This window comes from Ixodes scapularis, unplaced genomic scaffold (genome assembly GCF_016920785.2).
Source record: "Ixodes scapularis isolate PalLabHiFi unplaced genomic scaffold, ASM1692078v2 PGA_scaffold6__148_contigs__length_123643588, whole genome shotgun sequence".
Lineage (NCBI taxonomy): Eukaryota > Metazoa > Arthropoda > Arachnida > Ixodida > Ixodidae > Ixodes > Ixodes scapularis.
The window spans coordinates 7,638,818-7,927,175 of record NW_024609881.1 but is presented as its reverse complement, the minus strand read 5'-3'; the positions used below and the strand labels follow the sequence as shown (position 1 = coordinate 7,927,175).

The 288,358-nt window shown below is 45.2% G+C and overlaps 8 protein-coding genes across 11 annotated transcripts; 2 read left to right on the top strand and 6 right to left on the bottom strand.

Annotated features, from left to right (window-relative positions):
- Positions 1 to 18,583: 18,583 nt before the first annotated feature.
- Positions 18,584 to 29,229, bottom strand: LOC120845295. Its single transcript, XM_040217130.1, has 2 exons — positions 29,215 to 29,229; positions 18,584 to 19,753 (listed from the first exon to the last, which is right to left on the bottom strand). The coding sequence occupies exons 1-2, from the start codon at positions 29,227 to 29,229 to the stop codon at positions 18,584 to 18,586; spliced, it is 1,185 nt and encodes a 394-aa protein (XP_040073064.1).
- An 817-nt stretch (positions 29,230 to 30,046) lies between these two features.
- LOC115308654 lies at positions 30,047 to 45,860 on the bottom strand. The gene is made up of 7 exons (XM_040217128.1): positions 45,508 to 45,860; positions 34,405 to 34,491; positions 34,213 to 34,323; positions 34,040 to 34,123; positions 31,615 to 31,858; positions 31,303 to 31,416; positions 30,047 to 30,934 (listed from the first exon to the last, which is right to left on the bottom strand). Exons 1-7 carry the CDS (start codon positions 45,639 to 45,641, stop codon positions 30,047 to 30,049), a joined length of 1,662 nt encoding a protein of 553 aa, XP_040073062.1. The 5' UTR covers positions 45,642 to 45,860.
- Positions 45,861 to 95,593: 49,733 nt separating this feature from the next.
- Positions 95,594 to 97,038, bottom strand: LOC121838340. Its single transcript, XM_042294535.1, has 3 exons — positions 96,842 to 97,038; positions 96,532 to 96,691; positions 95,594 to 96,387 (listed from the first exon to the last, which is right to left on the bottom strand). Exons 1-3 carry the CDS (start codon positions 97,007 to 97,009, stop codon positions 96,215 to 96,217), a joined length of 501 nt encoding a protein of 166 aa, XP_042150469.1. The 5' UTR covers positions 97,010 to 97,038; the 3' UTR covers positions 95,594 to 96,214.
- Positions 97,039 to 101,692: 4,654 nt separating this feature from the next.
- Positions 101,693 to 104,478, bottom strand: LOC121838339. Its single transcript, XM_042294534.1, has one exon. It carries the CDS (start codon positions 104,368 to 104,370, stop codon positions 102,358 to 102,360), a length of 2,013 nt encoding a protein of 670 aa, XP_042150468.1. The 5' UTR covers positions 104,371 to 104,478; the 3' UTR covers positions 101,693 to 102,357.
- Positions 104,479 to 124,333: 19,855 nt separating this feature from the next.
- LOC115308671 (zinc finger protein OZF-like) lies at positions 124,334 to 155,442 on the bottom strand. The gene is made up of 3 exons (XM_029966692.4): positions 155,294 to 155,442; positions 146,433 to 146,536; positions 124,334 to 127,035 (listed from the first exon to the last, which is right to left on the bottom strand). The coding sequence occupies exons 2-3, from the start codon at positions 146,458 to 146,460 to the stop codon at positions 125,813 to 125,815; spliced, it is 1,251 nt and encodes a 416-aa protein (XP_029822552.3). The 5' UTR covers positions 146,461 to 146,536; positions 155,294 to 155,442; the 3' UTR covers positions 124,334 to 125,812.
- Positions 155,443 to 158,737: 3,295 nt separating this feature from the next.
- On the top strand, positions 158,738 to 235,526 carry LOC120836400 (zinc finger protein 431-like). 3 transcript variants are annotated; one of them, XM_042294533.1, is made up of 6 exons: positions 158,738 to 158,791; positions 173,516 to 173,630; positions 176,923 to 177,025; positions 234,656 to 235,071; positions 235,147 to 235,399; positions 235,483 to 235,526. In XM_042294533.1, exons 3-6 carry the CDS (start codon positions 176,998 to 177,000, stop codon positions 235,524 to 235,526), a joined length of 741 nt encoding a protein of 246 aa, XP_042150467.1. In that variant the 5' UTR covers positions 158,738 to 158,791; positions 173,516 to 173,630; positions 176,923 to 176,997. The 3 variants fall into 3 exon arrangements, with proteins under 3 accessions (XP_042150467.1, XP_042150466.1, XP_040061197.2); XM_042294532.1 differs by lacking the exons at positions 234,656 to 235,071; positions 235,147 to 235,399; positions 235,483 to 235,526 and adding an exon at positions 182,595 to 185,439; XM_040205263.3 differs by lacking the exons at positions 173,516 to 173,630; positions 234,656 to 235,071; positions 235,147 to 235,399; positions 235,483 to 235,526 and adding an exon at positions 182,595 to 185,439 and having other exon boundaries at positions 158,740 to 158,791.
- Positions 167,912 to 169,264, bottom strand: LOC121838359. The gene has a single exon (XM_042294553.1). It carries the CDS (start codon positions 169,262 to 169,264, stop codon positions 167,912 to 167,914), a length of 1,353 nt encoding a protein of 450 aa, XP_042150487.1.
- A 16,905-nt stretch (positions 235,527 to 252,431) lies between the features above and the next one.
- On the top strand, positions 252,432 to 283,708 carry LOC8026741 (UDP-GlcNAc:betaGal beta-1,3-N-acetylglucosaminyltransferase-like protein 1). Of its 2 annotated transcripts, none has more exons than XM_042294531.1 (13): positions 252,432 to 252,482; positions 255,010 to 255,081; positions 255,148 to 255,264; positions 256,946 to 257,048; positions 257,129 to 257,193; positions 263,317 to 263,385; positions 263,450 to 263,545; positions 263,930 to 264,025; positions 264,604 to 264,728; positions 268,720 to 268,855; positions 277,767 to 277,835; positions 277,889 to 277,963; positions 283,235 to 283,708. In XM_042294531.1, the coding sequence occupies exons 2-13, from the start codon at positions 255,049 to 255,051 to the stop codon at positions 283,313 to 283,315; spliced, it is 1,065 nt and encodes a 354-aa protein (XP_042150465.1). In that variant the 5' UTR covers positions 252,432 to 252,482; positions 255,010 to 255,048; the 3' UTR covers positions 283,316 to 283,708. The 2 variants fall into 2 exon arrangements, with proteins under 2 accessions (XP_042150465.1, XP_042150464.1); XM_042294530.1 differs by having other exon boundaries at positions 252,447 to 252,475; positions 255,008 to 255,081.
- Positions 283,709 to 288,358: the final 4,650 nt, after the last annotated feature.

Here is a 288,358-nt window from a genome sequence, read left to right as displayed (position 1 = left end):
CCGACGATAGGTTTTTCTTCTTCTTGCTTTGCGGCAATGCGATAGAGGTGTTCAAATGCTTGCCGACTTTATGCATACTTTAATTCAATGCCGGCTGTTGGTGTTGTTTGCACAAAAAGTAAACTTAAAAGAAGAAAAGAATTATATGGCAAGATAAAGTTTACTACTTTGTATTTCTGAAAGGACAATAGAGAATTCTCACTTTGATCAAACCACTCTCATGTAGCTCTAAGTGGTGGATACATGCTCTACGATCGCATCAGGCAGCAAACTATACTGTGCCTCAGTGAAACTTGGCAAAAGGCAAAAACGTTATCTCGGTTAAGTTCTGCCAAGCGAAGTACCGGCATCCAGCAATGGCCACCACACCACCACCAGCTGGTAGGGCACACTAGTTTTTAGCTCCACACCAGGGTGTAAGATAGGCAGGTGGGGAAACGGCCCATAGAAGCCTACCACAGCGCCGTGACCGGATTGTGTACTCGTCTGCTTGCGGGTACCCCCGATTTGCGACGATGGCGCTGCGGCGAGAGGAAAAAAAATCTGAATCAGATTTGCATAGAACTTTATGGGAGAGCGCGCAAAATAAACTCAGAGCACAACAGTCCTCTATTGAAAATCTGAGAAACCAACTCCGTCAGTTTAGCCGGTCGCCCACCTGGAGTGAGTTCACGGTGCTCCACATAGATGGCGCTACAAAAAAAAAAGAGAAAACTGAAGGGTACACAATCCGGTCGCTCATCTGGCTCTCGTTTCCCCACCTGTCTATCTTACACCCTACTCCACACTGTGATAAAGGAGAGTGAAATTTGATGTGTTCCACCTAGAGCACTGCGCAGGCCTACTGTAAACCTTAGTCAAGGTTGAGCTGCTCTACTAAGAGCAGCTCAAGGTTCTACTTTCACACATTCTGGCAGACAGATTGGACAAATGTGATTCAATATGCCTCCCAGCATTCATATTGAGTGCAGCCTACGTAAGAAACTCGTTTTCAAGAAATGCTGCCACACCATGGCAGTCGAGCAGCCCGCTAAAGCTGCAATCTTGTTCAAACAAGTGTAACAGTGGTCTTTGTATGCTGACTAAGCATACTTTGTTGTCAGGACGAACAGAACGGGTTGCTAGGAGGCCCGGGACTGGCCTTGAAAGGTAAACCCACACAGTGCTCTAATGTGCACCACCACGGGACCAAACACAAGCAAGGCTCGGCAGCTCTGCTAGCATTCAGTCTGTGGCAATGGACTTACGCTTGTCCAGGGCCGGTGCTCAGTCTATACAGTACATATCCAGAAAGAGGAGATCGTAATTAAACTTGGCAGCTTACAGAATCGGTTTGTTTCTATTCCTTTATTTTACCCTCGGAGCCAGGGGCATTACACAGTGCAATTGTAAATGCAACCATAGGAAATAAACATGTTAAACAATGGTGTGAACAAGGTATACAATAGTGGTTAAAATGCAAAACCAAAATATAAGAAACTTAAAGGACACATCGTATGAAATCTCGTACTGCCGCCGATACGCCAGGTCCCACGTGGTCCATCAAACAACCAGAGTCTAGCCTAGTTCTTTCACGGGAGCGGGAATTCCACTCCCTTTTATTTGTTCCTAAAATAGTACGCTCAGAAACACTCAATCTAAACTTCAAAGAGATGCAACATTACACCGATATTCGCTCTCGCACGTAAAGCCAAAGCTAAACACAAAGAGGGCCCCCAGGCCTCGTCTCCCACGATCACCCGAAGTCCGGTGGCACACACTTCCCTGTTCTCGGCACCGCCCAGTCCCCAGAAGCCCTTCTCCCCCCGGTCCCCCGTCAATATATCGATGGGCGAGAAAGTTTCTCCTCGCCCGCCCTGGGGCGCCTGTGATGCGACAAGCCATCACATTCTACCCCGTTTCACCTTGTGTTGTACCGCAGCCGACGATACGAGCCACCGGAGCCAATCCAACTCTTCGTCACTGCCAGATGACACTGTGCTCCACGTGCCGTTGCGTCCAACGGACAGGCCACGTGACACACCTTCGGCACTGGATTGGCTCCGATGGCTCGCAGCATTCAGAGTAAAGTGCGGTATTGCATTTTGTGCTCTAGAAACTCACCACTGCCGAGCTGCTACGCCGGAAGCACTCGGCAGACCCCACCAACTCTGCCGCCCCTACGCTCCATTCACCCCTACGCTGACAGCCGGCAGGAGCCATGTGGTTGGTGGGCCAAACTTTTATTGCCTCATGTCCGACCTGCACATCTGTATGAGAAAGGGGCATGATAAGTGATGCAAGACTGACAATCGGCTGGTTCACCGAGCATGTAGCCTCCAGTGCCCTGTCAGTTAAGGGGTGAATGCAGTATAACAGCCGTCTACTGTCCCACTCTCAGGCACGCCACCCTTGACCAGTCCAGCCGTTGATCTTTCAGCAAGGTTAAGCAATGACTGCCTCGTGCCACCACACATGAAGGTGTCCACGGAACAAAGCCGCATTTGTGTCTACTCGCACCTTTGAGAAAATTGGTCCTGCCATAGCCCACACCTCGTTGAGCTAGAAAACTTTCGGGCCCTTTATTTTCTGTGTTCTACAATACCCCAAGAGGTACCTCTGTTGAAACGGGACTATCTTGACCCCCTCGGTCAGAAGCGAGGCCCCTTGCGGCCGTTCAGCGCCGTCTACTCATCCATAGATGTTGCTCCTTTCGACAAAATGTCTGTGGCTACAGCTGGAGCTAGTAAAAATGCACCCTGTTCTTCCTCAAGAGCGGCTAGCTAATCCAGGAACAGTGCAATAGGCCTCCTGCGCTGAAACTTTGAACAAACTGTAGCGCCCTCATTTTGGGTAGTACAAGCTCACCTGTTTGAGCCTCGCACTACTTACGGCACGTTGGTCGAGCTTTTTTAATTCTGCCTGGTGCTGAAGAACGATAAAACACCTTTGGACGCCAGAAATTGGCCAGACTCAACGCCGCAAAACAATCAAAAGTGCCAAATTCATGACACCACCGCTAGGGTACGCGTCTCTTATCTCTGGGTGGTGACGTCAAAACATTTGTGACGCGAAGCTTTAATTTTTTTTTTTTTTTTTGTCATGTCTACTTTGGAACGCGTAAAACGGCAGTTCTTGGCTCACGCTCTTAGTGTCTTAGCTTTGACGGCGTTCAAATTCTTGTTGTTTTTTTGTATTTTCATCATGATCTTGCGCTCCGCACCAGAGCAGGCACGCTTCTGCATGCGCGACAGTTTGAGACGTTAAAGTTTGTACTACCCAAAACAAGGCCTCACAAGTCCCTTTTCGCAGTGTCCCCTGGGCAATGCAGGAGGCCTATGGTGCTTGGTGGTCTGTGATCGCAGACCACCGGTCATAACCCCACCAACGCCCCCCCCCCCCCCCCCATTTGACGTCACTCAGGTGACAAGCATTTCACTCTCATGACGTAAATCCAAGCCATACTCACTATGGCTGGCGACAACTCATAAAAGGCATGCGCTGGCCCTTTGACCCACGCGGAGTGCAGTGCAGGAAGTGGAATAGTATCGGTGACCCAGACGCTGCAGTTACCCAGAACTGTTTTACTGCCGTCTCGGCGAAGGTGCAGGCCCGCTGTTTGATGCGCGCAGGTAGAAGCCATCAGCCGCAAGCATCGGACACCTGGGGTGGAAAATTTACACTCAACAAAACAATAACCATGAGAAGAGTGGTCTAGCCGGTGAATTGCAAAAACATAAAAAGCAGGCACATATAGAAGTATTTTTGTTACTTCGTCTCATGCTCAAACATTATTTTGGATAGTATACATCAATAATGCCTGTCTCGCAGTGGCTTTCTGAACAAAATGTAGTAGAAAATACAACCAGTTGAATACCAAAGGAGAAGTAGAACAGAGAGGCACTTATTTGCTGTCACTTTAACGCACATTATGGAGGAGCACAACTCCATAATGTGGCGGGTAATAATGAGTAACATTATTACCCGCCCCAAATTCGACGCACCGGGAATGCCATTCGCGAAGCCCGATCCGTTTGTAAATCCCGTCTTTCGACAGAACGCTCTTGTGACTGCACGAGCTCGTCAAAAGGTGACATTCCCAACGCGCTTGGTCCTTCTTTAAGTGCGATTACTGAATGCAAATGCGGCGCCGGCGGCACTCGGGAGCCACATGGCACTCCCGTTGATTATCTCTATTATCTTCTTCTTTGTCCCCAACGCTACGCGAGGTAGCCAAGTGCTATCGAATTCCACCACAGCGGTGTAGAATCGACGATCGAACACCACCACCGGTAGGTAAATTCCACTCACCTTTTACGTTCCGAACAAGCGTCCCACGGGCATCGATGTGGCGAGACGGGGCCCGCTAGCTTGCATGAATGCGCTGTGGACACTGTGGACTTCACTGCCGACGCTCGTTCCCAAGCATTGAATATCACGACCAAAGAGGTTGATCACGACCAACTCCACTCGGCAATACCGCGGCACATATGACACGTTCAACGTATAAAACAAGAAAGACCGTTGGAACCGACGCAACCGCTCCGAAAAGCGCCAAACAAACACTTGGAAGAACCATCTGAACCAAAAGTAAAAACAACACGCACCAAAAAATGAAATTGAAAAAAGCAGAAACTAACAAAACAAAAACTGACGTCACTGCCGGTTTGTGTTGTTTTGCTTGTTTTTGCTTTGTTCTCTCAGCCAATAGGCGTTGCAACCTTACTGCTGGGAAACGCTCGTGTGAACACAGGCATTCAAACGCACATGGCCGGCGAAGCGTGCGAAACATAGGCCGTTGCTTCGATGAGATTGTATTCGTATCTTCAACACGTTTGAAATAAAACGATCAGCAAACCGCATTATAAAACTCATAAAAGACACAGCAATAATAAATTATTGCACACGTTAATTTCGCCATAATATTATCAATAAGTCCTGAAGATGTTGCAAAATGATAAATACGAAACTAAGCCTGCAATGATGAAAGAGAAATTCAGCAGACATGCAACCTTCTCGAAAGGTAGTGGAGGCCATGCGAGCGGCGGATGCGCAGTGTGTTGACGTTCTGGTTTTCTGAGCTTGTGGTCGTTGGTTCGAATCGCGGTAAGCGCTATTTGTTTTCTTTCACTTTTTTTCATTTTAAATGTGTTTTTTTTTTTTTTCAACTTTTTGTATTCGTTCTTATTATTTGAAATATTGTATCTCAGCTGTTTGTATCTGTTTTTATTTTTTTTTATTTGTTTCCACCTTTTTGTATTATTTTGTATTATTTTGTATTATATTGTATTTTGTATTATTTTAAATATTTTTTCTCACCTCTTTGTATTAGTTTTATTTTAAATATTTTTTTCTCATCTTTTAGTATACGTCTTATTATTTTAAATATTTTTTTCTCATCTTTTAGTATACTTTTTATTATTTTAAATATTTTTCTCTCACCTTTTTTAATTCGTTTTTATTGTTTTAAAAATTTTCTCACCTTTGTGTATTAGTTTTTATTCTTTTAAATATTTTTTTTGTTTATGATGTCACCGGCACCGTTCTTCAGGCACCGTTCTTCCTCACGGCATTGTTTTTTTTTTTTTTTTTTTTTTCGCGTTTTCGCGATAGAACACGTCAGCCTTGCCATGGTGGGATCAAATACGCCAGCGTCGGCAGTCATTCACGAAGGATTGATCAACGCAAACATTTCCACTCGCTACATATGAATCGCCGCAGTTCGTCGGAATCTCAATGACGTGACTGCATAGTGAAAAAGGCTAAAAAAATAGAACGATGCCGGTCCGTAAACGGAAGTTCCCGGGGATCACCAGCCTGCGAACAGTAAAGCGCCGATGCCGACAAGTCACTGAACTTCCATGTAAATACTGCCCATCAAAGACAGCAAAATAACAATGCCGGCCATTTACTGAACTTCCATGTAAATGCTGGCCATCAAAGACAGCAAAATACCGGTGCCGGCCAGTTACTGAACTTCCGTAAATACCGGCCATCAAAGAGAGCAAAATACCGATGCCGGCCAGTTACTGGAACCTCCATGGAAAGACTAGCCAGCAAAGACAGCGAAAACCCGATGCCGGCCATTCACTGTAACTTCTACGGCTCGACTGGCCAATGTGCCAGACGAAAACCCAAAGTCGGCTGGGGCCGGTAGCTCCCCGGTGCCCATGGATAGGCGCTGCCATCCTGTTACCATGGGCGGGACAGCGTAGTCCTAATACCGGCCCACGCGGAGTGCTACCTGCATCTACATGTTGACTGGCGCCATATAGTGCCATATACAGGTGTATCAGGCATCCTATACTGTCATATATGGCAGCCACTGGCACCATATATGACTTTATCTGGCAATATATGTCGTCATATATGGTGTCACCTTACCATATCTGCCCTGATTTCAGCCCTTGTATGGCAATATATGATCGTATGTCTACTTATATGCCCATATACGGCCCTATATCAAATATATCTGGGTCATATATGACATTTCTGTAAGGGCTCTCATGCTAATCCAGGTGCTCACCCATGTCAGCTGCAGCATTTACCAGTAGCGTGCAAAGTGGTAAGTTGGACGAGTTGGTAAATGTTGAACATGATGAAAGATCGCACACAAAAAGACAAGGACAAAAGATATAGGGACACAGAACACAGACAGGCGCATACTCACAACTCATGTGTAATAGGTGAAGAAAGGAAAGAAGCAAGATTCACTGCTGACAGGGGACACCGGCACCAGGGGGAATACAGTTCAGTCACATACAAATGATCGCAAAAATTCAACTTTTTTTTCACCTGAAGCAACCGACGGCTGACCAATGCAGCCATCGACCAACTCCAGATGGTAAACACCTGGAGCACCTCGTGCGTTTGTTTTTATTTGAAGCGCGCAATGATTGAGTTTTTTTTAAAGATTGTGAGCACGTGGAGGTCTTAGAGTGCAGCCAAAGGTGAAACGCAAGACATCAACATAAGGAGGTCACCTTTCAGCACATTGTAAGGCCTGCACGTGCTCACCACCTTTAGATAAAAACCTCAACTGCCTCAGTTGTGGCATGAATGGATGGATGGATGTTAATGGCTATACCCTTTGTAACGGGCGGTAGCATGCGCCACCTAGCCTAAGTCTAAAAAGAAAAACATGATTCCTCCCGCCCTTCTAAGATCAATTTTCTCCCCCTAACTATCACCAGGCAGTGTGGGATATCGCCAGAATGACCTTCGAGGGATCGGGCAAAAAAAAAAAGATAAAAACATCGCCCCTCGCCTCTTTTCCCCGGGCGACGGCAACAAGTACCAAATTTTCCTCTGGTCAAAGCTTGTCGGCATTACTCCCAGCACCAGACACACTGGGAGAAAGGGTTGAGACTTTGGGCCGGTGCCACACGGGAAAGAGTCCCAATTTTCCTCTGTCCCGTCTGTCCCCAGCTATGCTAGTTAATTGTTCATCATTCGATTTTTCCAAGATAATCTCTCTGTGACTGTAATCCTTTTCTCTTCCATTCTTCCAGTGGTGTCACAAAGGTCAGTTACAGGCCGTCCCTATTTGCACTCCCGAGTGCGAATAGGGGCGGATTCTAATCCGCGCTCCACGGGCGAATAATTTTAGATTCTTATCCGAACTCCGAGTGCGGATTGTGTTGGATTCATATCCACAGGATTGTGTTGGATTCCTATCTGCACTCCGAGTGCGGATTGCGTACGGATGTGCGGACACTGTACCCGAGGTGCGAAGACGTTGGCTCGAAGCGTATGAAGTGTGTTCAGTGATGGAAGCGGCATTTGAGCTCTTGTAGCAGGGTCTGTAGCAGGCAAAATCTTGGTTTGGAGCAGCAACTGATGCTTTTGGAGCAGATGCCAACATGTGTTAGCACATCACTTGAGAATGAAAAGGAATTGCATCTTTTAACGAGTTCATTTAAGATAGTCATGAAGAGTTCCTCTTTGATACTCGAGCATATTACTTTGTACCGTTTGTGATAAGAATAGAAAGGGTGTAAAAGGAACACACTCTTCTTAAATAAGGCTCTAGTCAGAAAAGGTTTCATTTACAATGAAACCTCTGCTGCACCGAGCGATGACAGCGCAGCAGAGGCTGGTTGCACTATCACTCCGTGGGGCGCGGTGCCGCCGGGGTTGAGACGCGCTCCGATAGCAAACCGAAACTTAAAGCCCTGTCGATTTTGTGCGGTTTTTCAGAAAGCCGTAAAATGTGTCGCGTGGCTTCTATTGCTCTGCAATTTGTTGATTTAGTGTTTCTTGATGATGCTCAGCAATTTTCTAATTTAAACCATGCCCTTAAACACAATATTGAAAAAGTTAATTACGCAAAAATAATTAACAACTTAGTTATGTCAGACTTTAATAATTTTCCTAAATGGGCCCGTAGCCCAGGACCAAAACGCCACAAGCCTTTTTTCGTTGCGATGAGTAGTTTTCAAGGGAGCGATTTGGCCTGCGTTCTCTGAAATACCCTGCATATATATATATATATATATATATATATATATATATATATATATATATATATATATATATATATAACGGGCATGGTGGCGGGAGGCCGAAGGCGTGGGTATAAAACTCAGAAGAAAAAAAACCCTTAGTGAAAAACAGCAACAACGGACGATTTAATCTTCGACGTTTCGGCCGGAGTCCGGCCTTCGTCAGGAAGAACTTTTGCAGATGAACGCGGGTGGTATTTATACAATGCTACGGTCGAGTCCAAATTTCGGAGGGGTGACGGTTGAAGCTTTCGAGAGAGGGAAGCGTAGGGCAGTTCTTATCCGGGTGAAGAAGCTTGACGGTCGGTGCCAAGTTTCAAGGACGGTGGGATGACGGTTGTAGCTTCTTGAGAGTGACTTTGTGTCCGGGCCGGCAGCGGTGACCTATATAGACGAAAGCGTACAATAGACGAAAGTTACACGCGCAAACTAAAGTGCTGTCTCAAAAAAAAAAAAAAAAGAAAGAATGGGCGGCACGGTCACTTGTGTGCATGCAGGCATGCATGAGTCAAACCTGGAAGGGAACAATGTTAAACCTAGAAGTAAAAAGAAATACAATGGATATCAGAACCTGGAAATAAAAGAAAAGTTGATGGTCCAGTTCCGGCCCCAAACACAGTACCAGTGTTAACAACAAAATCTAAAAAAAAAAAAGTGTTTTTTGATCGCTGTTGCTATTCGTCTGTTAGCATTTTAATCGATGCCAGATTACCGGGGCTTTCATTTATTCCTTGTTTAATAGTGTTAAATCGGTAAATTAGGTAGGATTCACGCTGTTCACGTTCGCGATTTGATTTAAGTCCAGATTCTAGGAGCGTCACTGACAATTTATCAAACGAATGTTTTGGGAGAGCGAGATGTTTGGATAAAGGCAGTGCCGGAAGATTTATGGCGTGAGATTTGTTAGTATTAAAGCGCAGTCTAAATGCCGTTCTAGTCTGCCCTATGTATTGCATTTTGCATACCGTACACTCGAATAAGTACATGACATTCGACAAGGCACATGTAAAGTTCCTCTTAATTTTGATCGAAAACTGCGAGTGCGTGGTGCTGGCCGTGCTTGTGTGCTGCATCTGTCTACAGATCAGACATCCTGGGTGCATGCAAGGCCTACATTCGTTAGGTGGTGGCGATGAATTTATCCGAGAGTTTACTAGCGCGTCTTTGAGGTTACGCGATCGTCTGTGGACTACCCCCGGGGCGGATGGAAACGCGCGTTTAAGGCGCTCGCTTTGTTCGAGAATGTTATAATGTCGTCTCAAGACATTATTTACATTAGGATGGTTTATGCTATAAGTTAGACATAGATTTGTGCGTTGTGTGGCGACATGCCCGAAGGGCATGTCGCTTTCTTTTCCTTCCGCCTGCACAAACCTCGACCAACATGACCGATCGTAATGGCAACAAGTTCTCCTTGAAGGTTCCCTTAAACTGGTCCAAATAGCGATTGAGCATAGTGACAAACAAGTGAAACAGTTAAAGGGAAGCTACGGAGCTTCTTGAAAAAAATGAGTTAGAAGTGAATTCTAGTGTATTCTTACCTCGTGAACCCGAATACCAAAACCATTTGCCGCGCAAGTATTGTTAAACGCGAGAAAAACGCGAAAGACAGTCGCTGTCCGTGACGTCATCGACGGATCTTTTGGCTTGCCAAGGCTAGGGAGGCGGGGCTTCAGCCCTATTTTCAAATTGCTCTTACGGCTCTCCGGCGCGTCGCATTGAAATATAATTGTGATATCTGTTATTCTGAAGGTCAAATGAACGCAATTCAAGCGTTTTTTCTCAAATGTAGAAGTGCCCCATCTTCCCTTTAACGACCCCGACCGCTACACTTCTCCGTTTAATTGGCCCCTTATCGACATCCGAAATTAGCGCCCTATCTGAATTTGATAAAAAGAAACACCATGACCTCGCAACAATCAAGCTACGTAAGCTACAGCGCGATAAGGTTCCTAACCCTGTTTTACCTCAGCTCACGACATCATTTAACTATAACGAACATACTCAACCGGCCATTAGCATAACAGACGATAGGTCAAGCACCAGTGCCCCTTGTGGCACTACAATTGTTAATCTATCTGGCGTGACTATATCAACAGAAGAGGAAAGACTCCTTTCGAGGGGATTAAATTTCTGTCCCGCCACAGGTTTTGTTGACGAATTTCAATTGCTACGCGACCTCGACAACTTTGCTCGAAATTTAAGATTGCGGGAATACTTCTTGGACAAAACGTCTAGCTCCAACACCTCTCAGCAGCGTGCAACGAGCGACTGGACGCCAAAAGCTAACCGTGATGATGGTCTTGACTTATACATAGCCGCTGTGCAAAAAGACATAATGCGGTAATATCGCAGACAGCCGGGAAGACGGGATAACCTCACTAAATCCGAACGGGCTAGCTTAAAAACCCTGAGCAATAGGACAGACATAACAATAAAACCAGCCGATAAGGGAGGAGCAATTGTGATTCTTAGCACTTCTGAATACATCCGAGAAGAAAACCGCCAACTAAATGACTCAAAGTTTTATGAACCTCTCGCGGATGACCTTACGGTGCACCACACTCAGATTGTGACCTCGGTTCTTAAGGATCTCCTAGACGAGGGCAGAATAAGTGCTAACGAACATAAATTAATGAAACCGGTACAGCCTTCTCCGGGCCGCTTCTACATGCTCCCTAAGATTCACAAAACTGGTAACCCAGGGTGTCCAATCATATCCGGAATAGGTACAGTAACCGAACCCATATCAGGATATGTAGACAGTTTAATTAAACATATACCTACAATTCTTGATTCGTACATTAAAGACACAACTCACTTCTTAAGAGAAATATCAAATTTATGCATACCAAAAGAATCATATCTCGTTACACTCGATGTGTCATCGCTGTATACGAATATTCCACATGATGATGGAATACTCTCTTTAATTGACATGTACGAACTCCACAAACAACCGGATACCCCAGATGGACACGTCGTCGCTACTCTAGCGAGGCTTGTCTTAGAACTAAACACGTTCGAATTTAACAATAAATACTTTAGGCAGGTTAGCGGAACCGCGATGGGCACCAAAATGGCCCCGAACTATGCCAACATATTCATGGGAAAATTAGAATCTCAGTTCCTTTCTGAATGTCCCGTAAAGCCGCTAATATACAAAAGGTTTATAGATGATATATTTATTGTATGGTCGCACACTGAGGAGGAGCTGGTGGACTTCATAGGTCGATACAATGCTGCTCATCCGAGCATCCGCTTTACACATTCGTACCCTCAAACCGAAATAAACTTCCTAGACGTCAACGTTAAGATAGACGAAAGTAAACTCGCCTCGAGCCTGTACCGTAAGCCAACAGATCGGCAGCAATACCTTCATTATCAAAGCGACCACCCACACCATTGCAAGAACAGCATTCCCTATAACCAAGCTCATCGTTTCAAACGAATTTGTTCAAAAGAGACAGCTTTTGATGCGAGCAGTCAAAATTTAACGTCAGTGCTAGAGAAACAAAAGTATCCACCCCGTATAATCGACGATGCAATCAGAAAAGCCAAACAACTGAACCGCGCAGACCTCATCAGCCCGCGCCCCACGCAAAGCGCCACACAACGCACAAATCTATGTCTAACTTATAGCATAAACCATCCTAATGTAAATAATGTCTTGAGACGACATTATAACATTCTCGAACAAAGCGAGCGCCTTAAACGCGCGTTTCCATCCGCCCCGGGGGTAGTCCACAGACGATCGCGTAACCTCAAAGACGCGCTAGTAAACTCTCGGATAAATTCATCGCCACCACCTAACGAATGTAGGCCTTGCAGGCACCCAGGATGTCTAATCTGTAAACGGGCGGCGGAGAAAAGCTCACCGGAGAAAAGCTCACCGGAGAAAAGCTCACCGGAGATAAGCTCACCGGAGAAAAGCTCACCACAAAACCGGCAGATGCGGAGAAAAGCTCACCGATTTTTTTTTTTTTTAACTTAGCGGATTCGGCGTTAAACATGACGATTTAACACAATTCGCATTCGCCACTTCATTTAAAAAAATATGTCCTCTTTCTTGTAATATTCTTGAAGGTCATTGGGCATATTTACTGATTCCTCAGAAATTAGTAATCACCCTTTCTGTATATTAATGAAGCCGTAAAAATGATATCAGAACATCGTACACCGGTAAAAAAGACATCAATTTATTGACAACTGAGGGTGCGCCGTCGGTAGCTCTGTCAAATAAAGAGGTTGGTTCTTTGGGAGCTAATATGAATAGCGGTGTGTGAACCGTTTCAGCTCCAAATATTCTGTAGTGCCTCATAGTTAAATAGGTATTTGTTGATGCAATCAGTGTCGGCTGCGCTGTTTTCTTTCTGTTAATTTCACTAAGAAAACTTTAGTTGCGAGAACAGCTTCGTCCTGTCGTGTTTGTTGTCTTCACTCCGTCGTCTTCGTTTGAGCGGTTTTCATCATGTATAACGTTTACCAACTCGCCCTATTCGCTACCTTACAGAAGACTATTTCTGATATAGGCCACGAGTAACAACGGTGCCAGCGTGCAGCTCTGAAAGTCATGAGTGGCTCACCTTAGAAGGGCACTATCACACAAAGGCAACATGCGGAAACACCAGCACGAACGGCTAGAAAACGTGCATGTCCGTGAAAGAAAGAAGCTTCAATATCCTACTGACTGTTTTATAATGTTTTCAAAGGTTAATAAATGCTTCAAAGAGAAATTCAGGCACCGCGTTGTTGCGCATGCACTTTCGGATTTTCGGTGTTTACAGTTTTGATTTTTAGGTTTTAGGGAGACATACGTTTTCGAACTTTTTCATGTTATTCAAGTTCATAAAATGTTCAGTTAGGCTTTAGTTGCCTAGAGAGTAAGCCGCAGGAAACACTGGCCCGCCATTATTAATTTGGGAACCATATACTTAATAAGCTTGGCAAATAATACAAAAAAGTCATTGTCTTTTTGACAAAGCTGACGAACTTTAATGATAATAAATTGATATATGTTACGCATGATCCAACCGCCTCCATATAAAAAGAAAAAAAATCGGTGAGCTTTTCTCCACATCCGCCGGTTTTGCGGTGAGCTTTTCTCCGGTGAGCTTATCTCCGGTGAGCTTTTCTCCGGTGAGCTTTTCTCCGGTGAGCTTTTCTCCGGGATTCCTGTAAACAGATGCAGCACACAAGCACGGCCAGCAGCACGCACTCGCAGTTCTCGATCAAAATTAAAGGGAACTTAACATGTGCCTCGTCGAATGTCATTTACTTATTCGAGTGTACGGTATGCAAAATGCAATACATAGGGCAGACTAGAACGGCATTTAGACTGCGCTTTAATAATCACAAATCTCACGCCATAAATCTTCCGGCACTGCCTTTATCCAAACATCTCGCTCTCCCAAAACATTCGTTTGATAAATTGTCAGTGACGCTCCTAGAATCTGGATTTAAATCAAATCGCGAACGTGAACATCGTGAATCCTACCTAATTTACCGATTTAACACTATTAAACAAGGAATAAATGAAAGCCCCGGTAATCTGGCATCGATTAAAATGCTAACAGACGAATAGCAACAGCAATCAAAAAACACTTTTTTTTTTTTAGATTTTGTTGTTAACACTGGTACTGTGTTTGGGGCCGGAACTGGACCATCAACTTTTCTTTTATTTCCAGGTTCTGATATCCATTGTATTTCTTTTTACTTCTAGGTTTAACATTGTTCCCTTCCAGGTTTGACTCATGCATGCCTGCATGCACACAAGTGACCGTGCCGCCCATTCTTTCTTTCGTTTTTTTTTTTTTTTTTTTTGGGGGGGGGGGGGGGGACAGCACTTTAGTTTGCGCGTGTAACTTTCGTCTATTGTACGCTATCGTCTATATAGGTCACCGCTGCCGGCCCGGACACAAAGTCACTCTCAAGAAGCTACAACCATCATCCCACCGTCCTTGAAACTTGGCACCGACCGTCAAGCTTCTTCACCCGGATAAGAACTGCCCTACGCTTCCCTCTCTCGAAAGCTTCAACCGTCACCCCTCCGAAATTTGGACTCGACCGTAGCATTCTATAAATACCACCCGCGTTCATCTGCAAAAGTTCTTCCTGACGAAGGCCGGACTCCGGCCGAAACGTCGAAGATTAAATCGTCCGTTGTTGCTGTTTTTCACTAAGGGTTTTTTTCTTCTCAGTTTTATATATATATATATATATATATATATATATATATATATATATATATATATATATATATATATATATTGTTGACACGTTGATAAAAGAGATTTAATAGAAGATAGGAGGAAAATGCGACCAGTATGAATGGCGGTACATCATTCAAGAAGCGCCCGTGCCGAGCGCGCGCTTGGTCAAACCCCTGCCTGTCTGTCCGTGCCACTTCTTCTTCCTTGCAATATCCCCCCGGTGTTGTAAGCGCCGGTCATCCGGCGCGTTTAGATTATGAGTCTTGGCGGTAATAGGGCTTCATGCGGCTGATGTGTACCACGTCGGAGGACTTGGAGCGAAGGTCGCGGTGCGGCGTAACGGGCTCGACTTCATAATTGGTTGGGGTAAAGCTGTCGGATGACACGAAAAGAGCCAACAAACTGTTTGAGAAACTTCTCGCACTTGCCCGGTGCTCGCCGGGGAGACCACAAGAGGACTTCGTCACCTATGTTATAGGCAGTGGGGAGGTGGCGGTCGTCATAGCGCAGTTTTTGTTGATGCTGGGATTTAAGGGTGCGGATGCGGGCAAGCTGACGGGCGTCTTCTGCTCTGGAGACAATCTCCTCTGCGTAGGGTTGCATGAAGTTGTCAGGTTGGTAGGGTAATATCGTGTCAAGGGGTGTTAGGGGTTCGGATGCATAGAGCAAGTAGTAGGGAGAGTGTCCGGTGGTAGATTGTCGTGCAGTATTGTATGCATAGGTTACGTAGGGGAGGATGATGTCCCAATTGTTGTGATGATCGGCTACGTACATTGAAACCATGTCAGCGATAGTATGGTTGAAGCGCTCTGTTAATCCATTTGTTTGTGGGTGGTAGGCTGTTGTAACGCTGTGAACAGTCGAAGAAAGGCGGAGGACATCTTCGAGCACGTTGGATAGAAAGGGAGTGCCTCGCTCGGTGATTATGTATTGTGGAGCTCCATGGCGCAGCAGTATCGAGTGGATAAAAAGGTTTGCGACTTCGTGGGCGGTAGCGGCGGGAACGGAGGCCGTCTCGACGTAGCGTGTTAAATGGTCAATCGCAACAAGTATCCACTTGTTGTTGCGAGTGGATTGGGGAAAGGGGCCAAGGAAGTCAATTCCGATGCGTTCAAATGGGCGGTGCGGTTGGGGAAGGGGTTGTAGGCAACCTGGAGGCTTTGTGGTAGGACGTTTCTTGGTCTGGCAGTGGTGGCACGTTCGAACGTACTTGCTGATGCTGCGGGTCATGCCTGTCCAAAAGTAACTGCCTCGGATGCGAAAGTAAGTTTTAGAAAATCCAAGGTGGCCAGCTGTAGGGTCGTCATGGTTTGCTTGGATAAGATCCTTTTGTAGTCGGCGGGGAATCACTAAAAGCCATGGTCGTCCTTGTAGTGTGTCGTAGTTTGCCTATAAAGAATGCCATCTCTGAGTTGAAAAAGACGGGCACGGCGCTGAATTTGCACAGAAGGATGCGGCAAAGCACCTTCAAGGCATTGAATAATGGGGTGCAGTAAAGAATCGAACCGTTGCTCTTCTGCAATGTTGACGGAGCTCAGGACAGCAGTTGTGTCTTCGGGGGCGGAGGAGTTCGAACATTGCGACCCATGGAGAAGGGGGCATCTGGAAAGGCTGTCAGCATCAAGGTGTCGTTTTCCAGATTTGTAATGAATCGTGTAGTTATAGTCTTGGAGTTTCAGGGACCAACGTCCGAGTCTTCCTGAAGGGTCTTTTAGGGTGGATAACTAGCATAGGGCGTGATGATCGGTTACAATAGTGAAGTGTGTGCCGTATAGGTAGGGACGGCACTTCGAGATCGCCCACACAACGGCCAAGCACTCGCGTTCAGTTATGGTATAGTTACGTTCACTTTTCGTTAATGTGCGGCTGGCGTAGGCGATTACTCTCTGGACACCGGAAATGTTCTGAGCCAGTACGGCGCCGAGGCCATGGCCACTGGCGTCTGTACGTATCTCAGTGTCAGAGCCAGGAACGAAGTGACTGAGCACTGGGACAGTCGTTAGGGCGGTTTTCAGGGCTTGAAAAGCATTGCTTTGAGGGCGGTTCCATTGGAAAGCGGTGTTGTTACGGAGTAGCGTGTTGAGAGGTTCAACGATGTGGGAGAATCCGGGTATAAATTTTCTGAAGTATGTGCAAAGGCCGAGAAAGGACCGAAGGTCCTTTCTCGGCCTTTGCACATACTTGTGCAGATGGAAATTCAGAAACAGCTTGTAATTTAGATGGGTCAGGGCGAATGCCATCTGCACTAATGATATGACCGAGGACCTGAATTTGGCGAGCTGCAAAGATACATTTTTTTGTGTTCAGTTGCAAATTGGCGGTGAGAAAGCAATTCAGCACTTCTTCTAGCCTGTGCAAGTGCTCGTTGAATGAGGCGGAGAAAACAATTACGTCGTCGAGGTAACAAAGGCAGGTTCGCCACGTGAGACCCCGTAGCACAGTGTCCATCATGCGTTCGAATGTGGCAGGCGCATTGGACAGGCCAAACGGCATGACATTAAACTGGTATAGGCCGGAGGGTGTAACGAAAGCAGTTTTTGGCTTGTCGGCGTCGGCCATGGGTATCTGCCAATAACCGCTTCTAAGGTCCATGGAAGAAAAAAATGATGATCCCTGAAGAGTGTCGAGGGTGTCGTCGATTCTAGGTAAGGGATAGACGTCTTTAGTGGTGATCTTGTTAAGTCGACGGTAATCTACACAAAATCGCCATGATCCGTCTTTTTTCTTGGTGAGAACAACAGGGGCCGACCATGGGCTGGATGAAGGCTCGATTATGTTTCTTTGGAGCATACCTCTGACGTGATCGTCGACGACCTTACGTTCGGTGGGTGAAATTCTATAAGGGCGGCTTCGAATGGGAGATGCTGTGCCGGTGTCAATGTAATGAGAGACTACCGAAGTTTGAGCTAGAGAGCGGCTATTAAAATCGAAGAGTTGTTCATACGAAACAAGAAGCTTTGTTAGGGCTTCCTTCTGGTGAGGAGGCAAGCTAGAGTCTACTATTTTAGCAACTTGCGCGGCGGTGCTTTGGGCAGCTGACGGTAGCCTCATAAATGTAAGTTCGGAGAGCGTTGCAAGCGTGGTATAAGAATGAGATGTTAGAGTGGCCAAACGTGCACCACGGGGAACAATTTGCGACTCAGTAGATGTGTTGGTGACGAAAAGAGAAACTTGTCCTTGAGTTGTCGTGGCGATGCAGTAGGAAAGAATAACTGGCTTTTTTGCGACAAAGTTGGCAATGGGTTCAATGAAACCAGTGGTGCTTTCGAATGGACGGTCCGGCAGGAGTGTGATAGCAATAGCGGAAAGAGGGGGCAAGAGGTAATCGTCGTCGGTGTGAAGCGAAATGGGTGAATTTTCGTACACGTCGTAACTAGTCTGCCGAGTGCTCAAATGAAGTTCGCGGCTGGCGCAGTCAATGAATGCCTCGGTGGCCGACAAAAAATCCCATCCCAAAATAACGTCGACGACACAATTAGCAAGTACAGTAAACAAAATGGTATAGGAAGTGCCTCCGATAGAAATAGGGATGGTGCAGTAGCCAAGAGGTTGCACAAGTTCACTGTTTCCCATCCGTAGAAAATGTCCAGCGGGTGGAGGGGTGAGCACTTTGTGTAAACGGCGGCGAAGCTGATTAGAAATGCAGGATTTTGCAGCACCTGTGTCAACTAATGCTAAAAGTTTTTCTTCTCCAATGCAGACGGTAATAGTTGTAGGGCCAAGGTAAGGAGGATTTAGGACCGGAGACGGTAGCGCAGCCTGACCTCCATTGTTAAGACAGGCTGCGCTGCTTAGTTTGACGACGGAAGTCCGGTAGTAGCGTCAGTGAACGGCGAGACGCAGCGGTTTCGTCGAGGATAGGGGGAGGGTGATCGACCACGTCGGAACTCAGCAGCTGGAAAGGGACGTGTTGCGATGGTCGTCCAAATTGCGGCGGTCACTGGAACTGCCGTGGTTGTCGAAATTTCGGCGCGTGTCGTGGTCGTCAGAATGTGGAGTTTGATTCTGTGGGGTGCGACTGTAGGCTTCAGCATTCATGCGGCATCGGCAGTAGCGGATGATATGACCTGGGGCGTGACAGTAGAAGCATATCGGACGTTGATCTTGAGTGCGCCATTCCTCTGTCCGCTGGGGTGATAGGTAGCGTGTGGATGGAATTGAGACGTTGTGAGAAGTCTGCAGAGCGCAAATGTGTGGTGCTGAGTGCTGTAAAGAGCAGATGGGTGGTGAGGAAGTCGATGGTGCCATGCATGTGGGAGACGACGAAGAAATAGGACGAAGGGCAGCACGAAGTTCGTCTTTGATTACCTGTTCAATCTTAGGCGCCTCGGGTTGCGAGATTGAAGAACTGGCTGAGAGGCGCAGGGATCCCAAGAAATCGCGTAGTTCGTCTTGAATTATTCGCCTGATCAGATTGGGGAGGTCAGTGTCGGCAGTTGTAGTTGAAACTTCAGGGAGCCGTTCAAATCCGGTGTTGGAGATCCGACCACTTTGAAGGTCTTCATAATGCTTGCATTCTGCAATGAGCTGCTGCACGGTCTGAGGTGACCTGGGTGCGACGATTGAAAACAGCTCTTGGGATAATCCTTTGAAGAGGTGCTTGATTTTTTCGTCCTCCGGCATAGCTGCGTTGACACGTCCGCAGAGGCGAAGGACGTCCTCGATGTAGGACGTCGATGTTTCGGAGGGGGCTTGGTACCTCCTGGAGAGTTTGTCCCGCGCTTGTTGTCGTCTGCGTTCAGGTGTACCGAAGACGTCTGCGAAGGCGGTTTTAAACGCATTCCATGAATTAATTTCTTCCTCGTGATTGTCGTACCATTGGAGTGCAGTCCCTTTGAGGAAAAATACGACGTTGGCGATGGTATCGTCCCAACGGTTGTGTTGGCTCACCCGGTCGTAATTTTTGAGCCAGTCCAGAACGTCAGCGTTAGCTGAACCGGTGAAATCCTGGGGGTCACGTTGGCGAGTTTTGACCGTTGAAGTGTTGGTGGGGCGCTGATCTCTTACATTCCCGTTATCGTCGTTCATGGTTGTGACAGTCGACCGTCCGCTGCGCAGCTCCAGGTCGGAATTACCAGATGATCAGGTTGGGGATCGCTGGCGCACCTCCACCAAGTGTTGAGACGTTGATGAAAGAGATTTAATAGAAGATAGGAGGAAAATGCGACCAGTATGAATGGCGGCACAGCATTCAAGAAGCGCCCGTGCCGAGCGCGCGCTTGGTCAAACCCCTGCCTGTCTGTCCGTGCCACTTCTTCTTCCTTACAATATATATATATATATATATATATATATATATATATATATATATATATATATATATATATATATATATATATATATATATATATATATATATATATATATATATATATATATATATATATACATCTTTAAATTTTCGGCACAGGTGTGGTTCACTTCTTAGCAGAAATAGCATTTTGGCGCAAGATATGACAGACTTCTTTCATGGGGCAATTTGGCACAAATGGGACAGCACTTCATTCACCGTGCGTTGGAGTTTCCTTATCACTCCGCGTGTGGCGCAATTTTGTGGCGGAAAACTTTGAACACAGCAATTTAGAAGTTCTTAAAGGACCTGTGCCACAATTTCCGTGCTCTGCCTAAATAATTTAAAAGTTGGTGTGTCGACATTTCTGAAGTAAAAGAGCAAAAAACCGCTTTTCCCTGCATCTCCTAGTTTTTATTTTAAAAATTGGCAAATATTTTGGTTTTCTGCACCTCTCAACTCCTTCACCATCTTCCGAGTCATGTGCGCTGCGACGTGAATGGGGGACGCGTGGGGTTCCGGTGAAATTATCTCTCTAGAGCCATCAGGAGCAGCAAGAACTCATCCGCTCGCGACCACGTGACTACAAGCTGGTGCAGCGCGAACAATATGGTGAAAGGAGGAAAGTCTCATCCGGGTTCAGTCCGCGGCTCTGCCCCCGTCCCCCTCCGGCTTCTGGTGGCTGTTCGCGGTAGCAGATAGAGCTGACGGTTCGGTGGACCTCGGATAGGTGGCGCCACTAAAACTCCGTATAATAAAAGTTTTGTCCATGATACCAGGTTTTTGACGCATTTATATTTATGTTCAAATTAGAACATGTATAGAAAAGTTACGTTTTATCGAGCAGGAATTCGCACAACTTCCTATCTTTTTACAAGTTCCCCATTGACGTCATGCCGCGTGGTTTTCACGGCCGCCGCTCGCGGCTACAGGTCAGGCAATATTCTAACATTCGCCTCGCGATTAGGCGGCGGAATCTCAACATTTCGAAGGAAGGAGGTGTGTTTTCTGTCCTTTGTGACAAGGTAAACAATGTAAAAGGTAGAAGATGCAAGTTCTTTTAACGTTAAAATCGGTGCACAGCTCCTTTAACTTTGTGTTGTGACACTGGCGTGTTGGCAGCCTTGACGCGTCTTTGGAAAGAATAGTGGTTCTGGTTTGGGACGTAGAATAATTTCAAGCAAATGCTTTTGTTTTTATTTTTTTAAAGAAATTAATCAGGATTCGGTGGCAAACTTAATATTATGTGGCACTTGCACCTCGGGAATCGGATACAGGCTATCATTCTGTGTGTGTGTGTGGGGGGGGGGGGGGGGGGAGGATTCTTCTACAAATCCTTTACCCTCCCCCAAAATGACAAACATCCCAGAAAAAAAATGTATCATGCAATCGTTTTTTTGAGGGGGTTAAATATAACTTATTGAGGAAAGAAAAAAATTAGAGCAGGTGTAGGATTTTCAACATGTCTTGTGCGTAGATGAGGGGGGGGGGGGGGGGGCAGTGGCGGTGGAATGGGGAGGGGTGCGGGAAAATTAGTCATTTCTCATAAGCAATAATTATTGAAAAAAGGCCTCCCTTTTTCTATGAATATTTTAGCATCATGCTGCTTTGCTGCCAATATTAAGAATCTGTGGACTCGTGAAGCTCAAATTTTGCGGGGTTTTTTTCACAGCTCCTTAGGCGATAAAGAATGACAGCCGCAGAGTGTGTCTCCTGCTGGACAACTGTTCCGCGCACCACATACCAGACCTGGAGCTAGCAAACGTGGAGCTGCAGTTCTTCCCACCGAACTGTACGTCCCTGATTCAGCCGCTTGACCAGGGCATTATCAACAGTGTGAAGTGTGCGTATCGTAGGCGGCTGATTGATAAGCTCCTTTTCAACCTTCGTTTGAACCGTTCTACAAATGTGGACATCTTCCAAGCACTGGAGAGGCTCTCCGCGTCTTGGAAAGCCATGACAGACGACACCATCCAGAACTGTTTCCGGAAAGCTGGGTTTGAAACACCTGCAGCATCAACAGCCAGTGCTCTTGGGGAAGCAAGCGGAAGTGCTCCCACACAGTATCATCCTTTCCAAGTAAAGATGAGACGCAGTCAAACCGAGAGGCACTTCTGGGAGCATGGCAGTGCCTCTGTGGTGACGGTGTTGTCCCCGACGATGTCACTGTGGACGACTACCTCTACGGGGACTCGTGCGTCGCTTCAATGGAAGAGGTCACTGACGCTTCCATCGTGCAGGATGTGGTCGGGAACTCGACGGAGGCCGATGCTGAAGACACTCCCGAGATCCCGAGCACTCGGGAAGTGCTCGACGCAATGGACGTATTGAGGATGTATACGGCGTCGCACGGGCAACAAGATGCCGTGCAAGCGCTCTGGGCGCTCTGACGCCGTATGACGCCGCTGCTACTGTCGAACAAGGCGCAAGCAAAACTCACGGACTACTTTGCCCCTAAATAAATGTCATTTTCCGTGAGTTTTCATACCCGTAAAATGCATCGGAATTCTTTTGCATGCTAAAGCCAAATTTCGATTTCGCGAAATTTCAATGTAACGAAGTAAATTGCGAATTCTACCGACTTTGTTACATCGAGGTTTAACTGTATACATAGAACTGAGTGCAACATAGGTCCCAAAGGCTTTGCTCGGATTAATAGTTTAGCTCGCCACACTGAAGCCCTTATGCACAATAAGCTTCACAAATACCAGCAGCTTCCCAGGCCATTCTCAAAAGGGTCTTGCCTCAGGCACATCCTAACACGAGGTTAACAAACCCTTAAGGCAATGGCGTAAAGCCTGAAGCAAGGAGGCCATTCAAGTTTAAGCGATATCCGAGAAGCTTGAATCGGGATTCCAGCTTGCTTGGCCACTTAGACTGTGCATACAGAGCCAGACTATTTGGCCTTGCTCTGGAGCCTCTCGTCCAAAGGCCACCGTTCGTCATCACACAAGTGTATTGGTGCGTAGTAAATGATTTTTCTCCAGCTGTGATCTCGAGGCTGGGACAATTATTAGGAAACATTGCTTAATATTTTTCAGAGCAGCTACTCTGTGTTCTGCACCTGAAGGTATATTGGGTTCTAGCTCTTGCTCCAAGCTCCCTTGAACTCGCTCGAGGCGTGCTCTTTGAAGCGTGGTCTAATATGTTTGTAAAAATGTCTTTTTGATACTACTCTTATCTATGAGGGAAGTACAAATGTAACAAACGTTAATCTGTTACCAGAATTTAATCTTGCTTATTAACGAGAAAAACGTTAGCAGTTTTTACTTTTCCATAGTTGTTTCTGTTAGCTGCCGCGGATTTTTGTACTGATGTAACGGCTCGGTCACACCCTTGCAACCGCTTACGACTGAAGAGGCTTAAAAACCGGTCTCAGTTGGTAGTAGTGAAACGCAAGTGTGTGAACGGGCCTGAAGTAGTGTGAAGTACCTTTTTTAAGGATTTTTGTTTTGACATCCTGTACCGTGCTAAGACCTCATTCGAGCAGTTTGCTCAGTGGGGGAGTGGTCGCTGAGTGTGTGTTCACCACAACCCTTCCTGCTACCGGTTGAAACGTCGCTAGTTGAATCCCTTGCGCTGCTCAGCATGTTGTGCTATAAATTGGCATTGTACCCATTTTGAATACAGTATAATGCCTCTTCGGTGCTGCATTGACAAAAGTTTTTTGAAAATTTGGAACTGACTTACATGCTTATACTCGAAATATAAGCATGTAAGTTTTGCCTTCATTCTTTGCACTGGTATCTTCGCAATTGTGTATTTATATGACACATGCCTTGAGATGTCACCTTCCATTGTGTTAGGTCTTTCCGGCACCCTCTTGCTCTGTGTTCATGTTCCTGGCAGTTGTTTTTATGTTATCTGGCCGTCTGCTTCAGAATTTTCTTACCTTAGGTGTTCTTGTATGCTGGAAAATTCCTTTTGCTTGTTTTTGTGTAACACAGGTGGTAGTTTGTTTCTCTACTTCACTATAGACTACTTCCATAAACCCTTACATGCAACGCAGCGCGCGTTGCATTCTGAGAACCAATTGGCCAGGGAGGAGAGTGGCATGGTTTCGGTTACGATCGACACATCGACAAGAGATTATCCACAAAGCGTGGACTATAAACGGCCTTTATGTCATGTTTTCTGGTACAGAGAGCGTCATTTGTGGTCTCTAAACTAACCTAAATGGCCAGATTTCGAAGCTTTAGCACAAGCCCGAGACGTAAAGCTTGTCTTAACACATGCTTGTTGTATTTTTGTACTTGAGCCTTTCTGTTAGCGTTTCGCGGTATGTGGACGAGCCAGTGCTGGGAATCTCGACGCTGCGAAGCTTGGGGATCTTGCTTGTCTATGAATCAACAAGCTGTGTAGCAAGCAATATTATGCATACATCGAGCTCACGCCTTTACATAAGTGTTGTTGATCAGGAAGTATGTTTGTTTCGTGCGTCCATAAATGAAATAAACTTTCTGTACTGCTTTTTTTTTTTAACACGCCTGAGTACGCGACGTAAAACTCGGAGTTGCCATTGAAAAGCTGCATTTGAACAGACTTCTCATCTCTTATCTGTACTGGCCCGTAGCACTGCACGAAGTGAAGTCCCGCCCGCTTGGATTTCACTTATATTCAACATCGCATATGCGCATAAAGTTATCCTGCACTGATATAGGCACATTCGCACATACAAACCGTTTCAAGAAAGCAAAAATCAATCACTTGTCTGAAGAATGTCGCACCGTTCGCCGGAAGTGCGCCGGACGGGCATGAACCCCTATGCGGTGCGCCAAACGAACGGAATTATTCAAAGCGAATTTGACGGTTGCTAATGGCCATAATATTTGTTATGTGTTTGCTTTCTTCCTCATTGAATATGCCGTGGTAATTTCAGGCACACCGTTCAGGCACAGATCTTGGGCGTGAGTAAAAGCTCGTCCAAAAAGGCTTGGCGAGGAGTAGCGGTCGCTTGTCAGGGGCTCCGTCGTAGCTAGCAGGTCTCAATGCTTGCGAAAACTGAATCTTCTATCAGCATAAAATTTGAGTGTGAGATATGTAATGACCCGAGGAAGGCACCATAGTAACTTTTGTGCAGCAGTGAGGTCGAATTCATTGCGTTTCCTTAAAAGTTCATGCGCCAACGCTGGGCTCAACTTTGATACTCCTGTGAGGATGCGGCTTGCATTTTGCCCAATGAAGTAACAAGAAGCGGACGTTTGGCAAACAAAATATGTGTAGGGCTCAAGGTGACCGAATTTCGGTTGTAGCTCTCTCGTACTAGACGGAATTACTGACATTGAGCTCAAAAATGCACTCGTGGGGTGAGGTGACTAAGCCACGTCCAGGGATGGGCAAAATGCATGCAAATATGTATCGAAATACAAATACAAAATACTTCGTCAAAAATGTATTTAATTGCAAATCTAATTACATTTCCAAAAAAAACGTTTAAGTACAAGACACAAATACAACCAAATGTATTTGGTCTCCTCCAAATACTTTTCCAAATACATTCCTCAAAATTTGCGTCAGCGACTTCAGGGCACCTGCAACGGGTTTCTGGGTATCTCATTTTAATTTTGCATCGCACACTCGGGAGTTAGTGTGCGAGGCTCTAGTAACGTAATAGAAATATAATCACAAGAAAATGCAATCAGCTTGGACGTAATAGGTGAGAAAAGTACAGAGCTTCAAGTAGCTTTTTTTTGTCGATTACATCTTGGTATAGGCCAACAAAAAACCGAGACGACCCAAGACGCGCAGCACTAGCTAGAGAATTTTTTATTGTTGCAACTCGCACCAGTTACGAAAATCTCAACGACCCGCGCATTTAGAATGTTTCAGGAAAAAATATGGCTGGAAATCAGGCTGGAAAGCATCATAAGTTGTCACAAGCACATATTTAGCCAGTCTGCCTGTAAACGTCGACTTCGTCACAATTCTTGCCCTGGACTAGCACCGTAATCACAAAGCCATTGAGAGACACTGCATTCGCTGCAGAACGTAGTTTTCTGCCTGCTCTGGACAGTACCTTTAAAATAAAGCCGGAGGAGAAAAAGAAAAAAGCCCCATGGCCGAATAAAGGATGGAGATTATATCTTACAACCACATGCATAAAAACAAAAGTTGTCGTGACAATAATTTTGAGGGATGTATTTTCGCCTGCAAAAATGTATTTAATTACAATTGTATTTGAAATACCCACGTTTTAGTATTTAAATACACACGTCAAATACATTACCCAATTTGTAATTAAATACGAATGCAAAATACACAAAGTATTTGAAATACGTATTTCAAATACTGAACTGAATACTGAAAATACTACTGAAAAAAAATGACATGAATCTATATAAGAACTTATATGAAATATCCAATAACTGATATGCGACATATGAAACTGATAAGAAATATCCAAAAACTGATATGCGATATATGAAACTGATATAAAATACCCAAAAACTGATATGCGACATATAAGAACTGATATGCAACATATGCCAACTGATATGAATGTGTCCAATAAACATATCAGAAATAAATTCATATGAGTTTTTTCAGTATACGACGTGCCGCGCGGGAAAACAAACACATGACTAGGAAGCGCAGTGGAGTGGCTTGATATACTGGCTTTCAGATAATTACAGAATGAGCGTTTCTTTTTTATTAAAAGATTCATCCTCCGAGCCGTTCAAAATACTCTCAGAGGTATGGCATTACTGAAAAATTTTCAGCTAAACATATATGTTCTATATGTTCAGCTGAACATATACATTGAGCGTAATGTATCTACATTGTGGCGTTAGTAAATAAAGATATTTTTTGTAGCACACGAATTGGGCAGTACCTAGCGCTACCTAGCCTGGTGTAACTGATATGCGGCATATGAAACTGATATGAAATAAGTTCTGATATGAAAAAGGTGTTCAATAAACATATCAGAAATAAATTCATATAATCTTTTTCAGTGGGGCGTGTATTTGAAATACTGCCCATCCCTGGCCACATCTTACTACGTTTGCATACGCACACACAATATCCGGTGTTTTGGGAACGAAGGAAAGTGCCCCGGTTTTCGTTTTGTATCGCTCGAGAACGAGTGTATTGTACATTCGTGAAAAGTCAGATAATCAAAAACGCAAGCAGTGCGTTCGGTCGCGACGTGATGGCATGAGATGAAGCTGCTCAGTCGAAACCGAAACTGAGTGGCCAACTAGTTCCTAGAGTGCACTGCGTGGTATTTCGCGGAGCTGGGGCGCGTCAGTTTTGGAAGAAGTGTATTGCATACCTGCCAACCCTTCCGAATTTTTCGTAAAATGTATGAATTTGGACTATTTTGACAATAATACGAATCTTCAAATTTTACAAAAAAAAATTATATAATTTTTTTTGTAAAATATTTGTCGGCGGTACCGTGGGCGGTACCTATCCCCCCCGCAAGAGGGGGATGGTACCGCCCACGGCAGCGTCGTGGTTTTTACTATCTGTCTATCCGGTGGCCACGGATCCGAAACCAATCCAAAGCCCAAAGCCTTTGTTCGTGTGTTTGGCGGCGCACATTGGTTCGGCGTGTGCAGAGTGCAGACCACAGTTTCTCCTACACGGTTTGCCCACTGTAGAATAAGCCTGTAATAATCTTAAACAACATGATCAAGCACCTTGTATCAATAAAAGTCCATTGTAGAACGAATCCTTGATACATTATTCAAACAATCTAAATTATATTAACAACGAAACAACTTAAAAAGATCACAAGTTTCTCATATAACTTTTGAAACTCGGAAAAGCGCCCTCTCACGACGGATGGGGCAACTAACCACTTTTTATCTTTCGGTTTTGTTGTTGCATTCTTAAAGATTGCGGCCCCCATGGTATTTTTGTTCTGGGGCTCCGTGTTCGTTTGCGTTCGCTGGCGTTGCACGTTTTTGTGATCCGCCCAGCAGTGGACAACAATCACAGCTGATCAGTTTAAAGAAGGGAATTTGTTTTTCACAAAAAGGTTTATTTGTACTCTGTATGAAATCGATTCAATGGAGGACACAAATGTAGGCAATGTTACAAAATGCACACGAGGATCGATACAAAATTTTTTCATGTAGCGAGATTATACGTATACATAAAACGCTTTACCGTATCACAAGACATAAAACAGCGAAAACCAAATCGTATGTATACAAATAAACACTGAAGAAGTAACTATGGGGACAGCACTATAGGAACTACGAAATTCTGCAATTTTCGACTTAAATGCACAAAATGCTGACAGACCATAGACAAAGCAGAGCTCAGCTGATGTAGGGATTGTAACCGCCTCAACGCAAATATGATACGTTGCAGCAGTCGCGGAGCATAGAACAAAGCACTGAAGACTAAATTACAAAGCTATACGTAAATGGCAGGAGTTCGGCAATCTTTTTTTTTATGTTGCAGGCATTCGCTGGTTTTGTGCAATACTGCTCCGAGTGCTTATCTGCAATGAAGCGTCCTTAACTCAATTTATTTCTTTGTGCTTGCTTGAGGAGCATATCAGCACTACATGTGCTCCTTAAAGCACGCCCCACCGAGACTGTCCAGATCCAAGAAGCTGAAAAACTTATAGCCTCATTTGTGAAAGTGGTCATCAATTCCCTTTCCTAAAATTTCTGCCCTTGTGCCACAAAAGGAACCACGGTTTCACATGGCCATTTAAGACCTCAAGCCACCAACATCGAATATCATACTCTTTCTCTTTAGCTTGGGCACCTGTGCGATGACTCCAAGCTTCTACGGTGCTTTCTAAGCACACCATAGAACTTGCAATTCACAAGTGATGATAAGTTCCATCAGGGCACTCATTGGCCATGACGGATTGATTGCTGACAAGCGGATACGTCAGGTTGACGCAATTTTCGTGTCCCATGCGTGAGCTGGGGTCGACTGACGTGCTTTGGGTACCATTGACGTGCCTTGGCTACCGTGGATGTATCAAAGTGAAAAGGCGGAGAGCTTTCCAAGGAAAGGAGGTATGAGAGAGCCCGCTATATATTCAAATGTTTGTTCCAAAAAGCTGGTTTTGGCTAGCTATTCGGAATTCATTTCACGGCCCCTTTAAAATAAAGCAGCATAAGGTGCGGACTTATTCTGCGCAGTATCCGCATGCCCCTAGACAAGACCATGACCTGCACCCTGCTCAGCGATTTCATCTGGTGGCAAGTTGCCCAATGAAAAACTACTTCATCCAAGTCCTCCTCACAGTTAGCCTCACCCTACTTTCCCACATTACTGATGCTATTCTGCGTCGGGGCTGTCCCGAAAACTCCCTTTCTGACAAATGACAGAAAAGAAGCCTTCGAGACAGTCTTGGTTCAGACGGTTTGTCATCAAGAAGGAAAGTCAATCAGCCTGCAGCTGTTCCCAGAGCTGCTAAACAGTAGCAATGGCCACTAGCCTAGCCCCATCTGCATGGAGATGGTGGCACATGCCTCCCTTCTACTGTGAGGATCTCCCATGACCGGATGAAGTCCAGCTGTGTTCTCAACCACATATATATATGTGGCACAGGCATGAAAACTGAAGACAAAATGGCATAACTATACATGGCACACAGACGGAAACAGCCTTATAGGAAGTATGATATTGTGCAACTTTCCATTTACGGTCATTTGGTAGAGCACAAATGTGCAATACCGTACAGAATGCTGGTAAAAGTGTTGGAAAGTCGAGCTCAGCTACTGATGTAGGGCATGACGCATGTGGCGCGTTGAAGCGGACTTTTTAAAGGAATAATTTATTTCTTTTAGTTTTACGCGGATTAGGATGATGAAGAGAACATGTGAGAAATTTTTAGGAACAACATCTTTGTGCTCTGGACAACACACACCACAGTGACTGTCCAGATCCCATAAACTGGAAAACGTTCTGTAAAGACCCCGTTTCATGCAAAAGGTTATGAATTTCCTTCCCGAAAATGTCTGCACCTTGTGCCAGAACAGCAACCACGGTTTCACAGGGCCATTTAAGACCTTGAGCCATCAACGTCGAATCATATTCTTTAAAATAAAGCAACATAAGCTGCGGGCTTAACGGCTATGGCACAGTCATATACACTGAGAGCATTGCCCAACTTTAGCTAGTGTGCGACTCACACAGTAGCCTGCCAAGTAGGCTGCTGCTTTCTCCTCAAAAATATCCATTTCTGGTGCGGTATCTGAAGGCCCAGAGACATGATCATGGTCTGCATCCTCCTCACCAATTACATCTGGTGGCAAGTTGCCCGATGGGAAACTGCTGTCACAAAGCAGGACTTCATCCAGGTCCTCCTTACAGTTAGTCAACCGACTCGACCGCATCAGATTCTCAGTCATGAGTGCCTTTACTGCTGCTTTGAACTGTTCTGTGTCAGGGCTTTCTCGGAAACCCCCTTTCTGACGAATGACAGAAAAGAAGTTTTCGAGACAGTCCTGGTTCAGACGATTTGTCATCAAGAAGGAGAGTCCCTCAGCCCGCAGTTGCTCCCAGACCTGCAAAACAGCAGCAATGGTCACTAGCCAGCCCCGTCTGCACGGAGGCGATGGCACATGCCTCCCTTCTACTGTGAGGAGCTCCCATGATCGGATGAAGTGCAGCTTTGTTCTCAAGCTGTCAACGTGTGTGGAGGATGTAGTCATCGCAAGTGCGAGCACTTTCCAGTGAGCTAGGAATCGTGAATTCAGCGCGTCAAGCAGTTTGTCCATGTGTTCCACAAACTCTGCTGTGCCGGAACAGTCATCAATGCCACTGATGCGTGCTTGCATCATGCAGAGGCTGGCAGCTACACTGTGCCTAAGTACCTGTGCAGCATACTTCACTCTCATTTTGTTCCTAACCTGTATATGCTGGTCAGTCAGTCTTGGTGCCACCTTGTACTGGTTTTTTGAATCCGTGGCATAAAAGCAAGCGATTACAGCCCACTTTGCCACTTTTGATCTACCAAACCTGATGTCATACTTGGAAAGATATATTCCTTGTGGACTTCAGAAGGTGTGGTGGATCAAAAAGGGCAACGACAGCTGATTCACCAAAAGCAAAGAATTGCCTGTCAGGTGAAACACCCAGCTGCGAGAACAGCCTTTGGTTTGTCGGGCCCTGGTCACAGACGACCGCCATAACCTTCAGACCGCACTCTGCAAGGTGCTTCAAGGCACTGAACAAGTGTTTGCAATACGTCACTTGGCGTTGAGGACGAGGAAAAGAAGTACCCGTGCAATTGCTTCCACTTTCCTGCTATGCTACAAACCATGAAGCAGAGTGCTTCAGTTGCCGGTTTCTGCCCAGGTCAAGGAGAATGCTCCGTCCCAAAATTATCAAGGCCTACCACAGAATCTGACGTTGTTGAGTACTGCAGCTGAGCTTTGATGTGCATCTCATCAAATGACAAAACGCACATCTTCTGCATGTCAGGCATTGAGGTAGCAGCATTCTTGATAGCCTGAAGGATCACAGGACAGAAGCCAGGAGCCTTCGTGACTCCAAGAATGCTATGCTTCAATGTCGACTTAGATGGTAGCTGCAAACACCTCATCAACACTCTATATGCTGCAGGGTTTTTCAAATACAGGTTAAGGGCCAGCTTTTTATCTGCTGCAGTCCACCTCATGCCACGAGGGCGAACAGCGATAGCCTGTACCTGGCCTAGGACGAAGTTGCACACATTGACGGACATACAGGACTTAAGCTGTTCTAGCATTTGACTTCTACTTGCCGTCCTCTTGGCACTGAAAGTCAGCTTTTCCTTCAGCTTGCTGACTCTCACCCTGAAGTTCCGGATGAGCCTGGTCTTTGGGGTCAGCAGCCGCCGCTTGCCTCTGCTACTGTCTCCAGGGGCTTTCCTTTTCAGACTCCCCGCTACGGGAGTTGTCAAGAGGGCAGAGCTGGACAAGAATAACAATGCAGCATACATAAGTACACCTTGCAATAGAAAATAATGAAATTGTGTTAGAATGCAATTAGAGGCCCTTCTATCGAAACCGTCGACATAAGGTGCTGTTGGCAATATATGTCGCCGCAAACTTTGAGTCAAATAAGAGGACAAACTTCCACCGTAGCAGTGCTTGCAACATTCATCAAATATTTTATGACCAGTTCTCATCTAGTTGAATAGCTAAAGGGCCGGTTAGTGACAAATTTATTGGAGATTCTTTAATATCCCTGTTATCTGTTTTACGGCACAAAAGAAAGACCTCGCTAGATCCCCTTCGTGACTTTTGTAGAACTTTATGGTTCCAAACATTTTGATGTCACTAGGCTCGAAAGCCTTCCAAAGCGGAGCAACCAGAAGTCTTTTAGGGGGACAGGAGTGTGTTTGTTAGCAGTAAAAAAGTGAAAGCCGCTTACAACTCCCTGTAACGCCGAATTAGAGCGCAGCTGTTGAGGAGGAGGAGGGAAGGGCACTGGGGGGGGTTAAACTAACCAGGGGGGGTCACGTGACCTTGGGGGGTCACGTGGCCCCCAATGCCGATGATGTCATCACTGACGTCACTGATGACGTCATCAGTGACGATGACGATGCGGGTACCGATGACGTCATTAGTGACGTCACTGATGACTTCACCAGTGATGATGACGATGACGATGCGAATGTCGGTGACGTCATCAGTGACGTTGCTGATGACGTCATCAGTGATGATGACGATGACGATGCGGATGCCGGTGACGACATCCGTGACGTCACTGATGACGTCATCAGTGATGATGACGATGACGATGGGGATGTCGGTAACGTCATCAGTGATGATGACGATGACGATGCGGATGCCGGTGACGTCATCAGTGATGATGACGATGACGATGTGGGTGCCGGTGACGTCATCAGTGATGATGACGATGACGATGTGGATGCCGGTGACGTCATCAGTGATGATGACAATGACAATGTGGATGCCGGTAACGTCATCAGTGATGATGACGATGACGATGCCGGTGACGTCATCAGTGATGATGACGTCATCAGTGATGATGACGATGACGATGTGGATGCCGGTGACGTCATCAGTGACGATGACGTCATCGGGGGTCACGCGACATCGGCGGGGGTCACGTGACCTCGAGGAGGGGTCACGTGACCTCACGGGAGTCACGTGACTTCGGGGGGTCACGTGCCCCCCCACGAGGTCACGTGACCCCGGTGGGGAGCTCGCGCGGTGCATTATGGGACATTTCCCATGATGCACCGCGCGGTTACGCCGACGGCGACGCCGACGCCGCTCAAGCCGGAAACGGGCCCCTAAGAGCTGCGCTCTAAAAGTCTACACCCTGTTGCAGGTTAAGAAAAGCAGCACAAACTACTACTCACGAAGCCCTCCGCCCTTTTTACTTTAGTTAGCAAATACTGTAGAAAAGGTGAGAGGGCTCGCCTCTTCTCTAACATTTGCTCTGCTAATATGAAAAGAGTGGAGGGCTTAACAGGTATGAGTTTGTCATGCTTTTCTTAACCTGCAACAAGGTAATAGCAACTGACGAACCCCAAATATAAAACTATGGAAACGACTATACCATCCCTTGATTTCTTTTTCTATCCCAGACAATCAAAGATTAGCTTTCCAAGCTGCTCCACTCAAGGGAGCAGGAGAGAATGTAAACAAAAGATAATTAAGGTGTTTCGCAGGAACTTTCAGCATGTTTGGCTTTAACAGAAGAAAGCTGCTTACTATGAAGAAGGCACATGCAATAATGCACAAAGGGTGTCTTATTTAGGCACGAAACTTCGTGGTGTGTCAATACTGTGGTTTTCAGTTGCCAATGTGACCAGGACTCTGGCAAATTCTGCAGTCTCCATCTCCTCCATTATTGACAAAGTAAAGAAGATAGAGACTAACCAAGCTCCTTGTTTAGTCAAAGGCAATCATTTACCTCTAAATAAAGCTCACATTCCCAGCAGGACACATAAACATCATGTGTAAATAGGAAAACATAGCATTTATAGTCTCCAGTGCCTTGCGCACTCCTAAGATGGCACCAAATTTGAGAAAAACATTTCATAATGCAGTTTACCTGTTCCTTCAATTGTTATGTTTATCAATTACATTAGATCATGCACAGAATTTATGTCTTACTCTGATCCATGACTAGGCGCTGGGCTCAGGACACGTGTGAGGACAGGCGGCGACTGACTCAGCTCTTTAGCCACGCAGGGAGGCCTGGAAGTAGTAAAAAATCAAAATTGAGTATCCCGTGGACGTCTCGCATGTTCAATACACCTATAGCAAGTCAAAAGGGCATCGCCTACTGAGGGCACGCCTGGTTTGGTTCCGAGGGGATCGTTTGCGAGGACCCGAGCACTGGGCTTGGCAAGGGCAGAAAAACAGGCAACGTCTGGCTCGGCTCTGGGCCGGGAAGTCTGGAGAGGGCAAAAGCAAGATGAGTATACAGAGCCTTCTTGCATGCAATGCAACAAGCAAAACGAAAGAGCATCGCTTACTGAGGGCACGCCTGGTTTTGTTCCGAGGGGATCAGCTGCGAGGGCCTGGGCGGTAAAGCGGCGTGCGTCCCTTCCAGAGCAGTCAGCCTGTCAATAAGAGAAAAAAAAATCAAATTAGAAAAACCATGACTCGGTCCCTGCTAAAAACTCTGGAACATAATGTCGTAACTTTGAGAGGATACCAGCGAGCGCTGCCGCCAAGAGTCCAGGCGCGAAGGGGAAGATTGCGATAAGGCCTGTTTGTTCGGTGAGTTTGTTGAAGGCTGCCTGCCAGGTCTGGGTGCTTCAGAGTGCAGCGAGGCTGAAGAAGGTACAGGCACGCCGGCCGGGTTCCAAGACTCGTTGCGAGAGTGGGCCATAGATCATGGAATTAAGAGAAGGCCACTGAGAGCTCTCCTCAAGCTTTTAAGAAGTCGAGTTGGCCTGCCCGACCTACCGAATAATGGACGCACGTTGTTACAGACACCGTGCAGACCACATGAGCAATTCCCCATCAGAACTATGTAACCAGGGAAATACTGCCATTTTGGACTTGCTGCTGGGTTGCAACATGCGTTGTGTCATGTGGAGAAGTTGCCAGCTGTACTTTCTCTCACTTTCAACATAGATGGCTTGCCCTTGTCCAAGAGCTCCAAAATGCAACTCTGAAGGGGCACGGACAAACACGTGCAGAAAGTCCTCTGATGGTGGGAAACTTGTGGACCTCACTTGTTCTCACTGTGGAGGGCTGCTGTTGTCAGAATGTTGCCCTCCTGAGTACCGGATGCTAATGTGTGGGAACTTTAGAAGTCCTCTAAGTGAACGGGACAATTGTTTCTTGCAAGATGGCCATGTAGTCATTTCCAGGATTATAGCCCACATGCATGGGCGTACCAACCGGGGGGGGGGGGCAAGGCATGTGTTTTGATCCCACTGAAACGGCCGCCACTGGGCAGGGCACTGGCCGGAGGCGCCCAAGGAATACCAAGGGCACCGCCCCACCACCCGCGCGGGCATATTTTCAACGCGCAGGCGATACATACCCTAGCAACGGCGCTCACGCCCGATAGGCGGGTTCGTGGAGATAGGCACTGCCGCCGTCAAAATAGGCAGCGGATACAATGCGAGTTTCCGAAGCGGCAGCGTAACTTTGTTGCAAGATGGCTGCCTCATACGTATCATACCCGGGTTCTATCCATGGTGTGGGCGTACTTCTTTTATTTTTGTTCCTCAAACATTTTGTTTTGTCGAAGCATTTGGTGATTAGTATGACATTTCTTCGTTTACGATTAACACTGAATAAAACGAATGTTGTTGACGAAACATCGCTGAACACGTCGGCGTACGCGCCCCTACAAAAAGACCCCACCGGCAAGATCCAGAATACCATAAACAGGGCCCTGTCTATCATTTTCAAAGAGCACCCGGATTCACGCAGCCTTTATCTTAGGTTAATTTGTCGCAACGGGTCCGCTCCCGCTTTGTACGGTCTACCAAAAATCCACAAGCCCGAGGTCCCCCTCCGCCCCATTGTGGACTTCACTACTTCCCCACTACGTGCAGTTTCGGCGTACCTGCACCAGCTCATCTCCCCCCTTACTGGCACCACGGACACATACTTGCGAGATTCGAGTCACTTCATCGATCTCGTCAAAGGACTAAAGGTGAACGCCGACGAATCTCTGGTTTCCTTTGACGTCGTGTCACTCTTCACGAGTGTGCCGGTGCCCCTGGCACTTTCTGTGGCCAGGACGGCCCTTTCCGCCGATTCCGGGTTAGCAGAACGAACCTGTCTGTCCGTGGACGAAATCTGCCGCCTTCTGGAGCTGTGTCTCTCGAGCACATACTTCTCGTTCAATGGACGCTTCTACAAGCAAACGAGTGGAACTGCCATGGGAGCTGCGATCTCCGTTACCATGGCCAACCTCACGATGGAGTACATCGAACAAAAAGCTCTTTCTTGCTTTAATCCAAAGCCCAAGACCTTCCTCCGGTATGTGGATGATTGTTTCTGCATCGTCGAAGCCAGTGAGGTTGAGCGCCTGTGCCAGTGTTTGAACTCCGTTGAACCGTCGATTCAGTTCACGGTGGAGCGAGAGACGGACGGCGTGCTCCCGTTTCTGGATGTGAGCGTCAGGAGAGCTTCTGACGCGCTCAACTTCGCGGTATACCGAAAACCTACGCACACCGGTAGATACCTGGACTTCGAGTCGTATCACCCCACATCGCACAAGGCCTCAGTGGTCAGCGCCCTTTTCCGACGGGCGCTGTCCGTGTGTTCTACGGAGGAGGCCCTACGAGAAGAAGTTAAAGGGACCATGAAATGATTTTAAAATCGAATTTCATCCACCGCACGTCGTAAAAGGTGTGAAAAGAAACACAAAAACACAAAACTAGGGAGACAAAAAAAATTATTTGCTATAGAACTTTTAAAAGAAAACTGGACTCTTTTGCGCCTTCCTTCCTTCGCCTGTTCACTACGATGCATCCGCGGAAATGGAGCACGTCAGCCAAATCCAGGTCGCCTATTGGGTAAGAGCCTACCTCACCAGCTCCGCGATCGTAAACAATAAATAGCCGGCGAATGTTTCCTAAAAGTTTTGTTAAATAATATTCAGATCCACATTTTGTAGCATAATTAGAGATGTATGGCGAAAACTGCCAAATTTGATAATGCTGAGAGCCAAGCGCCATCTATCGTGTGGTAAACGAAGCAACCACTGCGCGTGCGCAGTAGGGCAGGGCCGAGTTCAGAACGGTGATTTCCTTTGGTTTCCTTCCTCTCAGAACTCTGACTGACTGAACGTTTATTTTTCTACGTCTTCATCTCGCGCGTGCCGACTTCAAGCAGCAAGAAAAAAATGTACTTAAAACAGACCACGACGAACAAGAACGCTGGATCCACAAACACCCGAGAAGAGCGACAACAGCCGCGAATCCCGCTCCTACGAAGCTCTCAGGATATAGGCTTAGCAGGCACTCCGACTCGGCGCAGCGTTGCTTCGTCGCAAGACCGTCTGTCTGCCTACGACCGGCTGGCGTGCTGAATGGAATATGCCCGCGCTACCCTTGTGGACCCTTCCTGTATTATAGTTTGATCGCTGACCTCAATTTTAGGTTAAGAGGTGAGGTCAATCTCTTCCCCTTGTTTTCCGAGGCAGGGTTGACGAACACTCGTCGAAAAGGGACCCTCGTCAATTCTCTCTTCTTGTTTTGTGTGATATAGAGCTGAAATAAACGCTGTATGGATTACCTTCGTAACACGGTATGTACACTTTGTTATTGGTATGCCATTTTTATTCTGACAGACTGCACGTCACTGTCGAGCTGTAACAGTTCGTGGGAGGTATACGCGCAATACCGGTCCAACCTTTCTTTGACGAGTGTCGCGTCAGTATCGAGTTGCAATCGTAAAAGATCGGTCCTGAAGCGCTTACCAACAGCGCGAATACAGCACTTCCATCAAACGCGCGCGTCCACTCCGAGTGTGAACAGGTATTTACGTGGCTCTTGCTGACACTCGTAGTTCAAACGTATCTTTTTTAACGTCGGCTCGCTCCTGCATCTCCGAGACCGCGAAAAACGCCGCGGCAATTTGTTTCCATCTACGTCGCTTTGCAAACGACTGACACTGGCCGCCTTTTACCAACAATGACAGTTGGGTTAACTTCTGGAGTCTTCACCGGAAGACTCGCTGCACTTCCCAACAGGCATAACGGCGTATGGGACTAGTCCCATGCTGTCGCTGTAGCGCAACGTATCTCATTGAATTTCGCTCAGCTGCGATGCGGCGATGAGAGGCGCCGATTCAGAAAATATGTCGGTGACATCGGCGCAGTAAAACCTACCGGCACACCCCAACTCGTCGCCGCTAACGCTCCCATCTCCAACTGCCGAGAGAACTTCCGGTTCCGGAAGCAGCGTACGTCACGGCTTGTTTTGCGGTCAAGAAAAAGTCGATATTTTATTAATTTTTTGTGTAGAAGTTAATGAAGCGAGACGAAAACGGATGCCTGTTCGGTATTCAGTGAACATTGACGGTTTAATGTAAAAGTTATCTGGAAAAAGTAAAAAAGTCATTTCATGGTCCCTTTAAGAAGATCAAAGCTGATCTAGTTAACAATGGTTACCCAAAGCGGTTCATTAACGACATCTACAAACGCCTACGCCACCCCCCTGTGACTCCGACCTCGAGACCGTCTAATCGGATCTGTCTCCCTTATGTGAAAAATGTGAGTGAGACCGTCGGACGCGTCCTTCGGAAACACGGCATCGCCGTCTCCCACAAGCCCGTGTCTACCATCCGTCGGCAGCTTCCTCTCCCCAAAGACAGACCAGGAAGGGAAAGGGCTCAAGGCCTCGTGTACCTCGTGCCGTGCGCGGATTGCCCGGTCGCTTATGTGGGGGAAACGAAAAACTTCCCGGATCGTATTCGACGACACAAATACGACGTGAGAAAGAAAGATATTGAGGCCAGCGCCCTGGCAGAGCACGAGCAAAAAACGGGGCACTCTTTCTCCCTCGACGAGACTCAGATCGTGGCCACCGAGGGACATTGGAGGAAACGCCTTCATCTAGAGTCCTGGTTTATCCAAACAACGAGTAAGAACGTGAACCGGTCCAAGGGCACTCTCCCGAGCGCGTACGTGTCTGGACTTCGCGCCCTCTGGGGTAAACCTTAGCAAGGTCAAACGCCCGGGCAAACCTTTCACACCGCGCCCCCTCCCCCGCGCCCTCTGGGTTAAGCCTCAGCAAGGCCAACCACCTGGGCAACCTTCCCCACCGCGCCCCCACCTACAATCACCCGTGACCAAGGGACCGAGCGGGTCCCGAAACGTCGGGTTTATGTGTTTTTTAAATAAAACTTTGGTTAGAGTCCGCAAAAACTCTGTCAATTTCTTCCTAACCAGACAGACCTCTGTCAAAAATGTTTACGTTTAAAACTAAATCGTATCGGACCCTATTTCCGGAAGTGCATGGGGGACAGCGGGGCTTAGGTTGCCGACTGGACTCCGCAAAGCGGCACGTAGGGGGGGAAAGGGGGGGGGGGGGGGGGGGCTAAGTGGCTTAATAGTTTTGTAATTAGCAGCCGCACACTGTCGCCGCGAAGCGGCGTGAACGCACGCACGGGCGTAGGTTAGCGCGCTTCAAGTGATACGCGCGCCGTCCGAATCCAAAATTTAAGTTCCCGCGCGTTGTCGAGCAGCCAATCCGGCGTGATCGTCGTTGCTAGGGGGTCTATCGCCTGCGCCGTAAAAGGAGCCAGTGACCAAAGCACCCGGTGCGCATACACAACTCGTCCTTTCCTCTCCTCTCCCCCCTCCCCCCTACCCTCTTTTACAACGCCTACACACACACACGCCGTAAAAGTTAACGATGGACCGAATCTGCCGAACTTCAGATTCAGCAAAGTTCCGCACATGCCGAAATTTTGAAAGAAAGTTCGGCAAAAATTTGGTAAATGCAAATGCATCGCTTTCGTGCACGCGCACGAAAGCGATGGGGCCATGGATCGCAAATGGACGCCGCGCAGTCCAGCGGTTACCATCGTACAGTTAAGTACAACCAGCTTTTACGGCGAGGTGTGGAGTAGGCGACACGGTAACTGTGCGTTTGTGAGCTTTTGCGAGTGTGGTTCTCTTCAATATTTTCTGCCTCAAGAACAGAAGATCGAACAGTATTTTACGCAGTCTACTGCGCAAGTGACAAATGTTGCGGTGCATTCTGGATAACGTGATTTTCATTTGACCTTTCTATTGATGCAACGAGGTAGTTGAAACATTGACTGACAACTGCACAATTACGCTAAGTGTGCGCACCTACTGCCGCCGAACGGGGCAGAGTCATGAGACTCTGCCCCTCCCAGAGATAATCCGCGTAGAATCCTCAGTCATCTCCAAAAATAGTTGTCCGGGTTGGGGTGAGAAACGGGTCAATCGCGTTTGTTTCTTTGCCTTGGTGCGGTTGTGAAAAAAGAAAGCTCTCCGCAAGGCGTGCTCCAAAACGAAGTCATCTCGGATTCCGTCCGATCGTCAAGATATGACTGTCGTCGACTGTGATTGTGTTATTTGAGATCTTTCTCAAGTAAATTATTTTCGGATAACGCTGCATCGTGTGGTACGTACGATATATTGTTCGAATGTTAACACTTCCTCAATTGTATGTCCGTGTCCTGTCCATCGGTAAACACGTTGTTTGTGAGCGTGAAAAGTGCATGCCTTTCGGCCCCCTTCTGTAGTAATTTATTTTTGACAGTAAAGCGCTTTGTCGTTTCACATGCGGCGAATCCCGCGGCGCCGTCAAAACTCATCGTAAGAAAAAAAACAAAAAAACTAGAACTATAGACCTTTTCCACAAGGGCGCCGCCATCTTGAATTGACGTCACTCCCAGTATGGGCGAAAACGTAACTTTGCCGTTGCCACGCCAATAGAAGACATTTAGGATATAAGCCTAACCGTCACACATTCTCGTTTTGGCTCGCCTCTATTTTTTTACTAGTTACAGGTTGAAACGTTTTACTTTTTTTTCGTCGCCCATACTGGAAGTGACGACAATTCAAGATGGCGGCGCCCTTGTGGAAAAGATCTATACATTCCAGTCGCATTCGTTCTGTCGCGCGCGTACCCCCCAAAAAAAGTTTACAGTTTTGTTTTTTGCTTTTTTTGTTTTTTTAAAATGTGGTACAATGCTTTCTCAATGTCCTCGGGAAAATACATGTATTATGAAACACAAAATATAGCTGGAAAAGACGAGAATTTAGCCGCCAGCAGTGTTTCAAACTGCGCCTATTGAAATCACAGTCCCCTCGGTTAGGGTTAGGAGGGACGCCGGTGAGAGTCTAGCCTCAAACTCAGTGACTGGGCTCGAAAACGGTTTGTTGCCCCTGGAATCGAGTGTTTTTTGGAAAGGTGTTATAAGCTGTTTAAAAATATATATATATTTTTTCCTTTGCACGCGTCCTTTAAGAGAAATATGTACCTTTTGCATCCCTCCCAAGTCTAGCTAAAAGTAATTTTCTAAATTTAACAATACTGAAAAAAAAACTTCGCTCTATTTAAGTTAGTTTTATTTTTTATTGCGTCACTCTATTGCACTGAACGCCAGAATTTTTTTAGCGTCCAAAAATCGCTTTGATTGTACCAAGTATTGCAATGACTTCACTAAACGCCGTCCAAACACTTTTGCCTAGAAACAAAACTACTTTCTTTTTATGCGAAACCAGATCACCAGTGCTTTGTGATCTGGCAGCACTGTGCACGCGGCCTGCTTGGGAGTGTCAAGTATTTTGAGTTTCGGTTGCTCAGCATTTCCGGAACATGGACGCTCTGCCGCTAAGTGAGATACGGAAACTTTATTGTTTTCTTACTTCCGACGACCCAACGTGGACAAAGGACTAGGCCGTCATGCTATTTATCTCTGAGGACGCTTTGAATTCTATTTTCGATGTGAATACTCGTGAAGTCATGCTGTTTAGCGGTAGACTGCTCCGTGTGTGCGTGTGTATGTGTGTGTGTGTGTGCGCGCGCGTGCGTGTGTTTTTAGTTGTTACTGGCGAAAGATTTTTTTTTTAATGCTTTGTCTATATATTTCGATTGCCTATATATTTTGATTGAAGTTTTCCGGTTTGCTTTCTTCATTTTGTGTCGACACTTGTCATCAACTTGCTCTCAAGATTACGGAGGCTTCGGTTCTGGTTCTGAGGGCCCCTGCGTTTAGCGGGCTTTCGTAGAACGTTTCCGCATCCCGCTAAGAACCCGCAAAGTTCTCCGTAATCCACCACGTGGCCTTTAACTAGGCAGACAAGGCTGGCGGTGCGCATGCGGATATCGCAGCGGAGGAGGAAAACGATCTATTGGGTGTCGTATCCTAATGGGAAAAAAAAGTACCGACGTAGTAAGATATATTATTAACAACCAGTATTATCAGTGTCTTTCTAAAATCATCTCCAGTCCTCGAGCATACGACGCTTACCTGTCACCAGCCACGCCGCGCTCCGTCATTTCGAAACAAAAACAGCGATCACTACGAAGCTGGCTGTGAAGGTGATTGCAGCGGAACAGTAACTCATTAATATATATTTATTTACATATGTACATCGTGTTCCTTGTATTTTACTGTTTCGGCCAGCAATTATCAGCCGTTGAGGCCGAGCCGCCTTGCCGCCCTCTTCAAAAATTCGTCGATTTTGAAGGCGAACTGGTCGTATCGGTTGAGGAAAGGCGGCACCACAGGTACTAGCAGAAATTCGCGCCAATGGACGACGATGTCCTGCTTCAGGCGCTCGATGGCGTCGTTGTTGGCCGCCTACTCCCGACGGCGTTCGTTCGGGAGCTCGCCCCTTTCCAGCTGCCTGATCCTTACCTATTACAGGAATATAGAATAAAAAGAAAGGATGAATGGAGGAAAAAAAGGAACATCATTGTCAACATGTGCGACAATGTATGCACGTGACACCCGAACGCTTCCTGCTGCTTTCGGTGTAATTAAAACGATTCACGTATTCGTGTTAGAATTAGGGATGTCGCGAACTTTCCTCGAACCAAAGGTTCAATGTCGAAAATCGAGGTTCGAATGGTCCGTTCAACTCTCCAACTTTCGCCAGGGTGTCACCGCCAAAGTAGTCTCAAAGCTCTACTTCGTGAATTGTGTTGCCCGACTTGGTTCTCAAATTAAAATTTAATAAAATGTGTAAGTTTTTCTTGCTAGGTTAAGTTTCTAGAAATTAAACAATTATGAAAAATTACATTCTGTCCACGATTTAGTTTGATTTTTTTTTTATATTTTGCTGCAGGTCTCCTCATAGAAGTATGCACAAGCGTCGCGCGGTAAAAAAGAAAAAAAAAAGAAAAGAAAAAGTTTTAAAAAACAAAAACCGAGAGCTACTTGAATTGTAAACTTGGGGGGGGGGGGGGGGGGGGTTTGGGCCCTATTTTTATATACACCTTTACTCGATCATCATCACACCTCTTCCAGCCTGTACAACTTCACATATCGTCATCCTAGTATCATGCGTTACTGCAGACCTAAATGGTATGGGCCCCAGGCCTTCCTGTAGCTTAATCCCGAATAATAATAATAATAATTATTATTATTATTACTATTATTATTATTATTAATCGGGATTAAGCGCAGTCTATTAACATATCATTGATAAGGTTACGTCGAGGTAGTGGGTAACTCGCTTACCTGGTTTTGGTGATGAATGTACCGCTGGTACTCGGCCAGGAACTTGCCGAGGGGCATCCGTGGGACAGACTGAAATTTTTGTTTCAAGGAGCTGTGCCACCCTTCGGCATGGTTTGTTGTCCTCAAGTTGTCGCTATCATAATGATAGTTCCACAGCTCCACCTGAGCTGGTGAATAGAGCCATTGCACCTCAACATAGAGAACAAAATCCTCTATGGCTCCGTCAATTCGTGCATCTCCCGTGACTGGTCGAGAGCACTTGAGGCGCAGGGTCCAGTGAGTGAACACGAGCTGTGGTGGCAGGAGGGACAGTCCCACTACCTTGCGAACCCATTCCTTGAAGTCGGTTTGGACTGCATCCCGGTAAAAGGTCTGATGAAATGGAAAAAAAAAACACAACGCGAATCATCAGGGTGGCGTGAACGTGAGTAGGAACACGAGGAAGTTGGCTGTGATTGGATCTGGCGCGAGGACAATTTCAAATGCAATGATAACTAAACTATAAAAAATTAAACAATTTAAATGGGTACTAAAGGCAGTTTCTTGGGGGGATCGGTGGCCGAGTGGGCTAGCGCACACCAGCTCGAAGCACGTGGAGCGAAAGCTCGCGCTGCAGAGCCCAGGATGCTGGGCTCAATCCCCGCCCCTGCCTGTTCCGAACTGGATGAGCATCGTATGTGTGGTCGCGTATCACTACTGCGTGATGCACGTTAAAGACCCCAGGCTAGCGGCTGTACTGCACTGCCTAAATTGCTCATCTACAGCTGAGAGTCGACGCCCCTTGAGGCAGACCAAGTTCTAGGCTGTTCTACACACACACAACCCAATTTAGGGCAGTTTCGGAGATCATATTTTTATGGCGATAACTCCTACGCACTCAAAGAAGGAAAAGGATTGCAATCATTCGCCACCTATTTCCCTGTTAAAAACGTGGTCAAAGATCAAAACACGCCCGTTTTTCCCTTTTTTTTTTTTTTTTGTTTTTTTTTGCTGCTTATGTTGCGGAAACCGGAGACGGGCTTTTTTCTGAATTCCTTTTTTTAGGCAAATCATTTTCTTCTTTTACCACAGACTTCGTGTTTTCTCCAACAAGACCAACGTTTACCAGCTCGCCCGCACACTCTCCTTTTTCTGCGCAGTTTGGCAGAGTAAGGGGCGTCTCGCGATCGTAAGGAGGCATGCGGAAAGGGCTCGTAAGCCAGTCGTAAGCGATAACTTCCTGCGCGGCCGATCAAGTAGTGTGATGTCCGAATTTCGCGTAGATCAGACTTCGTTCCAGAACGAGTTATAATAATAATGTTCGCAATTTTCGCGTATTATACGATACTTGCATGGGATCAATATCCAATGCAAGTAGTCCGAGAAAGAAAAGAAGTCCGCATGTTTTTCGCTTACAGTGAGATTATTAGGGGTTTTTGTAACATGAAATTTTAAATATAATATTAACTGACACCTAACAAACTATATGACATCAAAAACAATTTTTTTTTTTTTTCACAAACCACCTTAGCGCTTCTTTCAAGGAACAATGAAGGCGCTTTGGAAACTTCATTTGACGGTTGAAAGAGGCGTCGGGAATGATCACGCAACGTTGACCAAGTTTCAGTGCGAACCGACGCCTGCTTGCCGCTCAAATTAATAAACAACTACGCGAAAGATCGCACCGGGGGCGACGCTGGCGCCGCCACGAAAGGCAGGAAGAAACGAGTTTCCCGCGACCTCTTACGCACATTCGCCTAACATGACGTGGGAGCGTGACGACAGGTAAGAAGCAACCATTCTCACATAACGTCACTCGGGAGGTTAGTTTCGGTATCACCAATTTATTCGAAGGCACATAAGTAGGCGTCACAAAACTCTATAAAAAGAAATTGAGCGGCATGCCAGAACCACGAAACATCCAAAAACACATTAACAAATCGTCCTCGTGGTCTCACCTGCAGTCCCAGTTCTTCGATCTTTCTGATGAGGCACTGGACGAAGTGGAAAAGACACCCCTTCGTCGTAACGCCAGGAAATGCTCTCTGGCAGGCTGTGATGGCGGCCGTTTCAAAGTCAAAATGGACCGCATGCAGCGCTCCAGTAGGCCCGAAGCGACGGTTCAGGGCGTCCCGCACGACTTCAAGAAGTTTGTCGTACACAGCGGAGGTCTTGCCGGGCAGGAGCGCCGCAACCAACGGTCCCCATGTACAAATCCGTGAATGGTGTACAACTGGGTGAATGGGGCAGGGCAGTACCCGAAGGTGCGGTCGCAAACCCAGTTGCGGGACGAGTGGACAATCCGCAGATCCAGAGGAGAGGCCAACACGACCATTGGCGGGTCTCTCTGCTCATGGAGGAGCAAAGTCTCGTCGACGTCCGTCGAATTCCGTGACTCCCATGTTTGCAGAAGCTGCTCCCAAAAGGCCACTGGATCGCACACGCCCCGCAGAGTTGGGTACCGACTGTTTATCTTCCTACGACAGGAAGGTCGGACAGACCTGCAAATATAAAATAAACATGGTGATATGACATAGCTGCTGAAAGACTCTACAAAAAGGTAACATGAGGCGAGGAAATTATTCCTTCCAGATAGCGTAAATATTGTTCGCGGTGAACATTGGAAGATGGATCAAGCAAAATAATTGACTAGTCGATTCATGTTTAATGAAGTATTGGTATAAAATGGCACATGTCTCCCAGGTATTTGTAGTGTTGAAGCGTCAAAATAGGACACTCTCGGTATAAACCGACCAAAAACTATAATTTTTTTTTTTTTTATTTTAGTGTTACAAAGTTATACGTGAGGAGGACAACCGTGCCGCTCCGAGCGCGTATGGGCACCCCCAGTCATTTTAACATAACGCCATAAACGGCGGCCCGTGTTTTTTTTTTTTTTTTTTTTTTTTTAGCAAGTTTGGCAGACGCACGTGTATTTTTATATGTCGTTTTACTTTAAACTAAAAATAATAAGACTTGAGATGTAAACTATATTCAGTTCACGTGTTCACTGGAAAGCCGTACTGCACCATGGCTATTGTTTGTTTGCACTTTTTCTCGAAATGTCATTTTCTAAACTTTGAGGTCTCTTTACTAAAGCCTACACAACCGTTAACAAGCACATTAGCTTTTACAACTTATGAAAAAAATGTATTCTCAAATGTCCAAAACAAAAATAACAAAAAAATTAAAATCGTAGTAAAGTTCCCGGTTCCCTCCTAGGCTGTGTGTGTGTGTGTTTGCATCCTGCGTACACTAAACCATTTGTCGCACGAATTATTCATGAGTATTATTCGTGTCAATTTAAACGGTGGTCAAGGGGGTATTCCCTGGAGTTATATTTCGGTGCGCTGCTCACAACGCATGTTCACAACGCTGCTCACAACGCAATCTTGGTGCTGTGGAATGCGCGCTTAAAAGCTCTATGGTCATACCCAAAGTTTGACCCTTTATTACTAATGATGTTAAAAATGCTGAAGCGAAAATCTGCAGGAAATTAAGTCAAAGGGTATCCCCATTCACTGATACAAAAAAAATCCTATTAAAATACGCAGTAGCTTTCGCAGACATAACTGAGACCAAGATGACTTGTTAACGTACCATAGCAAACAAAATTTCGTTCACCGTTTTCAAATGCAGAATTAGGCTACCCCCGAACACATTGAAAAGGAGAACAATAGGCGTATTTTATGAGACGTCCGAGTGACACACCTTTGGCGCGATCGTGCCGCTACCATTAACTGTCATTAGGATGCAATTATTCGACAGCCGCTCCCGCAGCGGACGCGCATAGACATTTTCTTGGCGTGGAACCACTGGCCCACTTATGGCGCGTTCACACTGGAAGCGAATCTGCAAACGCGAAGCGGATCAGCGCTTTCTCAACCGTAAAGCCGCTGGGATCGAGCGGTTGGAGCGCGTGTTCGCCAACCGCTTCGGAACCGATTTCTCCCGACCGCTTTCACGAACCGCAAAGCGGCCACCAATCACAACGCGACGCTGACGTGACGTCACTGACTTTCGAAACAAGATGGCACGTGTCGCTGGCGAGAAGTCCAAGGCACTGTAGTCTTAGCGTTACAACAGAGAAATCAACGGAGAAATGTGATGTTCACGTCCGTCACTTGAATCCGCCGCGAAAAGAATTGACTCGTAATCTTAACGGGCTTCGCACCGGAGATTTGGTTCGGGCAAGAGTTTGTTTATTATTCCGGGTTCCGCAGCCCGAAGCTCGCTGTTTTGTTAGTCTTTGCCCGTAGAACGTCGGAACCCGCCTCTGATCTACCGAAATGTTAGCTTTCGTACCCACTAAGACAGTCGCGTGAACTATTGAAAGCTTTCGATCCCGTGCATGACCACCACGGAGGCCGATAGAGACGTCGTGAGCCTGACTGTGCAGCCAAGGCACTACCGCGGAGCTGGCAGGGTACGTGCGCTAGCTCGACCTGTAACGTTCACTACTAACAAAAGAAAATAAAGGGAACATACTCAAGAAACAAAAAAGGGTACGCACCAGACGATGCAGAGGTAATCCGTACGGCGTTTCGGATCCGTCGTCGCGATTGGCCAACGCCGGCCCTCGCGCCGTCCTCGAGGAAGTGGAGGGGCCCCTCAATTAAAGTGAGCTTTGTGAATTCGGCGGGACTCAACCGACGTGCAAGTGACGAGCGGACAGTCCGCCACCAACGAAGCCACGACCGGCTAGCACCGAACACATTCCCCCGCACCACGGTACACCCCACGCTCGCAACTTCGAAAATGATAAGAGCGAACAACGAGGAGGGCGGGAAAGGGGGGGGGGGGGGGGGGGGGGGAACTGGCTTCTATCTCGAAAACAAGGTCAGCTATTCGTGCGGGAAGGGTCCACTTCGAACAAAAGGTCGGGGGCATCCGGTTCTGAGTCAGCAAGGCGCGCCTAGCTAGGCTTTGCTTGTCGACGAAGTCGAGGGACTCACAGGCGAGTTTGTCGGGTCCAGGCCTCTTTTTTCGCTGCCTCAACTAGTAATGCTTGCGAACATCCCGAAGAAAAACCTTCAGAGCGCCGAAATTCGCGACTCCAGCGACCTATAGGGGGCGCCACCACCAAACAAACATGGCGGCTGAGTCCAGGTCGCGGCGGCTCGGCCGGGCCGCCTGAACAGGTGGCGCGTTCAATTTAACAGATTTTCTTTTGTTTAATGCCCAATTTTATAGATATTTGAACTGAGACGGTTAAGTGTAGCCGGTGCAGATAAACCTGAAAGCATAGTAGAGTAGACAGTTGGGCGAGTTGGTAGTTATTGAACATAGTGACAGTTGCGCACACAGGGACAAGGACAGAGAAGAGGAACACGTAGAACACGTGCGCTTGTCTGTCGTCTACGTGTTCCTCTTCTCTGTCCTTGTCCCTGTGTGCGCAACTGTCACTATGTTCTGAAAGCATAGTATTGTTTTGCCGGTGTTTTTCTTTTCGTGTCAAACTTTCGTTTCGGAGATTTCGTTCAAAACCGAAACTATGGGCTCCGGAGAGACGGTAATATACTAATCAGTTTTGATCACCTAAGGGAAGCGGCGATGACTACAGAATTGTTTCACAGAGTAACTTTTCAGCTAACTCGCATGCCTCGCCCATGCGACTTATCTGTCCGCGAAATCGAGCTTTTGTGCGTATCCGCTTTTACGAAACAGCTCCAGTCGTCTGCTCGGCCAACAACCCAGGCTGCAGGGAAATTACGAAAATTAAGCAACCGCTTCTTGAGCCAAGGACCATGTTAACCCGCCGGCGCCCCACTAAGCAGCTGATACTCGTATTTTAATTCAGGTTTTAGTAGCAATCGAGAAGTCTTTTTGACGAGCGGGTTATGTATTATATTACGTACTATGGGGGGGGGGGGGGGGGGAGGTCCCACTATAGCGATATTAGTATATCCTTCAGGTTGAAATATGAGCTTAGTTGACTAGCTATTAGGTGAGCTGCTGAATAAAAGTACATTTGACAGACGGAGACATACTACTTAAACTTAGCCAAAATGTTCTATAGCCGGCAGCACGGAGACAAACTGAAGAGAGTCTTCATTGAAGATCCGCGCAGAACCTCTCTGCATTGAACTTTGCTTCAAATCCTGAACGGAGAAAATTAGTATTTTTTGTGGCCGGTCAACCTGACCAATGTAGACGTATATTGCTGCTGGCTTCGACGTCCTCGTAATATAAATATTGGAGGCGCGATAGGTCAAAATGCGTGACGGCATATAACGTTGCGAGACTTGTCTCCCACCTTTCGAAAACAAATAATTTCCCTCATTCATCATTTTCAGCGAGCAAGTTTTCCTGAATCAAGTAATTACGAAATCAGCCAAACTCCTTCAGTGTGGTCCAGAGGCTTTTTCGGCGAAAAGCAGCCAATATGAATAGCCAACGCACCGACCGGCGTGGGTGGCTCAAACTTGAAGCTAACCAAACACAACCAAACTCAAGAAAAGCAGCTATCGAACCTTACCATTCACTTGACTGCAACATTGATGTTCCCTCCAGTATCAGTTACCTAGCAGTCGTCACTTTGAATGTGATTCGAGACAGACAAGAAATCAAGAAGGTTTTCCGTGATTCCTCCCCATCCAAGAAATCGAAAGCACGCGACCGTGTACTGTGGAGTAAACGGGCTTTCAAACACGTAATAGAAGAAAACAATCTACTGAGGCTTCACCGCACTAATGATCACACAGGCAAACTTAAAAAATATTCGGACCTTCGTCAAATTACATTGTTCGCCACCGCGCCGACAACAGGTCTCCGCGAAAGCCACCAGAGACGCGGAGGGGCGCGGAGCGACCTGGACCGGCTGGTTCCCGGTTTTCCCGCTTGGCGGCGTCCGTTTTGCTGGAGTCGCGAATAGCAAACTTTTGGCTTTGTATCGTGGATTAAAGTGGATTGTGGATTGCAAAACAGGGTTGCCAAACGAAAGTCTAAAAAGATCACGCGTGATCGCCGAGAAAACGCCAACCGCCTCTGGGTGTGTCTCAACGGGGTCGCTCGCGATCCGCATCCGCAACCGCTCCGCGAACGTGGATCCGCTTCCAAACCCCCTTGCCATCAGTGGATAAGAAAATACCTAGTTTTCTCTCGATTTCTGCCACCATTCACTTAATCTTTGCTTGGTAATTTCTACAGTCTTGAAATCCACTCTCCCTTCGCTGTCTCTAAAACCCAATGACTTTATTAAATCTATGTTGTCTTCGGTAGGCATAGGGTGAAGCCCTTTACAGTAGAGTATCAAGTGTTCAGCCGTCTCGTCCTCCTCTCCACAAGCAGTGCACACTGTATCAATTTCCTGGTACTTCACTCTGTATGTTCTGGTTCGCAGAACACCCGTTCTTGCCTCAAACAGCAATGAGCTTCCCCTAGAATTGTCATAAATGCTTTCTTTGGCAATAACTCTTTTGTTTAATCTATAGCTTTCCAGAGCCGTCTTTGTCTGCATTCCCTCTAGCCACCGATCTCTTTCTGTGGCCTTAACTTTCTTCTTAACTGAGACTTGCTCTTCCGTATCTTCGCTATAGCCCAAAAACTTTCCTCTTAATTTCCTAGTGCGCTGTCTCCACTTTGTGTCTACACTCCTCATGTATAAATAGCTGAAAACCTTCCGTGCCCATTGCTCCCCGTCCATTTGCCTCAACCTATCCTCAAATTCTACCTTGCTCACCGCTTCCCTGCTCTCAAATGATGCCCATCCCATGTCTCCTTGTACTCCCTGGTTTGGCGTTTTGCAATGTGCCCCCAAAGCCAGTCTACCTACTCCGCGCTGTTTTATTTCTAGTCTCGCATGCACTTCGGATTTCATGCATAGCACTGCGTTTCCAAAAGTCAAGCCAGGCACCATGACCCCTTTCCAAATCTCTCTCACCACCTCATACCTGTTGTAATTCCAAAGTGCTCTATTTTTCATTACAGCTGCATTTCTGTTGCCCTTACCTATTATATACTTTTCATGGTCTCTGAGATATTCTGCACCATCACATATCCATACTCCTAGATACTTGTATTTACTAGCTCTCTCAACTGTAATATTCTGTATCTTCAGCCTCTCAACTTCATCCTCGTTAAAAATCATGACTGCCGATTTTTCGCTACTGAATTCTAAACCTAATTCCTCTCCTTCCCTAGCACAGATGCTCATTAATTCCTGCAACTCTGTCCTGTTGTTAGCCATTAGTACAATATCATCCGCATACATCAATCCCGGTAAGGATTGCTGAATTTTTTGGCCTAGCTTACTGTAAGAAAGGTTGAACCCAAGCCCACTCTTCTCTAGTCTATCCTCCAATCCTCTCAGATACAACATAAACAGCAAAGGCGATAACGGGCACCCCTGCCTAAGGCCTCGTCTTATCTCTATTTTCCCTGTCGCCTTTCCTTCCCATGTTATAATCACCTTGTTATCTTTGTAAATGTTCCTTAATAGTGCTGTTAGTCCTTCATCTAGGTTTAAGTTCTCCATTATGTCCCACAGGTTTCTTTGGTTCACATTGTCATAGGCACCCTTGATATCCAGAAATGCCAGCCAGAGCTGTCTGTTTTCTTTTTGCGCTATTTCTATACACTGTGTTAGAGAAAATAAATTGTCCTCCAACCTTCTTTGTTTTCGAAACCCGTTCTGTAATTCGCCCAGTATGCCCTCGCAATCTACCCATTCCTCCAGTCTGTTCTTTATAATCTGCATTACCAACCTGTAAATAACCGGTGTCACGGTTATAGGACGATAATTCCTAATATCAGACTTATCTCCCTTTCCCTTATATATCATACTCATCCTACTAAGCCTCCATTCATCTGGAATATTTCCTTTTGTTATCATGGTACTCACTACCTCCCTTAGTTTTGCCTTAGATTTAGGACCCAAATTCTTCACCAGCTTGATAGGGATACCGTCTGTGCCTGTCGACGTGCCACTAGGGACTCTTCGTTCCGCCTTTTCCCATTCTCTTTGTCCAAAATCCGCGATGTCAAAAACTGGACTGCTACTTCCTTCGGTTCTCCTATCTTCCACATGTAACCGTTCCCGAAATTTCTCCTCCATCACTGCTCCTATATATTGTATCGCATCATCTCCCTCTAATTGATCTCCCTGATGCGAGAGTATGAACCTCTGTCTAGCTTGCGTTGTTTCACCGAGTGAGTTCAAGTGCTCCCAAAACTTCTTGGCAGCGTTTCTATCTTTCTTACTTACATTACTCATCCATTCCTCACCCTTTTTCTGAATTTTCGCATTGATCAAACTGGATGCCTCTCGGCGACATTTTATAAAATTGTCCCATTTTCTTTTTACTTCCGTTTAAGACTCCCCACTACGCTTGGAATACCTGTGTTCTCTAGAGGCTTCCTGACGTTTTTGTATCGCTTGCTTCACTTCTTTGTCCCACCAGCTTTTTGGTCTATGTCCTTGCTTCCCCTTTCGTTTACTCTTAACTTTGTCTAGTTCTAGAGCAAAAAGCCTAGTTAGGCTCTCATAGGTCCAATCTGTATGCCGTTGCCCTGAAACTGCTGCCTCTATTCTTTCAACAACTATTTCCAACTCTTTGTCGCTGCAGAAAGTTTGCTTTGAATTATGTTGTCTAGTTTCAGCATTTACTTCTCTGGCAAAATTCAGCTTAATACGTTTGTGATCACTACCAAGACTTTTGGAACCTACTTCATCTATTTTCATTACTTGTAACTTGCCATATATTTTGTGTGACATGAGTACGTAATCTATAGTTGAATGCAGATTGCCAGTTTCCCAAGTTATGTGCCCGTCACACTTCTGACTGGTATTACATAAAACTAAGTCATGTTTTTCCACCAGTTCTAGTAATATGCTTCCAGTTGAGTCCGTATACCCATCCAGACCCTCAATATGGGCATTCATGCCTCCCATAATAATTATTTCGGAGCCTTCCCCTAGTTCACTAATGTCTCTTGATATGCAATCAATCATTTTTCTGTTTTCCTCTTTAGCACCTGTCCCTGTCCATAAGTAAACCACTCCAAGGACTGTTGATTCCCCAGCGACTTTTCCTTTCAGCCACAAATGTTCGGCGCACTCCTTTCTGATCCTTTGAAAGTTCATATTCTTCTTAATAAATGCTCCAATTCCACCTCCCTTCCTCGTTCCCTCCATTCTGTTGCATTCTTCCCACACATAGTCAGGGTTGCAAGGTGGCTGCTCCATGTCTCTGAGATGTGTTTCCACAAACCCATACACCATTAAATCCTCCTTTCTTAGTTGCTCCTCTATTTCTTCCCATTTTAACCTATTTCTACCACCCTGCATGTTAATATATCCAATGTCTGATTGTGCTGTTTTTTTATACCTGTTCTTACGTTTTCTCCTCTTTTTAACCCTGGGTGCCTCTCCTGACTTCGTTGGGTTTTCAATTACTTCAGTGCCCCCGGGGCCCTCGGTCCCCCAAAAAAAGCAGTCACCGTGCGGCCCATCCTATCCGCTAGGGGCTCTCCGGTTTGTTTACAAATTACAACAGGTATGAGGTGGTGAGAGAGATTTGGAAAGGGGTCATGGTGCCTGGCTTGACTTTTGGAAACGCAGTGCTATGCATGAAATCCGAAGTGCATGCGAAACTAGAAATAAAACAGCGCGGAGTAGGTAGACTGGCTTTGGGGGCGCATTGCAAAACGCCAAACCAGGGAGTACAAGGAGACATGGGATGGGCATCATTTGAGAGCAGGGAAGCGGTGAGCAAGGTAGAATTTGAGGATAGGTTGAGGCTAATGGATGGGGAGCAATGGGCACGAAAGGTTTTCAGCTATTTATACATGAGGAGTGTAGACACAAAGTGGAGACAGCGCACTAGGAAATTAAGAGGAAGGTTTTTGGGCTATAGCGAAGATACGGAAGAGCAAGTCTCAGTTAAGAAGAAAGTTAAGGCCACAGAAAGAGATCGGTGGCTAGAGGGAATGCAGACAAAGACTGCTCTGGAAAGCTATAGATTAAACAAAAGAGTTATTGCCAAAGAAAGCATTTATGACATTTCTAGGGGAAGCTCATTGCTGTTTGAGGCAAGAACGGGTGTTCTGCGAACCAGAACATACAGAGTGAAGTACCAGGAAATTGATACAGTGTGCACTGCTTGTGGAGAGGAGGACGAGACGGCTGAGCACTTGATACTCTACTGTAAAGGGCTTCACCCTATGCCTACCGAAGACAACATAGATTTAATAAAGTCATTGGGTTTTAGAGACAGCGAAGGGAGAGTGGATTTCAAGACTGTAGAGATTACCAAGCAAAGATTAAGTGAATGGTGGCAGAAATCGAGAGAAAACTAGGTATTTTCTTAATCACTGATGGCAAGGGGGTTTCATAGCCTCACTTTCTTTGCACTGCGGAGTGAATATAGATTTCACATTTAAATATTCTAAGCTTAAATGGTAAAACAAAATGGCTAGGTGGCGTAAGCTACCGCCCGATCCAAAGGGCTCAGCCGTATTCATCCATCCATCCAAACAAACCGGAGCGCCCCAAGTGGACGCCACCGGCGCCGCGCAAGCGCGATGGAGCTGTGGGCAAAAAGCTCGCCGTCGCCCATAAACAAACCATTTAAATGTGATGTTGTCGGCGCCGGTGTGAGTCCCCGCGCTCTTTTTCGCGTTCGAATTGTTGATTCTACGTCCTCCTAACGATGTCTGACTACTTGAGCAGCGTCAGCGAAATTAACGAGGCTCGTTACACCGCAAAACTTCGCGTGAATAATCTGATATGCGGTGATTCATTCCGCGTGGACGCCGCTGAACGTACGCTAAAGCCTGATTTACATGATGAGATTTCGCTCGCAATTTTCAGTATCGACGTCGCTCGGACTGCAAAAGCGTGAACCGTAGCTGAGAAGGTCGACGTCGATACTGAAAATCGCAAGCAGAATCTAACCAAGTGAATAAGACATAACAAGTCGGTGATGGCCAGTGGTAACAATGATCAACATCCTCTTGTATCTACTGTTTACGTCGAGCCTGCTTACCAACCTTCAAACTTAAGTCTTTTGAGGCCTGCACTTAATTCTTATCGCAAGTACCGGGCCCACATTTGGTCTACGGGCCGGTGTCCTCTAAAAAAGCAGACGACAAGCAGAAACGCTTGAAAGAGCAGACGACAGTTCGAACGATCAGGCGACCGTTTGAACTTGAAGACGCACTCAACGTAGTTCGCAGGTGGTCCGTACAACTGGACGGTTTTCCGGCGTTCATTTTGGAAAAAAACAAATAAATTTGATGGCCAGTAGTATCCGTGAATTTAACCCAAAATGCTTCCCGCCCAAGCAATCGTGGTCCGACGGCGTTTGCTTTTCCCTTTTCACTTGACATATCCGCGTTCTCGGACAAACCGAGCGCATGAAAACTGACCTTCAAACCTTTCTCGACACTCCTAGTGCAGCCCCAGTCGCAGCATTTTGACGAGAAGGCAAATTTTTGTCTAGTTCCTATCAAAACAACGCAGAAATACACGTCTCAAATGGGCACTTCCGCCCACAGCCCCGGACCGGAAGTGCGTCCGACGCGCCACCACCGCGCCGTGACGTAACAGAGATGAGTTTTTTTTTTCAGCTCCGATAGGAACTTTTCCGGAATCCAGATGGCGCTGGGGAAAAGCCTTCCCACTCACCTGCTTACGCGATATAGTGCTATTTCTAAACAAAAATAAAGAAAAAGCTTGTCTTTTTGTTCCGGTTATCAGCGGACGGCTTGACTCTGAAAGCGCCCCACTTAACCCACCCATCCTTTCACCCCGCCCTGCAAGCTGCGAAAAGGCTTTTTTCTTTTTTTTTTTCTGGAGTTTAGAAAGAGGATAGCAGTGAGGGGTTGTGGACCTCCAAGCCCATCGCGAAGGAGGCCCTTTCTCCCATTCTTACCGGATTAGGAAGAAAAAAACGCGGTTAGAGAACGCCTCATTTCGCTGCCCGGTTTTACTTCGGAAAAATATCTTCCTCTGTTTTTTTCGGGTATTTCGTGTTCCGAGATTTTTCGCAAGATACGGTTTTCAAATAGCGTGTAGATTGTTGATATCGTCAGTACAAAAGCGAAATATGCCATACATTTCTTTCGTGGTGTTGTGTCATAAACTAAAATGTTGCAAAACAATCTGCCACAAGTCGGAATGGCGTTGCGTCCTAAATAGCGGCCCCTCAGAACCTACTTTTCATTCCAGGGAAGCACTGTTTTGAAAAATAAAGCAACTTACTCTAAAGGGTGTCTGATCTTGTGAAAAAAAAAAAACGAAATTAACCATTTCGTGATGCAATCAACAGTCATTAGAGTCCCAGCTTTTTTTTTTTTTTTTCCAGAGCACCGGATGTCGTTATATTTCAACGGTCGCCCTTTTTTCTAAATAGGTGTGCGATTTCTAAATTGCACGGAAACGGAAGTATCTGTGACGATTCGTCACTTGCGTCAATCGTCCTGTGACGATTCGTCACTTGCGCACTCGTCACAGGACGATTGGTCACAGGACGATTCGTCACATAAGAACATTCGTCACAGGATGACTCGTCATCCTGTGACGAGTCATCCTGGGTTTAGCATCCTGTTTAGCATCTGGGTCCGTCCCGTTCGGGACGGACCCAGATGCTAAAACGTCTGTTTCAAATTCTTCGACCTTGAGAGGCGAAAGACGCGCTAAGAGAAGAGGTGACCCACTTTGTCAGGCCGAACCAACATTCAATGTTCGGGACCGAACCAGAAGCAAAAACGTTTGTTACAAATTCTTCGCCTTTCATAAGCCAAAAACATACTAAGATATGAGGTGAGCCACTTTGTCCGCCCGAACCAAATTGAACAATACATTTTTGGGGGGGACGAATTATTGTAGGACCGGTTGGCCGCGTGACGAGTCATCCTATGACGAATGTTCCTGTGTGACGAATCGCCCTGTGACCAATCGTCCTGTGACGAGTGCGCATCTGACGAATGGACCGTATCCAGTATTACTGCCGAAATGCCAAAAAATCAATTACCACAGGTTTAGATAGTGTTGCGCCTTATATACGTACTGATCAAAGCGTAGGTCTACTTTCAGAAAGATGTTTTTTTAAAAAAAAAAAAGGTTCTAATTAACTTTTATAATTACGTGTTCCAATTTATCACTTCATAAAACTGAATTGCCACTAGGGCCCTAGCATCTTTTACGGAGCATCGCATTTGTTGTTGTTTCGTTTGGTTCGCCCCGACGATACACGGCCTCCGCAAATCACTCAAATAAGTAAACGCTCTGGCACCAAGTAACAGCGTCAAGGGGCGCTGGGCGCTTTTTGGGTCATGTGATTGTCTTTTTTACGAGATCATAAGAAAATAACTTTTTTTTTTTCGAAGTGAGCCAATTCTATGTCGAGCGAAATTGAGATAAATGTGAAATGTTTGAGTATCAGTAAAGCTATGAGGCCATGTACCGCGGTCACCTCCGCAGTGTTTTTCTCGCATAATATGACCAATTTCAGTTTAAAAACATGAGATCAATGCACCGACACATACAGTCCGAATTTCAGAAAACAATTGGATGAGTTTCGGTTTCTGGCTTGTTTCGGGCCGGCTCCCTCTTTGCGCTGGGGATAACGCTAATTAAACTTGAGGAAGAAAACGAGGAAGGACGGTTGTCCGTCCTTTCACGTTTTCTTGCATCCTTTACCAACCCGCTCGTTCTGTCTTTCCGGATAACGCTACTCTCAAAGTTAATTAGAGGGGGTCCACTGGCTTGCGGCTGGGGTAGGCGTCGTTGCATTGCATTCCGAGGAGTCTGGAACTCCTTTGTGTTTTGCCGGTTTGTCCTTAGGGAGAAAAAAAAAGGGGGGGGGGGGGGGGGGGCTTCAAATTTGCGCCTGAGTTGTCGTCGAGCAAAGCAATAACCAAAAAAATAACCCCGAAGTAAAAAAGAAAAAAAAAAACGGGAAACGCGTGGGTACATTCAGTACATTTAATTGAACGCCGTTTCATCGAAAAAGTGGTCATCCCGTACCGAAACTTGCAATTGTAATAATTGTCCGGTATTTTTAAACAAAAAATCATTATAGCCAGAAAAAAAACAAAAAAAACGTTGCTAATCAAAAAGAAAACAAAAATATTTGGGGCTGGTGGCGGGGAGAGGTGTTGGAGACCCCGAATTCATCCGCTTGGTTACAACTCCAGGCGTGTCCTCCGTCGTGACATCTAAGCGTCTGTCGTACGAGAGGATGATGAGAAATTACTTCATAGTTTTCAAGATTCAATGATTTCAAAGGAAGTATAAATTTTCAAATATTATTGGCTGAAACTTCGGATACATTCAATGAAACGGCGTTCCGTGAAATGTCCGGTCCCAGGTGCGGTTGATCTTCTAGTGCGCAACAGAACCTCAGATGCCTCGCTTTGTGAAAATATGAGGACTGAAAACTGGCACCGTGCGATCTTTTTGCGGTTCCGATATAAAATAAGAGGTGCAGGTCGATGCCAAAGTCAGGAATCTTGGAAAAAACCTAATAGAAAAGAATCTCACCGCAAAACCAACCGACGCGGAGAAAAGCTCATCGGCCTCTTGATAAATGCGGTGGAAACTCACCTACGATCATCGTTTTCGGAAATGGAATTTTTTGGGTATATAGATAATAGCAAAAATCGTTTCCGTATTTTTTTTTTTTTTTTTTTTTTTGTAGTAACTTATGATTTCTTGCGCGGATGGGTGCTGACACAATTTGGGGGCTCTCTGTGGTCGTCAGGTGCAATGACGAGGTCACTTCGCTATGGAACTCAACGTTGAGGCAATGTCTTCATAAAAAAATACGTGTCTATCACTTTGTTAATTTTTCCCATGCTGCATAACTGTGGACTTCTGCTTTTTCGTTTCTATTGGTGTCTGTGATATACGAATTTTGTATATATCTCAGTTTGTGTTCCCCGCAGGGCCCACGGAGTAGAGCCGCAAATACTAAATTTAAAAGCTTGACCGTATAATTCTTGCGTGGATATATCTCAGCACCTGTCAGTTTTGCGGTGAGCTTTTCTCCCGTGAGCTTCTCGGTGTTGCGCTGTTCTCCGGCGGAGAAAAGCTCACAGAAATCCGGCGAATGCGGTAAAGAGCTCACCAAACTTTTGATACATGCGAAGAAAAGCTCACCTTTACAAACCGATCTAACATTATTTCTTCGCAGCTCTCGATATTTTATCGAACTCCGTTCTTTCGAAGATATTTATTTCAACGCCATTTATTTGAACCCAATTCCATCGAAGCCGTTTAGTAGAACGCCGTTTTATCGAACATCATGGTTTCTGGACAGATCGTTTTTGTAAATAGTGTTTTTCTTTGCCTCCAAAGGATAAATATATTGTCACGAATGACAACTGATGAGGCGGTGAATAACTTTACAAACTAAAAGTATAATCGGGTGAACAAAATAAAAGGTTAGCGTCGCAGGCGTCGATGTCGGCGACACAGCAGGATCGGGACTGACTGCGGCTCGACACGCGGAGCCCCTTATGTACACGCATGGGCTTCTGGAACATTCGGCGTAGAAGGTTCGGCAGTAGCACCAGCTGACCTCGAATAAGCAACAAGGTTCTAGAACCTACCAAAACGCGACCTTACAGACACAATAAAAAAGTGTATCCGTGGCCAGGCATTGAACATTGCCCATTTGCGTGGAAGGCGAGCACGGTAACCGTTAGGCCACGGGCGCGCTGCCTACCTGCCCGACTGCGCACGCGGTAATATTATGTTCCGTTTTTCTTTTGCTTCGTTGTGAATAATGACCACTTTCGGTGATGTGGCCTAAGACGGACTTGATACTTTCTGGGAGTTCAGGAGTCGTCGGGTGCCGAGACGGAGGTCACATTGTTGCTGTTCGTAATACTCAACTTTGAGACAACGTCCTGTAAATGATAACAAAAAAAAAAACTAGTTCCCCACTTTTTTATTGTTCGCATTCTTCAAAACTGTTGATTCGTCTGCCACTTCCCTATTTTTCTTCGAAAGTAAGCTATTCTTCTGGGACTGAACAAGAACACTTGGCTTTACAACTATACGAACACGCAAAAAGCGCAGCATGAGCGGTGAGCAAAGTGCGGACGTGAGTTTTTAATATAAACACAGTAGTGCAAACAATGCCGATAATATTCAAATTTAAATGTTGAATAAATTATTTCGTAACTTAGCTTTTCTCCGCATTTGTCGGTTTTGCGGTGAGCATTTCACCGGCAAGCTTTTCTCCAGTGAGATTTTCTTCGCCGCCCAACAGTAACAGCCGACCAAGGGCTCATCGCAGCCAAGACGTGCAATCGACGAACACCATAGTAAAAGGTGTGCGGGTTCTTGACTAATACATTCGCCTCTATTTCATAAAATACTGAATCAAGAATGGATTGGTTTGTGTCAAACAAAGAATCTTCATCGCGAGACTTTCACAACGTCTGACGCGCTACTACCAAAAAGCTTGTTCTGTTTTTAGCTTCACTGAAGAAATTTTCGCAATGTTTTGTTTTATTACGGTATAAATCAGCCTCCACAACTTGATATGCAAAGCGAAAGTAGGAATTAAAACAAAATCGACGAACTCACGTATGTTTCTTCCGCATTTAAAATATGTAAACATTTTAAATGCATCTCTGCAGAATATTTGAAATCACCAAATCAAATCACCTCTCCTACTTCGAAGAGAAAGAAGTGGTAAGACAGTATCGACCCTTTGACGCTTCGGTAGCCTTTGTCTGCCTGCATTTGGTAACTTCAGGACTCAACCAAGGACCCCTTGAAGCGTGAAATATTGCACCCCGTGTTTCGTGACTCAAAACGCCAACGAAGAACGTAACATCCTCCCAATGACGCGCTCTGGCGATTGAAAACTAATGACTCAGAACCACCCCCAAAATATTTGCCGCCGAACAAAAAAGGAAAAAAAACAAGAAATCTTTCACTCGCATTTGTGCGACCCCAAAACACCAACAAACACCGGAACATCCTCCCAAGGATGTTCCTTGAAGATGCAAGTAGTCCGGGGCGTTTTGAACTTCGACTACATTGCCAAAAAAAAAAAAAGTTGCCCAAGTCACCTCCAAGTATAGTGCATTGTCACAGATGATAATGCAAGCTTGTCAGGGTTATATTTTCAATATACGAGCTAGTAATATAAAACAGATCCTTGCTTTATTTTCTAAAAACAATTTAAAGGAAATATAAGCCACTAAAGTCATTGACAGGCTAAGAAAAATCTAAAAGAAGAAAACCGGCAAACGCTTGGAATGGAGAGAAGATTTCTCCTCTCCCCTACAAGATTCTGTCCGCTTCCTCCTCTCCAGCTCGTAGATTTTGTTTTAACCTGTTACTGACTATAGGGCAAGAAGGATTAATAATGGGTGAAACCAATGTTTATTGAAACATGCTTAAAATTCCTGTGCATCTACTTTCCCGCAGAACACTCGAGAAGCCAATCACACCAATCCACGAAGAGAGCTCGGCGAATAAAAAGGCCAAAGCATGTTTAGACATATGAATGAAGCGAGAGATGTCACTGAGCATGACGTTCCACGTGCTGGCTTCATGCTCAGTGTCACGTTAAATACTTCATTTTTAACTCGAAATAAATTTTCAGCTTCTCCATTGGCCGAGTTTTCTTCGTAGATTGCATTGATCGGCCCCTCGAGTATTCTCAGGGGAAGTGGACGCACGGGCATTTTTAAGAGCAGAGAAAATGCGGTGGCACGTTGGGCATTGTTTCACGTGTGTACCGTACATATAGACCGTTTTACTGAAAGAGGGCGAGAGAGAAAAGGGGAAAGGGCTACCGGCGCTTTCTTCCTTTCTGATTGTGGAGAAAGAGTGAAAGTCCCGGATGAGAGGCTGGGCCGGTGTTGCATGGGTGTCTGCTGTGCCCCAACAACAAGCGAAAGAACCCTAAAAGGTGCTAGTTGGCACGTTTTTTTTTAGAGTGTATGGTTCACACGATTTCTTTATCCGTACATGTTGTATCAATTTTTTTTTTAATAAGTACATATATATTTCAAAAGCCTGGGGAAGTTATGTTTAAAAAAGTTTACTCCTGATTAACATAACAAAACAAACCATTATGCACTGGCCCCGATGGAGATGGGCCAACCAGTCTACCCGTCCGTCGAACAAAGCCGGTGGTACAACGTTTTACCGAGACGCCCTTTAGTCTTTAACGGCCCGCAAAGGATGAACAAGCTGCCTTTCAGGCCTCGCCTTGAGATCGCAGCTCAAAGAGAAAAGGTGCAAAAGTTCATTCGAAATACTGTACATTTTCGCGTCATGATCTTTTCCAGTATAACAAAACTCTGCCTTTATCTTTGTCAGCGGATAGGATCACGATGGATCCGTCCTATTTGAGAACACTCAACGCCACGCGCTCACCACCACTCAAGTTCGCCCGAACGTTTCTGGCGTTCGAAAGGACGCTGAATATCGGCTTTGTGCCGATTGACACCAGGCAGATCTCAAATTTGATGCAATCTCTCCTGAACCTCCACAACAGTATCCTGTTTCTGAACTATTTTTTGAGCTACAGTAAAATTGCGGACCTTTGATAATAAACTCACGTGACCTTCAGACAATAAAGTGGAGATTTGGGCCAGTTGGTTCATTGCAAACAAAAAGCACCGGAAAATACAGGGACACAGACGAAGGGAAACAGGACAAGGCGCACTCTCAACTGAAGTTTATTGAAAATTCACACCTTATATAGCAACAAAAACCCTGTTTACCTGACCTGCTCAGCCCGCGTTTCCAAAATTCAAACTCATTCGTAGATAAAGATAGGGACGTATCACTTATACATTTCTTCTCCCTGGTCCTAATTTCAAATGCAAGTTTCTTGGGGTTTCTTGGAGGACAAATTGTGCACTTCGCTGAGTCGCAGCGAACGATTAGAAACAAAACGGGAGAGTTTCTGGTGGTAGATGTCGGTTAGCTTTCACCTTGCTAGGTCTCCATCTTGTTTCTGTGCTCTGATGATTTCATAAAAATCGTTGGGACGAAGCTTGTTTCTGAGACAGGCTTCAACCGGACGGGGATATTTTGGACAGGTAGACTGGTTCCCCCTCCATCGTTGCCAGTGTGTACTGAAGGGCGAAACGTCTATGAGTTATTGTTCTCTGTTTTGCTACATTAGGCCGGAGTAAACTTTTTTGAAACTTTGAGAACCGATAGTTTCTTACTTGCATGTCCCGATCCCCAAAGCGCTATTTGCCATAAAAAAAAATTGCGAAGTTACAATCTCGGGGAATTAGACGCATTCTTTCTTTCTCATTTGATGGTGTTGGTACCACCACGAGTTACAGAACGGGTGTTCGTCCTAAGCTTATCCACTTGTGTACTTGTTTTGTTAGGCTTGAATTTGAACTGCAAATCGCAGTTGTGGCAGTGCCTAGCTTTAGTTTTAAAACAACTTTAAATTTATTTTACCGCTGGGCCACCACGCTCGATCCCCACGCTCGGGTGCCACGTTCGAGCGTCACAGACTTGATTCTTTTTCTTCGGGTGACTTTAAACAACTGGGCTAATAATTACTGGTGAGAACCTGCCTTCTTCTTCTGCAGTTATCACAAGGGACTCATAGCCATCCAATGGCCTGTCAAACTCAACGTTTTGCCCACACCTCATTTAGAACCAGAATAAATGTAAACATCTTTAAAAAGCTGACTCCTCATTTGAAAAAAAGGAAAAAGTTTAAACTTGTTTTAATAATTCTGCTGAACTCGAGGAGGCATAGAATGTGTTGAAAATTAGCTAGACACGTGTCGTGTGCTGCAAGAACCGCACGACACAATCATAATGGGCTTGACAAATCTAAGCAAATCATAGCAAGTCTCAACCAATTCTAGCAAATTTTGGCTCGCGCAACAAAATACAGCCCGTGCCTTGCTCATTCACAACACATTTCGTGCCTCTCTGATATTGGTAGCATAACAAGACAATTAATATAGTGTTTTGCAAACCAACGCACCAATTAGTGTATTTACTTGTTTATTAAAAAGGCGCGATCAATCAGGGTAATCTTTACAATTGTGTAGTTTTTCCAGCATCATGACAGCCACGCCAATATCACAGAGGCGACATTGAGGCGCTTCCTGGCTCCTTCAAAGAAATAGAAAAAAAAAACCTCATTAATTGGCAGCCCGATCACTTCTGTCACACTTTTTGTCACTTGTCGCCGCCTCCTAGTAACCTTCCGACCATTCTGTGGAAAGGTGAGTCCCCAATATCGTCCTTCGATTTATTTAAAATTGAAATTCCATCTTTTCTTTTTTGTATAAGTTCTTAATTCATATCCACAACAGATATATAATTGGATCAATATTATACTTACATAAGGCGTAACTTTATACCTCTTACAAGAATTATTTTTATTATCCACAATATAATTCCTGTTCGCCTTTGAGGCATGGTCAATCGGAAGAGTTCAGAGTCCAAACATATGGGAAATTAGCTTTTAGCATCAGCTGAAATTGAAATTTTACTGCACCTCGCGAACTTCACACACATGGGCAAACTATTTAGGCAGCTCCTGTTTCAATCTTTCCAATTTCGCGTCTCCAGCTCGACGCTCGCCCTCCCGCGGCGGTAATGGGAAGCGCTCTAGTGAGGGTCCCCCGATTCTCGTGCTCAGCGGGCACGGCGGAACTGCGCGCGATCATGGCTCGCGAAATCTCATTTCCGAATGCAAACAACACTCTTCACTGTCCCAACGTAGTGCTGCAGCTCGTATGGGATTGTACCTTACTGGAGAGTTTTAGTATTGCGCATAGAAGCAAACGCAAGCGGTGTGCGTTTGCGTTAGAGTTGCGTGCCCTACGTTGTGTGTGCGCCTTATCGCCGTGTGCCATCCAAGACCGCAATTTCAGGCTCCGCGCACACGCAGTGTGGAACACGCAAAGCTAACGCAAACGCACAGCGCTTGCGTTCGCTCGTATACGCAATACTATAAAAGTCACTACTGTTTCACCGCGAGCAGACGTGCAAGCAGGTCGACGTTCATCGAACTGGAAAGGCTGAGGTTGGCAAAACGACAGAGCGTAAAAATGAAAGTAACTAAATGTTATAAATAAACTAGTAATTAAAAGAAATGTTTCCTTGTTTTTTTTTTTTTTTTCACTTTTGGGCATTTGGTTTGGAAGGATATTGACGGCGATTTTGGACGTTTCGCCGATTGTCCAAAGTCGCGACTTTGATAGCAAAATATACTTTACTCCCAATTAATGTAATTTTACATGAATTTCACACATTAGCTTGTTTTCATTGATTTTAGACTATTTTAATTTTATTACTTGGTAATACAAAAATGCTGCAATTGGCACGAGTGATGATAATTAGCACACATTTGATTGTCATATCTGTTCGCGCGTTTGAAATTAGATCATAAGCAACAAATTATATTAGAGCTTAAAAATTACGTATTAAAATATCTGAATTTTAATGCTATTATTAATATTATTATTATTATTATTAATACAAATCACGGCAATGTATGCCCCCAATTAATGCCGAGACCACAGAAATACTCCATTTAACCATAATAGTCTTTCCAGAAAAGTATAATTTTTTTTTCTTTTCAGCTCATGAAAAACTCTGACATCGCTATTAAGATAGGCAAACAGTCAAACACTGGATGTAACATAAAGTCATATGCGTCACGTGTTGCTATAAAACACACAAACACTTCAGTTGTCTGACTCAGATTCCGTCTTTGGGTTTTTGCAGTGAGAACCGCGTTTATTAATTTTTACGTTTATTGGACATATTGTAAAAATTTGAATTATTCTCTTATTGTGCTGGCAATAATGGCAAACTAATTAATCATCTAAATGCCCCAAAACCTTTTTAAAGGCCCGCAGTTCATTATCTTTTATGACAATTATCTGAGCGAAAAAAGGCATCGAGGACGCGGAAATATCAGCACTGATTGTTTCGATAATTACAACAACTACAAATACCAGCCATGATCTTAAGCTATGAAATAATCCGAAATTAAGACCTATATCGAGAAATTAAATCAAAAATAAAGGTTAGTTTCGGTTTCGTTCCAGAATTAAAACGCGCATCCTAGCGTAAATATTGCGCTAAACTCCGTTCTTGTTTTCAAGGTAAAGAGGTGACTTGCGCTTACAACACCCTAGCATCCTCGTATTACCAGAAATAATTTATGTCGCTCAGTGAAGCCAGCACACTAGGCAGGCTCAACAGCGGCACGCATCTCCGACCCTCACTATAACCGCCATTTTGGAAAATTAGTGGCGCCACCTATAGTTAGTTGGAGTCGCGAATACAGGGGGGAAAGTGCCAAGGCCCCTGAAGCCACCACACGCAAAAATGCCCAGACATCGTGAAGGCACCCCTCCAGATTCCCAAAGTCAGGTCGTGCACAATGTAAGCTGTGGGGGACTCACCTCATGAGATTCCTATGGGATTCCTAAAAGCAACACGCGTTTTACAGGGTCATGTAAGTGTTCTTAACGGCATGGATTACTTAGTTTTTAAATATACCAATTATGCACTGAAATAAAAAATAAACTGTCAAACACTTTTTCCTCATAGAAATGCATTAGAAAATCTAAAACTATCTTTTTCTTTTTTAATAAATGCGGCGCAATAATCGATTTCAGACAAATCCACACTGTGGAAACTGTATTCTAGATAACAGACGTGAAATAATATTTTCCAAAAATTAAATTTCAGAGCATTTGTTCACGAAACTGTCACGACAAACATGCTAGTTCAACTAGTTTGCCCTGGATGGCGCTCGCTGTCTAGAAAGGGAATCTTTTTGTAGTTTGCTCTTGTCGTTGTAGTATATTCTTGTTAACTTGAATTGAGGCTCCGCCCTTGTTGCTCCTCCTTTTTACTAGGGTGCCTACATGTTTCCGCCGCTAGCGGAGATATGTAGGCACCCTACTTTTTACAGCTCGCGTAGATCGTCGAGCTGACTGTGTGCGGCGTTTCGTTGTTCCCGTTTCCTCACAGCCGTGTTTTTTTTTTTTTTTCTTTTTTTGGTGAGGAGGGTTGGGGGGGGGGGGGGGGGGGGGGGATGTCGCTTTATCAGTCCTACCCGCGCGTCTCGGAGCAACGGGCTGGTTTTGCGCTGGTATGGAGGCGGGCACAGTGATGGGCCTCGTGCCCTTGTCAGCTTGACCCAACAACGGACACTTGGTTGCTTGTTTGCTGCTAGTCAGATAAGTTTGTGCATCAGTCGCTGCGTGGAAAAATGTATGCCTTGTGATCAGGGCGTTGAAACAAAAAGTATATTTTTAAATAGAAATACAGCGTATGCGACTGCGCGGAAGTGTTCGCCGAGCCCAGTTTAGTCCCTACCTTTTTGTACACAGCATAGATACTAAATGCGGTTAAATCTTCGGCGGCGATCATGTTGTTCATTAAGCGACGTTTCATCGGCTAATCGGTATGTTCCATCGATAAATCTGTTCGTCCGAACGAGACTGCTTTCTTTCGTTTCATAAACACAATTTGGAACGTTTCTTTGAAAAATATGTTTTCTCGGACGCGTGCGTGCGTGCGTGCGTGTGCGCGTGCGTGTGCGCGTCCGGGCTCGCGCCTACATAAGTGTGTGCGTAGTGCGTGACGGCGCTTACACGTGCGTTCTTGCGAAGGAGTGCGTGCATTCATATGTGAGGTTGCGCATCCGTGTACGACCGTGAGCAGGCGACTATGCATGCACGTGCGTGTGCGCGCATGTACACAGCTAGAAAATTAGCTTGTTTTCTTATTAGTTGTCTAATTGTGAGCGTACATTTAGGGTTTGGAGTCTTCAATGTTTGTCTGTAAATGCCTGCCGACTTTAATTTCTAAAGTGTTGGTATATTGTCCTTATGAGAAGTCCGACATCCCCCGTGAGTTGAGCGTATCTGACAATATTTCGTCGGCGGATTTCGCCAGCCGGGGGTAACAGATTGGATACATACGAGTGCCGCCCGGTGTTCTTTGAGCCTACTGTAGTACAAACCTTTTGTACACAACCACGAATTCGGTAAAGCAATTCGGCGGCAATCACGCTGTGCACGAAACGACGCTTCCTCGAAAAATCGGTCCGTCGACGCTGCAACCTTCCACCGACGAATCGTTTTGTCGTAATGAGACAGCTTTCATTTCATCGACACAGCTTGAAAGTTTCGACCAGAGATATGATTTCTTGTATCTGTGCGTGTGCGGACATTTCGGTGTCCGGACGCACCGAATCTCCGCAAGCACGCATACAAGCAACTGCCTCCACCGACTGGTTCTCGGGGCTCCCTACAATTTTCCTATGGACACCTTCTTCCCCCAAGCAATATTTAAAAGGGTACCTAATAGATTGAATGAATGAAATAATTAGGCTCAATGAAAATACTGGCGCTTTGGGAAGAAGTCTGCTAAAATACAGTTCGATGTAGCTGGGGGACATTCTGTATCCTTGTGAGGAACGAGAAGTAGTTCCCTCGAAAGTGTCTGGGTATTGCTTTAGCGAACATCTCCGGGGATGGAGAGGGAAAGTAAATTAGATTGGGAGCCCGGAGGTCCCAATCAACCGCAGGGGGAAGGAGCCGAGTCGCCGTCTTGGAAGACGGGGGGAAGGGGGGGGGGGGGGGGGGGAGCGCTTTCGGAATGGTCCTGGAAAGACGGGTCGCGTCGCCGTGGTCTAAGGTGACCACCCGTCCCGCGACTCCCGGGACTGTCCCGCATTGAGGGCTCGTGTCCCGCGTCCCACAAGAAGTTCTCAAATCTTCAAAATGTCCCGCATTTCACACTGTCGTAAAATTCGCTCTGCAACTCATGGTGCTGCCCAGCAACAGGGCACGGGGAAGCGCGAGGGTTGTTGGGAATCGTATGAATCGCAATGGTACGCCATTTTTTATCCAAGCATAGCGGGAAGCGACTTTCGTTCTTGCAGAAGAACCGACACGCATACGCCGTTGTGCCTCTCCCCTTGGTGGCAAAATATTGTGAGAGAAAATTGCCCGCCAAAATTTTAAATATAAAGTGCTGTAATTATTTTCATATCGTTGTGTCAATGCAAAAGTGTTGGTGAATGTTTTTTTTTTTCTTTTTTTTTTTTAGTGAAGGCAAAAAGCCTGCAAGTCACAGCGGTCGAAAAAGAAAATAATATTCAAAATGTGCGTAGGACCATGCTGAATACCCGAAAAAGATTTACTGCTTCTTAATTTCATTTGATACACTGAGTTCTGCTGCAGTTGATTTTTATATCTTCAACTTCGACACATTTAATAACATGAAGATATATCCGTGAGAGTGAAAATGATCTTAGATTAATTACTGCAATGCAATTTGCGGGTGTATAAACAGCACAAGATATTAAATGTGTTAATAGAGCCACGGTTCGTGTTGTGTGTGTTCGCAACTTCCTCCCCCCTCCTCCCCTCCCTCCTCTGTCCCGTGTGTCCCGCATTTCGCTAGCAGAAAGGTGGTCACCCTACCGTGGTCGGACGGGAGCTTGCGGTTTTCGGCGTGCGGGGAGGAGGCGCTGGGGTCCGTGCTGCTCTGCTTAGCAGCGATAGTTAGGATAGCTGCGTTACATACTTTGCTCAAATATTCTCAGTCATTTATTATTATAGTTATAAGATGAAAAGCGCTGAAAATACCCAAAACCGCGGAGGTGTAAAAAATAAATACAAATTAAAACAAACTTGGCGAAAAACAGACGGCAAGAATTGTCTGCCGCTTTTGAGCAAAAATAAACACATAACAATCCAAAAGCTATATGAGTATAAGCTCGAGCTTTTGACGTAGCTACTTTTGTAGGACTTGTTTTGTTTTATGGGGGTTGCATAATGAAAAAGTGTAATTGTATGTATAATTATTGCGTTATTTGTTGCCTTGCCTCAGTTATTCTCTAATGTTTTTTTGTTTTTTTTTTCATGTAGGACACAGGACACGAGACGCTCAGGATCATTTCCTGGCATGTTTCTTGGTAAATTTTGAAGATTCCCCAGATAGGTAATTATGCAGGCCTTCCTTTCACACACATACGTTTCCTTTTCTCGATGAACAGAGACCGCGTCTCCGCGGGCTGGCTGTTCTTCGTTTCAGCTGAGCTCCGAGCGCAGCCAAAGGATGGAGGACGGTTGACCACTGGGAAAACAGCGTTCGTACGCATCACGAAGTAGTTCGCAAAAGTAAAATTTTAGAAATACTTTGTTTGCGTGCGAACACTGCACAATTTTGCAGTTGTGTCCTGCTAAGAACTAATTATCAAAAAAATTAATGATATAGATGACGTTCCTCGTTCTTCATAATATAGTAATAGATATGATTCGGCGAAAAACGCCTACCTGCTGGCAACACTGATCCGACTACTGGACGATTTTTCCCAAGGAGGATAGAAGGGTACGAGAGGGCATGACGCCAGCCGCGTAGCCTCCACAAGCCACGCACCCTTGACGCCTCGCCTCCTTCTCCATTTTCCTCCTTACTCCTCTCACTTATCAGTCCAACATGCCACAATTATGGGGCATTCTTTTCCTGTCAATTCGCGGGCGGTCGGTGCTTTTAGCGCAACACATTACAAGAATCGAGATGCCTAGCGATCGCGTATACCGGATGGGGTCGGGGGCATAGAGAAAACTAGTTTGAGAAGCATATGCCCCTGTTTGGATCCTCCTGACGCTGTCCGCCGAGGCAGGCCTAGCCGCCTGCAAACCAAATGAGCCATAATGGACCCCGCCGCCGCATTCTTCCCCCGGCCCCGAAAACCACCTATGCCACAACCATAGCCTCCTCTATACGGAGAAAGCCTGGCACATCGACGACGGAGCCATAGAGCGCGCGGCCGCAGGAAAAAGGAGAGGAGGAGCGCACCGAACGGCGACCAATATGGTAGCGCAGAGCAGAAAGGGCAGACCTAGACAGCGAGCGCTTGGGTCATGAGCGGCCGCTCCCCGAACCACGCTTGTTTTTGTGTTTTCGTCACCGTCGTTTTCGTACTCCGGGAGAAACGGGCGCGGCGATTCGAAAGGGCGCAGGGAGAAACGGGAAAGGGTGGACGTTGAGTTTCTCCTCTCCGCGATAGCGACAAGAAAAGAGAGAGAAAAAAAAAAGATTGTTTCTGCGTTTGGTCGCTCGCTCTTTTGTGGCGCTAGCGGACAAGGTTCTCTCCGCTCCCGTTTCTCCGCCCCTCCTTTCCCATTTACGGCGGCCGTCTTTTCACGCGACGCGCCAGGCTTTCTCCGTATAGAGGAGGCTATGCCACAACATACCCGGCGCTCCCCCGTCCACCCAATTTCTATGGGAGTGTCTACATCCACGTGCGGGGATGTAGCCACGTCGGGAGGAGATAAGGCTCCATCCACGCAATACATCACTTCCGGCGCACTTCAATCAACTTCCGGTCTAGCCTCCCATTGTTTTTCCATCTGCTCGGCGGCCATTGCACCTTGCGTTCCTGACGTTTGCGGACTACTGTCTACTGTGCCTGTCTGGTGTTCCGCAAGCGGGTTTGACTTTCTCTGAAGCGTTTTCTTTTTTTTTTTCTTTTTTTTCCTGTTTTCTTGGACAAGGGGTTTGGCCGTTCGAGTACTAGCACGGTCGCGCTTCTGATCTGCCTCAAGTTTTGGTTGCCGGGGGTTCGACGGTGAAATACTTGTCCTAGTATTTCCCATCGAATAACCGGGTGGCTGTCGAAGTGCGGGCGTTTAGTGGCATTAGGATCGAAGCTTTGTTTTCCAAGGTGTCTGACGCCCTGCTCGATTTTGGCAGAAACAACACCAGCGTTTGTGCCAGCGAGTACGTAGACAAGTATCGTCGGCTGGCCGCTCAGATCTTGGAACGCAATCGACGATGCAGATCGCTTTTTCTTTCGTCTTTCCGAGGCGGGAGAACAGGTTCTGCTCGATGGAGTGTCAGCGTAGTCAGAGTGCCGAGATCCAGGCGTTGCATGATCAGCACAGAGACGTGAACTGGCTCCTGCAGGAGTTCTGCCGCAAGAAGGGCTTTGTGTTTATCGGTGATCTCGTGGACGAGTGGCATCTGTGTATCGGCTACTGTTTTATTTGTCATGAAATAAACTGTTTCTGGAATCTTTTACCCAGTTTTCTCGATTGAATGCTCTCAGTATGTTTGTTATTAATGGGTCTAACGCATGCTTTCCCTTTTCTCACAATCTTTGTGATTGCGAGCGTGCGCGCAAGTCAAGAACGTACGGAGCGGTGGGCAAGTACTTGTCCCCTTCGATACACATAAGCTCACATTAAAACGCTTCGAACCAAGCCAACCATACACACGACGAAGCCCCTCCGCCTCGCCTCAGCAGCGATGCACACATGGGCGAAGGCCCCGGAGGCCGCACCCGCACAGCCCGCACGCACGGATGGCACGCACGCCGCCCACACGTCTGTGTGACTCCTGGACATCATAGCTCTAAAGATATATATTGGTACTATTTTTATGATGCATGATATTTGCTGTTAGTCTTAGGAAACAGTAAACAATTGATGAATTCTCTAAAATTTGTAAGGTCACGTGACATATTAATTTTAAAACAACAATCAAATGTAACCTCTTTATTTTTATATCCTATATTTACTTATAAGAAAGCATAATATGTACATGAAAACAAATTATCTCCTTATATTATAAGTCACGTGACCTTTTGCGTGGATGGAGCCTTATCTCCTCCCGACTTGGCTACGTCCCCGCGCGTGGATGTAGCCTCGGCCAATTTCTATATAGCCATATAACCCCTTTCTTCAAGGGCACCGCCATCTTGAATTGTCGTCACTTCCAGTATGGGCGAAAACATTGTTTTGCCGTCGCCACGCCAGTAGAAGACGCTTAGGATATAAGCGTAACCGTCACACATTATCGTTTTGCCTCCCCCTTATTTTTTTTACTATTTACAGGTTGAAACGTTGGATTATTTTTTCGTCGTCCATACCGGATACGTCTACTAGGTGGGTGGGGACGAGAGTAGACAGAAAAGGTTTATAGGAGGCATACAGATCGTACATACTAAAGCGCGAAAGAGATGTACGACGAAACCGTCCGATCCGACGTCCGACCACGCAATACGACAGTCGGAGGCGAGGGTTTTCAACGCTCTCCGATGACGAAAACCCTCGCCCCCAAGGTCATTCCGGCAGTCCGCACGTTGGATCGGAAGGTTTCGTCGTACATGTGTTTCGCGCTAACTCCAGAAGAAAAGGTCCGCCATTTTCCCGTGCATTCTGGCTGCCGCAAGCGGCGGAGCATGCCGGCAGACCCTCAGGGTCCCACGCATTGTTACCAACTGCCTTCGATTTCACGAAACAGAGCAGTTTTATGAACTTCAACCATCCGCGAACTTACCGATGGAAAGATATTCCCGTTCCTTTCGAAGCTTTCTTTTTGCATCGACGCTAAACTAAACCAGATAACCGTCCTCGCGGGCGGTGTGCAAGTCGGCGCGCCCCAGGAATACGAAACCGAGCAAACACCAGATTTCCGAGATTTCAACAGAACGGAAGTTAATGCAGCGTAATGAGTATACCGCTTTTTATAAGCGTTAGAATAGCTCAGAATTCAGTTTACAACGTTAAATTATCACTCTTTATATTGCTGAGAGTTTTCAGTCTTCGCGATTACCATTGCGACGGTCGTCCTTCAGCAGGCAACATTTGTTTCTTTCTCTCGTGTTCTGTCGCTCTCTTTCACTCGGGACGCAGGATGTCGGCGCACCGGATTTGCCACTCCTCCTCACCCACCTTTATTCCCCTGATAGGAGGTGCTCGTATGTGCTATCCTCTTTTCCACCTCATCGTCCACTGAATGAGGGTGACGATGAGCACAATACATTTGAAAATGACATCTCAAGACACCGTGACTTTTTTGACGCACGAGTAAATATTTGAAACATCACGGCATCACGAAACCCCAGGAGGCAGAACTCCTTTCGATATTCAGAGGTTCCAGCCAGAGTATTTCCGGCTCCGCAGTCGCCGTACTTGCAGTCTTTATGGATATGCAAAAGGGCGATAGGTTCAAGCGTTGTCTTGATAATTTCAGATCAGTGCAAGTGGACCTGGCCGCATTTCTTCTGTGTATTAAATAATAACCAAAACAAATATCCTGGCACAATAAACTATTTATGCGATTGCTTCGGAGCTCGTTTAGAGCTTTCGAGAATAATGAAAAGCAACTCTGCCCTTCGAGGTTGTGCGACCTGTTAGCCACAAAAGTTCAGTTTTGTGAAGTTTGTCGGCTTGCTCGCCACATCCTAAATACCAAACCACAAAAGCCGTTGGCACGATAGTCTATGTCGTAAAACTCAACGATCTCACTAAACCGCACTTGGCATTGTCCACAGTGAAGCGAATACCCCTTGCCCCAGCTTTTTATCTCTGCAGACAAATCTTTAAATGACAAAGTCAAAGAAAAAAAAAACAATTAGGTCAAGAGATAAATTTATAAAGTGGGCATCACTAGCCACACCAGTGACACCACTAACTAGCACCTTCCACTTCCAGGGCCTTCTTTTCCCCTTTCCCGTAAAGAGTCGGCAAGGCTCACGCGAAAGAGAGGGATAGCCGCTTCCTTCCCTCAAAAAAGCACCCGACTAGTTTCCCCTAGGGTGCCTACATGTTTCCGCCGCTCCGCTGTTTAGGGCGGCGACAACGTCTGTAATACCTGCTGCCGACAAACCAGTGTTGCCTACCTCGTTACCATGGCAGCCTCCGCTGTTTCGTCGACCATTTTGTCACACTCGCCAGTCGTGCGCTCGCGCTACTCCGCTAATCCTCGTTAGGGCTAGGGAGCGCCCACCGCTCTCGTTCCGACGGCGAGGTTTCGGCGTGCAATGCCGGTCTGTTGCGTTCCATTTTGTCGAGGGGACTCACGTTTCGATAAACGCAACGCATACTTCCTGCTCGCAACTTCAAAGTATGAAACACCCGAATAAAGAGAGCGACAACCACGACGACCGCCATCCCGCTGAGCCTCCGACTCGTCCGACTCCTCTTATGAACGGAAACGGAAGTGGCCTCACAGTGTTGCCGGTGTGTCGAAACTACGAAAACTCAACGTTGTGTACGTTTAGCCAAATAAGAAGTGGGTCAAAATGGCGGTGGGAGAGGATCTGGGAAAGGGTAACAAGAAGTTGGCGCCACCCTAAAGCGGAGCGGAAACATGTAGGCACCCTAGTTTCCCCCATCCTCCGTGCCTTTGGACAAACTCTCAAGGTCGCCGGAAGATGTCCGCGGGAGAGCACCCCCCCCCTTTCCCACCCTGTTCACACCACCCTATTTCAAGATGTCACAGCCCAAGTGGCGAGGGTTGGTTAGACTGCTTGTCTGTCACTTTGTCCCCACTCCTGTTTTCTTGCGTGTTTTTACTTCGTCCGGCCAAACTCTAGCGCCATCTATGAGAAAGGGCGGACATGACGGCACCGGGTGAGTCCCCCTTAAATTGGGGAGAGGGGTAGACGAAGAAGCACCCATCTCAAGGAACACAAAAGAGACGCGGCCAATTCGACACGCGCCACCTCCCAGCTTGTCGGTAATTGCTGCCAGCTGGACGACGGACTCCACGGCGTGCAATGTCAACCGCGGCCCCCTATCGGAGTATACGGGGATAATTTGGATGGCAGACCGGTTGGCCCTCTCCTTCGCGGCCAGTGTGTTAAGCCGGAGTAAACGTTTTGAAATACATCTGAACTGAACCAACCAAAGTGTCGCCACGGCCAGCAACCGTCTGACCAACAACGTCGCGGTTGGGGTGTGCTCTGCAGTCAAAGTCGAGAGCTTTAATTCTTTCTTACTTGGAGGCCTCGGGACGGGGACGGTGGGCTACCGAACCAGCCACAAGGGACCTCGCCCCTTCTGCCGCTGCAGAAAGTGCAAGAAGCAGGTAAGTCTTGTCACCTCAATCTGGTTTTTAGGTTTTGTATACTGACTTCAACTGGTTGCGTTGTTTCACAAATTCTTACACTATCAACTTCCAAATCTTCATACCCTAGCGGTATGGAAATGGGTTTGTTTAAATCTGCTACACATTCTATCTGCAAGTAATTGTTAATGATGATGTGAAGTTAAAATTCGAGCCTATCTTTATAAGATTCCCAAAATTACGTAAAACTATAGGGCAAACAACAACGGTGATAACATATATTATCTAACTTGCATCGCGCCAGCCCACTGATTCTTTCTTACTTCGCCAGTGGTTTTTAAATACGGAATTAATTTCAACAACTGCGTCTACTTGATTGTCTCGGGATGTATATTTTGCACAGGTTGATTTAAGACACTAAGGCTGAGGATCAAATGCGGACGTTTGCAGTTTGCCGGGACATAGAACTTTTTACTTTTTTTTGTGTTGTTTAATTTAGATGAACACATTTACAAACTTAATTCTCCTTTGGGTACTGTTACGGTAGCCTGAGCGAATATCTTGCATTAAGATATGGTTTTCAATAGGATGGTATTAGACAAGAGAGAGAAAAAAAAAAAAGAAGCTTTTCGAAGAGAAAGTCACCGACTTCGTCGTTTATTATATGGTGTGCAGCCAATCACTGCTAGCATCGCAAATATCCGGGTAATGAACGGAGTTCAAGAATAAAATTAGACTTGAAAATGCAATGTGAATTGGGACAATGTTAATGACGTTGCACGTGCTCACGTCTCTTTGCGGATTGCGTTCTTCAGGCCGAGTAGTTTCAGCTTTGTCATTTGTTGACATTATTCCGTCGTTAGCTGTGATTGGCTGCCTGAGTGTCCATGTGAACGCCTATGATTGTTTTTAGGATGTAGGTGACGACAGTTTTAGTTTCTCCTTGTAGCACTTTATTTCGGTGTTTTCGTTTCAACTCAGGCACGGTTTTGTGGTCGAATTGTTTAACTTCGACAATACCTTCAAAAATGTTGTGATAGCATTCTTGAAATAATAAAAAAAAAAAGCACAAACGGCAAGCTTGACAGATTTTTTGTTTTGTTTAAAGCTATTGACCATTGAAGCGTGCGAGACGAGAACGGACGTTTCTCGCATCTGTTGGAGATAACGCGTTTCACCGCTCGCTGTTTTGTCGCTTCTCAAACTGCCGCTCTAGGACGTTTTTTGTGACAATTGCGAAATATATTTTATTACGCTCAATAAATGGAAAAAAAAAGTGAGATATTTTTTTGTTTGGCAAGTTACGTGTGACTTATTTAAGATATTTTAACGGCCTGGATATCATCAGAAAACTGAAACCTAGCTGTTTCGTTTAGAAGAAATCCAATATTATGTGTTCAAAATTAAGTCGATTACATGCCCTTGAATGACCGAATGTTTTGAAAATCTAGCAAAATCGGGATCGATTTTCTCAAAACCCCTTTTTCTCTTTGCTTAATTTCTTTATTCGCGGTAAGGCTTAACGGTGGTTTATCCGAAAATATAAATAAAAGTTATATTTTGTATGTACGACCGTAAGTAAAGCTTGAATCTGATCGGATGTGCCTCTTAAAATGGCGAGCTTTGTTGCGGAGTAAAAAATCGTTTACTCCGCATTACACTAATTGTCACTCATTTGTTAACGTGCATGTCATGGTAAGTATTTATGTTAGATAATTAACCACATGCCTTAATATTGGCCGAAGTATTACCCATGTAAGGAAGTCTTATTTCCGGTCATTTGAACGAAATACTATGTTTTCTGCTCATATTTTTCGATAAACCGCTATCATATAATAGTACAAATAAAAAACCTAAGCAAATAGAAAAATATAATTAAATAAGATTGAAAATACAGAAATTACGGAATCGACAATAAAAGAGCTAAGTTTCAGCCTTCTTATGATATCATGGTCGTTATAATATATTATATAAGTCAAATGTAAGAACTTGCCGAACTTTGCAAATATTCATCAAAGGTGCGCAGATCGACAATTTTTTTTTTAATTCTACTAAAATATGTATCTTGTCTTTTTCAATTCCTTAGGTGTGATGAATCTATTTCAAAATTGTCAGAGAAGAGTGCTATGACAGTAGTCGGAGAAGCGACAAAATAGTATGCGGTCCAATACGCCATCTCCGACAGGTGAGAGAAACCTCAGTTTTCGCCTCACTCGCTTCAGTGGTCAATACCTTTAAAACAAAAAAAAAATCTGCCAAGCTTGCCGTTTCTGCTGTTGTACATTTCTAGAATGCTCCCAAAACATGTTTTTTTTTTTTTTTGAGGGGGGGGGGGGGGCGGGGGAGGGGTTAAAATTAAATAATTTGACCAGAAAACCGTGCCTGTTTTTGAGATGGAAACCCCGACTGTATTTATAAATAAGACACGCGAAAGTTGCCTTATATTTAAACCCTACCTACATCAAAATATTTTTAAAAGGTTCGTAGGAAAGGGGAAAAAACGTTTTAATGACGTACTTAGCACACAGCAGTTGTGGTGGTTTAGTACCACAGTACATATGGGATGCCCCGTTAGTCATGCCTGGTGACTCTCCGGCGAGCAATGTTGTTGAATCTGACACTAAACAGGTGCTCCGTCTGACATCTCATTTCAGCTCTCCGAGCTCAACGAGGGAAACAGCAGGCTTCTGCGCCAAAAACGCGCTTGGGCACCTCAATACGAAGGTATCCAGGGAAGAGGTACTATGGATTATCTACGCCAAGGTGTGCGAATTTAGCGTTCGTCGGACCTACCGCCTCGTTAGCTCACGCTTCAGCATGGGCTCCGAGGTGCAAGCGGACTGGTTCCGCAGCATCCGCGAGGTAACCGGCAAGGAGCTTGTGCAGAGCCAACGAATGGGGGGGACCTAACGAGGTGGTCCAGATAGACGAGGCGTCGTTCCGGGGCCGGCGCATGGCCTGCTGGATGATCTGTGAGGGAGCCAAGGAACTGGGGATGTTTTACGTCCAACGACGTGATGCGCGCACCCTGGCCGACCACGGGACGATGAGGATTTGCGACAGTTCGTGTGAATGCAGCCTGACCTCCGGCGTCTAGGCAGGCTGCTGCTTTTAGTTTGACCACTGGTGTGCGACGGGAGGGCTGTTGAACGGCGAGTACGCCAGAACGTCGCCGCAGGGACCACTGTTTTCACCGATGAGTGGCGGGGCCACGTGTGCGTGGACAGTCTGCGAGACGGCAACGGGCCTACGGGGCTCGATCACCTGACAGTGAACCACTCACGGCACTTCATCGACCCCATAACGAAAGCCATCACGCAGCTCATCGAGCAATCATGGAAAAGTCGAAGCTGTAGCTGCTACGAAAGGGGATGGGCTGCAGCGGGAGGAACGTGAGGACGCCAGCTGGCAAAATAAGGACTGCTGCAACGCTGCGGACACACCTGAACTGGCTGTGGTAGAAATCGATGAACAGCCCCATCCGCTGCAAAGATCCCTTCCTCCTCGATATCATCGCTCGGCACTATCCGATGCCTTAGAGAGCTCGGGGGATGCGATGGTGTTTGTTTCTTGACTGCAACAATAAACATTTAAGATTTGACTAACAAAAACAATTTGTTTTGATTTCTAAAGTGATCGAACTCATAACTTTTTTACTCTCGGAAGCACAGGAGCAATAAGCGTGCGCTTCTCACATAGGTCCTATTTCTCGGGTTTTCAACAACCTAACAGATTAATGGTTTTGATTTCGTATAGCTGTTTTCTTAGCATTTGGAATTTGGGTTGTTTTGTTATTTTATTTCACAACGTAAATTATATTTATTTGCGGCACTGGGTCAATCCTGGGTAAAAATGTGTTTCCCAAACTTATTTGAAAGGAGCTGTTCATGTTCCGCTTACAAATCGTCACGATGCGCTGAGTCGAGGGTGTTAAAGATGTTAACCCCATTATCTGTAACAGTAAGCGATCATCGTATAATCAAATATTCAGAAACAGAGTTTCTGAATCTGCTAGAATGCCCTAAGCACGTGAAAAGACAATATTGCAGTTCAAATCGCCTGCTTCCCCACAACAAAGTACCCAGAACAAATCGGCGGGGGACGTCCCCAACCGCATGCCCCTCTTTTTTTTTTTTTTTTTTTTTTTTTTTTTTTACCACAAACTTTGGGGGGGGGGGGGGGGGGATTTTTTTTACCAATTCTTTACCCACCCCCAAAGCCAAGAACAACCCAGAAGAAAAAAAAAAGAAATCCATCATGCAATCGTTTTTTTTTTTTTTTTTAAGTTAGATATAATTTATTGACGAAAGAAAAAAGAAGAAACTAGAGCAGGTGTAGGGTTTTCAACATGTCTTCTGTGTAGATGATGGGGGCAGTGGCGTAGGAACGGGGAGGGGTGAGGGAAAATTAGCCATTTCTAATAACCAATAAATATTAAAAAAGACCTCCCCCCCTATTTCTATTAATATTTTAGCATGGTGCTGCTTTGCTGCCAATATTAAGGGTCTGTGGACTTGTGAAGCTCGAATTCTGCATTTTGTTTCCACAGCTCCTTCGTCTGTTGTTGCACATGGTGAAAATAAAGCGATTTTTTGTTTTATTTGATTGAACACACAACATGCGCAAGAAATGTGAACAAGCGATATGTTACACCTATTGTCCCCGCGGATATCACTCTTTGGAGCCACATCGCGTAAAGAGTGAGAATTTTTTATTTCATTTGATAAATTGAGAATTTGTAATTCCACTGCTCGAAACACTGTATCCGCTATGCGTTTGACAATTTATAGTTGCATGACATCCACAGTGTGCCAATGTGCCTGGCATCCATGCTTTTCGCATCTTGGTGCCAAGTAGTGGGGTGCCAACTCTCCCTGTGAACGTTCATGGGCAATGTAACCAGACATTAGCGCATTATATAGTCCCTTGAATTGCAGCCTTTTAGAGAGAAATAAAAAAACTGACGATCGATACCTATGGCGTGTCCAACTCGGTAAACGAATGCTGGTTCTCACAGCAGCGACCAGCTGCGATACGTGGGAAAACGACAAATTGGTCGAGAGCTTGTTATTGTTACTCTAGCTTGGACGAAAAGGAACAATATTCTCTGCCGCGCTTTAGGAACAGAACCGTCTGGAACTGGACGGAACTCAACTGGGTAAGCTATCGTTCCGTCTGGACAAAACTCTGCTGCGTCTGTTACTACTGTTCCGTCTAGACGAAACTCCAGAGTCGCTCATCGCCTTGGTCGCTTGCTCCCGTCGCTTTCATGCGGTTTGCCTCCTCGCGTGGCTGACCGAGCGACAGCGAAGCGGGTCGCCGTCGCTTGTCTCGTCGCTCGCCAAATCGCTTACATGCGGTTTATACGCGAAGAACTCGATTTATGTCGTCCCTTCAAAAGGCCATCGATCCCTTTGACCCACGCGGTAGTTCCCCGATCTTCCCCCTATCGAGATCGGCACTCACCGCTCGCTTGCACACAGTCAAACACAGTCCATTCGTATCGGCGCCCTGTTCTGGTTCTTGAAGTGCTTGAAATTTACCATAGAAGAAAGATCCCAACAAACGAAACGCCAGGAGGCTCGTTTTAATTCAGGAACGAAACCGAAACTAACTTCTATTTTGGATCGAATTTTCGTGGTGTGTGTGTTACTTTCGGTTTCTTTTCAAATCCCAGATGTGTCCCACACAAATGGTTCGCGGAAGCGTGACATACGTGTCCGATTTAGATGTTTCAAAATGTTTTGCAGTTTAGTGTCCCTTTAAAGACGGTGTCTTTCATACACCTTAGAAGTATCAGCATGTTCACTTGTTTAAAATATCAGCGCTGATATTTGTGTGTTCTTGTTGCTTTTTCTTGTCATGTAAAATACACTCCGGGCCCTTTAATGTGTTTTTAGGCACTTAGATCATTAATTACTTTAACATTTATTCTACGCACAAGATGACAGAATCAATGCAATATTTACAAAATATCGCCACGGGTGATGAGTTTAGAACATGTTCACAAAACGTATAAATGAAGATTTCTCACTACAGAAACCACAAAACAGAATCCTAGTTAGGCAACAAAAGTGCACTTTTGTTGTCCAATTCGGATTCTGATGCGTAGGACTTTACATTAATCCAGTGTTTATGTCTATCTTGATAACGATGTGAGTTTTTTTATTTGCTAAAAAGAAAACAGTGAGACATTTCTGTAAAGCTTACTATGGTTAAATGGCGTATTATCGTAATTGTGGTGTGGTTTACATTACCGCAATTTGTATTAATTAGAATGCATATACGTTATCTGGAGTGCCGTGTAGGTTCCCGTGTGCTATCTCGGAGGACGCTTCCTCTCCCTCTCTCTGCTGACATTAGCGGGCGTTATGCTGCAGCTTGGAGCCGAACGAGGTCACGTTAATCTTCTTGCCGTAGTTCCCTCGACCGCCACCTGCGGCTGCATGGGGGGAAAAAGCTCGACTTTTGCTTTGCGATTATGCAGCGAAATCGCGACGTTTTTTAACGAAAGAGATGTTTCCTCTATCCTCCGGGACACGATAAACAACGTAAAAATGACGAGATGCAAATTCTTTTAATCATAAAATCGTTGCACCCCCTTAAAAAAAAGAAAGCTTAGTTGATACGTTGGGTTACAGACTGTCACTGTTCCGGCACTTTGAACGTTGCATTCGTGGTAGCTACTTTGTGAATGACGACGAGCCGAGACTGAATATTTGTGATGACCTTAAGAGATATAGCAATTCTTTTATGGGGTTTCAATACCGCGCATTGTTAGCAGAGGTGTACACAAAATAGGAACAACTTTGCAGAGAATGTTTGGGGAATTTTCAAAACTGTTTTACTTAAACATTTTATGATCTGGTCTTTGAAAATAAATATGAGGCATTACTTACCAACTTCGGTATAACTGGTTTACCAAGTACTAGTTGTCTTGTATACTGTTACTTCCCTCACTCACGTTGTTTTAATCATAATCTTTGCTAGTTTTCCACGTTGAATAAAAACGTCTCTTGTATTACTTATTTTTTCACTAACTGTGTTTTGACCGCCTCCATTTGCTAGTTTTCCACATTGAAAAAAAAAATCTGCGAAGTGCCAAGGTAGGATTGTTTGCACTCTACTGATACGTTTCGCGTTGTTTCTCGCCGGCCAAGGCTGCGTTTGAATTGCAGGGAAATTACCAGAAATTTGTCATTCCTTTAATGTATATTTTAGCGTTAAAGTGGCACTGTGATTCGGCGTCAATTTATTGGATAATCATGAACTACGAACACCAGAAAAAAATGGTTGAAAGGACAAATTTTGCCACGGCTGCTTATAACATATCTGACACCCGTCTAAAAAAATATGGCACACCAGAGAAATTAAAATAGGTTCCTCAGCTCCAGTACTTTTCTCTCTGAGAAGCACATCGTGGTGAGAAAAGAACGGCATCGAATCCATGTTTACCTTGGTGAACGTTTAAAAGTTTGGTCGAGTCTTTGAATTTAGGTGTATCGGACTGTCGCCACGCCCCATCATTTATGTAAAGGAAACAGCCAAGAACTGGCCGAAAAACCATCCCCACACAAGAACACTATATGGCTCCTTCGGAGCAGAGTAGTGTAAGGCCCCTTAGAGTAGCGCACGGCTCTGGAGTAGCGTAAAGGGACCTTAGAGGATGGATGGATGGATGAATACGGCTGAGCCCTTTAGATCGGGCGGCAGCTTACGCCACCTAGCCATTTTGTTTTACCATTTAAGATTAGAATATTTATATGTGAAATCTATATTCGCTCCACAGTGCGAAGAAAGTGGGGCTATGAAACCCCTTGCCATCAGTGAATAAGAAAATACCTAGTTTTCTCTCGATTTCTGCCACCATTCACTTAATCTTTGCTTGGTAATCTCTACAGTCTTGAAATCCACTCTCCCTTTGCTGTCTCTAAAACCCAATGACTTTATTAAATCTATGTTGTCTTCAGTAGGCATAGGGTGAACCCCTTTACAGTAGAGTATCAAGTGCTCAGCCGTCTCGTCCTCCTCTCCACAAGCAGTGCACACTGTATCCATTTCCTGGTACTTCACTCTGTATGTTCTGGTTCGCAGAACACCCGCCCTCGCCTCACACAGCAATGAGCTTCCCCTAGAATTGTCATAAATGCTTTCTTTGGCAATAACTGTTTTGTTTAATCTATAGCTTTCCAGAGCCGTCTTTGTCTGCATTCCCTCTAGCCATCGATCTCTTTCTGTGGCCTTAACTTTCTTCTTAACTGAGACTTGCTCTTCCGTATCTTCGCTATAGCCCAAAAACTTTCCTCTTAATTTCCTAGTGCGCTGTCTCCACTTTGTGTCTACACTCCTCACGTATAAATCGCTGAAAACCTTTCGTGCTCATTGCTCCCCATCCATTTGCCTCAACCTATCCTCAAATTCTATCTTGCTCACCGCTTCCCTGCTCTCAAATGACGCCCATCCCATGTCTCCTTGTACTCCCTGGTTTGGCGTTTTGCAATGTGCACCCAAAGCCAGTCTACGTCTACTCCGCGCTGTTTTATTTCTAGTCTCGCATGCACTTCGGATTTCATGCATAGCACTGCGTTTCCAAAAGTCAAGCCAGGGACCATGACCCCTTTCAAAATCTCTCTCACCACCTCATACCTGTTGTAATTCCAAAGTGCTCTATTTTTCGTTACAGCTGCATTTCTGTTGCCCTTACCTATTATATACTTTTCATGCTCTCTGAGATATTCTGCACCATCACATGTCCATACTCCTAGATACTTGTATTTACTACCTCTCTCAACTGTAATATTCTGTATCTTCAGCCTCTCAACTTCATCCTCATTAAAAATCATGACTGCTGATTTTTCGCTACTAAATTCTAAACCTAATTCCTCTCCTTCCCTACCACAGATGCTCATTAATTCCTGCAACTCTGTCCTGTTGTTAGCCATTAGTATGATATCATCCGCATACATCAATCCCGGTAAGGATTGCTGAATTTTTTGGCCTAGCTTCGCCAACGAGGTAGAGGGGCTTAGAGCGATAAACCGGGGTTCCGGTCTGCACTCGAAAGTGACCCCCATAAGGAGGCTGCCATTGTACGCAAATTTGACCACACGTCACATGACCAAACCAAATACGTGACGTCACAGGAAAGATGGCAGCGCCCATGCAGCGGCTCTGGCCCCAGCTGGGCCGGAGCTTGTCGGATGCTTTGTTGGTTGTCGTTCGTCTCGGCGAGTTGATTTCAGACGCGGAAGCCGTCATATGAGGCCGGTCGAAAGCGAGTTCAGAGTTCAGCGTGGTGTTTGACGTAGGTATAACGTGAAAATACGGAGAAACGGTGTGCATTTCGCTGGTGACCGACCGGGATATTGCCACGGAAAAGACAATCTGACCTACGTTGCTCGGACCTCGGATTGATTCGGATACCGCTAGGATAAAATTTAAGGCGACGTTTCTGTGCTCTCGTTGACCATCGGAATCTTCGAGGTTTGCAGTGGAGCGTGTGCAATATATTTGGATACACAGTTTAGCGACGGAAATTGCGTGAGTCGTGCTTGGCGGTGTGCAATCGCGGTGCAGCTTCGATCAAATGACCGAGGGCTCACTTCGGTTGTGCGGCGCACCGGAAGGCTGCCTTGAGGCTGGTAGTTCCCGTGCCGTGCTGAATGATGCTGTGCTGCTTACAAATTGTCCGGCGTAGAAGTGCACTTTCACGGAGCACAGGTGTGCGGCGCACCGAAGAGCTGCCTTCAAGCTGGTAGTTCCTGTGCCATGCTTTAGGTGATGCTGTGCTGCTTCCGAAATTGTTCCGGCGTGGACGTGCACTTTCACGGAGCACAGGTGTTGCAGTTGGTATTGATCCCGCTGGTCAGTCGCACGTTTCGTCAACACAAACGTTTCATCCACACTCGTTACGCGAATTGCAAGCTGTCCGGACATTTCACCGAGCGTTTTGCGTACCCAGCTCACGCCGCTTTGTAGCAACAGTATGCAGTGGCTCATTACCAGAAAAGTGGTCCCACATCCATTTCAGTTCAGTTCGTCCACGGCAGTCGCCAAACCCCGAAGGAGAGGATTTATTCGGACAGAATGCCGCTAAAGCAATGCAGCTTCTTCAGTGGTCAGGATAGATTCTCTTCTGCTAGTTTTGTTATACTGTCACGGATCCTTGTTCCAGTCCTATCTTCTATCAATATTCACTATTTTGGGACACTGCAGGTCATGCTCAGCTTTAATTGTACGTTCAGGTGGAGGTGCTGGGCACTTTACCCGTAGCCCTCCACTCTGTGTGAACCCGGCGGCTCTTCAGCCGAGTTACCCGATAATGGGACACGGCTGGCGGACTATTCTGCGTCTTATACCCCTGTCGAGCCGTAGGCAAAGTCCTGACCCGAGCCTGGCAGAACAACCGCAAGACGACCGAGTACCACAAGGAGTAACCTCGGAAATACACCACGAAGCACCTGAAATCCGAGCCAGTTGCTGCTACCAGGAAAAACCACCGGAATTCGGTCTCCTGTCAGAAAATCCGAACCTGACTAAGCCAACAATGACAAACCTGTAGCAGCAAACCGTGTCCCCTCCCACCATTGTTTGCATGCCCGTCGCAAATCACACTTTGACGCTTTTTCACGCAAGCTGTATGAAGACGTCAAGGACTGGATTGAACAATATGACAGTGTCGCCCGCCACACTGGGTGGACAGACAACCAGCTCCTGCAGAACCTATACTTCTCATGGAAGCAACTGCCGGCGCTGGTCTGAGAACCATGGATCCTCCTTAACGTCATGGGAAGTTTGCAAGATCAAGCTGAAGCGCGCATCCGTCAGCCAACATCAACGAAAGAGAGCCGCATTCTTGATTCTGCCCAGGACACTGCCCCAATGAGAGCGCCACCGAACTCGTGGAGGATGTTTTGCGCTTGATCGAGCGCCCACGCCCACGCCAACCTTGATGCTACAGAAGACAAGTACCCAAGAATCCCATGCGCCTCACGTGAGGGACAACACCTTCGGCAGCCTTGTCCGCAACCTTCCAACAACAGTCGAAGTGTTCATATCACTGAGGCTTCCAACATGGAATGTGCACTGCATGCCCGAGCCTGCCACTATGAACAACTTCCCGGCGTCTCGACACTCGAGTTGTCCAGCTACTACTTCGACGCCAGCCTCCCAGGCATCCACGACATCACCCACGACGTTGTCTGGGAGGAGATCAGGAAGCTACTTCCTGCCATCAGTTGCCCGGCTTTTATTTTGATTGCCGAGATTGGTTCGGAACAAGTTTGACAGGTATTTCAACCGAGACTTCTGCGAGCAAAGCGGCATCTGACAAACCAAGGGCAACTTACGCCACAATGGCACGACGACCACCACCGGCTGCCCCTTAGTATTCAATGCCAATTCAATGAGACACTCTAACGCCGAAGCATTCCCGACATTGTGTGTAGGACTGTGCTCAACAAAGTACACCGAGGAAAACGTAGGTGATGCGAATGTGCGACCGAAAACCACTTTGCTACCACTGCATGAAGCCGACCATATCTACCAAAGCAGCCCGTACCAATGTATTGGTCGGCGAGGGTTCGTGCCAAACGACCTTCGATTACGTCTCGAGGAGCGACCACGGGAGATTAAGGATTACCTTCGGCGACCTTTGTCCCTGATGCCGAAGGTGCTGAATCAAAGATTCTGAATCCCCGATTACCCCAAAGCTCCTCATGTCCATCACCTCAACAAGAGGTAAGCACGACAAAGCAGGTGAGCGGCGATGCAGTGACAGTGGATTTGGTGTCGGTTGTCGTCCAAGGACAATACCTAAAAATTTGCTGACACCAATTTTCTGTGTCCACTCCACGAAGCACACAATTTCCAACTTTGAGGGAGAATGCCCCTGAGTGACTTGAAGGAATAGAATGGTTGGTTGCTCTCAAAAGTGAACTGCAAGCATCACCAGACTTGGATAGCAAACAAAAATTGTTGCCAGCTTTCAAGTCAACGGTGCAGCAAAAGGCACAGTCACGTAAGCAATACATGCCCGAGCTTGCTACATTGATGCCGAAAACTACCAGGAAAATTTTCGGATTAGAAGCAAGCCCTGCAGCTTCAGTGCACATGACGTATGATTACAAGACAGCATCAGTCGGTCAAAGTTGCCACTCGACCAAACTGAACACCGACGTGCCAGGAGCGTCATCCGACAACAAGGTCCACAGGTACTACAACTGAACGCCTGACACGAGACTGTCGCAGAAAGAACTCGTTATGGAACTATTTACTAAGAATCAATAATTACGTAATCAAGTGGAAATAAACATATTTGATACACTAACCAGATAAACATATTTCCGCTTGCCTTCATGCCTTGAGAGTCTACACACCGAGAATTGTGTCCGTTACACGCTCTGGACCTTACGAGGACACTCGCTTCTCTGGCCCTTCAATATTAATTAAGGGGTCATACCAGACTGGCAGACTTCTTGCAAGGGGCTGCACTCGTTCAACCTTTCCTGAACATGTGCTGCATCCGAAAACCAACTCCAGTGATGTGAAAATGTTATTTATTAATTTATTCCTTCCAGGGGCCTTCGTAGGCATTGTAGAGAGGATACTTAAAGCTACACACATGATAATAGCATTAAAGCACACTGCTGTAACTTGTTAATTGGAAAAACAAACACACCTCTGAGCATATAGTTTAATAGTATGTGTTGATGCATTGTTATATAGCATGACACTTCCTATATGTATGACACAATAGACCCTTTGCAGAACCTTATCAAGCAACACAACCGTCACCATTTTTTTCGGCGCTAAGCACACGAATGGGCCCCAGTTCACGTCGAACGCCAATGCAGCATTCGAGTCCAATAGGTGCTGAGCCAAATTCACAGAGATGGCGGACATAACATTCTTGTCGAACAAATACCCAAAGTATGAAAGCCTGGGGTAATTACAGTAGTAGCTACTGTAATTTGTTTCATCAGAATTTGGCAGACGGCAAAGGCTACGGTCTCGGTGAGTCAATACACACATTGGAGAGAGGCACATGACAGCATATCACCAGAGTGCTCGTCTGCACAGATTTGTCACACACCTTCGCTTCGTCTCTCTGATTGGCTCGAGGGGGCTGTGGCGGTTGGCCTTTTCCAAGTTACGGTGATGTGAATTATAGACAGCCCACACTTTTAAAAAGAGTCTATTGAAGAGACCGAAAGGAATGGTAGTCAACATTTTTCAACAAGATTGCTCTCCAGGCAAGGGATGAACACAAATATGAATCATCTTATCCAGGTAATTAGAACAATTAAATAATTGACCGACTAATACAACGCACTCTTGATGGAAAAGAGTATAGCTGCAATAAATCCTACAAAACAGAAAAAATGCGCAGTTAACCTATGCATGCACCAAAACAGTTGTTCTTATAGCAAGTCGAATAGCTTTGAAGCAGGTGCCTGCAACGATTTATTCTTCCCCATACTCAATAAAACGCCAACCACGTAGCTGAAAATAAGGGTGCACTTCGCACTCACACACACACACAAAAAAAAGGAAGAAAAGCGATCGAATGTAGAATCGTGGATTAGCACAAAAGGTTAAAATCGCAGGAGCTTCCTCGCTAAAAGTTGCTATGGTTGTTAGATGACGGAGGGCTGAAACAACTTCCCTTAGGCCCTAATGCGACGTATACATTTCGCGTAGATTCTCAGGTATTTCAACGTTCAAACAAAGCTAAGAGAATGCGAAAATTTCATGTTAAAAGCACTCAAAGTTCTATCGATCCTCGGACACATCCTGGAATCCAAGCACCGGTACGGCGATGCAGAGCTGATGCTGTCTCACAGGCATTAATATCCAGATGATCCAGAGCGATCTTGCGCAAAAACGGTATAAAGTCTCATTCCTTCATATTTTCAGATTATACTTGCGTCAGCGAGCACGAAGAAGCCCGAAGTCGTCGGAAAGCAGCTGCACATCACGACTACCGCGCACCGAACAAACTCGCATTCGCCAGCTCTGGGCGCTGCCATCTTACCTGTGACGTCACGGCTCTTGGGAGGTCACGTGACGAGTGGTCACATTTGCGTAAAATATGGCGGCAACCGGGGGGGTGCCACTTTCGAACTTCCGGTTTATCACTCTAAGCCCCTCTACCTCGTTGCTCGTTGCCTAGCTTACTGTAAGAAAGGTCGAATCCAAGCCAAGAGTAGCGCAGTCTAGAGCGCCATCTCTCGGTGACTAGCGGCGAACGCCCGGAGGTTCCAACTCCGGTCACAAATGCATGGGGCACGTGAGAAAATCGTTTTTCTTCAACATTTTGGGGATGTACGGAACAATAATAGTTTTTGACATAATAAAGAAACATTTTTCATTAATTTGCACTAAATTGTGTGCCATGTAGGAACAAAAATACTTCTAAAAATTGCCGGAGCGGCATCACGCAGCAGACGACGCGGCGACATCACGCCGTTCACATTACCCGCGCCGGCCAACCCCAAAAGGTCCACCTCCCCTCCGTAGAAGAATCGTTTGCTTCAAACGTCATTGCCCAGGTAGCACCAAAACATTATAATAATGTTATTTTTTTGTTTGGCCCAAATGTTTGAAATATGTCCTTAATGTCATTTTATTTAATATTTCCACAATGTTTATCTGTTCGTTAGATTAATGTTTTTCCATACGTTATTTGAACACACAGGAAACATTCCTTCAACATAAATTTAATGTTTGCAAAACGTTAAATTAACATTGAAGGAACATTCGAGAAACACTTTTACAACCGGTATGCAACGTTTGTAAAACATTAAATTCACATCAAAGAAAATGGTACTGCTACACTAGCAGAATATCCACAAAATGTTAGAAAGATCTTTTCAGTTGACGAAGACAAAAATATTATAAATCAGACGCAACCGCTACCCATGCAGTTACGCCTCTGCTGTGAACAAGGCGAACTGCATGGGTAGCAACTGCGTCTGATTACAATACTTTTGTCTTCAACTGAAAAGTTCTTTCTAACATTTTGTGGATATTCTGCTAGTGTAGCAGTACCATTTTCTTTGATGTGAATCTAATGTTTTATAAACTTGCATACCAACAAAACTGCAGGTAGTCAAAGCTGAAAGAAGGGTGTTGGAAAGGAACCTCCTTGAAACCCAACGACAGGCAGTGTTTCACTACAGACATGGCTTTTCTGAGGGCTGAAAAAGCTAAGACTTGCAACAAAATATTGCGTCCTGGGTCTTCGAGGAGGTCCTTTTTCACATACATAGCAATGTTTTCCAGAAGATGAACCACCGGACTCCAGTGCGCAATACACATAACGGGAGAGAATTGACTGTATGCACCTTTTGAAGAAGCTTGATCGTAGCATGTCCGTTAACTGAGGAAAAGAATGTTTGTGAAAGGCACAATATTGCACACTATTAACAAAAACGCTAGAATTAACAAGCTCCTTTTCATCACAGCACATATTGAGACGAAATAATTGCAATTTACTACCCTTGCAAAGATGAAATCAGTCAGGTACATGTACTAAAACATTTATTGTTTCAAATTAAACCAAAAGCATATACATACGAGTAAGGATGCTGCTAGACTCAGCTGTTAAAATGACAAGCCAATAACTTAAGACAAATCTGTATGTACTACAGAAACAAGCTTGAAACTGAGTAGAAGTGGTGACTAGAGCGGGTGAAGCTTGAAGCTGAGCTAGTTGGCTCATTGCTCTATATAGTGCCAGCTGAACATAAAAGAAGGGTTAGAGAGAGAGATAAGAAAGGCATACACCGCTGGACTAGGAACTGTTTCATCAGATCATCTTTCTCTTCATCTACATTGAGTTTCACTTCCTCTTTTTTTCTTATCTACATTGCATTTGATTTAATTGAGGAGTTCTTCTTCTAATCTTATACCCAAGCATCTTCTCATCTTCCATCTGTCCGCCATAAGTGCGGCCCTCTAAGGTACTCAACTTCCTTGTTGTGTAGTGCGATGGAAGGCACACACACACACTCGTCTGCCTTTGCGTCAATAGCAAGGGCCTCCAGGATTTCTCGAGTGAACTTGTGGCGGTTTCTTGCTAGGATGGTTAGGCTAGAAAACTCTGGTACACACCGGCACATGTGACAATGGGCGGGTAGGTCCCCTGCTGCAGTGGTGGCCTTCACCGAAGCTGCATGTTCCCTAGTCTGGTCACCGATGCACCTTCCCGTCTGTCCAATGTAACATTGACCACATGACAGTGGGATTTGGTACACAACCTCCTTCTCACATTCGGTGTGCTTGGTCTCGTGAGATACTTTGCAGTTTGTCTTCTCCTTGTTGGTCCCTTTGTTTACATGATGGAAAGTTGCACACAAAGAGACGAGGAAGGAACACAGAAGACAGACAGCACGATTCATGACAGGGGACATCGACACCAGGGGGTCGAGTTCAGTCGCAGAGGAATATTCGCAAAAAGGCAAGTTCTCTTTCGCTCATGCAACCGACGGCTGACTAACGCAGCGATCGGCCAGACTCAAGATGGTGAACGCCCTGAGCACCTCGCGCGTTTGTTTTTCATTAAAGCGCCCAATGATTGAGGTTTTTTCTAAAGATGGTGTGCAGATAGAGGTCTTACAATGCACCAAAAGGTTGACCTCATACAGTTTATGATTGTGCTCTCGCAGCCAGTCATTCGAACACTGTCTAGTCTGTCCGACATAGCATCTTCCACAGGAAAGAGGAATGCTGTATACAACGCTCGATGAACAGGAAAAAAAAGGCTGCACATGTTTTTTGTGGCACGTGTTTTTTATAATTTGTTCTCTTTGGCGCAGACCTTAAACAAATTTGTCATATTTTTTTAGGGGCTGATATTACTGTGGGCACAGCACACCTACTTGCCACTTGTTTTAGATTGTATCTACACAAGATATCGCATAATCTAAAACAAGTGGTAAGTAGGTATGGTGTGCCCGTAGTATTATCAGCCTCTAAAAAGATGTGACAAATTTGTTCTAAGGTTTGCGCCAAAGCGACAAAGACACGCGCCACAAAAAACATGTGCAGCCTTTCACTCCTCGTTCATTGAGCGTAGTGTACAGCATTCCTCTTCCCTGTGGAAGATGCTATGTCGGACAGACTAGAAAGTGTTTGAATGACTGGCTGCGAGAGCACGATCATAAACTGTATGAGGTCAACCTTTTGGTGCATTGTAAGACCTCTATCTGCACACCATCTTTAGAAAAAAATCTCAATCATTGGGCACTTTAATGATAAACAAACGCGCGAGGTGCTCGATGCGTTCACCATCTTGAGTCTGACCGATCTCTGCGTTAGTCAGCCGTCGGTTGCTTTGAGCGAAAAAGAAGTTGCCTTTTTGCGAACACCTCACTATGACTGAACTGTTTACCCCCTGGTGTTGATGTCCCCCGTCATGAATCGTGCTTCATCTTTTCTTTCTTCACTTAATATACCAGAGTTGCGAGTATGCGCCTCTCTGACTTCTGTGTTTTTCCCTTGTCTCTTTGTGTGCAATTTTTCATCATGTAAACAAGAGGGCCAACAAGGAGAAAATGAACTGCCAAGTACACCAAATGTGAGAAGGAGGTTGTGCACCAAATCCCATGTCATGTAGTCAATGTTACATTGGACAGAAGGGAAGGTGCATCAGTGACTAGACGAGAGAACATGCAGCTTCGGTGAAGGCCACCACAGCGTGCAGAGCACCTACCTGCCCATTGTCATATGTGCCTGTGTGTACCAGACTTTTCTAGCCTAAACATCCTGGCAAGAAACCGCCACAAGTTCACTCGAGAAATCCTGGAGGCCTTTGCTATTGACGCAAAAGCGGACAAGTGTGTGGGTATACCTTCCATCGCACTACACCACAAGGAAGGTGAGTATCTTAGAGGGGCCGCACCCATGGTGGACAAATGGAAGACGAGGAGACGCTCGAGTATAAGACTAGAAGAAAAGGAACTCCTCAATTAAATCAAATGCAGTGTAGATAAAAAAGAAGAGAAACTCAACGTAGATGAAGAAAAAGATGATCTGATTAAACAGTTGCTAGTCCAACGGTGTGTCTTTCTTATCTCTCTCTAATCCTTTTATGTCCAGCTGGCACTATATACAATTGCCATGTGTAGAAGCAGTTAGAAAAACTTGATTACTAAAACGGTATCGTATTAAAGAAAAGCCGGAAAGGACTGACTAAAGCCTGTCACTAGACTAGAACAGAAGTCGAGACATTAAATAGGCCTATTGCCGCTTTAAAAAGTAAAATATGACAATAGAATATGAAATAGGCTGAAGAAACTCTAGAACAGGACTAGACAGAAAAAAAAAATTAAAACAAACAGACTTTCATCTTCCCAAGTCAAACCACAGTAAAGCCTGTCACTAGACTAGAACAGAAGTCGAGACATTAAATAGCCTTATTGCCACTTTAAAAAGTAAAATATGACAATAGAATATGAAATAGGCTGCAAACAAAACAAGAAAATAATTAATACAGAGTGCCGGAAACTAAATTTGAGGTGGCAAATGATCATAATACGTGGAAAACATAACAGTGTAGCTTAATTCGAAATTTAGCTTTGTGACAATGGTTTGCAGGTTTGGAAACCCCTCAAGAAATTAGGGTGTACTAGAAATATCCTAGTGGGAAAGAGAGTTCATATAGAGCCGCAAAAAGGCTGACCTGATTTCCCACATAACTACGAACTAAAAGAAAATGACAATCTTGTTCAAGTGCTTAAAACAGTGAATTGATTGCAAAAAACAAACAAAGTAGCAAACACTTATGACAAGAGACAACACAGGTACATCTCTCAACTAGCAAAAATAAAATAATGCCTTGTGGTAGTTTATTGATGTTGCTAGTTGAACTGTACACCCGTGGCATCTCTTGCCATAAGTGTCTCTCTTTTGTTTGTTTCTTAACTCCCACCAACATGCTATCAAATCCTTTAATTTGTTGTTGAGTCACTTGTACCTAGTAGTTGTCAGTCCTCCTGCTCAAGCAAACCAACATTGAAACACGCGACAAAATACACCTTGTGACGACCCGGAGCTGAGCTTGTTGGTGCAGCGCTTGTCGATGGGGCCAAATGAACCTACAGCACAAAAACAGGAAGAGAGAAAATGAGACAAACACAATGCCGGACTAACTTCATCCACATACTTTATTTACAAAAGAACCAGTTGGCCCCGTCTGGGGCCAACCTGCTCCTGTGTAAATGAATAAAAATGCACTCCATTAAACAGTTTAGTCCAGCATCGTGTTTGTCTAATTTTCTCTGTGTTGTCATCTTGTATGTTCAGCTGGCCTCACCCAATAGCAACACACAATCAGTCCCACAAACGGCTGTCAGAAATACTTTTACTGCCCTATTTTCTAGGAAAGCAAGACAAAGAAAATCAAGCTGAGTGCAGAACTTTCTTATTCGGCTGCTACATTCTGTATGTTAGAAAACCAATTTTTACTTTTTTCCAATAAGAAATTATTGTAAACAAAGCTTCCTTCGTTATTTTGTAGTTGTGCTCACTGCTTCTGCTGGTGCATTTGATTGGGAGGGGCAATGATACAAGTGAGCATGTACTATTGCAATACATTGCAATATGAACACAAAGCGCATAACTTTCAGTACACTGCTTACACACCAGGCACCAGTCAAGGCATTCAAGAGTTGGAGATTAATCTAGTGTCCTTGGTCGAACTACACATGTGCAAGCTTCGCTGGCTCGTGGCCAGTTTGTGCAGCATTTGTAGAAAGCCACAAGCTCTCTTCTTTGTATTTCAATGTATAGCGATAGTACAATAGAACTCTTCGCTGTGTTACAGATCTCATGCATGGTTTACATTCTTCATTTTGTAAGCCTCAGGAGATTTTTAGATTAATCATCAGCTTCAATGTATTTGTATCCTTCCTGCAAAGATTAGGTTGTTGCTTGCCTTGAGCACGGAGCCGGACGTTGGCGAAGCGCAGCCAATCACCAATGGCGCGGCCCATCTCGTCGTCTGTTGCAGTTTTGCGGGTTACACGTACAGCAGCTGAAAAAAATATGCACAGCTATCAGAAGTTTTATAACGATCACTGTAAAGTAATACTTAATAATAAAAAAAAAAAAAAGACGGGTGCATGCAAGCACATTACTCTCCATAGTGTAGACAGTGATACAAAAACATTACTCTTACCATAGATCAGGCTAAAGATCTTCAGTTTCCCGGCTTCTTGCTTTCCGTTTCGCCCGGTTCTGTTGTAGAAGACGGCAACTTCATCTCCGACAAGTTTCTTAAACACCGTTTTTGTTGTAGAGGCTACATCTCTACCTCCAATTTGGCCAAGCTCTTTCACCTAGAAATCAAAAGTTATCCACAATAAGCCACACATAAAACCTTCTCTTGCTCAAAGAACAGAAGAAAGATGAAAAACAATGACTATTTCAGTACATGTATGTTCTGGATAATAACCTTTGGCTGTAACGCACAACAACTTGAAACTTACTAGCTTTGCAAAAATGGCTTCATTTTTTAAGCTAGCCTCCAGGAAGGCAAATTCCTCTCTTGTCTTCACTGGATAGACTGGAAGGTCTTCTGGATGGACTGGACCAGCCATGGCAGTAGGGTCATCAGCATTCACATGCATCTGTATTCTGGCCAACATTGTAGCCATGCTTGTCAACTGTGCCTTAATACACTCAAGTTCCCTAAAAACTGTGACCAAAGCTAAAAAAAAAAAAAAAAAAGAGCAATACGTTAGAACCTTATCAATATTGAGTGTTCCGATAAAGATGATAAAAAAACAAGCCTTTATTCATTTTCAAGGTGACAAGGAGTTAATACTTTAATCGCTTAAAGCTGTAAGAGCATTAAAGATACAGAAACTTTTCTCTTGTTGCTCACGTTACCGAAGCACTTAGCTTAATTACACAAACAAATTATCCATTCTTACAACGTGCAGCATGCATCAATGCTGCAAAGCAACAAGGCTAAAGTTTTTTTTTTTTTAAACAGGACATGCCTCAGCCAGGGTTGTAAAGCACCTAGGTACAAGTAACTCGAAATCGGTATCTAGGTACCTTTGTTGTACCTGACATAAAAACCTAGGTACTTTCATTTTTCGGTATCTGTATCTGTACAGGGTTGGAACTCATGAAATGTACTTGGGAGGAGCCACGGGAGCAGCTGAACCTACATTCTGGAGCAGGCTAGGAGCAGCTCAGATAAGTTTTCACTGCACTTCAGTTTATGTCTTAGTAATTACATGCGCGAATCACGTGACGTGCGCAAGCAACGAACGTGCAGTTGCGCGAAGGAACAGGGCAATAAATTTCGAATTTATCCTATTGTGTAACTCAATAACGAAGCAGCAGACTATGATTAAGCGTAGTTATCATATTCGAGGCGATAAGCAGGAGCAAGGTTAAAGTATGCCAAGCAGATCTACCGCTTGCATGAGAGCTGCTGGCCGGCAAGGTTTCGGATTGGACCGCATTTCAGTTCTATCAAATCACGATTTATCTTGTGGGAATGCGGTTCCAACTTTTAACGATGAAGTACTAACAGGAATCTTTTGCTCCTGTCTTCAACTGGCTGAAGTCTGGATCCCGGGCCGCAGAGCCTCAGGCAATCTGACTCTTAACGACTCGACCTCACTTCTGCTGACGTGCTTAAAGGGCAACTCCGCTTCATTTTTGGTTTTGAAAAAACAATGCAGTCCTCTTCAGTATCGCCTAGGAAGACCACGAGTGAAATGTTACGACGCAGTTCTGTCTAAATGTTTCTTAAACGGTCCGGCAAACTTCGCAACTCGCCAAGTTGTCGAAATCGGCTGACTTGAGCGGGCGATCAGGCGCAACCAACAGCGCAGTCAAGGCTATGGCATGGGCGGAGCCAACATTGAGCTAAACGTCATTATCATGGCCCCCTTTTGCTTGTTTTCACTTCTCCGCGCGAGCGTAGCGCATGACGTCAGCAACGTTGCCTCTCGGCGCTCAGCGGTGTCCACATGATTGGTGTAACGCGCCCGCGCAGCGCGTTTCTTGGGAGCCGTCCGGCCGCCCGCCGTTACCGCCGTCTTCCGCGTCACAACCGCCGTCGTCGTCTCACCGATTGTGATTATTGTCTCTCGGAGTTTCATCCACACCACGGACACCATGTGCGCAGACTTATGCCGCAGTTGTGCAGACGTCGTCGAATGCCGTAGACACCAAAACGTGGCGAAGAGTGCGGTGCAGACGACACTCGCGCCTGCCACACGCCCGCCCCAATCCCGCCCGTCGTTGGGCCGAGGATCACGTGACATCTCGTACCACGTGATGGCCATGTACTTGGCGGCCCGAGGCCAATGTTGCCGGGCAGAGCCGAAGTTTCGGTTTCGATTTCAGCTCGTGTTTAAAATTAGATTTAAAAATATATAGCCCACTTTTCGCAAAGCAAACAACGTAGTGTGTTTTACTAGGGCTTTTTAATTCGAAATCACTCATTATCCCGAAATCTTCGGAATTGAGCGGAGTTGCCCTTTAACCGCTTATGGTTGAAGGATAACAATCCAGAAGCAGGTGGTGTAGCGCTTGGAGTCTGACCCCCAATTTTTTTCGTGCGCTTCTGACTCGAGATACACAGGGAGAATAAACAGAGCAAAGGAGTGCAAGGCCGACCAAGCTAAATGCGCTCATTGTTGCGAATCGGGTCGATAAAAACCGGAACCAAGACAAAATACAATTCTTTTGGTGCATAATGGCACGAGGTATTGGCTGTGGCGCAGTTTCCACAACATGTTTCAGGATGGCGCAGACATATGCGTCTGGCGCAAATGGTACAGCTATTCCACCCCTGCTGTATTTTAGGTACATTTTCCAGAAACTTGTAACTAAGTGAAGTTACTTTTTACAGGTTCATGTGTCAAAAGTGCACATACATCCTAACTCTTCTGTCAGTCACAAAATATACTTGCCTTTGCTTGAAGGTTCAGCAGAGCAGTTCAAAGAAGATGCACTTTTTGGTCTTCCTTTGGGCAACACCAAGTCATCTGAAAAACCACAAGCAATGCATAAGTAATAACAAGGATGAGCAGTTGAACTGCTATGTCACAGTTGCGTATTTCCTTGGATGGGAGTACAAGGCTGTCAAACTGCAAGCTGCAGTGTGCTTTATTCTGGAATCCTTTCTTCTTTTTTTTCTTGGGGAAACGCGGAAAGGGGCGAAGGGGGGGGGGGGAGTCCTCTTACGAGGGATCCGCGAGCCGCACTTGGACCAGCAAAGAGCCGCATGCGGCTCGCGAGCCGCGGTTTGCCCACCCCTGATCTATACCATGCCCATACTGTACACTATGCGACGCTGTTAGCACAAACACAACATCGTCGGGTTTACTCGCTTTACTTACACAAATCAGGTGATATCACCAAAATTACTAATGCGGTGAAAAGGGCCCATAAGGGTTTCACAGCTTGAGCAAAGCACAAAAAAGCGCCGATGTCATGTTCATGCTAAAAGTGTCGCACTGTGTACATAACAGCCTGCACGTGGGTCTAGGAAGGCCTTTTCTCAACTCTAGATTACAAACATTCGAAGTGTGAAATACATGATCTGTAGTTTTGTTTTGATTACCTTGTGCATTTCACTTTATCACTAGTATTTGTTCATGTAAACCATTTCCTTCAAAACACGTGTAAGAAAAAAGGACTTGCCACCATCAGTTTGGCCTGCTCCTCCACAATGTGCTCCACTTTTTCTTTGAAGAGGTGGTGGCGGTGGGGGCTCAGCGAGAAATTCAATGTCACCTTCTGGAGGTGGTTCTTCAGTTACTCCCTCCTCATCGCTGCTGTCAGTGAGGTAGTCATCGAAAAATGTCGGAGGTCGCCGTATTCTTTTTTGCGATGTCTCTGCTTCCGATGTAAGGTCGGACTCTTCCTCCGCCTTTATGGACCTCTTGCGGGCAACTTCGTAACTGTCTGCAAGTCAGATGTTATGTAGATAATGAATTAATAAAAAATGTGCGTTGAATGTGAGGCATTATATTTTGCTGAGTTTTGTCTAAGCTGTACGTAGCTTCTGCTAATGAAGCATATGCTGCCTTTTTGTAGCTATCAAGCTGTTACCAATGTGTCCTATTAACATAGGCAGTGGGAGGTCTATAGTACCGTTACCATAGTAACTAAAAAAAGGGAGTCAGATATGATATGTACTTTAAGAATTATTTCACAACCAAACCCCCTTCTCTTTTGTAGATTCTGCGAAAGTGTGGATTGTAATAACTTTCAATAGAGCAGTGCTCTCTTCAGAATGAAAAAAAAAAACTAATGGCGTTCAGGGCGGAGCTTACCTGTATATGACATGACCCTGCAGGCAAATTTTGGCCAGTCTTTGCCTGGCTCCGTTCTGTCCCTCACTGCACTGTTCACTTTTGCAGTATTTTTAAACGGTGGCCAGGGAGCTGTCCCGTTCTTAATCCAGCGTGTTGGAACCACGGCCACGTCATCAGTCTTCATAAAATGGGCGACCGAGAACATCTAGAAAATTCAATTTGAGACCGTCAGTAAAGAGCATACCTACAAGTTTTATGAAGTAACAAGATTAGGGGTGTGCAAATAGTGATGTAACCAAATCAAACATGAATCGAATATTGATGAAACCAAATAAAATATGAATGCTGTGTACATGGTTTATGAAGGTGAAAATTACTAAAACTAAAACAAAAGAAAACTCATGATGTGTTTGGCATTTGTATTGATAGATGGCGCTCCCTCCTTATCGCAACGGCTCGTGACCACCGTGGTTTGTTAAAATGGGCATAATCTTTTTGAAATGTACCTTCGGTTAAAAAATAAATGCGGACAATAAAAGCAAAACTTAGAGTAAAAAAAACGTGTCTGTATAACGGTGGCGCTTTTGCTGTCAACGGATTTCGTCTGCGTGTCGTCTGCTTTCTTTCACTGGTCGGCTGCAACTTCGGAGGCTGCTCCCGACGCCATCTATCGATACGAATGCCAAACACATCCCGCTAATGAACCCCTCTCGTTTACGTCGCTGCCCGCCGTAGACCCTGGCAAGTTTCTTGGCCTTATTTTTTACAGAACGAGAACTACGCTTTATAATTTTACAAGAAAAAACCGACCTGTGAAATACACCGCTGACGAAAAGTTTAGATTGTTACGTGCAGGCATTGATTTTTACGGTCCATTTCAGATCGAGCCTGGTGGCTTGAACCACCCTATATTTCATGGGCTTTCTTTCTTTGCTAGAAAAGGAAGCAAACAAAGTGTATTGTGTTCAAAACACCCCAGTTGGCTGTTTCTCAAGACTTCTAAAGCCTGCCAGTTGACACCTTGATCCTGCTGGTCTTAAAATTGATATTTAAAAGTTTGCCAAGTCTTTCTTGCGTTTCGCAAGACACCTGCTAACAACATAGTGGTTTTCACTTGTGTAGAGCAGAGGTGCACAGACTGGAGGTTGTGGGGAAATGTCTGGCGGCTACAGAGCCTCGGAGAGCTCCAAAAATAGTTAAGGCGGGGGTCGCCGGAGGGCACTCAGAAGCTTTGGGGGTTCGCAGTCCCGAAAAGGTTGTGTACCTCTGGCGTAGAGTGTTCAGTCTTTTTATACTTGCGGCATCTTAGCTGGGATATCTATCAGTTGGGACAATAGTTACGTGTAATCACCAAGTCAAAGGATAATCACATTATCATTCATTTAAAGAGCTAAAGTAGTGAGCACACATCATGAGCAAAAGAAAACTAACCTTTTATTAGACATTCACCTTACAGCTTTTCTATTTTGGTCTTTCCATCATATAAACAGTTCTATTTATAGCAGCTTTTTTCTAATCCCTCAATTTTCAACCTACAGATGCCTTATAATCAGAAGAAATGTCCTTAAAAATCCCCTAGCAGTTATTAGCATAAAGACATAATTTATGCCAAAGACATTAGCACACACACTTTATTTTTATTCGTGATGATTATATACTCATTAAAACAACACTATAAGTGAGAGCACATTTACGGCAGATATTGCTTATCTGAGCTATCCTGTGTGCAAGAGTGGCTTAACCAAAAATTCACCCCCACAAGGAAGCCAGCAGCACTTTGATTTGACCTGTTCAACAGTCCACAAAGCATTTGCAGACGAAACCTGAGAAGCCCTGAAAGTACACAGTCCAGTTGTGTCAACAATGCCGGCATAGAAGTTTGTTAATCTCTTGAAAAACTGGCCACAGATCTTGATCTCTCCATCACGGGACACAACATTTGTTGCGACGACTACATTTCCATCTTCCATCAGAAAACATGAGTCTGGTAGGTTCACTTCCAGAACCATGCCTTGAAGAACTAGCTTGTGATACTGCTCTCCCTTAAATCCTGGAGGTGCTGGTCCGGCATTATGCGGCTTTTGCAACAATGCCTGCTGCTTCGGTGGTATTCTAGGATGCAAGTCAGCATGACTGCGCTCTTCTAAGCGTTTTACAATCTGTTGTAATGGTCGATTTGGTGACTTCAAATCTCGCTTCAGTTGACCCAGAAAGTTCTCAAACCGGAACGCAGAGAAGGAGTCAAGGTGACCGAACCTCCGCACATCAGCAGTAAGATGCAGCAGAGAATGTATGTTGTACACGTAAATGCCTTCACCGTACAGGTCCCCAGCATCAGAAACAAACTCTTCAAGCAGCTTCTCTGCAGAATCAATCTCCTCATGGCAGAGTCGTGGGCTTGACAGGATTGACACTGCAATGCTCAGTTTGAGAAAGTGCTGGTAGTAGCGCTTCTCCATGTGGTCTTTTAGAACCGCAGGACCGAAGTACAAGAGGAAGTTTCGTAGCTCAGTGGCCTTCCATCTCTCTAATTCATGAAGACTCCGGGGCTTCCGAGCCATCTCCCGAGGGGTGTGTCTCTGGAGTTTCATGAGCATTGTTGAGATGCTAGTCTGTGCACGTGGTGGGAGCTTTGATCGATGAGGTCGTCCCCGCACCCAATAGTGAAGTAGAAGCCTCCGCATAACGCCTAGGCAGACTAAATGCATATAGTCGAGGGGAAATTGGCTTACCATGCCAATCTGTAGCTCGACCAATGGGGACTGTCGATGATGGTGCCCTTCCTGATCCTGCTTTCGAAACGACTCGTCTGTTCGTAGGGGGCTGCTGACTTCTGGAAGAATTACTTTCCGGCAGCTTTCAGAGAAGGTGCCTTCTTGGGTGCACTTTTCACAACTGAAGTATCCCCCATGGCCCTTGATGCACTTCAGAAATGCCCTTGCGGGCGCATCGCAAATGAACGCATGCACTCGAACTACGCACTCCTTTCCGCCCTCGGTCACGTGTTCTTCCAGCAATGTGCTTAACTCCGAAATGAAATCGGTAAGGTAGTCATCCAAGTTCTCCGGCTTCTTGTCTCCAACAAACAGAGCTATGACGAAAGGTTCAGGATCGCAGCTTTCGACGACAGATGCAAGAATGGGCCAGAACTGCTTGCTGGAACTTTTCGCTATAGGCAGGCCATCAACATTGATGAGCAACGAAATGGTGTCTCCAGTGATGCTGCCTGAGCTCATCATTCGTTTTAGTGACGATTCGATTCCGAAATAGTGGTAGAGGCCGGACGCTCCCATGTTTTTCACATTGCAAGATCTTGGTGTCCCCATTAGGCTTCTTGCGTCACTAGGCAGCTCCGGGTGATACTTCTTCAATATCTTTAAAAGCTTGCTAAGATGGGATGCGCAGGCTTTGGTCTCACGTGCCCAGGTGGCCAGCTCGCTTGCCAAAGTAAACTCATCTGCACTTGAGATTGGCAAATGAGTTTCAGTTTCTTCGGAAGCTGATGTGCTCGCGCAAGGATCTCTGGGATCGTCGACTTGCGGTGCGCTCAGACCCTCCCTGGCTCCGTCACTGCTGTCGTCTGATCCGTCAACCGCAGAATTTCCATCGCTCTCGTCCGGAGCAGACTTAGAAAAAATGTCCGCAAGATGGTCGCGCACGTTTTCGGCAATAATTCTTTTCTTCTGTCGGTCGCACACGTCATCAAATGCTCGCCTCTGTCGCTTCATTTTACGAACCAGGAGATCGTTTCCTCTTAGCACCGTTCAATCACAAAGGGATATCATGCATCGCGAGTCGCGCAGTCTGGCGTAACCGAAATCGCGCGCAATCGGCGAACATGGTTGCCCACTTATCATAGTCATTGGTTGCGCTAGAAAATTTTGTCCGGATTTCGTCCGGGTCATAGTGGCAGCGCTTCGCTCTTCAAAATAATAATCACTGTAGAGCCCTCAAATAATTACTCTTGTCTATTATTACCTAACCAGCCTCGCACATTCACGAGCATGTGCGAGGTTTAGGTAATAATGGGCACCCTAAAGCGAAGCTCTGCCACTTACAACGCACCGCCTTGAATTCCGTCTAGGACCGGCACCGAATTCCGGTCCTAGACGGAATTGTTGAGGTCAGATATCGACCTCCAAAGGATCCAAAGGCTCCAAAGGAGCCGTCCCGATTTCGGGTACCCGAGACAGGAATACCCACAAACGTAATATGCGAGATCCCGTCGGTTAAGCAAGTGAGCAGCATCACTAAAGGAAATGAGGTACCGCTACTTACGTTTCACGCAGGGTACGCAGGTGCGTCGGTGCCACAGTGGGATTACGCAGCCTGACCGTTAGGCACTTCGAACCGTAACTACTAGAACTTGTCTTCACGATGTTTCAGAGCCACGGTTGTCAGGTCAGAACCGTGCGAGCCACAATTGTGCGAGCCGCGATACAAACTTAAACTTAGACCGCTTAAACCAAACTTAAACCATACTTGAACCACTTGAACCGGCGGGAACGTATGTTGCCAACCTAAGCCATTGGTCTAAAATAGGCTAAACCAACCGTGTATGCATTTTGTAGTTAATAAATTATATTATATTTTATTTTGTGACTTAAAAGTAGAACACATCAAGAAGAAAATATCTGTAGTGTATAGTATTAATAAATTTACTCATCAGACTTTACTTATTTACACACCCGACAAACTCACAAAACCAAAGAAAAGAAGTCTAGCAGCACTGTGTTTGTATATTTAGGGTTGTGATGGCGGCTGTTGTGATCTGGTTCTACGGGTTCTACGGAACGATTCTTACTCATTTACGCCTTGCTTTGCTTGTTAACGCTCTAAAAGTAGCGCACACGGATGGTCTTTTTGTGCGGTGCAGTGCGTGTGTTGACCATGGGCTTGCTTCAAGTTCAAAGGTACCCTTTTCGTCTCTGCCGTGTTTTGTGTTTGTACTAAGAGATTTACAACGTTTCGTTGGCTCTTTAGAGAGACCGCATCAAACAGTTTCTCAGCATATTTGACGGGATTTCGCACATATGTGTAATACGGTGGTGGAACCTTTCAGCAAAATTATAGTCTTCAGGGATGACGTGCTTGCGGACATGGTTGCAACTTCTGCTGGTCGCCTCTCTACAGAGAGTCGAGCTCCGGGAACACTCCGATGAGGTACACAATGCTTCTCAACTCCGCGCGGCGGCTTCTCTCACTTCTGAAAGTGCGGACATCCGCTTCATCGCGGTTAGGCCTGCCTGGACGACTGCGCCGATTGCATGACTCATGCTGATTGCCGGGAACATCTATCGAAATCCCAGGCCGTCGCCAACCTCCCCGAGCTGCGAGAAAGCGGTTTACAACAACGTGGCCGCCCTAAAATGTGACCTGTGTGATTGGTGGCTCCATGGGAAGTGTGAAGGGCTGTCGCTACTCGCCTACCGATGCTTGGCCTCCTCGCCGGGCACTGGTTTTGTGGCTCATGCCAGCTTCCTCCCTCCGATGACTCGCACCCCGCACCCATATCCACCGGTGTCGTGCCCCCCCCCCCCCCCCCCCCCTTCCCCCCACGAAACTGCCAGGCCCATCGCCCGGGACACAAAACGGAGTGACGCTAGTAACCGACGTACTCCTCCCGCACCGAGGAAGCGGCGACACATCGGCATCCGGTATACAAACGCTCTATCCATCAAGAACAAACTCGGACCTCGTTGTCTTGTTTGAAACTTCGCCGAACACAATCTTTGGGGTCTCAGAAACCTGGTTGGATGATACAATATTCGAAGGACAAATTGCTGACACCCAAAAGTTTAGCATCTTCCGGAAAGACAGGATCTCATCGAGAGGGGCAGGAGTTGCCCTGATTGTACTGTCTCAGTTCACATGTGAACGGCGAAGGAACCTCAAACACATAGTTGCATGGATGCCAGCCTCCCCACAGTACCAGCACACATGTGTACATTCCCTACATAGTGCAGTAAATATATCATACTTCTATCTAATTCAAATAAGGGAAAAGAAAAAAAACTAATTATTTTGGGACAGACATTCATTCTGGCCAAATGAAACAAGTATTATGTTTGCCAATTTCATTCCCTTCCCATCCCACTCTTTATTTAGTCGTAATAAACACCAGAAATGCCCAGATTCATTTTTGATCATTTAGAAAAACAAAGCATGACAAAAAAATTTTCATAGGAAAAAAAATCTTTTATTTAAAGAGGCACATGTTTCTATACTTCAGTAATTAATCCACCACCTTCGGGCACCTCTGGAGTAAATCGTAGGGTGATGCAGGTCACTTCAAGAGGGCAAGGGAAACGTTAGCAGGATCAAGCTGGCAAGCGGAGAGACTGACTGTTTATGAAGAAGGGATGAAAGCGCTTTCGTGATACACATCATCACTTCACTTATCCACAAGCTCCGTAGTCTATATAATCACCTCCTCTTCCCTCAGGCCTTCCTGGTAAAGGGAAGTGAATCTATTAATGTGAAACATAAAACAAGTGAAACAAGCACATACTATTTGTGGCTGTCTTTCTTTCAAATAAGTAGCATAGCACATATTTTAATTTTCCTTGCCATTTTTTTGTATCTTTACGCTGCATTTCATTTAGATCTTACATATAGGTAGAGCCCTGCGTGGATAACAGTTTAATTATCTGCAGACTTTGTATTCGAACCGTATCCGCAAACTTTTTACATTATTGTATCCGTATCCGATCTGCATCTGCATACTTTGTATCCAAACTGTATCCGCATACTTTTTACATTATTGTATCCGTATCCGAACCGCATCCGCAAAATGTGGAACCAGATCCGACTCACAATCCAGGCATTCATTGTAAAATAGAAATGACACTTTTTAAGCTGTTTGCTTATCTTTGTACCAAAGAAATCTGGCTCGCCATTCAAAGGAAGTGTCATTTTATCATTATCAGTTTCATCGGATTTATATTAAAAGCGATTAGGAAAAATCATCTCAGTTATGTGATCATCCTAGGAATCCGCGACACTCTGCCCAGAAGGAGCGCACAAAAAGGTTATATATGTTTTTTTTTTTTTTTTGCTTTGTAACACCTATTTTATGCGGACGCATACTTTTGAAGGATAAAAGTTAAAAAAGGGCATACTAAATATGACATTACAGTTCTGTTAAACAATTAAAAAGTAATAGAGGTTCATATTAGTCCGGCTACGACGCACTGGCGTCGTAATTGGACGAACATGAACTACCAGGCGTTTTGGCTAGGGCTCTAAGCATACAAAAAAGAAACACAGAGGCAGTTTACCGTCTGCCTATGCAAGTTCGCTGTTGACTCTGAAACTTTACAAACCGTGGTGCCACAGGGTCGCACTCGCTGTCGAGGCACTTTTTGTTTTTAATCATGACCACACTACTCTTTGCGAAGAGGGGGACGTTTCTTTACTTCCTTGTGACTTGTACGTTTGAAGTTTTCTTTGCCCAGAAAAAGTTACAGCTCTTTCCCTGCCAATGTGCTAGCTTTCTTGGGACAATTGATGCCCTGCAATCTTTACTTTTTTTAAAGGTAGCATTTTTGACGAGAGGAAACACACTAACTGAAGCGATCTTCAGTGAGAATCAGATCTTTCTTAGGATCCCTATTGTTTCTTCGAAACGCGTTTTTGTGGAAATATGTATCGGTGGACAACTTTTCATGGACAAACGGTTCATCGACGCTGTACGTTTTGTGGGCACATGCCGCTGCAATGTTTTGTCGACAACGCATTTCTTCACCAAGCTGCTAAAAGCTAGCGAGCTTAACCAAACCATGCCCCCCTCTCCCCTGTAATCCAGGCGAGACTCAACAAGTTTGTTACAAAAATAGCAAGGTTGTGTGCAACAAAACATCTCAGGTTTTTCGATGAAACGAACAGGAGAAGCCTTTCGATCAAACGTTTCATCTCGACGAAACGATTTGTAGATGAGACGTCAGTCGACGAACTGAATGCCGCTGGGCAAAAATTTAAATCCGTATCCGCTGATATTCGCAGCCTCTGCCATCCAATCTGCAATCTGCCAAAATTTGTTTAATTTTCATCCGCATCCGCCCGTTTACTGCAGATATCCACAGGTAATCCGCGGATATGCAGGGCTCTACATATAGGTATCCAAGATTTTCCATTGTTTGGAGTTAGCAGCTGCTACAGAAAAGCTTAATCAAAATGCTTCCATCCTTATAGGGCAAAAGACAAGAAATGCAAAAAAGTATCATAGCATATATTTTCATTTCGCTTGCCATTTTTTTGTACCTTCACGCTACATTTCAATAAAATCGGAAACTAAAATAGTGTACTACATTTTCTTACAACATTTGCAAAAATGTTACTCTTTTCAAAATGTTACACCAATAAATAACTTGTTACTGCATGTTGTGTTTCATTGTGAACTTCAAAATAATGTTAAAAACAATATTGTCAAACAATTTCTTGAATATAAGTATTTGCAACAATTATTTGAAGTTTGAAAAACAGATATGTGATCAAACCAATACATTATTTCAGTATTACTATTTAACATTTATTTACTATTTTGCATTGAATGTTATGTTTCCTTGTAAGCTTCAAAATGACATTGGAAATATATGTTAAAATGTTATTTCAGTGTTACTTCTTGCAACATTATTTCATGGTTCTCCATTCACTGTTACTATGTTTCATTGTAAACTTCAGAATAATGTTAGGAGCATAATGTTACTAAATGTTACATTAATGTTAGTGCTCACAACATTGCTTTACAGTTATGTATTGAATGTTGTTATAATGTGTCGTACACAACATTATCGTTATATGTTTAATTTGAATGTTACACCAACATTGATAACATACCTAAAACGTTGAGTGTTTTATTTGAACGTTGCCGTAACATTTACACCTAACACAAAACGTTATTTCAACTTACACAACAAAAAAATAATGTTATTATAATGTTCTGTGCCATCTCAAAATTTTCACGTGCATTCAATATCACATCTTTGATGAAGTGTTTAGTGCTTTACCAACTTCATCATCATCATCATTTATTTTCCTTGAGGGCCCGTGGGGCATTATACAAGGGGGTGGCAATAGAAAAAAAACAAATAGAACAGTAAACACAATTATAACACTGTAAGCTAGCTAGGTAGGTTAGATAAAAAGAGGGTAATGGCTTCAACAAATTTAGTAGTATCATTAATACAAACGATGTTATGAGGTAGTGAATTCCAATCCTCGATGGCCAATGGTAGTGTGGAAGTCAGGTGAGAAACAGTTGATGATCGACTTGGACGTAATTTACATAGGTGATCTAGACGCGGGAAAATACGATGGGGAGGTGACAGCAGTGATTCTTTGAGGTGGCTATTGTGATAGAAAATTCGATGGAGGAGAGAAAGGCGTGATACTCGGCGGCGAAGGGAAAGTGAATGAAGGTTAGCTGATTGGCGTAATCCTGATATGCTGGTATATGGTGAGTAGTTGTTATAAATAAAACGAAGGGCTCTGTTTTGGACGGATTCTAGATTATTTGCAAGGTAGGACTGCCATGGGGACCATATAGATGAGGCGTATTCTAATTTCGATCTTATAAGAGTAGTATACGCTAGTCGTTTTACGGAGGGTGTAGCAAGTTTAAGGTTACGGCGCAAGTATCCGAGAGAACGGTTAGTATCAGAAATAACAGAAGTTATGTGAGTAGTCCATGATAGGTCAGAGGTGAGATGAACACCCAGGTACTTATAAGATGAGCATGCTATTACTTGAGTGTTAGAGAGGTAATACGAAAATGGTGTGGCACGCGAACTGCGGGAAATTGATAGGGATCTACATTTATTGAAGTTTAATGTCATCTGCCATTTTTCACACCAATGGATTACAGACTCTAGGTCTTCCTGGAGAGCATGATGATCATGGTTTGAAAGAATGGGTCGGTAAATGACACAATCGTCGGCGAACAGCCGCACAGAAGAAGCGATATTAAGGTGGAGATCATTAATATAGATTAGGAACAGAAGGGGGCCCAGTACGGTTCCCTGGGGGACACCTGACGTTACGGTAGAGGTGGGAGATTTTACGTTGTTAACGGAGGAATATTGCTTACGGTTAATTAGGAATTCAGAAATCCACTTAACAACAGAGGGATGAATATTAATATCGTTAAGCTTTGTTAAAAGACGTTGGTGGGGTACTTTATCAAATGCTTTGGAGAAGTCAATGAAAATGGCGTCGGTCTGAATATTCGAATCAAAGCTTGAGTAAATATCAGTAAGGAAGGCGGTTAGCTGGGTTTCACAAGAGTAAGATTTACGAAATCCGTGCTGATGTTTAAAAAGAAGGTTATGAGAGTCAAGAAAGTTTATTATATTTGAGTAAAGTATATGCTCCATGAGCTTAGATGGAACACTGGTGAGAGAGATGGGACGGTAATTACTTATTAGTTGGCGATCACCAGTTTTGTGAACAGGTATTACGTTAGCTATTTTCCAGTCACGTGGAATTATGGAAAGCGTGAGCGATTGTGAGAAAATGTCACAGAGAAAAACAGAGGAAATATGTTTAGTGTTTATTAATACCTTCGAATTAATTTGGTCATCTCCAGAGCTCGAGGAAACCTTTAGGTTTTCTATTGCTTTCAATACACCTGCGTGGTCAATTATGATAGGATTCATCTGGGGGTGAGTTAATGGGCATGAGTCGGGAACGTTTAGCAAGTCTTCTTTAGTAAAGATTGATGTGAAGAAATTGTTAAGGTAAAGAGCGCTATCTTCGTCTGAAAGTGGGATGCCGTTGTCGTTAATGAACTGCAATGGAAGAGACAGAGCTGGGTTGACCACTTTCCAGAACTTTTTGGGTTTATTTGTTAAAATGTTGGGGAGGTCGTGAGTATAAAACTTAATTTTAGCATCAGCAATGGCGGTTTTGTATGTTCTAGCACACGCATGATATGCATCCCACGAGGCTGCATTGTTGACAGATTTCGCTCGTTTATAAAGTCGCTTTTTCTTGTTAGCATGACTATGCACAGTTTTGTTATACCATGGGTGACAGTTATCTGATATGATGCGGGTCAATGGGATGAAGCGCTCAACTAAGTGGGATAGCTTATTCTTATAGAGCGTCCAATTTTCATTGACGGTTCTTTCCTCGAGATTAACAGAGAATGATTGGTAAAAGTCTTCGAGGCATGCGTTGATAGACACATAGTCGGCCCTCGCGTAGTCGGGAATGTATTTGCAATAATGTGATTTTCGAGGAACAGCGAGAGAGAGTGTTATGTCGATGACAAGATGGTCGCTGATTCCTGTTAAGTAGGTAACGTTGCTAAAAAGAGAAGGATCCTGACTTAAGCACAAGTCGAGTATATTGCTGCAGCAGTCGGTAATTCTAGTAGGCTGTGTGATAATATTTGTTATGTTATAATCTAGGCAAAGATCTATAAATTCTTGAGAGGAAGTGCAAGTGGATGTGAAGGTAGACCAATTAATATTCGGGTAATTAAAATCCCCAAGAAGTACAACAGAAGCGTTAGGATATTGAGTAGCGAGTTCAGAAAGACACTTATTAAGCTCAAAGGTGAATTCCTTATTACTATCAGGTGGCCTATAACATACGCCCAGTACAACAGAGGGCGCCGTAGGGAGATAAACCCATACGACTTCTAGTGCGGTAGAAAGTGGAATGAGCCGAGACGTGATTTGATTATTAATAGCCAAAAGTACGCCTCCCCCCTTTCTAGTAATTCTGTCGCACCTGTACACACGAAAGTTTGGATAAGGAGGAAACAATTCAGCATCTGATATGTCGGGATTCAACCACGTCTCAGTAAGAACAATGAAGTCGGCGTTGCACGTTTGAATCAAGGAATTCACATCATCTCTCTTTGGGATTAGGCTTCTAATGTTAGTAAACAAAATAGAATGAATAGAAGATATCTTGTTGATAACGTGAGGTTTGGCAGTTTGATTGTGAGTGGGCACACGCGAAGAACGCCGGCATTGCTACGTACATTTTTCAACAACCGAGCCGATAGCGTCATCGAACACAAAACACTTGCCATCTATGAACAGTTTATCGTGACGCAGCCGAAAAGGCGTTCCCTTTGGTTTGGCAAAATCAAGAAGACGACGTCGTGCGAGCCTTACAGAAAGTGGAAAATCTTCACTAATTGCAACGCGTGAGCCCTTAAGCTTGTGCGCAGAACCAAGAATGCCCTCTTTTTCTTTGAACGACGAAAACTTGACAATGATGGGACGAATTTTCTGCTGATGGAATGCTCCTAACCGGTGAGCTCTTTCAATTCCGGAAGATAAAACTTCGATACCGAGTTTCTCGGAACACAGGCTTGTGATCAAGCCCTCAGATTGAGCCCAAGTTTCTTTGTCGGTGTCAGCGATTCCGAAAAATATTAGATTAGAACGGCGGGATCTGCCCTCCGCGTCGTCGCAGCGCGCTTTTAATTTAGACAGCTCGTTTAAAGCCTCCGTAAGGTGAGGTGGAGTAGATGTATCGCAATCACCTGTTTCTTTCCGGGAATTCAGTTCACTTGAGAGCTGGTCTACGCGCTCCTCAAGGGCCGAAACGGTCGCTTCGTACTGCTTTTGCTGCTCTGTAAGCTGAGTGACTTCCTGCTGAAGCGTAGAATGACTCGCCTGAAGTTTTGTAACAGTGTCTTTAAGATTATTGAATTCTTCTATTTGGGCTAGAGACATGGGGCCTGGGTTTCTTTCCACATCGCCGGAAAGCAGCAGCAAGACTCTAAGAAACTCGATACAGGCTTTGCATGAAAATACAAAAATGACTGCGTCGCAAGAAAGGGTTAGTAGGCGCTTCATGTCGATGGGGCACGACATTTCAAAAGGTAGGGTGTTATTTGGTTGTTTCCAATTTGCGTTTTGCATGTAACTAACCTGCGTCATGAAGAGTGTTAACGCCGGCATGGCTTTGTCGTGCCCCAGCGATTGCAGCGGTGGAAGATGCTTTTGAAGGCAGCCGACGGACGGAAACGGAAACGTCCCACGGTGCGCCATCCTGCGGTTGTTGTCGGTGAGGGACCACGTTGGCCACGTCAGGAGTGAGGCAGCAGGAGCTTCCTCTTGCGCTGCTGAGTCGGTGTTGAACGGGTGCTCCCGCGACCATGACGAAGGGCAGGCCCCATCGCCGTCCGAGGTACTTGGTGATGCCGTGAACAGGAGCAACAGCATCTGCGTCATGAAGAGTGTTAACGCCGGCATGGCTTTGTCGTGCCCCAGCGATTGCAGCGGTGGAAGATGCTTTTGAAGGCAGCCGACGGACGGAAACGGAAACGTCCCACGGTGCGCCATCCTGCGGTTGTTGTCGGTGAGGGACCACGTTGGCCACGTCAGGAGTGAGGCAGCAGGAGCTTCCTCTTGCGCTGCTGAGTCGGTGTTGAACGGGTGCTCCCGCGACCATGACGAAGGGCAGGCCCCATCGCCGTCCGAGGTACTTGGTGATGCCGTGAACAGGAGCAACAGCATCTGCGTCATGAAGAGTGTTAACGCCGGCATGGCTTTGTCGTGCCCCAGCGATTGCAGCGGTGGAAGATGCTTTTGAAGGCAGCCGACGGACGGAAACGGAAACGTCCCACGGTGCGCCATCCTGCGGTTGTTGTCGGTGAGGGACCACGTTGGCCACGTCAGGAGTGAGGCAGCAGGAGCTTCCTCTTGCGCTGCTGAGTCGGTGTTGAACGGGTGCTCCCGCGACCATGACGAAGGGCAGGCCCCATCGCCGTCCGAGGTACTTGGTGATGCCGTGAACAGGAGCAACAGCATCTGCGTCATGAAGAGTGTTAACGCCGGCATGGCTTTGTCGTGCCCCCCAGACTAGTTTCGGACTAGTTTCGGACTAGTTTCGGAAAGTGTGAACTCGAAGTTTATTTCTTAATCAGCCATGTTGCGTCGATCTCCATGTGTTCTCCCCAGGGGTAAAGACGGGTGAGGAGGGGTGGCAAATTTTCGAGTCCCGAGTGAAAGGTAGCGAAAGAGCGCAACAGAAGGCAAGAGAAAGAAACCAATGTTGCCAGCTGAAGGAAAAGTAATATACTAATTACGCTGTATTAACATGCACTATACTAATTACCTACGTTATAAAGTTCAAATTGTTTTTTATTTGCTTTTAGATGGTTTTGCCCACGTCAGTTTACTGTGGACCAATGAACGTTCAAATGTGTACTTGTATAAAAGTGTGGTAAAACATTTTTTTTAAATTTTTTACCACACAAATCTTGTCAGTCTTTATGGTGCTCAAATAGCGGAACTTACTTTCGTTCAGTTTGTCTCGTTGTTGTGTTGCCGATTCTTTTTTTTTTCTGCTGTTTTGCATATTAATTTCACTCGCACTCGCAAGTAAACAAATGAAACGCGATTCCCCAATTTCTTTTGTGGTGCACCTGACGGATCATCCAACACACCACACAAAGCATTTTAGAGGTGGTAAGAAATCATATAGGTATTATTATAATAGTTCCGTTTCATTCGGCAGAAAGTTCGGAACTAAGTTCAGTCGGAGTTCAAACAAGTGTCGGAGTCGTGCATAGGCAGATTGCAAAAACTCTATGCTTGTCTGAGCTCAGAGCAATCTAATTTTGAACTTTCTGGCTGAATCAAACAGACCTAATATATCTATATGTAAGAAACCACCCTGACGCAACCGCCGATTGCCCAAAATAACGATGATTAAGGCTGATCTGTGGTCCGAGATAAACAAACTTTTTACCCATTCCGGCGCCCATTGGAACGAACAATTTAAAGCGAAAGAAAAAATATATATAACTTTTCCATAGACCATAGCTAGCAAGAAAACTTCAGAGTGACAAAACATTTGTATCACCAGAAACTCACGGCAGCAACAGTTACAAAGCTCAGTATTGCAGCGGAGGGAACATTTCAATTTTCACAATGTTACTTACTTAGCAAGACCGTGAAACCTAGCGAATAAGATGTACAGCTAGTTGGTAACCATGTGTGGGACTCCAAAGGTCTGCCTCCATGCTCCGCCACTTGCGGCAATGCAGCCACGGTGGAAGATAGAGGTGTATCAAAGGAGGCCGCCGGAGTGTCGAATTAACGCTCGCGGTTCTCAGTTTCCGCGGCGGAGGCGCTAGTGCAGTGCGAGCCATCGCTGCGGCGAGCTCCCGCGGGCTGTAAGCTGGGAGGGGCGGTACGGTGGGAGCGCTTGAAAAATACGAATTTTCTAGCGTATAGGTCAGGTGGTTGAACTCTGTTCGTTCAGGTAAGTAGAGAAGCAACAGAGTTGAGCGTTACGAGGGAAACGATTCAAAAGTTTTCCGTTTTTTGAAGAAGTAAATCAGCTATAGGTTGTTTGCACATGACGTCAATCCGCCATTTTGTTGTTAGTTTGTTTTTTCAAACAAATTTACTACATTGAAGGATTACATCGTAACCGGTTGAAATGATGTCAGCGGTGCTTACGCATTTGAGAAGGCATGCAAATCCTTGAAATGCTCGAGTTTGGCACACGCCAGACAGATCGCAACAACAAAATGGTGGACGAAATTATGTCAGTGAAAACACCCTATACTCTAGGTCGCAATCAGTCGCGGTACACCATGTTCACATAGCAATACGAGGCTAGGATTCCTACCCAACAAATAGGTTGGCGTTGCGGTTATTAACGTTTCCAGAACATATTTCAGGTTAGTAAACAAAAAATAAATAAAGATCAAACCAACTTGTCATCCGTTGGCTGTAGCGAGATGTCATTGGCATAAACTTTTCTTGCTAGTTTTATTCAGACAAAAAAGCAGGCTAATCGGCTTTTATTCTAGGGGCCCCAGAAGTATTTAAGAATAGTTAATATAAATGAACACGTTTTATTTGAACCGTACAAAACAGTGGGCTCAGACATATCGCAAAACTAAGAATAATCAAAGCAATCGAAAATGACACTGAATGCATGATAAAGGCATGGGAAACACTTACAGAAATGCAGCAAGATACACACTACTTTGGCAAAATGAATTTATGTAAAATGAAATATAAAATTTTCTAAGACGTCTTTAAATGCACGAACAAAACTAAAGTATGTGGTCTTCACTAAATACTTTTCTACATAAAAAATTGCACATTAGACCAGCTTCGACCTCTTTCTAAGCTCTCGTGTTTTGTTTGCCTTTTCACGCATTTTTTGTTTGCAGTATTGCCTCATTCTCATCAAGATGTAATAATGAAAGATCTGTGCTGTTATATCAGTCTTGTGACCTGCGCATGGGAATGAGAAGTGAAAGTTATCCATTACCTCGTCAAGAGTTCGCTCATAAGCGAACTTGCTTTCAGCGTCCTTTTGAAAGCAAGTTTCTGTGGCACAAACAAGATTAAAAACATTGTTCCATCTTAACATTGGCTTCAGGCTTTTCTGATAAAGACGTCGAAGAGACAAACCCCTGCTTACATGCTGTACAGGTCGTGTGTTTCAGAAGCTTTCTGCACAGTCTTCCACATGCGCAGACGTGTACACATGATCAAATACATCTTCACACTCCACTTCTGCGTCTACCAGGCCATCAAGGTTTCGCTTCAGTTCCTGAAGTTTAGTTTCGTGGACGGAAACATCTTGGAATGCTGATGTAAAATCCGAGAGTGTAAGAAATTGAGTCATTTACGTGCTGGACCTGGCAGTTTCCAAATTTGGGTGGTTTGATTAGGCTATATATGGACAGCATGTTGTAGAGTTGAAGGAAGGTTGGCATCGATGGATGCTCGTTCTGACCACCTGCCTGGCGAATTATACCAAAAAACCTCGCGAGGACATCTTGATTAAACTTTCCTATTAGTACATACTTAAAACCACAGGTCCCAAGAAGATATTTCGAAAGTTCAATTACCGACAGGATTGTGACACGCAAGCCCTCAGCAGTTGATTCCGTGAGAAAACTTTCACGGGATATTCTGCCAGAAACAAGCTCCCTCTCCCATGTGTTCAGCCAATGCAGGGAGGATGCTAGCACCCTAAGATCTTTACCGCCTAGCTTCAGGCCCTCTTTTGGATAACTTCGGTTAAGTGCATCAAACAAGTCATTTATTCGGACTGTAAAATCCACAGTTGCTTTGACATTTTCTAGGCCTGGCACTCCTCTGCTTGAGTAATACTCAAGACCTTTAACGACACTTCTGCTGAACACTTGTGTTGCCAATTTAACTCGCATTTTCTGTGTTTGATGGGTACAGATGAGAAAGCGTAAGTTTTGGACACCCCCTAAGGTAACCAGGAAGTTTGCTGTCTTCAACGAACAGCTTGTCGTACTGTGCCCACATTACACGCCCCACGTTTGTACACAACACCTTCTCTTTCAGTAGGCGGTTCCTTATACATTTGACTAGATGGGGCGCATCAGAAAAGACATAGACACTGCGCTGGTCGTCCGAAGGGTGAACAAATGAATTTCTTGGGCATGTTAGAGATCCACTTACGGAAAACTGCTTCCACATGGCTCTGTTAGTTGCAGCCCCATCACACACAATGGCATCAACGAACACTCCAGCATCTTCAAGCAACAGAATAGCTTTCATTACTAGCTGTGCGAGAACTGTCCCTCTTGTTGGTCCCTTGCTTCCAAAGACAGCGACTGGCTGGGAATAGCTGTCACCAAATGCATGAAATGTGAACACCAGCCCGTGATCTGCTAGTTCATCTGAAGGGCTTGCCGCTTCACCAAAGTCCGCAAACCCTGCATATGTCATCGTCTTAGCGTGAACTCTCATCTCTTTTCTTACTTGAATTTCATCAAACACCAAGATGCCGTAACGCTCAGAGGTAGATTTTGTGGCTATCTTCTTCTTGAACGCCGCAAAGAAACGAGAGTCAAATCCACATTTGATCCGAACCATTGACAGGTACTTTTGTACAGTGGTCACAGAAGGCAGCGGCAAGATCTCATTGTCTCTCAGAAACGAGTAGCCAGATGGGCTTCGAATATGCAACAGCAGGCATATCAAGATCCAGTGCTCAGTATAGCGCCTGTTCTTTTTCCTTTTGCATCTGGCAGCCAAGACACATTCCTTGATTAATTCCAGCTGAGCTGAAGGCAGCTTCAGTGCCTCCAGTTTTTCAAGCACTTCAGTGGAGATGTTTTGCATCTTTTCTTGTGCCTGCTTCAGCCCTTCACTGAGAACTTTGACACGTTTCAGCAGGCGTTCCTTAGACCTTTTCAGCGCGTACCTATCTCTACGGAAAGCAAGCATGCTGTCACTATTTCGTACAGATGTGAAGCGAAAACGCTTGGTCGGTATGGTTCCCTTTTTCTTGACAGTCGCCCTTTTCTGGTGAATCCGAAGTGTGTCAGACAGACTTCAGCACCACTTACATGTGCTCTTGTTTTCACGAACAAGGAGGGGGCATTTTTTGTGTCGCCACAGATTGCACGCATCGACAGATGCACTCTCAGGATGCGCCTGTGGATACACACTTGCCTTTGGTCCTCCGCCACAGATAGGCATCTCATGCAATCTTTGCAGAAATGACTTGACATCTTCGATTGTAGCGATGTAATCCTTGATGTGAAGCTCATCTGTGGATTCGCGCCTTCCCATCACAACCGCAGAGACCTGCAGTTTCTGGTCAATGTCAACAAGCTTTGTTGTGACCAAGTGACTTTTTTCGGCAGCACTGATGGCGCTTGTGGTCGTTCCTCGCAACTTTGGGCTTGTGCTCCACTGCATCTCCGTAAAAGCAATGTTTTGGAGGCCGTCCATGTCTCGCCTGTGATATCCCCATAATATGGTCGAAAAACCGCGGGCACCGACAGCTCGAACAAGTCGCTGAAGACTTGCTGCCGAGACAGTTCGGCTGAAGGGATGATATCCGGAGCTTCCGGAGCGTCAACGTGGAGGGCAGCCGGATCAGAGTTTGCATTCGACGAACATCCTCCTCGATCACGGTCGCTGTCTTCCAGTCTGCCTCTTCAGCACTTTCGGCCGTATCAGTGCGATGAACGCGCTTTTGTTTAGGAACGTCGGCAGGCTGCCTGACCGCTGGTCTCTTCCGACGTTTGGTTACCTTGGAGAGGTGTGCTGGACAATCGGGAAATATCGACGGAACTGCGTCACCGGCCAAAGATGCTCGACGAGGCACACTCGTAAGGACGTTGCCGTTGTACTCCACAGCCCAGGTTTGCGAAACAAAACGAAGCTCAAAATGTCTCTCGCACACATGATCCGACGCTTGAAGGCTTCGATCCTTGCGGGGAATGGCGTGCCTCCAAAGTTTCAGGCGGGCGTCGTCCTTCGGGGCCGAAAAGAGAGAAAACTTTTGCTGGCATGACTTGTAACCGGTGTTACAACGCGGCACGAAACACTTCCTTCCCATTGTTAGAAAAAACGTGTGCTAAACAAGGGAAAACACAACAACCGACGACTCAGACGACGCACCAACACAGAGAACCAACGCGAGCGAGGCGAGACCCGGCGAAACGATAGCCCGCACTGCACTCCTGCCACCTGTCAGAATGTGCGCGAACCGCGAGCGTTTATTCGACACGCTGGTTCCGCCGGGAGAGCTGCGCGTTGAACCACCTCCTCTATCTTCCACCAGGCTTGCGGCAGCCAGAATGCAAGTGAAAATGGCGGGCCACCTCCTGAAACCCCCGAGTACCACGTGACTCGCGCCGAGCTGCTCTGTCGGCCTTGTTGTCGCCAAAACACGTGGATCAAACAATTGCATTACTCTGCTCCTTAGGAGCTAGTGCTCTACCCACACCACATTTCCACGCCCGAGGCAGCCATAACGCAGCTCTGTCGGACAGCATAGAGGCCTTACAAGGCACTTCCTGAAGAGAAATTTCCCTTTCGGTGCCGCACGCTGATCGACCCATCGGGGAAGCTATTTTCTTATTCAATGCATGGGCCCACTCCACCGAAGACCTAGAGACTGCTTGTCCTATTTTTGTGATTTTAGTCTTGATTGTATCCTTGTCTTCCTCTTTCCTCTCATAAAACGTCAGTTGTAAGTAGCGCTCTCTCTTGTCTTCTCTTTTTTTCCTGTGTTCGTCCTCGCCAGCTGTGGGACGGAGGCACAAAGTGACGGACTGCCAAGGTATAAGGCCGAAGCCAGAAACGGACTTGTTCCTGGAGGCTCTTGCCATTGGGACAGGGGTAGAAGCCAAGACTCGGCAGGTGCAGCACAAGAACAGAGCATTAAAGCAAGAAGTATATGATGTATAATGCGTCTCCCACAAATAAATGTAGTGTTTTTTCACTTCAACAATAAACTATGGATTGTGGAACGCTCATTCAACGCCTAAGTGTAGCGCTAGCAGTCTGACCAGATGCCAGTTTCCGAACTAACCATCACCTCATCTAAAAGTTATGCGATTCTTTAAAAATTTCAATGGAGAAATTTGGCCCATTTCAGCTCGTTTAGGTGACTGGCGCCATTCAGGTTCATGTATTCGAGAACTTTATTGACTGCCGTTTTCCGACAAAAACTTCAGAAATTCGCCTATAACTTTTCAGTAAGATATCGATTAATTTGAAAACTTTTGCCTCTGGCTCGGACCGCTAGGATATCATTTGCGTGGAGAATCAGTTTTCGTGTATGCATAGTTTACATTCGTAGTAAAAACAAAATGTTATATATTTTGTAGTGGGGGCAGAGCATGGACTCTATTCACCCCGAAAAAAAAGTAATGGCCACCACAGGGCTGAGCAGTATCGCGATACAGATGTATCGCGATGGTATCTTAGAGATACTTTCGAGTATCTGTATCTCTGTATCGAGATACATTTGTAAATTGTATTTGTATCTCAGTACTGAAACACATTTACAATGTATCGCTTGTATCGCGATACTTTGCCTGACTTAGGCATCTCGTTACATTTGTTGCCCTTTTTAAGATAAATTTAGAGGATAAAAACATCCGTTTGGTGCAACTTGCTTCAGAATTTATATCAAACTGCCCTATAGCATGATCAATCTCAATCACCAACAATAAAAAGGGTTTAAAGGTTATTTGCAAGAATAAGAAAATCTGCTCTTCTCACAAAGCCCTCCACTCTTTCAAATTTAGAGGAGGGAACGCTGTAAAGGCGTTGAGTGGAGAAAAAGTATAACCCTGTAGTCCAACTTCCCTACACTATGGGTAACTCAGAAGCTCATAATGTGACAGTTTGAGATGCACCCTCACGGCAAAACTGGGTTCATTTCGGGCAGACACCTTCTGTCAAACATGGTTTGCAGTCTTTACCGTTCTGTAGCTATGTGGTTTAACGGGAGTGACGTGTTTTTTTAGCGAAATCAATGATAGATAAAGAGTTTGAGGTAATGAGTGAAAGAATGAGCGAAGAATAATTCTTTTCTTGATTATGGCAAAGCTGATTTGAGGCTATAAACAGCAAGTTGGCGCAATTCCTTGACGTTTTCCTATCCAATTTTTTTTAACGCTCTGTCGAGGTTAATTGGACAATGTTCAAAAATAAAGTAAATTCCCTTAACAATTCTTTCGTCCCACGTCGCTTTCTTACTAATAGCTCCAAGTCCCCATGGTTTAATAAAGCCTTGAAAAGACTTTCAAATAAAAAGAAACGCCTGTTCCACACTGCTAAGCGTGCAGACACTGTTGAGCGCTGGGCGGCTTATTACAACGCTGAAAATGTATACAGAAATGCAATTAAGGACCCTAAACAAACTTTCTTCAGCCAAACCCTGCCCCGTCTGTTATCAACTGGTGTCAAAATGTTTTGGAGCGTTATTAATGGCAAGACAAGGATATTTTGCTTTATGACTCTGATGGCATTGTTATGTCCAACGATGACTCTGCAAAAGTCCTCAATGAGGTGTTTGTACAATCGTTTTCTAGGGATGTAAGCTGTTCCATTGTTACTTACCCTAATTATGATTTCTTTCCTATGGACCCACTTGTGTTTGATTTTGATGGGATTGTTAAGCTGATTGACAACCTCAAAGTCTCGTCCTCACAGCGTGGCTTTCGTAAATTTCTTGTGAAACACAACTTCTTGTCCTTACTAACGATTTATTTGCATTACTTGATCATGGATCCCAGGTTGACTGTATTTTTCTTGATTTCTGCAAAGCATTTGATAAAGTTTCTTACCAACTACTACTCTTCAAGCTTAGCAAACTCAATCTTGACCCTCAGATACTAACTTGGATTGAGTGTTTTCTTACTAATCGTTCTCAGTTTGTTCATGTAAATAACTCTAATTCCTCGGTGTCTTCTGTTACTTCTGGAGTCCCTCAAGGCTCCGTTCTAGGTCCTTTGTTATTCCTCATTTACATCAATGATTTGCCGTTGTGTGTCTCATCATCGCTTAGTTTGTTCGCAGATGACTGCGTTATTTATCGTAAGATTACTAATGATTCTGACTCCCTCCTTCTTCAAAACGACTTAAATGCTGTTCTTGATTGGTGCAAGCTGTGGTCCATGACACTTAACACTAAAAAATGTAAAACAATGAAAGTGTCTCGCCGTAACACTTCGCCTTTTATCTATCATCTTGATAATGTTTCTTTAGAATGTGCGACTTCATATAAATACCTTGGTGTGCATATTACTTCTAACCTCTCCTGGCATATTCATATTAACCACATCATTGCTAATGCCAATTCTATGTTAGGCTACCTAAAACGTAACTTTTCTCTAGTGCCAGTTTCTCTCAAACTGATATTATTGAAATCTCTGGTTCGCTCAAAATTAGAGTATCTGGGATCCTGGTTAGACGACGCTCACTTCTCATCTCGAGTCAGTTCAAAACCACGGCGCTCGTTTCATACTTAATAATTATCACCGGACAGCTAGTGTATCATCCATGAAATCTCTTCTCTCCTTGCCACTGCTTTCTTTGCGCCGTAAGTGTTCTCGTCTATGTCTTTTCTATAAAATATACAATTCTAACCCCATTCTTAAAGAGAAGCTCTTCCTCGTCCCACCTTATGTTTCTCCACGCATTGATCATCAGTACAAAGTCGGCATTCCTGATTCTCGAACCTCAGCCTATCACGATTCTTTCATTCCTAGGACATCACCAGAGTGGAACCACCTTCCGGCATCATTAATGTTATTATCCTCGTTAGATGTTTAAAAGTGCTGTTACTAATTATTTTTGCGAAAGTGACCCGTGACTTATATTGTCTTCTATTACCGTTTGTTGTTGTTGTTGTTGTTGCTTTCACTCACTCCCCTCTGTAATGCCCCCAGGGCCTTGAGGGTATATAAATAAATAAATAAATAAGTAGTGCCTAAAATGACACAAAAAGAGGAGCACAAGCATAAATTACCTTTCGCATTCACCACGAACTGCACCCTCTCCACGTAACACCATTCGGGAACAAATATATTTGTATGAGTATCTGTATCTGTATTCTGGAATACTTTTTCGCCGTTATTGCAGAAGTATCTCAGGGATATCCTGTTGCAAAAAAGACAAATGTCGGTATCTGTATTTTGGCCTTAAAACACATGTATCTCAGTATTTGTATTCCCGAACACTGTTTGGAGTATCTCTGCCAAGCCCTGGGCCGCCACAATCCAATCCAAACCTATGTGCTCCGGTATGCACATTTACTCGGCAGTCAATTTCATGGCTACGAAATTTCCACAGTGAGGTCTCAGCATAGCACACGATGGCAAATAAGAACTTTCCAGAAGCTGCTCCCCCAATGGCATTCCTTCAGCTAAGATATGCATGGCTGGAAAACAACACTTTAACACTGAAAGCTCAAACTGTCTAGCTTTATTTGCGAGGAACACTGATACAGAACTCTCATTACACATTTATCATCTGCCGAATTTATTTGAGACAAATGAGAGTAAGAAACAAAATCCACAATGAAGATATACACAAATGCATTACACAATGCAAAACTAAGCACACATTGACCAACAATACACAGGATGCAGTAAACCATGCAAAAAATGGACATTTTAGTACAAAAAACATTTTCTGCCATACATGACACTTACGGTCTGAGAATTCCGACAAAGATACACAGAGACAACTATCGGCAACAAGAATACGGAGCAACAGAAAATTATGATAACCTAAATACAAGAGCGATATCTTAAAGCAGGTGTCATATAAATACATCACTATGAAGATTTCAGTGCAGGGAAGGAAGCAAGAACACTTAGATATGATCGAGTTCAAGTTACTTCAGCTCTCTACCTCCCTCTTCAAACCAGAATTGAACATGCATTATGGAGCATTAAAAATTGGCACGCTGTCAATTGTAAAACCAGCTTGGCGGTGTGGGAGTATGACTATACTAGGGGGACCGCTTTTCTTGGCCTTTCGAAGAAGAGAGCTCACGTGCAAGTTCCATCAGAGCTGAAAATTGGAGAAGGCATAAGTACCAGTGCCTTTGACTGCGTTGCCATGAAAAGTTATCCCAGAGTATAGCAAAGTTCGAATCGGGAGCACAAACCACTGTAGTGCACACACACTCAAAAATCGGTTTCCAGCCGAGTTGATTGCTAAGATGGAGAGGCATGCTACAGGACGTAAAAATAAAAACCTAAAAAATTACTCTACATAGAGTACCAGATTACAAAAGCAGAAAAAAGACACTACAGGAATTGAAATTCACACACTTTATTTTTTAGATAGTAAAATTGAATCTATGGTGACATTTATTTTCTGCATGTGCCCATCTTTTAAAACAGGAGTAAAAACAAACATATTAGAAAACACCTCAAACGAGCTACACAGACCTATTTCAATCTAATGAAAAAGTCAAAGGTTTGTCATTGCACGACCAACCTTTTGATTACTTCTGGCAAGGAATTTCTCCCTACTCCTCAACACATTCGTCATTATTAACAGTAGCATTCAGATGAAAGGCTTGTGAGCAATGCAAGAGTTTGGCTATGCATAAACAATCAATGTGGCAACCATACTGGATATACAACAAACTGTTCTGAGAAGTAAAGAGTGCAAAAGCCCACTACCTGCCACCCGATTAATGCAATCGTCCTTAGGTTTGTTTACCACTGCTTTGGCACATGCCCCACGAGGCAGAGGTATAAAAAAATGCACAGGAAAATTGCTGTCATTTGTAAGGCACTGCATTCCTGTCATTTTAGGGTACTGCATGCATTTATATATTTCAACTGAAATCGTGTATATCTCTGCACTGCAGATTAGATCAGAACTCTGAGAAAGGGCCTTGGGACACATGTTCCACTTAAATTACTTTTCAACAGTGTGTTAGATTATGGCGTCTCAGATATGAATTCTGCGAAAATGATCGGGGGCACAACTTGCACTTAAATGGCTTTTCACCAGAGTGTGTTCGATTATGGTAGATCAGACTGGAATTCCGAGAAAAGGCTTGGGGGCATAGCTTGCACTTAAATGGCTTTTCACCCGAGTGTGTTCGATTATGGTAGATCAGACTGGCTTTCTGAGAAAAGACTTGGGGGCAGACCTTGCACTTAAATGGCTTTTCACCTGAGTGCGTTCGATTATGTGTTTTTAAATTAGAACTCTGAGCAAAGACTCGGGGGCACAGCTTGCACTTAAATGGCTTTTCACCTGAGTGTGTTCGATTATGGTGGATCAGATTGGCTTTCTGAGAAAAAACTTTGGGGCACACCTTGCACTTAAACGGCTTTTCGGAAGAGTGTGTTATGTTATGCGTTTTTAAACTAGAATTCCGAGAAAAGACTCGGGGGCACAGCTTGCACTTAAATGGCTTTTCACCTGAGTGTGTTCGATTATGCACGATCAGACTGGCTTTCTGAGAAAAGACTTGAGGGCAAACCTTGCACTTAAATGGCTTTTCGGAAGAGTGTGTTATATTATGCGCCTTTAAATTAGAATTCTGAGAAAAGACTCGGGGGCACAGCTTGCACTTAAATGGCTTTTCACCTGAGTGTGTTCGATTATGCCCGATCAGAGCACAATTATGAGAAAAGGCTCGAGGGCACAGCTTGCACTTAAATGGCTTTTCACCAGTGTGTGTTTGATTATGGTAGATCAGATGACCATTCTGAGAAAAGGCTTCGGGGCAGAGGTTGCATTTAAATGGCTTTTCATCAGAGTGTATTAGATTATGCCTTCTTAACTGAGAATTCCGAGCAAAGGCTTTTAGGCAAAGCTTGCACTTGAATGGCTTTTCACCGGTGTGTGTTTGGTTATGACTGGTCAGTAGGGAATCACAAGCAAAGACTTGAGGACACAGTTTGCACTTAAACTTGTTGCTTTTGTGCTTTTGAGTGTTGCTTGGCACTTCGGACCTGGAGTGAGAGGACACGGGAGGATGCTGGCTCTTGGATTGTTCATCACCATGGGCAACCAGGTGGTTCACGATCCCATGCTGATCTTTGGCGACATAGGTGCAGGAACAGCACCCAAACCAGATGTCCTCAGTGGCTTTCAATGGGCAGCTGGTCTCACCCAAAAGTGCAGGTCCCCCTCCTACAAGGCTTCATGTGTATTAGGACACTAGGAAAGCATAACAAAGATAGCCACGTTTTAGAAATAAGCAGTCATTACTGTAGTCCTGCATTAGCTGAGTGGCTGAATTACATTTCTTTAACTTCTATTTCAGTTCAAAGCACTGTCTCGTGTTAATTCAACATGGTTAAGTTTATTTAAAACCAAAGTTTCCACGAAAATTAAAGAAAATATTCACTTGCCTTCAGATGTAGTGTGTTGCTCTCTACCTTCCAGAATGTTTTCAACAATACGACATGCTCAAGAACTACCAAATGGACACATCAGATGGCCAAGAACATATATTGTGAGAGTGACAAATTACATCTAAAGGACGAGGGAAAGTTTTTTCTGTTTGCACAAATTATAGATTTTTAACAAAACTTTGTGGCATGTTTTGCAAAGAAAAACATTAGGAAGCAAAGGCTGACTTTCTACACGGTTCATTGTCTCCCAATGTTATCCTGGTAACTCTCAGAAAGCCCTCTTCCTCCAATCTCATCTTCATCTTCCTGTACATAAGAACTCAAAAATGTACCTTGCCTCATTCTTTTCCTACTGCCATGAACATCCCCTTAACTTCAATCCTAGTGCTTGCTTCCCTCCCCGAGAAGCATAATCCATATCACTTTATACATTTTCATCTGAGCACTGGGCTCAGCCGAGGACGCGTCCCTGGTGGAGGATCTCCGAATTGGCATGGATTTGTACAAGAAGCACTGCTTTGGGCTAGACCACCTGTAGTCTAGACTAGGGCACTGCACGGGCCGGAATTCCTAGGCCCGGCTTGACCCGGCCCGGTAGAGACACGGCCCAGGCCCGACCCGAGCCCGACAATATTTTTAATTTTTAGGAGCCCGACAAAATTTTTAATTTCTCAGCCTGGGGCCGGCCCAAGTCCGAAAAAATTTAAAAATATGTGCCCAAGCCGGAAAACTGGGACTGAAATTTTTTACACCATAAATATGCCGACAGATATATTTTCGAGGTATGGGCGAAATATGCACATGATTTGCGAGTCTTTGAACTCATGGCATAAGACAAAAGAATGGAATTTTTTATTTATGAATTTTTTTTACAGATATTGCACTTTTCATTGTCCAGTTCAATTTGTTTCACAGGAAAATTCCCTTCCCACATGTTTTTGTACAAAAACAATAAATTGTCCAGTGACTTTTTCTTCAGGCAGGTACACCTTGTTTACATGACGCAGCCCTCCGCGCTAAGGTTATGTTTGCATCGAGCACTTGCGAGTGCACAGGATTTGTTGTTTGTGGTTTTAATGGTGCAAGAGCATCAATGGCCATACTGCGCCAAACAAGGTAAATCAATAAAAAAAGGGTGAGTAGAATTAAACTATGGGGGTATAGAATAGTTCTATAGTTTGTTTAAAATCTGGTATTTTCAAGGAAATCAAAAAGACATTTGAATGAAATCAGTGGTCGCTCACCAAGTAGCAAGGCCCCAGGGTGAAATGGAATGTGATATTTGAAAAGATCAGGAAAAAAGAATTTGTGCTGCTGCCGAAGACCAGGACAAAGAAATAAAATATGAAGAACAGTCAAAGGTTCACCGCAGCGCTCGCAGGATGGAGGTTTTTCACCAGTAAGCAGGTAGCTATGAGTGAGGTAGGTGTGGCCGATTCTCAGGCGGCATAAGAGGACCTCGTGGAATATGTTTTTATTGTAAGATGTTTCCCAGGTACCAAGGTCTGGCTTGATGGTGTGAAGCTTATTGTTAACCTCTACATCCCACTCGGACTGCCACGATTGCAAGACTGCAAGTCTTGTAGGCATTTTTAAGTCTTGGTGGGGGATGCGGACATGTGACACGGGAAGGTTTTGCGAAGAGACGGCTCGTTTATCTGCAGCCTCGTTGCCTGCAATGCCCACATGGCTAGGAATCCAGCAAAACCTAATGTCATACCCATCCTGCAGGCCCTGCTGCACCTTAACACGCACAGTCAGGGTCAGCCAATTCTTTGTTGATAAAACAGAACATACAGCCCAAACAACACTATGGGAATCTACAAAGATGATGGCTTTCTTTATACTATTACTCTGAACTATATGGTCAAGTGCCATCATGACCCCATATAGCTCGGCAGTAAAAATACTGGCAAGAGTGTTTAGACGAGCGACTTTGGAAAAACGAGAACAGTATACAGCCGCACCAAACATATATTGACGACTTTGCACCATCAGTGTAAAAATGATTATAATCTTTGTATTTTTCCTCTAATGCAAAGAATTCCTGCAGTAAAATTAAAGGTGAGACTCTTTGCTTCCTGAATTTTGTGAAGCACCAGTCCCAAAAAATGGGTTTGACATTCCATGGGGCAGTATGGTATGAACTATTCAAGAGGTTAAAATCACCAGTCAGATTGAGGGAGGAGCGAAGACTCTCGACACGAAGGCTCAAAGGCCGCACAACAGTTGGCTTATGGTTAAAGAGGCGAGAAAACCTAAACTTTTGAATAAAACTATAAGTGGGGGAGTTGGGGTCCGACAAAATTTCGTAAACATAGGTGAGGCTAAGCAGCTGTCACCTTTTTTCAAGCGACATTTTATGACAGTCAACATACAAGCTAAGCACAGGGGAGGTGCGAAAAGCACCAGATGCCAAACGCAGCCCAAGGTGATGTACTGGATCGAGCATTTTTAAAGCAGACGGTCTTGCAGAGGTGTAGACAATTGAGCCATAGTCAAGGCGGGATCGGATGAGAGAAGAATATAGACGAAGGAGACATTTCGTATCCGAGCCCCACGACTTGTGCGAAAGAACTTTAAGTATGTTCAATGCCTGCAGAGTTTTTTGCTTGAGCTGTTTGAGATGCGAAACAAAGGTAAGTTTACGGCCAAAAGTAACTCCTAGAAACTTGTGCTCCATTTTGACAGCAATGTTGTTTCCATTTAAAAGAAGTGTAAAATCTAAACAGAGGCCACGTTTAAAAAAAAAAAAGGCACACAAACAGTTCTCTCTGGAGAGAACCTAAAACCATTCTCATCAACTTATGTTCACATTTTATTTATGGCCAGTAGTAGCTGCCGCTCACTGCTAGACATATTACATGACGCTACAGATATCTGAATGTCATCGACATATAGCGAGTAAGATACTGAAGGAGGAATGACTTTACTAAGAGAGTTAATTTTTATTGCAAAGAGTGTGACGATTAGGACTCCACTTTGAGGAACATCATTCTCTTGAACGAACCAGTCTGATAAAGTTGTTCCCAACCGAACTTGAAAAGTGTGTTTACACAAAAAGCTCTTTATACACTGAAGCATTCTACCGCGTATTCCGTACATAGAAAGGTCGTGCAAGATGCCATACTTCCAAGTGGTGTCATAGGCCTTGTCCAAATCAAAGAAAACATACACAATGCTGCCTGTTGACAAATGCCTCGCGCACAAAGGTCTCCAGCTGCACCAAATGGTCTGTTGTAGAGCGTTCAGGCCGACAGCCAGAGTGATTGATACCCAAGATATTATGCTGCTCGAGAAAATAAATAAGACGCCTCTTAATTAATCTTTCAAAGCTTTTCCCCAGACAACTTGACAATGCTATTGGTCTGTAACTTGCAGGGAGGGAAGGGTCCTTGCCAGGTTTCAACAGCGGTATAACTTCAGCCCACTTCCATTCAACAGGGAAGTAGGCATCACACCACAGGCCATTGAAGTATGTGAGAAGAGCACTGAGTGACTCTTTAGATAAGTGTCGGATCATGTTCTGAATTCCATCGGGACCGGCGGCAGAATTCTTGCGGGAGTTCAGAGCCATTTCGAGCTCAACCATTGTAAATGGCTGATTGTAAAGTGCAGACGCTCCCCCTGTGAAGCAGAGCCTCATCTTTTCCATGCTTGCCTTACGCTTCAGGAATGCTGGAGAGTAATGTGCGGAGTTTGAAACAGCAGCGGAGTGCCCAACACATTAGCCTGGTCTAACAATGAGGCTCCAGAAGAAGGAAAAAGGGGGATTGTAAAACAACGGTATTTCCCCTCGACCTTGTGAAGTCGGTCCCATACTTCCTTTGCTGGAACATAGCTGCTGATGGAGGACAAGTAACCTCTCCAGGATTTTCCTTTAGCCTGCTTCCGAGTCCAACGGGCACAAGCTCTGCGTCTCTTGAATTCCATCAAGTTTACAGATGTCGGGTATCTACGAAAGACACCCCAAGCCTTATCTTGGTTATTCTTAGTGGTGGAACAATCCTCATTCCACCATGGCTTACATTTCTTGGGGATATCCGAAGAAGTTTGAGGGAAGGAGCAAAGAGCAGCACCAATTATACGCTCTGTGATGTAGGCTGTGGCACTGTCATGAGTTAATGAAGAGCACATAGAGAGAACAAGCTTGGATTTTTGGCTAAAAAGAGCCCAGTCTGCTTTTTCTAGCTTCCAACGCGGAGTCCGTTTCATGAGACTGGGAATAGATTTCATGCTCTCCAGAGCAACCGGAAAGTGGACGCTTCCAAAAGGGTTATTTAAAATGCTCCATGTGAAACAAGACACCAAGGATGGAGATGAAATGGAAAGATCAATGGATGTAAATGAGTTATGAGCTGTGCTAAAAGAGGTAGGCTCTCTGCTGTTCAAAAGCTGTGGCCCTCTGCTGTTCAAAAAACAGAGACTAGATGACAGTAAAAACCGTTCAATGACCCCACCACGTGAGTCCTGGCATGCACCACCCCACAAGGGAAGGTGGGCATTAAGATCTAAAAGTAAAAAGGGGTGAGGGAGCTGAGTAACTAAATCATGGAGATCATGAATATGCAGTGGAACATTTGGTGTAATATAGATGGAAACAATGGTGATGAAGCGGTCCAAGAGGAGACGTACAGCTACAGCCTCAAGGGGTGTAGAAAGAAGAATCTGAGAACAAGCAACTCCACTTTGGACGATTACCGCTACTCCACCATATGAGTTTGATGTGGAACGATCTTTTCTAAAAACTTGGTGTCGACGTAAAATAGACACATGATGATCATTAAGGTGTGTCTCTTGTAAAGAGAGAGCTATAGGACGGAGGTCGTCCATAAAGTTAACATCCTCAATACTCCGTAAAAGGCCGCGGCAATTCCACTGCATAAAAATTAATTTAGCGATTATTCTAAAACAAAGTTAAAAATTAGTAAATCAGTAAAAGTAGTAAGGTACAAGTAAAAGTAAAAACGTCAACTATGCCGCGCAGGGCAATAAAGAATGTACAACATCACATTGGTGGGATCACCGGTTTTTTGCTTTTGTGCTTACTCTTAATAGTCTGCCACTCCATGTCGTCTTGGTCAGACGCAGGAGTGGAGACTTCACACTCATCCATGGCCTCAGTTTCCTGAGGCAAGACTTTTCCTGCAGGTTTCTTCAGGTTCGAGGAACAGGGCACCATGCCCCGCCTGCGACTAGACCCAGCCAAAGGGGCAGAGGAGGTGCTGGGCAAAGCGTCGCCCAGCACGGGTAGACTTGGGCGAAGCGTCGCCCAAGTCTACCCGTTCCTGACCCTTAGGCGCTGCAGGTGCGGCACGAGAGCCATGCCGCTCCCTCGATGATGCTCTCTCCAGGGAGTGTGGGCGAGAGTGTCGACCCTTCTCCCTGGAAGGAGATCGCAGAGGAGGGACGGTTGCGGCAGCCACCGGCCCATCCTGGGTTTGGGAAATAGCCTGAGAAGATACAGGCTGTTGCCCTGTTGGAGTGCAAGGGTTCGCACTCTGGCTGGGAGGGTCCATAGACCGCCCAGCCGAGATTGCATGCCCTGGAAGCTGAATTTTTAGCTGGAGCGTGGGGGATTGCCGTGGCTTCCCATAGTCCAGAAAGGACGTCTGGGTTGCCACTGCAACCTTCAGTGGTGCTGGTCCCCGCTGCACCACCTGCGCATAGCCACCCTTGCGCCTAAACGCAAAGCGACGGTGCGCTTCCGGGTAAGAGAGGTTTTCTTTGACCTTCAAGGTAAGCACCTCTTTCTCTTCTTTCCATGTCTTGCATGATCGAGAATACGCTGGGTGTGGATCACTACAGTTGACACAATGGGCTTCGTCGGAGCAGGAGTCCGCAGAATGGTCATTTTTCCCACACTTGGTACAAGTGGCCTTACCACGGCAGTTCTGAGAGCTGTGGCCAAAACTGTGGCATTTAAAACATCTTCGAGGATTAGGCACATAGGGCCTAACCCTGCAGTGGAGATAGCCAGGCCTAACAGCCTCAGGAAGTGTGGTAGATTCAAAGGTTAAGACTATGTTCCATGTTGAATTAACCCGAGACTGGGGTAGAGAAGAAAGATTAAAACGTAGAAGAAAACGTAGTAACCGTAGAAAACGAAAACCTCAAAACTTAAAAGAAAACGTAGTCCCCCTTTCTTACACGGTTAATATTCACCAGCTCGCCTGCACCCTTACGATTTTTTCTAAGACTATGTGTTTAGTTTTCCGCTCTTGACTGTCCCGACGCATAGAGGTGCGCCTCACAGCTACAACTCCTTGGTCAGAGGGCCCTTCAAGTATTTCAGTGTCAGAGGCCCCAATCAGGTCATCTTCGGAGATAACGCCCTGAATAGTATTGAGTGTACGATGGCGTGAAACAGTCACTTTGTGATCAGACACAGAATTCAAAGCAAGGAGTGCAGTACTCTGCTGTCTAGATTCAATTTCTACGAGTAGGTCAGCTGAGGGCATCTTTTTGGCTTTGAAGTTCTTTCCGACCGCACTTTCGCAACAAGGGGGACATCTTGGAGAGTGGTGTATCGTCTTCAGATTGAATAAACAAAATTTGGGGAATGTAGGGGGAGATGAGGACATGTCTTTCAGAGGGACTTTGGTGCGGACCCTTTTCAGGGCCCGATCAGAGGGAGGTTTTGCTTTGAAACCCATGAGAGATGGGAGGAGATTCAGTGCCCGGGTGCACCGCCCACCACGGAGCCCAACAAGGGGGTAGGTAATGTGCCATAGCAAGAAGGGCTTGGCTGACACAATTACTCTACCAGTGTTGCCCGGGCACTATACCCTAGTGTGGTTGCAGGGACAGGACCTGTTTCCATTCAAGGTTGACCCTTGCCACTTAAGAGGGTGAAAAAGGAAGGAAGAGAGTGTAGAAAAAAAGAGAAAGAGGTGGAAGGAAAAGTGAAAGAAGGAACAAGAGGGTAGAAGAGGTGACTTACTGAGTCATCCTGATCGGGTTAAGCCAGGACACCTGTCTACGAGAAGCAGGGGCCGAAGCGGTGTATTGCCTCGCCTGGGGGGCCCCGAAGGGTCCAAACGTACTATGGGTTCAGCTGAACCTCAAGGATCCCCTTTTCCCCGGACACGGGTACGCCACGCACAGTCAGACGTGGGTGGACGAGCCCACATGGCTCGGGGTTCGTAGTGACGCCACTCACCAAGCACCTACTAAAGTAGGTGCCCCCTGCGTGCGGGTATGGTGGCCCATGTGGCTGGGGTCCGTGGGGACGCTACTCACCAAGCACCTAGCACCTAAGATGCAGGCGCCCCCTGCGGGGCTCGGGGTCCGTGGGGACGCCACCCTCCAAACACCTGCTTTCACAGGTGCCCCCCGCGGGGGCGAGTGCACAGGATCCGTTTGGATAGAAAGGACAGTTTCGGAAATTCCTTCTCGTGCGTTTTCCGGAGGTCGCAAGGCTCAAACACTTCAGAGCACAAGTAGTCCTGCCTTGCCGTGCAGATACTCCTTTAATTCGTCAGTAGCTACCTTGTCATCCTCCGCGTCATACCGGTCTTAAAACAAACACAGGCCCCTTCTTTTCAAAGTAGGATCTCGAACGTCATCGTCAGTCTCACCTTCATCTTAGTTCATTGCTTCAGTGACACGGGCAAGCAGCTCTGACGTGCGCGTAGACTTCAAGGCGCTCGTCCTCGGGCAACATGCGGAGTTAGTGGAACAGAGGCCAGAGAATTGTGTGGCGGTCTTGTGGAGGAGAGAAATGTTCAGCTTCGTGTCCAGGAAATGACGAGCACGGACCTTGATCGTCTCGATTTGCACTGCCTCTACTGCAGACACTGGAGCATGTTCAAGATGGCTCTTCAAAGCGGTCGCACAAAGCACAACCAGAGGAAATGTCAGACGTTTTTCCTTTTGAGCGCATCACTAGCATCTTTGAAGGGTTGCAGGAACTCGATTAAGGCGAGACACTGGTTCTAAAATGGACTATTTTATTTTTGCAGCTATACTAATGAAAATCACTGTGCATATGTGTTCCTTCTTCCTCACTTCAAATATGAAATCAGTTTCAAAATATCTCAATTAGTTTTCAAGTTATAAAAACTAGTGTTGCCTAATTTGGTTAATTTCTTACGGGTCGTTAAGGCCATTTTGAACAAAAATATTTTTTTTTATTGATGTAGATGCATAGCTAAAGGTCTGCCATGCATTATAAAGCTATTTATATTTTCACAAAATTACATTATAATACAAAAATGTACTAATTATGCTAATTATGACACTAATGAGGTCGCATTATTTATCATAAAATTTTTGTTGTCATTATAAACTGCAAAAAAATAGCTTTACTCCATAGTCCAGTCCTTTCTGAATAAAACGGTATAAAAAGTTTCAAAATGCTACGATAAAAACCTCATGAAAACCCCCGTAAGGCTAAGCACGTTGACAAAAAACATGAAGATGAGAAAATCAAAGTTAAAGTTTTGACATTGAACATAGAAAATTGTGTGAACAATGATAAATAATAATTGCCACCAAGGTGTAGTGTAAGTCTTCATGAACAACTTGACATAAAAGATGATGTAATCCATTTATGGGAACATTAGGAAAAAAATATGAAAGAAGTAAAGAACGAGTGAAATGTTGATAAAAATCACATTTTCCTGTTTCGACGCTGACTACAATAAATTATGTGAAAACCCTTACGCAATAATAGTTATCAAGATGTAGTGTAGTGCATTCTGAACAAATAATTTTAAAAATTGCAATAATTTGTTTTTGAGAAGATTGCAAAAATGGTGAAGAATTACTGATATAGGCTAAAAATTGCTTCTAAAGTGATGAGCCGACAACTTTGGACAACGGGAGAGGCGAGCAAGAGTTTCAAGCTCCAAACGTAATTTTGTTTGGCCCTGAAAAGGGCCTTTGTTCCACATGGCACTGGAAAAAGCCATTACAGCTGTCCTGGGCTGTAATCTCGTGATGCTCCTGCCTGGTGTCGCTTGGAGAACCTTTCCTTCACGCTACTGCTGCTCTGGTGCACCGCGTTTGCTTTACGTAAACGGAGACTGTCCTTTTCGATGCTTCGGCGGACAAGGCAGTCACCGGTGGCGTAGCCCAGGCCTGCAGCAATGGACTCGTTGGTCGCTCTCCTTCCCTGGTTGTAGACAGCAACAGCTTCAGCCGCAGCCCTCTTCACGCTGTCCAGGGAGGCATTCGCATTCTTTGAAGTCTGCGTCCAGATCACCGAATGCAGGCTCTCACTGGCATTCTGCGTCTTTCCCTCACTACACCGTGCCAACAGGTCTTCATTGCTGAGCCTTTCAAACACTGGCTCCAGTGCAGCCCGAACACAATCCGGAAGAGGATTCTTGTGCGGCGGTGGAGGCTCACTGTTTGCCAAGGCCCTGTTGTACTTGCACCAGGACTCCGCTCCCTCGGGGCACTTGCTGTGGTCTGGGGCGCCGTCTGTGGAGGTCATGTGCAGGAGTGTGGCTTCCACCGCCCTCTTCATCCCTGGAACGTCATGGCTGTTGCTCCTGAGAGCATAGCCGTAATAGTTAGTGATCTTCTTGATCTTTTCCTGTGTCAGCTTTCCTCTCCCACCAAGTGACTCGCCTTGTGCCTTCTTCTTCTCAACAACGTTGCGCAAGGCAGCTCCCATCCGCTTGTGGACGTGGTTCACGCATTCCTTCTTCTCTATCTTGATGAAGCCGTAAACCTTCGCTTCAGACAAGGCATGGAATGTCCGGCTGTCCCCATCCGAAAGGACGGTGGTGTAGCGGAGACCATGCTTGGTCAGAGACCTCTGGAACATTGTGAGCGCAGCCTCCACCTCCATACGGCCAGCATTGCAGTCAATGTTCCTCTGGCAGTCGTGGGTTGCGTACCAGTCGCTGTAGCCATCGTCCTCGGGCTCCGGTCCCAAGGCACATCCAAGGCAGAAGTTGGAGTACACAACATGGTCGATGACGAGGCCAGAGTACAACTCCACAATGCAGCCTACACCAATGTGGGAGCTGCGTCCTCGGGTCATCCATGATCCGTCGAAGATGACATCGATGTTGCCAATGGGGTTCATAAAGCCTGTGTAGAGCCCCTTGACGACAGCAACACTGGCGGCTTCTCTGTCGGTTGCTGCATTCTCACATGCCCGCACAAGCGTTTTCAGGTGTCCCTGGTAAGTCTTGTGGTGCAGGCCCCGATGAGAAATGTTCATGGAGGCACAGAAGTCTGCCAAGGCTGTCACTCCTTTGCCAATGGATTGGATCCCCTTCATGGCCCTCATGTTCACTTCAAAGGGAGTGATCTTTGCTGTTCCAGCAACCCTGGGAGAGGAGAACTGCTTCTTCTGGAAGTCGCAAGTGCTGCAGACGAGCACAAGCTTGACGGCCAAGCCGTACTCCTTGTCCGCGGCCTTGCTGAGTGTGATAGATCCCACACCGCAGCTTCCACACCTCGCGTGCGCGAAGAGGTCGTTGAGGACTTTCATGTCGACGATGACAAACTGGGTCCCGGCATCGCTTGTTTGGCATGATCCGTTGACTTCAAGCAGATCGAACTTCCGCTGGGTCGCCGACTTCTCCGATAAAACGCGCTTGCTTTGCTCCGATCGCTCGGCGCGCTGCGCTTGCTCGGCCGTAGAGTAGTAGGTAGAGTCGACGCGAGTGGTGCCGGCAAAACTTGAGCCATCCGGACCAGAGCTTGAGGCCGCAGCATCGTTATCGGGAAGGCTAGCCGATGGTCCCGGCAGATCCAATGCGTTCGGCAGTGGCGCAGATCGTAGCGGCGCACTTGCAGGTGATGTCTTCCGCTTGTTCCACGCACGTCGCGTCTTCCTCCCGAACGTCCGCCGCGTACTCTCTTTCAATCGAGAGTCCCCCGGCATCTCGATCGCTCGAAATAAAACTCCCGCAACTTCGTAGCGAGAAACCAACGATGTCCGACGCGAACGCGCGAACGTAAACGATTTCGAAACAACGTGCACTCAGCCGCGGAACGAACAAAGCGACAGGCCAAAACGAAGCAGACGACGCTTCTGCACACTCTCCTTGCGCTGCTGGAGGCGCGCGCGCGCCAAGAGGAGGAAAGGAGCAAAAGTGGAAAGGGGCGCGTCTTGGCCTATGACAGGCGCGCGCGGCACGACGTACCCGTGACGTACGCGCGCGGGCCAATGAGCAATCGTTATTCCGGTCGTGAAAACCCGCGGAATGCGGACGCTCTCCAAGGTTGTCGCGGTAGTGAGTGGAATGAGGACGTAGGGAAGAGAACCAGCTCCCCAACAAGACCAAGATGGCCGCGATCCGACGATCGGTCGTGAAGCGACGCGGGCGCGCAGTTTGACTATTTTTTTGCGTTGGATTCGCGATTTGAGCGTCGCGGAGGCATCGTATTTATCGTTATTTTTTATACTTAGACGTCGAATAGGACATTGAAACTTCGCAGGCAGGTACTTCAGACTATATTCTATCCAAACATGTGATTTTTGAAAAACCCCAAATTTCGCGATTTTTTACCATTTTAAGACCCGCGTCTCGCCTTAAGGGGAGACGCGGGTCTTAAAATATCAAAAAATCGCGAAAAATGCCATTTTTCAAAATTCACGATTTTGAGGTCTATATAGTCCAGTGTATGTCCTCACAAAAAATAAATGCTCAATTCGATCTCTAAATAGGAAAACAATGACAATTTGTAAGCGTTGACAGACTCGACTTCAAGCCTAAACTCTGAAATGTCAACAAAGTTCAAGCCGTCTGAGCTCTGCAACGGCTCAACCAATTGCAGCCATCTTGGTCTTGTTCGAAAGCTGGTTTCCCGCGCTTATTTTTCCCGCGCTCCAAAGCGGCTTACCTCTCAAAGCCGTGGCATCATTGATGCCGGATGAAAGGCCGTCACCAGCGCTAGAAAGGCGCTGATTGGGCAAAGCGCGCGCTCCTCCGAGGCGCAGCTCTCTTATTGGCCCAGACGCGCGCTTCCTCTCCTGGCTTCCCCGGCGCGACGTCCAAGTCGCTCCGCGGGCTCCCGCGTCGTCTGCTTTCCCTCGCTTCGCCGTGCGAGACACGTAACATTCGGATTTCCCCACTTTCTCTATCAATATTTTCAGTGTTTTCTTTGTGCTTCCTAGTATTTCGTATGTTCCCTGTCTCCTTCGCATCGTTCGTGTAAATATTTTGATATCTCCTCTTTGTTTAGCTTTGCTTTTTTCATTCTGTGCCGTTGTTCTTTGTTTCGTTCTGCGCACTTCGATGGTTGGGGACGCAGGTTTGAAACTCAACACGCAGACTAAACAGAAAGAGGAGACATGCCTAGACCTCCGCATCGACAAAAACCTTCCGCTTCGCCGATGCGCAAGTCGCTCTACCGCTGGTGGAAGCGACTGGATCAAGCTCGTATTTGACAACTTCGCCGATGCCTAGGGGGAAAAAAACTAAAAAAGCCCTCAGGGCTAACCAATTGTTGCATATGGGGCTGCTTTCCCTACCCGTGTCTCTTTTTTAGTATGCAATTCTAACCAAAGGCATCCCATCGAACCATTGTTACTTAGGCATATCCAAATTTCGAAGTCTATTACCCCAGCTTTGTTTTTTTCATCATAGGCTTTTGATTCACTAGCGCTCAACCGATTTTCATAAACTCTGTACAACTTTCTTTGAAATAAAGTAGACTGCAAGCTAAAGCTACTTTTACTATGATATTTAGGTATATAGAACTGGCATTTCATTATTAGACATTCTTATAGCCTCTATTATATGACTTCTGTTCACTTTAATTCTTTTACATTATTATATTGTGCTAAAGAAATAAAAATAGCTTTAGCTTGTATGGCATTTCTTTAGGAAGCAGGTGATACTTTTTGCATTAAAATTTTAATAAGGTTTTTTTTTAAACCTATGCTCAAATTAGCTAATTAATATTTTATATTGTTGATAACTTTTGACAAAGAAGAAATATCTGAAATCTGATTGCAGTTATGGAATCAGCACAATAAACTGCATGCCTATGCAAAAAATCACACATACCAATAAACAAAAAAATATTTTTGGATAACCCACTTCCTCCCAGTGTGATTTTATCAACATTTCACTAATTCGTTACTTTTTTCGTATTTTTTTTCTAGTTTTCCCATGAATGGATTAAGTCATTTTTTATGTCAAGTTTTTCAGGAAGACCTACACTACACCTTGATGGCAATTATTGTTTATCATTCTTCACACAATTTTCTATGTTCAATGTCAAAACTTTAACTTCGATTTTCTCATCTTCGTGTTTTTTGTCAACATGCTTAGCCTTACAGGGGTTTTCATGAGGTTTTTATCGTAGCTGTAGTAGTCCCGAGTCAAGGGGTGTACTGAGGGTTTATTCCAATACAGCAGGTCAGAGGGACATGACTAGCTGCCAAGATTTCAACTCGCCGAAGAACGGAATGCACGAGCTCCCGTGTCCGAGCTCGTGCTCTGCTGACAAAGAAGACGATGATCTTTTGCAATCACCACATTTCCTTCCCTCTTAAGAAGGCTTGTAACGGTCCGGCTTGAGGCGGCTGCGTGTCGGGTATCTCCTACTGGAGTCTGGCTGCAATGGAGACCCCGAAGTAACTTGTGTGTCGGTGGCCTCCTGCTGGGTGTAAACCTGAGAAGGCCCTGGCACATCCATTGGGAATATTGAAGTGTCGGGATCGTCATATGTCAACCTTAGTTTCAGGTGATCTGCATGGACCCGACGGGTTTTGTGATCTTCATCTGAAACTTCGTAGATGACGTTGCCAATTATTTTTGTGACAACGCCCTTTATCCAGTGTTGTTTGTGGAGAGGATGTTTTACCCACACTTTCTGCTTGATTGTGAAGGTAGCGGTTCCCTTGTCTTTCTTTGCCGTTTTGGCATGGGTCCGTACCTTGGAAGGCTTCAGTAAGTCGAGAACCGTCCGGTAGGGCCTGCTCGTGAGCAGTTGACACGGGGGTTCTCCCGTTGAGGTGTGGGGGGTGATTCGGTACTTGAGCAAGAAGTCTCGGATGGCTGCCTTCCTCTCTTTTCCAGAGGAACGTCGAAGAGCAGTCTTCAATGTCTTTACAAAACTCTCTGCTTGTCCGTTGGACTTGGGGTGATACGGTGGGGTAAAGAGATGAGTAATTCCGCCGCTGTCCATGAATTCTTTAAATTCCGAGCTGATGAACTGTCGCCCATTATCGGTGACAAGTTGTTGTGGCAGGCCTTGACGAGAGAAAATCTCCTGCAAAGCGTCGATGGTATCTGCCGCTGTTATGGATTTCATCGGCATAACCTCAGGCCATTTGCTGAACGCATCTATGACGATGAGATAGCTTTGCTGATCTAGCTGTGCAAAGTCAGCATGAAGTCTCTGCCACGGCAGTTCCGGAGCTTCCCAGCGGTGAAGAGGAACCTGTGGTTTGTTGTCGCAAACAGTGCTGCAGACCTCACATTGCTGCGTCGTGCGCTCAATGTCTCTGTCGATGTGTGGCCACCACACGTACGACCGTGCCAACATCTTCATTTTTGTTTGACCCACGTGTCCTTCATGAAGAAGTTCCATTACTTGGTGCTGGAATTTGCGTGGAACTACGGTTCGCGAATTCCATAGGATGCAACCGTTGAGGATGGCTAATTCCGATCTCTGTCTATGGAATGGCGTGAGGTCGGAGTCCGTCACCTTTTCTGGCCAGCCCTGACTGATGTACCGTTGTACTTGGGAGAGGACAGAATCTGACGCAGTTTCCGTGGCAATGTCCTTTGCCTTCACTGGTAACTTAGACAAACTCTGGGTGTGAAGCGCAAAGACATGTTCTGTATCACAGGAGATGGTGAAAACTCCGCTTGCCATTTCCTTGTCGAAGTCCTCGTCGGGACCTTGTGCGAAACGCGAAAGTCCATCAGCGTTTCCGAAGTTTGCTGTTGGCACGTACTCAATTGTGTAGCTGTAGTTCATTAGTATAAGGGCCCAACGCTGGAGTCTGTTTGCCGATGTCACGGGGATTCCCTTCATGGGGCCAAATATGGTTGTCAGAGGTTTGTGGTCAGTATAGAGCACAAACTTGCGTCCCCAAAGGTACTGGTGAAATTTGCGGACTCCAAAGATGATGGCAAGTGCTTCCTTTTCTATTTGTGCATAAGCACACTCTGACGAATTCAGTGTCTTAGAAGCATGTGCTATGGGGCGTTCCTTGCCATTGATCTTGTGATATATCACCGCGCCCACGCCTTCTGACGATGCATCCGCCGCGAGGTAAATTGGCAGATCAGGGTTGAAGTGGACTAGGGCCTTCGTAGCCGTCAGCTGTCGTTTGATGTTTTCAAACGCATCTACGCACTCGGAGCTCCATTGCCAGGCGGTGTCTTTTCTCAGTAGCTTGTTAAGTGGCGCACATTTGTCAGCAAGGTTCGGAAGGAACTTGCCGTAATGCTGCACCATGCCGAGGAGAGATCTTAGCTGGCTGATGTTCTTGGGCTCTGGCATATTCAGGATAGCCGAGACCTTTTTCATGGAAGGCGTGAAGCCATCGGCGGAAACGACCTGCCCGAGGTACTCGACCTTTTCTTGAAGAAAGGCGCATTTTTCCCTCTTGAGCGTGAAGCCGTATTCCTCTAGCCGCTGGAGCACTTGTTGAAGATTTTTGAGGTGTTCAGGAGTATCTCTTCCAGTGACAATGATATCATCGAGGTAACAGGCAACGCCTTCGAGCCCTGCAGTTACCTGGTCCATCGTGCGCTGGAACACTGCTGGGGCGGAGGCGACTCCAAAAGGCATCCGGTTGAATCGGAACAGACCTTTGTGCGTGTTGATCACGAGAGCCGTTCTTGCCTCTTCATCGAGTTCCAGCTGGAGATACGCTTCTGACAAGTCCAGCTTCGTGAATTTGTTGCCTCCATTTAGTTTAGCGAAAAGTTCTTCTGGACGTGGCAGTGGGTACTGGGTTATGTCGAGCTGAGGATTTACCGTGACACTGAAGTCACCACAGACTCGAACCGATCCATCCGACTTTGGGACGACCACAATTGGAGTCGCCCACTGCGAGAAGTCCACGGGTCTGAGAACGTTGTTCTTGACTTGCTTGGCCAAGTCTTTCTCTACTGCTTCTCGCGTAGCAAACGGTATTGGGCGGGGCTTGAAGAACTTTGGTTTCGCGTCAGGCTTGAACTGAAGTTGGACCTTGAGTTTAGTGCAACAGCCCAAGTCGCCGGAGAACAAGGTCGGAAATGTTGCCAACATTGTCTGAAGTGAGGCTTCTACTTCCAGTTCCACAGATCGAATAAACAATTTGTTGAGGTCAATCTGCAGCCTGTGTATCCACGTTCTTCCTAGCGGGTTGGTGTGTCGCTTGTCGGTCACCAATGCTTCTAGCTCTTCGAGCGTTTTCCAAGCGTGACCTGAAGCAAGCACCGTCCCTGGACCGCGATTTTCTTCTGGTTGAAGCAGAAGAGGTTGTAGTCGCATTTTTGCAAGGTGGGCTTCCCTATCTTCCGCCACGTGTCAGTGTCTAGGAGTGTCAGCTTAGATCCTGTGTCGACCTGCAACCTTACGGGTGTTCCTTGAATAATGCAAGAGACAAATTCGCCATCTGATCCTGGAGTGACGAATACGTTGGTGATTGTTTTCACCTTTTCCTTTTTCTTGCCAGCTGTCTTGTGACGCTCCGCTGATCGACATACTTTTGCAATGTGGCCTCGTTTGCCGCATGCATTGCACGACTCAGTTCGGAAGCGGCAGGAACTCTCCGAATGGTTGGTGTTGCCGCATCGAAAACACTTGACTGGCGCAGAAGTGGACGGCTTCACATTTTCAACGAGCAGCGCAGCGTGGTCTCCCCGGTCTAGGCGCCGGGACTCTGCTTCGGCGGTGAGAGTTGACTCGGCCAAGCCAAGTGCGACGTCCAGAGTGAGGTCCTTCTCGAGCACCAGACGTGCCCGGACGCGCGTCACGGAGACCCACGATGAATGCCGTCAAAAGGGACGAACTTCTGGCGTCGGCTTCAGGTTCATAGTCGCCGTTAATGAGAATTGATCTAAGCCGCGTTATGAAGTCTTTGATTGTCTCGTTTTCTTCCTGGCGAGCCGAAAACAACTTCGCCCGTTCGAATTCCTTGAATTTCTTAGGTGCGAAATGTTCTTCGAGCTTTTTGAGCAACTCTTGATACGGTGTCTCCAGAAAGCTCTGTGGCTGAATTAGGGAGTAGAGCAGCTTGAATGTCTCGGGACCAATTGAAGCGATCAATAAGTTTCTCTTGTCCGCCTCGGCAGTGATCTTAGCGACGTCGAGACAAGCTTGAAACCTTATCTGATAAAGCTTCCAGTTCTCCTTTTCGGCGTCGAATGTCCCGGGACCGTGGAAGCGGTGGGTCTGGTTCTCCACCATGCTCGCTGCTGCTCTGCCGTGCTCCCGTTAAGTCCGGTGTGGTCTTCACCTCGTCGCCAGTGTAGTAGACCCGAGTCAAGGGGTGTACTGAGGGTTTATTCCAATACAGCAGGTCAGAGGGACATGACTAGCTGCCAAGATTCCAACTCGCCGAAGAACGGAATGCACGAGCTCCCGTGTCCGAGCTCGTGCTCTGCTGACAAAGAAGACGATGATCTTTTGCAGTAGCATTTTGAAACTTTGATACCGTTTTATTCAGAAAGGACTGGACTACGGAGTAAAGCTATTTTTTTACAGTCTGGAGTTCCAAAAAAAAAATTATGATAAATAATGTGACCTCATTAATGTCATAATTGGCATAATTAGCCAATTTTTTATATAATATTGTCATTTCGTGAAAATTTAAATAGCTTTATAATGCATGGCAAACCTTTAGCTATGCATCTACATTAATGAAAAAAATATTTTTTGTTGGAAATGGCCTTAACGACCCGTAGAAATTACCAAATTAGGCAACACTATTTTTAATAACTTGAGAACTACATGAGATATTTTAAAACTGATTTCATATTTAAAATGAGGAACAAGAAGCACATATGCACAGTGATTTTCATTAGAATAGCTGCAAAAATAAAAACGTCAATTTTAGAGCCAGTGTCTCGCCTTAACTCGTTGAGTGTTGTCTTGTTCACGCTTCCCATCACTGGATTGTTCCTTGACTCCAGAAGACCTTCTATCTCCTCGAACTGAAAGCAGACGGGCTTTAGCATGGATATTTTTCGCGCATGCGGTTGTCACTTTCTTCCGCGGGTGTGGGAGGTTTAGGGCATTGAGGTGATTAAAACTAGAAATACTTGTGCTGTTCGATGAAACCTTGCACTTGTGACGACCGAGATGAGACGTCCCTGTCTTTGAACGAACGACACTGAACATGTCTTTTGGGCACCGACGACTTGGAGTCCACAGCTGTGAGAACTTTTTCCCAAACAGAGCTCATACATTTTGTCTTCTCAACAAGTTAGTAGAGCGCACGTGATGCCAAGCTCGCCGATTGTCGGTATTGGCGCACCACCTTTTATTGCTGCCATTGGGACAGAGGGTGGCAGTATAGAAATGATAATACAAGAAAAGTTTCTCTGGAAAGGTGGACTTGTCAAGCGTCTGTTTCTTATTGGACGGTTGGTAACATGGACAGGACATAGGTTGATTCTATTGGACACTTTGAACCCGGAAAGATTCTAAAAGAAAAGAAAACACAATCACAACCTTGCTAGTGCATCTTCAAAAGGATTCGTAAAAAAAACATATATCTAGGGTATGTTAGCATGTTTTTGGTGGCACAGTAAGGCCCCCGTAGAAAGTATGAAGTCGAGGTCATGCTTTTCTTTTTTTTTAGTTTGAAAAGCACAGGAAAAATACAATCATGTTGTACCCTGCGACCGGAGTGCCCTCGGTTTCTTGCCCGAACTCTCCCACTATGCTGGTGGAGTCCATACGTTTTCTTTTATCCGCTTGAAGGCTTTCGAACTGCAAGACGCCTTTTTGTTATTGTGAACAGCACTGTAGTGACTTTGCACTTTGCCTTTTTAGTTTTCAATTAACCTAAAAGATGAATGACCTAACTTTTTGTTCTCAACAATTTAAAATTTACGGCACGCCCAGAGGCGGCCCGGGCTGGCGTGGCCCGAGAACTTTTTGTTCAAGCTTGAGCCTGGCCCGGGCCCGAGAAAATACGTGCTGCCGGGCCGAGCTAGGGCTTTCCGGCAGGCCCGGGCCCGTGCAGTGCTCTAGTAAAACCCAGCCATTTTACTCTCTATATGAAAGAGGTTGAAACGAAAAACTTACCAAGACTTAAGGACTGGATCGATTCCATTCAAATTGCTGGCTGTGATCAGGTTTGCAAGTAGGCATGGGCGATTACGAAGGAGCCACGGGACCACTTGAGATGACTAGGACCGAATGCAGAGAGCAATCACCGTAATTAGGAACAAAGCAGGCACACCCTCCAAGCACATCAAGTTAGCCAGACAGGTATGAGGATAACACACATGAGAGGAATACCCACAATTTTATAACAATGACAAATTAATGAGAAAATGGAATGCTGAGCACCTAGCAATGGGTGCTCGCTCGCATATGCTAAAACAATCCGTTTTCTTGCTTTCTGCCACATTGCCATTACAGTAAAATTTCTATCAGTTAAAGGGGAGACTGGCAAAAGATAAAATCTGAGGTAAGTATGCCACTGGAATCATTGGCAGTCAGCAGCGGCAGTGGCGCCTACTTTTTCGTGCTGTCTTCACGCCATTACAGTGTCTTGCTGCAAAACGCTGTCAATTCCAGCCAGGAACGGGAGCATCGCCACGAAAAGCCTAAGCGATTGACAATCACCGACACCGGCATGCCCCCTCGCCACAGCCAAGCAGGGATATAAGAAAAGGGCATCGCGGGACCGCTCATCTATTGGCAGCGACAGGGGCACCTACTTCTCCGCGCTAATCTATCTTCACGCCACCACAAGTTGATGCTCCCTCTTTAATCATTTTGATCATTCTATGGTTGTTGCTACTGCCACTGCTGACATTTCTAGTGCCTTCGAGTGTGCTTTTCTTGAATACTATGTCATTGGATGATGACGAGTGCATATCCTGCCATGCAACACTTCCCGAGGACGGCTCGTTTTTAACTTATGTTGAATGCAAGTTCAGTTATCACTTTGGTGAATGTTCTGAAACCAAAATAACCAAGGCAAAGAAAGCAGTTGCCAAAAATCCTTGGGTATGCCCAAGTTGCAAGACAACTAAAACGTGAGGTGGTCAGCACCGGAAAAATCGAAGCAGAGTAAAGATACTAAAGACCACGAAGAAGGAAACATGCTGGTGGAAATAAACAAGAAACTTGCTGCACTTATGGAAATGAAGAGTGCTGTAGAGAATATTGAAAAAAAAGTACAGAATGTGTCAGACAAGTATAATGGGCTACTTGCTGACATGCGCAGTCAAAGACAAGAAATGACGGACCTTAAAGAACACATACCAAAGGTAGAAAAGACTGATAATGAAGAAACAAAACAGCTCAAGTGAAAAATTAATGACCTCGAACAATACAGTAGGCTGCGAAACCTTGAAATTCATGGCCTACATTATTCGGTGAATGAGACCTTACAGCTGAAGCTGAACGACCTAGCCTTAGAGCTCGACCTGCCGCCACTAACGGAACAAGAACTGGAAGAACCACACAGGTTGCCAAGATAGAAAAAGGAACGGCGGTTTTATTGCTTCGGCGGCGGCGGTTGACGGACGTTCCTGCGCCCCGCGTGCCTGTGTCGCGCGCGGCTGTGCTTCCCCGAAGCAGACGACGACGAGGTTGTAGTGCGGCAAAATGTTGGTGATTGTGCGTTGCCACATCACATCACCCCCCCCCGCGGAGTGGAGAGCCCTCAGGGCTTGTAAAAATCCGCACAATCACCAACATTTTGGCGCACTACAACCTCGCCTCGTGACAGTAGTCGATGGTACTACCATCGGCGCTTCGGGGACAGAGCGAGTCACAGCCGACCAAGGACAAGAGTTCGAATCGCAACTCTTCAGGCTCCTCGGGCTCACCACCGGGTTCGAGCGCTTGAGGACCACCAGTTACCATCCTTGCGCCAATGGGATGATTGAGCACTTCCACCGGCAATTCAAGGCAGCCAAAATGTTGGTGACTGTGCGTCGCCACAATTGTATCCTGTTTCTGTTGACTGCCGAGAGGGGGGGGGGCTGGCAGCCACGTCAGAGGTTTTTTTCTGCCTTCTTTTGCCGCAGCCCCCTAGACACATGTATGACGCATGTATGTCTGAAATAAACTAAACTATTCTATTCTATTAGCTTTCCCTACATATTTGCTAAATTTGTTCTGCAGAGAGCGCTTTATTTTTGTAGATAAATTGGACTGAACCTCAAGACCCTCGGATCCACCCATAGAGGAAGCCTCTTTCCAAAAAAATGTTTCGAGTGTTGCTTAATTCCCATACAAGTATTCGCACACTGCGAAGTTTAATAAATTCCTTTAGATTGAATTGTTAAAAAGCTGAATTCCAAAGTTTGGGAAATGTTAATAGTTGGCACCGGAACGAAGTGGGCACTTCTTCGGTATTTTTTGGTAATTAGCAAACCAAATACCTGAAGTGTGCTAATTTGTTAATTAATAAAAATAAACATGGTTTCATTAGGAAGCTTGTTAAGACTCATCCAGAGCTCTTATATCAGTCAACCTCGGGAAGAGTTAAAGGAATACTTAAAGGAAATTTGAAATATTCCCATCGTGTTCAGAAATAGGTTGAATATGATCCACAATATCCATAAATGACAATCGCACGTTTCGATTTTGAGCCTGATGGCTGTATTTTTCGTTATAGACCTTTTGATTTCAGTAGTTGGCTGACCGTCGAGTAGAGGGCGCTGGTGCACTCGTTGCCATGAGGTTGCTTCAATTTGGTTGGTTTTGGTTCTTTCGCGCACGCCATTGTGTTGCTGTTTCAAGCCGTTTTCGCTTAATTTTGTGATACAAATTTCTTTGCCGTGGCACACAACGAATGACACAATGGTGCTGAGTCACTTGGACAACCACGAGGTTGTTTCGAGCCTAAATTTCGAGCACCTTCACGGACACCAGATGCGTCTGATTACATCCAATCGTCAATTTCAGTCAGGTTCGACGGTGAAACAACTGGTCTGATACAAAGAGGGGATTCTCATCGCCCACGGCCGTACCCGCGGAACATAGGGGCTAGAAATAAAGGTCAGGAGAAGCTTTTCTCCAGCACGCGCTTCTTGCCTGCCGCCGGGCTTTGGCTGCACGTGCACCGAGTGTTATGGAAGGGCTCGAGCTCGAGTCAGAGATTCGACTGCTTATCTTATATTATAACAGACTATAATGCATGAGCACTAAGTGAAGGAGCAGGTCCACAAAGTGATTAACAATGTGCTGAATCACCAAAAACAGATAAAGTGACAAGTTTACTGTTTGGGTTTCAAAGACCAACTTTTTGTGAACTTCGCAGTCTGAAGAAGTCCCCTATAATGACGTAGATACTATAAAGAAAAGTGTGGTTTCCTCGGCCTGTTTTATTTAAATAAAATGGGTTCTCGAGAAATATTTCAATAGACAACCTAGGCCAACTAGAACATTTTAACTAAAGTACTCATTACCAAGATATCACAATATTGGCCCTATGAAATAGACTATTTGTTATATGGAGATACGCTTATGACGTTCTCAAGGTATGAGATAATTGACAGGCCCCTCAATTAAAGTATGACATTAATCTCTTGTAAATAAATTCATAAATAAACCGATCACGAGAAAGTTTATAGAGCGAAAACGATTAAGAACGTCAAACAGATGTAGGTGTGGTGTTGTAAACAAACAAATTGCCTGATGTTGATGTACTATTATTTCTAGCATCAGTTTAAAAAAAATCAAATTAAACGTTTCTTGACTATCTTGTCCACGAGTTCCCCTTTTCGATTTGTTATAAATACAAAACACGATGCTTTCAGGAAACACTCGTGGTTATTTACAGTGAGTATTTTGTCACCTTCCATGAGACCCTAAATGCGCGATCGCATATATATTTATATTGTGCTTCCTATTGCGAATATTCCACCCCTATTAGTAAGTGAACCTGAGTTTTTATAAGTTATTCACCTTTGAATCCTCCTGCTGTTTTAGTCATAGATGTGCTCAATGTGCGTGAGTGTTAACGCTGATTCTTCTGCTCAAATGGCCTCATCACACGTAGCCGGTACAACGACGGTAAAAATAGTCAAAACGTGTTACAAAATCAACTGAAGAAATTCTGAACATAATTATGTAATGCAAACACATGGTATATGTACAAGTAATCGGACAACACTTTCCAGAGAGAAGTAAGAAACGCGGTGAAACGCGACGAAAAACACGAATTCAACGCATCCGCCAAGACGCGGAGTAGCGCGGAGGGGAAAGCGGAGCAACAAGTTGAAGCAACCTAATGGCGGCCGCATCACGTGACTCCAAGATGGCAGCGCCCATCCGACGGAGGGTGAAAAGGTCTATAAATGGCCCACTGTGGCAAACGCTCGGAGAGCAGCCAGGGTAGAGCACGCCACATCCGCAGCAATCGTGACGTAGTTTGTCTCGGGACCTTAAGTCCGGACGCCTGCGAGCTGTCCCGGCCAATCCCGCTCTGTGGACGTAGCCCGTGATACGCTTTCCGCGCGTCGTTCTGCCCCCTCTCCAAGGTCATGTGACATTCCCACGACCTTGGATAGGCCCTGATGGCTCGTAGCACGCGCTGAAAGCAGCCGAAGCACACCAGCGATCGGGCCTTTGCGAGTAACCCCAAGCCTGCCTTTGTACGAATTTTGAGTGATGGGTTACTGCTCTATACACCTTTCCAAAAAACACTCGACCCCAGGGGCAACAAACCGTTTTCGAGCCCAGTCACTGAGTTTGAGGATAGACTCTCACCGGCATCCCTTCTAACCCTAACTGAGTGGACTGTGATTTCAATAGGCGCAGCCTGCGTAGGCGCAGTTTCAAACGCTGCTGGCGGCTAAATTCTCGTCTTTTCCCGCTATATTTCGTGTTTTATGGAACATGTATTTTGCCGAGGACATTGAGAAAGCATCGAAAAAACAAAAAAAAGCAAAAAAAAAACAAAAAAAACGGTAAACTATTTTTGTTGGGTACGCGCGCGACAGAACGAATAATTTTTTTTTTTTTTTCTAACGATAAGCTTTGTCGGCGCCGCGGGATTCGCCGCATGTGAAACGACAAAGCGCTTTGCTGTAAAAAATAAATTCAACAGAAGGGGGCCGAAAGGCATGCATTTTTCACGCTCAGAAATAATGTGTTTACCGATGGACAGGACACGGATATACAAAGTGTTAACATTCAAAAAATATATCGTACGTACCACACGATGCAGCGTTATCCAAGAAGAATTTAGTTGAGAAAGATCTCAAATAACACAGTCACAGCTCGACGACAGTCACATCTTGACGATTGGACGGAATCCGAGATGACTTCGTTTTGGGGCACGTTTTGGGGAGAGCTTCCTTTTTTCACAACCGCACCCAGGCAAAGAAACCAACACGACTGACCCGTTTCTCACCCCAACCCGGACAACTATTTTTGGAGATGACTGAGGATTCTACGCGGATTATCTCTGGGAGGGGAGAGTGTTCGCAAAATCGCGTCGAGGGTCGTTCGACGTCCTTCACCTCCTTCGTTTCCCGTGAATGTCTAGCAGGAAAGTTTGAATGACATGCACTTACCAGACTTATTTCTCACAATGGAAGATCACACGAAAAGGGTACGCAGCACGCATAAAAAAAATTAAGTGGAAACTTTCAAGAGGGGCGAAAAAACGTCGAATGCAAAACCGCAAAAACGTAGGTAGAGAACCGCGCTGAGCGGGTCTTCACGGTCCCAGAGAGTGGCAGAAAATTTCTAGCTGATAGAGGGCGCGAGAGTCGCACCGGCCGCATCAGCATCAGCAACATGGCGGCGGCCTAGGAGCGTTTTTTGGAAAGGTGTATAATCTTGTAGAGGGACAATGGCGACTTCTGGGACACACAAAAGAGGAGTCTCGGCAAGAGGGAAATTCCTCCTGCAGATCTTCTCGGGTCGTGGGCGGAGCCAAGACAGATATTGTCAAGGCTTCTAGACGGGCATTACAAACGAGGCGTCAGCGACATCCCCCAGGTGCTCTTTGCTAATCGTTTATTTTTGTTTTTAAATTTCTTTTTTGTGTCTTTTTCAACAAGAGATTGGCATGTCTGATGTGATAATGCTCCCTGTACACGAATAGACCAAGAAATAAGCGTCAAAATTTCACCACAACGAAATTTTGGCGCTTACTTTTTGGTCACTATGCGCTCAAAGGAGCAGTATCACATCGGACACACCATTATCCAATTAAAAAAGACACGAAAAAAAATTTTAAAACGAATTAGACGATTAGCAAAGAGCCCCTGGTGGATGTCGCTAATGCCTCGTTTGTAATGTTCATCTAGGAACCTTGACAGGTGGTGACGGTAACTGTCTCGCCTCCAGCCATCACGAGAAAAGAGGGGAAAGAGGAACTCCCCTATTCCCGAGAATCCCTTTTGTATGTCCCAGAAGTCGCTATTGTCCCTCTACAAGATTATAGAAGATTAACCCGTCACTCAAAAATTGTACAAAAGCAGCCGCTTCGGTGGCTGGAACGACTACGACATCCTCTCGACAACAGCCTCGCCACAGCTTTGGTCGCCTCGAGACGAACTACGTCACGATTGCGGGAAATGTCACATACTCTCCGCTGGCTGCTCTCTGAGCGCTTGCCAGATTCGCCATTAATAACGAAAACTACAGCCACCAGGCTCAAAATACAAACGTGCGATTGTCATTTACGGATATTGTGGATCATATTCAACCTATTTTTCAACACGACGGGTACATTTCAAATTTCGTTGAAGTATCCCTTTAAAGCATGTATGAAACGTGAAAATTAGTAAGTTTCTACTCGTTCAGCAGGCGCAAGGCTAACGATGCAAAAACACTGATGATTTTGTTATCATTGGCATTTTCACATTGCCAGCCTTCCTCCAGCTTCATGAGGGGGAACTTTAGCGCATCCTCAGACTTTGCACATGCTTATTCTTTCTATAACTGACTAATCTTTGAGCTTGTAATGACGCTCAGCAAGTTTCTAGTCAGGACCATTTGTTCATTTTCACTAATTTGTGGCTCTTTTCCGCAATCTTTGACGTCCCCCGTGGTCGGCAGTTTGTTTCCGAAAAGAGTTTATTTCTCGAACTCCCTAGTGGTAAGAACTTTTAAAAGTGCTTGCAGAAACAGCTGGTATAACCTGCAACGGAGTGACATCAATTTTGGAGGATGCTGCATCCATATCACTGCACCGGGTGTTACGCGAGCAGGGGACAAGGCAGATGTTGCAGTTCTCGAATGTTGATGAATTGATAGATGAGTGCTAAACAGTTACGGAGTTGAAATGGAAACTGCACAGAACCTGGTCGTTGCAGATAGCTGTCGTGGCCTTACACATGGCCCGGACTAGACATTGTAGATTGGCTCCTCTTAGGGGAGCCAGAGTAGCTTGTTTTGTTTTCTACTGAAACCAGGCCACTCGTCACAGTCCAACTCATCACCGGAAAGCTTGTTGCAACTGGGCACAGCAGCCTTCTCGATCTAGGTCATCTTGTTATAGGCACACTCGACACACATGGCCGCTTGTCACCGGAAGACTGTTGGCACTCATCTTTGTCATGGAAGGAGCAGGATCCAACCTTGCTTTACACAAAACCATCAAGGCCCATTCACACTCTTGCGACCGAGTACGACTGAGAGAGACAAGATCTCTTACAACTTCTTAAATGTTTCTAGAATGAGGGAACGCACTGACATTGTGGCGCCATCTATGCGGTGACCCTAGAACTGCATTTCACAAAAGCGAAGGTTTTGCGGGATTTTTGAGGTCAAATGTGCGTAATACCCATAGAAAGGCTCGTTTATAACATTGACAAAAGCTTTTCGAGCCAAAAAAGAAAGGATATTGCGCGAGAAATAAAGAAAAGTATGCCGGACCGCCGAGTTTACACTGCTTCCCAATAGATGGCGCCAGTGTGTTCTCTGGTTTAAGAAGTTTTAAGGAACCCAGGTTTAAGAGGTCGCAAGCAGTAGCAAGAGTGTGAACGGGCCTTCATAACGCTGGGAATTAGTGCTACCATGTTAGTACTAACAAATGGAATTTCAATTGGACCTAGAAATACGCTCAGGACACTCGTATTTGGTAAGACTACATTCATTGGAGTGTGGAACTAAGGAACACTCAACGTATGGGACTTTGATGCTATCATACAAAAATTGTTTGTGCCATTGTACCAAGACATTTTGTACACAGCTAGCAAAAATGCAGTTCTGGAATTCATTATGTGGGGTAACAACTACTGCAAAGCAATAAATAATGTTTTACGAGTTTGTTAGTACTGTCCAAAATGCTTATTTCAGCACCAAGCAGAGTACTCTATTAAGGTACATCTGAGAATAAAAAAAAAAAGGAACAATACAATATACTTTTTCTTTTTTTTTTAGGGCTTGAGAGTGAAAGCGTGATCCTCGTTTAGTTGTCATGTTTCCACTTGTCTCCTCATCTATTTTTTGTCCGTCTTTCTTTTTTTAATTAGGAAGAATCGAGGGGCCTTCTGCATCAAATCCTACTTGATGCCAGATGTTTCATATTTAAAATTGTTTCAGCAATCAGTACACTTCGGACTGTTGCAAAAAATGTCCAGTTAACCATCAGACATATTTGCATAACCTGCACAAGATAAAAAAAAAAAAAAAAAGTTTGTAGCATTAATATCATTGATCGAGGGCTCGTTATTGTTCTCCAGCTTGGACGAAAAGGAACAATATTCTCTGCTGGGCCCTAGGGCAGAACCGTCTGGAGCTGGACGGAACTCTACTGGGCCAGCTATCGTTCCGTTTGGACTCTACTGCGTCCGCTTTCATACGGTTTGCCTCCTCGTGCGACTGATCAAGCGACAGCGAAGCGGGTCGCCGTCGCTTGTCTGGTCGCTCGCACATGCGCTTTATCTTCGAAGGGCCGTCGATCCCTTTGACCCACGCCGGTACTTCCCCGATCTTCTCTTTATCGAGATCGGCACACTTACCACTGGCTTGCACAGAGTCAAACCCAGTCCCTTCGTGTCGGCGCCTTCTTTTGCTCCTTGAAGTGTTTTAAATTTACCACAGAAGAAAGATCCCAACAAACGAAGCTGTCCAGAGAAAGCGACAGAAAAAGCGCCCGAAATTGCAACAATGATTCGGCAGTGAATACATTTACAAATATTTCCCAACTTTGGTATTTTATTTTGTTAACTAATTTGTAAACTTTATTTTGAATAGTTTCAATTTAGTATATTATCAGGCAGTTTTTTTTTTAAGTCTTAATTTGATTTCTTTCAAAACGGCGTTTAACGTAATACTTACGCCACAGAAGGGTTTTAATTCAGGAATGAAACCGAAACTAACTTCTATTTTGGTTTTCTTTCAGCTCAAGAGATGCTTCGCGGAGACTTCATTTTTTCACATACGTGTCCGATCCAGACACTTCCAAATGTCCTGTTAAAGACGGGGTCTTTCATACACCGTACAGACGAGTTCCTGAAGATTGGACAAGCTCCATCACATCTGCAGTTTCTGTTGTTTAGTGATGAGGCGACATTTCACCTGGACGGGCAGGGGAACACACATCCGCACTGGACGCTCGACAAAGCTTTGCAGTCCAGAAGGTAACAGTCTGGTGCGGAATCTGGCGAGAGGGCGTAGTTGGCCCCTTTTTCTTCAATGACAACGTAACATGGAAGCATCTACCCGAAGATGATGCAGGATATGAGTTCATTCCCGAGTTGGAACACATGCAGCGGAAGGTATGCATTTTTATGCAGGATGGTGCGCTACCCAACTGGTTGACGACTGCGAGGCACTGGCTGGACAACGCCTTTCCAGGACGCTGGATGGGCCGGGGATCGCCGAACATGCCGTGGGCGCGCTCCGATCGCCAGACGATACGCGACTGTTTCGTTCGGGGGTTTAATTGTGAAGTCCCATGTGTGGGCCGCATCCCCACACTCGAGGGAGCAGCGCATCGAGGCAGTGTTCGCTCTCACCACGAACGAGATGCGAGCTTGCGCATTCGGAGAGTACGTGCACCAGGACCTCTACATTTGGCGCCTAGGAGGCCACGTCGAACCCCTGGTTCCAAGCGAATTAGAGCCGTATTGCCCTGCCTAGAACTGACCTGACAACAGTCTATGGAACAAAACTCACAGCGTCAAATGTACGGTTTATTTCTTTTAATACCCTGACAAAGGCCCTTTTTAGGGCTGCCAAATGCTGTCGTCACGGGGCCACCCTTGACGCGCCTGCTCTCCCGTGTCTGAATGCCCATGCAAATTAGATTCTTCGTACGTGCCCTCTTCTTTCCGCAGATATTGCTCGCGTTAATTATTACCTTGATAATAATTAAAGGTGTCCGGTGTCGCGCACACTAGTGCCACTAAATAAGCTACGCTTCAGAGTAACGACACTTGGCCATATTGTGGCTTAAAATCAAGGTTGCCAGTTATCTGAAGCTTTATCTGAAATCGCATTAAACGATTTTAAGTCCGCCAAAAATGTTTATACAGTTCGCGATAAAGCAAAGCAATATTGTATGAGCTTTCTAACATCAAATCTAATGCTAAGGAAGTCTCACTTTTGAATCATGACGATCGGCAGTTGCGTCTGCTCTGCACAAGCCCCAAAATGGCGGCGCCCACAACAATGTCGGGGAACGGAGTGCCGGTACTCTAAGCGCCGCTCATTTAGTGGCTCTAGCTTACACAATGTTACACCTGTAAATCAGTTAAAGGCTCACGCCACAACAACAAAAATGCACGAGCCAGCTGCTGAAGCAACAAAACATCTTTACACACAATAAAAAAAAAAGAGCATTATACAAATAAACAACTCAGCGAACGTAACCTGAGTTTAAAAAAAAAAAAAAAAAAAAATTCACTAACAACGTTCCTGAACCGAGCGGAGCACGTGAGAAAACGGTGGGGGTGTACTGTGCCGTAAACCACCAGACTGAAACCGAAACTAACCAAAAACCCTTGGTAGAGACCCTTGGTAAAGCACTGGATAAACTTTATAACCCTTAGCCGATTGAGCTGGCATCTGTGCATTTTGTCTGCTGCTTCTCACGGACGGCGTTCTCTCCTATCACGAACATTTTTTTTTACCTCTAGCTTTTTATTCCGGTATTTTGCATCTTGTTCGAACGGCTGGGGCTACGTTTTGACGGAGTTAGAGCTCCCAAAAGCTGCTCGTGCTCGAGCGAGTGCACGCCGATGTAGCGATTGTGCTTCTCTGTTCGGTTCCGAAGGGCCCACGTCAACATAACCGGTTTTTTTCCTATGGCAACTTCGACGGATATGCAGCTGTAACTCAACGAAAATGGAGAAGCAGCGGAACGCGATCTCGAGCTCTGGCGGGGTGCACTGAATCGACGGCGACCGCCGAGAAGCTCCCGCAGTGTGAAGTTGAACGTCGATGGTCGCTTGTCGTATGAGTCGCTCTCGCGACTGTCGCTAGTCGCCAGAGCGTCAATCAAAGCATTGCAGAAGGTAAAGCAAAGGAAGAAAGTCGCAAGCATTGGCCTTCTTTGGTTAGGGGAGGGGGTCTTTTTCGCACATTTGTCCATTCATCCTTACTAACCAGAGGACGCGAGGCGCGGCCCGATTCACAGGCTTCAGCTTCAGCTGTGTTCATTGATCCATTACTCATTTAGCACTCTTATTATGAGCAACAACTATGGTGGCAAACAAACTACCGGGTGAAACAAGGAGACGGTAGGGTCTTTAAATCGACCGGAAAATTCGGTTTCTTAACCTATCGCGTTACGACTTTGTGCAGCGTTGCCCACAGATGGTGCATTTTTTTTGTCAAATTTGCAAAGAGCGAACTTACCTGAGGAAAAAACAAAGAAAGAAAAAGGCTTAGGTCCTATGGAAACGCAGCGACGCCACCCGTCTGCAATCAACACGGCGCCGTTTTGCACGGTAGACAAGAGATGGCGCAACGAACGCCGCCAACGAACGAGCATACGGGCGCCGAGAGCCGGCCGAGGTATTCCTCAAAGGCTCTTTAGCAGACGATCTTTTCGACTCAAAAGCGGCGCGCGTTCCGCAGGCGGCGACAGTCGCAGAAACAAAAAAGACAGGCGCGGTAACAGCAAGGAAGTGCAGTTCCTTGTCTGCTAATTACGCCGGCTCTCGGCGTCGTCTGCTCGTTCGTTGGCGGCAGTTGGCGTCGCGACCGCTTGCGCCATCTCTTGTCTACCGTGCAAAACGGCGCCTTGTTGATTGCAGACCGGTGGCGTCGCTGCGTTTCCATAGGAGCTAAGCCTTTTTCTTTCTTTACTTTTTCCTCAGGTAAGTCTGCTCTTTGCAAATTTTACGAAAAAAATGCACCATGTGTGGGCAACGCTGCACAAAGTCGTAGCGCGATAGGTTAAGAAACCGAATTTTCCGGTCGATTCAAAGAGCCTACCGTTTCCTTGTTTCACCCGGTACAACCCCTACAACAGCTGCAGCGCGTGAAAGACTTCTCTGCTCAACAAACAGGTACTGTTCCCAAGACTGAATCGTTAGGAGCGAGGCGATAGCGTTGAAATAAACTTTGCAAGTCCCTGCTTACGGGACTTCTTCAACCATGGCTTTTCGCGCTTTTGCGCACGGAAACTCGCAGGTAAACGAGTAGCGGATCAAATGTAGCGATGCAGGCGAGTTGGTTCATGATTACAAACTGGTAGCAGCGCGCGAAAAATACGGAGACGAGGGGAGGAACGGACAGGGCGAATGCCGAACTTCAACTGAACGTTTAATGAAACGTAGCGTGTCGAGTTCCATCGGACGGCACTCTTGCAGAGCATTCAAGTGCCGTCCGACGGTACTCACGAGTCACGCCTTCAAGTGCCGTCCGAAAGTCTCGTATAAAGCGAATTGTCAAAACGAGTTTTTCGAAGCTGTAGCGTAGCTTAACAATAAATAAAAAAAGAAGCAGCATAGCTTAGCAACTTAGTAGTAGGATGTCTGCCCCATACGCAGCCAAGGAGATTCGAAGGGTAGGAGGGGGCATGAGGTCGGCCGCGTATCCTCCACAATCCATGCTTCCTTGTCGCCTCGCCTCTTTCTCGTTTTCCTCCTTACCCTCCTCACTGATCGGGCTGACGTGACCACAGCACGTGACCGTGAAGCATCTGCGTGCTTTTTATCTCCTGGCCACTAATTAATGCACTAGCCAAAGCAAGAAGACATTATATACACATATGATTCTGTAACTATGTCGACCCAACAGGTTGGACCAATACTTATGTCACATTCGTCTGGGGCGCGCATGGCACCGAGAAAATGTCGCACCCAAGGCCACGCCACTGTGCAGGTGCACCACATGATGCACATGTGCACATGTGGTGCACATGATGCACATGTACATGTACATGATGCACATGATGCAGGTGAGCGTGAAGCATCCAGCCGTGCGACGAGCTCGGTGCGGTCACTGCAAGGGCAAAACATGAATGGGTGGACGGTAAAAAATATCCGCAAGAGTGGGGCGGCCGCTCGCGCCGTCTAGCGAGGAATGAAAGTAACAAATCGTCTTTCAAGTGGATGGTTCAAGTATCTGATGTCTTGAATCTGACAAACGACGAAAGCTTCATGTGCCCGGCGTGGTGGACTGGTTGCTCAAGGGCCGACGCAACGCAGCCCCGCACGCACACACTTCCCAAAAAGGGAAAAACCAACGCCCGTCGTCACTGCTGGAATCGTAGCCAGAGCAGAGGGCTTAAGGGAAAGAGGATAGCAGCGCCGACATCACATTCTCGCGAGCTGCGGGCCGCCATGTTTTGCGAGACGAGGGGAGAGAGAGAGAGGATGTGCCGAAGGAAGCGGAGAGCGTTAACTCAAGGTCGCAGTGCGAGGACCTGCATGGTCTCTTTCCGACGGTGCAGCTGGTGCAGCAACGCACCGGTGCCGCGCTCTGCATGAAGTCCCAGGCGAACGTAGTGCAGCCGCACCGACACGACCAGGCGAACGTGACGCGTCCGTCGGTGCAGCGCGGTGCGGTGCGCCCCAGACGAATGAGACATTAGGCATTTTTACGGCAATGATTTCTGCATCCGCGCTCTCATCACTCTCATGTCTTACGCTACAACACGTTTCACCTTTCCTTTTCATTGCGACCTTTCTGCAGGTCGTCCACTGGGACGTTTTATTGCGGTCGTGACAAATTGAACGAGCCCAACTTGGCTCGAGATTGGGAGATGTTTTATTGACAATTGGAAGTGCGCGGAGCACACCATGCTCCTCTTTGAAAGGGTCCAGCCACCGCGGCAACCAGTGGCCGAAATCCACCATTTCCGCAGTCCGGCGACCGTTAGAAATCTAAAAGAATTGTTGATTGATTTTTATTATCATAAAGCTATGTGGGTGTAATACGCCATGGGTTTACCCCGCTGAAGAAAAGTCAATCCGATTGTGGCAGTCGACCATGCTGCAAGCGCCCATCCCGTAGCCGGAGGAAATTAGCGTCCCGGCGACGCCAGGCTTTCGTTTTCTTTGTTGCGATTGCGGCGATTGCCTTGATCGTCCCGTGCACCAGCAGCGGTGTGTCGTCTACTCTTGATCCGCTTCGACCGCTTGCCTGCTGCACGTCTAGCTTTCGACTTGATAACTCCTACTGGTCGGAGCACGCGCAACCCCTGCAAGGAATCCTAGAATCAACCATCCATTTCGCACGCGCATCAATTGTCTGAGGTCTCGCGGTCACATTGGCAAAACAATCGTTTAATATTTTTATGACTAGACTTCACAACTATTGCAACCTACCCCCTCCTAGTATTCATAACTTCCTTGTATGCAGTGGACCTGGGTTCGATCCACAGTGTGGGCTTACTTTTTTTTATTTTTTATTCTCAAACATTTTTTGTTTTGTCGGGGCTCTTGGCGATATTTAAGACGTTTCTTTTTTACAATTAACTCTGAAAAAAAACTAATGTTGTCGACGAAACTTCGCTGAACAAAATTGTATGGGACTCCATTTCCGAAGGTGCATGGGGGACAGCGGGGGCTTGGGTTGTCGGCTGGATGCTGCGAAGCGGCGTGTACGACGGGGCCAAGTGGGTTAACAGTTTTGTCATTAGCAGCCGCATATTGTCACCACGAAGCGGCGTGAATGCAAGAAGGGCGGGTGGGATAGCAAGCTCCCCAGTGATACACGTGCCGTCCGACTTTCTTTCAGACGGCACTTGTAGGCGCAAGTGGTGTGCCGTCGGACAGCACTGTAGACACAGTGCTGTCCGAACCACACCGTCATAGCGTCAACACATCCTCAAAAAAGTTATCTCTAGTGTAAATTCAGCGATGTTTGACACAATTATCGCCCACCTTTCCTATCTCATAAGCTTACAGCAATTCTCTCGCAGTTTTATCAGCTCCTTTGCCCAAAATCGTGATGGTGTCAAACTTTGGCCGACACGTGCATGTGACACAGTGTAGAGGAAGGTGTCCCCTAGTGGTAGACCGCAGCAAAATAGCATGTTCGCGTGCTCAATCATTCACAGATTGGCCAGTCTCTTTCCGGCTGAAGTTTTGCCGCAGATACGCAGCGCCACCCCTCCCCCTGGCGAGGCGCACCCATACCTGTCAGCAGCACATGGAGCAAACGACGCAAGAGCGTCGTTTGCTCCAAGTGCTCATCGACCAGCAAATTGCGCAGTGGACTGCGCAAATTACTGGTCGATCTTCTACTCTTGTTGCGTACTCTCTCCACACCTCGCAGTAAACACTGGTTGTACTACGCTGCACCACCATGCATTGCACAATAGTAACCGCACGACTGTGCGGCGTCCATTTGCAATCCCCAGACCTGTCCCGTTCTCGCACGTGCGCAGACATTTGCCGAATTTTCGCCGAATCTTTGGAGAACTTTGCCGAATCTGAACTTCGGCAGATTCGGTCCATCACTAATTCACAGCGCCTCTGATTTCTTTTTTTTTTTTTTTTCGGATCTGTGGAGGCTGGTGTACAAAAAGTTTTCGCATTAACCAGAGTAAATGATGTGCTGTCTTAGCTGTTTAAGTGCACACACTTGTGTTGAAAAGTAACACAAACTTGTTTTAGCCTCACTGAGCTTGCCAATACCGACGCTTCTATCCAAGTGTAACTCGACAGTTGCTAACGACCGAATGCTCGTCGACAACTGATGCTTGGCTCCTCCTGCATCGAATGCGTGGCAAAGAAGTTTGTCACATCATAATTCCTGCTCGAAAGAAAAGCAAACATTTGCATGAATTCTTGAATAGTCGGACATGGTCCCGGCGAATTCAGGCGATCGATTCATTTTTTCTATTCAATTTTGACTAAGACTTGTTTACAAATATAGAATCACTCACTGAGAAGCGCATCACGCATAATCCGCATTTGAGTCAGCAAATTTAAACACATGAACGGTAGTAATGCATAGCAGGTGTACACCTCATTTTTTGGGACGCTGAAGTGTCACCGACTTACTCGATTGTGATGGGGTCTCGCACATTTCGTTTCGACCGGGTGAATATGTAGGGGTTTTTGTTGAAACGACTCCGGAAGCCAGGAGCCACTTGTTCCTGCCAGTTGTTCTGAGGAAATGTTTGTTTGTGGCTTACAAAGCTAAAAAAAGGAATCAGCTTAGAACTAATAAGAGACTAGCATTCACAGAGCACATTGGAACCAGGGTTGTAAAGTACCTAGGTACAAGTAACTGGAAATTGGTATCTAGGTACTTTTGTTGTACCTGAGTAACAAACCTAGGTACTTTAATTTCTCGGTATCTGTATTTGTATCTTAGGTACATTTTCCAGTAACTTGTAACTAAGTGAAGTTACTTTTTACAGGTACTTTTCTGTTCACTTCGTCAAAATGATAGAAACTTTAAATCTTGAAGTATTAACACACTACCATGTGCCGTGATTAACGTTGAGTTGGGTACGACATCGGAGGCATTGCCTTGATTGAACGACGTTTTAGCGAACGAAGCCCCGCCTATGATGTTTCATCGAACGACACTTTTTAGTGAAAGTAGGTGTTCATTTGAGCGAACGGTGGATCAGCGATGCCGTTCTAGTGACACCAATTTATTTAATCGTTTCGGAACTCCGTTTAGGGAAAATAGCAACCTGCTTCCTTCATCTCAAATGGAAATCGACTTCATTGCATGTTTGAAGTTCCTCAGACAGCTATACAAGGAAGGAGATAACTTGAACGATGCGTGCCGCTTCTGTTGTCCGTATCATCTCCTGGTAGTGACACTGTTCTGCCATAAATACAATATAAAATAAAATTGCAAATAAATTATAATTACAATCGTAAAGCAATGTAACATCGCGTATATAATACAGTTTCCACTCAATAAATCATACTCAAATTTTGCACTTATCAAAACTGAAAAAGTTCTGAAAGAAAACAAAACAGTAATTGTTCTTCTGACTAACGAAAGAAGAAGTAAAACGAGGAAGCTTGAAGCCTTTCGCTCGTCGTCACGAAGGTTAGGTGCATATGCACTCGACTGATGTATTTCTTCATGCGGCCGACGTCTTCTCGGCCCGTCGTCTGAGGGCAAGAACTTCAATAGGCGAGTCTCGGCAGTTTTGGTGTGACATGGTAAACAGTGGAAGCTGTGGCCTCGGTGAACCAATTGGAGCGTGAGGACAAGGCACGTGAGGACTCAACACCGATGTGGACATCGCATTGACACCAATAAAGCACTTTTATCGAACTCGTTTTTGAGTGTATCCTTAGTGTAAAAGCTTTACTTCCAATAAATTTTGACAAATTTGGGGAAAATAAATAAAGACAGTATCTTTAAAGTAACTGTACCTTTGCCTAGATACATCTTTAAGCAAGTACCTAGGTGCGTACCTAAGTACCTTTTCGTATAAGTAACTGTAACTGTATCTTAGGTACATTTTTTAAGTAACTTTTACAACCCTGATTGGAACCAACAGGATACATGGAGCCGCTTCCACTGAAGTGTTTACTACACACACGAGAGGTCCTCGAATTTCACTTTCCTGTTTTCATATTGATGAGGCATTCTTTTCTCAATTTTATTGTCTCCGAATCACAATAAAAAATTAATAAATAAATAAAAAAAGATTTATTCGCAGCGGTATACATTGCAGTGGGGTAAAGTTCAGGGTATTCTATTTTCATCGTCCAGCTTTTTGTACTGGTTTAGAAAACAGCACATCACCAGCCGAGCACTTTGACACCCCAGCCCGGAAAGTGTTTGTTAGCACGTGTAGGTGTGCCACGGTTTCAAGCTTTGGTAAAATGTCCTACTACAAGTATCACTGCATCCAATAAACACGACCCATGAAACAGGCTTCGCCGCGCGTTACCCAAACAGCGCACGAAGCAACCTGATCTGCCGAGGGATCCAATTGATCTGTGCGGTTTGTCCCAGTATTTCCTACCCGTGATGTCACAAAGGATGATGATGATGTAGTCCCCTCATGCCGCCAATTGCGTACTGACTTGAACGCATAATTGAAAAGAAATTTGCTTCTGTATTCTAGTTGTTCTATATAATAAAATGTTGTGGTTAGCCCACGACAGGTGTAATTACATTCCAAGGCAGTCTCGAAAGTGGACACTAGAACATCCCTGGGTCGACCAATTGGAGCGTGTTGGCAATGTTAGATGTTCCTAATGTAATAGCTACGATGGTTCCCAGTGACTATCGCCAAAATAAACCTGATTATGCAGTTACTATTTCTTAAACAACTTTAAATTTGAGAACCCAGCTCACTTTGCTCACCTACCAATTTTCCATTTTTATGTTTTACTGGAGGCTGGATCGAGAAAACTAGATCCTCTCTTCCACGATTGATATTTTTAGTTTTTTTTTGGCTTAGTCTCAGGCTATTCATCCAAATTGTCGATATACACACCAGCTCGCCTGCGCTCTCACAGTAATTTCTACCAATTTCGTTCCCTGATGCTTACCAGAGGAAGGCGAGTAAGCAGCGAAAGACGTGAGGGCAAACAAGGCAGATAATCGTTGCCCGTATTTCACACTGACATGAGCGCATAGTCGAAAAGAGATTGGCACTGTCGGCTGTACTCTAGATTTTTTTTTATATATTATTAAAAGGATGTAGTTAACCTGCAACAGTCATAATTACTTTCCAATGAACTCTAAAACACTAGACACTAGGACATTCCTCAGTCGACCAATAAGAGTGTGTTGGTGTCACAGGTTCGGATGTTAAAGATCCCATTTAAACAAACAAATTTGGAATTTGACTTGGACCGCTGTCCAGGTGTTAGGACCGCACCTTGGCGATAGACATCCTGAGAGGCGGGAGGAATTGAGAGCAAAGCATGTCGACGTTAAGAACAGTATTTTATAAAATAATTCAAAAGTAAGGGAAGGGCGCACAGGACGTACACACAGTCGAAAGAAGAAAAAAAATATATCAAAAGTCAAATCGAGGTTGTCATACAGTTTTGGAGGGGGAGGGCCGAGTCAGCTTTCCAAGGTGCAGGTGGAGGTTCGGTTCGTTGCGCCGACAGTCGGGGTTGAGAAGCCATGGTGGCTTGGGTGTCGTAGTGACGCACAACACTCACTCACAAGCACACACACCCCTCTCCGTGAATACCTTCTCGGTGTTCGAACAACCATACCGACGCAGATCTGCTCAGCACCGACCATCCACACCGTCGCAACCTTGCTCCGCGGTGTGTTCCACAAAAACCTCGCGCGCGGGCTAAGCTCGCGCTCCTGTCCTCGGCGCTCGCGCACCCCACTCACAAACACGGGAACGGACAACACCATAACCATTGAAGGGCAAAAATAGTTATTGAATTCTGTGACACTACCCCTTATTTCAAAAAATATTCACGCAGGAATATTTAAAAAAAAAAAATCACAAAATTCAATGCGCACTATCTTTTCACGTTTTACCACTGCTATTCCTCAAGCACGTCCTGAAACAATGCAATCAGTAACAGTAATTCACCCCAACCATTCAAAATATATTCATAGTCCACATAAAAAGAAACAGTTTGAACTCTGCTAAAGAACTAACTCACTCTACAGCTTTCTCAGTACACACTTATTTTAGACCACACAGAAGACACTTCACTTAGGTGCACACACAGATTCGAATGTATCAAAAATCACTTTGTGACCCAGCTATCGAGAAACTTCGATTCGCTTTTCCAATGTCTTTGCGTAACACATCAGCAATCTGAAAGTTTGACAAGCAACGATAACACTCAGTTTTGTAGTACCATAACAAAAATTCACGAACTTACAAAAGCAAAAACAAAAAAAAAATATTTTATGAGTAATTAGCACGACCGGTTACGAGAGAACCCAGTCTTAATCTTTCGATGAGATATGCAATTCACTGATTACTCATCTAACCTCCAAGCCTTGGCCTTCTGTCTTCCCAGCTTACTGTGACTCTCAACCAGATCTCGGAATTAGAGGTAAACTTCGCATGATCTCTCGCATTCCAGATAATCCAGATTTTCATGTTAGCATAGCATGTGCTCTGTCTTTTGGATGAACTTTCCACTGCATGGCGGTCTCGTCGCCTGATGACCTTTCCTTTGCGCTGCCTGAGCAACATTCTTTGTGCGTTTGACTTGCATTTCAAACGAAGCTCGCGCTTAATTTTTTCACCCATAGATTCATGCTTCCCTCTCTTAGCACTCGTTGTGCTTTTCTTAGAATCTCTACCTACGACGACGGGGTGCACCTCAGTGTCCCCTGGGTTCGTCAGGCCTGAAGCTTCAGCTTCCGTAGTCGGCCTGGGATAGAGTTCTGAATCTCCAAAGGACGCATCCGCGCCTCTCATCTGGCCACCAATCTTTACCAATGGATTGAAACCGTTGACACTTGTCGGCTCCAAAGCTTCCCTCCCTTGGGGGCTTTCACTTTGTGCTGTGAAATCCTCAAATGCCTTATCAGCACTTTTTTGTAGGTCCTCCTCAGCTTCCAGAAGTGCTATCATCTCTTCCAGGCGATTGCACTCCACCTGAAGACAAGCCGATTCCATCGCACTCTCCTCCCTCCACTGATGTGGCGATGCAGATGCAAGAAATAACTGCTCGTTGTCTTGGCGCTTGGCACAGGATCTGACAAATCGGTTGACGTCCGCCTGGAGTCCGGGCCAGTAAAACTCGCTGACTATACGGAGTGTGGTTTTCTCTGCCCCTTGGTGTCCAGCCAAAATGCCGTCATGAGCCATACGAAGCACTCCGTCCCGTAAGTTCCTAGGGAGCACCAACTGGTAGAATTCCCGCTCTGATGTCCGACAAACTCGGTGTAACAGTCCCCAGTGCATGACACTCTTCTGTGTCCTCCGAGTTTTTGCAATTGGCTACTTTTCCGACACGGTCGAAGAGCCCCTTTAGACTGCTGTCTTCTTTTTGTAGTGTCTCAAGTTCCTCGGGCTTTGCAGGTGCACCTTCAATTAAGGGTACTCTCAGCGGGGTGGCGTTCTTTGCCGCCTGTCTCTGGGACCTTGTTTCCATGGCTGCGGTGGCACGAATCTCTACATCTTGCTTCTCATCGTGAGGCAAACCCACTTCAGTTTTCTCCGCTCTATTCCAGCCAGCTTCCGGTTCGCTGGGAGCGCGCACGTTAGGGAGGTTACCCAAAATCAGGTCATATAAAGGGTTCTCCATACACTAAGCCACGACGTTCCCACTGTAGAAAGGAGTCTCAACATGCACCCTGGCCTCAGGCAAGACCCTCGCAGTCCCGTCCACCAAGTACACGATACTCGGCTCTCCAGTCAGTTTGTCGTCTGGTACGAGGCTTCGGCGCACTACGACCGTGTCGCAGCCTGTGTCACGCAACACAGTGACAGCTTGTCTATGTAGTTTTCCGGCAACTACAGGCATGTCCCCCATCAGGCGAGAAGTCCCGGACACTGTGTTTACCACTGGCACCTTGGTACCGTCCCTTAGCTCGACACAGCCACCTTTCACACGACCGGATACTGCGTCCGGCTCCTCCCTGCTTGCCTGAACACAGGAAACTTGAGATCCTCCATTCCGGTTCCAACATTGACTGGACGTGTGACCAAACTTTCCACAATTTCGGCAGGTCCCAGCTTGGCTGCTCGGTTTCTGACCGCTTTTGCACTGTGCCGCTAGGTGTCCACTTCTGCCGCAAAGAAAACATTTCCTAAGAAGTTTACTGGCCTTGTACTGTTGACTGTTTGATGTCGGTCGAGATTCACTTGCCGCAGAGTCTGGTGTAGCCTCCTCTCTCCTGGCCGGCTCCTGTTCTTGGGCCTCCAGATATCGGTCTGCGAGGTCAGCCATTTCGCCTAGCTGTTTGCTCTTTCTTTCTCTTAAGAAAAGTGACATTTTTGACGGAACGCTCCAAACGAACTGCTCTGTGAGCAGCAAATTCCGTAAGGCGCCAAAATCCTTCGCCGTCCCGGATAGGTCGACCCAACAGTCAAACAGGCTAGACAACCTAGCCGCATATTGTGTACCGGTTTCCCCTTTTTCCGGCTTAGCACTTCTAAACTTGTCTCGGAAGCCATCCGCAGTTAACCGAAACCTCTGCAGGAGCGCCTTCTTTACGTTATCGTATTTGACAGAATCCTCCGGTGTTAGCCTAGAAAAGACTCCAAGTGCCTCCCCTGCCAAGCATATGCTAAGCGCAGTGGCCCAGTGTTCGCGGGGCCACATCTGCCCGCTTGCTAGTCTCTCAAAGCGCATCAGGTAGGCATCAAGGTCGTCTTTCTTCTCGTCGAAGGTGGGCAGCCAACGCTGAGGACTCTTCCATAGCGTTGTCCCGGTCCCGTTTTCGGCGGAACTAGTGGTAACAGGGACTGGCGACGCGTTCTGTAATTCCTGCAGCCTGATCCTCAGCTCTAGGGTTCGGTGCTCCGCTTCGACACTCCTCTCTTGCTCTTGCGCTCTCGCGGCTCTCGTATTCTCTCTCTCTTGGTCCACCCATTCCCTCAGGGCCGAACCCTTGAGCCCGAGTTCTTTTCCGCAGGCCACTAGCTCGTGTAGCTCCATGGCTGAAGTCGCGCGGGCCCTTTGCTGGATAGTCTGACTCTAGAACCCCTCCTCTGTTCCCGATCGGTAAGCCGGGTTGTGTGCTCCCGCAACGGCGTCAGCCTCACAACGCGCTCCCTACAGCATTTCAAACTCACTCGCTCACCCTCCTCCTCTCAGGGTAGATCGTCACAGTAAACAGCACGTCCTGTCGCGGACGTCAGTTTGTCACAGGTTCGGATGTTAAAGATCCCATTTAAACAAACAAATTTGGAATTTGACTTGGATTGCTGTCCAGGTGTTAGGACCACACCTTGGCGATAGACATCCTGAGAGGCGGGAGGAATTGAGAGCAAAGCATGTCGACGTTAAGAACAGTATTTTATATAAAATAATTCAAAAGTAAGGGAAGGGCGCACAGGACGTACACACAGTCGAAAGAAGAAAAAAAATATATCAAAAGTCAAATCGAGGTTGTCATACAGTTTTGGAGGGGGAGGGCCGAGTCAGCGTTCCAAGGTGCAGGTGGAGGTCCGGTTCATTGCGCCGCCAGTCGGGGTCGAGAAGCCATGGTGGCTTGGGTGTCGTAGTGACGCACAACACTCACTCACAAGCACTCACACCCCTCTCCGTCGAATACCTTCTCGGTGTTCGAACAACCATACCGACGCGGATCTGCTCAGCGCCGACCATCCACACCTTCGCAACCTTGCTCCGCAATGTGTTCCACAAAAACTTCGCGCGCGCGGGCTAAGCTCGCGCTCCTGTCCTCGGCGCTCGCGCACCCCACTCACAAACACGGGAACGGACAACACCATAACCATTGAAGGGCAAAAATAGTTATTGAATTCTGTGACAGTTGGCAATGTTAGATGTATAAATTGAAAGCAACATAAAGAGGACAGGGCACGTCAAATGTCAATAACTAAACATTCGGGCCTGAAATTTAAAATTAAATAAACTTTTCTGGCAGAGAGAGTGAAGTAATATTGACAATCCTTTTGTGGCACAAGACTCAAGATATATCAAATTTAATTGTAATTAAACAAGAAACAAAACAAATAGTCAGGCAAAAGATCTTATTAGTAGTGACCCGGAACAGTGTTAAAAAGTTTCATTCTGAGGTCACATAAAAAAATAAGTGGAAAAAAGGCGATGCTTTACGACGCAAATGCAAGTCGATTGCAGATCACTCTTTTCATTAATAAAATTATAAGTGGGTTACTGACGCACGTACGTCAATTGCAATTCTACCACTTTGGCGTCAGCAGCAGATGCGCGCAAACACTCCAAGGTGTCGCGGCGTATATTAAAAGCATTTTCTATTTTGTTGTTCACTTGCTCAGAATACCTGGGAACAGATGAGCGGTGGCGTTATTGACGTCCCGTTTCGTGTTTCTTTATTAGAACTTGAGCCAATGATCAGATTTTCAACAGACAGAAAGCCTCAACACGGTGCTCACCATAGCAACTGGCAGCGTGATGGGACGAGCGAACGGCTAATTAGGGCGAATTTGTGTTATGGCGCCGCGCCACTGGTATTGCTCCAGCGCGTCCCCTGGCCCAGCCGAACGGTCTTATACTTGGCTGCAGGTCAGCGGAATATGATAGGTCACCACGACTACGCCCTCAACATACTTATTGCTGTGATTTACTATGTATTTGTTGCCTGTCCCACCTCTGTCAGCCACTCCGGGGCAGTGTTGCAACATCTTACTAGGCGCCGAAAAGACAAACCGAAATTTGTTCGGTTCTTTCCGGAGCCAGAGACCGTAGGACGTGAGAGGGAAGGGGTCCTTAATGCCACATACCTTTGCCGCCTTTGTTCGTGACCGGGGCCCAGAGAACCTAGGCCTGATAAGGAACGTCCGACTAAGAGGTTCACTAAGTATTTACTGAGCAGAACGTAAGGGCACAAGTGAGCTGGTGTATATTAAACATTTTAGTGAAAACCCGAAACTGAGGTAAAACAGACGACGACAAGGAGACATTCTTCTTTTCCTTGTCGTCGTCTGTTTTACCTCAGTCTCGGGTTTTTCACTAAAATGCTTAAGTATTTACTCTGTGGTCGGAAAAATTTTCTTTTAGGGCCTCGGGGAGGGCGAGGTAAATGCTTTGTCGAGATGTGAACCCCTCCGAGTATTATCAGTTGAAATCTCTGGTGAACAAAGAAAAGCTCAACGAGCAATTAAACTTAATTGTCGTCGTTCCAATAATTGAAAGAAAGATGATGGAACAGGGAAGTATGTCACTGTGGAGGAGTCAGGGCACGTCGCGCCACGTGACTTCAATTTTCTAAATAGCTTTGAAACATTGACTTCAGTTTCGGTTTCTAGAGGAGAAAGGTTTTATTTATTTATTTATTTATTTACCCACAGAGCCAGAGGTGTTACAGAGGGGTGTGGGGATTAAAAAGGTACAACACAACATACAGCGTGCAACAGAAAATATAATACTGTGGTTATGGCTCTTTACAAAAAAAGATTGGAAACGGCAGTTAGTGCACGTTGAGTTAGTGCACATTTATTTCTGTTAATAAGTTTCCGTAACTCGGAGCTCATCCATGGTTTATCCTGACAACGGTTCGAGGCGATAATTTTTGATGGAACGAAAATATCAACCAGAGTCTTTATTCTATTCCTAAATATGTTCCACAATAAGTTGTCACCTGTCATGCTCCTGTCCTCAAACTCCGAGTAAAATTCTTCAAGTCTACTAGACAAACCAGCACAATCCCCTCTGTCGAAAAAGTGCACTTTCTTAGGACGTAAGGAAGCACTGTGATCAAATGAACAAGACAAATTAGCAATAAGAGCCTTATGGTCACCAATTCCCAAGATAACGGCAAGAGCGGAGACCGCCGAAGCACGATTGCTGAACACAAGGTCAAGGACACTTGAACGGCTAGAACCGATCCAGTAGGCTTTGTAACAAACTGATGAAGGTCATAGTCATTGACGAGATTAACAAATGCTGAGTATATACCAGTATAGATAGAAATAGACGGTTTGAGTTCTGTCCACTGAATATCTGGTAAATTAAAATGACCAATAAGAAAAAAACCTGCTTCTACCACAGATCAAGCGTTATACAAAGAAAAAATAGAGTTTATGTTGCTTGATGGCGATCTGTAGAATGAACCCACGGTAACATTGTCACTGTTAGCAAGGGGGTTAGCTTGCATTTATATTGGTGGACGCGTTAGCAGATATGCTGGTTCTTGCTGGAACTTGAAAGATACATTTACAGCCTAAGGAAACTAACAAGTGTAAAATGGAGAGGGCAATGAAGTATTGTGTTACGATTCGCTTTTCAACTATTTTTAATACCTTTCTATTCTTATCACAAAGGGTACTAAATAATATGCTCGAGCATCAAAGAGGAACTCTTGTTCACTATCACAAATGAACTCATTTAGAGATGCAGTCACTTTTTCATTTTCAAGTGATGTGTTAACAGATGTTGGCATCTGCTCCAAAAGCTTCAGTGGCTACTCCAAACCAATATTTTGCCTGCTACAGAACCTGCTACAAGAGAACAAATACCGCTTCTATCACTGATACTGGCAGACTTCTCGAGGGCCGCCTCCAGACATGATGACGCAGTGCTCCCCTTAACTAGCTTCAAGTGCGAAGAATCAAAAGGCAAGAATCCCTTTGTAGTATGAGAGTGATAGAGCCAACATGCATGGTACTCAGTGGCAGTCATCAACAAATCGAAATACCTTACTGGCACTGCTCGCATCCAAATTCTCGCTAATGGTTTGGTCAATTTCTGCCAAAAAATGTTTTCCAAAGCACTTAAGCTATGCATGTGCCTGTACAAATTCTTTCTTTTTCTAAATTATAAGCGCCTTCAAACAATAAAAGTCAACTGAAAGGAGAACCTGAGCAGTTCCAAGAAACCATCAACACCGACACCGCTAGTATTGTCTAACTTGGCCTTACCGTTTTCATCTATACACTCGTGCATCGACGCGAAGAGGTCCTCATGGGTAACAGAGTAAACAAATCAACTACATCGATAGAGAATGCAGCCACATTCGTGTGGGTTCCAGAATTCAAGTACTTCACCACCGCCTGGAGTGTGCATCAAAAATGAGTTACTAAGTTGCAGGGTAGTTAATTGCTACAGAAGGTATTGACTCTCCGACCGCTGCCATGCCCCTCTTTCGGTGACAATGGTCCTAAAAGGTGAACCCTCGTTATGGGTTATAGCCATGAAAAAGGCCTCTAGGTTCCCAACATTGCTTTTCTTTATGTCCCTTTGCAGGTTGCGCGACTCAAGGCCGGTGCACAACTTCAAAGCGGAGCTCTTAACTTTCACTGGGTTGAGAGACGTTGGTTTGTGGAATTCTCAAAAATAGCGGCGCAAGACAGTCCCAAAGGTATCCTTGTGCATAACAATGAACCCCCGTTCTTGTTAGCCTGGAGTAAAATCAACCTATTTTCCTGAAAAAATGACACTACTTTGCTCAAGTTTCTTCCATCAAGTGATGAGAACCTTTCTTTAGATTCGGCAAAGGCACCACGTTTTGCTGGGAAGGATGGAAGAGCGGAGGAGAAAGGATTACGCTCGCAAAGAGGAGGTTAGAAGATTGGTGGAAATCATGTAGGGAAAGTTGAATGAAGTAAAACTAATTAGCACAGCTGCGGACAGGCGGGGCAGAGCAAACTTGGGACTCCCTCCCGCGTGGCTCCGGCCAAATGACTCAATTTTGTCTCCCAGCGTGTTCGAGAGCTTGGTGTTGGGGTAACCAGAGGAAAATTAACGACTCTCACTGGGGAGAGGGGGGGGGAGAAAGCGGGCAGTGATGTTTCTAGCTTCTTTGACTGATGTGGTAGTTAAAAAAAGGCAGAAGCGCAAAGGGAGGAACCATACTTTGGTCCTTTTTGGATTCTAGGCTAGGTGGAGCAAGCTAGCGCCCGTTGTAAGAAGTACAGCCATTAGCATCCACCTATTCACCCAACAAAGACAAAGCGCTAGCCTCCTGCCTTCGATCATGCTTTCGTGCCTTGTGAGCCTCTAGCACCTTTGCACAGGTGAAGCACAACGGAAGACAACCAGTGCTGCTGGGGGCCAGGCATATGAAAGAGAACCTTTCTTTAGATTTGGCAGAGGCGTCTTGCTGTTCTCCCCCTTTCAGTGACAACTAATTTTTAAATTTAATGGCCACAAATTAACGTACCCTTCATTGCTCACAAAACACTGGCTGCAGACATATGCCACCCACTTTCAGCATCTTTCCCAATTTACACTTTTGCATCTCGATGCCTTTATTGTGGCCTGAAATGAAGGCTGCAAACTTTGGCTTAGTTGTCCACAACTCATGGTTGTATGCCTGTGCCCACATCTCTGAAAACCAGCAGTGACAGTGTGTCAACAAAATACTCAGAATATGTGTATTACACGTGCAGCATTTTCTTATTCTTTTCCTTTTGTGGAAATATATATGTTGCAGGCATTGCTGTCACATCAGCTGCCATTGTGATGTCTTTGCTGCTGAGTGTACAAACGTCTGCTGCAATATTCATTTTGCACCATCAAATTTATTGTTCCCTGCAAGAACAAGTGTGGAGCGACCACCGGCATGGTGCAATGACATCACGGGTTTTTTTTTCAGCGAGTGCTCAACCTCGTCACGAATGTGGCACTAGCGTTCTAAACTAGATACCGAAGTTTCATAAGTAACCCCTGCCTAATTAAGAAGTCTCGAGTGATCTGTAATTTTCAATGGGAAAGTTGCTCAATACATGAAACTGAATGGTGCCAGTAGCCAAGAATGGGTTGTCTCATTTTTCTATCTATATATTCAGTAAATTGCTTAGAACTTATTAATAAGATAAGAGTGAGTTCTGAAACTCTGGCATCTGGTTCGAACCGCTAGTGCTGCTTGGGCAGAGCTCAGCAATGCATCATTTTTTTCTTCAATGAAAAAGAAGAGAGTACATTCTTTTGGGAGACACGCTGTTTGTCAATAGGATTACTAGCTGCAGTGATCAGGATTTGCATAGTTCGCATTTTAGGTTTGTAAATATTGAACACTCGTCAATGAAGCTTGGACCATACATTTGATACTTACGTATGCACTAACATCTCTCTTGTTTACATGAGACCTGGTGCATGTAGGTAGAGCATCTTCCGAAGTATATATCACTCTATCGCAAACTACATATGATTGTTCATTATCTCAAGGGGAGATGCGGGGCATAATGAAAAGGCTGTCTTTTGAAAAGAAAAAAAAAAAAAGGATATTCGGTTTTATGGTGTTTAATGATCTTTGAATGTTCATAATTTATTATAAAAGTAAGGACCAGTTATAATCGCGAAATTTGTGAAATAAACATTTAGAAAAACTGGCAACCAAGAACTGCATAAATTTGAGCCATATTTGTGTGCGCGCTTCTTCAAATGGTTGTCGTTGCCACTACATTCTGTCTGCTTCATCGCAGTCTTCTGTAGCCTCGATTTCTCACAGAAAATTAACAAAAATTTTTTTTCCGACCGTAGAAAAGTGTTGCTACGCATCTACGTTATCATTCAGACATTTTTTCTATGTAATTTTGGGGCATCTTCACAAAAAGTGTGCAAGAATTTTTTTTTTTTGGTATTGTCCTATACCACCAAATTTAACATGCATGTGCTTTAGATCAAATGAATTGCAACTATCTAGGTTTGATTGGAATATATATATTTTTTAAATATTTATAAAATATTAAGAACTGTTTGTTAGCTTTTCGAAAATGGTGTTTTCTTGGTTTTCATATATTTTAAACTAGGGTAGGTCTAGCACACAGTATTTTTGTTCATTGTACTTAGTGGTGGTTTAAAACGAGCAAATATGTTTATTTAACTTGGCTCTTTTAATCTGTTGCCATTACCCACATGCCTGCAAGAACATGTTTTTTTCTGCATGTTCAGAGCATCCAGAACATAAAGAACAACTGTATCGAAACTAACACGAGGCTTATATATAGGAGATCAAGCATTATGAGCTGTGGAAGATTAATTCAATTATAATAAATATTAAAAAATAGTTTTCCCTGGTGCAACACACTAAACTTTTTGTGGAAAGAGGAACATGGCAGCTTTCCTAAAAAGGTGGATCCGAGGGTTCGGTGGTTCAACGAATTTAAGAAACAAATTTAGCATTACTATAGGGACAGCTAATTGGTTCCAGTCATATAGTTATATCAAATTTTGTATCGTGCAAGGCCTCACTGCTTTAACTGTTAGTACTTTTACCATACTGCTAATGCAAAATGGAACAGGTTGGTTTGAGATACCTTCAAACTCTAAAGGTTGAATCGCATGAAAGGGATTTAGCGAGCGACGAGACCGGTGACAACGATGAGAGTCAGTGGCGAGCGATGGAGATTTCTCACTGTCACTCGTTGCATCACTCGGTTTCTGAATTTCTAAAAAATGTTTCTCATCGCCTTGGTTGCTTACAAATCTTGAAAGAATAAAACAGAGAAGACGAGGACGAGAACAGGACATCTTGAAAGATGTCCTGTTCCCGTCCTCGTCCTCTGTTTCATTCTTTCAAGATTTGTATCTATTAACCAACATGCTCGTTTTCAAATGTTGGTTGCTTGCTTCCGTCGTTTTCATGTGCTTGGAGGGTGTGCTCACTTTGTTCTTAATTGCTGTCATTACTCATTGCATTTGGTTCCTAGCATCTCAAGTGGTCCCAGGCGTCCGTCTTGATCTAACGAGATTCCTGACGAACCTGGCCTTGGGCAGCAATTCGAATGGAACCAATTCAGTCCTCAACTAGTGGTGAGTTTTTTTTGTTTGGTGGTACCTCTTTTATAAAAAGGACAGTGACGGTGTCTAGACTACAGGCAGTCCTACTCTAGACCAGCACTTCTTGTCCACAGACTCCTAGGGGTCTGCGCTGATTTGGAGATCCTCCACCATGGGAGCTAAGAGCCCAGATGGAAATGTGCAGTGTGATTGGATTTTTCTTCTAGGAGAGGGAGGCAAGCAGCGAAATGGAGTTTGAGGAGAGGTTCATGGCAGTCACGAATTGACTTTGGGCAAGCTAAATATTGGGCTCCTATTGGCGGCGTGCGTGAACTACAGGTGGCGCTTCTCTAGCTATCATCATCATCGCTTGTGACGTCACGGGTGGGACCGACTGGGGCAGACCGCGTAAATTTTGAAAGCTTCTGCTCGTTGACTCGCTTCATGCGCTGTTTTGGTAACGCACGGGAAAGCCTGTTTCATGCGTTGTGTTTATTCTTTATAGTGATATTTGTAGCAGGACATTTTACCAAAGATTGAAACAGTGGCACGCGTAGTCTTGCTAACAAACACTTGGCGCTGAGGTGTCGAAGCGCTCGATCGGTGGTGTGCTGTTCGCTGCCTCAGTACAAGAAGCCTGATGATTATCGTAGAAAATCCAGTGCTTTACCCCACTACGTGTACCACAGCGAATAGGCTGGTTTTTTTAATATAAATTGGACTAAATAAAACTGAGAAAGGAATGTCTCACGAAATTGAAAATAGCAAAGAGAAATTCGACTCGCATGTGTAGTAAACACTCCAACAAAAGTGACTCCGTGCATCCTGTTGGTTCCAGTGTGATCTGCGAGTGCTGGTCTCTTATTAGATCCAAGTTGATTCCATTTAGAATATTCTTAACCAGTAAACGCACACTTCATCGAAATAACCGGCAGGAAGAGGCGGTGACTGACTTCCGGAGTTGTTTCAATTTAGCCTCTGCTTATTCACCCAGTCGACACGAAACGTGCAAGACCCCCTTGCGATCGAAGTCTTAAATCTAGTAAGTTATTGACACTTTAGCGTCCCAAAAAATGGGGTATACACATGCTATGCTTGTATGTTTAATTTTGCGTACCCAGCTGCGCATAATGCGTCATGCACTTCTGAGCGAGTGTTTTGAAATTTGTAAACAATTCTTAGTCAAAATTGGATAGAACAGATTAATCAATCACCTGAGTTTGCTGGGCCACGTTGAACAATTGAAGAATTTATGAAAATTTCTGCTTTTCTCTTGAGCAGAAGTCGCGATGTGACAAACTTGTTTGCCACCTATTCGATGCGGGCAGAGCTAACTGTCTGTTGCTGACGACCATTTGCTCGTCAACAACTGTCGAGTTACGCTTGGATAGAATCGTCGGTATCGGCAACCTCAATGTAGCTAAAACTAGTGTGTGGCGCGCTTTGCAACAGAACTGTGCGCATGTGCACAGCAAAGAAGACAGCACGTAATTTACTCTGGTGAATGCAAAGCCTTTTTCTACAGTAGCCTTCACAGATCCGGAGAAAACAAGAATCGGAGAGGCTGTGAATAGCCTTGACACATGCCGCACAAGCTGTAATGTGAAGCTCCAGGCTTGTTTGAAGTTTTTTAATATTACAGTATAAGCGACTTTGAAGCACTGTTATTCTTTAGGAAGATCACTTACAAAGATGTCATACACATTTCTTTCATACATAAACAGTTTTTAATGGGCATAGATCCAAGCTAACATACCGTAAAATCCATTAAGAACGCCCACCCAAAATGTAGAAATAAATTATGAAAAACATGGGGTGGGCCATCTTTGCGGATGCAGAACTTTATCAAAACTTAATGATAAGCACCGGGGCACCCGCTACGAACCATGTGACATGGGAACTGATACCGCAGATCACGGACACGGCAAATTCGCGTTTCACGATGCGATAAGCTCCCGGGAATTTGCTACAAACTCCCGTGTCATTGGAAAGGATACTGCAAGTGGCTGACGCAGCTGATTCGCACTTCACGGTGCAAAGGACTCGCAGAAACCCGCCGAGAACTCTCATTTCACGGGAATGGATACCGCAGATCGTGGACGCAGCAGATTTAAGTTTCATGGTGTAATAAAGACGCGGGAACCAATGCGGGAATACGCTACAAACTCGCATGTCACAGAAACAAATACCGCAGATCACGGATGCAGCAGAATTGCATTTCATGATGCACTATATAGGGTGTCAGAAAAAAAATGTACAGGGTTCTTTTTTACCACAAAAATAAACTGGGCATCGCCGAACGCTCATTGTCTGCCCAAAGGAAGTGCTAGAGGTCACAACCAGATGCCAAAGTTTCAGCCCGATCCGATATCTTAATCAAAAGTTATAAGTGATTTTCTGAAAATTTCAGTGGGAAAATGGCGGTTGATGAAGTTTTCGAATACATGGGGCTCTGTGGCACCAGAAACCGAAAATCGGCGAAACGAGGCTCTATTTTCCCATTGAAATTTTCAAAAAAAATCACTTATAACTTTGGAATAAGGTATTGAATCGGGCTGAAAGTTTGGCATGTGGTTGTGACCTCTTGCACTACCTTTGGGTGGAGAATGAGTGTTCGGCAATGCCTTGTTTATTTTTGTGGTGAAAAAAATCTTGCAAATTTTTTTTGTTACACCCTGTAGACGCAGGAACAACTCACACGTTCGATATTGCACGCGCAGATCGCAGACAAAAACACAGGAATCCGCAACGAACTCGGGAACGGATACCGCAAATTGCGAACGCAGCAGATTCGCATTTCACAATGCAATATACACACGGGAACAGCTCGCATGTTATAGGAGCGGACATCATGCGCGCAGATCGCTGACAAAAATGCGGGAACGTGCTATGAGCTCGCTTCTCAGATGCACTGGTACCGCAAATCGCGCCGTTGATGCGCAATTTCCATTGGACATCGCTTGACGTCCAATGGGAACCAGGGAGGGGGCGATGTTTCGGAAGTTTTATGTTACAGATTTTTAGCCAGAAAAACGGGATGGGTGATTTCTTGGGGGAGGGCACCCTACGGGATTTTACGGTAGTCACTCCGTGCTTTGGCGTAGCGCGTCGTCTGCTCGCATCCTACCGGCTGCATCACAGGAGGGTGCCCGCGTGGTGGCACCACAAAACATCTCGTTGCCAATACACGAGGGATGTGGAGGTAAAAGAGGAAGCGAGCTCTCTACCAGGTACTGGACTAATGCTAGAATAGAATGAAGAAGACAAAGTCGGTTAACTTTTTAAATGCCATGCTTCTTTCCGCCCGGCGGTCCCCCCGTGCCGAATTTTTTTTTTCTACTGCACAAATAAATTTATTTTGGGCGTAATAACAGGTTTACATGCTTTAGTATGTATGTTTATTTAAAGAATATGTTTATTTTAATCTTTCAAGCTCTGGAAGACGACTAACCGAACTGTGAATGATGGGAGCAATGTCACCTGTAGTTCACTTGTAGCCAGTGTCGTCGAGTTTTTTTTTTTTTTTCTTTTTAAGCCAGTGGTGTCGAGTCGTCGTCGCTTTCGTCACTCTCCAAAATACTAGGTTTCACTCTCATCACAATCTGAATTCATTAGAAGTTCCTGTATTTCAGCATCCGTCAAGCAGCGCGAAGTCAAAGCACGTGAGTTTGCCATTGGAAAATAATGTTCATGCGGGAACGCATACGGAAGTCACCTTCCCGAAAAATCTCAACCTACCATCAAGAGGCAAAACCACCACTAAAAACATTCATTCAATTGGTTCTCCATAGATGGCGCTTCCTGTTCAGAAGAATATTGTCAGCCCAAGTTTAGCCGGGAGAGGCAGGGAGTAAATTGAAAACTCGAAACGAGTATACTCGGGCGCGGCACTCAAAGGGTTAAGAGGGCAGTGAAGGAAGCTGAAAGAGGTATGTGGCAGTTGAGATTGGAAAAGAAGCCTGCTATGCAGAAAACTTTGGATTAAGAAAATAACTGTTTTGACAATTCAAAGAGTGTGCTGTCTGTGTGCCAATGACGGGTACGGAGGACTGTGACTTGTCGGTCAATATCTGAGGTGACAGATGCAAAGACCTTGGGGCAGAGTCACTAGGAAGGGAGTACCAATTTTTCTCCAGCCCCCATCTTTGCTACTTACCGTAAAATACTGGTGAAGCACTTATTTTGTTGAAGCACCCTCCTGTGATGGAGGGTGCTTCCGCTTTGACTGAACAAGCACCCCTTTCCAGATTATTCTAATTTTCAGGGTAAGTGTAATGAGCGTTCTACCTGTATTTTATGGTAGTTCTTCAATCACTTTTTCCAAGATACTTTCCACCAGCACTCTAACCTCCTCTCCGTTGCATCTTCTTTACTGTAATCCAAGTTACCAGCTTCTCCAGCAAAACTGGGGCCCCGGTACGTCTGTCACCCCTTTGAAAAGGGCAGCACTAAACTCCTTACACGTTAGAATCACATGTTCAATTCTTTATCTCCTCTCTACACATAGTGCACATTTTATCTATATCTTGAAATTTAGCCTTGTATGTGTTTATTCTTCAGACTTAGGTCGTGGCTGAGCCAGCTAAGTACTCCCTCTGGATTTATCGCCCTGCCAAGGTGTGCCCACGTTTACCGGAGTGATTTCCAACCAAACGTGGCTGCTCGCAAATGTTTATAGACAAACAATGCCAGACGAGCTAGATGACAAACTGGAAGAACATCAGGACATAAGGAAAGCAGGAAAGGTTACACATTTGGCTGGAAAGCCCCGATAAATTGAGCCAATCTTCAGTGCCAAGGTCATGCCTTTTGAAGGTAGCGAAACCAGCCACTGAAAGTAGTGAAATTTGGTGAACTCTAACCCCAAGGTCTTAACTAAGCTCTTTTTTTTAATTAGTGGACCATCTTGGGTGTCTGTAATAATGAGACCAACTTGCATGTACTTGCCTAGTTTGTTCCCAGAAGTAGCTGTCCTTAGCCTGCACTCCGGCTTTTAATATTCACTAGGCAGAGTTACATAGGGAGGGATTGGTCCCCTAATATACTGCCTATTTAGTGGGGCATCTATATAAGCGGGACATGACTGCACCACATATGGAAATTCTCTTATGATAACTTCATGAAACTTTCTATCTGACCTGCCATAATCAGTCATTGCCAATTACAAAACAACATATCTTACGATCTACAGCAATATTGTTTTTCTACTTTCTGAATAATTTGGTATCCAGCCCCCCAAATTGTTTAGATCTAGATTCTAAATCCAAAGGCACTCTGGTAAACACATTTTCTTGTGAGAAAAAGAACAATTTTTAGAAAACAGAAAAACTTTCCAAGTGAGAAGGTATGTAAAGTAAAATTTATAAATCACAATAATATAAAAATGTTTGATTTTTTTAGGGTTTCTGCTTTTCAACGTTATGGGCTTTCCTTAATGGTGCCAGTTGCATTTTGAGTGGTTCTGTGAATCAAATTTCAAAGTGCAGCAAAATAAATAACGACAGTTACAGCAAAACTGCATTGGGACTCCTCTTTTCCAAACTAAGTGGCTATCTTAGTTGGGCTTCCTTTGTGTGTGAATACATATGGTCTTTTCTTTTAGGTGTTGAAGCCACATTGTTGGAGGAGACCAGCTGCCCACTGAAAGTCACTGAGGACATCTGGTTTGGATGCTGTTCCTGCACCTATGTCACCAGAAATCAGCGTGGAATGGTGAGCCACCTGGCTGCCCATGGTGATGAACAATCCAAGTGCCACCATCCTCACAAGTCTGACTCTAAGGCCCAAGTGCTTGGCAACACTCAAAAGCACAGTAGGAAAAAGCCATTCAAGTGCAAGCTTTGTCCCCAAGAATTTGCTTATAATTCCCATCTGAACCGTCATATCAGAACACATACTGGTGAAAAGCCATATAAGTGCATGCATTGCCCCAAAGCCTTTGCTCTAAATTCCCATCTACAAAGCCATCATCAAACGCACACTGGTCAAAAGCCATTTAAGTGCAAGCAGTGCCCTCGAGCCTTTGCTCAAAAATGCTATCTGAAAAAGCATAATCAAACACACATTGATGTGAAGCCATTTAAATGCAAGCATTGCACTAAAGCCTTTGCTCAAGATTCTTATCTGAAAAAGCATAATCAAATGCACACTGGTGAAAGGCCATTTAAGTGTAAGCAGTGTCCCCGAGCCTTTTCTCAAAATTACTATCTACAATGTCACAATCGAATGCATACTGATGAAAAACCATTTAAGTGTAAGGAGTGCCCCCGAGCCTTTGTTCGAAATTCCCATCTACGAAGCCATAATTATTTGCACACTGGTGAAAAGCCATTTAAGTGCAAGCAGTGCCCCCGAGCCTTTGCTCGAAATTTCGATCTGCAAAGACATAATCATTTGCACACTGGTGAAATGCGATTTAAGTGCAAGCAGTGCCCCCGAGCCTTTGCTCGAAATGCCCATCTGCAAACCCATAATCGAACACACACCGGTGAAAAGCCATTTAAGTGCAAACTGTGCCCCCAAGCCTTTGCTCGACATTCCTATTTGAGAGATCATAATCGAATGCACACTGGTGAAAAGCCATTCAAGTGCAAGCAGTGCCCCCAAGCCTTTGCTCGAAGTTCCAATCTGAGGTATCATAATCGAACGCACACTGGTGAGAAGCCATTTAAGTGCAAGCAGTGCCCCCAAGCCTTTGCTCGGAATTCCGATCTACGAAGCCATAATCAATTGCACAGTGGTGAAAAGCCATTTAAGTGCAAGGAGTGCCCCGAGCCTTTGCTCGAAATTCCGATCTACAAAGACATAATCATTTGCACACTGGTGAAAAGCCATTTGAATGCAAGCAGTGCCCCCAAGTCTGCATGAAATTCCTATCTACGAAGCCATAATCATTTGCACACTGGTGAAAAGCCATTTAAGTGCAGACAGTGCCTCCAAGCTTCTGTTTAAGATTCCTATCTGGGAAATCATAATCGAACTCACACTGAGGAAAATTTATTTAAGTGCTAGCAGTGCCTCGAAGACTGCTTGAAATTCATATCTGAGAAGCCATAATAGAACGCAGACAGGTGTAAAGCTAAAGCAAGTGTGCTGAAGTTACAGCAAGGGTGCAGGCGAGCTGGTTGAATATAGACATTTTAACCCTGGAGAGTGGGGACAAGGAAGACAAACACGACACAGATCTCCAAAGCCATTTAAATGCATGCAAGACTGGTATTATGAAAAAAGGCTTGAGGGCACCTCAAGCCTTTTTTCATAATACCAGTCTTTTCCGCCATTATCGTATGTTTAAAAACCATTCAATTACAAACAATGAGCCAAAAGCTTTGCTCAGAATAGAAGTTTATCTGCCAGAACCAGATGCACTCGTGCGTAATGCGTTAAGGTTGACCAAAATATTGAGCCTGCCCCACGTGTAATCATTTAACTCATGCAGAACTTGATGCCATTTCAATCGAAGGATACAGATCCAAGAGGTGTCATACTCTGCTTGGAGAGGAGGATTAAAGAAGGAAGTAGAGGGGAATGAGAGGAGGAAAGAAGGACAGAGAGGAGGATTAGAGAGAGAGGAGGAGTAGGAAAGGTGAAATGCCCCCGAAAATTTGTTCAGAAAGGAAAGGGGGGCGACTTGCAGTCAGGGAGGTCCCCTGGCGATTTGTTGTGGGCACTTTGTTGTGGGGAAGCAGGCAAATTGGAATGTGATATCTTCTTTTCCCTTTCTTAGGGCGTTCTAGCAGATTTAGAATTTCTGTTTCTGGATGTTCGACTAAACGCTGGTTGCTTACATTACAGATAATGGGGTTAATATTTTTAACACCCTTGACTCAGCGCACCGTGGCGATTTGTAAGCGTAACTTGAACAGCTCCTTTCAAATAAGTTTGAGAAACAAATTTGTACCCAGGATTGACCCAATCCCAAAAAGCTATAACTCACAAGAAATAAAATAACAAAACAACCCAAAGTCAAAATGCTAAGAAAGCAGCTATACGAAATCAAAACCATTAACCTAGTATGTTCTTGAAAACCCGAGAAATAGGCCCTATGTGAAGAGCACATGCTTATTGCTCCTGTGGTCCTGAGTAAAATAATGTCCTAAGCTCGATCATGTCAGAAATCAACACAAAATGTTTTTGTTAGCGAACTCTTAAACCGCATCCCCCGAGTGCTCTAAGGCATTGGGTAGTGCTTAGCGATGATATTGAGAACTCGGAGGAAGGAATCATTGCAGCAGATGGGGCCGTCATCGACTTCCACCACAGCCAGTCCAGGCGTGGCTGCAGCGTTGCAGTAGTCCTTATTTTGCCAGTCGGCGTCCTTGTGTTCCTCCCGGTGCAGCCCATCCCCTTTCAGAGCAGGTAGAGCTAGTCGAGGGTATTAAAAATATTTACCCCATTAATAATCTGTAACAGTAAGCGACCAGCGTTTAGTTGAACATCCAGACACAGTTTTTAAATCTGCTGGAATGCCACCACAGAGTATTCACAACAAAGTGCCCACAACGAATCGCCGGGGGACCTCCCCGACTGCAAATCCGCTTTTTTTTTTTCGTAACAAATTTTCGGGGGCTTTCTCCCAATTCGCTTTTCACTCCTCTCTCTTTCTCTAATCCTCCTCTCCTTCCTTCTTCCCTCCTCTCTCATTCTCCTCTCCCAACCTTTTTTTCCTTCTCCTCAAGCGGAGTATGATGCCTCTTGGATCTCCCAAAGGCTTTGCTCGGCTTAATATCTAAGCTCGCCACACTGAAGCCCTTATGCACAATAAGCCTGACAAATTCCAGCAGGTTCCCAGGTCATTGTTTTAACGGACTTGCCTCATCGGGCACCTGCTAACACACAACGTTAACAAATCGTAAGGGCATTTGCGTAATGCCTGTACCAAGTGGGCCTTTCAAATGCGAGCAATATCTGAGAAACTTGAATTGGAATTCCAGCTTGGTTGGCCACCTAGAATGTGCATACAGAGCCGGACTATTTGGCCTTGTTCTGGAGCCTCTGGTCCAATGGCCACCGTTTGTCATCACACAAATGTATTGGTGTGTAGTAAATGATTCTTCTCTAGCTGTGATCTCGAGGCTGGGCCAATGATTATGAAATATTGTGTAATATTTTTCAGAGCAGCTACTCTGTGTTCTCAAACCTGAATGTACATTGGGTCATGCTCTAGCTCTTGTTCCAAGCCCCTTTGGACTCGCTCGAGGTGTTCTCTTTGAGGCAAGGTCTAATATGTTTGTAAAAATGACTATCGTTTTCTCTTGATATTACTCCTATCTATGAGGAAGATACAAATGTAACAAAGGTTAATGTGCAATCAGAATTTAATCTTGCTTATTAAAAAAAAATGGTTGGCAGTTTACATTTTTACATTTTTTTTTTTCAGCTGCTGCGGAATTCAATATTGATGTAACGGCTTGTTCACACCCTTGGGACTGCTTACGACCGGAGAGGCTAAATACAGGTTCTTAAGGCTCTAGTGAGAGCTTCTGACTTTCTGCATTGTTGTGGAGCCGGTCGTGAGCAGTCACAAGACGCTTAAAAGCCGATCTTGTCTCGGTCGTAGTCAAACGCAAGTGTGTGAACGGGCCTTAACGAAAGGCACTACCGAAAAGGGTCAACTTTTGAACCTTTGGCTTAGTATGAATGAAAATTACAGTATATACTGGTAGTGACGAGGCAAAATGCACTGCAAAGTTTAATCTGTGTACATGAAATGTGAAAGAAATTATAGTTTTTTTTATTAGAAACACGCTGACATTGTTTAGGAAAACTGTCATTAGGGAACTAACATAATACCCAACATTTTCCTTCGCTAGGAAAATGTTTCAAAACTTTCGTCAATGCAGCCCTTTTGGGGCTTCATTGACGAAAGTTTTGGAAAATTGGGAACTGACAAGCGTACTTATACTCTAAATGTTTTCGCTTTCCTTCTTTGTACTCGCATCTTTGGAATCATGTATTTATATGACACATGCTTTGGGATGTTACTTTATGTTGTGTTAGGTGTTCCCGATATTTTCTTGCTCTGTGTGTATGTTCCTGGCAGTTGTTTTCTTGTTGCCTGGCTGTCTGCATCAGAATTGTGTGTCCTTGTATGCTGGAATATTCCTTTTGCTTGTTTTTTTGTGTAACACAGATTAGTAGTTTGTTTTTCTGCTTCACTGAGGGCTAACATTCTTATATTTGTTATTACAATGAGGAGGGTCGGTGAAGCCAGTCTCAGTGAATACCATCTCAGCCATGAATTTGCTTTGGTTACAGGGTCCTTTGAATTTTCGCTCAAGGCGTGTTTATTATTGCATCGTGCAAACAATTTCAAAGCCTATCTTTATTGCGATGATTTTTTTTTTTCCTTTTATGTCGTTTGGCTTGAACAAAATCTGCGGATAATCAATATGTAATCAGACTTTTGTTTCACTGTTTCTCAGAAATAAAGGTCTGTAGTCAAGTTCCCTCAATGTTGTTAACTTTTTCGTCTGCCATTGCATACCTTAGCTGAATCAAATGTGGCACAGGCAGAGTAGCTCTTTAGAAAGTTCCCACTTTGCTATCTTATTTGGTGCTGGGATCCCGCTATAGCATTTAAGAGAATGGCGGTTTCGGGTGTCGGTTCTGACATTTGCCCAATTCCTGCCCTCCACGGGGTTTATGTATGAGGTGACGTAGCTTGCCTTAATGTCCCTTACACATATATACACAGGGTGTTTCACGAAAGGTGGACAAATTCGATATTTTGAAAACCATGCGTCACAACAAAAAAGGCTTGTGTCGTTTTGGTCTTGTGCCAGGGGTCTATCTAAAAAAATGATTAAGTCCGGGATAATTAAGTTGTTAATTATTTTCACGAAATTAACTTTTTCAATATTGTGTTTAAAGGCATGGTTCCAATTAGAAAATTGCTCAGCATCATCAAAAAACACTAAATCAACAAATTACAGAACGATGGAAGGCAAGCAAAGCATTTTACGGCCTTCTGAAAAACCGCACAAATCCGACGGGTTTTTAAGTTTCGGTTTCCTATCGGAGCGCATCTTGGCACCGACGACACCGCGCCCCGTGGAGAGATAGTGCAACCAGCCTCTGCTGTGTCGCGCGATGACAGCGCAGCAGAGGTTGGTTGGACTATCTCTCCACGGGGCGCAGCAACATAAGAAACAACAATGTCATACTGGCTGGTATGACACCGGCACGTATGGCGCCGGTGGCCCAGTTGCATGGCGAGCACTTTCCAATGGCGTAGAGCGGTCTCCCGATGGCCCGCTATACAGACTCGCCAAAGAAGTCTGTCAGTAGGCTTCGTTCAAAAAGGAAGCGGGAATGCTTCCTTACATCCATTTCTACGGTATTCACAGAGCCCAAAAAGTCCAGATATCATGCTTTTTACCAATCAAGAAAGAGATTCTTGGAGCAAACCAAATAGGCCGCCCTCAAAACGCAGAAACAAATCGCAGATGGGTGTCGTCAACTTCAAACACGACTGGGAGCAGAGCCTCGACTGAAGCAAACAAACAAATAAATACTGTGTAATGGGCAAGTCAAGATAGCGGTGCCAGAGCTCCTTTTCTGTTTATTTTGTTTTACAAAACCACTCCAACGATTGGTGGCACCGAGCGAGTCTTTTTCTGCGTATTTTCTATCGCGCAATTTTCTTATTGCAATTTATTGTTATTTTTGTCTAGAACTGACCCCCCAAAATTGCTGCTTCTTTAATGTTTACAAATTGTTTGCACACTCATCTTTTTCATTACTTTGACTTTCACTAAGCTACTGGCATGAGCCGCTGCACAGCCTCTGACAACCGACGACATTCGCAATCAGCCAAGATATTGTGACAAGATTATCACATTGTGCTGAGAACAGCAGGAGAAACCTTCTGAACTTTTGTTTAAAGCACATTCTTTTTTCCGCTCAAGACATTCCAAACTTGCGCAATCCCCTGAATAACGTAGGATAAGAATGCTGACGGCATGATACCTAAACAAATGTCTGCTTTGTGAGCCTATGATTTAGCTGTCATTGCAGTTGTGATCGGTGGATTCCGTAGTTCAGGTGCACTAACCGTTTTTTTTAGGAAAACGAAACTGGGCTTGCAAAGCGTATTATGTCTAGGGGTGTCACGAACCGGTTGAGGTTCGAGTTCGACCTGGTTTGACTTTTTCGAACTCGTAAAAATTTCGACAAAGGTTCTACTCAGGTTCGACTGCTATGCGCATACGCGACAGGCTGGTCACTTGGCTTTGGATTGGATGGTGATGGCTAAGGGATGAAGTGAGGGCAGAACTGATTGGGTCATTTCAGTTAATACAGTAGAAAAAATTAAGTTATTAACTACAACAAAATGGTGAGTTGGGCCAGTTGGTTCATAATGGAAAAAGACAATTTATGGAAAAACAGTCATATATACACTTTTAAAAAACACCCACGTCACTTTCCACGTGCCCACTCTTTATCCAAGAATAGACACTCTTTTTCTGACAGAGTCACTGAAGGCTCGCTTATGCACTTATCTGCACCCTTCCTTATTGCATACGCCTCATGAATTTCCCTTGTAATCTTTTTGCTGTATCGCCCCAGGATTGCCACGTCATTGAAAACTGGTGTGCACTCACATCGGTTGCAGTGCACAGCCAGGTGCCCCGAAGGTGACTGTTTTAAGGAAGCAGCATGCTCTCTTGCGCGATCATTCACACAACGCCCAGTTTGGCCTACGTAAGACCTACCGCAAGAAAGCGGAATGTCATACACAACACCAGTGTGACATTCTACAAACTTATTCTGGTGTTTTTTCTTACACTCGTCACTGTTCCCTTCGGGATCATTGATTTTCCTGCATAACGCAGAAAGCTTTTTAGGGGCTGAAAAAACGACAGGAACGTCGTAACGTTCCGCCACCTTTTTTTAAGTTATGAGACACTGCGTGAATGTAAGGCATTACAGCGGTTCTTACTTTTTGGCATTCAAGAACGTTTCTTTCCTGCAGAGGACCTCAAAGCTGCAGAGGGCCTCAAAAAGAAATTTAGGGGTGCGGAAAGAAACGTTCTTGAACGCCAAAAAGTAAGAACCGCTGTAATGCCTTACATTCACGCAGTGTCTCATAACTTAAAAAAGGTGGCGGAACGTTACGACGTTCCTGTCGTTTTTTCAGCCCCTAAAAAGCTTTCTGCGTTATGCAGGAAAATCAATGATCCCGAAGGGAACAGTGACGAGTGTAAGAAAAAAAAACAAAAAAAAAACACCAGAATAAGTTTGTAGAATGTCACACTGGTGTTGTGTATGACATTCCGCTTTCTTGCGGTAGGTCTTACGTAGGCCGAACTGGGCGTTGTGTGAATGATCGCGCAAGAGAGCATGCTGCTTCCTTAAAACAGTCACCTTCGGGGCACCTGGCTATGCACTGCAACCGATGTGAGTGCACACCAGTTTTCAATGACGTGGCAATCCTGGGGCGATACAGCAAAAAGATTACAAGGGAAATTCATGAGGCGTATGCAATAAGGAAGGGTGCAGATAAGTGCATAAGCGAGCCTTCAGTGACTCTGTCAGAAAAAGAGTGTCTATTCTTGGATAAAGAGTGGGCACGTGGAAAGTGACGTGGGTGTTTTTTAAAAGTGTATATATGACTGTTTTTCCATAAATAAATCTTCAGTTGCGAGTGCGCCTTGTGTTGTCGTCTTCTTACTTTGTCCTGGTCTTTCGGCGCTTGTCTTTTTCCAAGTTATTAACTGCTTCAGTGATTATAATTAGTTCCTTTAATTGCGACTATTCATAAAATTAAAATACTCCTTTGCTTAAAAAAAAAAACTCCAAACCTAGACATGCTTGTATCAAGCTCTGGCCACACTGTCCACAGAGTCGAACCGGTCGAATCTGGTTAAAAGTTTGAAGGTTCGTTGAACCGCTTCGACCCAGTCGAACCCCGAAAGTTCAACCTAAAAATCCGGTTCGACAAAATTTTGCGACATCCCTATTTATGTCGTCTACTTCCGTAGGCTGCAGGTCCACTAGGGGTGCTGCTGTCGTCATTCGCAACTACTTCCAATGGCTTTCGACCGTCCTAAGCATTTCGCTAGCAGGAAGGTGGTCACCCTACAGATGGTGCTTTTTTTTTTTTTTTTTTTTGTAAAATTTGCGAAGAGCGAACTTAGCTGAGGAAAAAGTAAAAAAAGAGAAAGGCTTAGCTCCTATGGAAATGCAGCGACGCCACCGGTCTGCAAACAACACGGCGCCGTTTCGCACGGGAGACAAGAGATGGCGAAAGCGGTCGCGACGCCAACTGCCGCCAACGAACGAGCAGACGACGCCGAGAGCCGGCCCTTTTCCAGGCAAGGAACTGCAGTTCCTTACTGTTACCGCGCCTGTCTTTTTTGTTTTTGCGACTGTCGCCACCTGCGGAACGCGCGCCGCTTTTGAGTCGAAAAGATCGTCTGCTAAAAAGGCCTGCTCTCGGCGCCGTATGCTCGTTCGTTGGCTGCGTTCGTTGCACCATCTCTTGTCTCCCGTGCGAAACGGCGTCGTGTTGTTTGCAGACCGGTGGCGTCGCTGCGTTTCCATAGGAGCTTAGCCTTTTTTTTTTTCTTTACTTTTTCCTCAGGTAAGTTCGCTCTTTGCAAATTTTAAAAAAGAAAAAATGCACCATCTGTGGGCAACGCTGCACAAAGTCGCAGTGCGATAGGTTAAGAAACCGAATTTTCCGGTCGATTTAAAGAGCCTGGCGTCTCCTTGTTTCACCCTGTAGTGACAGGACAGGCATATTAGCAATATATAATCTTCGCCGAAATTCTGGCGTACCTTGAACCTTGGGTTGTCAAAGGCATGGTAGCGCTTTTTTGGACGAGGACAAAAGAAAGACAAGACAGACACGAGCGCTGCTATATTCCTTTTGATTGTTATTTTTGCTTAGAGTCGTCGCTTGTTTTTACACACCTGCTGTGGAACACGGGTTTGGGCCTGAAATATAGCGATTTGAAACATCGTTCACCCATCAAGAAAAATGCGCTAACTAAAGCGAATGCGCTTTTACAATGTTAATAAAGGTACATGGATCTTTGAACCATCGTTTTCTCTAAAAATCCTCCCCTTCCCTGGTCGCTGCATTTCGCCAACCCACCGTCGTCCTTGGTAGTTCCCGTCATAATCGAAGCAGGGTCTTCTTCAAGGTAGAGGGTGTTAACAAGGCGCGTCTTCGACGCCGTGGACTCCATTTCAGACCGCCCCCGCAACGCCGATCTTCGATTTCCTCGGCGGGCTGCTTCTCCACACAACACGCGTCGCGTCTGTCGTCCGCTGTTTTGGTTTCGCTTTTCAGGATACTCCTGATTGCACTGACCGTGATCGCCGGTTCCCCAGACTCGAGAACCTTTTAGTTTCTGTTTTTAAATATAAAAATTCTTATAAAAACACGCAATATATAACCAAAATGTAAAAAAAAAAAAAACTTACGCAGCGGTTTATGGCATTATGCCGGTTCACACCAGACGCTCGTTAGGTGACGCAGAGGGCGCGAGCCGCCGTCCGATTCAAAGGCTTCGGCTTCAGCCAAGCTTCAGCCGTGCAGCCGTGTTCCTTGATCCATTGCTCGTTGAGCATTATTTTTCAACAAGAATGGCCCCGCGTGAATGTGAGCGCTGAATTGTATTCTAAGTGGAAGTGAAGTTGATTTCATGTTCGTTCAAACTTCTCTACTCAAGAAACAGGTACTGTTCCCAAGACTGAATGGTTAGGTGCGAGGCGATAGCTTTGACATTAACTTCGCAAGTCTTTGCTCACGGCCGTAGCTTCATGTGAGACTGCTTGAACGTCGACTTTTCGCGCTTTTGCGCACAAGTAGCGTCACCTGAAGTCGTGAAAACAGCGCGCTCGCGTGACCGTCCTAAGCAATACGCGGACCAAGTGAAATTAAAAGGAGACTCGCAGGTAAAGGTGTAATGGATCAATGTAGCGATGCAGACGAGTTGGGGTAATCATTACAAACTGGTAAAAGCGCGCAAAAAATAGACAAAGGGAGGAATGGACAGGACGAGTGCCGAACTTCAACTAATCATTTAAAGGGACCCTGCAATCATATAGCCCCTTCTTCTGGCAAATGCCGAGCGCTCCGCGCTAGCGGTCGTCGAGCGGTCGGCCTTCGTGAGCGGTTGGTCACGTGATCCATCCCAGTGGCACGCGCTGCGGAACAAGTCGAGCGTAACGCTCCCAGCGCCTCCGCTTCCAGAGCGTCTGCTCTCTTTTTTGAACAGTTGCGGTTCCCATTGCTATCTTGCTAAAAGCATGAAGTTCTGATCGGAACTTTATGCTTTGACAAAACATTGATTGTTTACTACTTGATTAACGGTGACCCCGACAATAAGACACGATTTACTTTTCCTTGCAGTTATATAAGCCCGCTAAAAACAACTAGAAGTACTTGTACGAGCCGTAGGATGCTATTAAGCAATACCAAACAGATATGCCGTAAAGCGATCGTCATCTCCGAAGGCGACTTCTATCTGCAGAGTATGTGGTGTGTTGTCTTCTAATTATTCCAATTACATTACAGAGACCACAAAACGAACGAACGACATACCTAGCTCTTCATCCGAATAGGCGCGCACAACGCCTTCGACGTAACGCGGTATCTTGGGCCTCTTCGCTGACCATCCAAACGACTCGGCAAACACTTCAACAAGAATGGCTGCCTCGTCGTCACTCGAGCTGGAGCTAAGCTGCTATCTTCGTCGCTGTCACTGCGTTTTATTTGACCTCCTGAAATTAACTGCAACGATGTCATCGCCGCAGTATGCTCGGGCGAGGCGGTCATGACGAGGGGAACGAAAGCAAACACACCAAGAGGGCCACCTAGCAATCGAAACAAAAAAGCCGCGAAACTCCTTCACTCCCCCGTGGGAATGTCGATAACGAAACTGAAATGTTGCGAGAGACGACTACAGATTGTACTCCTCCAAAAAAGGCTGCGCGGAGAACTACTCCAGACCGCTCGACGCGCTCCGCCACTTTTCCACGGAGCGGTTGGAGCCGCTTGGCGAGCGCCCCACTGGCTCCAGATCTACAAGCGGCACACGGAGAGATTGCTCTCATCTCGCGAGGGAAACAAGAATCCGCTCGGCGAGCATGCGCCGAGCGCTCGCTATTTGCCAGGCGAAGGGGCTAATATTTAAGCGTCTACTTTTTTTGGGGTTTCCACCTCTCATGGGGTTCGGGCAACCCAGCGGGCACGGAGAGAGTAACGAAATGTCACTGCGTCGTATTTTAACCGGACGACGCGGAAACCTCCTCCACCTACGGGGGCGACCCACGGTGCCGAAGGCGCGCGATATGTGACGCTTTGGTCCTGGGCTTACTACTAGAGCACTATATAGCTCCTACGGAGCAGAGTAGCGCAATCCTTTGATCCGCGTGTTTTGCCGACAACATGGCCGACAGAGCAGCTCGGCGCAAGTCATGTGGTACTCAGGGTTCCAGGAAGTGGCCCGCCCTATGGGAGGATACATGAAGATCGACGCAATACGGCTGATTAAAAAATGAACGGCGAGTTTACACTTTTCAAAACTAGTCTGTCGGGAAGTTAGTAAAGCACTAAACATTTTATCAAAGTTTTATTAATATCGGATGCGTGTGCAAATTTTGAGAAGGCAATTCTTGCACGCAGCGGAGATGGGCTTTTTGGATTGGCCGGAGTGGGTCACGTGAACGCTGTGACGTCGCCGCGTCGTCTGCTGCATGATGCCGCTCATGCAATTTTTTTTAAAAAATTACGTCCTTGGCACACAACTCGGCGCAAATTATTCTAAAATGTACCTTCATTATGCCAAAAACTATTGTCGCTCCGTATATCTCCACAATGTTGAAGAAACAATGATTTTCTCACGTTCCCCGTGCATTTCTCACCGGAGTTGGAACCTCCAGGTGTTCGCCACTAGTCGCCGAGAGATGGCGATCTAGATTGTGCTACTCTGCCCCGAAGGAGCTATATAGTGCTCTACTTACTACTAGTCGGAGCCACTAAAAGCTTCTTTTTAGTCGAAATACAAAATATAAGTGGCACGAACCTTTTCAATTATTTATAAAAGTAGTTTTGGTTCGCTATTTTAGACCAGAAAAGAAACAAATGCAGTTTATAAAGTACGGAAACAAGACCCGTCAACATACCTGCCGTCAAACGGTGGAAAAGGCGGTGCGTACTGGAAAGGTGTAGTGGGATCAGGCACCAATGAGCGGCAAGCATAGAAAGGTCCTGGATGTATGCGGCGGCGCTGCAGTCGTATGGACTGGAGGATTTGACCGGTTCCGAGCGTTCCCAAGGCCTTCGGCGAGCAGCTTTGGCTTGCCTTTTGGCCATTTGGCGGTATGGCAGCGCGAAGTGGCTCCCATTCTGAACTGATTTTTACCCCCTGTTTGCTGTCGTTTGTGGCCAATGAAGTGTCATGCCGAATTAGTGTTTAATCGCTCAGCAAATGCAATACGAGCCGCCCTGGCTGTCCGCTTGATACAGCCTAGCCAGGACATGCTTTAGTGGCGCCTTCTCGAGCCGTAGACACTGAGTGCGGCAGCCGTGACCAATCGCTGAGCTTACTACCCCTCGTCTTGTTCACGGCCACTCAAGCAACCAAGGACGTCATAAAGGAGGTTTTTTTTTTTGCATCTTTTTGTATTTTAATTTGCCTATAACTTCTAAAATAAAGCGAAATTCGAGAAAAGAAAAGTTTAATTCAGTTACTGAAGCAATACAGCTGAGAAGCCTGATGCGCCAAACTGTTCAACCTGCATCCCAAAGCTCTCGTGTAGAGTATGGTGCAATTATTGAAGTTCTGCAGCAGATTGCGCGATGAACGACAGTCTCCTACACCTTGCACCAAAATGATATTTTTGCTAAGAATTGTGCCACACCTGTGCCAAAATCAACATAAAGCAAAAATATTATTTTTTATTGTTCAGTATAATATTTAGTATTATATCCTAATCAGAAAGTAGAAGGAAAGGAAAATTGTACAAATATTAATTTCACAGCGTTTCAAGTCGCACTGTATAGTTTGCAAAGGTGGAACGGCTGCGCCATTTGCGCCATTTTGCACCTGACGCATTTGTCTGCGCCATCTTGCGGAAACTGCACCACAGAAAATACCTCGCGCCATTAAGCACCAAATTGCAAAACGTGCACCAAAAAAAAAAAAAAATTGTATTTTGACTGTTTCGGTTTGTATCGACTCGATTGGCAACTACGAGCCCGTTTAGCTTGGTCGACATTGTAATCTTTTGTTCGGTTTATTCTCCCTGTGTATCCCGTGTCGAAAGCGTGTTAAACAACTGGGGGTTTGGATTCCAAGCGCTGCACCACCTGCGACTGGATTGTTATTCTTCAACCATAAGCAGTTAAGCAAGTCGGCCGAGGTGAGTCGTTAAAAGTCAGATTGCGTGAGGCTCTGCGGCCCGGGATCTGGACGTCAGCCAGCTGAAAACAAACAAAGATTCTTTTTAGTACTTCATCGTTAGAAGTTGAAACCGCATTCCCGCAAGATAAATCGTGATTTGATAGAACTAAAACGCGGTCCGATCCGAAACCTTGCAGGCCAGCAGCTCTCACGCGAGTGGTAGATCAGTTCGGCATACTTTAACCTTGCTCCTGCTTATCGCTTCAAATACAATAACTCCGTTAATCGTAGTCTGCTGCTTCGATATTGAGGTGCACAATAGGATAAAATCAATTTGTTACCCTGTTCCTCCGCAGAACTGCACGTCCGTTGCTTACGCATGTCACGTGGTGTGCACGTACAATTACTATGTTGAGCATGTGTGGGTTGTGCAAAAAGCAGTGATGGTTTGCATTTTGAGCAGCTGAAAGCCACTAAGCAATTATCAAGGACACTATTTTCAGAAACACATGGTTCTTACTTTTTGGTCCTCATTAGGGCTCACAAAGTTTCAAGTTTTTGCATCTGTTACACTGTTATTCCATCTACCTAGGTCCCTTACCACTCATGTTCATCTGTGCAGCTAAGCACAATGGAAATTGCTCTCATGCTTGTCTAAGACACAAGCTGAAGTGCAATGAAAGCTGATCTGAGCTGCTCCTAACCTGCTCCAGAATGTAGTTTTAGCTGCTCCCAACCTGCTCCAAAAACAGCTGCTTCAGCTGCTCCCGTGGCTGCTCCCAAGTGCATTTCATGAGTTCCACCCCTGAGTTTGTTTCGTCTTAGGTCAGAGCACAGTCGAAGGATTGAACATGTTGGTTTAGCCGATGAAAGAACACGTACGAGGAGATGACGAATGCCATGATGTCACGCCTTGATGCAGCGAATCAAGCGGTCAGGGCCGTTGATGCTGGGCATCAACCACACTGGCTGGTTTATGCGCTGACTGGTTGATTGCCGACATCATCTGAATTTCCAGACGCTGTTCTTTGATGTCAAGTCTTGAGAAAACTTGAAAAATAGAAAAATTTCCAAACTGCAGCTACTGTGATAAAACAACCAAGGTCTTGTACTCCCGATGAGATCATTCGATAATCATGTCTGCCAAATGCCCTCGTTCTCTGGATGCAAAGTACCGTGGCACTTGTGTTGTTTGCGTCAACCTTCACCACCTCTCACCGGCGTGCATGTGTCGTGCTTCACTGCTTTGCGCCGGAATGCTAGGAGCAGCGGCTGACTTCGGGGAGCGCCTGGCTTAGCGCGATAAGCACACAAATTATGCTCAAGGTTATTACAGGCAGAATGTCGAAACAAAATTTTTATCAGTTTGGTTCCCGTTCGGGTTCACGGCTTTCGGTTCAGTTCAGGGGGAGCAAAACTACCGGTTTGAACAGGTTTGAGCTGCAAAACTGGGAATATAATTTCCGCGTTGTTTGGGCCAATAGGCACCATTTTAACAGTAAAACGAGTAACTTTATACCTTTTTTTGTCGTTCGTATAATCCGGTTTTATTTTCAGGTAGCAAAAATAAATTTCGTTGTTTAATTTTGATGAAACTGTAGAAAAGCTTGACTAACTTATATGACTCAACGTCTGTTTTTTTTTTTTTACCCCTGTTGCATATATTTTACCTTAATTGAAAGGTTATAAGTCTGGTAGGTCGCCTAACATGCCCGTGATCGGTACAACTTTGCGTCACAGTAGTAAAAATCGACTCCTGTGGTGCTCTTGAACTGAGGAATTAATTGTAGTGCTTAAAATCATGAAATGGGCATGTCTTCGCCATATATGTATGCTGAGATATAGTTTACAAAACACGTTTCACAATATATATGATGACGATGGAACTGAGCTAAAAGCAGTAAGTGTCAGGAAAGGTTTAGGACAAACCCTTTCAGTTTCTCTTTTATCGAACCACTGAGCGGCAATCGCAACGCTTGCTTTCCTGACCAACATTGTTTGCACTCAGCACCGTGATGCATGAGAATAATCCTGCAGAAAAAAGTGGCCTTCATACTCAAATTTGATCTGGCCTAAAATGGCGCGTACAGAAGTGAACATTTTCGACATAGCTTGGCGTTTGAGGTTTGTTCATGAAAAGATGCCGGTCAGTTCCATTTCCAAATGCCGCACCCTTGCTGTTTTTATATTATTTTTGTTAAATAAAACAAAGTAATATTTCATACTGTACTCGACATTGCAGCTATTTAATTGGTCACTGTCTGACGGTTTGCGTGCGCCATCATCATAGTTCCGCCACGCGCCTCTATGTATCTTGTTTTCACGTGGCCCACATGCACATAAAATTGTTGTTCATCACATAAAAGAGGCAACAGACTTCTATTTGTTTGAGAAGTCAAATATGCGTCAGGAGCGCATATGTTATTTAAATAAACTTCAAGATAAAAAAAAAATTAAGGTTCTCTCATATCACTTATAGACGTGCCTATTGAGGATAAAAACGCCGGAAGGGATATGCAGAGCATATTTTTTATATAATTTGGGGCTGCATTTACTTATGATGTAAATCTCTAGGACGATCGGCCCTTTATTTATGTTGTCATGTCTTCAGGCAGTAATAAAATATTAATTTTTAGTGTCATCAACCAATTTGATTGTATGAAGTTCCCATTACCACGTGACACCGACACAGGAGGACGATACTCAAAAATACGCCATCTGTTGAGTATGCAAAACATGTTTGTTTTTTGTTGGCTGTTTGGCAGTGTGAAACACCGGGTCGCGGAGTAAGCCAAAGACGACTGTGTGCTCACATTATAGATATGAAGGCAAATACATGAAATGTGCAGAAAGAGAGTTAGTATATGGTATTCTTCTAAATAATCCTATACAGGGTGCCTTACTGCAAAAAGAAATATATAGGAATGCATGTTTTAAACGTAATCACGTTTGGCGGAACTTCGTTTGGTTGGGTCAAAAATCTGATAAGTACAGACCTTCACCAACCAAGTCTTAAACAGTTAGGAGCCCGAGGTTTCAATAGGTCGGGCTAAATAGGTCGGCAGGCACTTAACCATCGGCTCATGTCAACGGACTAAGGCACTTGAAAAAGAAAACGTGAGTGAAGCAAACGACACACCGTAGATGGAAAAGCTGCTGGGCGTTTTTAGATGAAATCAAACAACCATGTCCGGAAACCATTTTTAATTTTGATGAAAAAAAAAAGATTTTTCTGGCCCTCCCATGTTCAGAAAAATAAAACCAATCCTTGTTTAGAAAAAAACAATTATATGATACGCAAAACGCGCACATATGACTGAGAGGGGGCCTAAAAACATTTTTCGCGAAAACAATTTTTTTTTAAAACAAGGATTGTTTTTTTTCTAGAAATGGAGCCAGCAAAAGTATATTTCTTTCATCAAAATTAAAAATGGTCACCCCACATAGTTGCTCGATCTTTTCTGAAAACGCCCTGCTGCTCTCCACGTGCAAATAATCGCCACTAACCAAAAAAAAAAAAAAAAAACGAATTGGTTTTGCAATTTTGGGATTCTAAATGTTTAGGGCTTGGTTGGTTATGATCCGTATTTCTCTAATAGAGATGCGTGCAACGATGGTCATAATTATACATAGATAGCGCAAAGAACAGACAATATATTTTTAATTTAAATCACATTAGAACATCGGTTTGCACGTGCTCGAAACTTCGCAGAATAGTGTCTCAGGAGGCTAAAGTTATATTCGGTTTTACGTGCACTTGTTTTGGGACCTCATTTTACAACTGTTTTTTATCAGTCATGCGCGCTCTAAATACTATTAGGCTGCCGCATATCATCGCAATACTCCTATTCGCGACTCCAGCAAAACGGACGCCGCCAAGCAGGAAAACCGGGAACCAGCCGGTCCAGGTCACTCCGCGCCCTACCGCGTCTCTGGTGGCTTCCGCGGAGACGTGTTGTCGGCGCGGTGGCGAACAGTGTAATTTGACAAAGGTCCGAATATTTAAGTTTGCCTGAGTGATCATTAGTGTGGTGAAGCCTCAGTAGATTGTTTTCTTCTATTATGCGTTTGAAAGCCCATTTACTCCACAGCACACGGTCGCGTGCTTTCGATTTCTTGGATGGGGAGGAATCACGGAAAACTTTTTGATTTCTTGTCTGTCTCGAATCACATTCAAAGTGACGACTGCTTGGTAACTGATACTGGAGGGAACATCAATGTTGCAGTAAAGTGAATGGGAAGGTTCGATAGCTGCTTTTCTTGAGTTTGGTTGTGTTCGGTTAGCTTCAAGTTTGAGCCACCCACGCCGGTCGGTGCGTTGGCTATTCATCTTGGCTGCTTTTCGCCGAAAAGGCCTCTGGACCACACTGAAGGAGTTGGGCTGATTTCGCAATTACTTGATTCAGGAAAACTTGCTCACTGGAAATGATGAATGAAGGAAATTATCTGTTTTCAAAAGGTGGGAGACAAGTCTTGCAACGTTAGATGCTGTCACGGCATTTTGACCTATCGCGCCTCCAATATTTATATTACGAGGACGTCGAAGCCAAGAGCAATATATACGTCTACATTGGTCAGGTTGACCGGCCACAAAAAAATACTAATTTTCTCCGTTCAATGCAGAGAGGTTCTGCGCGGATCTTCAATGAAGACTCTCTTCAGTTTGTCCCCGTGCTGCCGGCTATAGAACCATTTGGCTAAGTTTAAGTAGTATGTCTCCGTCTGTCAAATATACTTTTATTCAGCAGCTCACCTAATAGCTAGTCAACTAAGCTCATATTTCAGCCCGAAGGATAAACTAATATCGCTTTAGTGAGACCCCTCCCCCATAGTATGTAATATAATACATAACACGCTCGTCAAATTGACTTCTCGATTGCTACTAAAACCTGAATTGAAATACGAGTATCAGCTGCTTAGTGGGGCGCCGGCGGGTTAACATGGTCCTTGGCTTAAGAAGCGGGTTCTTAATTTTCGTAATTTTTCTGCAGCCTGTGTTGTTGGCCGAGCAGACGACTGGAGCTGTTTCGTAAACGCGGATACGTACAAAAGCTCGATTTCGCGGACAGATAAGTCGCATGGTCGAGGCATGCGAGTTAGCTGAAAAGTTACTCTCTGTGGAACAATTCTATAGTCATCGCCGCTTTCCTTAGATGATCAAAACTGATTAGTATATTACCGTCTCTCCGGAGCCCATAGTTTCGGTTTTGAACGAAATCTCCGAAACGAAAGTTTGACACGAAAGGAACAAAAAAACACCGGCAAAACAAAACTATGCTTTGCAAGTTTATCTGCACCGGCTACACTTAACCGTCTCAGTTCAAATACCTATAAAATTGGGCATTAAACAAAAGAAAATCTGTTAAATTGAACGCGCCACCTGTTCAGGCGGCCCGGCCGAGCCGCCGCGACCTGGACTTAGCCGCCATGTTTGTTTGGTGGGGGCGCCCCCTATAGGTCGCTGGAGTCGCGAATATGCACTGCACAACTTTACAATTTGGACATCCCCTTTTGCTGTACTTTGTTCGGCTGAAAGGGGCATAGCAAAGGGACGAAGAGAACCAAATGCTGCTTCGAAGGGCGTGCCTATCAGTGTCAAACACGAGCGTCGGATAATGACGACATCCTTTCAAGCATTTGACTCTCATTCAAATGTTTGCTTGGAACACCCGTAAATTGGTGGGGCATTCACATCTTCAGAAATGGAAATTTATTTCCAACAGTTAGGAGGATAGCGCATGGCTTTTGCACGCTTCAGTCGTTTCGGTTCTCTATTGGTTCAGACCAAGTAAGCTCTTATCAACAAAAACAAATGTGCTCAGAATTTTGACATATTTTCACCTATTATGTTCAAAATACATCAGATTTCTTATTTATTTTATGTTTAATGTCTTGCTAGAGTCTGGCTCACTAGTTCGAGGGAACGCAATGTAAATTTTAAAAAAATGTCCACAAACGCTTTGCAGGGCACCTTTAAAGGGGCCCTGCAACAACTTTTTGACTGGTTTTAATTTGCACCGAACCTGAGCGCACTGAACGTAGTAACTTAAAAGTACTTTTCTTTTCTCAAATTTCGCTTTATTTTAGAAGTTATAGGCAAATTAGAATTATGAAAACAAGCAAAAAATAACCTCCTCCATGACGTCGTAGGTCCTGGCTTGAGTGGCCGTGAACTAGAGGAGGAGTAGTGAGCTCATCGAGCGCTCACGGCTGCCGCACTCCGCGTTGACGGCTCGAGAGGGCGCCACTAAAGCACGTGTTGGGTAGGCTGTGTGAAGCGGGCGGTCAGGGCGGCTCGCGTTGCTTTTGCTGCGCGATTAAAGTCTAATTCGGGATAACACTTCATTGGCCACAAACGACAGCAAACAGGGGGTAAAAATCAGTTCAGAATGGGAGCCACTTCGCACTGCCATACTGCCAAATGGCCAAATCGCCAGCCAAGCCCGCGCCGAAAGCCTTCGGAACTCTCGGAACCGGTCGGATCCTCAAGCCGGTATATGACCGCAGCACTGCCGCATACATCCGGGACCTTTCTACGCTCGCCGTTCGTTGGCGCCTCATCCCACTAGTCCTTTCTAGTATGCGCCGTTTTTTCCGCCGCTTGGTGGCAGGTTTGTCGACGGGTCTTTTCTTGTTTCCGTACTTTATAAACTGCATTTGTTTCTTTTCTGATATAAAATACTGAACAAAACCTACTTTCATAAATAATTAAAATGGTTCGTGCTACTTATATTTTGTATCTGGACTAAAAAAAAAAGCTTTTAGCGGCTCTGACCAGTAGTAAGCCCAGGACCAAAGCGGCACATTTCGCGCGCTTTCGGCATCGCAGGTCGCCCCCGTAGGTGGAGGAGGTTTCCGCGTCATCCGGTTAAAATATGATGCACTGATATTTAGTTACCCTCTCCGTGCCCGCTGGCTTGTCCGAACCCCAAGAGACGTGGAAACCGCAGAAAAGGTAGACACTTAAATATGATTGCAGGGCCCATTTAAAGGGCAACTCCGCTTCATTTTTGATATCTAGAAAACTATGTAGCCCTCTTCAGTATCATATAGGAAGACCCCATGTCAAATATTACGATCGTATTCCGTTTATATAATAACTGACCAGCAAATCTTCAAGTGAGCCAAGTCGCCGAAATCTGCCAACTCTAGCGTGCGACGTGAGGCGCAATCGTCAGCGTAGTCAATGCGACGGAGTTTGAGCGGCAAACGTTGAGCCATTATGTCAGAGGCATGACTACGTCATTCTCATGTTTTGTTTGTTTTTACTTCTCAGAGCGAAATTGAACGATGACGTCATGAGTTTTTCCCCCCCGGTGTTAGCTGACCCGTGATCACCGTAACGCGGATGCGCTAGTTTGCGCTGCCCTGCGCGCTTATCGGTCTGTTTCTCCGCCCCCCCTCTCCTCTTTCATCTTCTCCCCTTCCCTCTCCCCCGGGCCATCACCGTCCACGCCATGCGAAGCGACCTGCCCGCGTCACGTGTCCTGTCCCTCCCTCCTTCCCGAACGTCACAAGACCACGTGGTTGGACGTGACATGGCCATGACTCTGACGACCTGAGACCAATGTTGCCTGACGCAACCGAAGGTTCGGTTTCGGTATCAGCTGATGTTTAAATTAGGATTGCACAAATAATATTCCACATTTCGCGAATCCGAAGGTGTAGAGCTGTTTAGTAGTGCTTTGTGAATTTGAGTCACATGTAAGCCTAAATTTTTTGGAATTGAGCGGAGTTTCTTTTAAGTCCAGACGCAGCCGATGCTACGAGCTCGAGCATATGGTTCTGAACAGTGCTTGCACCGCACCAGCGCGTGTGCTTGGCAAGAACGCTGAAAGCCCGGAGCTCATTCTTGTAAATTCTGTTGCGCTCATGCTTAAGGTGAAGCAAAATATTGTGTTGAGAACGTCACATTTCACCAGAAAGCTCAACTGTTTACCATGCTTTGCTAGCGACATTATCATACTATATGCTAGTGGTCATTGAGATTTATTTTTGCTTAGAAAGTCCAATCCCTTGGTGCAATATGCGCGCTGCAGAAGGTTCGCTCATGTATTCAGAAACAAATATTATTCTTGCTTGGTGCAGCATCGTGAGTAACGGTGCGAGCGTCTATCACCGCGAAAACGCGCTTTCTCGCAGGAGTGATTTTGAAAACGAAGTAGCTTTGCGGGATCACGCTGTCTGGTCTGTACCGAAGGTGCAAAACAGAGGAACTTTTACAATACAGTATGCTTTTAAAACTCTCCCCCCCCCCTCCCCCTCCAGAGAATACTTTTTTTAATTCTGAGGGATTCCCTCCTCCGTTTGGGGCTGCCAATTTGACAATTATATTCGTGTAATTTGTTAACAGTAATACTCCATTTCTTTTATTTTGCACCCCAAAACTGTGAAGTTTAAACAAAATTGTGAAAATTTTAGCGGCTGCCAACGTTCGACTGTCCCACTGAGGCCACTAAAATCTTCCGTTTCAGGTATCCCTGCCGTACATACTTGTAGTTCTACTTATTGTCTGATTAATAAGCCATATGTAGTCCTTTCACTGCTTTTATTGTCGGGGACAACTTTCTGAGACAGTTCAGCAACAACGAAAACATTTTTGGGTGTCTCAGTGATGTGTATATGTAAAAGGGTTCATGCAACAATTTTTGTACTTGCAGTAAATGCCGCTAAGAGCTAATCCCTGATGTTGATAACTTGCAAAAACCACCTATTAGTTTTCCTCTAAACTCAAATAAAGAAAAAACAGTTGTTCCTCCTCAACACGCTATTACCGTAATATCCCGAGTCATCGCCCACCCCCTACCGCCTGAAATTCATTAAAAAAGTGGGGTGGGCCATGTCTCGGTGGGTGAGCACAAACACTTGAAAAAAAGCAGAAAAAAACGCCTATTTTTCGCTGCGTATCTAGCGCTGATGCACAAGAGATACATCAAACTCAAAACTCGATTTAGTTTCATTGTTTTATAGAAAAAAAATGCTCACAAAAGAATATTTTACCATAGCGAAGTCCGTTGCTTGCATACGCGCTAGAAACACCGCCGATCTGCATATAGCGCAAACGTTTGTTCCGTGAAAGAATGTCACCACTATGTTCACCTAGTTAGTGAAAAAAAAAAGAAAAGTCTACAAGAAAATAGAAAAACCGACCAGGCGCAGCGAGCGAGCGAGCAAGCGAGCGGACCAAAGAAGCGACCAAGAGCAATCCTGGAAAAGCGGGAAAGCCGGCGGTCGCGTTGGCAAATACTTTGGCGTCGGGCCAAGTCGGGCGCCTTGTCAATCGCAAGCTCTTGCGCAACTTTCTTGTTTGGTGCGTACATACGTGCGTCCGTGCACGGCGGGCTATTAGTGCACGGTTGGGACGCTCTACAAACGTCTGTGTAGGGCGTATCCAGCAAAGCTTTATTTACGCGTTGGCTTTGCCTAAAATATTGCACAACTGCGGTCGCGACAGGCGGGAAGAGGGAGCGGGTTCGCGGTGTCCTTACTTCGGCGGAGACAGACTTTGACTTTACACTCCGCGGTTACATTAACAAACCCTTATTTTGTTATCTCCACGTTTTCTTTTCGCACGGGTACACGACCACTTTGGGGTCGCTCACGGAGGAAATGCGTAAACAAAAAGAAGTGTCTTTCCCTCCTTCGTTTTACTTTGTCACGGACGTCCTCCAACTGTAAGGTCCGCGGCCGCGTCATTCGGGTAGGATGAGTGTTCGCGGATCGCAGAGTCCGCGCTGGGGTATTTGAAGGGGTGGGCGATGACTCGGTGTTTTTTCGGAAATCGATATTGGCCCAAAAATTGGGGTGGGCGATGGCTCGGGGATGGGCGATGACTCGGGATATTACGGTAGAACAAGCGGCCACGTGATCTGACGCTAATTATAGTATACCGTCAGTGTTCATCACAGTCATGAGATGCGGTTGGCAAAGAATATAGAACATGGGTTGAGCTTTAGACATTGTGAGAGTTCGGCTATTCTCATCTTTGATTGAACACGAGCCAACACGAATGTTTGGCAATACTTATTGACAAGAATCCGAGCACTCGACTCGGGTTCATGACAATCGAGTACGTCACGGTGTCACTGAACTCGCGAGGAGAAGTCGTGATGGTATGTGACGTCACGCTGTCAAAAACGCTAATACTTTAGTGACGTTCCCCATTTAAGTCGACTTGTTGCGGTGAGTCACGCGACTACGTGATGGGGTCACGTGGCGTGACATTATTTGACAGCATGTCTTGGCACCAGGACGTTACGTGACTATGTGACACATGATGAATCTTAGTGCCGATACAAAAGCACCACGAAAATTCGCTATTTCTCCTACATTGCAATTCGATACAAGACAATTTGATCACTATATAGAAATACAGCTACCTATTTTTACTTCTCAAACACTTATTTTGTAGTAAAACAAAGTTACCGTGAACCGTCTTTAACCGGTTACCGTTATATTTTTTTCCGGTTCAGCTCCCGTTCAGTTCCAAGATGGTGGCAAAGATTTCGGCTCGGCTCAGTTCCGGTTCGGCAAAATATAACGGTTCGGTTCTGGTTTTCGGTTCCGGTTCGACACTCTGATTACAGGTCAACCTTTTTTGTCCTAACTTTAAATTAATCTCTAATTATAAAAAAAAAGTAAAAAACTGCAGAAAAAGAGAGAGTGAAGAAAACATGGGCCTATATATATTTGAATAAACATGGTAGTCACAGAATGTTTCTGTGCAGCTGTCGATTGAATGAGCAGCAAACTTTGGCACAACTCTGGCTTCTATGCCGCCAAGGAGCAGTGTGACCTTTAAAGTACAAGTGTAGGCTTTTATAATGTTTTTGGGAGGTGGTTTTTGCAGTTTATGATATAAGTCTTGAGTTTGGTAGGTTCATTGAACTCGGACACATTTCTATTGGTAGACGTGTTAGTGGGTATGCTGGTTTTTGCTGGAATTTTACAGACATTTACAAGCTAAGGAAACTACCGACTAAAATGGGGAGGGAGAGAGGATTTATCCCAATGAAGTGCTGCGTTATGATTCCCATTTCAACCATTTTTGATACTTATTGTAAATGAAGCCTACTCTGACTAAAGCCTTATTTACGAAGACTGTGCTCCTTTTACGCCCTTTCTATTCTTATCACAAACGGTACTAAGTACAGTCGAATCCTGCTACAACGAAATTGATGGTGCGTGAGAAAAAATTCGTTGTAGCGAAAATTTTGTTGTCGTGAAATTCACTGAAGAATGGCATACCTGAACTGATAGAGTACAGAAATCTTTATTTCCAAAGTGTATCGAGCGTTGCCTGCCTCCTTTTCCTTGTTAGGAGCTCCGTGACGCGGTTTTCGCATTCGGCGAGTAGGTTCTTGGAGAGGTCGTCATCATGCGCAGCCACGTAGCTTCTGAGAACGTCGAACGCATCCAGTACGCGCGCCATGGACTGGCGGAGGCTGCAGGTCCGGCACGTCGTCTTCATCTGACTGCGCCTTGTTGCGAACACTTCGTATAATGTCCTCGTCACTCACTTCTTCATGAGCGATAACATCCATGTCAGCGTCGATGAAATCTTCCAGTGCGACACCGGACGGTGTAGTTCCGGCATCCTGAAGTGCAGCCCAAGAAGTAACGGCCTCTCCTGGCGGACGCACCGTTTCGTTATCCTCAGCGGAGTCGGCGTCTTCTTTCGCTTGGTCGATGTCCCTGATGCAAGAGCCTTTTTGATTGCATCTTTCAACTTTAGGATCGTCGACAACGAACTCGAAGAAATTCTGAACTTTTCGGCAATGACAGCTTTCTTCTGTCCACCTCCAACTTCGGCCAGAATGTGAGCTTTATCTTGTGAGGATAAAAACTTTCGCATTTTGCTTGGCAGTGCCATCGTGCCATTTGCAAAAAGCCCGCTTACCGTCGTTGTGGTCGTACCGTACTGATAAAATGACAACCGACAAAAAAGAAGAAAAAACAACAACAACAAGACTGAGCTTCGGCTTTGGATTGTCTGCAGCAGAGCGTTATCAAGCCAAGAGCTAGAGCAACATCGGTGCAACAGCGTAGGAAGGCCAGCCTCATCGCCGTCGCCATCAAGTAACGGCGGCCTGCACGTCCGTTCAATGTTGCGCTCGGGTACCGGATATTAGTGGCAGTTTCTGGTGGTTCAACACGCGATTTAAACTTTATAGTAGACGTATTTTAAGTGCCAAAATGCACCAGTGCTCGAAAGCTTGTTTTCCGTACAAAAAATTAAACTTTCGAACTTCAAATTGCTCTGTAAAATTTCGTTCAAGCGGAACAGCACAAAAAACAGTGTTCGCTCTAGTGAGAATTCTTATGCATTGACTCCTATGGACCGTTGACGGGGAACGAAAAAATATTCGTGGAACCGGAAATTTCGTTGAAGCGGAGTTCGACTGTAATATGCTCGAGTATCAAAGAGGAACTCTTGATTACTATTAGAAATGAACTCATCTAGAGATGCAAACACTTTTTCATTCTCAAGTGATGTGCTTACAGATGTTGGCGTCTGCTCCAAAAGCATCAGTGGCTGCTCCAAACCAATATTTTGCCTGCTACAGAACCTGCTACAAAAAGGTCAAATACCGCTTTCATCACTGATGGTGGCAGACCTTTCTAGGGTCGCCTTTAGACATCATGCAATGCCCCCCTTGACTAGCTTCAAGTGAGAATCAAAATGCAAGAACCCCTTCGTAGAGCGAGAGTGATAGAGCCGACACACGTGCTCAGTGTTCTTCAATTTTAAGTCAGGAAACAGCAAGAACATGCCGTCGTGGTGTTTGTGTGTAAACTTTAGTTGCCCCGAGTGTTGAGTGAAAACATCCAACAATGAATTGACAATGCTATCGTTCAAAGCCCCCTCAGGCGTTTTGGATGCCACCTGGCAATCGTCAACAGATTGAAATACCTTACTGGCACTGCTCGTACCAAAATTCTTGCTAATGGTTTAATCAATTTTTGCCAAAAAAAATGTTGCAAAGCACTTGAGCTATGCATGTGCCTCTACAAATTTCTTCTTTTTATAAATTATATGTGCCTTCAAACAGAATAAAAGTCGGCTGAAAGTAGAACCTGAGCAGTTCCAAGAAACCATCAACACCGACACTGCTAGTATTCTCGAACTTGGCCACACCGTTTTCGTCGATACACTCGCACATCGACACGAAGAGGTCCTCATGGGTAATAGAGTAAACAAATCAACTACATCGATAGAGAATGCAGCCGCATTCGCATGGGTACAGAATTCAAGTACTCCACCACCACCATGAGTTTGCACCAAAGATGGGTTACTATGTTGCAGGGTAGTTAATTGCTTCAGAAGGTATTGACTCTCCGACCGCTGCCATGCCCCTCTTTTGGTGACAATGGTCCTAAAAGGTGAACCCTCGTTATAGGTTATAGCCATGAAAAAGGCCCCTAGGTTCCCAACATTGCTTTTCTTTATGTCCCTTTCCAGGTTGCGGAGCTCAAGGCCGGTGCACAACCTCAAAGCGGAGCTCTTAACTTTCATCGGGTCGAGAGACGTCGGTTTGTGGAGTTCTCAAAAATAGCAACCCAAGACAGTCCCAAAGGTATCCTGGTGCATAACAATGAACCCCCGTTCTTGTCAGCCTGGAGTAAATTCAACCTATCAATATCATCTGTTGGGCTAGTTGGTTAAACATGATCAGATAAAATTAGCGCAAACGACAAGAGAAGAGAAAGGTAAGACAGGACAGAGCGCTACTCACAACTAACGTTTTAATAGAAAAGACAAGAAGGAAGTGAAGCATTTTGAAAATAAAAGGAAGAGGAAAACCCAATGAAAATACGACCGCGCCCTAGGTTGTCTTTATAAAAGAAGAAGAAAAACGCCAAAATCGGGACTACCTTGGGTTGCTGTACTAAAGGAAGAAGAAATAGGAAAAATCTTAGAAAATAAGCCAGAACGTTCAGATGTTGAACACTTCGTCGGACCTAATGTGAAACACAAGTTAAAATTCTATCTTAATGTACACTACATACTTCTTGCAGCGTATGGATCGTTACTGGTGGAGTTCAAGATAGTGTAGTTCTTTTGGTGAAAGGGTCACCGAAGGGGCGCTGATGCAGGTGTTCCCGCGCGTGATGATGGTTTGCGCCTCGAAAATTTCTCTAGCTCTTTTTTCGCCGTAACGCCTCAGCACTTAGGTGTTGTTCAGCAAAGGCGAGCAATGACAGGCTCGTACATGCACGGCGAGGTGTCCTGCTGGTGACGACTTTAGTGCAAGAGCATGTTCTCGAAGACGGTCATTAACACATCTCCCTGTCTGGCCCACATACACATTTCCGCATGTTAGCGGTATCTCGTAGATTACACCACAGCTGCAGTCCACGTATTTGTGTCGATGGTTTACTCCACATTGTGCATGTAGTATCTGCGTGTTGATCTTTGGACAGAGCTTCTTCAACTTATCCGGTGCAGATAGCACGACTTCAACATGGAGCTTGGAGGCCACCTTCTTTAAGTTATGCGAAATACGATGAATGTACGGTAGGACTGTTGGTCGGTGTCTTCTGTCCCTTTCTTTGTCTCGTTTACCGCGTGAAGTAATCAAACACTCAGCGACTTCATACAACAGGGAACTCGGGTACCCAGAAGACTTGAATCTTTGCACTTGGGCATTAAAACTATCACTTGCTGAATGTGCACAAGATTTCTTTAGTGCTGCTTTCAAGCAACTTGTAACAATCCCTCGTTTTATAACCTTGGAATGGGCCGAGTCAAACTGTAAAAGTCCTTTCTGGTTTCGTGGAGAGCACATCCAGCATGTATGGTCTTGAATGAATGACACTACTTTGCTCAAGTTTCTTCCATCAAGTGATGAGAACCTTTCTTTAGATTTGGCAGAGGCACTGGGTTTTGCTGGCAAGGATGAAGAGTGGAGGAGAAAAGGATTACGCTCACAAAGAGGAGGTTAGAAGATTGGTGGAAGTCATGTTGGGAAAACTGATTGAAGTAAAACTAATTAGCACAGCTGGAGACAGGCGGGACAGAGCAAACGTGGGACTCCCTCCCGCAGGGTTCCGGCTGAATGACTCAAGTGTGTCTCCCAGTGGGTTCGGCGATTCGGTGTTGGGGTAACCAGAGGAAAATGATTGACTCTCACTGTGGGTGGGTGGGGAGGGGAGGGGAAGGTAGGGAAGGAAGGAAGGAAGGAAGTTGAAGGAAGGAAGGAAGGAAGTTGAAGGAAGGAAGGAAGGGAGGGAGGGAGGGAGGAAGGAAGGAAGGAAGTTGAAGGAAGGAAGGAAGTTGAAGGAAGTTGAAGGAAGGAAGGGAGGGAGGAAGGAAGGAAGGAAGTTGAAGGAAAGAAGGAAGTTGAAGGAAGGAAGGAAGTTGAAGGAAGGAAGGAAGTTGAAGGAAGGAAGAGTGTTGAAAAAAGGAAGGAATTTGAAGGAAGGAAGGAAGTTGAAGGAAGGAAGGAAGGAAGTTGAAGGAAGGAAGGAAGTTGAAGGAAGGAAGGGAGGAAGGAAGTTGAAGGAAGGAAGGAAGTTGAAGGAATTAATTAGGAAGGAAGGAAGTTGAAGGAAGGAAGTTGAAGGAAGGAAGGAAGTTGAAGGAAGGAAGGAAGGAAGGAAGTTGAAGGAAGGAAGGAAGTTGAAGGAAGGAAGGAAGTTGAAGGAAGGAAGGAAGGAAGTTAAAGGAAGGAAGGAAGGAAGTTAAAGGAAGGAAGGAAGTTGAAGGAAGGAAGTTGAAATAATTAGGAAGGAAGGAAGTTGAAGGAAGGAAGGAAGGAAGTTGAAGGAAGGAAGGAAGGAAGTTGAAGGAATTAGGAAGGAAGGAAGTTGAAGGAAGGAAGGAAGTTGAAGGAAGGAAGGAAGTTGAAGGAATTAATTAGGAAGGAAGGAAGTTGAAGGAAGGAAGTTGAAGGAAGGAAGGAAGTTGAAGGAAGGAAGGAAGTTGAAGGAAGGAAGGAAGTTGAAGAAAGGAAGGGAGGGAGGAAGGAAGGAAGGAAGGAAGTTAAAGGAAGGAAGGAAGTTGAAGGAAGTTGAAATAATTAGGAAGGAAGGAAGTTGAAGGAAGGAAGGAAGGGAGGAAGGAAGGAAGGAAGTTGAAGGAAGGAAGGAAGGAAGTTGAAGGAATTAGGAAGGAAGGAAGTTGAAGGAAGGAAGTTGAAGGAAGGAAGGAAGTTGAAGGAAGGAAGGAAGTTGAAGGAATTAATTAGGAAGGAAGGAAGTTGAAGGAAGGAAGGAAGTTGAAGGAAGGAAGGAAGTTGAAGGAAGGAAGGAAGTTGAAGGAAGGAAGTTGAAGGAAGGAAGGAAGTTGAAGAAAGGAAGGAAGGGAGGGAGGAAGGAAGGAAGGAAGGAAGTTAAAGGAAGGAAGGAAGTTGAAGGAAGGAAGGAAGTTGAAATAATTAGGAAGGAAGGAAGTTGAAGGAAGGAAGGAAGGGAGGAAGGAAGTTGAAGGAAGGAAGGAAGGAAGTTGAAGGAAGGAAGGAAGTTGAAGAAAGGAAGGAAGGGAGGGAGGAAGGAAGGAAGGAAGGAAGTTAAAGGAAGGAAGGAAGTTAAAGGAAGGAAGGAAGTTGAAGGAAGGAAGGAAGGAAGTTGAAGGAAGGAAGGAAGTTGAAGAAAGGAAGGAAGGGAGGGAGGAAGGAAGGAAGGAAGGAAGTTAAAGGAAGGAAGGAAGTTGAAGGAAGGAAGGAAGTTGAAATAATTAGGAAGGAAGGAAGTTGAAGGAAGGAAGGAAGTTGAAGAAAGGAAGGGAGGGAGGAAGGAAGGAAGGAAGGAAGTTAAAGGAAGGAAGGAAGTTGAAGGAAGGAAGGAAGTTGAAATAATTAGGAAGGAAGGAAGTTGAAGGAAGGAAGGAAGTTGAAGGAAGGAAGGAAGTTGAAGGAAGGAAGGAAGTTGAAGGAAGGAAGGAAGTTGAAGGAAGGAAGGAAGGGAGGGAGGAAGGAAGGAAGGAAGGAAGGAAGTTGAAGGAAGGAAGGAAGGAAGTTGAAGGAAGGAAGGAAGTTGAAGAAAGGAAGGGAGGGAGGAAGGAAGGAAGGAAGGAAGTTAAAGGAAGGAAGGAAGTTGAAGGAAGGAAGGAAGTTGAAATAATTAGGAAGGAAGGAAGTTGAAGGAAGGAAGGAAGGAAGTTGAAGGAAGGAAGGAAGGAAGTTGAAGGAATTAGGAAGGAAGGAAGTTGAAGGAAGGAAGGAAGTTGAAGGAAGGAAGTTGAAGGAAGGAAGGAAGTTGAAGGAAGGAAGGAAGTTGAAGGAATTAATTAGGAAGGAAGGAAGTTGAAGGAAGGAAGGAAGTTGAAGGAAGGAAGGAAGTTGAAGGAAGGAAGGAAGTTGAAGAAAGGAAGGAAGGGAGGGAGGAAGGAAGGAAGGAAGGAAGGAAGTTAAAGGAAGGAAGGAAGTTGAAGGAAGGAAGTTGAAGGAAGGAAGGAAGTTGAAATAATTAGGAAGGAAGGAAGTTGAAGGAAGGAAGGAAGGAAGTTGAAGGAAGGAAGGAAGTTGAAGGAAGGAAGGAAGGAAGTTGAAGGAAGGAAGGAAGTTGAAGAAAGGAAGGAAGTTGAAATAATTAGGAAGGAAGGAAGTTGAAGGAAGGAAGAAAGTTGAAGGAAGGAAGGAAGTTGAAGGAAGGAAGGAAGTTGAAGAAAGGAAGGAAGGAAGTTGAAGGAAGGAAGGAAGTTGAAGAAAGGAAGGAAGGGAGGGAGGAAGGAAGGAAGGAAGGAAGTTAAAGGAAGGAAGGAAGTTGAAGGAAGGAAGGAAGTTGAAATAATTAGGAAGGAAGGAAGTTGAAGGAAGGAAGGAAGGAAGGAAGTTGAAGGAAGGAAGGAAGGAAGTTAAAGGAAGGAAGGAAGTTAAAGGAAGGAAGGAAGTTGAAGGAAGGAAGGAAGGAAGTTGAAGGAAGGAAGGAAGTTGAAGAAAGGAAGGAAGGGAGGGAGGAAGGAAGGAAGGAAGGAAGTTAAAGGAAGGAAGGAAGTTGAAGGAAGGAAGGAAGTTGAAATAATTAGGAAGGAAGGAAGTTGAAGGAAGGAAGGAAGTTGAAGAAAGGAAGGAAGGGAGGAAGGAAGGAAGGAAGGAAGTTAAAGGAAGGAAGGAAGTTGAAGGAAGGAAGGAAGTTGAAATAATTAGGAAGGAAGGAAGTTGAAGGAAGGAAGGAAGGAAGTTGAAGGAAGGAAGGAAGTTGAAGAAAGGAAGGAAGGGAGGGAGGAAGGAAGGAAGTTAAAGGAAGGAAGGAAGTTGAAGGAAGGAAGGAAGTTGAAATAATTAGGAAGGAAGGAAGTTGAAGGAAGGAAGTTGAAGGAAGGAAGGAAGGAAGGAAGTTGAAGGAAGGAAGGAAGTTGAAGGAAGGAAGGAAGGAAGTTGAAGGAAGGAAGGAAGTTAAAGGAAGGAAGGAAGTTGAAGGAAGGAAGGAAGGAAGTTGAAGGAAGGAAGGAAGTTGATGAAAGGAAGGAAGGGAGGGAGGAAGGAAGGAAGGAAGGAAGTTAAAGGAAGGAAGGAAGTTGAAGGAAGGAAGGAAGTTGAAATAATTAGGAAGGAAGGAAGTTGAAGGAAGGAAGGAAGTTGAAGAAAGGAAGGAAGGAAGGAAGGAAGGAAGTTAAAGGAAGGAAGGAAGTTGAAGGAAGGAAGGAAGTTGAAATAATTAGGAAGGAAGGAAGTTGAAGGAAGGAAGTTGAAGAAAGGAAGGAAGGGAGGGAGGAAGGAAGGAAGGAAGGAAGTTAAAGGAAGGAAGGAAGTTAAAGGAAGGAAGGAAGTTGAAGGAAGGAAGGAAGTTGAAATAATTAGGAAGGAAGGAAGTTGAAGGAAGGAAGGAAGGAAGTTGAAGGAATTAGGAAGGAAGGAAGTTGAAGGAAGGAAGGAAGTTGAAGGAAGGAAGGAAGTTGAAGGAAGGAAGGAAGTTGAAGGAAGGAAGGAAGTTGATGGAAGGAAGGAAGTTGAAGGAATTAATTAGGAAGGAAGGAAGTTGAAGGAAGGAAGGAAGTTGAAGGAAGGAAGGAAGTTGAAGGAAGGAAGGAAGTTGAAGGAAGGAAGTTGAAGAAAGGAAGGAAGGGAGGGAGGAAGGAAGGAAGGAAGGAAGTTAAAGGAAGGAAGGAAGTTGAAGGAAGGAAGGAAGTTGAAATAATTAGGAAGGAAGGAAGTTGAAGGAAGGAAGGAAGGAAGTTGAAGGAAGGAAGGAAGTTGAAGGAAGGAAGGAAGTTGAAGAAAGGAAGGAAGGGAGGAAGGAAGGAAGGAAGGAAGCTAAAGGAAGGAAGGAAGTTGAAGGAAGGAAGGAAGTTGAAATAATTAGGAAGGAAGGAAGTTGAAGGAAGGAAGGAAGTTGAAGGAAGGAAGGAAGTTGAAGGAAGGAAGGAAGGAAGTTGAAGGAAGGAAGGAAGTTGAAGAAAGGAAGGAAGGGAGGGAGGAAGGAAGGAAGGAAGGAAGTTAAAGGAAGGAAGGAAGTTGAAGGAAGGAAGGAAGTTGAAATAATTAGGAAGGAAGGAAGTTGAAGGAAGGAAGGAAGGAAGTTGAAGGAAGGAAGGAAGTTGAAGGAATTAGGAAGGAAGGAAGTTGAAGGAAGGAAGGAAGTTGAAGGAAGGAAGGAAGTTGAAGGAAGGAAGGAAGTTGAAGGAAGGAAGGAAGTTGAAGGAAGGAAGGAAGTTGAAGGAAGGAAGGAAGTTAAAGGAAGGAAGGAAGTTGAAGGAAGGAAGTTGAAGGAAGGAAGGAAGTTGAAGGAAGGAAGGAAGTTGAAGGAAGGAAGGAAGTTGAAGGAAGGAAGGAAGTTGAAGAAAGGAAGGAAGGGAGGGAGGAAGGAAGGAAGGAAGGAAGTTAAAGGAAGGAAGGAAGGAAGTTGAAATAATTAGGAAGGAAGGAAGTTGAAGGAAGGAAGGAAGTTGAAGGAAGGAAGGAAGTTGAAGGAAGGAAGGAAGTTGAAGAAAGGAAGGGAGGGAGGAAGGAAGGAAGGAAGGAAGTTAAAGGAAGGAAGGAAGTTGAAGGAAGGAAGGAAGTTGAAATAATTAGGAAGGAAGGAAGTTGAAGGAAGGAAGGAAGGAAGGAAGGAAGTTGAAGGAAGGAAGGAAGGAAGTTGAAGGAATTAGGAAGGAAGGAAGTTGAAGGAAGGAAGGAAGTTGAAGGAAGGAAGTTGAAGGAAGGAAGGAAGTTGAAGGAAGGAAGTTGAAGGAATTAATTAGGAAGGAAGGAAGTTGAAGGAAGGAAGGAAGTTGAAGGAAGGAAGGAAGTTGAAGGAAGGAAGTTGAAGGAAGGAAGGAAGTTGAAGAAAGGAAGGGAGGGAGGAAGGAAGGAAGGAAGGAAGTTAAAGGAAGGAAGGAAGTTGAAGGAAGGAAGGAAGTTGAAGGAAGGAAGTTGAAGGAAGGAAGGAAGTTGAAGAAAGGAAGGAAGTTGAAGGAAGGAAGGAAGGAAGTTGAAGGAAGGAAGGAAGTTGAAGAAAGGAAGGAAGGGAGGGAGGAAGGAAGGAAGGAAGGAAGTTAAAGGAAGGAAGGAAGTTGAAGGAAGGAAGGAAGTTGAAATAATTAGGAAGGAAGGAAGTTGAAGGAAGGAAGGAAGGGAGGAAGGAAGGAAGGAAGTTGAAGGAAGGAAGGAAGGAAGTTGAAGGAATTAGGAAGGAAGGAAGTTGAAGGAAGGAAGGAAGTTGAAGGAAGGAAGTTGAAGGAAGGAAGGAAGTTGAAGGAAGGAAGGAAGTTGAAGGAATTAATTAGGAAGGAAGGAAGTTGAAGGAAGGAAGGAAGTTGTAGGAAGGAAGGAAGTTGAAGGAAGGAAGTTGAAGGAAGGAAGGAAGTTGAAGAAAGGAAGGAAGGGAGGGAGGAAGGAAGGAAGTTAAAGGAAGGAAGGAAGTTGAAGGAAGGAAGTTGAAGGAAGGAAGGAAGTTGAAATAATTAGGAAGGAAGGAAGTTGAAGGAAGGAAGGAAGGAAGGAAGGAAGGAAGTTGAAGGAAGGAAGGAAGTTGAAGGAAGGAAGGAAGTTGAAGAAAGGAAGGAAGGGAGGAAGGAAGGAAGGAAGGAAGTTAAAGGAAGGAAGGAAGTTGAAGGAAGGAAGTTGAAGGAAGGAAGGAAGTTGAAGAAAGGAAGGAAGGGAGGGAGGAAGGAAGGAAGGAAGGAAGTTAAAGGAAGGAAGGAAGTTGAAGGAAGGAAGGAAGTTGAAATAATTAGGAAGGAAGGAAGTTGAAGGAAGGAAGGAAGGGAGGAAGGAAGGAAGGAAGTTGAAGGAAGGAAGTTGAAGGAATTAGGAAGGAAGGAAGTTGAAGGAAGGAAGGAAGTTGAAGGAAGGAAGGAAGTTGAAGGAATTAATTAGGAAGGAAGGAAGTTGAAGGAAGGAAGGAAGTTGAAGGAAGGAAGGAAGTTGAAGGAAGGAAGTTGAAGGAAGGAAGGAAGTTGAAGAAAGGAAGGAAGGGAGGGAGGAAGGAAGGAAGGAAGTTAAAGGAAGGAAGGAAGTTGAAGGAAGGAAGTTGAAGGAAGGAAGGAAGTTGAAATAATTAGGAAGGAAGGAAGTTGAAGGAAGGAAGGGAGGAAGGAAGGAAGGAAGTTGAAGGAAGGAAGGAAGGAAGTTGAAGGAATTAGGAAGGAAGGAAGTTAAAGGAAGGAAGGAAGTTGAAGGAAGGAAGTTGAAGGAAGGAAGGAAGTTGAAGGAAGGAAGGAAGTTGAAGGAAGGAAGAAAGTTGAAGGAAGGAAGGAAGTTGAAGGAGGAAGGAAGTTGAAGGAAGGAAGGAAGTTGAAGAAAGGAAGGAAGGGAGGGAGGAAGGAAGGAAGGAAGTTGAAGGAAGGAAGGAAGTTGAAGGAAGGAAGGAAGTTGAAGGAAGGAAGGAAGTTGAAGGAAGGAAGGAAGTTGAAGGAAGGAAGGAAGTTGAAGGAAGGAAGGAAGTTGAAGGAAGGAAGGAAGGAAGGAAGTTGAAGGAAGGGAGGGAGGAAGGAAGGAAGTTGAAGGAAGGAAGGAAGGAATTTGAAGGAAGGAAGGAAGGAAGGAAGTTGAAGGAAGGGAGGGAGGGAGGGATGGTTCTAGATAAGGACCAGTTATAATTGCCAAATGTGTGAAATAAACATTTTGAAACACTGACCACCCAGAAGTGCATAAATTTGAGCCATTTTTGTGTGCGCGCCCCTTCAAATGGTTGTAGTTGCCACCACATCATCTCTGCTGCCTTGCAGTCTTCTGTAGCCTCAATTTCTCATAGGAAATTATTACAAAAGTTATTTTTCTGACCATGGAAAAGCGCAGCTACGCATCTACGGTGTCATTCAGACACATTTTTTTCTATGTAATTTTGGGGCATCTTCACAAAAGGTGTGTAAGAATTTTTTGTTTTTGGTGTTGTCCTTACAGTCTTCGGGTAAGTTACTTTAAAAAATTAATTTGTTACAATTAGTTACTTTCAGAAAAAAGTAGTGAAGTTACCGTTAAAGTTACCGCAACCAAAGAGTAACTCGTTACAGTTACTTTTAAAAAGTAACGATGTTACTTTTCAGTTACTTTTCTACAACACACAAAAAAAATTAGGAAAAACTAGAAAATCCCGTTCACCACGTTTTGTTTAATAAAATTAAGAAATACGCTTTTTACTTCATATTGTAACTTAGCAGAAGTTGCTTTTCGAAGTTAGTGTTTAAAAATTTCCACACCAGAGTAGTGGCGCTAATCAAAATACGAAACATGCGCAGCGCCCTCTGCGTGTATTGTTGTTTCACGGTTGATTCACCCGATTAAAAAGCGTTTTCACTGAAAAAAGAAAAACCACAACGTCGATAGTGCTTCAAGACACTAAGATGTAAAGGCTTGTTCACGCAGACCCATTTTCTTGCGCTGCGTTACGAAGTCACAGGGAAATCTGCTTCGTATTAAGCATTGTTAGCAATTCAAGGAGATAGCCTGGCACGCGAGATTCTAAACACGAATGTTTCGGCGACAACGAGCTAGGACGGTGAGTTACTGTGGCAACCAAGGGCACAAGGCTCGTCGTAACGTAACCTAAGGAGTTCAGCTCAGTTCAATTTTTCACACTGCACAGTTTTCTTACGTTACGTCTAAGTTACCGAAACCTTTGTGTTTCGAATGTTGCGTGCCAGGCTACCTCCTTGAATTGGTTGCCACACTTAATACGAAGCACACATTTCCTGGTGATTTTTCGTAACTTAGCGTAAGAAAACGGGTCTGTGTGAGCGAGCCTTAAGTGTGCAGTTACAAAGTACAAGCGTGTGCATATTGATAACTAGATATTTTTTTCATGAAATGTACACGTGGCTATACTTGGGTCGTGACTCGTGAGAAAGAACGTATTCACAAGTTTGTGCAAGGCCAACTTGACACTCGAAATGTCGGAATAGACGATTTGAAAAGTGCAAGGAAAATCTAAATTGTACTCATTCAGTGTTATAAAACACTGGAAAGTAACGACAAAAGTGAAGTTACTTTCATCGTTACCTCAGAAAAAAGTTATAGAACTACAGTTACAAGTTACATTTTAAAAAAGTAACTTGTTAATGTTACAAGTTACCAAAAAAGTAACGAAATTACAGTAATGCGTTACTATTCAAGACTGGTCCTATACCACCAAATTTGGCATGCATGTGCTTTAGATTAAATGAATTGTATCTATCTAGGTTTGATTGGAATATACATTTTTTATATTTATAACAAAATTAGGAAACATGTGAGCCCTTCGAAAATGGTGTTTTTCCGGTTCTCACATATTTTAAACCAGGGTAGGTCTAGCACACAGTATTTTTGTTGTTCATTGTACTCGGCGGTTTAAAAAGAGCAGATTTGTTTATATTACTAGGCTCTTTTAAGTCTGTTGCCATGCCCCACATGTCTGCAAGAACATGTTTTTTCTCCATGTTTAGAGCATCCAAAACATAAGGAGCAAGCTATATCGAAACTAACACGAGACTTGTATAAAGCAGATCAAGCATATAAGATGTAAAAGCTTAATTCAATTATATTAAATAATAAAAAATAGTATTTCCTGGTGCAACACTCGAAACTTTTTGTGGAAAGATGAACATGGCAGCTTTCCTAAATAGTGGATCCGAGGGTTCCGCGGTTTAACGAATTTAAGAAACAAATTTAGCATTAATATAGGGACAGCTAATCGGTTCCAGCCATAGAGTTATATCAAATTTTGTATCGTGCAAGGCCTCACTCCTTTAAAGGGACACTGACAGGGTATTTATGCTCGCCGAGGTTTTTAGTTGTATGTGACATATGAGAGCTCAACTGCCCAGAACAGAATTTGCGGCTCGAAATTCGGTTTCTTTCCACCCGAAAACCGCCGATCAAGAACTGGCCGGTTCGAGTCTCGCTCACTCTCTTTTTCACGGTCACGGGCCGTTTTCTAAGGTATCGACGCGACCACCAAATTTAATCAAAGTCGTGGGTCACTGAAGGCACACACTCAATATTAAAAAAAAAAAAAAATATGAGACCGATTTTTTGTGGTTTCTAAAAAGCTGTAAATACGTTGATTGAAAAAAAAAGTTCCACAGACAACCGGAAGTATTCTGTGCGTTCGTCGTTTCGCGTATCGTGGGACTCACGGGGACGGCGATGGCAGTGGACGACGGGCGTGGGACCTCTATTTCAGAACTGTCGTTCGTGGTACCGGCGAATTCTGTCTACCGTTAAAAGAGAAATTTGAGACTGATCAAAAGAATTGGTATTCATCCTGTACGACACGCCCGGCCACCAAGCCGATTTGCACGAAGACGTCGCCGAGCCGTCGCTCCCTTCTCGTGGCTGAAGACATCGCTCGTGCAAACGTCAAGCACGACGTGTCTACTTCGAGTTGAATATGCACGCGTACGATTTCTTTACTAGGTGCGAATGTCCCCAAGGCGTGGTGCTTCCCATCTTCGACCCGGGAGTGCTTTCGCTAGAGAAAAATCGACAGCAAACTTTCCAACTTACACTTTACTGGCTGAATTATTACTAAGTAAAGAGATCCACCACAAAAGAGATGCCCCAGTAGCTCAGTGGGAAAGACGTCCGGTTCACACGAGGTAGGACAGGGTTTGATCCTCCGTGAAACTTTATTTTTTATTTTTTTTCAAACATTTTTCGATGTTTACGTATCTTTTTCTTTTTTTTTACAATCATCACTGAAGAACCAAACAAAAAAAGAACACACAAATGTTGTGGACGATACTTCGCTGAATTAAATGGTATGGGATTTCCGTTTTGACACCTGCAAACTCAATGTAATCACTTTCCACAAACTGCAAGGAGCATATAAATCAGGCAGCGTCCGCTTTCCGAGGTGCCCGTATATGTTCTACAGGAATTGCAGCCAGCCATTGGTCCCGATCCCGTTGATCTTTCGGAAACTCTGTAGCGCAATGCCCCTTTTTTTTTTCGGATGCAGGACATGTGAGCCAGCTCTTCACGCAACATCTTGGGTGTATTCTTTTCGGAGCCGATCATGGAAATTCACCACGGGCACTCACTACTCATCTCCAACTCCTCAATGTACATAACAACTCATCTTGGAGAACAGAACAACAAGCGGAACAAGCATAACTGCGAAAGAATCGCATGGCGAGCAGGTTCCCCCACGCCGCATCGCACGCCGCATGTCGTGTAGTCTGCTACGAAGAGGAAAAAAAAAAAAACGCATGGTCGGGTGTAGCCACGTGACTTCCGCCACTCACTTTCTTCTCTCTACTTCTCCGGCCGCCGTCGGGTTTCGGTTTTGGTTTCAAGCAGTTGCGTCTTTTGGCTTTATTAAAAAAATACGCTACTCTGTTGCAAAATATTAATTGGGTAGTCCTCCGACACCATAATAAAGCGCCTAGCAAAAAATAAAAAATATTTTTTGGCGGGTGTCAGTGTCCCTTTAACTGTTAGTACTTTTACCGTACTGCTAATGCAGAAAGGAACAGGTTGGTTTGAGATAGCTTCAAACTCTAAAGGTTGAACCGCATGTAAGCGCTTCAGCGAGAGACGAGACCGGCGACAACGAGAAGTCGCTGGTGAGGGACAGGGACATCTCACTGTTACTCGTCGCGTTGCTCGGTTTCTGGATTTCTAGAAAATGTCGTCACCGCCTTGGTCGCTTGCTTCCGTCGTTTTTATGTGCTTGGAGGGTGTACTCACTTTGTTCTTAATTACTGCCATTGCTTATTGCACTAGGTTCCTAGCATGTCAAGTGGTCCCAGGCGTCCCTCTTGATCTTACGAAACTCCTTACGAACCAAAACTTCGCCAGCGATTCGAATGGAACCAATTCAGTCCTCAAGTCATGGTGAGTTCTTTTTGTTTGGTGGTACCTCTTTTATAAAAAGGACAGTGACGGTGTCTAGACTACAGGCAGTCATACTCTAGACCAGCACTTCTTGTCCACAGACTCCTAGGGGTCTGCACTGATTTGGAGATCTTCCACCAGGGGACCTAAGAGCCGAGAGGATAATGTGCAGGGTGATTGGATTTTTCTTCGAGGAGAGGGAGGTAACAAGTGAAATCGAATTTAAGGAGAGGTTCATGGCAGCCGTGAATTTACTTTGGGCAAGCTAAATATTGGGCTCCTATTGGCGGTGTGCGTGAACTACAGGTGGCGCTTCTCTAGCTATCATCATCATTGTTTGTGACTTCACGGGTAGGACCGACTGGGGCAGACCGCGTAAATGTTGGAAGCTTCGGCTCGTTGGCTCGCTTCATGCGCTGTTTTGGTAACGCACGGGAAAGCCTGTTTCATGCGTTGTGTTTATTCTGTATAGTGATATTTGTAGCGGGACATTTTACCAAAGATTGAAACCGTGGCACGCGTAGTCTTGCTAACAAACACTTGGCGCTGAGGTGTCGAAGCGCTCGATCGGTGGTGTGCTGTTTGCTGCCTCAGTACAAGAAGCCTGATGATTATCATAGAATATCCAGTGCTTTACCCCACTATGTCTACCTGAGCGAATAGGCTGGTTTTTTTGTTACAAACTGGACTAAATAAAACTGAGAAAGGAATGTCTCACGAAATTGAAAATAGCAAAGCGAAATTCGACTCGCATGTGTAGTAAACACTCCAACAAAAGTGACTCCGTGCATCCTGTTGGTTCCAGTGTGATCTGTGAGCGCTGGTCTCTTATTAGATCCAAGTTGATTCCTTTTTGAATATTCTTAACCAGTGAACGCACACTTCATCGAAATAACTGGCAGGAAGAGGCGGTGACTGATGCTTACCCAGATGTGCATAATATGTGATGCACTTCTCGGCGAGCGATTTTAAATTTGTAAACAATTCTTAGTCAAAATTGGATAGAACAAATTAATCAATCCCCTGAATTTCCTGGGCCATTTCAAACAATTTAAGAATTATGAAAATTTCTGCTTTCCTCTCGAGCAGAAGTCGCGATGTGACAAACTTTTTTGCCACGTATTCGATGCGGACAGAGCTAACTGTCTGTTGCTGACGAGCGTTTGCTCGTCAGCAGTTGTTGAGTTATGCTTGGATAGAAGCGTCAGTATCGGCGACCTCAACGTAGCTAAAACAAGTGTGCGGCGCGCTTTGCAACACAACTGTGCGCTTGTGCACAGCAAAGAAGACAGCACTTTATTTACTCTGGTGAATGCAAAGCCTTTTTCTACAGTAGCTTTCACAGATCTGGAAAAAGCAAGAATCGGAGAGGCTGTGAATAGCCCTGACACATGCTGCGCAAGCTGTAATGTAAAGCTCCTGACTTGTTTTTGAAGATTTTTAAGTTTTTTAATATTATAAGCGACTTTGAGGCACTGTTAGTCTTTAGAAAGATCACTTAGAAAGACGTTATACACATTTCGTTCATAAATAAACCGTTTTTAATTGGCATAAATTCGAGCTAACAGAGTCACTCCGTGCTTTGACATAGCGTGTCGTCTGCTCGCATCCTACCAGCTGCATCACAGGAGGGCGCTCGCGAGGTGGCGCCACCAAAACATCTCGTCGCTGATGCACGAGGGATGTGGAGGTAAAAGAGAGGAAGCGAGCTCTCTACCAGGTACTGGGCTAATGCTAGAATAGAATGCAGATGACAAAGTTAGTTAAGAGGGCAGTGAAGGAAGCTGAAAGAGATATGTGGTTGTTGAGATTGGGAAAAAAGCTTGCTATGCAGAAAACTTTGGATGAAGAAAATAACTGTTTTGACAATTAAAAAAAGTTTGCTCTCTGTGTGGCAATGACGGGTATGAAGGATCGTGACTTACCGGTCAATAGCTGAGGTGACAGATACAGAGACCTTGGGGCAGAGTCACATTTCTTCAGCCCTCAGCTGTGCTACTTACCGTAAAATACCGGTGAAGCACCTATTTCGTTCAAGCGCCCTCTATTAACATGTTCCAAACTTGGGAATACTGCAAAGTGTACGGTAAGCGCCTGATTTGACTGAACAAGCACCCATTTCCAGATTATTCCTTTTTTCAGGGTAACTGTGATGAGCGTTCTCTCTGTATTTTGTGGTAGTTGTTCTTCAATCATTTTTTCCAAGATAGTTTCCACCAGCACTCTAACCGCCCCTGCATTGCATCTACTTTAATGTAATCGAAACTGCCATCTTTTCCAGTGAAACTCAGGGGCCCTGGTATGTCTGTCACCCCTTTGGGAAGGGCAGCACTAAACTCCTTACACGTTAGAATCACATGGTCTATTTTTTATTCCCTTTCTACACATAGTGCACATTTGATCTATATCTTGAAATTTAGCCTTGTATGTGTTTATTCTTCAGACTTAGGTCGTGGCTGAGCCAGCTAAGTACTCCCTCTGGATTTATCGCCCTGCCAAGGTGTGCCCACGTTTACCGGAGTGATTTCCAACCAAATGTGGCTGCCCGCAATTGTGCATAGACGAAAGATGCCAGACAAGCTAGAAAGTGGCCATAGATGACAAACCTGAAGAACATGATAACATAAGGAAAGAAGGAAAGGTTACACATTTGACTGGAGAGCCCCAATAAATTGAGACAATCTTCGGTGCCAAGGTCATGCCTTTTGAAGGAAGTGAAACCAGCTGCTGAATTCGTGGACCATCTTGGGGTGTCTGTAATAATGAGACCAACTTGCATGTATTTACCCAGTTTGTTCCCAGACGTAGCTGTCCTTAGCCTGCACCCCAGCTTTTAAGATCCACAAGGCAGAGTTACACAGGGAGGGATTGGTCCCCCAAAATTCTGCCTATTTAGTGGGGAATCTATGTTAGCGAGACATGACTGCATCACATGAAGTTCTTTTACTGATTTTTTAATATTTATTTATTTATTTATAAATATTAGGAGACACGGTAGGAGTGAAAAAAACACTTCAAATATACAGAAAACAACAGCCGACAGTGCCTAAAAATGAACAATGGGCTCTCATTCATGTAAATACACCTCGAAGCATAAATACAAAGGTCAACCACGCCAATTCATGTAATAGAACAAAAAGGTACACAAGAAAGAAACAGAAGAATACGCCCTACATATCACAGTCACATCTCACAAAAGTAATACTTGCTGAGCGAAGGAAAAAAATTACAGGTAGTTGTTTAACCGATTAACAACTTTTGGCAAGCTGCAAGAATGAACAATTTTCTTGGGTAACTTGTTCCACTCATTGACTGTTCGCGGAAAAAATGAGTACTTTAAAGCATCTATTCGGCAGCTAAACTCGGCGAAGGCTCTGCTATTTCAATTTCTGGAAGGATATCTTGGGACCCCAAGCGCTGTTATGTACGAAGATTTATTTAGGTTGACATGACCGGAACTTAGACTGAACTTAAACTTCAATCTGTCCACCTTACGTCTATGCTGCAATGAAGGCAAGCCTGCCTGCTCATAAAGGGCTAGACTGAGTCAAGACGACCATATTTGTTAAAAATAAAACGGTGTGCTCTTTTTTGTACATTTTCAAGTAAGGAAATATTCTGTGCAGTGTAGGGACTCTTTTTGGCACATTTTCAAGCAAGGAAATATTCTGTGCAGTGTAGGGATCCCATACGACCGCAGCATATTCCAGAGTAGAACGAATAAATGTCTTATAAGCAGTCAGTTTAATATCCATGCTAGCTTGTTGGAAATTTCGACGGAAGTACCATAGTTTCGACAGTGCCTTTTGCACTATGTAGTTAACATGAGTAGGACAAGTCTTCTGAAAGGATATGACTCTCCAATGCATATTGTTAAGTTAGAAGTTTGCATTTGCAAGTAATGGTGCATATAGACACTTTTTATGGGGTTTAATGCCATTTGCCAGGTATGCCTGAATTGCCTGCCTGAATTTCGCGAAGGCAAGTATTAAGTTGAACTTTGTCATTTACATCACGGACTCAGTGATGGAAGTGGCATTTGACCTTTTGGAGCAGGTTTTGTAGCAGGCAAAATGTTGTTTTGGAGCAGGTAGTTGCCCTTTTGGAGCAGGGTCCGGCATATGTTGGCATATTACTTGAAAATGAAATAATGCTGCATTTCTATATAAAGCCCATCTCTATTATTAGAACACAGCGCCTGTCGCCTTTTTAAGACAGAATACTGAAAACTACTTATTTTTCGCGGGCTCAATATTTCACGATTCAGGTCAGAGCTGAAGTCTTTGAATAATTCGCGGGTCCCAATTTTCGCGAAGGCCGTGGGATCTCAATATTGATTCCAATGTGTTTACATTTTACCGGAATTGTTCGTGGGACCTATTTTTCGTGAATTGAGGGCAATTCGCGAAATTCGCGAAAATTAGGTCCTCGCGAAAATTAAGTCGTTTACAGTATATAAAATCCAACAAAGTAAACACACAAAAAACATTTTTTTTAAAAATGAAGTTTATCTGCTCGTCAGAAAAAAAATACAATTAAATATGTCACACTGAGTTCTGATGGTACAGGATATTTAGTTTTATCAGCCTGCACTTCTTTTAAAGGGCAACTCCGCTTGATTTCGAAACTTTTGACATAGTGGATGATATAAACGTGAAAAGTACTTCAAAACAACCCTAGACCGTTTGTCTCATTAAAAGCGAAACATTTTTCGTGCGATCTTGTTATTTACCATAATCGCAAACCGAAACTGAAACTTCGGCACAGCCGGGCAACATTGTACCCTCAACGTCAGTTGCATACGCACCCACGTGGAATACAAGGGGTCACGGGATCTACTAGCGGTAACCCAAGAAAGACGCGGATGCGAGGGGAAGGGCGAGGAGGGAGGAGGGAGGGCGGGCCTAGCCGCGGTGGCGAACAGGCAACGCAAGCAGCGACGAAGCAGGCTATATAGGCGGCAACCCAGGCGGCTAGTCGGTTGGCACCGGTTGGCAGGTGTGTCAGCGAAACTCATCCCGTACAACTCTCTCTTTCTCTTTTTGTTTCTCTTGTTCTCATTCTTTTTTTTTTTTTTTTTTTTCTAACTCGCTCACTGCTCTCTATTGTAGTAGGCTCGCCTCTTTGCTTGCTCAAACGTGGAGCGCGACCGTAGTGCCGCCCGGTAAGCTCTCCTTGGAAAAGAAAATACTAAGAAAAAAACTGCTTATGCAACAGACGTCAGCCACAACGGAAATACAACGTTGGCTGCGCCGCACGTCGCCCGCTAAATTAGCGGATTTTGGTGACTTCGCGCGTCTCAGTTTTTGTCGGCCGGTTTAATGATCTTTTAGGCGGTATTACGTTATAATATTTGATATTCGGTCTCTCTAGATGATACTAAAGAGAGTCGCAGTGTTTGGTAATAACCGAGAATGAAGCGGAGTTTCCCTTTAAGGTATCTGCAGCAGCATCTAACGATCCTCACTCTTGTGGAATGTTTAGTTCAGATTAGAGTCGTCTTCCGGGCAGCAGCTTCAAATATTGCGGTATCTGATATTCGCTTCAAAAATTCCGATTCATTTTCGATGTTGCTGGCGAAGTCACGATCGGGTCACGGCGAGTTAACACGTTGAGTGCGCTCCTTCGCATGCACCGACGCGCTGCAGAGAAGCGACGCCTGCGGAGCAGACACCGCAGTCGCGCGAGTCGCGCAGTGCTTTGTGCTCCGAAAAGGACGGTGAGGCTTTACCAGCACTACATCCAGAGTTTGGTGCAACTCAACTATAGGGAGTATTCACTGGCGGCCATATCTGTGTGCGCGCATTCTGAGCGCGTGCTGATGGCGAGCTTCCACAGTTCTTTTGCAACGTGCATTCCGCACCATCGAAAGTGCCGGTCTTGGCAGCCTATTGATGTGAGCTCGTTTTGAGCATGCGCTCTAAACAGCACTCACAAATATGGCGTTCAATGAATACTGCCTATACTTCGTTTCAGCTTCGGTGCGAGCGCAGCCGAAGCTACAAGCGCGCGCATGAAGCCCGTAACGGTGCCCACACTGCACGAGCCCACGCGCGAGTCAGGAATGCACAGAGCATTGGGCTCGCGCTAGCTTTGACTTCGCTGGTAGCTAGCTCATGGAAACAGGGCGGGCCAACATTTTTTTTTATTTTTTTTTAAAATAGGCTGTTTAGTGGGATGGTTCTTCGCTTAGCCTCTGCGGCTTTGGCCTCAGATCTTGCTAACGTTGTTACTTTCAATGATGATGATGATAATGCGCCCTCGCAGTTTCGGTTTGCGTAACAGTTGCGGCGCGGAAAATACCGCCGTACCGCCACGCGTTCTGATAAGACTTCCATTTTTATTTTTTATTGCTACATCTTATCTCGGCGCAGGCGTGGCGCAATTCTTCGGCAAAATGACAATTTGGCGGTACATGTAGCAGGATTGCGTCCTTGGCGCAATTTGGCGCAATTGGCGCAGCACTTCCATCACTGCGGACTTCAGTGTACAATATGGTGTCATCGGCAAACAAGCATAATTTCACAGGAATGTTACGAGTAATGTCATTAAAGGGAAGATGGGGTGGTTCTGCATTTGAGAAAAAACACTTGAATTGTGTTCATTTGGCTGTTAGAATAACAGATATCACAATTATATTTCATTTCGACGCGCCAGAGAGCTAAAAGAGCAATTTCAAAATAGGGCTGAAGCCCCGCCTTTCTAGCCTTGGGCAGCCAAAAGATCCATCGATGACGTCACGGACAGAGACTGTCTTTCGTGTTTTCTCGCGTTTAACAATTCTTACGCAGCAAATGGTTTGGGTATTCGGGTTCATAAGGTAAAAATACACTAGAATTCACTTCTAACTCATTTTTTTCAAGAAGCTCCGTAGCTTCCCTTTAATGAAAATCAGGAATAAGAGAGGTCCAAGGACGGAACCTTGCGGAATGCCTGATATTACCGAAGCATCTGAAGATTGAGAACTGCCAATTTCAACAAACTGGGATCGTGATTCTTGGTAGCCTTGTAGCCAGTTAAATATATAATCATTTCTCAAGATGGACTGTAATTTTACAAGCAACTTAATGTGTGACACCCTGCCAAAAGCTTTAGATAGATCAAGAAACATTACATCAATTTGCCCGGTACGGTTAAGAGAGGTACTAAATCCATGAATCGTTTCAATAAGCTGGGTCGTGGTGGACAGACCGGCACCATGACAGAACAGCACACGACAAAACAGCACGCGACAAAACAGCACGGTCAAAGCAGCACGCGTCAAAACAGCACAGCATCAAAACAGCACGACGACAAAACAGCCCGCGTCAAAATAGCATGCGACAAAATAGCACAGCGTCAAGACAGCACAGCGACAGAAGAGCACGTGCCAAAACAAGACGGCGTCAAAACAGCACAGCGTCAAAACAGCTCAGCGACAAAACAGCACAACGTCAAAAGGGCACAGAGACAGAAGAGAACGGCATCAAAACAGCACTGCGACAAAACAGCACGGTCTCAAAACAGGACATTGACAATATAGCTAGGGTTTGGCATTTTCAGTTTTTATTATTTCTAAATTCGGCGTACCTTTTTCGGTTTTTATTGGAAACAAATTTTCGGTTTATTGCTGTGTATATTTGTAGACTCATAAACTTCTCGGTTCTTTTCGGTTTGTTGACGAAAACCAGTATACTGCCGAAGATGCAGTATTTTAAAGCGTTTCTTTAAAATGTATAGTGAATAGACCAGGTATTGATTTTCTTAGTTATTGCGGTCTGTGGCAGCCGACGTGACCTGTTCTGCAAGGTGCATTGGGACCCTATCGTGATCTGATATTATCGTTGTGTGCTCTTATTTGTACGTACACTGGACGAACATGAGCTTCACTACCACTTTGGTTGGAGAGCCAAATTTCAAAATCCAGAAATTTGCAAGCATTGCACTTAGTGCGTTTTTCCCCACTTTCGCGACTGCGAGGGGTGGTAAATTCGCGCCGACCACAGAAATGACAATAAAGCAATTGTATGCATGCCCTCCTCTAGTAGACGGAAGCTAGGGGTGTTAAAAATCTGGGGCATTTATAGACGTCCTTGATTTTCATTGTTCAGTTCACGATGAAACTCTCTTCTTTGAACAAAGAATTCGGCACACAAATTCATATCAGGTGAAAGACCCAGATTTCGTTCTGAAGACCTTTGGGCCCCGGAGCTTTCGTTGAACGTTTAACCGATCTCAGAGACGAGCTGAAAACCGCGAAAGGAAGTGGCATACGGTCAGTAATGCCTCCCTGCCTCTCCGAACTTCCTCGAAAATACTGACCTTTTTCACTTAGGACCGAATCTGATCAAAAATAATTCGGCATACTTTTACCGGTTTTTTATTCGGTTTAAGCCGAAAATGCTCAACCCTAAATATAGCGTATGTAGTTTAAAAAGAAAATGTATATCCCAAAGTAGGCACTGTAAAAGAATGGAGGGTCAAGGCCAATTCGTCGAAAGCCAACTCGTTGACGGCCAATTTGTCAAATCCGTTTCCTTGGGAGCAAGTTTGGTGTGGGGAGTATACTCGATTGGCACATGAAGGCTCCCTGGACAGTACCGAAGCCTTTACTTGTGCGTATTCTGACTATTTCTCGAGCAGTTCTGATAATTTTATTGCGCAAGTTTGCTGGCACTGTCGTCTACAAAAACAAAACAAAAACAAGAAAAAAAACGAATTAATTGGACGGGTTAGTGTTGTCGTTAGTTGTTAAAAAAAAAAACAGAAAGCGTGTGCAGCAACAGTGTGCTCAGCCCATGCTGTATGCAGCAGTATTGAGGCTGTGGCATGTTTCTGCGTCACCGGTTTCCCGTCGATCGAGGTCTTCGTCAGAAATAATCTGTAAATTTAATTTAAAGCGACTTCTCTTCTGCAAGCTGCAGCCGCGTGTTTCCTGGATATTTTATTCACAGCGAATGAACCACTCAGAATCGGTGCCCATGGTACACCTTGAATACGCTCAACATTAAAGTCACCTTATCTTACCGGTTCTAACAATGCATCTGTAGTCAGCGCTTCTCCCGCTTTTTTTTTTTTTTTTTTTTGGGGGGGGGAGGTGTTTTACGCTTAGGTGGTAATTACGAAACGGCGAGTACTACGGAACCTCACCGGACCGCCGCAAACCAGACGGTTCATAACTTGAACTTATGGATTTCTTTTTCCCCAATAACTTTTCCGCTTTCGCTGGTCCTACAAACAAAGACCAGACAACGCGGCCAACATCGATGCGAAGATATCACTTCTAACTACCCAATCTCTTTAAGTATGCCTCCCTCTTTTATAACCTAGCGCCAAAAAATGAAAAGGTCAAGGAGGTTCAAAATTATTCGCGCAGAGAGAGGTGAAGAGCGCGCTCCAAGTTGCTACATACCTGCTGCTTTGTCGCTGCGCTGTTTTGGGGCGTGCTCTTTCGTCGCTGTGCCGTTTTGACGCTGTGCTGTTTTATCGCGTGCTATTTTAATGCGTGCTGTTCTGTCGCCGTGCTGTTTTGACGCGTGCTGTTTTGACCGTGTTGTTTTGTCGCGTGCTGTTTTGTCGTGTGCTGTTCTGTCGCGTTCCCGAACAGACCTTTACGAAAGCCATGTTGGTTGGGACATAAAAACGATTGAGCTCCAAGTGGCTTATGATGTGTTTAAAAATAATGTGTTCCATTAGCTTCGAACACGAACATAAAATGGAAAATGGCCTGTAATTGCTAGCTAGTTGGCAAGGTCCATCTTTTTGAATGGGAATTACCTTGGCCGACTTCCAGTCATGGGGCAACCCTTCTGAGGACAATGATTCTTCAAAAAGTTTATGTAAAAACTTTGCACACCACTCAGCCATAGCGGACAAAAACAGCATTGGGAATGCTGTCGACCCCAGGACCCTTCTTAGTATCAAGGTTTAGAAGATAAAATGCCTTTGTAAGAAAAGTTAGTATCTGGCAGGGGGTCAGAGCTGTCATACAGGGCAAATCACCATTGTCAATGGTAAAACCCTTCGAGAAATAATCATTAAATCATTCCGCGATTACGCCGGGATCATTGGCAGTACAATCAGATATGAAAAGAGAGCTGACAGTGTTTTTTTGGTGATAGGTATCTCCAAAATTTTGCTGGTGATGTTGAGGAAGTTGTGCAATGTAACGCTAAAAAATTTATCTTTTTCATTTGATATCATGAATTTCTGTCTGTCATTCAAGTTCAACAGGTGTCGACTTCATTTTTATTCGCTTAATTTGTCTAGTCAAGTGCAAAAAATCACGGTTAATCCACGGGTTACGTTTTCCGGACACAACCCTACGAGTCGGCACAAATGTATGCAGAAAGTGATGAATAGTGTCCATGACGAAGAGCCACAATTCATATAGTTATTCGTAAAGCACATATTTTCAAAAGAGTCAAAGGCCAGTTCAAGAGCGTCAAGGACAGATTCATCACACTCGGAAAGTCGTAAACATAATGCTGCACCCGAGCAGGCACAGGTGCAGCTCTCTTGTTAGGCCAGATGTACTCAAAGATAACCTCATATTTGCAGGATGCAAAAAAGCTTGGAAACAAAAATTAGGTCAAGCAGGGATGATGCAGTTTCCTGTACACTGTAAACTCTGTAACAACTTGTAGGTTGCAACTAAAAGCCATATCAACAAGTATATCAAAACTAGAACAATTGGTGTCTTGAGATAGGAGGCAAGACCAGTTAATCAGAGGCAAATTGAAGTCTCCAGCAATTATTAGGTGACTATTTTTTTCTTGAGGGTGGACACGTAGTCACTTAAAGCTGCAAGGACGGCGTCACTATTGTTAAGGGGCAGTATATGACACCTATAATAAGTGCTGGTGAGTACGATGTGACCCTAATCCAGAGTGACTCCACGCCTGGAGCGTCATCCAGGAGCTCAAATTTCAAATACTCTTTCACGATTAGGGTGACACCACCACTCCGATTCGGCCTGTCCTTCCCAATGGTCGCAAAGCCAGGAGGTACAATTTCAGAGTGATTTATTTTATCAATCAGCCATGTTTCAGCTATTGCTACAAAGTCCGGGTCGTGTGCATATAAAGTAGCTGCCAGAGCGTGGACTTCGTTAACAAAACTGTGAGCATTTATGTTCAGAAGCCTTATAGGCTGAAGTCAATCCAATGCAGGTTGCACTGCTGTGGGGGTCGAAGGCCGATTGAGACGTACGCGGCTTTGCAAGTTGTCCCACTGATATGTTACATTATTTATCTTTAACTTGTTGTTTGAAAGGGTTACTTTATCACCCCTATCTCTCTCAGCCTGCAAGCTGTCCCATAGTTTTTTCCGTATTTGAGGTAACTCGTAGGAGTAGTCTTCATTAATGGAACTTTTAGCAATACTGAGAATGCTCATTTTCTTGTAGTAATCTCTGAAGCTCATTATCATGGGTCTTGGTTTAGTTCCTTGATTGCGTCCTAGTCTATGGATCTTCTCAACAGCAGAAACGTCAACCTGAAGCTTGGTAGAAAATATATTTGTGCAAACTTTTTCATTAAGGTGGTCTGCCGTTTCACTGACATCACCTTTTATTCCGTGAATGATAAAGTTGTTTCTTCTGCTCCTGTTTTCAAGGTCGTCAATCTTTTGTTTAAGATCCCCGATCGTACAAACTTCATGGAAGACTTTCTATCTGACCTGCCATAATCAGCCATTGCCAATTACAAAACAACATATCTTACAATCTCCAGCGATAATGTTTTTGTTCTACTTTCTTAATGTTAGGTATCCAGCCCCCCAAAAGAGTTTCGATCTAGATTCTAAATCCAAATGCACTGTGGTAAACACATTTTATTGTGAGAAAAACAGCAATTTTTAGAAAACAGAAAACATTCTGAAGTGAAAAGATATGTAAAGTATAATTTATAAATCAAAATAATAAAAAATGTTTGAATTTTTTTTTTTTCGTTTTTTAAGGTTAGGGTTTTTCCTTAATGATGTCAGTTGCATTTGAGTGGTTCTCTGAATTGAATTTCAAAGTGCAGCAAAATATATAACTACACCTGCGGCAAAACTGCATTAAGGACTACTCTTTTCCAAACTAATTGGCTATCTTAGTTGGGCTTTTTTTGTGTGTGAATACATATGGTCTTTTCTTCTAGGTGTTGAAGCCACATTGTTGGAGGAGACCAGCTGCCCACTGAAAGTCACCGAGGACATCTGGTTTGGATGCTGTTCCTGCACCTATGTCACAAGAGATCAGCTTGGAATTGTGAGCCACCTGGCTGCCCATGGTGATGAACAATCCAAGTGCCACCATCCTCACAAGTTTGACTCTAAGGCCCAAGTGCTTGGCAACACTCAAAAGCACAATAGTGAAAAGCCTGTTAAGTGCAAGCTTTGCCCCCAAGTATTTGCTTATAATTCCCGTCTGACCCGTCATAACAGAACACATACTGGTGAAAAGCCATATAAGTGCATGCATTGCCCCAAAGCCTTTGCTGTAAATTCTCATCTGCAAAGCCATAATCAAACACACACTGGTGAAAAGCCATTTAAGTGCAAGCAGTGCCCTCAAGTCTTCGCTCAAAAATGCTATCTGAGAAAGCATAATCAAACACACATTGATGTAAAGCCATTTAAATGCAAGCAGTGCCCTAAAGCCTTTGCTCGAAATTCCTATCTGAGAAAGCATAATCAAATGCACACTGGTGAAAAGCCATTTAAGTGTAAGCAGTGCCCCCAAGCCTTTGCACAAAATACCCATCTGATATATCATAATCGAACGCACACTGGTGAGAAGCCATTTAAGTGTAAGCAGTGCCCCCAAGCCTTTGCTCGAAATTCCGATCTACGAAGCCATAATCAATTGCACACTGGTGAAAAGCCATTTAAGTGCAAGGAGTGCCCCCGAGCCTTTGCTCGAAATTCCGATCTACGAATCCATAATCATTTGCACACTGGTGAAAAGCCATTTAAATGCAAGCAGTGCCTCAAAACCTTTGCTCAAAATTCCTATCTGAGAAGCCATAATCGAACGCACACAGGTGAAAAGCTTAAGCAAGGGTGCTCAAGTTAGAGCAAGGGTGGAGGCGAGCTGGTTGAATATAGACATTTTAACCCTGGAGAGCGGGGACAAGGACAAACTGGACACAGATCTCCAAAGCCATTAAATGCAAGCAGTGCCCCAAGCCCTTTCTCATAATACTGGTCTTTTCTGCCATTATTGAACAGTGTTTAAAAACCATACAATTACAAACAATGTGCCAAAAGCTGTGCTCAGAATAGAAGTGTATCTGCCGGAACCAGATGCACATGTGCGTAATAATGCCTTGCAGTTGACACATAAGTTGAGCCTGTCCCATATGTAATCATTGAACTCATGCAGAACTTGATGCCATTTTAATTGAAGGGTACAGATCCAAGAGGCGTCATACTCTGCTTGGAGAGGAGGATTAAAGGAGGAAGTAGAGGAGCATGAGAGGAGGAAAGAAGGATGGAGAGGAGGATTAGATAAAGTTGGAGGAAGAAACAGGAAATGCCCCCGGAAATTTGTTGAGAAAGGAAAGGGGGGGGACTTAGAGTCAGGGAGGTCCCCTGGTGATTTGTCATGAGGAAGCATACGAATTAAAATGCAATATCTTCTTTTCCCGTGCTTAGGGCGTTCTAGCAGATTTAGAAACTCTATTTCTGGATGTTCGACTAAAGTCTTGTAGCTTATTGTTACAGATAATGGGGTTAATATTTTTAACATCCTTGACTCGGCGCAACGTGGCGATTTGTAAGTGGAACATGAACAGCTTCTTTGACCTGTAGTGGACAAGAAAACTGTGGTGGTAGAGAAAGAAGAAGCGACACGCGGGCAAGGCGGCTCGAGACAGAACACACCGACGGGACAGGTCTGCGATGTATATTGGATGTAGATATTTCCTATTGTAAATAGTCTCCGCTGTAAATAAAATGAAGTAACGGGACAGGTCTGCGATGTATATTGGATGTAGATATTTCGTATTGTAAATAGTCTCCGCTGTAAATAAATTGAAGTAACCAAAGGTCTCTTCAATTTATTTACAGCGGAGACTATTTACAAAAGGAAATATCTACATCCAATATACATCGCAGACCTGTCCCGTCGGTGTGTTCTGTCTCGAGCCGCCTTGCCCGCGTGTCGCTTCTTCTTTCTCTACCACCACAGTTTTCTTGTCCGCTACAGACCCAATCCCCCAAAAAACTATAATTCACGTTGTGAAATGAAATAACAAAACAACCCAAATTCAAAATGCTAAGAAAGCAGCTATACGAAATCAAAACCATTAACCTAGTATGTTTTTGAAAACCTGAGAAATAGGCCCTATGTGAAGAGCACATGCCTATTGCTCCTGTGCTCCTGAGAGTAAAATAAAGTTCAAAGTTCGATCACTTTAGAAATCAACACAAAATGTTTTTGTTAGTTAAATCTTAAATCGCATCCCCCAAATGCTCTAAGGCAGCGGGTAGTGCTTAGCGATAATATTGAGAACTCAGAGGAAGGAATCATTGCAGCAGATGGGGCCGTCATCGACTTCCACCACAGCCAGTCCAGGCATGCCTGCACCGTTGCAGTAGTCCTTATTTTGCCAGCTGGCGTCCTTGCTTTCTTCTCGGTGCAGCCCATCCCCCTTCGGAGCAGGTAGAGCTAGTTGAGGTTATTAAAAAATTAACCCCATTAATAATATATAACAGTAAGCAACCAGCGCTTAGTTGAACATCCAGAAACAGAGTTTCTAAACCTGCTAGAACGCCACTACAGAGTACCCACGACAAAGTGCCCACAATGAGTCACCATGGGACCTCCCCGACCCCAAGTCCCCTTTTTTTTTGCAACAAATTTTCAGAGGCTTTCTCCCAGCTCGCTCCCCACTCACTCCTCTCTTTCTCTAATCCTCCTCTCCTTCCTTCTTCCCTCCTCTCTCATTCTCCTCTCCCAACTTTTTTTCCTCCTCCTCGAGCGGAGTATGATCAAGGAGGTGTTGGTATGATGCCTCTTGGATGTCCCAAAGGCTTTGCTCGGCTTAATATCTAAGCTCGCCACACTGAAGCCCTTATGCGCAATAAGCCTAACAAATTCCAGCAGCGTCCCAGGTCATTGTTTGAACGGTCCTGCCTCATCGGGCACCTGCTAACACACAACGTTAACAAATCGTAAGGGCATTTGCGTAATGCCTGTACCAAGTGGGCCTTTCAAATGCGAGCAATATCTGAGAAACTTGAATTGGAATTCCAGCTTGGTTGGCCACCTAGAATGTGCATACAGAGCCAGACTATTTGGCCTTGTTCTGGAGCCTCTGGTCCAATGGCCACCGTTTGTCATCACACAAATGTATTGGAGTGTAGTAAATGATTCTTCTCCAGCTGTGATCTCGAGGCTGGGTCAATGATTATGAAATATTGTGTAATATTTTTCAGAGCAGCTACTCTGTGTTCTGAAACCTGAATGTACATCGGGTCATGCTCTAGCTCTTGTTCCAAGCTCCCTTGAACTTGCTCGAGGTGTGCTCTTTGAGGCAAGGTCTAATATGTTTGTAAAAATGTCTATCATTTTCTCTTGATATTACTCCTATCTATCAGGAAGATACAAATGTAACAAAGGTTAATGTGCAATCAAAATTTGATGTTGCTTATTAAAAAAAAATTGTGGCAGTTTACATTTTTACATTGTTTCTTTCAGCTGCTGCGGAAATCAATACTGATGTAAAGGCTTGTTCACACCGTTGGGACTGCTTAAGACCGGAGAGGCTAAAAACAGGTTTTTAAGGCTCTAGTGAGAGCTCGCGACTTTCTGCATTGTTGCGCAGCCGGTCGTGAGCAGTCACAAGACGCTTAAAAGCCGATCTTGTCTCGGTCGTAGTCAAACGCAAGTGTGTGAACGGGCCTTAATGAAGGGCACTACCGAAAAGGGTCAACTTCTGAACCTTTGGCTTAGTATGAATGAAAATTACAGTATATACTGGTAGTGGCGAGGCAAAATGCACTGCAAAGTTTAATCTGTGTACATGCAATGTGAAAGAAATTATAGTTGTTTTTATCAGGAACACACTGACATTGTTTAGGAAAACTATCGTTAGGAAACTAATTTAATGCCCAACATTTTCCTTCGCTAGATACACAGCAGAATGCCTGCAGAGTGCAACTGTGAAAACAGAATTTTCGAAAAGTAATTTATTTTATGTTTCTCCAATATCAAATATATTTTTTGCCTTTTATGTCATTGACAAAACCCTAACATTTTTTATGCAAGAGATTCCTAAAGTAAGAAAAGAACAATGCCATTGTTGCAGCGCCCATTAAATTCCAGTTATGAAAAACAACACATAAGCCTTTCCTTTTGTCTAATTACCTAACGATAGTTTTCCTAATGTGAAATTTATGCCAAAAAATGGAACGAAGAAAAATGCGCTCAAACTGCTCGAATCTCTGCTTTTTCTTTAGCATCGATGGATCGAACATAATTTATAAAAAAATAACTATGCAGTGCAAACAAATAAAAGATTCTGGGAATACTCTCTAGCTGTTGATGGATGTAAACATAGCATTTTTCAAAATCTTTTTTTTTTTTCAGAAGTTTCTTTTTCTGGGTAGTGTCTCCCATTGAGTAGTATGAGTTAACTTTTTCCAAGATTTTTCTTTTTTACGTCCTGTACCATGCTAAGACCTTATTCTAGCAGTTTCCTCAGTGAGGGACTGATTGCTGAGTGTGTGTGTGTGTTCACCACAACACTTCCTGCTACCGTTTGGGACATTGCTATTTAAACATCCCTCGCACAGCCGAGCAGATTTTGCTATAAATTGGCACTGTACCGATTTTGAAAACAATGTAATCCCCTTCGGGGCTGCGTTGACGAAAGTTTTGGAAAATTTAGAACTGATAAGCATACTTATACTCTAAATGTTTTCGCCTTCCTTCTTTGTACTTGCATCTTTGGAATCATGTATTTATATGACACATGCTTTGGGATATTACTTTATGTTGTGTTAGGCGTTCCCGATATTTTCTTGCTCTGTGTGTATGTTCCTGGCAGTTGTTTTCTTGTTGCCTGGCTGTCTGCATCAGAATTTTGTGTCCTTGTATGCTGGAAAATTCCTTTTGCTTGTTTTTGTGTAACACAGATTAGTAGTTTGTTTTTCTGCTTCACTGAGGGCTAACATTCTTATATTTGTTATTACAATGAGGAGGGTCGGTGAAGCCAGTCTCAGTGAATACCATCTCAGCCATGAATTTGCTTTGGTTACAGGGTCCTTTGAATTTTCGCTCAAGGCGTGTTTATTATTGCATCGTGCAAACAATTTCAAAGCCTATCTTTATTGCGATGATTTTTTTTTTCCTTTTATGTCGTTTGGCTTGAACAAAATCTGCGGATAAGCAAAATGTAATCAGAGTTTTGTTTCACTGTTTCTCAGAAATAAAGGTCTGTAGTCAAGTTCTGTAAATGTTGTTAACTTTTTCGTCTGCCATTGCATACGTTAGCTGAATCAAATGTGGCACAGGCAGAGTAGCTCTTTAGAAAGTTCCCACTTTGCCATCCTATTTGATGCTGGGATCTTGCTGTAGCAGTTAAAGGGGCCATGTTATATGCGGCATCGGCATTCATTTCTTGAAGGACGTCGTTCCAGTTCAGGCAAGACAGTTTCTGTCTAAAATCGTTCAAGCTATCGGGTGTTAAGTTTCGTAATTTAATTGACTGATTATTCTGTTTTTTGTTTGCAATTTATTTTGTATACACAAAAATATGCCTAAGTGATCACTTATGTCGGCTATTAAGACGCCAGATTTAGTGTATGACTCATCATACCTTCTGATTATTTAAATCAAGTAGTGTCGATGATTCAGTCAAGTAGTAATCCTTGTTGCCGAAGATATCGTATTAACACATCCACTGCCCCTAATCAGTGCGTCCACCTGAACTTCTGAACCACCCGGCATGTGACAAGTAGTACCTTCTGACGAGTTTCTAAAAATGACCATCTACATGACCTTTTATGCAGTGAAAAGCGACAGTAGCTATAACAGTATCAATAAATAAATAAATAAAAATAAATATGCATAAATAATTTCAAATTAAAATAAGCTCTACCACGGCCTCTTTCCCTGTATTGTTTTCTTTAACAGTCTGAAATACTTTGAGGGGGACTGGAGCACCCCCCCCCTTTCCCTTTCGTTTTTCCTCTTCCGACGCCACTCGTACGGTAGAACCTCCTCGACTTCGAGTTGTGTCGGCTTCTGTGTTTTTTGTGTTTTTTTCGGCGTTTGTTCCGTCCCGGAAAATAAACCTCCAAAGTAATTACAAACTAAAAAATTGTCAAGGTGCAGGCAAGCTGGTCTATGTTGATCATGATTCAAAATCCTGAGAATGGGAATGAAATTCAAATGAAAAAGTGTAAGAAAGAAAAAAGGGGACAGGACAACGTCTCAAACTCAGCTAAGTTGCGTTTGAGACGTTGTCCTGAGCTGAGTTTTCAGCTGAGTTGAGTTTGAGACGTTGTCTTGTCCGCTTTTTTGTGTCTTACACTTTTTTTTTCAAATTTCATTTCCAGAGCTGAGTTTGAGGCATTGTCCTGTCCCCTTTTTTCTGTCTTCTTACACTTTTTCTTTCAAATTTCATTCCCAGTCTCAGGATTTTGCATCATGTACAAACTAAAATTACTATATGCCAGCGTCACTCGGGCGGCATTTGATCGGATTACTACCAACGTGCAAGGGCGTAGGGAGGCGGTTTGCCAGATCGCTCCAAGGTTTTTCTGAGCCTCAACCATCTGCGTGCCCCTGGCCGTTTCGAACTGGATGAGTATCGTTAAACAGTGCGTTCGTGTGATCACTACTGCCTGATGCACGTTAAAGACACACCCCCCCCCCAACCCCTTGTGGGCTGGCGGTCACAATTACTGATCAGTGGTCACATGTCACTCCGCACTGGCAAATATTCCAGCACATCCGGAACACTCGTCTCATTTAATTGCCTGACCAACTTCGTGGAGGCGAAATATGACACCCAAACTTTTCGAAACCTGATTTCGTGAAAACCAGTGAGGCGTGAAAATGTTGTTTGAAACTGAAACTGTGGAGGAACATGAAAACCGGACTTCGAACTTTGCGCATTTGGACTGGAAAGAAATTTGAAACCTTCAAAGTTTTTTCCGAATTTAGCCCTAAAAGAGAGTCGAAACCTAACTTTTCAAACTTTATGTAAAAAGAAATTCGAAATCTTCAAATTTAACGAACTTTGTCTATACAAATTCGAAACATTCGATTTTTCGACTTTCAGATCCAAAGAAATTCAAAATCTTCTAATTTTTTTAACTTCAAATTTAAATAAATTTGAAATATTAGATTTTTTCGAACTTTAGATTCCAAGAAAAATGTTCTAATCTCTCGAATTCCAAGTAAGGAAAATTCGAAATCTTCGAATTTCTTGAACCTCAAGTAAAAATATATTCGAAATAATCGAACCCGAACTTTTAGAAATTGTGAAAGCTTTGAATTTTTTTTTAATCCGAAACTCCACGGTGTTTGACAGTTGAGAAATTTTTGATTTCGAACCTCGGTACGTCGAAAATATCGGAATATTTCGATTTCAAACCTCAGTTCGGTTCGGAAATATCGAAACCTTTCGATTTCAAACCTAGGGTGGTTCGCGGCATCTCTGTACTCTGTTTCACCTTATGATGTACCGCAGGAAAGGCTTCTAGCGCGAGCTCCTTGCTCTAGGGCACATCTCAACGGCACAAGCTCTCGTGCGTTAAGAGCAGCTCCCAACGCTATGAGCTCGCGCTTTTAGCCTTCTCATTTGGTACAACATCAGGTGACACGGAGTATAGTACGGAGCTAATTTTTTCTTTAAATTTTATACGTGCTACAGATGCAATCAAATATATCAAAAGGCGCGCTTGTAGCGCTAGCTGCAACATGTCCAGATGAATATCTCAAATTAAGTGAGTAAATAAGCATCATAAATTGTCTATCTACGTCCCCAGAGCAGCTGTTCAGCGTTCTACCACAATACACAAAAATTTGTAAGGTTAAGTCGCAGTAACTTGACGTAACAAGACTTTTTCTTGAACTCTTCTGCCTCGCGCCATGCTGCCGATGACTGGGTTGGGAGTGCCTCCCCGCGGATAGACGCCGCCTCCTTCTCTTTTTTCGATAACGTTCTCTCCGCACGAATGGGACGGCCGGAGAAGCGTTCGCGCACTTCGGGATCGCGGAGGCCATGCTTGGACATATATGATGCTCAAACGAACGACATGAATTTGTATTATTAATAACACGTGTGTTTAAAAAGCGCTGATTCTTGGTAATTTCTTAATATTATTATTATTATTTTTATAGCGATTTTAGTATCTGGCGAAATCTGGTGAAATTTTGGCGGGATTCTGGTGTCACGGCCACTTTCCAATCTGGCAACACTGCCCCTCGGTAAGGCACATCTTGCCAAGGAGGTTAGAAGTACTAGGAGGGGGCACGTTGCAATATTGGTGAAGCCTAGTCATAAAAAGTTTAAACGATTTTGTGCCCAGCGTGACCGCAGATCTGTCTGGCGATTGGTGCGCGTGACATGTCACGTGCGAGATGGATGGTTGATTGTAGAAGGACTCCTTGCAGGCTTGTGCGCGCTCCATCCGGTGGGTTTTATCGGATCAAAGGCTAGACGAAGGCTAGCTACGGTCACATGATGTAATGAAAGTAAGGAGGAAAATGAGAAAGAGGCGAGGCGTCAAGGGAGCATGGCTTGTGGAGGCTACGCGGCTGACGTCATGCCCTCTCCTACCTTTCTATCAAATACTTTACGAGGGCCCTAGTAAAGTATTTGCTTCTATTCTTCATGCATCTTGCACTTTGGCACATTGTCATGCGTATGGCATATTGTCATGCGCATGGCGTATGATTGTCCATAACTTGTCCGCAAACGCACGAGCTACATTCACAGTTAGCTTGAAATAAAAGTGACAAAAGCAGCACAACGCAAACAAAAAGTAGCGAGGGCAAGAACGGCATGAATTGGGCTAGATAATGATTTTGTGGATTGACGATGGCCATTAATGCCATAGCTAGAACCAGGGGTGGTAGCTCGCGCCGCCTAGAGGGGTGCACTGGTATCGTTGCCAGATTTCAAATTTATAACGGTTTAGAGCACGGTGGTTTTGAAGCCGTCTGGATAGATACAACACTTAAAACTGTCAGGCTAAAATATAGATAAAAAATGTTCAGTAGTCGAGTGGTATTGACTTTGTAAGTGTGATGTCATGGGTCCAAACAAACCGTTGCTAGGTTCGTTGTTATGGACAAACACATGTGGCTAGGTTTCGCTACGAAAACCTGACCGTTCCAAAATCAGGAGTAGGATTTAAACTTCTAAAAATCACAGTTATAAAAAGCTTGAATGTCATATATGTTTCGACAGAAGTGTGCCGGTAATCGCTTGTTTCTGAAATATTTGCGACTGCAACTTCTCGTCCTCAAGATGCCTGCAGCAGATGACAAATGCAAGAAGAATGCCGTCTGCCACATGCCGGCAGGCCAAGCCGGCGCTGTCGTTTGAATCGTGTGAATAAGGACGATATTCTGATATTGCATTTGTTCTAAATATAACGATTTTCAGTAACTTAAAAAAATTCATAGTGGGGTGCGATGCAAAATATGGCTTATCGAAAGTCTGGGCGTCGATCGAGATGATCGTCTGTTAAAATATCGCATTGGACCCGTGAGAAAAGCACTTCAGGCGATCGGTCGAGATCCCAAATTTTGTTTATGGACTCGTGCTACGTGAGGGTGCGTCGCACCTGGTTGTAACCATCGCTGCAATGGTTACTGAAAAATCGCGATAGACATTGAATTCTTGAATAACCTGGCAACTTCAATAATAATAACAATAATAAATTAATTACCTTGATGGCGTACGATTTGTTTCTCATACTGGCCTGCACTATGCCGGTAACACACGTCAGGTCGTCGTCCTAAATGATCTGCATGACGTGGTTTGATTTTACGGCATTTTCACCCCTCTGAACTAAACTGGGTTCTTCACAGAAAAAAAAAAAAAATGCACATTGCGGAGGCCTCTATGGCCACGGAAATGTACTTGTTTTTGTCGCTTGTTTACCGACGCAATTCACTGAAGATGTCCTTTGCAACAGAGGCCAGCAAATCTATCGTGTCATCTGCTACTAAAGCAAAGCGGAGTGTAATACTTCAGAAATGGCTTTCATTGTTGCAATACGACACTGACACGACAAGAACATCTTCATAATTAGATATCAAGAAGTTAGGTAGCCTACAAAAAATTATTTACTTGTAAGCAAAAATCTAGCCACATGTGGAGTCTTCATGCATTAGTCCATAGCAACGTCCCTAGCAACGGTTTGTTTGGACCCAGACGCCATGTTGTGACATCATCACTTATGGGGCCAATTCTAACAAGGATATGTTCAGATTGGAGAAACCATTGGTATCGCTATCATTGTTTTCTATGCAGAAGATTTGCAGATACTGGGTGAGCTCAAAAACGGATTCGGAAGAGATAGAAGAGAAGAACCAAACTTCTTAATGGATAGCTCATTCGGACATCTAAACCGAAACTGTACCGGGGAGGAAGAAGAAATATAATATAGAGAAAAGTTGAGTGCTCTGCAACTTTTTTTTTTTTCAATCAACGTATTTGCAATTTTTTAGAAACCACAAAAAAAAATGGGTGTCATATTTTCAATTAAAAACAAATACCTCCAACTTGCATAACAATACCAACAATTTATCAGACGTTTCGTCTCCTATGCGAGAGACATCATCAGTGTGAACATGATTGTAAACCTGAGACTGGGGCAGAAAAGAGAACACAACAGAAGGTAGTAAAAGAGGAGGCAACGTCTCAACACGTTGCCTCCTCTTTTACTACCTTCTGTTGCGTTCTCTTTTCTGCCCCTGCCTCAGGTTTACAATCATGTTCAACTTACACCAGCTCGCCTGCACTCTGACTATTTTTTCGATCATCAATGTGGCCTGGAAACACCCGTCTCACCTTAGCATGGACTAACCGAGAATGCTGTGCTAGCGCAAGCGACTAGCCTTGACTACCTTGACTGGAGCACCCGCTGCACGGGCGCTTGTGCAGCCGCCGATGCTTCATTCGAAGCAACTAGCTCGCGCTTTTAGCACGTGCGGCTAACAATAGTCCATACTAAGGTGAGACGAAGTATAGCTACCAGCAATCCTACGCTTCTTCTTCCTTCTCTTCATCCGTAGCACTGGTTCTGCCGACTTCTTCGTCCATGGCATACGGGAGACATTATCATCGTCTGCAGTCGCTTCAACTTTTACGTCCGTCGTAGATGTGAATCCCGGCTTTTGGAACATTTTTGCAGTCATATTTTCAGTCAATTTTTAGTATCGAGCGTGTGCCTTTGATAACCCACGACTTTGATGTGACCACGGAGAAGAGAGCGAGCGTGACTCAAACCGGCTAGTTCTCGATCGGCGGTTTTCGGGCCGAAAGAAAACGAATTTTGAGCCGCAAATTGTGTTCTGAGTAGTTAAGCTCTCGTATATCATGTACAAATAAAAACCTTGGCGAGCATAAATACCCCGTCAGTGTTCCCTTCAGTGCTCTTCAAAACCTTCGAACAGCTTGCCTACGCCGTTGCGATCCGCTTCCATTTCGAGGTTGAGCGTGTGGTAGATCCTCCAGTCCTCCTTGCCGGTTACGACCAAAATGTCGCCGCTTGAATTCCTTTAAGCTCACTGCTTACTCGCCCAAAGTTTCCAGGCCACCCAAAAATATTGTGACGTATTCGGGGACTTCGGGGCTGGCAGCAGGGACCATTTGCCACGGCAGGGTTAATAAACAAACTCTTACCCGAACCAAATCACCGGTGCGAAGCCCGTTAAAATTATGACTGAATTCTTTTCGCGGTGCATCCAAGTGACGGACGTGAACATCACATTTTTCCATTGATTTGTCGAAAGCTAGGACTACTGTGCTAGTGTGCTAGGACTACACCGCCTTGGACGCCTCACCAGCGACAGGTGCCATCTTGTTTCGAAAGTCACTGGCGTCACGTCAGCGTCGCGTTGTGATTGGTTGCCGCTTTGCGGTTCGTGAAAGCGGTTGGGAGAAATCGGTCCCGAAGCGGTTGGCAGAAACGCGCTCCAACCGCTCGATCCTAGCCGCTTTGCGGTTGAGAACGCGCGGATCCGCGTTCGCGTCTGCGGATCCGCTTCAAGTGTGAACGCGCCATTAGGCCGTTCGAGAGCCAAGTCCCCGTGCACGGCGAGTCTGCAGATTGGCTCGTTACAAGATATTAATCCACCCTGGGCCAGAGCCATAAATGTATAGAGTTTGGCCATTCGTTGGGAAGTATAGGAGACAAATGAGGAGGCGCCATTGGCGGAAAGCGGGCTGGGCGTGTTCCAGGGCGTCTTCAGAAATTCGAATGTGACCAACCAGAAGCCGGAAATAATGCCCTGGCGGTGGTCGCGAGAAACATACCTGATATGTGCATCGGAGTAACTCAATGACTGAAAATATGGTACATGTGATGTTTCAATCACGCTCATCCAAAATGATGGTGGAAGAGTGCGACTAGTGGAACGATCGACATAATCCTTACGCCAAGCGCCGAGGGCCGGAAATCTGCCGTTCGAGCGGTCACACTCTGGCCAAGCAAAACAGAGTTGAGCGGCGCATTCGTTTCTTACATCTTTCTGCATAATCATGATCAAAACATCACGTGTACCCTATTTTCAACCACAAAGAGTTACTACACTTCACTCTTACGCGCTTATTAAAACCATATATGAACACATACCTTTGATCAGAACTGTTTCTCGCTACCACCGCTAGGGGTAGCGAGATCAGATCAGATTAAGATCAGAGTACTGGCGCCAGGAAAGGTTCTTCAGAGACTGCCTAAGAGTGGCCTGTGCTTCTGATCGAGGAAATCAGGGTCATCCACGAGGTTGCCATCGAGAGATGACCAAGAAGACCAGAGATGCCACGGAGTTTTTGTGGCAGACCATCAGGCCTCACCTTCCAACGAAGAAACACCAGACATGTCCATCAGCTGGCAGTTTCACGACCTTGGGAGCAGCGAAGGTTCCTCCAGACATCGGCAAACAGCTTGAGCTTGGTCCCAAGTTTAGCTTCGAGCCAGTCCTAAGCCCTCCCGAATTGGTGACTCTGGCTAAGAATGTCGCGGATAAAGCGGTGGAGGTTGACAGGCCAAGATGTATCTCAGAGTGCGTGGATGTTCTTCAACCACAGAGAAAAAGAGGACAGGTTGGTCTTTTTAACACCATAGTGAATTTTATGGTGGATAAAGAACTGCGTGTAATGTTATCAGACAAAGAGGGTCAATTTGTAGTGCTACCAACAGGCATGTTTAATGAAAAAGCTAGCGTGGCTATAGATAAAAATTTCAGACAGGTCAAAATTGACCTGAAGAAAACACGAGAAAAAGCCAAATATCTTTGCGACCATTTAGCCTTAAACCAGCTCTCTGGAAGAGTAGGGAAGGCGGAGAGGACACATCTTGAGGTATTTTTTAGCGCAAAAACGCACAAAGATGCCTGCCCTTTTCGAGCCATAGTGTCTGAAAAAGGATCTTGGCAGAGGCAGGTGGCGACCTATCTACAGAAACAGCTATCCTCATTAAAAATCAAGGACCCCTACCGGGTGTTCAACTCAGAAGATCTCGTGGAGTTTCTCCAGGGCAGCTGCCTAGGGAAGAGAGAAGCATTCAGTATAGATGTAGAAGATCTATACTACTCCTTGCCGCACAACAGAATGCTGGAATCGGTGAAGAGGTGCATTGAAGATAATGGAGAGGTGGCCTTTAGAAGTTCAAGTGATATAACCCTGGAAAGCTTTATGGAAATGTTGCAATTCTACCTGCAATCCATGATAATCACGTGGAAGGGGAATAGCTACAGGCAAAAGTCGGGGGTGTGTATTGGGTCATGTGTTGCCCCCGTTTTAAGTGACATCTACCTGGGTGAAGTGGACTGTGCTATCGCGAGTGAGTTAGGCGACACTTTTGTTAGTAAGGTGTTCCGCTACGTAGACGACTTTCTAGTGATTCTTAAAAAAGGAGTACTACTGGACACGGTAAGGGAACAAGTGATGAGTGTCTTTAAAACGTGTGGGGGAGGCCTGAGGTTTACATTCGAGATCCCAAAAGAAAATGTGCTTCAGTACCTTGACATTTCACTGTGCCTAGAAGACGACCATGTATGCTGGACTTATAAGCCAAGGTCGAAGAAGGCCATTCTTGACTACAACTCGGCCCATTCAAAAATCATAAAAAGGGGCATTGCTCTGTCTAGCCTACAATCAGCATTGAACAAATCTTGCCTCCACACTATAGGAGAGAGCTTCAAATCGCAAACAGCGAGACTGCAAAAAGCCGGCTATCCATCCGCCCTACTGTCAGATATTGCGAGCACCATAATTAGGAAAGTAAAAGGGATCCAGAATACAAAACGTAGTGTGGAAAGAAAGAGACCAGTTGTCATCCCGTATGTGCACAAGATTTCCCATAACCTAAAAAATGTTGGAAACCGCTATGGAGTTCCTGTGGTCTTTTCAGCTCCCCAAAAGATGAGTCAGATTTGCCTAAGAGTCAACGCCAAGGCAGAGGGAAGTCTAAAAAACAGATGTTCAAAAAAGCACGCCAAGCCGTTTGTGCCTTGTGCCACGGGTGTTGTTTACAACATACCACTATCCTGCGGCCGCTCCTACATTGGACAAACAGGACGCTGCCTAAACGACAGGCTCCGTGAGCACGACTACTCCCTCAGAGTCACGGTGGGTGGGAATTTTTCACTTCACTGTAAAGAATGTCTATGTGAACCGTCTTTTGATGCCACCACTGTTATGGGAAGACACCGGGACAAAACAACCTGAGAGGTTCTGGAGGCTTTTTACATCCACAGTGGAGGAGCAAGTTGCATCAGCACACCATCTGTCTCGTTGTCCAACAAAGAGTTGGAGTTCATGAAATTGACTATGAAGGCCCAGCGCGTGCCATAGCGACCACATATCATGGCACAGGTTACACGTGCGAATTTATGGTGACCAAAATATTCTTCTTTCTCTTTTTTCTTCTATTAAAATATCTAGTTGCGAGTCAGCGCTCTGTTCTATCCGGTGTGTCTCTTCCCTTTTTGTCCTTTTGCGCTGTGTATTTGTCATTATGTACACCGCTAGGGGATCCTTTTCGGCTTCTGGTTGGTCAAGCGAGCATGCCAAGCCCTCTTTCCGAGTCTCGAGCACGCCCTGGCTCTGCCCGCGCCTCCCATTGACCAGACTCTCTGTATACACGGCTCTGCCCTGGGCCACCCGTACACGCCGCCTCGCGGCACCCCGCCGGCGGCGGCCCAAGTGGCCCAAGCACGCCCCGCTGTCTGGACCTCCAATGTTACGTCACACCGTCAGATACGAACTCAACTCTGCTACGTCAAGCCACGGTGGTGGTGCGTCGGGCGCACTTCCGGTCTGGGTTGGTGGGCAGAAGTCGCGGTGCGAGACATGCATTCCTGCGTTCTTTTGGGAGAAATCAGACAAAAAACCTGCCTTTCGTCAAAATGCTGCGACGGGGCTGTACCAAGAGAGTCTGGAAAGGTTTGAAGATCAGTTTTCATGTGTTTTTGTCCCTCCGTTCGTCCGAGAACGTGGATAGTACCCGTGACAAGGGCAAACCAGACGCTGTCGAACAAAAACGCTCCTGAAAAGAAAGAAGGCACCACCAGTGGAAAAACAAAAAAAAACAAAAAAATCCAATCGTGCCCACAAAAAAAAAATAGCAGTGTTTATTTTGACGCCAACTTTCAAAATACTTTTAAATGCTATATTCACATCTTTGACGCCTTTTCCTGAAGACATCAAAAACATTTTCCTGTCCCATGTCAAAATATTTGGGTACTTATTTTGAAGTGTCAAACTTCAGAACTTTGGAGCTTCGGAGTCCGGACTGGGGAGCGATCGGAGGTGGCGGTCAAAGAAATCTCATCTTGCTCGCAGGCAGCGTCGCGGTTGGACACGCATCTTCCGAAAACAAATGTCATGCGGTCGACTGCTGTTTTCATGACCTTTTAAGTGATGTGGAGTGCAAAAAGACCTTCTCAAAGTAAATGTTTGCAATTGGTTGTGCCAAACATTACAGAATGTGGCACTGATGCTTTTTATGATTTATTAAGGCTGAAAGTCTTATAAGTCTCATCAGGGGTTTCCACAAGAATTGAAATTATGGGGGGAAAGTGGGTTAGAGGGGGCATTGAGAGTAGAGAAGTCATTGCGAATTGCAAATTGCCTTCAGAAAAACAACGGGGTAGGGAAATCCCTGTCCCATCGATCAGTCGACCTTCAGAAAGCACGTTGGCGACGGGAAAGGTACCAATGAAATGGCGCTAAAAGTGCACCGTCAGAGAGCGTGCATGTCTTTGGAGGTTCGAAGGATGACGAAGCGAATTGAGAGGAATCTTAAGTAAATAATGTGTCTGTCTTTAATGCATCGGTGCTTGGGCTTTAGCCTCCAAGTCGTCTTAGGGGTAACATAAGGCACCCTGTGTTTCACGGGATTTATACAAACAAAGGAGCTGAATGCCATGTATCTCATACAACTGCACCAGAAGCATGGGCGTACCAACCGGGGGGGGAAAGGGGGGGGGGGGCAAGGGGGGCGCTTGCCCTCCCAGTTCTGAGGGGGGAGGGGGGTGTGGGCATGTGTTTTGCCCCTCCCCCTGAAACAGCCGCCACCGGGCAGGGCAAACACTGGCCGGCGGCGCTCAAGGGATACCCAAGGGCGCCGCCCCCCAGCCCTGGAGGGGGGGGAGAGGGGTCTGGTTTGCCCCTCCCCACTCAAAAACAAGTTGGTACGCCAATGGCCAGAAGCTCCCTGCAGGATTAGATCTGCGGCCGCTTTGGCGGCGTTGTAAGCGCGACATCGGCGGCGTCCTCGCGACTGCGATTTTCAATACGAGACGACATTGCACTCGGTTTGGCAACGATCACCAACAACTTGATGTTTGCGACGCGCGAACATTCGTCGGCCAAGGGACGGCGTGCGAACATCGGTACACGAGACTTCTCTTGCCGAGGCGAGGCAAGCGGACAGGACCGGTCGACCGCTCGCCTCGCATTCTCATGTTTAAACAAATTTAAAATGTTACTTTATTCGGCAAGCGGCGTGGAGTACTCCGAGTACCTGCGGCGTCAATGCGAAGGAAGCCGTCGCGGCGGATCTGGTTGAGCCAACTTCTCCGTCGCTTGCGATTTGCTCTTCCTGGTGGGATACTGAAAAGCTGTTTGCCTTTTTCAGCTCGGTTGGTGCAACCGAAGGCACATAGCAACCTGTCATGTTTGAGAAGCTTCGATATGCAGAATAGCCGACAAGTTTTCGAGACTCGATCATCTTGATCGAGTCTCGAGCATCTTGATCGACGGTCTCTTACGCTGTTCGGAAAACGCGCGAAAAAAACGTCACACCGTTCACGTGACCCGCTTCGGCCAACCCAAAAAGTTTATCAAGAAAATCGTCTGCTTGAAACGCCATTGCTTTGGAAATCGCCTTCTCAAAATTTGTACACGCATCCAATATTAAGAAAACTTTGGTGAAGTGTTTTACCAACTTCACGACAGACTAGTTTCGAAAAGTGTGAAATCGGCGTTTATTTTTTAATCAGCTGTGTTTTTGATGTTGCGTAAATGTTCATGTGGAACCCTGAGTACCACGTGACTCCGCCGAGCTGCTCTGTCGGCCATGTTGTCTAGAAAACACGCGGATCAAAGGATTGCGTTACTCTGCTCCCTAGGAGCTACTCGCTACTCTAGGGTGCTCTAGGGCTCTACCGCTCTACCAGCTCTACTGTGACTGGGCACTGGCTCCTCTACTTGCTTCGACCTGACCTAGCGACCTGGCGACCTGTGGCTTCGACTGCTGGTTGTTCCTAATCTGAAGAGCTGGGCGATAGGGCTGTGCGGCTGAAGTTTCGCCGCGCATACGCAGCGCCACTCCTCCCCCTGGCGAGGCGCGCCGATACTTATTAGAAGTACAAGGAGCAGACGACGCGGGAGGCTGGTGCGCTTGTCGCGCTGGCCTCGCGCTTCGTAAAGTAATGTACCGAATGCAAAAGGTACCAAATGTCACAGCATCGTATTAAAGAGAAAGGTATACACCTCCCGAAAAGTTTTGTTTGGTTCCTGTGAGGTGATTCAAGAAAGATCGCCAGAAGCATGAATCGCCAGCTGTGCGGAGGATAGGTTTAATTATTGTTTCTCTATCTTGTCGCGTGATTCAGTAATGCAGCTACGCTTGCTTGTCACATTAATAGGAACTTTTCGTAGGTCACACGTGAGAGCATGCAGGGGTTATGCGTTGCTTGGGGGCGGTAAAAGCTGGCGCCCGTGGGGCCCGCAATCCGACACTGACGTTCTACGATAAGTCCCTAATGTAATAGCTAGGATGGTTCCCCATGGGTATCTACAAACGAAACCCGAAGATGCAGTTACCATCTTTTTATATAAAATACTTTAAATTTGAGAACCAAGCTCACTTTGCTTACCCGCCCATTTTGTTCCCCGATGTTAACAAGAGAAAGCGGGTAAGCGGCAACAGACATGGGGAAAAATTAGGCAGATAATCGTAGCCCCTATTGCGTACTGATTTGAACGCGTAATTCAAAAAGAATTGACGGCTGTATTTAAGTTTTTTTTTTACATTAATAAAATGATGTAGTTAGCCCACAACAGGTATAATTACTTTCCAAGGGCCTCTCAAAATTAGACTAGAGCATCCCTAAGTCGACCAATTTGAGCGTGTTGGCAATTTTAGATGTTCCTAATGTAATAGCTAGGACGGTTCCCCGTGGGTGTCGACAAAATAAACCCGATTATGCAGTTACTATTTTTTTAAACAAGCTTAAATTTGAGAACCCAGCTCACCTTGCTTACTAGCCAATTTTCAATTTTGATAAATTAGTGGAGACTGGGTCGAGAAAACTAGAAACATCAACCGTGGACAGAAAGAGGTATCTATCTCTCATACACGGTTGATATATTTAGTTTTTTTCGCCCTAGTCTCGAGCAATTCATCCGAATTGTTAATACACACACCTGCGCTCTCACAGTAATTTCTATCAATTTTGTTCCCTGATGCTTACAAGAGTAAGCAGCGAAAGACATGAAGGCCAATGAGGCAGATAATCATAGCCCGCATTGAGCAATGACTTGAGCGCATAGTTGAAAATAGATTTACACTGACGGCCGTACTCTAGTTCTTTTTTTTTATATTATTAAAATGATGTAGTTAAGCTACAACAGGCATAATTACTTTCGAAATAACTCTACAACATCAAACCCAGACATTCCTCGGTCAACCAATAAGAATGTGTTGGCAATATTAGATGTATAAGTTGAAAGCAAAATAAAGAGGATGAGGACAAGGCACGTCACAAAGGCCAGTAACTAAGCATTCGATCATGACTGAAATTTAAAATTAAGTAATCCTTTCTTGCAGAGAGAGAGAGTGAAAAAATATTGGCGATCCTCTCCGGGCACAGAGACTCAAGATATATCAAGTTAAATTGTAACTAAACAGCCTACAAAACAAATAATGAAGCAAAATTTTTTATTTGTTGTGAACCGGAACAGTGTTCAACATTATTATTCTGCGGTATAAGTTTAAAAAAAGGGGACGCTTTACAACTCAAATGCAAGTCGATTGGAGATCCCTCTCTTCACTAATAAAATTAAAAGTGAGTTACTGGCGCACGCACGTACATGAATTGCGATTCTACAGCTTTGACGGCAGCGACAGAGGCGCGCAAACACAGCAAGGTGTTGCGGCGCATAGTAATATATATATTTTTTGTTGGACCCGCTCAAAATAAAAGCGGAGGCCTTATTAACGTACCGTTTCGGTTTTATATTGGAACTTGACCCAGTGTTGCGATCAGGCTGTACATGCCTCGTCAATAACTTCATCCGGCTGAATTAGAACAGGCGCGGCATGCATGCTTCCATCAGCCGGTAACTCCGAGAACTGACCTGAGTTCAAAGTGTGCATGAGACAGCGCAGCTGTGCGCGAAAAGACAATTTAAAAAATATTGCATCCTCAGCTTTGTCCGAATAGCCCTGACTTTGAAGAGCTAGCGAAACCATAAAGTAAAAGAGCATTTATCTCGAGACGGATGTTACAGTCGACGCTGTCTTGCACTTTCGAGACACACTTCGCAAACGAGAAATATTCCTATGCCTGGATTATTTACTCCACCCCGGGGACTTGACACACAGGCAACCTTTCTTTGCGAAGGTTCGCCTCCCTAAAAGATGATCACAGTTTTTTTCTAACGGACAGAGAGCTTCAACGCGGTGACCGCCATTGCAATTGGCAGCGCGATGGGACGAGCAAACGGCTAAGTAGGGCGAATTCGGGCCACGGCGCGGCGCCACTGGTGTCGCTCCAGCGCGCCCCCTGGCCCAGCCGAACGGTCCCATTGCCGTGTGCGCCGGCAGATGTGTTCAACTACCCAGCATGCCTTCAGAGCCGGCAGCAGTGGCAGCAGTGGTAAGTTGACGGCACTGACTGGACGTAAGAACCGAACCCATGCGAACGACTTTCTCGGCACCGCAGTCGATCATCACTCCTCTGTACAACGGAGAACGCTGGATCGACCAGTGCTTCGACTCTGTGCTCGCGCAAAATTTCGGCGAGACCTTGGAACTTTCCGTCTACGACGACTCCAGCACCGTGAGTATGAAATCATTTGATGCGGGAAACGGCTTTGCCAGTTTTGCCAGCTTTGCCCGTCAACTGTCGTAAAACCCACGTAAAACCTGCGCGCATGCCATACATGGGTAAATTACTTTCAAAATGTAATTTAATTACAATTACAATTACTTAGCCCCCAAAGTAGTTTAACTACAATTACAATTACTACTACGCGAAAGTAGTTCATTGCAATTACAAATTACTTTTTAAAAGTAATGCAATTACTTTACAATTACTTATTTCTGAGAGTTACCCACCTTGGGCCATATAACTGTAAACGAGTTATATGGCCGCTGTATAAATGTCACGCATTGTACTTTTCTTTTATGAAATTTGTTAAATGGATTATAGAACTTAATAGTTTGGAGTAATGAACTTCTGATTTCTTATATTCTCAAAAAATAAAAATAAATGGCGACAAAATTCACAGGTGCGAGGTGAATCTCTTTAGAGCTTGTGCAAATGGTATCCAAGTCAAACCAACAAAAAATAAACTTAAAAATAATACAAGGAAACAAATATGCGACAGTACTGGTATCATAAAACTCGGTGATTCGCTGCCTCTCCCTGTCTGTGGACTTGTAACATGTCGGATGTGGGTAACCGTAGCACGCGAACTGCGGTCGCTTCCACAAAACTAGTGTCACAATAGCAGCAACTCTCTTGCCAGGGATTCTGGGTTAATTCAGTGCACGGTAACACCAAAAAAAAAAAAAAGCTCCTGAGATATATAATAAATTTAGGATCGTCATGTCAGGCGAAGAAGCAAAGAAGCAGCAGGTCTAATTAACACGACTCACCCTGCCTTACTTCCAACTGTTGTTGCTAAACTGCGCTTCTTCGCCTCGATATTAGAGTAGCACGACCCTCTGTTAGTGGTACCAACATACGAGATAGAGGAGAAAGACATGAAAACTCATAAAGAAAAGAGAATAATTACATGAACAAAAAAGTCCCCAAACTTGACTGAAATATGTAAGCGAATATGCTAGCGGCGAAGACGCGTAAGGAAAACTTCGAACCTCCCCACCTCGACCGGATGATGTGATCGGAGCCAACCAGCTCGACTTCGACCCCCATACCCCCGTGTGGGAATGAGAAATAAGAAAGACCCCTAGAAACAGGAGCAACAGGAAGCGAACGAGACGAAGAGTCAGATTCAACTACGACAGGAACGAAAACGGACGCGAATGAAGCCCTCATTTATCAAATTATTTCTGAAATTCTTCATTAAATCGTTTTGCAGTCTACAAAATCCTTCATTCCGTTCTATCCCAGCCTCCCTTTTCCCTTTTTTTGAGCAGGTTGGGAGACTCTCTTTTATTGCTTCGGTTGTGCTCTCGTCGCCGTGGCCAGGGGGGAAAAGCGCCACCGCCGCAAAATCTTGCAAAAGTAATTGTAATTGTGCCTGAAATTTAGCAATTACTGATGCTAGAAAGTAATTAAATTACAATTACAATTCCTTTCAGCCAAAAGTAATTATTACAATTATAAATTACTAGGAAAAGTAATTAAATTACAGTAATTTAATTACTGTAATTGAATTACTACCCAAGTATGGCGCATGCGGATAATGCACATAGTTAGGCGGCGCAAGCTACCGCTCTATACAGAGAGTTGAACTGATTTAACCACTATAACCTTTTATTCATCCGTGCAGGATGGAAGTCTGCGACTTTTGCAATCCTGGAAACCGAAGCTGGAAGCACGCGGAATTCGAGTGTGCATTTCCTCGGGTGCCTCGTCGGACCCACCGAAAGGAGGTGATTTGAGATGCTTGCGAAGAAATGCGTTCCCTTTTCAAGCTTTCCTTCGCGACTTGTTTTTGTTTTCCTCCGAACAGTGGGGTTTGCCAAGAATCGAGCTGTTCGCCAAAGCTGTGGAAACTACCTCTGCTTTCTGGACATTGTGAGTTAAACGTTAATTTCTGATTTACTGAAGGATATCTCGTTGCAAATAAGATAACTTACGCTACAAAATTACCAAACATGCACACCAAACTTGCTTACCATCGGTACTAGTTTATTTAAAAAAGTGATATCCTTTTTTCTTTTTCCTTCGTGCAAATGTTATCTTTGCAAGTAAAAGTGTTTCTGTGCACCGGACGACATACCATCTTACTAGGTTTCTAGTTTTGGATAACATTTTGGTGGTGACAGTGGTGACAGTTTGGAATTCGCATTGCCAATTTCATTGAGCAGGTATGGATCGGTCTTGTAGTGTTTGTGAAATGCCAAAGTGTCTCAGAATTTGCTGTTAAGGCACATTTTTGGGAAAGCCGACGGGGATTCTGCCTGGTCGGCATGCTTGCTAGTACAAAGCAGAAATAGGTGGTAGAATTTCCTTGCATTACCCCTTTAAGACATGCAGCTAGTGTTAAGATGCCAGGCTGAATAGAGCACAAAAGGGTTTTACTCGATCAGGAACACCATCTTAGCTCCCTCTTGCACGCGACCCGTTGTGGCAGCTGGCCCAACACGTGATGGTCTGCCGCCGTCGGTCCCCCGCAGGGCAGCGCGCGCCCCTGTAAGACACCTCCCCCTCAAATTCGGTGTCCCTCGGGGAGAGTACCACACCACAGGTCGTCGTTTTCTCTCGTTGATCTTCATACTTTGGTGTTAGCAACGACTGCGGTGTTGATTGCCTGACCGCAGATTGGCCCTCCCTCACGGATGTGCGTGGCAGAGGTCCTTCTCATATGGCCTTTCAGTTGACTCCACAGGTCCATGTGGCAGGATCGTCCTGCCTTTGGTACCCCTGGCACAACACTGACACACACGTCTCTAGTAGGCTGCTCAAGCTCCGCCTCATTGTCTTTTGGCTCCTCTGTCGTTTGCTGTCACAGATGGTGACCATGCCGTTTCCAGGTGGTGCCGTCTTCCAGTACTACCATAGCCAATGATGCACTGGTAGGTGCTCCAGCGGTTGCAGGAATCCATCTATCTTCAGGTCTAAAGTTATGAGCCCACATGCGCTCATCCTACACACCCTGAAATAGGCCCTCAAAGTCCACATAAAAACGCGACTGGGCATTTTCCGGAAAAGGCCAGGGTGTCTGCTGAATTGTCCTCGGTGACTGCCGTTTGATTTGGCATTTGGCATTTGTGCCGTTGATGCCTGGTCACCAGGCATGACTCCGGGCGACCATCTTCATCTTCTCTATGCCGAGATGTGTTTCATGTAGCATGCTCAACACTGCTGGCCTAAGGGAAGTTGGGACAGCCACGCTGCCCCCCCACAGCACAAAACAGTCTTGTACAGAGAGCTCCTCCATCTGACTTGAAAATGGCCTTCATTCGATGCCTTCTGGTAAGCGTTTTCCACTCCACAATGCTTCCCTGACTGCTGAGAGGGTCTGATCCCTGTTTGTGGCCTGCGCCACTGCCACCACCGACAGCTTGGATGGAAACGCCTTTTCAAGCATAAAAAGGCCCATGGCAACCACATCTTTTATCGGACCAGCAGCTAGTGGCAGACGACTCGGCCCGTTGGCGTTGCCCAAGTTGACCCCTGGCCTATACACTGGGCGGTACTGATACCCGCTTAAGGTAAGAGCCGAATGAAGTATCCTTGGAGAGCACTGCCGTGGGATTCCTTTATCATGTCCCAAAAGTCTCAACAAGGGCTTGTGATTTGTACAAATCTCCACAGCTTGACCTCACAAATTCTTATTAGACACCCCGAACATGACGGCTAAGGCCTCCTTATTTATCTGGCCATAATTCTCTGCCGACGTTAGTCTTCTGGAGGCAAAATCTATCGGTTTTTCTTCACCACCTAATCGGTGTGCCAGTCGCAACAGAGGACCAGTGGCAGTTTCGGGTTGTAGTATACCAGTACTGCAGCTGACGTTAGCATTGGTTTACTTTTCGTAAATGGTGTCTGTTGTTAAGTGCCCCAATTCCATGGTTCTCCCTTTTTTAACAGCCTGTGCAACGGTTGTAACTCAGCTGATAAGTTGGGCAAGAAACTTTGGTAAAAATTAATCAATCCTATAGTCGGTGACAGGTCAAGAACGAAGTGGAAACTCCTCCCACGTCTTTCCACTTTAGTAGTGCGAACGCCGAAGGGAAGGCGACCTCCTCTCCACCATTCACTCCGCTGAGGGGGAAAAGGGTGGGAGGAGCTTCCACTTTGTTCTTGACCTTGTAGGAAATCGCGTACCGCCGCCGATTCGCCGTTTCCCACGTGGTCCGTCAACAACCCGAGTCCAGCCTGGTTCTTTCACGGGGGCGGGATTCTGCTCCCAGTTTATTGGTACAACAAAACACAACGCTACAAAACACTCAATCTAAACTACAAATACAAGCTACATTACACAAATATTTACAAACGCATGTTAAGCCTAAAGCCAAACACAAAGAAGGCCCCCAGGCCTCGTGTCCCGCTATACCCTAGATCAGGTCGCCACCCACCTGCCTGCCTGCGTCTCGGTCTCGTCCGGAGTTCTCAGAGGCATCTCGCCCCCTGCCCCACTGAGTACATATCCATCAATGGGCAAGGAGGTTTCTCCTCACCCGCCATGGAGGCACCTGCAGGGCCCTCCAGTGGCTAGGAGAGAAAGCGGCGCGTCGGGAGCCGAATTCGAGATCCCGATCGACCCCGCGGCGACACGACCATGTGATCGTGTCTGAGGCGAGGCAGCTACGCAGCTGCCTGGCGGCCAGAGATTGGCAGAATGGTTTGATGGGCGCCCTCATGAATGCACGGTGCGCCATAACCTGTCACCGACTATAGATAGCTTCGCAATTCTCGCACGTTCACAGGCTCTGGCGCATATAAAATAGCTTCAACTTTCTTACGTGTTGGCTGCAGGCCTTCAAAATTCAAAATATGCCCCAAGTACTGAACACCTTTTTTTTAAAAAAACGAGCATTTCGTCAGTTTGAGTTTCAACCCCGTCTCCTGTAACTTCTGCAACATGGCCTTTAGGTTGTGACAGTGCTCTTCTGTTGCTCCGATGACTAGGATGTTGTTGAGATAGACCACCACACCTTTGCAGCTACGAAGGAGGCCCTCCATTTCCCATTGAAAAATGGCAGCCTATTATATTGAAACAGGCCCCGCTGGGTATTAATATTGACAAACTTCTTTGCCTCCGGTTCTAACTCCACTTGCTGATATGTGTCACACAGGTCGAGCTTCAAGAACGTTCTGCCTCCAGCAACTTTTGCCCACGTCTCTTCCAGCCCCGGCACCGGATACACTTCTGTAGTAGCAACCTTGTTCACTGTCAGTTTAAAGTCGCCATAGATCCCTATCCTGCCATTGGCACGATGGGTGCTACCCACGCAGTCAAATTGGACTCGATACTCTGTTGCATTGTAAACGTTGAAATTCGTGCGTGACTTTGTTGTGCAGACCGAAGGGTACTGTGTGTGGTCTACATAAAATTGCCGTAGCCCCCTGCGGCACGTTAATGTTTGCTTTCGTTCCTTGTAGCATTTCCTCGGAAAAAGAGCGACTGGAAACGGCCGACCCTCAGTGCTGCTCACCTGGTGGACATTGACGAGCTGCACCAAGAGCATGTCGATTGCTTTTGCCTGGCCGAGTAGAGCTTGAGCCCCGCCTCGCACCACGAACAACGGCAACTCTGCCGTTTCCTTTCCAAACTTGACTGTCACCATTGCCTTGCTGACCAAAGGAGTTAGCTGGCCGAAGTACCCTTACAGCTTCATGCACGACGGCCTCAGGGAATTGCCACTTGAACTCGACTTGATCCATGGCTGTCCAGCTCCACCTTGATCGCTACCCCCTGCGCTGTTACTGGGGCAAAGATGGGTGGTTCCTTTCGCTCGGGTGTCTCGCGTGGTATTGGGCAGCCCCGCCCCGTGCTCCTTCTGGTCGAGCGGTCAAAGGTTACCCACCGACTCTTTACTGTCCGTAGCGGCATGCAGACTCGGTTGCGTCTTCGGATCTTGGCTGTGCCGCCATTCGTCCTGCCGTTGCCATATTAGCTTGGGCCGTTTCCTGGCACGTTTGGGCAATGGGGTCCCACCGTCGACATTTAAAACGGCGCATTGTCGTGCATTTGCATGCTGTGTCCCGATGTGGTCCATTGCAACGAAACAGCCGAATCAAGTTGGTTCCGACGTTGTCACCTGGTTTACGGTTGTCTCTCCCGCTCGGCTTGTCATCTGCTCCGCGCCTCAGGCTTCTACTCCGGTGACAATTTTCACCGTCCACTGTCAGTTCCTCCAAGAGATGTCTCCGCATCATGTCATTGTTTATGTCACAAATGAGATGGTCTCTATTTCCAAACCAAAATCACACTGGTTCGCCAACTGACGCAGCCCAGCTACCAATTTTTTCACAGTTTCGCCGCTCTTCCGCGTGCGACAGCAGTAACGCTGCACAATGATTGATGGCCATGGTGAATAGTGTGAGCAACTGAAGGCTGCTGCTGAGGGTGCCTCCGACGGTTTCGTAGGCGCCAAGAGCCAGCAGAGTATGTCGGCTGTCCACAACCGCTCAGAAACACAGCTCCGCCTCTCACAGCTTCCATGCTGTGTGCGATTGAGTTTTGCTCCAACCTTTCGATATGCTCATCCCATTCCTGGCCACCTTCGCCCGTGAAAGGCTTCGGCACGACGCGGCCGTATCCCCACTTCCGCTGATTCAGATATTGTTTTTTCTCGTTGCCAAGTGTTAGGATGCCAGGTTGAATAAAATACAAAAAGGCTTTACTTGATCAGTTACACCATCTTAGCTCCCTCTTACGCGCAACGCGTCACGGTAGGTGACCCAGCACGTGATGGTCCGCCGCCATCGGTTGTCACCATCAGTCCCTTGCAGCGCATGCCCCTGCAACGTCTAGCGGTCTGCCAGACTGCTAGATGCACGACTCAAAGGGGTACTGCAACAAAATTCTAGCGCCTATTTTACTGTCTATATGTCACCCACGTTCTGGCACGGAGGAACCAATGTTTTGTTCGAAAAGAAACATTAGTACTTAAAAACAGCGCTGCGGAAGTATGGCGGCTCCCTGCATGTGCGCAAGCCCTGTCCTAACTGGATTTCACTTCTTTCCCATGCCTATGGGGAGCGGGTATCCTGAACAGTTGTAATGCTAGCAACTGGCCAAGCTTACAGCCACGCCAGCTTCCCTGTAGCTTTGCTTATGACCTGACATCAGATATGTGCTGGGGCATCTCCCAAGACACATTGCACCCTCCTGTGGCTACTCTTCGAGCGCGCGCTGGAATCGGCCATTTGGAACAAAAAATATAGCCATTCGTTCGAAACACAAATGTGCGATTGAGCAGATAAGTTGATCATGCTTAACTAATTTCTGACTGTGAGAGGTATAAGTTCAAGTTTAATATCAGTCTGCCTTTAAAAGGAAAACTGCTAGTGCAGACGTAATATCGGTGCTTTTTTAAGACTCACTTCAAAGGTGTATTAAGTGTCTTAAATGAGCACTTTCCACCACACTAATAGTTTTGACGACAGCATTTTGATCCCAAGAGCAAAATAGTGAAAACCATGCGATTGCTTGTTTCATGATATAATGTCATAATTTGTCTTCAAGGTGTATTGATTTACATATGTAACTAGAATTACATATGTTTTCGACACCGATAAACCGCCGAGTCAGTTTTATCGAAATTGGGGGCAAAATCTCAGAATTGCAGCTGTCCTTGAATAAGAAAAACACCGCGCTTTGGGGGAAAATATTTGTATAAAACTTTATTCTGTGTTGACCGAAAGGCAGGTTCCACCATCCATGAGGCTGCTTCTTTAATCGGAAATCATGCCCATTGTCCCGTTTTCTTCGCTTATCAGTACGGTGGGGTCGCACACGTGCTCCCTGAAAATTGGGCAATCCCATGTCTGGTTATCTCCAACGTAATCTCCACGCAAATTTATTGTCCGACACTGAAAGTTGATGCCGAAACACGCGTAACTCGTGGGGAAAATAAACCCCAAAAAGGACACCCCCGGATTTGAAGAAAAATAAACCGTAACAACACTGACCTCTAACTATAACTGACAGCCTCCCTAATAGTTTTCATTGTTTTGGTCATCTAGGACGACATCATGCACCCAGATCGAATTCAAAAGCAGTACGAGGCTGCCACTAGGAGCCCGCCAAATGCGGTGAGTGACTGCCTGCAAGTGAATAAGTAGCAGTCTGGAAACGGCGTTTGCTTCTTTTTAAAAGATAGTAGGGTCCAGGTTTCATCGGCTTCCGGAAGGCTCCACAGAACGATACAGCTCCTGGGCAAACCTCCTGGGCCACGAGAAGCTCGAAGTGCAGGTCGGTTGTCTCCGATCTTTTTCCTCTAAAATAATAGAAAAAATGTCCAACCGAGTCAATGTCTTAGTGCAACGCTTTTTACGGTGGTAGCCGTGCATGGTCCGTTGTTCCAGCCGATCGACTGTGTCCGATCATCTTTGTGACCGAATAGATACATTTAGTGGGGAAAACTTCACCATGATGTCACCTGACACTACGACATCATCTGACGCTTCCCGCTAGATTTAGCGGAGAAATCCTTCCTGCTAAATTTAGCGCGAAACACTTTTTCGTGTTTCAGACACACCGTGCGAATATATGGCCTGAAACCGCCACGGCTACCACTGCAACTTCGTTTGCAGGATACGGCGTGAGCCTATGAATTTTCTTTGTAATTTTTTGTAGGTCTTTACGTCGCATGGACCGACTGTCATAATGCCTACCTGGTTTTGCAGCAGGCAGGTATTTGAGGCTGTTGGTGGCTTCGACGAACGTGGCAAGGTGGGTTTCCATTCCCAGACTCTATAGGACCTTGCCGCAGTCCCTTTTGCTGCCTCCCGTTGCTTCGCGAATGAGGTACAGTCTCCAGCAATACAAAGAGACCCACTGCACAAGTGTGGACGTGCGCCTTCGGCGAATCCGTGGTATTGTTTGAAACTCTATAGCAGAATTCTTCTTAGTGGGATTCCCGCTTGGGCAACTCTCTGGAGAAGTCTGACTTTTCAGAACACTTTTAGTCTCCTGATACCTTTAAAGCAGAATGTGTTTTAGGGCTGGCTTTCAAGTTAAAGTGTCACAAAAAGTGGTAAGAAAACAATAATGCGGTCGAACGTCATTGCAGAACACTCTGCCACTGAATCAAACCCTCGACTTCTAGCTCCATGTTTCGATGCTCTCTCTCTGCAGCAGCTATGTCTCGTTACGGCTGCCACATACAATTGTGTTGGTGCAAAACATTTGTTGCCTTAATGTTGGAAGGGATCACATGACCACGTAGCCACTATAGGTCATCCTATGTTATGCAATTGCATCCTTCAGGAAGTCTCGCGAATAATAAAGTGCTTTGGTCACGCGTGCAGGGAATTCCAGAGGACTTGATCTTCTTCTACCGGCACCTCGACCTCGGTGGACGGGTGGTTCGAGTGGACTGCGACCTCCTCACCTACCGCTACCACCCGCAGCAAACCACCTTCTCCATCTCGGAGTACGGGCTGCACGTCTTTGCATGATTGACGACGGTGGTACACCTTGTATTGAGGGGAGACTAAAATGTAATCACGCTGTGCACAACTGATGTAGGTAGAGCCACTGGATGAACTATGCTTGGGAGTGACGGCACTTGGGCCATCTCTTCAAATCGTTGTTGCCAGCTATCCGAAGCTTTTTCTGAAACTGCGAGAAACGCTTCTTCGTCCTCCAGGTATCTTAGACTGGTGCGGAGCAGAATGATGTTGCCTTCCTGCCACCGCATCTAAAGCTCGGGAAGTCGCTTTGCACTAGGCAGCAAAATGGCGGTGCCCACCTGAAAGGTGGGAAATGTCAATACCTTAGGTTGTGGGGTTGCAGCTACTAACAAAGATACCGATAGAGGAACCAAAGGGTTAAGTCACCTCCGCAGCAATATAGATGACGTCTAGGGCTACATTACCGCGGGTCGGTTCGATAAATACCTCCGTCGGTGCCAGTGATTCGACTACCTTGTCTCACTCTCTCAGATATAGCAGAAGAGAAGACACACGTGCCAGAGTAAGGACGGAGTCCAAGGGCGTTCATTAACATACTCTTCTAAATGTACTACTATGTCCCCAACCCAAATGCCCCCCGCGCTGGTAAGGTAAGAAAAGGTGCCTTGCTAGATCCGGGGTTCCGGTATGCTGCCTGGAGCACGTCTTCCAATGGTGTGTTTAGCGTCCTATGCTGCCCATGCATCAAAAGTGGTCCCCAAGCGGCAACAAACGACATCACAGAAGCCGGAGTGCCATGCTGTTGCCTGTCGCAGTCCTGGCGGTTGGCCCTAGAAATGCTGATGAGAAGCTGCGAGTAGCACGAGCGAACGCAAGCGTCGCTGTCATCACGGCGTGCCAACTTCTGGCTGCCAGAGCTTCCGTGGACTGCCACACTGGAGAGCAACCTGCAGCCGAACAGGCGTCTGCCACATGCACCGCAGCTGTTGGAACGCCGCCAGGATCGCAACTGGCGACAACGTGACACTTGTACACAATGTCATCAGGCGGAAATGGAGGAGGCACTTTTTTGGACGCTGTAAGCACACCAGTCGGAGACGCGTTCCAGGCACATAGTTGCGGAGAGCCAAGACCGGGGAAGCATCGGGGAGGTCACCAAAACACTTGCAAACTCTTTCGCGGTCGCCTGACGAGTCCCTTTCCCGAAAGCAAGAAAAGACTAGGCGAAATCTCCTCGCTTGTCGGTCATCAGCTGCATGCCGTTCCCTCAGGAGAGAGTGAAAGAGAAAGGCCCTCCAAGACATCACTTCATGGAACAGGTCAAAGCTCATGGTGGAGGTCGAGCGTTCTGACCCCTTATCTTGGCCATCGTAGAAGGGAGAATCCCCACAAGGTGTAGCTGATCGGGGGGGGGGTCCAGCCTGGCTGTGCCAGAGAGCAGAAGTAAGAACGGCACCTCTCCAGGCCATCAGTTATCTGTACTCCCCTCCTCAATTTTCTCGCTACCATTTTAGTGCAGAGCGTACACAATTCGCAATGGTACAATTTGAAAATGCGAGAGCTTGAGGTTTCGATACGACGTCAGGAAGCTGAGGATCTCGGTCACGGACTCTTTTAGGATTTCTGGAGAACGAAAAAGTGTTTTCTTGCCATTTTGGACGAAGCTTCGGGGCAATAATAATAACCTTGTTTATTTTCTATCGCGTCCACAACGGGCAAACCGAGAACAAAAGCTGTGGGTTGACAGGTCCTCTCCCCCCATTTAAAGTTGGCAACACGAAAGCAAACAAGAACAGTGAAATAAATTAAGGGGGGACATAAGCCTAAATTTTAAATTTTTTTGAAAAAAATAATTTTTTAATTTGAGGTTTTTAGTTTTAGAAACTAATTATACACCCTTGCACCAAATTTGATGACCATACGCCAAATAGTTACGTTGATATAAAATATTTTCAACGCATTGTGAGGCAGTAACAAAGTAAATGTTTGAATGCATTTTTGGTTTTTCTCAGTTCCTCTTTTTGCTGCAAATTTCATACAAAGGAATCTTGTTCGAAGGTGAAAGTATTCCGTTACCACAATCAAGATGTTTCTGAACTGAAATTTACTCAGGAATCGGGCTATCTACTTTATTTTGTTTTAAGTTGAAGTCTTCAGTGAGAAAAAACTAAGTTTTCAAAAATGGACAGATGACAGATATGCATCTCATAGTTTGAGGTAATAACTCTTCCTGAAATATTTACATTTAAGTTATTAAAACTAGATAGCCCAAGGTCCCATATCCCCCACTTTATATTCAAGCAGTCAAAATGGTGCTTAATAGCTTGATTTGCATATCATAGATTTCTTAATGAAAAGTGACACATCATCTTATGCAGGTATGTAAATTTGTCCTAGAGAGCTGAAAGTTTGCGTAGTACACCTACATATGAAGCTAAATCTCCCCTGCGAATTCCATTCCGATCACTTGAGTAGTTCAAAAGTTTGACCTCTAGCCAGTGTCCCCCCTTAACATTTGAGAGCTATATTTGCAAACAACACGGGAATATCGACTGCTCACATTGAACCTCACTCGAACAAAACAATACATACAATCAGTTCATAACAATAGTACATGTGACGAGCATACATTTTCCGTTCGTTACATATACAATACGCTCTAAGAACCTGGTTTTAATGATTCAATAGACCCTTTCCGAAATTCAGTGCCATCTGGTGACTCAAATGGCAGTTTAACTTTTACCGAACTAATGGTGGCAATGAACCTGTGGTCTGCAGTATGTTATGGGGCACCGTCACTTTCACAAGTCAACGGTGAACGAGAATGTGCGCTTTACCGTACAGTTCTTTAATCTCTTTCAGTGTCGATGGCGAAAAAGATGCAACCAGTCGGAACGAAGTGCCAACCCACATAGGTGCCTCGATAAAGTTCTATACTTCAAGGGACTTTGAAGCCGAGTGTGTGCTACTAACAGATTGACTGGGTCCAAGTTAGAAATGAGCGCTTATGCAGCTCTTGCATCTAATTTCTGCTTCACGTCGCGTTAACGTCTAGAATGTATGGGCCTCGAATCATCTGCTTAGGAGCATCTCTAAATTCTTCCTTCATCAGTAAACAGAAGGCTGCCATTAGTATAGCACATATGCCATTTTTCAGATGATGATAGTGATCAAAGTGGCCAGACTGAATTCTGGAAAGGGTCTATTGCGGTTAAGGGGGACATGAGCCTAAATTTTAAATAAAAAAAAATCATTTTTCAATTTTGAGGTTTTTAGTTTTAGAAATTAATTATACACCCTTACACCAAATTTCATAACCATACTGCAAATAGTTACATTGATATAAAACATTTTCAACACGCTGTGAGGCAGAAACAAAGTAAAGGAGTTCAATGTTTGAATGCATTTCTCTCGGTTCCACTTTTTGCTGCAAATTTCATACGAAGGAATCTTTTGTTCGAAGGTGAAATTATTCTTATACCACAATCAAGATGTTTCTGAACTGAAATTTACTGGGGAATCAGGCTATCTACTTTATTTTGTTTCAAGTTGAAGTCCTCAGTGATAAAAAACTAAATTTTCAAAAATTGACATAGGTCAGATATGTATCTCATATTTTGAGATAATAACTCTTCCTGAAATATTTACGTTTAAGTTATTAAAACTAGATAGCCCAAGGTCCCATATCCCCCACTTTATACTCTAGCAGTCAAAATGATGCTTAATAGCTTCATTTGCATATCATAGATTTCTTAATGAAGTGTGACACATCGTCTTATGCAGGTATGTAAATTTGTCCTAGAGAACTGAGAGTTTGCACAATACACCTACATCTGAAGCTAAATCTCCCCTGCAAATTTCATTCTGATCACTCGAGTAGTTTAAAAGTTCAACCTCTAGCCAGTGTCCCCCCTTAAGTGATTTGAAGCACCGAGGTGACTCGAGTGTCGTTACTCCGAAGGGTGGCACCTTTTGTAGCCCTACTGTAGGTTGCTCCGTTGTTGGACCCAGGTCCACCATTTGGGATGTGCGGATGGAGCGACTCCGTCGGACCGTCTTGGTCCACTGGACCAGCTTCACCATCTGGAATGCTGGCAAGCAGGGCCGAAGATTCTACCGCAGCCTGGATCCAGAGAACCGCAGAAAGGTGACACTGCCACAGATCCGTGCCTGGACTATGACCGGGGAGAAAGCATGGTGCTGCAACATATCCTTGGCATCGTTATACTCTACCTCACTGGTTGTGCTACCAAAGGTTGAGAGGGTAAGAGACCAGACCGGTTTTTAAGCCTCTTGCGACCTCTTAGGACCAGCTCCGCTGCAGTGCGTCCGGTCCTAAGAGGTCGCAAGAGGCTTAAAAACCGGTCTGGTCTTTCTCGGTCGTACTCGGTTGCAAGAGTGTGAACAGGCCTTAACCCTTTGGAAGGAGGAACTTCCCTCCCCGTCGCTTTTCACCCTTCCGGAGCATTGGCACAAAAGCAGCTTTCCTCTTGCTCCCTTCCATTGCTCTGACTGAACCGCGTGCAAATGGTGAAATAGACTACAAGCGCCTTTCCAAGTCTTCCGGTAAGCTTTGTTACACAATCACCAGTATGAACCGGAGTTCCCTGGCAGTGACTGCAAGTACAGTTAGCACTTGCCAGTAACCACTAAACGATAATGCTGTCGGTGGTAGAAAGGAAGTTGGAGCGAGTTAAGACTGTAGCTTCCATTTATTAGTAGACACGTGCAGATACTCTTAACTCTGAAATGTCGATCAAATTCAAATAATGGCATATTTAATTCAATCTTTAAATTGAGTTGCCACAATAGACTACTCGCAAAATTCCCTGCACGCAAAACTGTGCGCAGTGCATTATGGGAATCCGTTAGCCATGGAGAGTAGGGGCATGGTTTCGATTGGCCCGTCAAACTAAAATAGCGCATCTTGGCACTGCATTTGCGTCGCACCCACTGATCTTTGTGAGACCCCCGTTGAAACACAGTGCATTGCGGTATGGAACCTGTCGCGTTCGATAGCTCTCTGGCATCCTGGCTATCACTCCCGGCTCACAGATAATTTAAGAACATTGAAAAATGTTCTTAAATGTCACAGTTCGATAAAATTCACGCTTAGCATTGCTTACATTTATATCGCTGACCATTGTTGGGGGAATGTGCAAGGCGTTCCACGAGCGAGTGTTCTGCCACCATTCACTTCCAAGGTCTGCACGAATCATGCGCCGTCCTGCGTTTACCTGCGCACAAACTCCGGCACGGCTCCAGCATTCCATTTATCAGTAGGCAACCCCTACAACGAGTCGCAAATATCTTAAAATGCAAGCACTCCATTTGATCATGATGTGATGTGAAGTGAGATTGGCCAATTGAAAATGAAACTTAGTGGCCAACCCAAGATGCTTCACGCGTGGCATCTGGCCGCTAAGATCACTTCGATTGTGGAAGAGGTGGAGTGCCTCAATGTTGTTTGTTGGCTGCGCCTTGCTGGAGTAAAGATGACTGTCATCTGCTAGCGGAGCAGCCGTCTTGCCTCCCACATGACGCGTCGAGCATATGGAAAAGAGCACGCGGGCGATCGTTTACACGCTGCTTATGCTGTTGCTGAGCATTATCGTCAATAAAATAAAGCGGGACTACTTCAAGAATGTGTTACCGTGCATTCAGTCATGTATGTGCTTGTTATCTGATATAAAATGACTATTTAGTCCGGATATGCCGCAAGTTTGTTGGCAGAAGTGCCATTGGCTGCCGCTAGTGTTGTGGTCTGCTTGTTGCAGGTGGCCGAGCTATGTAAGGATGGTTGATAGCGAGTATGTGCGGTACCATCTAGTTCAACACATTTCAATGTTATTGCATTAACTGAATCCTATGAGAGCGAGTGACCAGCGAGACGCAGTTATGCTCAGCCTGATATTTTTTTAATTTATATTTTACGACAGTAAGGTTTACTTTAGATTAACGTTCATTGCACGATGGAAAACAAACTCGATTGAACTGACAGATGCGTCGTGTTTTTCGTATTCAGCTGCGCTGGGGTCTGCGTTTTAACAAATCTATGGTGTGCTCTTTTTTTGGCATGGGAAGTAACCTACCTTTCTATTCGTAAGTCTGAGTGGTTTTAAATGGCAGGCTATGTAGGATTCAGAGCCTACCTCTCAAACCCTGTGAGGCGGAGCTCAGTAAAAGACATCCGACACCGACGGCTGCTCGTGAAGAACTCCCCTTTACTTCTTCTAAAGAACACGCACGCCTCTCTACACTAAGAGGGCGCCACTAGCTGGACAAATAGCGACCACTACATCTCCCCTTCTTAGAGGCTGCGTTTTCGCTAAATAGTTCTTGCGGCGAAACGCACCCACTTATTGTTCACAATAACCCCATCAACTGCAACGTTTTCAAACTGTCCGCCGTTACAAGTCTAAACGCCTGGGGCGGGTCACGGCTCGTCCGCTGCGAGTCCGATAGGGACTTGTCGACACAGGCGGCCCTCTTGGGTCACTACTAATGTTCTGCTGAGCCGCTATTGGGCTTGGCGGCACACCGTCAGCTGCGGGTGGTTCAACCGGCGGCCTTGGGGTTGCAAAAGGAACCAGTCCCCTGCAGTTGCGCTGAAGGACCGCTCCGCTGTGGTCAGCTTCCACCAGATAGCTGCGGGGACGCTGTCCTGGGCTGAGCACCGTGGCCGGACACTGTTCCGACTGTACCCACACTCTTTCTCCAGGACGAAGAGGAGGCAGCTCGCGGGCTGCATGCCACTGGTTGAAGGCCTGAGCTTGTTTCCGTTTATACAACTCATTCCTCCTTGCCACGCGAGCGGGCGATGGTGGCCGCGGAAAACTTTCATCTTCCTAGGAAGCCGTGTCCTCAACCGACGCCCGAACAGAAGTTGTGCGGGGCTGTCTCCAGAAACACCGGGGGTGTCTCGGTAGCTCAACAGTGCCAAGTATGGATCCTCAGTTTTGGTTAAGAGCTCCTTGAGGGTGCGGACAGCTCGCTCCGCTTCGCTGTTAGATTGCGGGAATCTGGGGCTACTTGTTTGGTGTTGGAAGCCGTAATCTTTTGCAAACTTCGCAAAATCCCCCGATCAAACTGCGGGCCGTTATCCGTTCTTACAGATCGCGGGATACCATGCCGAGCGAAGGCTGACTTCATTGCCGCGATCGTAGCTCCACTCGAAGTGCTGCTTAACGTCAAGACTTCCGGGTACCTCGAGTGATAGTCCACAATAACGATGAAGTCCTGCTTCCTCCAATGAAACAGGTCGGCACCGACGACGTCCCATGGGCGAGTAGGAAAGCTGGACGATATGAAAGGTTCTGCCGGCTGCACTCTTGTCTTGGCACATTGCTCACAGCCGCTCACCAGGGAAGTGATCTGTGCATTGATGCCTGGCCACCAGACAGAGTCACGAGCACGAGCCTTGCACTTGACAACTCCTTGGTGACCTTCATGTATGAGCCTCAGTATTGCCTGTCTTAAGTCGGCCGGTATGAGGAGCCTCGGGCCCTTGAGGAGAATTCCTTTGCACAGTGACAGCTCGCCTCGGACAGACCAATATTTGGACAAATTGACGGGCAGCTTGTGCTTCGTCGGCCATCCAACCTCGCAATAGCGTTTGAGTGCACAGCACTCTCCGTCAGACTGTTGCGCAGCTTGGACTTCCTCGGGGAGGAGTGGAAGGTCAACAGACGTGTCTTCCAGTGCTGCAATTGCAAATGTGTCAAGGGAGTCCTTGCCCTTGTCTTCAGACCCCATTCTCTGCGGAGCTCTGGAGAGTGTGTCCGCTGTTGCCAGTAGTTTTCCCGGCACATACAGCATGCGAAATTGGTACTGCATCAGCTTTAAACGAAGGCGCTGGATGCGAGGAGGCAACATGTCTAACTCCATCTTGCCGAAGAGAGATACCAGGGGCATATGGTCGGTCTCCACACTGAGCTGCAAACCACGTACGAACTCGTCAAAACGTCGTACAGCCCACACCGTTGCCAGAGCCTCCTTCTCTGTTTGGCTATAGCGCATCTCTGTCGGGGTCATGGCCCTAGATGCGAAGGCCACCGCCCTCCTTTCTCCCGAAGGTTGGTCTTGAAGGAGTACGGCACCGATACCGAAGGAGCTGGCATCTGCCGAAACTGTTGTGGGGTACACTGGGTTGTACTTGGCGAGACAGCAGTCTAAACTCAAGAGGTTCTTCACCCGTAGGAATGCAGCCGCCTGCTCAGGACCCCAGGCCCATACGTTGCTCTTCGACAAAAGTGCTTGGAGAGGAGCGGTGACTTCGGAGATGTGCGACACGAAACGCGCAACATGGTTTACCATGCCAAGTAGCCTTCGGACCCCTGCAACATTCTCAGGCCTTTCCATCGCCTGGACAGCCTGAATCTTGCTAGGATCCGGCTTCACACCTTCTGCTGATACGACGACTCCAAGAAAGCTGACTTCGGACACTCCGAACGCGCACTTGTCTTTGTTGAGAGTGATGCCAGCCTTCGATAGTCGGGAAAGTACCTGGTTAAGTCGCGCGTCATGTTCTTCGCGCGGCCGTCCAAAGACAAGAATGTCGTCAATCATGTTGACGCACCCGACCTGTCCTTCCAGTATGCGCGCCATCTGCTTCTGAAAGTACTCTGGTGCCGACGTAAGTCCAAAAGGCAGACGACAGAAGCAGAAGCGGCCAAAGGGAGTAATGAAAGTGGTGTACTCCTGACTTTCCTTGGCAAGTTTCACCGGGTGAAATCCGGAATTTGCGTCCAACTTGGAGTAAACAGTCGCTTCTCCCAGAAGTCCGAGAACTTGGTCCACCGTAGGGAGCATGTGCCGTTCTCGAAGGACGACCTTGTTGAGCTTCGTAAGGTCAACGCAGAGACGGTGACCACCAGAAGCCTTCGGAACGACGACTATTCCTGCACACCATGGGGTGGGGCCTTCAACCCGACGAATGACGCCCTGTCGCTCGAGCTTCTCCAGTTCCGTCCTCACGACCTCTCGTAAGGGAATGGGTATACGACGAGGTACACTCAAAGAGAAAGGAGTGGCTTTGGATTCTAGCCGGATCGTGTACTCGTCGGGTAGCGTACCCAGACCTGTGAAGAGCTCAGTGAAGCCTGGGTTGACGGCAGGCTTGGCTGCAGAATCGAGGAACTTGATGACCTGAAGGTCCTGTATGGCAGAGAAGCCCAGCAAAGGAGTACCGAGAGACTGGATAACATACACCTGCTGCTTGGAAGATCTGCCGTTCCACCACAGCGTCGATGAGAAAGAACCCAGCACTTTAAGCGGGTGGTTGCCCGGTCCATGAATGGCGTTTTCCACCTTTGACAAACGCTTGGGAATCCGAGGGAAATCATCTGGAACAGCCGTCACCTCGGCTCCCGAGTCCACTTTGAAGGACGCTGTATAGTTGTTCACGGTGATGTCAATGTACTTAGCCTTCTCTCCGGCGTCGACTACAGAAAGCTGTAGAGTGCCTACTTTGGCTTGCTTTTTCATGCGGGAGAGACAGACCTCTGCGAAGTGGCCTTGCTTACGGCAAAAGTTACACTTCGATTTGGGTGCGGGACAGTCCTCACGAGGATGAGGTGAACGTCCGCAGAATAAACAAGAACCAGGCCTGCCCGTAGAGACGCGAGACGACTGGTCGTGAGCAGCGTTGGTGGCGTTAGGCTTAGTGCCGCGCCGCTTGAGACGACCTGCGAGCTTGGTCGCGTCAAGATTGACACCTTGACCTCCTGGAGTTTCAGATTGACCCGTGCTTGCCTTGGTTGCCTTTTCTTTGTCGGCGTCTTCGGCTTGGCGCGCTTGTCCCCACGCGTCTTTGAGCGTGAGCTTTGGGTTACGTCCAAGACGGTCAGACAGCTGAGAGCCCGAAGACCGACGACAAAACGATCCCTGACAAGACGTTCCTCGACCTCCGGGGTGCCATAGTTACAGCGCTTTACTAGACGCATCAGCTCCGCGTAGAACGCATCTACGGTTTCCTCTGCTTGTTGGACCCGCCGATAAAAACGCGACGATTCGTATACTTCGTTGACGGGGTGGACGAAGTGCTCGGTGAAACACCGTACCACGGCGTTGTATGGCGCCTCGGCGGACAGCGAAAAGGACTGCAGCAAGCGTCGGGCCTCCGATCCCATGCAGTAGAGTAGCAGACGTACCTGAACATCTTGAGGTGCCGAGGAAAGACCCGATGCAAAGGCATAGTCTTCATACTGCGATAGCCAGGAGGGCCACAGTTCCGCGTTCGAAAAGTCGAAGCTGTCAGGCTGGCGTAAAGCGATGCCCCTCCAGGGTGTGGTATTGGTTGTGCTATCAGAGCTTGCCATATCCCACCACTTCTGACACCATGTAGGATTCAGAGCCTACCTCTCAAACCCTGTGAGGCGGAGCTCAGTAAAAGACTTTCGACACCGACGGCTGCTCGTGAAGAACTCCCCTTTACTTCTTCTAAAGGACACGCACGCCCCTCTACACTAAGAGGGCGCCACTAGCTGGACAAATAGCGACCACTACAGGCTATAGGGCTATTTATAATGGACACTAACATTTGCACTACGGACTTTGAATGACCTATCAAATTGGAAACAAGAAAAACAATATTTGTTAAATTTGTCGATATCGGAAATGGTAAATTTTTATTAAATCATCTTTCCAGTTTCTTTTTTTTTTTTTTGTGGTGGCCCTATCTTGTTCTACCTAGTCGAGCCATAAATCACTTTCCCTAATAATGAGATGCAGGATAAAAAGATATTCCACGAATACCTGTCAGTGCAGACACGGGTAATCTCAATTTACCCTTAAAATACCTTCGCGCAAATGTTGTCCTACAAGGTATCGGTGAATAGGCACAGACCTGCACACATTTTATTTACTTCATAATCAAGAACTTTTGCTCACCTGTTCTTAAAGGGGCACTGAAGTGGTTTTTATAAAAGCTTATTTTTGATGGCATGTTTGTTATGCTTTGGTCAATAAAACTGACCAGTTGTAGACGGCAAGACGTCCCAGTCAACTTGCAGCAATAGAAATAGATGGGCATTATTTTCTCTCAGTCATAAAAATTGACCGATAAAAATAGTGAATTTCGTGGAGATTTCACACATTACTATTATTGCTCTTTTTAGACATTCGTTATATTTTGGCGTCAAATCTTTGGGTTTAGGAGACGGAATACGGCAATTATTGTGTGAAAATGCCGCCTGACAATGGCTCCTGGTGTCTGCTCCAAGGCACAGAAAGAGGGGCGCGTCACCATCTTTGTTTAGATATTAATTAATAGGGAAATCCCATGAGTGTAAGTCTTAAAGCATGAAATGCTTTTTACCGTTACCCCCCAATCCCAAGATTTTGTCCATCGATCCGTGCATTTATCCGCTAAATTTAGTGGGAAAAGTGGCGTCATGCGACATCACATGACCTATACGCCTTGGGGAAATTGACGGCACAAGACCTATGTGGCAACTCAGTTTCCCCGCTAAATTTAATGGGAAAATTTGCGTCTCATGGCCAAAACATCAGTTCAGTTTCCCCTCTAAATTTAGCTGGAAATTGAAATAGCGTGACCTATACACCGATTCACTTCCCCACTAAATTTAGCAAGAAAATTTGCGTCTTGTGAGATTGAAACCGATCTAGTTTCCCCACTAAGTTTAGTGGGCAAAATTGATGTGAAGTGACCTATACAACCATTCGGTTTAGTGGGAAAATATGTCACGTGACCGCCTAGCAGCATTTCCTAGATAGGTGATGTTGTTCCCCGGGTGTTTCGCAGCACTTGATGCATTATAGGACTTCAAAGAGCTGCTGCCATTTTTCTTTATGATGCTTAGAGCCCACAGATTGAGTCGTCACCATAACTAGATCAAAAACCACTCGGGTGCCCCCTTAATATACATTGCAGACAGACCCGCATATTTTGTTTACCATTACGCAACATCAATACTGTGCAGGAGGCAAAATGATGGTCACAGCCAGGAGCAGTTAGGGAAAATGCAAAAACCTAAAAGAGTGGCACTTGCCTTCCCAAAGGACGTCGCCACTCCGGCGTGGTGCAGCCACCAAGCAACACGGAGACACTCTAGGAAGAGGCCTATTCGGGATATTTTTGGTTTCTTAACCCTGTACGTGTACTTCTCCCGCAACGTGGGCGCATCGCTGAGAAGCGGCACTTGCGGCATAGAGCGAAACGGGGCAGTTTGATTCTACTTCAGCTCCATGTACGTGGGGGGGAAACCATCCGTCGGGTGGAACATGCTGTTTGTCTAAAGCTTGTTAAAATGTTAAGTGTCGGAGAAAATCGGAATGTAAAGTTTTTATTTTGAACACTTTTTGTTCACGTTCCGCCCATTGAAAATGTCAGCGAGAGTATGCCCCCGATGTCGCCGCACCACCGGCTCCTGAACCTAAAAAGCACCGCTCAAATTGGTCATTCATTTCGACAACTAATTTTTGTAGCATTAAAACTTGGGTTCAGTTGAGCTGGTCCATACTGAAGCACGCGGTGCAGTATACCGAATGTGTCACCAATGTCGTATAGGAGGTACCACTAAGTTGTGGAGAAGTTTACATTGGGGGCAAGCTGGTTGCTGTTTTAACGACAGAGCACGAAAGCATTATCTTTTTCTGCGCAACAACGTGGGGGCGGACCAGGGGGGGGGGGGGGGGAAGCATATTGCAAATTACTGTGGGAGGTATGCTGGCTGTAGAACTATTTTAAATGCAAGAAAGCTTTAAAAAAAAAAAAAAGTAAAAGATAAATGTGAGAGAGAGATTATAGAGGTGTTTTATATCAAGCAGAGATGACAAATGCGTTAGCAGGCCTTCTCTTTATGTGCTTCAAAAAGAAGCGAGTTTTCTGAATGGCTGCTTGTAAGAGTGGTGATTGGTTGCAATGCAAGTGATGATGGTTTCTAATAAAATTAGTTGAGAGTTAGCGCCTGTCCTGTCGTCTTTGCGTTTTTATTGTCCTCATTTTGTTCACGCTTTTAACCTTTTCATTTAATTTTTGTTATTTGCTTGTTCATCACTACTTGGTGCTGACACATTGATTGTCGACGTTTCCTTAGGTGTTGGCATTCTGCGACGTGGACGAAAAGAAGATAGCCAAGGGAGTGTACATCTACGAAGAGTCAAAGGCAAGTCAAGCAGCACATTGGTAAGGTTTGTCCTAACGCTCTCATGCACTCAGGAAGTACCCAGGCCCAGGGTTCCAATCGTCCACTTCACCGCTGCAAGCACGCCGCTCGTCGTATGCATGAAAATGGTGAGATGACCCAGCACCTGTTCCTAAAGTGACGCCTGAGATCTTACAATCATTGGAAACTCTAAAAAGTAGTTGTGGGAGTCATTTGGATACGGAAGATTTCACTAGTGAAATCTTCTGTATCCAAATTTTGAAAGCAGTTGAATTCCGGAAGGTCGAAGGCGACACTTAAAGGGAAGCTGAAGCGGTTTTAAATATGAGAAGAAACACCCGAACCTAGTTAATTAGATCTCGGCCATCACGAATATTGCATTCATTTCCTCATTTTATGCGCGGCTTAACCAGAAAGGCGGATAGGTTCCCGCTATGCAAACAGATGAGTTTGAGCAAGTACACCGTTTTTGTTTGAAATGTGTTCCGGACGGCACATATGAAAACAGTGTACCGTATTTACCCGCACAATGAACGCACTCGCGTAATGAACGCTGCCCCCAAGTCGGCTCTCAAAATTTCGACTTTTTTCTTCACTCGCGTAATAAACGCACCCCCAACTCGGATGTCAAAATTTTGACCCCCTCCCCCCACGCGCGCGAAATGAACGCACTTTTCTATCCTGGTGCAGCGAGGTCGCGCATGCATGGGTAGCGTGGGCGAACAAAACGCCTTGCAAAAGGCGTTAAAAAAATTCGAGAAGATCCAACGGAAGCAAAAAAAAAGAACAAAAATAGCTTTTTTTTTTCTTTTTTTTTTTTTTTTTTTTTACGGCGCAGTCTGGATTTTGGGTTCGCGCGCCGCCGCGCGCAAGGAAGTAAGAAAGAGAAGCGCTCTAAGCGAACGAAACAAACTGCGAAAGGCGGCAAAAAAAAACAAAAAAACACGGAACTAAAAAAACAAAAACAGGAGCTTTTTTTTTTTTTTTTTCTTTTTTTGCACAGCGATGTTTGGTTACGGGGGGTCGCGCGCCGCGCGCAAGGAGGTAAGAAAGAGGAGCGGAGAAATCCTCTAAGCAAACGAAACAGCTTGCGAAAGGCGGCAAAAAGAAAAAAAAAAAAAGAAACCCACAAAATTAAAAAAAAAGAGCTTTTTCTTCTTTTTTTTTTTTTTGCACAGCGCAGTTAGGTTACAAGGGTCGCGCGCCGCGCGCAAGGAGATAAAAAGATAAGCGGAGAGCCCTCACCTAAGCAACGCCTAAGCAAACAAGACAGATGGTTGAAAAAACCCCGAGACTGCCGGTAAACGACTCAACACTAAAAATAGACTTTTTAGTGTTGTGTCCGTTACCCGCAGTCTCGGGGTTTTTTCAACCATGTGCAATGTACACCAGCTCGTTTGCGCCCTTACTTTTTGTTCTTTAAACAAGACAGCTTGCGAAAGGCGACGCCTAGCAAACAAGACAGCTTGCGAAAAACAGCAAAAAAAAAAAAAAGCAATTCAAGGAACTTGAAAAAAATAAAAAAAATAGGATTTTTTTTTTTGCACAGTTTAGTTTGGTTACGGGGTCGGCGGCCGCGCGCAGAGATAAGTTACTTCGATTTTTCAGGATAAAAAGTCCCTTCATTATGCGAGTAAATACGGACGCAAAAAGTTTACCTCGCGTAATGAACCCCGCCCTAACTTTGCATCGATTTTTCGGAAAAAAAGTGTGTTCATTCTGCGAGTAAATACGGTACGTATGGGTTTGGGTCTGAAGAAGGTTTGCCTGAACCCGACACTCTGCCGACCATTTTTGGAGGTAAAAAGGCCATTTAGCGCATTAAAAGGCACACGCAAAGGGGAGACAAAACTAGGTAGGAACAATAGGTTGGCTGTTCCAGAAAAAAGCTATCGCGTTATTAGTTGCCTGCAGTGTACTGGAAAAGCCGCAATCATGCAGCCAAATAGCGGACTTGCATTGGCTTTTTTGTGCTAACCACCATTAGTGTTAGCCTTTTTTATATCGTTGAAGAGACCATATTTTCTGGACCCAAGATCTCTTGTTTTTTAATCTACCCAGTCACTTGGGACAGGAGGGCTCGTTGTAACAGCTGGTCATGCAATTCATCATACAACTTTCATGGTGCAGCTTGTTTTAGCATGGACTTTTTTTTTACAGCTGCTGATAGTATTTGAGCCCGCATATTTTTTAAACGTAAACATAAATTGCGTTAAATTTTCCTTCAATAGGTACAGTCTCCGACAATATGAAAGACTCACTGGGAGCGCATGGCCGAGGCGGTGGCTGGCGGGGGCGCTGCGAGCGCTCCGGGCAATTCCATTCTGCTTCGAGGAAAGGACGCTCACTCGGGCTCAGCTAAAGCGAAACGCGCTTATCAGATTGTGCTGAGCCCCGAGTGAACGTCCTCCCCTCGAAGCAGAATGGAATTGCCCGGAGCGCTCGCAGCACCCGCGCCAGCCACTGCCTCGGCCACGCACTCCCAGTGGGTCTTTCATATTACCGGAGACTGTATATATTCTCTTGAAGATTGCTTTTTGGAGATACAAAGCATGTAACATTCTGTTGTAAATTTTTTTTTTTTTTTACACTTTATGCAGTGTTTTTTGTATACACCAACTCATGTTTACAAACAAACCGGAGCACCCGAAGCACCCCTAGCACACGCCACCGGCGCCGCGCATGCGCGATGGGGGTGTGGGCAAGAAGCTCGCTGTCGCCCATAAACAAACCATTGAAATGCGATGTTGTCGGCGTCGGTGCGAGTCCCCGCGTTCCTTTTGGCGTTGAAATTGTTGATTCTACGTCCTCCTAACGATATCTGACTACTTGAGCAGAGTCAGCGAAATTACCGAGGCTCGTTACACCGCAAAACTTCGCGTGAATCATCTGACATGCGGCGATTCATTCCGCGTGGACGCCGCAGAATGTACGCTAAAGCCCGATTCACATGATGAGATTTCGCTCACAATTTTCAGTAGCGACGTCGCTCGGACTGCAAAAGCGTGAACCGTAGCTGAGATCTCGACATCGATACTGAAAATTGCAAGCAGAATCTAACCAAGTGAATCAGGCATTACAAGTCGGTGATGGCCACTGGTAACAATGATCAACACCTCCTTGTATCTACTGTTTACGTCCAGCCTGCTTACCAACCTTCAAACTTAAAGTTTTTTGAGGCCTGCACTTACTTCTTATCGCAAGTACCAGGCCCATGTTTGGTCTACGGGCCGGTGTCCTCTAAAAGAGCAGACGACAAGCAGAAACGTTTGAAAGAGCAGACGACAGTTCGAACGATCAGGCGGCTGTTTGAACTTGAAGACGCACTGAACGTAGTCTGCAGGTGGTCCGTACAACTTGACGGTTTTCCGGCGCTCATTTTGGAACAAAACAAATAAATTTGATGACCAAAGTATCCGTGAATTCAACCCAAAATGCTTCCCGTTCAAGCAATCGTGGTCCGACGGCGTCTGGTTTTCCCTTTTCACGGCACATATCCGCGTTCTCGGACGAACCGAGCGCATGAAAACTGACCTTCAAATCTTTCTCGACACTTTTGGTACAGCCCCAGTCGCAGCATTTTGACGAGAAGGCAGGTTTTTGTCTGGTTCCTTTCAAAACAACGCAGGAATACACGTCTCACATGGGCACTTCCGCCCACAGCCCCGGACTGGAAGTGTGTCCGACGCGCCACCACCGCGGCGTGACGTAACAGAGATGAGTTCGTGTATAAAGTTTGTGTGTCATGTAATGGTTCTTTGTGCCATAGAAATGCGATCGGACGATAATAATGTTTGGTGGTGTAAATGCACTAAATCAATCTTAGGAGAAGTATGTGAATGTAGAGGCTCAGGAATCTTTCACGAATTCGTCATTGAATTGAGGGCTGCCATCAAATGAAGGCCGATGTGTGCCAAATTCTCGTCTGACCGTTTTGGGGAGGGTCACTCTAACCCAGCCTGACGCGTCCTGTCAATAGCACTTTGTTTATTGTCAATGTTTTATGTTACAGTAAGTAGCAGTCGGTACGTTCCTGAATGTATGAAGTTCGCATTGGCGCAGGCGGTTCCTCGTGTCTGCCTGTATTATTGCTGGGGGTCATTTTTCTGCTTTGCCAATGGCCGGAATGCATACTTTGTCACGTCGAGGTTCTCTGGACGCATTCCCTTTCCGGATCCTTCGAAATGTTCAGAAAAATCAGAAGCCAAACCCGGTTTACAAGAGCAGAAGCCTCAGCACGCCCGACTACTTCCGCAAGCAACGGAGCAAGCGAGAGTCGAGATGGTCCTTTTATGACAGTGGCGCTTCACGTGTGACTGGCCTTCTGTTTTATTAACTTTTTTTTTTCACGTTTAGTGAATATTTTGGGTCAAACGGTCGTGACGTTTGGACTCAGCAGGCACAAACATGTCAGAATCGACCATCAACTCATTTTTTTTTTAAAAGCTCTTCAGCTACTCTTTACGTGAACTTGGAGTTTGGTTTTAACAACAGATTTATGTTGCTGGTATCTTTTCAGAGTGGCCGATACAGTTAGTGGGCATTAGAGACGGCATTCCCTATATTGGAAACCAATAAAATAGTCCGTTAAGTAGAGTATGGCGGTGCCCTTAAAATAGAAACTGAAAGAACGCCCCCTAATCAAATATTATGATTACTTTTATGGTGCCACAGCCAAAACATGAAGTCGAAGTAAACGATCGTTTCGGCGCGACTCCGTCGAATGCGCAGCGGCGAGTTTACACTTTGAGGAATGCTTTGGCCGTGCGTGTAGCCTCAGTGGGAGCACATACCAGCGTGCGCTCACCACTACAAAAGTTAAAGGAAGATCCATTGGTGGATCCTTAGCATGACCCTTGAAAAACGCCACACACGTCCCTTATGATTTTCTCTTTTGCGCCTTTATTTTTTGCTGCCTCTTTTTCGCGTCGTTACGGGGTCCCAAAGAAGAACACGTCTGGCATTTCCCAAGGGTCACGCTAATGCATTCCGTAAGAATCCACCATTGGATCCTCCTTTAATTTTTGTAGTTGAGACTTGCCCCAGCGTCTGCGCGTGCATTGGCTTCTGCCCCGTGACGTCGTCTCCCTCTCGCCTTTGTCCTTCACTACTCTCCTCCTCTCTACGCGGCGCTATCCGATCCTTGTCGCAGCGAGTGCGTCTTAAATAGAAGAAGTTTGAAGTATCCTTCAATTTTCGAGTCTCCTCCACTTTTAGAAAAACTTGGGTAATTTTTCCAGGCGGTCACGTTCATTGTTTGTTGCAAGGGGACGGGCACTTGCAGGCGACAAGTGTTGCTCGAACTTCGATGCTCTGTTTCTGTTACGTATATGTTATTAGTGGGGTTGTTTCAAGTGTGTTTCTACGAGTAGGACACATTGTGGCATGTTCTGCTGCAGGACCTGACGGATGGTTCCTTCGAAGCCAACCTGGCCTCCCTCAACCTGAAAGAGGGCGTGGACTACATCCATTTTGCCTGAAATCTCGCGTAAATATTTGATAATTGATGGACATTTTCCCAAGTAAAGCCGCCTAAAAGCTTCTCAAGCCGGACAGAACTGTTACCCACAAACAAGCTGCAAGACCCTGTTACAGACGGCATAGACCAGGGGTGGCCAGGCTGACCCGACCTAAGAGCCACAAACAAAACCACAGTTTCAAGGTTTCAAAGGAAAAGGTTTTTTTCTACCTTGGGGGAAACTTGCGAGTGCATCCGTTCCGAAAGATCTCCCGTTTGCATTCTCCAGATGCATTCAATATCCCTCGGCTAACAAACTACTGCTGCACACACTATCGCTTCCAAAACTTCTTTATTGCTGTCCTGTCCGTCGTGGTCAACAAAAATAAAACAATGGAACTGTGATCGATTGATACCTGGAGTGCTTCACAAGGGTCTATGTGCTTTGAAGGAAAAAAAAACAAAAAACAAATAAAAGGAGCTTTTTTTTTTAAATTGTTTTTAAAGATTTTCTTTATCATCTGGCCCTGGAGGATTTCGGTAAAATATAGGTCTCTTACCTTGAGGTATTGGTTTAAAATTATAGTGAGGTATTTATTAAATATGTTAAAGGGATACTACAACTAAATTTCGGCGCTCATTTTTTGGTCTATGTGTGTTCAAACGAGCAGCATCACATCGAACGTACCAATATCTTGTTAAAAAAGTCACGAAAAGGAATTTTAAAACAAATTAAACGATTAGCAAAGAGCACCTGGTGGATGTCGCTAACGCCTCGTTTGTAATGCCAGTCTAGGACCCCTGACAGCCAGTGACGGAGGTTGTCTCGCCTCCGGCCACGACGAGAGAAGAGGGGCAGGAGGAACTCCCCTCTCCCCGAGAATGCCTTTTGTGTGTCGCAGAAGTCGCTATTGTCCCCCTACAAGATTACAGAAGATTAACCCGTCACTCAAAATTCGTACAAAAGCAGCCGCTTCGGTGGCTGGAACGACTAGGCCATCCTCTCGACGTCAGCCTCGCCGTAGCTTTGCTCGTCCTGAGACGACCTACGTTACGATTGCGTTGGATGTCACGTAATCTCCGCTGGGCCTTCTCCGAGCGCTTGCCAGAGTGGGCCGTTCATAGTAAAAAATACAGCCACCATGCTCAAAATACAAACATGCGATTGTCATTTACGGATATTGTGGATCATATTCAACCTATTTTTGAATACGACGGGAATATTTCAAGTTTCGTTGAAGTATCCCTTTAAATATGGCATCAGCTTTCTTAAAGTCCTCCTACAATTTGTGAAAAATAGTCTTGAAAGTGAAAAATTTGAAGGTGTCGCAAATTACTTTTAAATTAGCCTAGCACTTTCATTTTCACCTTATTAGATTATGCAGACCTTACAGTTTACAGAAATGTGCTGAATTGAGTACTTAGATTTGAAAATGAAACTTCCAATAATAATAAAATCAATTAATCTACATCAAAACCAAGCACATTATTGTAGTCGGATTGTAATGGCACATAAGCTAAGCTGGGCAATTGATAGATTAACCTATCGATTAATGCTTTAATCGCGATTAATATTAACCGGTTAACCTCTCAATTTTGACGAACCAAAATAGAATAAAAAATCTAACTCTTTCACCACACAGACCTGGGCGAGACACCTGTATGACGGGCACACTTTAGGTAAATTTTTAGCCTCAAGTAAACTGACTGTAGGGGAGATTTGCAACTTTTGACAAGTACAGAGGTTTACTTGTGTCCCGACCACTTCAACGCCGTTCGAGTGGCCGTTTAGCGCAGCAGAGACTATTGTAAACAATCGAAGGAGGCTGGTTGGAGAGTATCAACAAACCTCTCTGCCCTGCATCAGAAATTGTATATTACACCGTTTATCACAAAAACAGCAACGACAAAATATAATAATTTTGACTTAAAAAACATTATGCATGGAAATGAACGAGTCCGATTAATCGATTAAAGGGTGGCGAATAATCGGGTTAAAAGTTTTAACCGACGCCCAGCCCTAGTATTGTATCAGAACAGTGTTGGGTTAACAGTTTACGGGCAGTGCCATATATTTACAACTAAAGCTAGAATCAATTAAAAAAAGAAGAGTTAAGAATATTGGTTACCGAAGCGAAGAAACTGATCTCTCGGACTACCTATATGCATAAAGAACAGGGAATGTAAGGTTTCAGAGATCAAATGAAGTATGATATTATTATAAAACATTTTTTAAACAAAGAAGCTACCGTAGAATACTGCACATCCGCCCATTCCACACTAAGCGGCCATTTCCAAATGTTTAAGATTTGAGAATATACATGCAGATTTATATGTAAAATTGATGACCAGACAAGCGCCCATCCCCCATTTTTTCGCGATTATCTCTAAATTTTGAGCGGGCGCTTGCCCGGTATTTTATGGTAGGCTGGAAAATGTAAAAGAAAGGACATTAAGATTGAATAATTTGTTGAACCATTTATGAGGTAAAAATATGGAGAGGCCACAAGGAAATATTTTGTACCTAAGCTTTTTAATAAATTGCCGGATGAGCTAGTACACAAAATCCCCCAGAATAAAAAAAAAAGAACTAGCAAAAGGATGGTAATTGAGCCGGGAAAGAAAGGACCGATAAAATGTAATAGGAATAGATGAAGTTTCCCCAAAAACGCATAATATAAAAGGTTCTCTTTTCTCTTCATTTATTAGAATTACCTAGTAAATCACGAATGCTAGTATTCTTTACAGTATTTAAATACTAATTCAGTATTATTGGACGTGTTTTACATATATATTCTTCAAGTTAGAGGAATTAATATTAGCTGTAAAAGGAGGTGGAACTGCAGTAATTAACATTTGGGGTATATTGGTATGCTCGGTTGTTTTTTTGTTATCTGCGCAATAAAAAGCAGAGGCTCCTGTTGCGTCCCACGCACAAGCCATTATTGGCTTATGTGGGTTTTATATTGTATTGTTTTCAAAGAAAGTAAATAAAGATGGTTTTGTATTGTATTGAGTAGTTATTAGAAAAGGTGCCAAATTCCCTCTCCGATTTCTGAATTTGGTGCCGTTTGCACTGCATGGCTTGTGGCACCCAAGGGGGTTACATGTGCTGGGAGAGAGCATGACGTCTGCCCTGTAGCTTCCACAGGCAATCCTCTCACGAAGGAGTGCCCTCTCCTTAAATGGAAGCCGGAGAGGTCCTTGAATTTGAAGAAACAGTAAGTTTCTTCAAATTCTTTTGAAGATCATAAGATCAAAAGTTTTCTTTTGATCTTATTAGTAAGAGCATCGTAATAACCAATTAAAATTTTAACGCAGACCTGCCCGTTGTGGCGCGCCGAGGGTAGGGAAGCACGAGTGGAGAGAAAAACCAGCAGAAGTCACGTCATCAGCAGGGTCAGATGACCCTTCCTTGCTAGTAAGCTGCCAATGTATAATCAACTAGCTCAGCTTATCCCCGTCGTAAATAGCTTGTTTGCCCCAAGTGCCCTGGTATCCCACACGAGACTTTCAGAGAGTAATAGTTATAAGCTTTTTATTGTCATCAGACAATTTAGTAGATGGAATTTTCATCTCAATTCAGGCACAAGTTTAAAGTCAAATAAATGTTTAATTAAAAAATTAAAATTAATATGTGCTGGGGGAATTCCTGACACGAACGACCGAGCAAGGTGAAAACTGGCGTTTCTTCCACCTGTTGAAGATTACATGTTTGACTGCTCGCTATTCTTTCACCTCTCACACTACTGCACTAGAACTCTTCTGTGGCACTTTAAAAATAGATTTTATGACATGTAATAAAGAAAAGTATTTTAGAATAATTTAGAAAAAAAAAGTCAACGATTTTTGCCAAAGTTTGGGAAGTTCTTGCATGTCGACCAACATAACATAAAGAACCTTGATATCACCAAAAAGCCGGAATCTAGCTCTTTTAGTGCATATAAATTTAATAATATATCTGCAAAATAGGTGTCCCTCCAAAAAATTCACAGGGTATTTTTCACTCTAAAATAAACTACCGTAAAATCCCAACAGGTGCCTTGCCCCCAAAAGATAGCCCGCCGCCTGTTTTTGGGTTGATTTGCTATATTTTTCTGAACACCTAAGGATAGCCCACTCTTAGCAATAGCAGTGTTGTGATCTAGGATGGCCTCGGCATAAATGCAGTTTATTTAGCTATGGCGGGGATATAAGCAAACGTTGCTGACTGGGAAGTACAGAAATCTTTGCTTCACTGCCCCTTGCCACCATAACAATCTTGGAAGAGACATGACCTAAAAATAGCAATTTTTATTCCTCTAGTATCGCAAATACAATTTCAAAAGTTTATTATGCAAAAATCAGCGTTTTAAATTACAAATAGCGCTAGGACGAGGACAGACGAAGAAGTGGACAGGACGAGGACAGGCGTCTGTCCTCGTCCTAGCGCTATTTGTAATTTAATATGTATAACCAACTAGCCCGCCAGAATATTTTAAAAATCAGCGGCGGCGAAAAAAAAAGTTGCTAACTAAAAAGAGTGCTGCCATCTATGATCAGCCCTGCAAACTACTCGGACAAGCCTAGCTCGTCCGTGGAATTGAGGGCTACAGAAAAAACCACTGGACGAGCTCAGCTCGTCCATGGCATTTTTAATCAGAAAGCGGCCGACGAGCTCTGCTCAACCGAGGCACTTAAAGGGTTAAGAAAACTGCGCGCCTGGTTTGCCCAGTTCTGCTCCAAGAAGTGAAGCAACTCCAGAAGTCCCTCAAATCGGCCATTCATGTGGCCTACACCAGCCATGTATGCCACATTGCCAAGAAAAGAGGATCCCAAAATGTTTTGGGCAAAGGCAAGTCAACCTACGCCGCAGGCAACTACCGCCCAGTACCACTTACATCGATATTGTGCCAAACATTTGAACTAATGGCCAACATCAAGTTGCTAGACTTCGGTGAAGACAATGATCTCCTTGCTTTCACTTAGCACGGCTTTAGAAAGAACAGGAGCTGCGAGACTGCGCGAAGACCTCGATTGTGGCATCTAGACAGACTCGATACAGCCAGACGAGCACACAGCAGAC

Coding starts and splice junctions, on each gene's coding strand:
- LOC115308654 (XM_040217128.1), bottom strand. CDS start 45,641: ATGCGGTCCATTTTGACTTTGAAACGGCCGCCATCACAGCCTGCCAGA. Junction 34,492..45,507: donor TCGAAGAACTGGGACTGCAG/GTGAGACCACGA, acceptor TCTTATTGACAG/GCTGACTGCTCTGGAAGGGA. Junction 34,124..34,212: donor CCAAACCAGGCGTGCCCTCA/GTAGGCGATGCC, acceptor TACTACTTCCAG/GCCTCCCTGCGTGGCTAAAG.
- LOC121838340 (XM_042294535.1), bottom strand. CDS start 97,009: ATGGCTACAATGTTGGCCAGAATACAGATGCATGTGAATGCTGATGAC. Junction 96,692..96,841: donor AAGCCATTTTTGCAAAGCTA/GTAAGTTTCAAG, acceptor TTTGATTTCTAG/GTGAAAGAGCTTGGCCAAAT. Junction 96,388..96,531: donor GATCTTTAGCCTGATCTATG/GTAAGAGTAATG, acceptor TATTTTTTTCAG/CTGCTGTACGTGTAACCCGC.
- LOC121838339 (XM_042294534.1), bottom strand. CDS start 104,370: ATGAAGCGACAGAGGCGAGCATTTGATGACGTGTGCGACCGACAGAAG.
- LOC115308671 (XM_029966692.4), bottom strand. CDS start 146,460: ATGGAATCGATCCAGTCCTTAAGTCTTG. Junction 127,036..146,432: donor GATCCAGTCCTTAAGTCTTG/GTAAGTTTTTCG, acceptor GAAGCCTTGTAG/GAGGGGGACCTGCACTTTTG.
- LOC121838359 (XM_042294553.1), bottom strand. CDS start 169,264: ATGGAGCTACACGAGCTAGTGGCCTGCGGAAAAGAACTCGGGCTCAAG.
- LOC120836400 (XM_042294532.1), top strand. CDS start 176,998: ATGGAACCAATTCAGTCCTCAACTAGTG. Junction 177,026..182,594: donor AATTCAGTCCTCAACTAGTG/GTGAGTTTTTTT, acceptor CTTTTCTTTTAG/GTGTTGAAGCCACATTGTTG.
- LOC8026741 (XM_042294531.1), top strand. CDS start 255,049: ATGCCTTCAGAGCCGGCAGCAGTGGCAGCAGTG. Junction 263,386..263,449: donor CTAGGAGCCCGCCAAATGCG/GTGAGTGACTGC, acceptor TCTTTTTAAAAG/ATAGTAGGGTCCAGGTTTCA. Junction 268,856..277,766: donor ATCCAGAGAACCGCAGAAAG/GTGACACTGCCA, acceptor ACGTTTCCTTAG/GTGTTGGCATTCTGCGACGT.